Genomic DNA, 288,358 nt, shown 5'->3' with positions numbered 1-288,358 from the left:
AGCAAAATGAATAAAAAATGAGTCTCAAAAGCCGCCTCTATTGTTCACTGCTTCAGAGAAGGAGCACCCATAATGGTCTCCAATGGCTTTTCACTTATCTTTTTTGGAGCCTGGTGGTGCCCTTAGAAAGGGCAGGAGCACAATCACACATTTTTTCGTTAATGCTGTGGGTGCTGGAGTGGGTGCAGCATCCCCCCATTAACATGAAAAACAGAAGTCTCCAGAGTGATTAAATCCATAACCTCAGGAGAGCTTGCCATATATTTTTAAAGCCTTCCGAGCTGGAGATCTATGCTTTTCAGCTGGAGTGCAGGGAGCCCTTGTGGTGGGTTCTGTGGCTACACTGTGTGGCCTGAAAATTTTTATGAGAAAGACTGAAAGACATGTTGATGTTTTTTTAATGAGGCTTCATTAAAACATAAGACAATCAAATGTATTAAACATTACAAAGTGTGAATTTATAAAATATACATTTGATTATAATCATTAGTAACTTTTTGACAAAAACAATAGGTCTGCTTTATATTTTTTGATTTGCTGACCTCTTGATAAAGTCAACAGGCCCTCTTTTTATGTTTAGGAATTCTAACCCTTTGACAAAGTCAGTAGGTCTGCCTTAGTTAAAATCGCACCCTTAATTTTGTTTCATCAGACACTCAGCCGGGCATGCCCTTGATGGTTGGGTGCCCGGCCTGGCCATAGACCAGGTTCCACACCCAAACCACTGATGTGCACTATGGGATTTGGGTGCCCACAGGAGGTTGGTACAGGACCTGCCATGCAGGCCAGAATCTTTTCTCATCCTCTCTGTGCACAGTAAAGACCATGCACAGCAGGGAGTTGGGTGCCAGCAGCCAAGCCCTGAGCCCAATCCCACATTGCACATAGTGATGAACATCTTACTTTATGTTTAAAAAACATACAAAATCACTTAAAACAACTAAAGTTAAAGTGACCGTTATAGGTAAGAATTGTAATAATATGCTATTTTACTTTATAAAAAACATAGAAATTTAAAAGGTTAAAAGGATGTTATAAGTAGCTGAAAATAGCAGTTGAAGTATACCAATTTAAACAAACAAAACCATTGAAATGTCTAACTTATAGGTTTCTGAAGTAACTATAACTCATGCTTTAAAGTAACTATAACTATCGCCCTGTAACGCACTGCTAATTACCTCATATATTGCATCACTCATGTTCTATGACATCATTATTAACATCACTTAAACATCTGAATTGACATCAATGACAACACTGTGCATGATAGTGGTGCGAGTAATAGTTACTTTAGGGCCCCTCCCACATGCCCCCATGGTTAACTTGTTGTCACTGCATCTGCCCACCTTCTCATTCCCTTTGTTGTCCATGTCCATGCTCCCGCTTTCTCCCTCCCGCCCTGCGTGGTCCATTGTTCCACAATTGCCCCTCCCACCTGCCTTGCATGGGTAGCTTGCTACACACATTCTGGTCTTCCCTGCCCACTCTTGTCCATGCCTGTTCCTTTGCCTCTTTCTCTGTCTCTATATGGTACATTGAGCTGCCACTGTCCCTCCTGCTTGCCCTGCACAGTCTGTTGTGCTGCCACTGCCCATGACACCTGACAAACATGGTCAGCTTGCTGCTCCTGTCCTGTCTTCTCCCCTCTGCCATCCATTGTCTGAGTTCATGCTCCTATCTCTATCCCTTTTCCCTTCTGTGTCTTTTGTCCATGTCCCAGCCCCCGTTGCACTGCCACAAACCCTCCTGCCTGTCATACTTGGGTTGTTGCGCTGCTACTAACCCTCCCATCTGCCCTGCATGGTCAGGTTGCTGCCCCTTCCTCTGACCATGTCCCTTTCCATTCCTTCCTGTCCTCCATTATGCATTGTGCTTCCACTGACCCTCACGCCTGTCTTGCATGATCACCTTGCTGCTCCTCCCCTTTCCCATGATCACCATTGTCTGTGTTTTTTCCTTTGCCCCTCCTATCTGCCCTGTTTGGTCTTTTGTGCTGTAAGTGCCCCTTCCTCCTTTCCTGTGGAGTCAACTGGCTGCCCTCTGTTGTCTGAGTCTGTTCTCCTACCCCCTCCTTCCAGCCCCACATGGTCTGTTATGTTGCCAATCCCCTTCGCTCCCACCCTCCATGATATGCTGTGTTGCCACTCCCTCTTCTGCTTGCCCAAGAAGTCTATTGTGCTGCCATTGCCCCTCCTGTCAGCCCTGTGAGGGCAGCTTTTTGCCCCTGTCACCCTCCATTGCCCTCTATTGTACAAGTCTGTGCCCCTATTCTTTTGCTACCGCACTTGTTAATGCGTCGGTCCTTAATAAGTAAACTTACAAGGGGACGCATGTCGGTCGATGAACCTTTTGACTCATTTAAGATGTTCTTACCATAGCTCCAGAACAGAATCAATAATCAATACACAAAATCAACAATCATTGGTTGAACCAATAATCAATAGAGTCAGTAATTGTCACGCACCATGACTTTTCAGCCATGAAAAACCACACCCTTAATAAAAGTTTAGTAAGTTTATTTTCCCCTTATATTAACAATACTAAAGTCATGAAGATTAATCTCAAAATCAAATGAAACACATATAAGAACATTACTGGTTGACCAAGGCGATGGAAGAATCGCAATCTAATCAAAGCCAGAATCACAACACATTCTAAGGCAATGGTTCAGATCAATAGCAAAGTCAGCTGCAATAGCGATATATGATACATAAAATTCAGCAAGATAGCTCATCAAACATTTGTCTCTGCAATTTGTCAGTCATCATGCGATTAGCCTCAACTAACCCAGATTAGCATCAGCATGCTGGACTTAATGCAAAACAATTGAAAACACAAATTTAGAAAACATCTAGCTAAGGAAACTATCAAGACAGTACAGTTGGTACCTAGAAAGAAAAGGCATAAAATTCATAACAATGACATTGTCATATCTACCTATCCATGGTATGGGTCAGCAAACAGAATCAGTCTTCGTCCTCAGGTCATCAATCGATCAGCAAAACATCAGGCTCTCAGTCAGAGAGTATGAGCCCAATGACAGAATCTCGAGTCTCTTCTTCTTCTCAATATTGCATCATAAATCGGAATAAGGTCTGAGGTTGCGTTGTTATATCAAAGTACCCTAAACTATCCCCTAATTTCCTATTGGTCAATTAAATGTACATTTATGTACTACCCAATAATATTTCTATACCAAATCTATGAATTCCAATACTTCACTCTTCACACGGAGTCGATTGGTCCGCTTTACGATGTCCTCATCATCCGGTTCATCTGGTAACAAATTTGTTGCATCTTCGTCTCCAGTCAGTGTCTTCATTGTTTGCATCCTGGGAAAGTACATTTTACACACATTACACACAGCTTGTTACAATTTTAGGGACATCATCTCCTGTTAGTTGGTTCTCATGGAAAGCTTCTGCTAAGCACTTTTAACAAGGCAATGGACATTTCACAGTTTAGTTCACTCTGTCAGCATTTTCTTTATTAACCACTAAGAAATATAGCTTCTGCATGAGGCCTGGCAAAACTATGCCAAGAAACTCGCTAAGTTAAGGCCTATAATTAATAGCTACAGAATACTTCATAACCCTAAATATGACATATTACTACATTAATCTAATACATTTTCAATATTTCATTTAGTATTAATCATCGATTAGTAAATTTCGTGAACACTGGTGGACATTCTCCGAGGTCACATTTTCAAACGTGTGCATTATTTTTCTTCACGTTATTCATTTTCTACAAAATTAATTATTCAAATTACATAAACACTCATTAATAATTTCTAATTAAGACACCTGCTTCAGCACCCTCCATGGTCCGTTGATCTGTCTCTGTCTCTTCCCTCTTGTCGATTGAACCACCACTTCCCTTCCTTTCTGCCCTGCATGATCAGCTTACTGTTCTTGTCTCCCTCTCCCTCCCCTGCATGCCCCTGTCCCCTCCCTCGTTCTGTCCGTGGTCAGTTGTGCAGCCATTGCCCCTCCCATCTCCTCTGCATGGTAAATTTACTGCCCTTTCTCCTCCCTTCCATTGTAAGTGTTCCTGTCCCCCTCTTACTCTCCATGGTTCATTTAGACTGTCACTGACCTGCTGAATGATCTGTGTGGTCTATTGTGCTGCCACTACCCCTGCCACCCCTACATGGTCAGCTTGCTCCCTCTGTCACCTCCCAACCACCTTCCATTTTCCGAGTTGATGCTCCTACTCCATCTCTCCTGCCATCCATGGTCTGTTGTACTGCCACCGCCCCTCCATCCTGCCCTCCATGGCCTGTTGGGCAGTCACAGACTTCATCGCCTGTCATGCATGGTTGGCTTGTTGCCCTTGCATACCTTCCCCTGCCTTCTATGGTCCTTTGTTCTCCCACTGATCCTTCCGCCTACCCTGATTGGTCCTTTGTGCAACCAATGACCATCCAACCAGCCTGGCGTAGTCAGCTTGCTGCCTCTGCCCATGCTCCCTCCCTCCTGCACTCGATTGTGCTAGACTTTGCTCCTCTACCCTACCTCCTCACAGTTTTCCAATGAATAACTAGTGTTAGCATTATGTATATATGGCAAAACTGTGCCACTCCTGAAGTCATAAAATCAAAACTGTAAAACCCAAAGCATTTCATTTAAAAATGAACACAATGAGGGATTTCTCTCATAGTAATTATGGTTAGTGCTCTAGAAGGTTGAAGAGAACATATTTTCTGAATTTTCAAATAGAGGCATTTAAGCTAGTTGTTGTTTTATGTTTTTTATTCAATTGATTATTTGTTGCACAAGTTACTTAAGCATTTTGCCCACTTCCATCCACCATTCGGCTATATTTGGGCTACATTGGTTGAAGGTGTGATAGTTGAGTTACATTTTGGCATTTTTTCCGTGGTGGCCATTTTGGGAGACCTTTTTACTATCAATCTCCATCACTTCTAAATATACTGCAATATCTTCTTTGGGAAATGTTTTCATTTTTACATCTTTGATTTTTCCATAGTGGCATTTAGTTATGCCACATTTTTGTAATTAATACAGAACGGTAGCACTTTAGTTTAAACGCAGTAATTAAACTGTAGTTGACCACCAGAAAGTTCACTAGCAGACTGCTGGTGTTGGAAGTACACTTTTCAGTTTGCATGTCAGAATGCTTTACTGAAATGAATGAGAAAGATATTTGAGAACTCATAGAAATATGTCCTAATTTTCCTTTCTACAGCACTATCCATAATTTCTATGACAAAACAAACCTTCTCATTTTGTTAATTTCTAAAGGAAATGTTTACGTTTTACAGTTTTGATTCAATCAAGATGGCTTCTGCTGTGCCACACATTTGTCATAAATAAGAATGTTGGTGCGCTAGTTGTTCCCTGGAACACTGAAGGAGGATTCAGCCGAAGGCTAGGGAACCAACTGTCAAACTGTTGCATTTGGAAGTACATGTTTTGCTCAGTATGTCAGGCTTTATCCTACTGTGGCCGAGCTCTCAGTTTACCATCTTTCATAGCCTCTATGAGAAAATCATGAACGAAAACAGTTTTCTCTCAGACAAAGTACATCAAACCCCAGCAGAGGATCAGCATTTTGCATGAGGAAAATCACCTGATAACACACCAAATTTACTAAAATTAGTATGGTACCACCAGGTGATTTATACTGTCACTAAAATCTGTTATCTGTTATCACCCTTTAAATATGGCCCTTTTTGTGACCTTCCAAACTACAATGCATTTCAATATGGACCGTACCCCACAGCTTGTTGTCATTATTGTAGCTAGCCAGTCAAGGGCGGAGTGCCTTTGACACCCCCCTCAGGCTCCCACTTGCCCTTTGAAATCACAGTGTGCTCATCATGTCCCCCATATATATTTGTTGCCTGCTTTTCAGATCTCAGGGACCATATCCCTGAGCCATGTAATGTCTGTCACAACATAATGTTCAGGGTGTGACCGATTAATCAGGGTTGACTAGTCCCCTTTAAATTGCCCAATCTGAGCATATCTGAACAATAACTGTCAATACATCTATAAGTTTTGAACCTTTGCGGGGAGATTCTCAAACATTTTGCACTGGGTTAGGATCACAAAAGTGACTCTAACCAGCACACCATGTTTTTTTCCTGAATCAATTTCCAAGTCAAACCTTGTTTTGCACTGGAAAGTACCCAAAAGTAAAACAAAGCAGGGCAAAATGCTGCTTTGCATTACTTTGCAAGGGTGTGTTACATGGGTGATACATGGGTGTTCCCATGCAACCACCCATGCTTTTTGATGCTAACCTCTATCTATTAACATTAGTAGACAGGGTTTGGCACCAAATATTAACACAGCTGAAAAGCAGGCATTAAAAGGAGAACGTTTTTCATTCCTCCTTTCTTTTCCGACTTTGCATGTGTGCTGCACTGTACAGCACACACATAAAGTCTAGCCATAGTATTTTGTACAGGAAGGGTACCCTCCCAGCATTTTGGCTGATGCGTTCCGTGACACCTTTGAGAATCTGGGCATTAATATCTTACAAACTACTGAACAAATTTACATTGAATCACAAACAACATCCTTTCTGGCTAAAGATTGTGCTTAATTTGGTGTGATTCTGAACAGCCATTTTGACTGCAGCACTGTCTAAAATTCCCTATGGAAAATGTGAGGGAAAAAAACATTTTGGGACCACATGTTTCTCAGACCCTACTTGACAGATCATCCCAAAGCTTTACAGGAAGGAGCTGAGATGGATAACCTTTTTTTGGAGAACATTTCATGTGGATTCATGGAAAGGTGCCACAGTTATTAGCAAAACAAAAACTCTTTCCATGGAAATGCTGACCTTACCATAACCACACAGTTTTGATCCCATATCTGTAAGTGTATCTGAGTGTCTGTGTGTCTGCGTGTCTGCATGTATATGCATGCTGCAGTTGTTTCTGGCACCACACTAGAGTCCTTGCAGATGGACTGCACATTCGGTGCACAGGAACAGATTTTTGGAAAGTTTACGACATTAACCTCATTAAGTAGGGATCATAATTTATATATACCCCAGTGTGATCATTCACATTTAACTTTTAGTGTATATTACCTGTGATAAAGGTTTGTATTTATTTACTTGTAGAAAATCTTCCAATTGGAATTATGATATGGAATTTTAAAAGGATTATTGAGAAATATATGAAGACATTGAACCTGTGGTTTTCAATTTTTTTAATGCTGTGCCACCCAGTGGAAAGAAAATAATCACTTTTTCTCAATGATTCTATTGAGTTAGAAATGTTTCAATATGTCTAGACCTTTTTAAACATTGCAGTTAAGTTATGTTACCTTTTTAAAAATGCAAGATTTTTTTCTGCTAAAAAAAGCATTGTTACCTGCATAATGCTTCTTCAAACATTTTGGTGTGACAGACTGGTCTTCTGAGAGCGACGACGTTGCTTTTAAGGGAAATTGTCTTAAGGGTGTGTTTGACAATGTTGCCAGAAACCAAAAACCTGGGAAGGGATAATGTGACATAAGGAAATTGCTAATCAGAACATCTGCTAAACCAGGTTTGAATGACAAGGGAACCCCTTGGAAAAATGTCTGTACTTGACTGTCATCTAAATCAGTTGAAGCTACTGAGTTCAGATAAGAAATTTAAGAAAGATAGTTAAGCACCTGTGTCCAAGATAAACATCATAATAATCTTGGGCATAGGGAATTCAAGTCTTGTTTCTTGTACAGAAAAAGTGGAGACATCTTATAAAAAGTAGAATAGTGAAAGGGCACCAAACAGGCCACACGTTTAAAAAACCATGCTAAGTTCTTAAAAGCAAAAACACAAACACTGTCAAAACAAATTGTTTGCTGACGTGCAAAAGCATAATAACAATGGTTGTCTGTCACCACACCAAAAGACTGATGCCACAAACTCCTGGAGAAAAAGGGAGACCTGATTAAAGAAGTACATTTGGGCATCAAGTTTATCATACAACAAATACCATTATATAAGAATGACTTAAGCTACTAAGGGTGAAAATTGTAGTTTGACACTTATGCAAGAAATAGTACAACCAAGGAATGAAAGAAGGCCACTGAAAGACAACTCAAATCTCTGTGTTTATAAGCAAAATAGCCAGTCGAGTGTCTTGGAGTGTAGCAGGTATTCCACAGAATACAAAGGACACAGATCTCATGAAATTCCTCCCAATCTTCAAAATTACAGTTCATAGATAACACATGGACTGCTATTTACTCAATGCATATGTTCGTGGGTAGAGAGGCCTCTTGTCTAGACCGTTAAATTTTTCCCCACCAGGTATGATGTCATATGTTGCCTGTGGTACACGTGATATGGCTGCTAACCAGCAGCCTACGTTTCCCTACAGTCTTCTCCACCCTCAGTTTCCCTTCCCCGGCACTCTCTTGTGCTTTCTCTTGTGTTCAACGTGTCAGCAGCTCACCAATTTTCATTTCTATTTCAATTCTGAGACCTATAGTTTCAAAGAGATATATACTAAGCACAAATAAATATTATTTAAGTATCTCTTTTGTGGTATTGCTAATAAACATGAGATACCGGTACACTCCCAGAGTGATGCTCACATTAGTGTGCCTTCAGGTGCTTATATACAGGCACAGTATTTAGTTCAAAGAAGAAATTTGGCATTTTTATCAATCTAAAATGCTCTTCAATCTCTTTCTCACCCACAAATCGTGTCTTTGTATTTGGCAAACATCTCTTTATTTCATTCACATCTTTACCTTGATATAATTTACGTCAATGAAGCACTTTCTATGGTCCTTATGTGTTTTTTCAGTGGCACTGTTAACTAATTGAATGAAATCTGTTGGCTTGACTTGAACCCAAGGCATGGATTGAACACTTGAGTAATGAGAAGGCATGTAGCCTCGTCTTCCTTTTATCTTTTGCGCCATGTACTATAGGCCGTGATTTTGGAAGAATGAGAAGACGCTGTACCAGAACAAACCAGCTTGTCTGCAATTCCTTCAAGAAGAGAGTATTAGCCCTTCTAAGAAGCGCTGCTATACTTTAATGGAGCAGTTAAGAATCTACTTACCATGGCTGACATGATCATAAAGGGACTGATGGAGAAATGTTTTCAATAACTTAATCTTTGAGTGTAATCCTAAAATAATCCCCACCACTGATCGTATAGACCATTGATCTTCGACAAGAAAATGTTAAAAGGAGCAAACGTCCACTTCAATCCAGTAACGTGATAAATTATTAATGACTTTAGTACAGTCAATAAAGAGAATTTTGTGTAAGATATGGGGTTTTCATTTCAATTCTTTAGTTTATCTATATTTATTCAATAAGTATTAATCTTTATAATACTATCATTCAAAGTTAATATATTCCAAGGATCGGTAGTTCAATGTAAGAAAAAATACAAAATTGGTTAATAATAAAGTTAATATCGTAAAAATACAGCAGCTTGTTCCATAAAGGAAATTCTCTAATCTAAATTAAATTGAAGTAAAATAGAACAAGTTGTTAGTTCACATACCCAATAAACAGTTATGATGAGAGAATCAATAATAAGCAAAAACCTTTTGCATAACCAGCTGGAAAATTCTCAGCCATAAATAAACAAACAGCAAAGAAACGGGCTAAGCAATCTCCCATAAAGAAAGAAACTGGGAGAAGGATTTCAGCAATTGCAAATGAAGCTCTCTAAGAGAATGGTTCAGAGAAAGAGCGATGCCCCCAAGTGAGAAAAGACCTAGCCTACTCTAGGAACACACACTAGTATGAAAACACAACATTCTGGCTGGTCACAAGTGTCTTTTTCATCTTCCACTACATCCAAAGGGATTTTAATAAACTCTGGGGAATAGGTAAGCTCCCCATCTTACCACATCTGTACAATGAGCTACAGAAGTTAGTCCTTGAAAAGATACATCATCAACATTTTGCAGTCCAGACATTGCTTTCCATTAATCATCCTTCCAGTGAGGACCTTACTATCAGTTGTCTAATACAAAACAAATGCATATTCACTAACAAACAGAAGGCTTCTGGAAAGTTACAGCATCTGCTGCAAAACAGAACAATATCTCATGCAAAACAACAGCTCTGTGTGAAAAACAGTCCTTTTAATGCTAATGCATTTTGTATGTTAATATGGCATCAACAGTTAGACTAAATTAAGTCAGTAAAGTATAATTTATTTTATGCTCATATTGTGCATAAGTTGCTTGCTGTAAATTTGCATTCAATTGTACATTTTATTTTAATATACATTTTCATTTTTAGTCATTTGCTCTTTTATTTCTAAGGGTTACATCCAGGCACATATACGCGGGGCTGCTATACTTTCATATTATAAAGCGTCTACTTGCTGCAGTCTCTACAATGACGTTTTGCTACAAGCAGCTTCAGCTGTCTGTCTTAGAAGGCACTGTAATCAATACTTTAACATATACTTAGAGTGGGCTTTGGGCCTGCCACTTGCTCCTGATTACATGACCTCTGATCTATTTCATTCTCTGCTCCTGATTTAATGTCTCTCTTCCCTATTACTGTCTTTGTTCCTTCCTTGGAGAATTTAGGTTTCAATAAAAAAAATTGGAATGTGATTAATTTAGTGGATCCTACTGTTAACGCGTCCTTTTATGCTAATTTATTACACATTAGGACTCGTTTTAGGCCAATGAATCTTTTGACCCAGTTGAGAGACACCGTAAGACTAGATAGCTGATCAATATGTCAATCAATATATTAATAATGTTATCAATATTTATTAACACAATACATTTCACTTTGGTCAAAGTCATTAATCAAATTGACGACGCAACCATGACCTTTCAGCCATGAATAACCACACCTTTGATAGAATTTTATGAAGTTATTCCCTATTAGTTACAAGCTAGAATTAGATGCGTCAATCTCAAAGCCAAGAAACACAATAGCATACTTACGATATGGCAACTTTGGTAAGATTTCAATAATGCAAGAATCATAAACATCAAAGTGTAACACGGTGCAAACATAGATCTGAATACAGCAAAGTGTCAAATATGCGTCAGTTCAACATAGCATAACGCCAGTCGTTTGTCTATTTGCATCAAATTAGTGATCACCTATCCTAACCACTGATTAGCATTAGCATGTTGGGCTTCATGCAAAACAATTTAGAACACCAATTTGGAAAACACCTAGCTATGGTCTCTGTCAAAATTTAGCAGTTGGTACCTAGAAAGGAAAAGCAAACATACAAATTACAAATTGCATTGTCATAATTACCCTTCAAAGGTTAGGTCAGCGCACAGGTTTAGTCTTCGTCTTCAGGACATCAGTCAAAGCACCATCAATCAGGACTCAACTAAAGGGCAAAAGTGGACACTTCCCTCATAAGGAGGACAAGTGAAAAGGGCAGTCTATGGGTGAGGACAGTTTCTAATAAGTCTCAAATCACCAAACAGAGTGACAGAGTTTCTGGATAAAATCAATAGCATTCCCTACCTAATTCTAATTACCCTTCTGTGACATGGGTTTTTATCCCCTTTTCGTAGTACATTCCCCCAAAATTCTATTGGACACTTACTATACCCCACTATCTTGAGCCTATCAACTTTAGCATTTCGTAATCCCAATTGTCACCCGCATTAATTTGTTATTCTTTGATTGGTCTTCATAATTAACGTCTTCGGAGGTGGCACATCCGGCGTTGCTTCACTCCGTGGCACGTCCTTTGGGTCAGCAGATTCATTGTCCGTCGGTCTAAATGACCTTGTACATAACATTAATCTACACTTGTTTCAATATGCTCATACTTTTTAAACCAAGGCACTGAGTATGCGCTTGGGAATGGTGTTAACATAGATATATTGATCTTTGAAGCTGAAGAAAAAGAACATTTGCAGGGTCATGGCCCTTTGCGAGTCAGCACACTGGAAAAACAGAAAAATACATTTAATATGAGAGCTGAGCAACTATACTGCAGCTCACGCTAACTTAAGGCCTACGAGGAATTTCAGTACAGTTTCATCAATACGAACGTTAATATAAGCTTAATTGAATCTAACATAAACATTTTATTCATCATTATTAGTTTGCGTATACATTGGTGGCCATTTACTGTGGTCACAATTCAGGTGCGCGTTTAAGCAAATTCGCTATTATTGCAGTTTTCTATGCAGTATCGTCACACATTAATATAGATATTCTGCTCTAATATAGGTTATATAAATCTACGCTCTCTCAGTCCCTCCTCTGATGACACTCGTCATCACACAAAACCTCTCTCTTGACCTTTCACTTTAATTTTTCACTTTACGCATAAGGCGCATTTCAACATCTTGTCCCTTGTGTGAGCTTTCCCAAATTTCCTTGAACATTTTCTCTCTTTCACTTTTTTCATTTCTCCTGGTTCTTTTGGTCCAATTTTTCTTAATTTTATCATTAATTTTGCATGCCCCCCATAATCCTAATAGACAGGCCAGAACAATTAATAGACCCATTAGTATTTTTGGAAGTACCCCATTCCAAATGTTGGTAAACCAGCTCCCTACTCTGGCAATGCCTTTTCCAAATTTCTCCCAAACTCCTGGTTCCTTCAAATCCTTCAAATCTGCACTATCTCTAGTTAGGTTAGTAAGCATACCTCTAATCTTTTTACTATTGTCCGGAATGAATGAGCAGCAATGGCGTTCGTTGAGCATCTTGCAGACCCCTCCACTCTTTGCTAAAAGAATGTCTAAAGCAAGCCGATTTTGAAGAGTCATAGCTCTTTCTGCAGAAAGTTCAGTATCCATCAGGAGTATAGCCCCTGTAAAATTTGTCAGCATGTTATCCACTATAGTAGACAACTTTTGAATCTTCATAGAAATTCAAGATAACCCCTACTGAAGGGATTATAGCTCCAAATATATCACCAATGACAGCAGCCACTGATTCTCGTTTTTGTCTAGCATGTTGTAATTCAGACGTTTTAGGTATTTGCTTTAAGTCATTAATCTGGTAAATCTTTGGGAAAACTATTCCCAAATAACATGTCCCATACCATCCCTTAGGGAGACGGTAATAAGCATTAAGTCCACAGATGTAATAAATCCCAGGGATCACTGGATCCTGTCCATTCAACATAAATATCCATTTACTCTGAAACAAAAACACATGTCTACATTCACTCGTTCCCACAAACAAATTGTCCTGCTCAGATTTCGGCCTATATATACACAAAGCCTACCTACATGTAATGCATCTATAGCTAGTTTGCCTTGTGTTTTGATTGCGGTGTAAGCATAATCATTTGCATATGTTCGCTTTTCTAATCCTTTTTCTAATCTTTCTTTTAATGCTTTGCGTCTATCATCAGTGTGATCTAAAAAGCTTTTCTCTACAGGTGACAATAAGCAGGTCAGATTGTTGCGATGTGCATAAGCAGCTCCAAATGTAAGCGTTGGCTCAAAGAATCCTCTAACTATTTTTATATCATGTTCCTTAGCTAGCTTATTCAAGAATTCAATCACAGGCACAAAGGAAAACACAACATCCAGATTTGAGTAAAAGTATTGCACATACTCTTGATTATAGAATCTGGTTAATGGCAAACTACAGCTAATTCCGTAAGTTAAAGGAAGTCTATGGTAGGTAACCCCTTCTTGCACAGATGAAGGAATCTTGGTACACAGATAACAGTCTTTCGCATCCATGGTTTCCACATACTCATTCAGCAAGCGATAGAAGACATTAGTAGAAAGTTCTCCCTTTGAATTAGTTCTCTCATGCAGGTGTCTTGCATCTTGCTCAAACCTCTCCCATGGTGTTAGTGTTGTAGTTTCAGGTTTTGAAGTAGCGTTAATAGTCTTTTTCTCCAACCACGGCATTCCCACAATCATTCCCACAATTATTATTGCACATACAATACCTATTAGAAGGCTTAACCAACCACACACCTTACTTCCCTTGTTACTACCTCTATTATGAACCATGTCTGTATAGAATCAAATAGCAGAATAACAATCAACTCGAGGATGATACAGAACTTTTTTCTTTCTTTTGCGTGTATTTACAGTGTTTTCACTTGCTCCAGGACCCCTTCGTAAAATCAGGTTAGCAGCTTGTCATAATCAGGTTTCTCGAAGTCAAATCAGGTTCTAATGTCACATCTAGTAATTTATAAGTCTTTTTCTTAGTTTTCAATTTCGATTTTTGACAAAGTCTTTCCTTTGAGTCAATTCAAGTACTGTAGTATTGACCGGGTACTTCTCGATCAAAACAAAATGCTAGGAATTCTTGTTGCCCTTCAGATGTTGTAGCATATGCCCATTCAGGACCTGTATATCTTCTGTTTGCAACTCTCTTTCTCTTCAACCTGCGTTCACCTTGCAGTTCTCCTTCATTTAGATCTTCCACTCGGGATGTATCAGTTTCTTCTATTATTGTTTCATCTGGTATGCTTCTTATTCTTAAAAGTGGTTTCTCTGGCCAGTTATCACCCTTATGTGTCTTCTTCCGATATGTCTTTTCAGGACGCTGGACAGCACCCTCCTCTTGTGATATGGTGTTTTCACTTGATGGACCTGCAACTGGCTCAGGGAATGTCAGTACACTCTGATCTCTCTCTATTATTTCCCCTTCTTCTCCTTCTTCTTCCTCTTGATCAGTAACGGGTTCTAGTTCTAACCCGTATCCGTCTACTGCTGGGAGAACCTCTCCTTGACTCAGTTCTCATGGCGCCTCTACTGAGGTAGGCACACTGTCACCTCTCTCGAACTCATTCACTGTTTGAGGGACGAGGCTGTTCTTAGTGGGCTCTCCTGCAGTCTCAGTTCCTTCTTGACTACTCTCAGACCCTGAGACTTCTCTTCCTGGAACTGTTGTGCGGGAAACTTCAAGTTCCTCGTCAGTTGGACACGTTACCTTCTTTGTGTGACTGGCATGTATCCAACTTGGAACGCCTGCACATTTCACAGCAGTGGTTGTTGTCAAGATTACTTGATATGGCCCTTTCCAACGCGGCTCCAAACACGACTTTCTCACGTGCTTCTTGACAACCACTCAGTCACCGGCCTGTAGGGTGTGACCTGGATCTCCAATCGGTGGCAATGTGTTAGCTTCTACCTGGTGAGAGAAAGAGCGAATCACGTCAGCCAAACCTTTCAGTAATCCAACACCATATCATCTGTGATATTCACTAGAGCATTTGCAGGTACTGCTGGCAACCTCATAGCTCTGCCCATGAGGATTTCATGGGGTGATAGTCCTGTTTTCTTATCAGGGGTGTTCCTCATTGACATCAGCACTAAGGGCAATGCATCTGGCCATTTCATATTGGTAGCTGCGCACATCTTTGCCATTCTTGATTTCAGGGTACCATTCATTTTCTCTACTAGTCCTGATGCTTCAGGGCGGTAGTTACTATGCAGCTTTTGTTCAATGTCTAGTGCAGCACATAGAAGTTTAATCACCTCATTGTCAAAGTGTCTGCCCCTATCTGATTCTATAGATACCGGAAACCCGAACCTTGGTATTAGTTCTCTAAGTAGCAGCTTTGCAACTGTGAGGCTGTCATTTCTACGTGTGGGGTAGGCTTCGATCCAGTGACTGAAAACACACACAATCACCAACACGTACTTCAATCCTCCACAAACAGGCATCTCAATGAAATCCATTTGCATTTTGCTGAAAGGACCACCAGCTCTCCCAGTGTGGCTCAAAGTTACTACAGTCCCTTTTCCGGCATTCATCTGTTGACAGATGATGCATCTGTGACAGGTAACTTCTGCGGCATGTCTAAACTTTGGGTTGAACCAGTCGATTTTGAATGACCTGATCATTTCATCTCTCCCAAGGTGAGCCTGTCCATGATATAGCCGGGCGAATTGTGACAGAAGGCTATTTGGCAAGACTAATTTCCCCTCCTCTGAGACCCATAAATCATCAGCCCTCTGTACACGTTGCATTCTCTGCCAGGAAAGTTTTTCCACTTTGCTAGCACAACCCTGTAATGTCTTTAACTAATCTAAAGTATCCACCACCCTTAATGCAATGTTCAAACATGTGTCATTTTCAGTTTGCGATAACAATTCCCACTGTTCCTTGAACGATATACAGTTCAATGCGCAAAACCTTGCGACTTGATCTGCATAACCGTTTCCCATAGACACAAAGGGGGTCATTCCAACCCTGGCGGTCGGTGTTAAAGCGGCGGCCAACCCGCCAACAGGCAGACGGTAAAAAAAATGGAATTCCGACCCTGGCGGGAACCGCCAACACAGCCTGCCACTTTAACACTCCGACCGCCATGGCGGGACAAACAAACAGCGCGGCGGTCACCGCCAACAGACAGGCGGCAGACAATGTACCGCCCACCCTATCACGACCCACCAATCCGCCACCTTTTCCGGTGCGGGAGCCCCGCCGATAAAAACACGGCGGAAACAGACTACGAACCGGAAAACGCTCACCTCTATAGACTCCACGAGGAATCTGGACAGCATGGAACCCGAATTAAACATCCTACCAGCTATTGTCTACCTGCTCCTCTACCAGGAGCACGAACGCCGGCGCAGACGACAACAGTGAGTACTGCACCTACGACACAGGGGAGGGGGGAGGAGAAAAGGTTACGGGCACACACATACGTGACACACCCACCCCCCTACGCCCCCCCAAATCCCTACACACCAATGCAGAGCAACAAGTCAGAATGACACCCCCCAAATCCCCCGGAAGAATGCAAAGACAAAATAAATTGATCCTTAAAATTGAAGTATATTATAGCATATTTGAAGTTAAGTGAAATATGAAATATCTAAATAAAATATATTACAACATGAACAATATATACATAGCCCAAAAGTCCGGCACATATTGGCTACCTTCCATTGTTCGTGGGCCAATGTGCATAAACACATGGGCAAAGCCCACACACGAGACCCGATTCCATTGGAGAGAACACTGCTGGGGCATCAGATAATAAAACTACAGGCACCTCAGGGGGAAGGGAAGGGGGGGCACCTCAGCCGCATGAGTCCATGACGCCAGATCCACGAGGGGCCTCCATGCCCACTGTACCATCCTGGGGAGTGCAAAGCCACAGTCTCTCAAGTCTCTACAGTGGGTGGATTGCCCACTGTACCATCCTGGGGAGTGCAAAGCCGAAGTCTCTCAAGTCTCTACAGTGGGTGGGTTGACCACTGTCACATCCTGGGAAGTGCAAAGCCACAGTCCATCAGGTGGATTACAGTCTCCACTGGTTATGGAGGAGGCATATTGGCCAGAGTGCTTCGTGAAGCCCTGCCCGACACAGATCCGGCCCTGCCAATGGGCCAGCGGTGCTTGAGATGAAGGGCCCAGCGGAGCGGTACTTGACAGGAAGGGCCCAGCAGAGCAGTTCAGAGACGGCGGTGCCCAGCGGAGCGGTGCTTGACAGGAAGGGCCCAGCGGAGCGGTGCTTGACAGGAAGGGCCCAGCGGAGCAGTTCAGAGACGGCGGTGCCCAGCGGAGCGGTGCTTGAGATGAAGGGCCCAGCGGAGCGGTGCTTGACAGGAAGGGCCCAGCGGAGCGGTGCTTGACAGGAAGGGCCCAGCGGAGCAGTTCAGAGATGGCGGTGCCCAGCGGAGTGGTGCTTGAGTTGAAGGGCCCAGCGGAGCGGTGCTTGAGATGAAGGGCCCAGCGGAGCAGTTCAGAGACGGCGGTGCCCAGCGGAGCGGTGCTTGAGTTGAAGGGCCCAGCGGAGCGGTGCTTGAGATGAAGGGCCCAGCGGAGCGGTGCTTGACAGGAAGGGCCCAGCGGAGCGGTGCTTGACAGGAAGGGCCCAGCGGAGCGGTGCTTGACAGAAAGGGCCCAGCGGAGCGGTGCTTGACAGGAAGGGCCCAGCGGAGCGGTGCTTGAGATGAAGGGCCCAGCGGAGCAGTGCTTGACAGGAAGGGCCCAGCGGAGCAGTTCAGAGACGGCGGTGCCCAGCGGAGCGGTGCTTGAGTTGAAGGGCCCAGCGGAGCGGTGCTTGAGATGAAGGGCCCAGCGGAGCGGTGCTTGACAGGAAGGGCCCTGTTCAGCGGTGCTTGTCACGGCGGGCCCTGTTCTGCAGTGATTGTCACGGCGGTGCCCTGTTCTGCAGTGATTGTCACGGCGGTGCCCTGTTCAGCGGTGCTTGTCACGGCGGTGCCCTGTTCAGCGGTGCTTGTCACGGCGGGGCCCTGTTCAGTGGTGCTTGTCACGGCGGGGCCCTGTTCAGCGGTGCTTGTCACGGCGGGGCCCTGCTCAGCGGTTCTTGAGACGGCGGTGCCCTGTTCAGTGGTGCTTACCGCAGCGGTGCGTACCGCGTCCGCCGGCGCACATCGTCATTGGCTCCTGAGAGCCATAGGGTTCAATGTTAACCAATGCTGCTTTGCGCCGTGGTCTTCGACCGCCTACCGCCACGGTGTGCCACGCCAGCGCATTGACCTCACAGCCATTGTCACACTTCACAGGTCAGGCAGCCGCCATTTCAAGGGCCCACATGGCTTAATTTCTACAGCATCACACAGGCCTAGGCCTTGCATTGCCAATCATACAAGCCATTCAATGCATAGCGAATCGTGTACTGTGCAAGCTGTGGTTACGTACCTGTGGGTTGCTTGACTCTGTGCTCCATGTTGTCCTTCCTAGGCACCGTCCGCTGGGACTTACGAGGAGATGGAGGAATCCTCCCGTGTACAGACCGCTGGTGGACCTGTCGATAATGGAAGAAAGACATGTCATACTGACATACAGGCTTGACAGAGCCACTATACAGGAACTGTGTGCCCAGCTGGAGCCAGACCTGATGTCCCCCATTCTCCAACCCACAGGGATTCTGTCAGTACTCCATTTTTTGGCAAGTGGATCATTCCAAACAACAGTGGCCATATCATCAGGGATGTCTCAGCCTATGTTTTCTAAGGTTTTGTCCAGAGTGTTGTCTGCCCTGATGAAATACATGCGGAGCTACATTGTTTTCCCTGAGGTGGGCGATTTGGCGACAGTGAAGGGTGATTTCTATGCCCTTGGACATATCCCCAACATCATTGGTGCCATTGATGGGACTCATGTGGCTTTGGTTCCCCCCAGTGAAAGTGAGCAGGTGTACAGGAACAGAAAAAGTTATCATTCGATGAATGTCCAGGTGGTCTGTTTGGTTGACCAGTACATCTCCCATGTAAATGCCAAGTTTCCTGGGTCAGTGCATGACGCGTACATCATGCGAAATAGCAGCATCCCTTATGTGATGGAACAGCTACAGAGACACCGTGTGTGGCTAATAGGTGACTCTGGTTGCCCCAACCTGTCGTGGCTACTTACCCCAGTGAGGAATCCCAGGACAAGGGCAGAGGAACGCTACAATGAGGCCCATGGGCGAACTAGGAGGATTATAGAAAGAACCTTCGGCCTCCTGAAGGCCAGGTTTAGGTGCCTGCATATGACAGGTGGATCCCTAATGTACTCACCAAAGAAGGTGTGCCATATCATCGTGGCCTGGTGTATGCTTCACAACCTGGCTTTGCGACGCCAAGTGCCTTTCCTGCAGGAGGATGGTCCAGATGGTGGTGTTGTAGCAGCTGTGGAGCCTGTGGAGAGTGAAGAGGAGGAAGACGACGGGGGACGACATAGACAACAGGGACACTGTGATACAACAGTATTTTCAGTAGCACACAGGTACGAATCAACCACGCCATTTTACATTTACTTAAAGTCTCCTGCCTCTCTACTGTCTGAGTTTCCCCCCAGTTCCTGTTAACTGAGTTGTGACTTTCCCTTCCGTTTCCGGGGTGTGGGCCCCACTGCGTGACCTCTGCTTTGTTTGCCCATGGACTACAGCTGTGTGACAGTGGTATGTTGTCATCACAATGTGACTGAACATTATTTCACCGTTATGTCTAATACATTTGTTCAAAATACAAGCAGACTCCAGATTTTTTAAGTGCAATAAGTGATTTTATTAAAGTGCTACATTTAGGAACATGATTGTAAAACGGTGATGGGTGATGGTGGAGTAATGTCCATGGCAGAGTCCAGTTTTCAGTCTCACAGGTGCATTGTCCATATGCCTGTGGAAGGATGGAGCAGGGGCAGTTCAAGGTTGGACAGGGTGACAATGTGGGACAGTGGGATGACATCAGGGGGTATCCTTTGCTGACGGGGGTCTTGGCATCCAACTCTGTCTTCTTGTGAAATCTCAGGTGCCGCTTGCGGGGTGGTTCTTCTTCTGCAGGAGGTGGGGTTCTGGTGGCCTGTCGTTGTGTGGGGGCCTCCTGTCCACTAGCGCCGGCGGAGGTGGTAGGCTGTTCCTGGTCCAGGCTAGTGACAGGGGCCCTTTGTGGTGCCACATGGTCCCGCAATGTGGTGACTATCTGGTTAAGGGCCACGACGATGGTCCCCATTGCGGAACTAATGTTCCTCAGTTCCTCTCTGAACCCCATGTACTGTTCCTCCTGCAGTACCTGGATCTCCTGGAACCTGGCCAGTACCGTAGCCATTGTCTCCTGGGAGCGGTGGTATGCTCCCATGATGGAGGAGAGGGCCTCTTGGAGAGTCGGTTCCCTGGGCCTGTCCCCCCCCCGTCGCACAGCAGCCCTCCCAGTTCCCCTGTTTCCCTGGGACTCTGTCCCCTGGACGGTGTGCCCACTACCACTGCCCCCAGGTCCCTGTTGTTGTTGGGGTGGTGGGTCAACCTGGGTGCCCTGTAGTGGTGGACACACCGCTGATTGACGTGTCCTGGAGGCAGAGGCATGGGCCAGCTGGGTGGGAGCTGTGCTGGTGTCCCCAGAGGGGGTTAGGTCTGGTGTAGCCTGTGGCTGTCTGTCGGGAACCGACTGTCCCGAGGTCCCCGATGGGCCGGGCTGGTCATCTGGGTCCAGGGAGACAGAGCTACTGTCATCACTGGGGACCTCTTCTGGGGGTGGGATGGACATCTCTGGACCCTCCGTGGCAGTGTGGTGGCGTTCGGGTCCTGCAGGGGTATAAGAGTATGGTTATTGCTTCTGTGTGTGCCATTTCGTGTAATGGGTGGGTGGCCGTGTACCCCAGTGCTGGCATTCCCTTGTGGGGGCTTTTGTGACGATGGCTTGTGGGGGTGATGGGTGTGTGCAGTGGGCATGCTTTGGTGATGGGTGTCCATGCTTTGGGGACGCATGCAGGGCTAGGTTTTGGGATGGGTGGGTTGTGATGGTGAGCCATTTGCAAGGAGTTGGTGTGATGGGGGTGGGGGTGAGGGTGGGGGTATGATTTGGCATGCAGGTGGGGTGGGGGAATGAAGTAGTGGAGATTTACCTTACCAGAGTCCATTCCTCTGCCTACTCCTGCGAGGCCCTCAGGATGCAGGATGTGCAAGACTTCCTCCTCCCATGCTGTGAATTCTGGGGGAGTAGGTGGGGGTCCGCCGCCAGTCCGCTGTACCGCGATGTTGTGCCTTGATACCATGGAACGCACCTTAGGTCGTTCCACCGCTTCCTGATGTCGTCCCGATTGCGTGGATGCTGTCCCACAGCGTTGACCCTGTCCACTACTCTGCTCCATAGCTCCATCTTCCTGGCAATGGTGGTGTGCTGCACCTGTGCACCGATGAGCTGGGGCTCTACACGAACTACTTCCTCCACCATGACCCTGAGTTCTGCGTCAGATAACCTGGGGTGTCTTTGGGGTGCCATGGGGTGGTGTGGATGAGGTGAGGGGTGGTGTATGTGTTGTAGAGTGTGGTGAGTGTGGTGGTGTATGGTGTTTTGTGCGTGGAAATTGTGTGGGTGATGTTGTGATTTTCCTCTGTTGATGGTCTACTCTATGCTGTGCTGTCTCTCTCTGTCCTTCAGTCGCAATTGTGGTCGTAAGGGTTTGTGGGTGATGTGGGTGTGTGTTTTATATTTAATTGGGTGTGTGGGAGTGGTGTGTGTATGTGTCTCAGGTGTGTGTATTTTGATTTGTCCAATGTGGTAGTGTTTTGTAAAGGTGTGTGTATTTTGAGCGCGGCGGTGTGTACCGCCAATGGAATACCGCGGTTGAAAGACCGCTGCGGGGATTTGTGGGTCGGAATGGCATGGGCGTATTTCTGTTGGCGTGATGGTGGAGGTTTGGTCATCGCCTGTTTTGCGCTGCCCGTTGGTGTGGCGGACTTTTGTGGATGTCGGGTTTTTGGCTGTTTGCCAGTTGCGGGTCAGAATGACCGTGGCGGTTTACCGCGACCGCGGTGGTGTTATGGCGGTCTTCTGACCGGCGGTAAGCTCCTTTTACCGCCGAGGTCAGAATGACCCCCAAAGTCTTGTGACTTAACTTGAGCATTGCATTTTACCACTGCAATTTCAAGAGGTAACTGAATCGCATGTAACAAATCCTTTATCTGTTCACCATTTTCACAGGAGAACCAGAAGAGGTCATGAAACCTCTCTGCGACCACAGTTGGGCAAAATCATGTACAATTCCGAATCCATATCTGCTGTCAGTATAGATAGTGACTCTTAGGTTCACAGCTGTGTGGCATGCCTTAGTAAGGGCAATCAATTCTGCCACTTGTGCGGAAAACACTTTCTTGAGCCAGGAAGCTTCAATGATACCAACTATGGTACATACAGCGTAACCAGCCCTCAGTGTTCCGACAGAATCTCTCAAACAAGACCCATCAACAAACATGATACAATCATTTTCTTTCAGCTGTGTGTCTTGAATATCTGTTCGTGGTTTGGTACATAATTCCGTTACCTCAAGACAATCGTGCTCAAATTCTTCCTCATTGTTAATTTCCGTATTCACAGCAGGAAGTAGAGTATCCGGGTTCAACACAGTACATCGTTTTAGTGAAACATTAGGTGACCTTAGTATGATTGTCTCATATTTGGTAAGACGGGCATTTGTCATGTGCTGAGTTTTAGTTTGAGTCAACAAAATTTCAACTGAATGCGGAACCATTACAGTTAGGGGGTATCCCATGACTATGCCTTCGCACTGTGTAAGGCTCTGACCAACTGCTACAACTGTGCGCAAACAACCCGGTAAGGCTGCTGCGATGGGGTCCAAGGTAGCTGAAAAATATGCTACAGAGTGATTTGCACCTCCATGGACCTGTGTCAAGACAGACAAAGAACAAGCATCACGTTCATGACAAAACAGTAGAAAAGGCTTCGTATAATCAGGCATACCTAGCGCTGGTGCCCTACACATGCATTCTCTCAATTCCATAAATGACTCAAGCTCTTCTTTGGACAAGGCTATGGTATATGGCTCATTCTTGATCTCTTTACCTGTCAGTTTTATCAAAGGTTTTGAGATAATCGAGAAGTTGGGTGTCCACTGGCGGCAGTAGCCCACCATCCCCAGGAACATTCTGACGTCCCTTTTTGTCATTGGGGGGTTAATTTGCAAAATGGCTGTTATTCTTTCCTTTGATATTCTTTGGGACCCTCTCTCAATTAGATGCCCTAGGTATTTCACCTCTTTCTGACAGTATTGCAGCTTCTTGGGTGACACCTTGTGTCAGTTTTTTCCCAAATGATTCAGTAAGGCAATTGTATCATATTTACAGTTATCCCTCGTTTTGGATGCAATCAGCAAGTCATCAATGTACTGCACTAAAGTCGAGTTAAAAGGCAGCACTAAGGATTCTAAGTCCTTTTTCAATATCTGGTAAAAGATAGACGGTGATTCAGAAAACTCTTGAGGAATTCTGCACCAACTGTACACCTTATCCAGGAATTTGAAACTGAATAAAAACTGGATGTCCTCTTGAAGAGTATTGAGAAAAAGGCTTGTGACAGGTCTACAACGGTGAACCATTCAGTATCACACAGAACCTGAAACATGATCACTGCTGGATTGGGTACTACGGGGCAGCATTTGACCACAATCTCATTTATTTTCCTCAAATCTTGCACAATTCGAACTTTCCCACAAGGCTTTTTCAGACCCATTATCGGTGAATTGCACGGCCTACTCAACACCTCTTTCAGAACTCCCTGTTTCAGAAAATCTGCAATTATTTGTGACACTTCAATGAGAACATCTTGTGCCATATGATATTGCGGCACCTGGGGAAACACTGCATTTGGCTTTACTTGTACTTTAACAGGTTCGACACCTTTTATTAGTCCCACTTCCTTTCCTGTCAGATCCCATACTTTCTCTGTCACTGTTCCCTGTAACTCAACAGGTAGGCCAATCATTGTAAGCATTGGAAACAAGGTAATCAACGGATAATCCTCATTTGCCGTCCCTGTCTCTTCTTCTGAAAACTGACCTTCGTCTCCTTCATCATCACTATTTGTCTGTACTTCGATTCCATCATTGGAACAAGTAATCAAACATTTTGGCTTGCCCAGTAAGTCCCTTCCCAGTAACGATACCGGACTTGAATCACAGACTACAAATCTATGCAGTCCCTGGAAATTGCCGATCTCAACTTGCACTGGATCTGTAATCGGGTTTGTCACGTATTGGTTTGCTACACCGACTACCCTTATGGTACGCCCCGAAAGTGGTAGTTTCGGAACCTCTGCACTTCTGACTGTAGAGCGTGTAGCTCCGGTATCAACCAGGAATGAAATCTTGTGACCCATTACCTTTCCTTCTACATAGGGTCACCTCTGGTCTACTTCTAGAGACGCTGCAAGCCTGCATTCCTCACTATCTGAGCTATCATCCGACCACTCTCCATTCATGCCATTTTCACCTCGTAATGGGAATTGCTGTACTGTATTATTTTGACTCATTACCTGACCGGTGACCTGTTGAGGAAACATGACCTGTTGCTGTCCCATTGGAGCCATTGGTAATTGCATTTGCTGTCTATGTACCATGGGAACCTGCTGTTGTACTTGCTGCATCTGCGCTGGCTGAAAACGCGGCATATGCATCTGCTGCATGGGCTGTACCCCTTGCATCTGTACCATGTTATTTTGAAAATTCGGATTTTGATTTCTCAGTTTTGGACCTCTTACATTTTGTAATGTACCGGCATTAGTGCTTTGTTGAACGACACCATCCTGTACCACATTCGGGCACTCCCGTTTCCGGTGCCCCATGCCCCCGCACGCGTGACATGGTGACATCTTTTTCACCCCTTGAACGTCATTTTGAACCACAACGGTATTCAAGACTGGACCGCGATTCACGAACCCTCGACCTCGGCCTCTCGGTTGCGCCTGAAACACACCATTCATTTGCGGCTGCTGCTGTATCATCTGCTGGACTCCGTTTCTCTGTATTCCTGTCTGTGCAGCCCTTATCTGCATCACCATCACTTTCTCTTTCAGCTTCTTCTGCTTTAACTCTGTTTCGTCAGTACAGTATTTCGCATACTGCAACACCTCATCAATTGGCTTTGCTTGCCAACAAATCAAATGATTCTTAATCATTTGACTGACCTCTGGTCTCAGCCCTTCAACAAATCTGAACACGAGATGGTTCATGTCCTTTGGCTCAATAGTCTCAGTACCACTGTAATGTTTGAATGCTTTAAACAACCCCTCATAGTAAGCATGTATTGATTCTTTAACCTCCTGTGAAGTCCGGTCAATCTTCTGCCAATCAGTCACCTTCGACGACACCTTTTGTTTCAAAAACTGAATCACCTTATGATAGTACTTCATCACCTCCTCAGAGGGAGCTCCGGTCACCTTATCCCTTGCCGGCTCCTTCGTCGGCCAATCTACCCCTCTCTTACGCTCGAGCCACAAATCAGGCGGAACAATGATCTCGAACAAGGTATTCAAGTCTTCCCAAAGGCACTTCGCAAGCTTCACAAATCTGTCTGTTTGTTGATACCACTCGATCGGCTTCTCCCTCAATCTGGGATAATCGTTAGTAAAGGATAGGATGTCTCCTCTAGACCATGGTACATGTACTAAAACACCACCAGCTGTTTCTCTCATGGGTAATATTTTTACTGATTCTGTGTCGGGCGAGGTTTTGGTCTGACTTGACCCTGGACTGTCACCTTTTTCCTTATCTCTTTTCTTTGCCCATCTGCCTTCCCATTTTTCTAATGCACCCCAAATTTGCGCACTTTGCAATAGCTCTTTTAAGTGCACCCTCATTCCAGCAGACCTCATGTGCTCAAAATCTTTTGAATCAAAGTCTAATCTGTAACTTCTTTTCAAATGTTTAGTGTTTTCAATGTCAATATTGTATTTGTCTGCCAGGTTTGCTAATCTCTGATGCACCTCTTTGGTAATCTTAGGACACAGGTATCTCAATTCTGCTTCAGTGTAGGACTCTAATCTGTTTACTTCCATATTACCTTCCACTAATTCAACAGCTTCCACTCCCAGTCTTACAAAATGTAGGTAGTCATCTTGCCCTACCTTTTCCGGTTCTACTGCAGTCTCTGTAATCTTTTGCAAAGAATAAGTTTTTTCTAGCCATTCATTTAGCTGCTGCACTGTAAAACCTTGCAGTGAAATGTTCCCTGCATGTATCATTGGCGACTGTGAGTTGTTCGTACTCATCGTCTGTGGAGTTAAAACCCCTAATCCTGCCTGACGCATTGCTTCTAAAGGTGCTTCTACTGGGCTAAGGTCTATTCAGGACCTCGGCTTTTCGACTGCTTGTTCTCCTGAAGCCATTATCTGGGGAGTTCCTATGGGCCCTCCTCTTATCGTATTTTGGGTCATTACTCCCTGATCACATGCACCAGGTTTGCCTTGTGTGTATAATGGCACTGGTGGACCGACAGTAATTGGTAACGATATGGCAGCAGGTGTCTGACCCGGTCCTAGACTTCGTGGAGCAGTAACCCCATAGGTCTGTTCCAAAGTTACCGGGACAGGTACTAATGGAGGACCAGCTACTGGGTTGTACCCTGGTATCAATTGTGGTTGCGGCTGGGACAGCAATTTCGGAGTTGACTCAATCTGCACTAACTTCGATTTTGTGTATATCGGGTCTGGCGGCACTATCAGATTTGTAGTAGTCTCAAGTACTGGGACGTCTGGATAGATTCTCTGTATCTGCGGCGGAGGTTGCAACTGTATCTGCATGTCTGGCGCAGTGGGTACACTGACGCCATTCTGTATTGAAGCCGTATCACTAGTCTGTACCGTATCAGTAACTCCCTTCTCCTGCGTCTGGTTCCCAAGACCCATGCTAGTGCTTGGAACACTGTCGCTCACCGCATAAGGTGGCGGGCGATCATGTAATAATCGGTCCATGAATTCCTCGTCGTCTGAATCGTCTTCTTCTTCCCAAGGTCTCTTATTCTCTTTAGACTTACTAGAGTTCTTATCTGTCTTACAGGAGGCTTTCTTTCCTTGTGAATCTTCTCCTTGAGCTATTGCGGGGAACAATTTTAATCCGTCAACAATCCCTCGTCTCCACATTTTGTTCTCGTTATCCCACCTAGCTTCTGCATAGGATTTTTCTGCTCTTTTTAGCCTTCTTTGGAACCTTTCTTGTCTATGTTTAAGAGCCATTAAGTCCCAAATTGCTAAAGCCTCATATTGAGCTGGCCTCAGAGGTGGTTTTTGTGTACTTAGCATCCACCTTAAATTCTCTAGTACCTTTGGATTAAACGTCCCATGTTCTGGGAACGCTAAACATCCCTCTTTCTCTGTTAATTTGCGCCACTGTTTCATCCATAAACAAGGCGCAACACCCTTCTCCTCCATAACCATGTAAGCTGGAGTATCCTCAGGTGGTGTAGGCTCCCCATCAGTTGCCATAATATACACATCTCCTTTCAGAGCACTCTTAAAAGCCTTGACAAAATTCATCTTTGCGTTTTCCTCTTATTTGTATTTAATCAGAAAGTGACTTTAATTCCCAGGACACTCTTCACCCACCTTTCTCAACCTATTGCCTCTCACGGACGGCAGCCAATCCGTGCGCGACCCCTCTCGACAACTGAACTATCTCAGCGCGGCACCACTGATGTCACACTGCAGCTGACAAAGTCTTGCGGCTCGTCCGCCCCTCACTGGATTCACACAAACTAATGCAAAATCTCACTGCGAGCACCTTAACAACAACACAAATCTGTTGATTTACTACAGGAAGGGTAACACAATCGCTTCAGAACTTTACAGAGATTTCACTTGAAGCCTCGGCCGCTACTCTCTCTTTCTCAGTCCCCGCATACGCAAGCAGAATTCGACCCGCAAATTCTACTCTCGACTTGTCAATGGTTCGCCCTAGTGCACTTTAGAACTTACCAAATCTCCATCGAAGGTTTCACACATGCATTTCAACTCAAAATCGACTTGTCAACCACGCCCGATTGACCTATTAAACCGCACAGATTACAACATAAACCCAAGTGTCTCCTACACTTGTCAATATACTCCGGAGTCTTAGACCACGACGGGTCCGTACATAAATAACCAACCATGTGGATAATTTTGAGCACAAAGCGCCACACTCATGTGAAGTACTCCTACTTCCCTACTCTCATACTGTGGAGTACGCCCACTCCTACTAAAACAACATTTACCTGGCCTAATACACACAGATTTCACAATCACCTGCAAAAAGACAGAAGCTGAGCAAGCGCAAAAACCCTATACCACACACGCTATGACGCCGAGAACATTCCCAACTCACTTAGGCAGGCTCGAGATCCCGGGAAAGCTCATGGAGAACTTAGAAACCCATCATACCACCGATTTGCATTATCACAGAAAAACAATTTAAACAATGATTCCTCGTCTTAGGGCCCCAAAGGGCCAAACCGTCGCTCTGCTACCAGAACTGTTAACGCGTCCTTTTATGCTAATAATATTACACATTAGGACTCGTTTTAGGCCAATGAATCTTTTGACCCATTTGAGAGACACCGTAAGACGAGATAGCTGATCAATATGTCAATCAATATATCAATAATGTTATCAATATTTATTACCACAATACATTTCACTTTGGTCAAAGTCATTAATCAAATTGACGACACAACCATGACCTTTCAGCCATGAATAACCACACCTTTGATAGAATTTTATGAAGTTTATTCCCTATTAGTTACAAGCTAGAATTAGATGTGTCAATCTCAAAGCCAAGAAACACAATAGCATAGTTACGATATGGCAACTTTGGTAAGATTTCAATAATGCAAGAATCATAAACATCAAAGTGTAACACGGCGCAAACATAGATCTGAATACAGCAAAGTGTCAAATATGCGTCAGTTCAACATAGCATAACGTCAGTCGTTTGTCTATTTGCGTCAAATTAGTGATCACCTATCCTAACCACTGATTAGCATTAGCATGTTGGGCTTCATGCAAGACAATTTAGAACACCAATTTGGAAAACACCTAGCTATGGTCTCTGTCAAAATTTAGCAGTTGGTACCTAGAAAGGAAAAGCAAACAGACAAATTACAAATTGCATTGTCATAATTACCCTCCAAAGGTTAGGTCAGCGCACAGGTTTAGTCTTCGTCTTCAGGGCATCAGTCAAAGCACCATCAATCAGGACTCAACTAAAGGGCAAAAGTGGACACTTCCCTCATAAAGAGGACAAGTGAAAAGGGCAGTCTATGGGTGAGGACAGTTTCTAATAAGTCTCAAATCACCAAACAGAGTGACAGAGTTTCTGGATAAAATCAATAGCATTCCCTACCTAATTCTAATGACCTTTCTGTGACATGGGTTTTTATCCCTTTTTCGTAGTACATTCCCCCAAAATTCTATTGGACACTTACTATACCCCACTATCTTGAGCCTATCAACTTTAGCATTTCGTAATCTCAATTGTCACCCCACATTAATTCGTTATTCTTTGATTGGTCTTCATAATTTACGTCTTCATAATTTACGTCTTTGGAGGTGGCACATCCGGCGTTACTTCACTCCTTGGCACGTCCTTTGGGTCAGCAGATTCATTGTCCGTCGGTCTAAATGACCTTGTACATAACATTAATCTACACTTGTTTCAATATGCTCATACTTTTTTAACCAAGGCACTGAGTATGCGCTTGGGAACGGTGTTAACATAGATACATTCATCTTCGAAGCTGAAGAAAAAGAACATTTGCAGGGTCATGGTCCTTTGCGAGTCAGCACACTGGAAAAAACAGAAAAATACATTTAATATGAGAGCTGAGCAACTAAACTGCAGCTCATGCTAACTTAAGGCCTACGAGGAATTTCAGTACAGTTTCATCAATTCGAACGTTAATATAAGCTTAATTGAATCTAACATAAACATTTTATTTATCATTATTAGTTTGCGTATACATTGGTGGCCATTTACTGTGGTCACAATTCAGGTGCGCGTTTAAGCAAATTTGCTATTATTACAGTTTTCTATGCAGTATCGTCACACATTAATATAGATATTCTGCTCTAATATAGTTTATATAAATCTACGCTCTCTCACTACCATTGATGACATTAACTATTTTGATATTTTCCTGTTTCTCTTTTATTTGAGCTTCTGCACTCAATTTGAGTGTGTATCCTATTCTTTCTTATTTTTTTATCTCTCTCTTTCCATCTCTCTCTCTCTTGCCACCTTGCCTTTCCAGTCCTTCCCCCATGCACACTACTTCCTCTTTGCTTTCTCTCACCCATCTCTCTGCTGACACAGAGCATTGCTTCCGACTGGTGTTTCTCCCTACATGCCTCTTTCTCTGTTTCACCTGTAGGACCCTTGGCATGATACCTATCTCCCGACATTGCATCTATTGACTTTGCCAATGTTTGAAGAATTGTGTCATAACTATTGGCAAAGCCAATAATGATAGCTGGCTTGGAGGTTATTTAGCATTCTTTCAAAATAGCCATCATGTTAAATGTGTAGAATGTGTAGAAGTGTGTCAGCCATCTTGGAATGATATAATAAAGTTATTTTGAATACTTATTGTCACACCATTTAAAGGAGGCAGTCAAGAGCATCTAGATGAAAATTGACAACCACCTTACACAAAATAATACTTGAAGATGGCTGCCCACAGCATTTGGCTTTGCCAAGGCTCGTGCTGCAGTTCGACATGAAAGAGAATACCAGTGGAAAACTGACATTGACCAAGCCAGATCAAGTGCGTTTACCACCCTCTGTTTATGTTTCCTTTCTAATTTGCTTGACCTGCTATGCGGTTGTACCTTACAATTCCTACTCAGGATCATACTTGTTATATTTTCGAAGACACTCATTAGGCTGTCTGCCATCCCAACCACGAATGCCAGCACAGATCAACTTGTAAATAGGGAAACAGCTTATATTTGCTATGTAGTTGCTTATAGTTTTATTACAGTTTGCTGGCTGGCATATGGTTGTTTACAATTTTATTACAGTTTGATGACTGGTATAATAACTAGTAACTTTTTTCCCTTGTCTAATGTTACTCACCGTGTCTTTACCTTTTCTATCTTTAACTTAGTGAACATATGATTAATATATATGACAGGTAAACATTAAACTATTTAACATGATAATCGTTATTCAATATTTGGTACTGTCTGCCATACAGGTTGATACTTTGATGTTTTTTACCACTGGGTTTATGTAAAGATAGGAATTACATATCTTTACAATTATGTCATGTTGATGGTGAAATAGTTTTTCTTTTCATTCTAGCCTTTATGTATTGTAGGCGTTAGCAAGGACGTGTTGTACCAATGTGTTTTCTGCAAAAACGTGGCCATTGGAATTATGGAATTCCGCGTCTGCTGTGTTTTCTGCATAACTATGGATCTAACTCATTTGCTGAAAAATGTCATTGGCATGATTTGCAAATTTAAAAACATATACGTTTTCTAACTCAAATGAGTTTTATGTTATTTAAAAATGCACAAAGAATGAAATCCAGCTCCTGTTACTCCGCAAATGTTAATTGGCCACCTGTAGCTGTTGATTTCTGCATTCCGCAACAAGAGAGGTGAGAATTACCCCCAGATTATCCTGGAATCTGAAGGAGATTGATTGGGGAAAATGCTGTTGTCTACAGCGGGAAACAAAGCTTTGTACATGTTATGTTATGTCTTTATTAGGTTATTAAATTGTCCTATGCAAGTGAAAGCATTGGTACTTTTGAACATGGCAAGGAAATACATTACTTTCAAGTGTACACAACTCTTCACTGCACCGCTGAGGTCTATAGGCACCAACATGGATTGGCAAAGGAGCAAAAAGAATGCAGTCATATATTTTGTATGAGGAAGCATGTACACCGGCGTGCCTTCAAGACAGACTGACACTCTCTCTTTTCACAAAGGAACATCATTTCGCGCCTATCATCCATTGGATACTGATTCACCAAATTATGGGGAGACCCAAGCTCAGATCATATGAGCATCTCCCTCAAGGTTATCCGCTGTGCGTGGCCTGTGGGATGCCACACCCATGTGCTTAACGGTACATGGAAGTAACATGAGAACGAGAACATGCCCCAAACACCAGAAGCGTGACTAAGCCACACAGTTATTCATTTTGTATAGCACCAACCAAATCTGTACTCATGAGCTGCTCTCATGAAACCCAAAAAGTGGGTAAGCTTCCTAAAAAATACGCAGGGAAATGAGGATCATGCACAAAAATGTTAATGTAATACAGCAATGGCTGTCACAAACTTATCATACCCTTCTTTTCAGCATTACATAACTACATTTTGAAATATATGTTTGGGCGTAAACATATGGTTTACAATGTATGTCTTCATAAATAAATATATATATATATATATATATATAGATAGATAGATATAGATATACACACACACACACATGTGTCCCCATCTATCGCTGCAAAGCAGTAAATGCAAGTACACTTTACTTTTTAACGTCATGTTATGTTTTTTATTAGTGCTCTAAAGCAACCTTTTAAGCGTGTGAGCATAAAAAGGCAATAAAATAGATATCACAGATCTAAATGTGACCAGAATATTTCAAAGGTATTTTACCTACTGAAAACCATACACATTTCTTCGACTTATTATGGTGTAGTTGACTTTGTAAATGACTTAACATTACAATATTTTAAAACAAAGTGAGGTAGGTTTGCTTTGTGCACTAAAGGAGTAAGTTGACTTTCAACAAGCGTAAAACAAATTTTCTGCAATTAATATTTAAATGCTCGAACGCTGAGGGTCCAATCAGCGGAGATGGCTTGCAATTGCATTTCTATGTCAGTGTTTGCGACTGTCCCACCCAGCCTTTTAGTTTCCACAGGGTAGTCACTCATGTCACCTCGTCTTTCAGAAAGAGGGTGGCTGGTTTACATCAAGCCTCAGGCAGGAAAATAATATGAAGGTCCTGGGCTTACACTTGTGTTCCTTCCATAAAGTATTGGTGGTGCCAGAGCCTCGTACCTGGGCGCCTGCTCAACCATAATATGTACATCTCATGAACAGCATTGAATACCAGAAAGTGGTGTCTGAAGAAATGAGTGGTACCTGACCTGACGTATTGTCGAAGCCTCTGAATAGTTGTGTAACCTTTTCTTGAATCTTGAACCTTTACTTGAACATTTAGCCACCAAATGATTTTTCTCTCCCTTAGTTGACCTCACCTACTCCGAAAAAAGTAAAAATGCATTCCTGTATTCTTTATATTATGCTTTCGCCAGTCCTTACTTCATTGTTCTTTGTCAGGGGTTCTGATAAACTCGTTGCAAGCTCTGTAATACACAAATATCTAAAATAATTAAATTCAGAATGTAGTTATATTTGCATTTTGCTCTCTGCTTCCTAGTGGCTTGTTCTGCAACTGAACAATTAAGTTAAAACTAAATGAAATGATACTATGTGACCTATTCACCAACTAGGCCTGTTCACCAACTGTATTTTGTCAAACATGAAGTAGTACTGCAGTAATACTACTCCTGCAAAAAAGTGCTATTCACTAATGTGCATGCAGAGACCTCGGTGTCCTCCTTTCCTATCTGTTCGATGTGATGGTCTCCGCTACATGTGGAACTCTTCTGACACATAGCTCTAAGTTTTAGTGGTAAATGTGGAAGGTATGGGAGAGTGGTTAACATTTGGAATACTTACACCTAAATGGGAGGGGTCGAAGGCGGGGCAAGCAGAGGTTGTAAGGAGGGAAACGCTAATACAAACAATCACCCACCAAAGAATAAAGCAATTGCTATTCACAAATTGCACTTCTAAAGTTACTACATCTAAAAGGGTCCCCAAACTTTACTAAATGTACTCTAGCTCAGCATTGGTTTAAGTCTAGCACCATGGCCCCTCACAGGTACCTATCAGACACCCCCATAGAAAATAATGTAGTCATGGGCTTAAAACAACACCCCACGGAAAATAATGTTAAATAAATAAAAATATTTATACTTTGAAATAAATAGCTATATATATCTTGATGTTTAAAAAATGTATATAATTATTACATAATTATTTTGCTGTTACACCATTTAATAATACACTGTTTTTAATATTAAAAATAAATTCAACGTTTACACTTTACTCAACATTTAAACATAATTGAAATTAATTGTATGCATAGCTTCAAAAATATCCATATTAAATAAAAAAATTACTGTAGGTGAGATATTTGAAGAAAAATTATTAAAGTATCATTATAATTAAATACATATATTTTAATGAATTAATTATTCAATACTTATTTAAGTTACTATGCAGCAGTATTTTATTTCATTATTTCTATCTTTAAAATATAAATGTAAACTTTTACACTGTGTTTTGCATTTAAATATGTTTAATCTTTTTCTGTTTTAACTTTAATAACTTTTCGATTTTTTTCTGTACTATTCCAAATTGAGACCACGAGGGTGGAAACCTCCTCCTACATTTGAAAAGTTACAACTGGTAACTTTACACTTGGAAATCCTGATGCAAAAGGCTATACCACATCTGAACCTAGGAGCACCTTCACACTCCGAATATCAAAAAAGTGTAAAATTAGTAAGAGACGCTTTAGTGGATTTACATGTGAGTAAAAGTTATGCATGTAAATTTACCTTTGCGACTATCATCTTATATTTTTAAGTTTCCTATTTTTCTGGGACTACTATTTTTACTAGTACTATTATTTTGATGTGTGTGCTTTGGATTTTTTCGGTCAATGTAATAAATGAATGGCAGTTTATACTGAGAATATAATACTTTTCAAGCAGCAGTGTTTTTAAGAGAACACTGAGTGTTTAGACAGGTCCAAATATTTTACTTTTTTTTCAGGTGTGATGCCATGTATTTGATATTCTTATCTTAAATTCCTCCGGGTGAGCAAGGACAGCAATTGAGGGGTAGCGGTTGGTACTTCGGGCTTGCCCTTTCTTACCCTTACTTCTTGTTACCACTGGTGTCAGGGTTCATGAATCCATTGACAAGAATCAAATATAAAAGGCTTTGAAACTATGGGGCATATTTATGATGCCTCTAGCGCTGCCTTGTGCCACATTTGTGTAACTTTTTTTACACAAATGTGGCATTACCCATGCCCCATATTTACAAAGTGGCTCATCGCAAGCATTGTGCCACTTTGTAAACACTTGCACCATATTATGCCTGAGCCAGGCATAATGTATGGAAGAGGGGCATTCCAACGTAGGGAGGCCCAAAAAAATGGCGCAGTGAAATTTACTAGATTTTACTGCGCCATTTTAGCATCATTATTAACGCCTGCCTGAGGCAGACGTTAAAATGACGCTCCCATTGAAAACAATGGGCCTCCCTGCGCTTTGCTGCATTAGCACCATATTTATGGTGCTAATCCAGCAAATCGCCACAAATTGTGACGCTATTGTGGATACAACCTCCATGGTGCACTATACAGTATTGTAAATACGGTGCACACATGATGTTGTTAGGGGGACGCAACAAGATGCTAGAAAAGTGGCGAATCGTGAATGATGCGCCACTTTCCATAAATATGCCCCTATGTTTTATTTCCACCGTTTCCACTACTGACTCTTCCACCAAACCATTAGTAGCAAGTAGGAAGCAATTAATGCAGGAAGGCTGAGACAAGTGACCAAACCAAGGATGTTACGGTGTGTCAAGGATTGAGTAACATCATTTCTGTTCTTTCTTGTGTTTTGATGTGTTGACACAGAGGCCAATGCTACCCATACACAATAATAAATATGTAGCGGGCAGCCCTGTTCTGTAGAGCTGTGTTTTGTTCTTGAGAAAGGCGTTCTGAAGCCCATGTGCTGAAAAACCTGAAACTGTGCTTAGACACACGCATAGGAATGTAGCAAAGGCGCGCAGAGTAAAATAGGCACGCCATTAATCAAAAGAAGTATGCACGTGGAAGTATGCGTTCTGCTGAATGCACTTTTATACAATATTTTAGAAAAGATACATATTAGATAGAACCGTGGTAATAAAATTGTATTCGTTCCCTTCCATGTTACAAAAATGAACTCATTATTATTGAATGACGTGTGGGATATTGTCTACTGAGTTTATGTATATTTATAATTTGTTGGATATCCATACACTTTCAAAGTACTGGGTTTCATTTTATAGACTAGACCTGATAAAATGTCATTATAACTAGATAATATCACCTTGGGACGTACCTTATAATTTGACTTTAATAGTATTTTGCATGCTTAATCTTTTCTCCTCATAACAGATAATACAGTAACAATAGCAAATAACTTGGCCCTGTCTCTTGCACCCTTTCAGTGGCCCTTTGTTAAGGTCATGTATCACTGACAGAGATTCTATTTTGTATGACTGTGTGTGCACAACAAGATGGGCTCCCAGAAGCATTGTTTTGAAAACAGGTGGCTGTTTTGAAGACACGTGTCTGTTTTCAACACAATTTTAAAATATTTCGAAAGTCACTTGGTGCTCTGAGATGTTCACGCAGGTAATGCTTTTGGCTACCAAGTGATCAAACATACATCGCTAGGAAAAACGAAGCTAGGAAACAAAGTATTTGCAAAAGTGCATTATTCTTGATGTTAGACTGTTCACGTTTGTGGATTGAGCTACTGTAGTGTAGGCGTACAGTCAGTGATTAAAGGTTGTTGGACACAACAACGCATGACCAAACTACGCACGCCCCAACAATATGGTCGGAACCTCGACTGCTCCTTTTCCACGCATGCCTTTACAACGAATTTCATTGTAAACGCAGGTTGGGTAAAGGAATATGCCTGGTAAATCGCCCCCGCCGCCCATTGGTCCTGCTCCTAACCCTCGATACCCCAGCCCTCCAATCCACCCTGTCTTTAAAACTACCCTTAGCCCAAGCCCAGGGCCATAAAACTGGCCCCGTCCTGACCTTAAAACTACCTCGAATCCCCTGCCCTAAGTCCTAAAACCCTGCCCCCTTTTAATAAAACTACCCCGACCCCCCATCCGCCCTGAGCCCTAAAACTGACCCCGGCCTGCCCTTAAAACTATGAGCCCTAAAACTGACCCCTGGCCTGCCCTTAAAACAACGCCTTTAGATCTGATGATTGTGGAAGATATGCTGCAAGATTGAATTGAGAAGATATGTGTGTTTGGAGTTTGAGTAAATTGGAGGAGTGTACTGATGGGTTTGTATTTTCAGCATAGAATAAAATAGATTTATTAGAAATTGGATAAAAAGTTATCAATTTTTGATTTTTTGGAACGGTTTAGATGTTTCCTACCTCTCAGTCCTGAGGAGGACCCATGTGGGAGCTTTGGATTGGCCCAAGAGTTACTAGTGGGTCAAAACGTCGACGAGTTATTTATTGGCCTGGATTGATTTTGTCTTTGCCTTTATTTGAAATGAAGTGAAGGACTAAAATGGGAAGATGTACCCAGATGTAAATAAGTGGTGATTCATTGACAAGAAAGGTTAACCAAAAGGCTACTTTTTAATTGTGTATGTTAATGGATATTTGGGTCATTTACTCTTGGTCTTGGCGGTTCTAAATCACAAGCACTTTTTCTTTGGCACTTCTTTGTCCTTCTGTGTTTGCATGTGGGAGGGTAGGATTTCTTAGGAATTTTGAGCAAAGTTTAGTAAATATTTTTTTATAAGTAATATTAAAGAAACTATTGTGAATGTGACTTATATCTATGCTGTATATGTTCCCTTCTCATAAAACTACCCCAACCTCCCCACCTGTTCTGAGTACTAAAACCCTGCACATTTAAAAAAAAGTACCCCAACCCTCCCACCTGCCCTGAGTCCTAAACCCCCCCACCCATAAAAACTACTGCCCAAACCCTGCCCCAGCCAGACTTACCTCTCCCGATCCTTCTTGTTCCTCTCTCCGATCTCTGGCCTCTTCCTAAAAACTACCCCGACCCCAGCCCCGCAGCCCTAACACTCTCACCCACCCCTGATAACTGTCCCTTCCCCCTTGAAACTACCCCACCCCGCCCCACCCTGAACCCCTAAAACCCTGCCCCCTGTAAAAAAAATACCCAACCCCCGTGCCCGCTCACCCTTAAAACCCTCCCCAACCCCTAAAAACTACCCCCCAAACTCAGCCCCACTTACCTCTCACGGTTCCTCCTCTTCTCTGCCCATCTGCACAGTTAGAACGCAGACTGTTCTCTGCCTTAACCATGCATATGCCTGGTTTGAGCACATGCATGGTTTAGGCAGAAAACGGGAGAGTCGTAGCTCAGTCAAGCGCTGTTACGCTTGTGTTGAACCGGCACGAGTGGTTTAGCCTGCGTTGTTTTGGCGTTCGCTTAAACTGTGCACTGGGTTGAAATAGGTGGCATCAATACTGAGTTTTGTGTGTTTTAACCTATTTTCATCACCAGATTTTGTCCCAGAAAAAAAGAGAAAGACAGAAAAGGGAGACATAAGAAGCAATAAAAAGCTAGGAAAACAGTGAAACAGGGAAATTAGTCGGGATTTAAGAGAGGCAGGCAGTATACCATAATGTTAGAGGAAGTGAAAGAGAGAAAGAGGCTTGAGGTGTAATCATGACGCCTCAGCCTTTTCACATTGTAACCACAGCATCCTGCAGCACTGATAGTTATTGCCTAGGAAAAATGGTAGGTCCCTGCACTTATGTTTTCACATATTAGGCACAGACCTTTATTACTAAGGCTAGCAAAATTCCCCCCCCCCGCCCCACATCTAGTTGGAAACACTAGTCCTGTGACTGGACTGGGACTCCCCTCAAGCAGTACTCGAATGTTCTTTAGGGTTTCTTATTTTGATCCTTGTGTGCCAAATTCTTCAATCATAGCTTTGATCCATTAATAATCTAATAAATCAAGCTGTTTCCTTTTGTATTTTCTATTCATTTTTATTTATTTTAATTCATAGTATGCTTAATGAAACATATCATAAAGTGAATTTGTGATCCCCAGTGCATTTCAGTGCCATTTAAGTTCACCAATGCTTTTCGAGCCACTCAGAGCCCTTCAACAGGGGGTGTCCTGAACAAAACAAAAAAAAAATGATTTGTAATCACCAAAAATACACATTAACAAATTCTCTTAATTACCCATATTCATAATGCAAATTAGCATTATGAATATGGGAAATGAAAATAATTTCTTTATGATTTTAAATGAACTCTTCTATTCATTATAACAGTGTATTATGAATACGGGAAATGAAAGGAAAGGGGAATCTTAAATCCTGGGCACTGTGTCCCTTCAACAGTGGATTAGAACCTGTGTATTATTGTGTGTAGTATCTCATTTTGGAGTGTATTAAAGTACTTTAATTTCTAGAGAAATAAGCACTGTTCAATAATCAGTAATTAACTGCTGGGTGATTGCTGAGTCCTGAGCTTGATGCCCACGCCACTTTTCTGAGAAGCCTGTGACTGCTTACCATCACCACCATTGAGACATATATGCTGAAGGGGTTTCACTTGGCCCAGTTGTTGAGCCTTAGGAGGACGGACCCACAAACACCAGAGACAAGAAACTCCAGTGACCATGGCTATGGACTTTTTGCCCTTGCTTGCCAAGGGACCACTGAATGAGGTCTGGCGACTGACTAAAAAGTAGAAGCTTTAAGAATACACTTTAAATGAAAGGCTTGAATTGAAAAGTATCTTCATATTAGTTGTGTTTTGTATCCTCATAACTGTCTGCAATTATACTCATTCAGTGGCTTACTCTCTCTCAGACACAAATTCTGAGGCCCAGTGACAGACCTTAGGAAGAACACTGTCACTAAGTCAGTGGCCCGTCAATGAAGTCAAAGGCATAATCAGTGCCACTGGAATTATGCAAATGTATTGGCAAAGCATTTTTCACATAGCTATAGATTTGCTGCATTTGCCACCTAATCCATCATCTGACCCATAATCTGCAGATTTTAACTAAAAGAATTGTTTCTAGCTCATACGGTTCAAAATATGCTAAAAATACAGCGGTACATGTTGCCGTGCAGAGGTAGGCCCTTTGCAAAGGCTGACTGGTCACCTTTCTGTTGCTTATTGTTATATTTCGGTGTTAAACTTGTAATAATGATGTACAGCAAAATGCTCAAACAGTGTTATTTAAGTGTAAAAAAGACAAAATAATGAAGCAATGCTGTCCAAAAATATGCCACATTAAGTCGCATAATTTGCCTTTTCTTGACGCTTAATTTACTCTACCTGACTGCATAATTTGGCCCTATCATGCTGCATAATTCCAATTTTAATGCTCTAGCTAGCATCACACACAGAGGCACAGAAATACATTCACACATCTCCACTAACGCAGTCACGCAGTTAGGACCAGACAGGGGCTTGAACATGCACGCCATCAGTTTTAAAGGAGGCAAAGGTGCGGTGATGTAGCGGGAGCACAAAAGGGGGACATGTGAGTGCACACCACCAATGACACGGACATACAGTCAGTGGTACCCTAAGGATCCTGAAGAGGACCAGCAACAATTATTTAGTTACACTCCAATATCAGCAAAAATGCAGAGAAGTCGTCAAAGTCACACACAGGGGCATGTGTTCATATATTCCCAGTCCCCACCATTCATTGAGACACACTAGGGGCACACTGGTGACATACCTAGGAATTACTTACTATACTGTACAGTGATGCTTACTGACACACTTACACAAAGTGAAACAATTTGTGGTGACAGTAAATGGAGTAAAAGAGTAAAGAAAGAATGAATAATGTTTAGAACCAAAATGGTACCAGCTGCAAGAAGAAGTGTATGCTTTTGCACAGCTCAGTTGAACCAGCTCTTAACAACATCTGGGATTGTTCTGAAAAGCAATGCTTTGGGTTCCGGAGGGAGGAGAATAGGTACTGGCACCAGTGAAAAAAGCAAAAGAGCAATACAAATAAATAAATAAATATTGTTGTTCAAAAAGACAGTATGCCACGGGAGTGTATTGGAAAGGAAACAGAATCCTGGTCAGAAAACTTGGAGAAACGTGGTCTAATTAAAAAACATTCACGTAGGTGCCTGCACTTAGGGGCGTTGACGGCAATTTGTGCCTGTTTGGCAGCCTCTCCACAAGCCATCATTCACCCACATGTGAAACATTTCATGCCATGGTTGTGGAACGCCATTACTTTATCCCCTTGGCTTGGTGGTGCCTCAGGTGCTGAGGTGGTGGTTGGAGGAACCTGTTTTTTCATTTTTCAATGCCTCATCAGGGGAAGAGCTAAAAAAATACCATTACAGTTTGTGGCACACATGCAGAAGGTGCTGAGGTGGTGGTTGGGGGATCCTATTTTTCCATTTGTGGCCCGCCTGCAGAAGGTGCTGAGGTGGTGGCTGGGGAACCTGTTTTCTATTTTGGCATGCCTGCAGAAGGTGCTGAGATGGTGGTTCGGGAAACCTCTTTTTCCGTTTGTGGCACGCCTGCAGAAGGTGCAGGCTGGTGTATGGGATGCAGTCGGTGCTGGTGATGAATTCTGATCAGGTGCTTAGCAAGAGTGGTGTTGGGAGAAATAGTTCCTGGCCAACACATGACTGTTATATGTCAGAAATTGCTTGCATTGCAGTGTCAATGCTTGGGAAGCCTTCATTCCCTTGGCAGAGTGAAATGGGCCCACACCCAAGAACACGGTGACCTTTGGTCACTTGGTGGAAAATGGGAGGGGCCGGTTTCCTCTGCAGATGAGATCATCTCTGATTCAAGTGACTCAAATGACCAAGGTGCAAGAGGTGGGATGTTTGGGTGCACTGCAGCAGACGGTGTGGCTGCAGAAGCATCCGTAGAAGTGCTGAAAAGAACATGAAACAAATAAACAATTATTACATTATTGCATCACAGAAGAACAAGAACAAAAAATGTATAACGCATAATAATGTAAGCTTATAGCACTCAGCAAAAGTATAATGCATTCAGAAGTGGACATTTTGTGTAGCACATGCATTGACTCACACTTCCCCCACTTTTTTTGCTCGGATTAAGTCCTAGCACAAAAATCTCCCACTCTGAACATGGCTGTGAAATGCAGAAGTTAAAGACGTTCTCACTCATAATAGCTTGTACACACTTGAAGGTGACATTTATTTACTAAGAGCCTCTGCTGGACTTGCAGGAGTTGCTGCTTTCCGTTTTATAAGTACAACAGGCACATATCAAATACTTACCTATCCACACTCAGATAATTTGCAAACTATGTGCGACTGTAAGCGATCAGCACTTCGAAAATGTTAAACATAAATGCAAGTGAAGCCTTCCCACACTCAGAGTTGGAGTATGCATGAAAAAATAACTCAGAAAAGGTCTATCACGTGCAAAAGTACAAGCTGTGCGCACACTCAAAGGGTCCATGTTCATGGCATTCAGAAGTGCGAGCTCCATTATATTTGCTCACAAACAGATGAGATCAAGCTTCACCAATTCAGAGCTCGCCATGGTCATGCAGTGATAGCTGTCACACTGATATTGGGACCTGCACATGCCCTATAATGTAGTCTGAGACACATCCAGGGACATGTGTAAGTACTCTGCCATTCACCCAGACACAAACTCAGGAGCACACTCTGAAACAAGAATGTGCGCACCACCACTGACTCAGTGTCACTCCAATGAAGGCAAAGGCACAATGGAGTAGTTCAAGTCACATCCTTAGGCTTGTGTTAGCATATCACCAGTCGCCTAGACACCCAGTCTCAGTGAGAGTGGAATACCTACAAAGGAGCAGTCCCAGAGTCAGTACACCTTGACTCTCCCACAAACGCACTCAGGGTCACGCTCGGGGACCTGACCAATCACACTGTCACGGCTCCGTGAAAGACCAGTTGAGGCAAAGGCACTATGACATACTCAGATTCACACTCAGAGATACTTGCCAGCACACTGCCCTCACCCAGATACCCCTGCTCAGCATCTGACATATAATCAACCACTGGCATGGACGGCACTTCAATCCCTGCTTGCCTTTGCTACCCCTGGCATTGCATTTGTGACCCCTTGCCTCAAAGGTGGCAAAATCAGTGGCAGGAACACAGGGGCAGCTCGTCCTTATGGACTTGGTTGGGCCTCCAAACTCCTTTTTATTCACTATTAGTGTAATACAAAAATAGAGCCCAATTAGCTCGAATCTGACCCTGCCAGGCGGCAGAGGCAAGTAACAAGTGCTTTTAAATGTATGTTGTGTGCATGCATGCAAGTGAGAATGTGTGAACGTAAATTTCAAATGGCCTGTGATGTCACCTTTGCTACCCCTCGCCTTTTTGTGAAATTACGTTCATGACCACCGATCCTTCAGGATTATGAAACATAGCAAGTTTATTCCTGGGTATTCAAGTGCCTAAACTCAGGACCATCATCTGACAACCAAACCCAATCATACCTAGTCCAGAAAACTTCTGAAAGCTGAACTATTTAAATGCCTCACCAAGGCTAGCAAGTGCTAAATAAATGCAAATTCAATTCAATTTCAATGCTTTAAAAACTGGCTGTACTCAGATCCAGGAGCCAGAACTTAAGATATAAGACACATTCATTAACCCTTCAGATTAGACAGTAGCCTTCACACCAGTTTTGTAAGCGTCTTCTCTAGCATCCTGACTGCTCTAAAGTAACGAATTGAAAGAGTTCATTGTAGAACTTTTCAAAACATCCCAGTAACTAGAAATGTCTATACCCCAAATTTTACATGACGAATATCCTAGAACAATTTTGAAAGTCTGAATACAATAAATACAGTTTGAAAAACTCAATGATCCACAGTCTTGCCGGTCTGAGTTTGTTGAGGCCTGCACGTGGATAGGTGGCTGTAATGAAAAGTACAAGATAGGGAGGAGGTGTATTCTAGTGGTTCACAAGTGTCTGCACTGGATCAAAGATATGAATTTGTTGCTTTGTCATATAATCAAACTGAGTGATCCTGGGTAAGTAACTTGTCTCTCCCTGTGACAGAGTTCCTAATTTGGCAAAATGATAAGTGCTTAGAAACAGGCAACCATTCTTAAGGATTACGTCAAAAAGTGATATTTAAATGCACTGCAAATGACCATTTAAGTTCTGAAATAGAAATTAAAGTTATCTGTGTCACAAAAATCTATGATGCAAATTGACAAATTGATAGATATTTTGACTGCTGTAGCACTGCAAATTATAAATTCTAAATGGAAATCAGTTGTTTGAATGACTTTAAAATCTTGGTGGAATAATGTATGTAATAATCGTAGATTGTATAATTATAATCTCAAATCTCTACAAAATTCTACTAAACATTATAAAGAGTGGCTTCGTTAAACTACTTATCTCAATGTGCAGTTAACTCTTATAATCCTGCTGTTGCTCATAAACTTCCTTGACTTCTAATTTCATATTCATATCTTTATTTAGTTGAATGTATTTCTTTAGCTAGCCAATGTCTTCTCTTCTCTTCTCATCTCTTCTCATATTCCCTTCCTTTACCTTCCTTTCGTTTGTAGCCTCTTTCCTACTTTGATATCTCCCTTTCAGTGGTCTTCCCTTCATTCTTTTTCTATTCATCTTTTCTCAAATTTCGCTTTTAATTAGAAACATTGCATGTTGCTAGTAATACATACTATGACTATAACGACGTTCTAACCCTCTATCAAGTGCGACATTAGTAACAGCTTTAACATTTTATTGCAATTATTTTATATATCATTTTGCAGATCTTGAATACCTATTTTCAGGCTACTATTAATTAATTTCGTGTTACCTAATAAAAATATAAAACTAAAAAAGTGTGATTTCCAGAGCGTGAAAAGAATTGGAGTATGAAAAGTAACACTTACCCCAATAATTGATCCTAACCCATGTTTTTAAAATGACAAACTTCTAAAGAATAGCATAAATAAAACTCACTCCATACAGTCTAGCGTTAGACCACCCTCTACTTCTCACAAACCATCCCCCACTCCCGGCACACACTCATGACTTGCAACCAGCCTGCTAAAATTCCTACTGCATTCCTGAAGGGGAGAGAAATGCGGAATTCTATTGCCCTTCAAACATCAAAGCTCAGCCGGAATGTTTTTCACAGCACTACAGAAACATTGAAGTGCACAAATTGATATTCAGTTAGCTAAAATGCATTTTATATGAAGAAATCATAAACAACCACACTCTGCAGTGCTTTAAATGAAAATATAGAAGTGCGGGTGCTCACTATTTAGAGTGTCTGTTTGCCTCTGGGAAGTGCCGGTACTCTCTCATTAAATGTATTGTAACAGTGCTGAGAAATGCCGGAATTCTACCTTCATATTTACGAAGCGCAGGTACTCAGTCCCGGACAGCACCTACCCATTTAAATCACTGATCCCAGGACTGCGCCTAGGAAGACAGACATTTCCACCAATCTGGCAAGTGTCGCTGAGCAACACAGATCACACGATCTAAAATGAACAGTGTATCACATATTTTGGGATGGCCATAAATCCATAAAGCGAAATTGGGCAGAAGCCTAAAGACGCTGTTGTTTGTCACTTCTACAAACTGATACAATGGCTGAATGTACCTCAAGGAGACGGTACCGCCTTTCTGCTTAAAACGTGCCTGACAAGAAGAACTAGCGCGACGAAGCACTTCAATCTGTAAAAACGATCTGTAGAAATCATATTCAATTTACGCTGTGGGCAGGCTAGAGAATAAATGGTTCATATATTTTATTCCCAAACCCAGTACGCATGCATGGCAAACATTTAGGAAGACTACAAGTGATATCATTGAAATATCAGTTGCCTCACTTTTTTGTTTGTATAAGCATCTTTTCTAGACAGAGCATCTGCTCTAGATAGTGCCCCTCCTCTCTGAAACAAATGCCCAAGTCTGCCCTGCTATTCGTGCCACCTCCCTTCGGGAACACACGGCCCCCGCCCCCTATTTGCCAACAAGTGCTGCCCTGTGGGGGCTTTCAGCGCGGAGAGCGAGCCGCCCCGGGGGGCGCCGAGCGCTGACGTCACTGAGGCGTTTATTGGCCGGGGGCGGGGGTCGAGCGGCAGCCCTCCCTGCCTCCGCCGAGCCGTGGGGACAGCCTCCGCCTCTCGCCTCCGCCGTCGCCGCGTCAGGACCGCAGCAGCGCCAACACCCGGAGTCCGGATTCCAGGAGCATGGCATCGAGGAGGATGGAGACCAAGCCAGTCATAACGTGTCTCAAGACGCTGCTCATCGTCTACTCTTTCGTCTTCTGGGTGAGTCCCGGGGGCTCGCGGGGGGCTCTCCTCGGGCGCCCTCGTGCACCCTGCTCCTAGGCAGTAGTGGGGGCTTGTTTCGTTCTAAAAGGGGGTATTGTTATTTGATTATGAGATTGCATCTGCGCGCCCCCTCCTTCCTCTGCATCAGAGACGTGCGTGTGCCTGTCAGAGGAAGGCTGTCTGCCCGTACAAGAGGGAGCGACATATCACCTACTCCCCTCGTCCAAGGCCGTGGAAGGAATGCAAGCCCCTCGCCAATATCCCCGCAGAGAGTGTCTGTCTGTGACAGCCATAGCAGTCCCTTGGTGTGGGATATGTGCATCCTCGGCCTCATCGTTCTCAGATGGAGACCGCCTGCTTGGGGAATGTTTGCACTGAGTGTGTGAGGGAGGACTATGTGTCCTGCATCCGTTACTGCTATGGAATATGTGTCTTGTGCCCGTGACTGCTGTGGGATGTGTGTCCTGTGTCCGTGACTGCTGTGGGATGCGTGCCCAACGCGCCTGGCTGTGGGACAGGCGCTCCCTCGTCCGTGTCAGTCTCAGATAGAGACCATCGGCCTGGATAATTAATGCAGAGTTTGTGACAGTCAAATGTGTCCCTCGTCCCCGACTGTGGACGTGTCCCTCGTCCCTCTCAGACTCAGCTAGAGACCGTCTTCCTGGGAAATGTTTGCACCGGCTGTGCGAGGGAGGTATATGTGTCCCTCGTCCACGAATGTGGGATATCTGTCCCTCGTCCCTGGCTACACTGGGAAATTAGTTCTCTCGACCCTGTCAAGTGTCCCTCGTCCCTGTCAGCCCCAGATGGGAACTGTTTGCACTGTCTGTCCTAAGTCCCTGACTGCGGGGCAGGCGCTCCCGCGTCCCTATGCCTCTCAGATAGAAACTGCCAGGTGTGTCTCTCGTCCCCGAGTCTGCGACATGTGCCCCTTGTCCCTGTCAATCTCAGATGGGGCCGTCTGGCTGTGCAATGTCTGCACTGGCGGTGGGAGGGACTGATGTGTTCCCCTCGTCCCTGTACGTGAGATATGTGTTCCCTGACTGTGGGATATGTGACCCTCGTACCCATCTCCCTCCAATAGAGATTGTCTGCCAGGGGAGAGTCAGCCCTGGCTGTGTGAGCGTTGATACGTTTCCCTCGCCTCTGTATTCCCACAGGGAACTACTGACTGCGAGAGTCGCTGCACCAGGTGTCAGGGAGGGAGTGTACCCCCGACTGTGAAAGGCATGTGCGCTCCTCGTCTCTGTCCCTGTAGAGGGAGGGGTACCCGATATCTCATGCGCGTCGCGTCGCTGACAGTGAAAGGGATATGTGCCCCTCTGCTCTCTCCCTGTCGGAAGGAAACTGCCGGAGTGGAGACTGCAATAGCGGCCTGCAAAGAGGGGCATCTGGTGTTTGTCCGCTCTACCTAGCAGTCTCTGCACTGGCTGTCTCTGGGGAGGGACGTGTTCTCGCTCGCTCCTATCCACGTCAGAGGGAGACCGCCTGCCTCGGAGAATCTCTGCACTAGCTGTCTGTGAGGGAAGGATTCTGGCACTTGGCCTTCTAGAAACGAGAAATCTACCACTGCCCCTACCTGTCACAGGGGTATCTGCCACCTATCACTATCCCAGCCCTTCTCTAGAAATGTGAAATTCTACCACTGCCCCTGCCTGTCACAGGAGTATCTGCCACCTATCTCTATCCCTGACCTTCTAGAAATGAGCAATTATACTATTGCCCCTGACTGTCACAGGGGTATCCGCCACCTGTCACCATCCCTGCTCTTCTAGAAATTAATCATTCTTCATCTTCCCCTGCCTGTCATAAGGTTATCTATAGTCACCCTCCTAGTCTAGAAACGTAAAGGTCTGCCCCCTGTCCCGTTCACTGCCCCTTCCTGAGAAGGGAATATTTTGCTGTCGCCCCTAATTCCCCGCCCCCCTCCCCTCAATCTGCTAATCACCCTTTCCTGCGAAAGGACTATCTGCCCCGTCAGGCCTGCAGAAGCAGTAGCTGCCCTGCCCCTATCCGTCCGTTATGTTTTATGTGCCCTGCCTACAAAAGTGCAAATTGAGAAACTAACCTGCCCTTTATCCCGCGCCTAGTGAAAAGGGTGTCTGCCTCTGTTAGAGAGAGGAGCTGCGCCCCATGCCACGGGAAAGCACATTAAAGTATAACCGCAGGGCACTGTGGAAAGCTCCGTTACTGTCCTGTCTGTATAAGAAACTTTGTCTCTATCAGACGGAAAGGGCAGATTCCCCTTTTCACAGGCAGACATGCAACAGGGCAGATTTGCCTTTTCCCAAACACACTGGGCAGATTTACCTTTTCCTAAACAAAGAAGGCACATTTTCATTTTTCCAAACAGACAGGGCAGACTTTGGTGTCCCCTGACAGACAGGGCAGATTTTCCCTTTTCCAGACAGACAAGGTAGATAAGATTTTAATTTCCACAGACAAACGAGACAGATCTTCATTTCCCCAGACAGACACGGCAGCGTTTCATATTCCCAGACATACAGGGCAGATTTACCCTTTCCCAGACAAACAAAGCATATTTTCATATTCCCAGACAGACAGGGCAGATTGTCACTTCCTCAAACAGACAGGGCAGATTTCCTTTCCCCAAATAGACAAGGCAGGTTTCTGCCACACTCCTGCCTTCCAAGGGACCCGTGTAACCCATTTTTCCAAAGCGAATCTCTGCTAAGAGCCCTGCCCTCTGAAGAGATTATCCGCCTCTTGAAGCCGTTCTGATCCCCTGGTTATAAAACGGGATTTCACCTCTTACCTGCCTTTGAGAGAGAATCTTCTCCCTGCCCTACCTGTAAGAGTGACTCACTGCCCCATAAATGTCCCCTGGCGGCGAAAAGCATGTTTCATGACTATGAAATAAAACGGAGTGTCTGTTTGCCTGTGAATGAAATGTCCCGCCTGCACGCGCAGGGCACCTCTCGTGCTCGTGAAAACAACTGCTATCTCTGCTAGGAGCGGCAGACTTTATTAACAGAGCCCAAGATGCCTCCCAGCTGCAGTGCCTTGGCTGTTGGCAAAACGTGTCCCCTGCTGCAGAGGCTGTCCCAGCATTCCTTGTTGTATGTGCGTAGCCTGCCAGGCTAATTATGGGGGTTGCTCTGCTTGGCCGGTGGTGATGTCTTCTGTGCAATTGGCTGATTTTGATTTTGGGCTGGAGATGAGGAAAAAGTGTTAGGGTCTCCGAGTCATTATGTCAGATGTTTATTTGGTGAAACCTGGAGAATTCTAGAAAAAAGTACATAACCCTGCTGTCCGTTTATCGGTGACATAATAGGGCATGTGATACGTGCATCGGTGGTCCAGTGTGAGGCATCTGTCGTGCATGGGTAGCTCATTTTAAGGTGAGAGATCCATGCATTGGTAGCCGTGTTTAAGGCAAGGAATCTGTGCACTGGTACCTCAGTTTAAGGCAGGAGATCTGTGCATTGGCAGCCCAGTTTAAGGCAAGAGATCTGTGCACTGGTACCTCAGTTTTGGGCAAGAGATCTGTGCAGTGGTAGCTCATTTTAAGGCAAGAAATATGTGCATTGGTAACTCAGTTTATGACAAGAAAGTATTGCATCGGTACCTCTATTTAAGGCAAGAAATCTGTGCATTGGTAGCTCTGGTTAGGGCAAGAGATCTTTGCACTGGTAGTTCAGTTTAAGGCAAGACATCTGTGCATTGGTTGCTCTGGTTAAGGCAAGACATCTGTACACTGGTACGTCCGTTTAAGGCAAAAAATCTATGCATTGGTAGCTCAGCTTAAGGCAAGAAATCTTTGCATTGGTTGCTCTGGTTAAGGGAAGAGATCAGTGCATTGATAGCTCAGTTTTAGGAAAGAGATCTGTAAATTGGTAGCTCTATTTAAGGCAAGAGATCTGTGCATTGGTTGCTCTGGTTAAGGCAAGATATCTGTGCACTGGTACCTCCGTTTAAGGCAAGAAATCTATGCATTGGTAGCTCAGTTTAAGGCATGAAATCTTTGCATTGGTAGCTCTGGTTAAGGGAAGAGATCAGTGCATTGATAGCTCAGTTTTAGGAAAGAGATCTGTAAATTGGTAGCTCTATTTAAGGCAAGAGATCTGTGCATTGGTGCCTCATTTCAAGGCAAGAGAGCTGTGCATTCATTGGTAGCTCCATTTTAGGCAAGAGAGTTGTGCATTGGTACCTCAGTTATAGGTAAGCGATCTGTGCATTGGTACCTCAGTTTTAGGCAAGAGATCTGTGCATTGGTACCTCGGTTAAAGCAATAGATAGGCATTTGTGGTTCAATGGTCCGTGCTTTGGTAGTTCAATCTAAGGCAGGCGATCTATGCATTGTTGGTCCAATTTAAGTCAGGAGATCTGATCATTGGTTGCTGAGTTTAAGGGAAGTGAGCTGTGCACTGATGGACCGTTTTAAGGCCCCTTAAGACAAGTGATCTTTGCCTTAAGGATGCAGTAAGTCAAGTGATCTGTGCACAATGGCTCAATTTTTCAGGCCGGTACTCTGGATTGAGGCTACAGTTAAAGCCATGGTATCCAACTGAATTTACACTTACAAAGGAACGTATTTGGGAGGCATGGACTGATGGGACTTAGGGCCTTATTATGAGTTTGGCAGTCCCAGGACCACCAAACTCACAGTGGTTGTCAGAGCGCTGCAATCCTGGTGGTCTGACCGCTAGATTACAATCCTTGTGGTCAGACTGTAAGGACACATCTGCCTCCGCCAGCATCAGGGATCCCTTCAGGTTAGCGGCAATCAAAGCCTTGGTCAGCCATGGCATCTCTGAGTTTGGCACCGCCATGCTGATCACGACTTTCCTTTCCTTTCCGCCGGCCTTTTCTTGGTGAGCTGTCCGCCATGAAAAGGCTGGCGGAAAGGCAGTGTTGGGGGTAATGGGGGGCCCCTGCACTGTTCACAGTGTAGGGGCCTTTCTGCCAAAACCGTCAGAATGCGCAGTGTGCCACTTGGCTGTAATCAAAAGAATAGAGTTGTAAAAGGTATTATGCCTGTTCACAATGCCAACAGTGCCCATTTACCATGAGTACTGGAAGTAGTGACCAAAACTGGTGTTCAGGCAGGTGTCCTGAAAACTGTATCAACTACTGTATCTTCATGTGAAATACTTATAATAGATATTTTTCGGACATGGGGTTGGCCCATACCAACACCTTCCACATGCAATGTGGTTGTCCACTGCATGGTCTGGGATGAGATTGCTCGTAGTACAAATGGAAATAAAACTGCTGCAAGGTTGGGTTGCCTTGTGTGTTCCAGAGTAGAACTTGGCAGAGGTTTCTTAATCACATACAGTCCCCTTTGGGAACGACATCATTTTAAATGGTGTAGATGACTGTTTTGTTCCTATTTAACGTGGCCTTGTATGCAGCTGTAAATGTTGTCTACTCAGTCATACTATTGGCCAGTGAACACTTGGAGCGTTGCGACCTACGTATGTATGTATATGTTATTTCTATAGTGTGAACTTTAGCAAAAGACAGCAGAGCACTGTACATGGTCAATGACAAGCATAAAGTCAACAAGCGATAGGGGAAGAGGCTGGATTGTGGATGGTCAATGCGTTGGGATGCAGTATTCTTTAAAGAGGCTAGTCTTCAACTCTTTCCTACATCGGTGTTTGTATATATATGGTACTTGACATTATCACAATTATTGAACCATGAAGCACATCAGAGAGAAAGAGACTTTACCAAAAGTACACCTGATTGTCCAGCAGAGAGATGGCAATCAAGTCCAAAATGTCTCACCCCAGCGCTCTTTTGAACAGATTGGAGCTGTGGCTAATTCCACTTGTAATAACCCAAATATCCACATCGGATTTTTTTATTATTGTAATTTGGTTTTGTAATGTTTACTCTCCCTTTCAATTGACTGTACCATTCCTTGCCTGAAGCTGGACATTCAAGCTGTTCGCTGCCTTATCTTGTTTCCATCTCTCCAGCTGCATACCTGGGCATGCAAAGGGCAAATTAAAAATGGCACTTTTCCCACTGCAGTGTTTGGAGACACAAAGAAGCTGGAAACATTCTGAGTGGAAAGTAGTTGTAAGAAATTCCTTTCTCATAACTGCCCATGTACCAACCTCTGTCATGCTCAGTCTGAGCACTGACATAAATTTGAGGTCAGGTGCGAGACAGTGTTTAGGCTCAATTTCAAACCACAGGATATGCACAAGTTGAGCATTGCGCTGGAGTTTTGCCCACACAAGTTCCGCCAGGTAATCTCTGAATGACTTTGTAAATCCAAAAAAACGCCCAAAGGTGGACACCATGTTATAATGCTTATTGTGGAGACTATATCCACACATTTTTCCCAATCACATAGAGGAAAACCTTTTAGTGGGTTAACTGCGCACTAACCCACTGGTCACGGCATTTTCCCCTGGGCAGTTTTTGCCCCCAAGTTTACGTCGATGCTTGGAATAAAAGTATTTGTGGTCATTTTCAAACAGTTTACAGTTTTTTGGCACTCAGATGTCTATGGGGTCCTCAAGAATATAGGCTATGTAGTGTAATGCCTACTGTGCCTGGTCAAGTTTTCCTTCATATGCGTGGCCCTGGTAGCTGGCTATGCTCATCATTAAAGGATTCTTCTACCTATGATAGGAGGTTGGGAGCACTCTAGTATGAGTCCCACTGTCTGGATCTCAAATCTACTTGAAAGTCTGAGTACCTTCTGTGTGTTGTATTTTGCCAGGCTTTGCAAGACTGTGTTTCAGCTTACGTTTCATTTGAATTAATTTCGGCTTTGTGTCTACAAGGTACTGGTTACTTATTTCCTTTAAGGGCACTAATATTCCTTCTAGTTTAAACGATTAAAATTGATACTATAAAATTGTTCAGCTGCACCCACCAGTTTATTTCTTTTTCTGTTAATGCCAGATCTATTGTTTTTGTATTCAAGTGATGCATTGAGGATCTCCTGAAAATGGAATTTATCACGTCACGCAGGATTTAAAAAAGTAAAATCTACAAATAAGCAAAGGTAGTTGACCTTCTCCTTCGGATTAAATACAGAGCATGTGGTCAAGGAGAGGTAGGGCTTGTCACTTGCAAGAAGCAGAGGCTGGTGTAGAGAAAATGATCAGCCATATAAAGGCAGAGTAAAATGATCTTTCCTCTAGGTGAGATGGACATTGACTTGCAAAACTACTTTTGTGTATTTCACACTGACTTGCACAACAATTTTTGTGTATTTCATAGCAAATTAGCCACATAGATGGATCTGGAATCTTGGATAGGACGGGTTAATTTTTCCTGTGGGTACATGGTAGTGGTTTCCAAGTCTTTCAGTACTCAAAACTGAGGTCCTTGCATCTTCCCAGTGTAAGTTTATGTATGCATTTAAGATGAAAAGATGTTGCTGATGTTAGTGAATACACTCAAAGTTGTTATGTTCTGTTTACCACATTTACAATGGCCTCTCACATTGGAACAGCCAATTTCCAGGACTTCAAACCTACAATTAAGACTACGTAAATTTCGGCAACTAGCGGCCTGGTCTATTTTTCGGAGCTTTAAGTGCCATCTGTGTGTATGTAGGTGGAGAACCCGATTTTGTGAATCAGGATCTGTTATTTCTGGATTCAGATAGAAATTTTTGCACACACATGTGACACTTGAGTGTACAAAGTTTATTAGGTGAGCCTCCTGTTTGTCAGGATGGAAGTTTTTGTTTGATAAATACAATCTATGATTTGTACAGAGGCTCATTGTGTGACATAGTAGTTCAGTGTTTCCTTCACAAGTCCAATATAATGTAATCACAAGATCTATGCTTTGTACAACGGTCCAGTGCAGTGTGAAACACAATGACTGTTATTCTACACAATGACTGTTATTCTACACAGTCCTTCTACTGTTCGCCACACCAGATATTTGCTGTGTCCAGAAATCCACCACTGTGTGGCAAGATGTATATTTCTTACAGAGGCTCAACACAGTGTGTTACACAAGATAAATTCTTTATTTGGGGGTTTATGCTTCTGCATCACACCAGGTATGTGCTTTGTCTATATCTCCACCACTGCCTGCCAAATATGTTTTATAATTTGTACAGAGGCAAGCAACTTTGTGCCCCAAAATACCTATGGAATTTACAGAGGTTTGCCATAGTGTATCTCTTTTCTGAGGTTCATAGATGTGTGTCATAAGGTCTACACTTTGTACAGAGGTCAGCCACACTGATCCACTTAAGGTCTATTTTTCCTAAAAGGTATACTAATGTGAGCCATGCAAGTTCTGTGCTTTGGCCTGCGGTGTGCCACTCAAGATCTATGCCTTGTTCAGAGGTCCACCATTGTGTTCCATTCAGATCTATGCTTTCTTCAGAGACTCTGAACACCTTGATCGAAAACAGTTGGGTCCTCAAAAATTCAGTGTCAGTCAAAGACTGTCCACAAGGACGGAAGGTGTTCCCCATCTTTGGGCCCATGGTATAGATTTGAGAGTTGACATTCTCAATTTGTTACTCGGAATTGATCTTCTGGTTTTCAAAAGAGCATACATAGTTTCTTGTTTATCAATGTTATCATACTTTTATAGTGGTTCCCTACATTTTACAAGTAGCATGAGCAGTGGAGATAAACACATGCTGATGGATTTGGACAGTGGATCCTTTTTGTAAATCACACAAGGACAGCACCTTAATGCTCAGTGAGCTTCTTTCTCTATACTAGCAGCACCAGAGCACAATCGGTAGTGATGAAGTTACTGATCAGTTCAACATAATCAGGACAGGCAAGCTCAAGCCTGTACTATTCATACCTGTAAAAAGAGCTTGCACAACTCAGATTAGGCCATTTTCTGCTGCATGTCTTGCCTTGAATAGAGACCGCAGGATATCAAAAGAAGAAATAGACTTGAAGCACAGAACCAATCTGGCCAGTGACTATTTTATTTATTAATTTATTTAATTGATTTGTACCTTGATGAGCTTTTATTGAAAGGCTACTTCACCACTCGAGGTGAATTGGATCAGTTTCATGATAGGTCCCATAGGGCTCTTGTTGGAATGTGGTCAATAATCCAAGAATACCATGATCAGTCACCTACTGGTGGAAAAAATCTTGAATTCTGTTGAGGGGATCCAGTGGAGTGGTCCATGTCTATTGTGGTTGTGATTCTAAGGCCTTTTTTGAATATGTTCGGGATCTGGAACAACCTCCCTGTAACAATCTGGACTGCACCAACACTATTCCAATTTAGGAAAGAATTGAAGACTCACCTTTTTAAAGAACAGTATGCCATGGTGAATTAACTATCTACAATCTAGCTACTCTCCAAGAACCTTGGCTTTATGTTTGTCTTTGACCCCGTGCAGCATTATGCTGCCTTTTGGCTACATTTGCATTTTAAAACTACCATAGCCTTACGAGTTGTTTTTCAGTCTTCACCAATGCTTGACTCAATAAAGGTTTTGAAGATCTGATGACAGCTGTCCAGCACATCTATTTTAATTTCTAAAAGGTGAAGTTTCTTTTTAATTCAGAGGGATTGTGCACTTGGAAAGAAGTGTTGATTTGTGAACTGGCTGTATCTGTGACTCTCCAATAATTCTATAAAGCCCAGACGGAGAGAGGGTTCCCACTCAAAAGCCCTCCAGTCACAAGCTACAAGGATTGGCCCCTCCAAAACTCCCTATAGATTGTGATTCAGTCTGAACATTACTACTGTCTTCTCACCATCAAGGAGTGCATTTCAGCCTGTTCCTTGACCTTGGATCAAGCTACTATTTCGGTAACGTTACAGTGACAGACCAACTAACTTTTGAAAAATGTTCCCTGGAGATGGGGCTGGTTTTGTGCAGAGCACAGCTTCACGCACTTCTACCCACCGTCTTTTCTATCCCACTTCAAACAACACACACCTTTTGAGACGGCCACTGATGTTCAGGGTATGTTTCACGCTCTGCAATAGACATCGGCCTTGCGGAACCTAAGAACAGTAGCTTGAAATCCACCATGTGCAGTGATTTGATGCCCACCTTGTCACTTACCTCGTGATTGTGGCTGTTCGCGAGGAGACCATATGAAAGGAGTTGATATTGTGTGACATACAATGGCACCGTGTCAGTTGGAAGGTCTGTGATGTGATTTGAGACAGGGTCAACATGAAACTGGGCTGTTAATAACGGAAGCACTCTTTACGATTTCTATAGTAACAAGCACAACCACAAATCTGTTTCCAGAGGTGGCAGAGTGAACTGGATTTCTTAAGTGTGGTTATTTTGTGCTTGTGAAACAGCAGAGTGGGAGGAACTTCTGTTGATTGGTGAGGCCCTGAATTGTAACAACAATAGGTACTTACCTTCAAAATACCCATTTTAGGTGCAGATGCAGGCTATTTGGAAATTACTTTATAAGCACTAAACTTAAGTTTGTTACAAAACATTAAGCATGCAAATAATATTTCTGCTTGCGAGCACTGTGAATCTTATCTAAGATATACCTGGAATATCGATAGCCTCATTATGGCTCTACAATTACGGAATTGTCAAGTTCACACGTTTGAATCCTAGCAAGACAGATTCAGCCTTCCATTCTTCCGTGGTTTGTAAATTGTGTGTCATAAATTGGTTAATAGTAGCATCTGCATTTCTAGCACTCACAAGTGACAGAAGTGCAGTATCGAAGCACTATATCAAAGATCATTATTAGGATATTGGAGATCACCAAAGAGTTTCATGACCTAACAGAGGTGAACAAGGGTGAATGCTGACTGTCTTTCAAACGCAGGCAAATTCGCAAACCATTTTATTGAATCCTGCCTCTATTGTTATGATTACAGTCTAGTTGTGACATAAGCACATGACATAGACACTCTGTTATAGGTAATCACAGTAGCTTTTACTGAAGTCAGAAGACAATGTGAAGAGTGCCTCCATAAGCGTAATTACCAATTGAGCAACAGTTACAGTCAAGACCAGAATTTGAGACTTCTTCCCAATGTTTTATTGTGAAAACCCAGATTCTTCATCTTTCAATGGTGAAATATTGATTTATTGCACTGATGGCGTTCAATGCATGAGTCAGGAATGTGTATGCTACCTGAATGTTCACTACACATTCTAAAGCACAAAAGTAAATTTGACACACATCTACTTGCATTCAACTATTTAGGAATATTTGTCTTGAAAGATTATAAACTGCTTTTATATGTGTATTTCCATGGTAGAGACTGAATATTCATCATACATTATCTGCAACCAGACATTCTCTGATTTGTAAGATACCAAGGATTTCATAGGTTTAAGAAGGGGGAGGGGAGAGTAATGGTTTGACTGTGTATTATATGGAATAAAACACCCCTTACCAGGTATAAAAAGAATATTGCAAGTTACCTCAGATTTCTGTGATTTTATAAAGGAGCTCGTCCTTTGACCTTGTCCTATTTCATTAAGGAAACGCTCTATGACTTGTAATATATCACAGGCTAGAGTGAACATTTTCACATTTATAATATGGCCTTCTGCAAAACATATCATCAGAGTAATCCACATTACATACGTATCAGACAGCATAATGTCAACAGTACGTTTTTTTCAGTACTTTTTCTCATTAATAAATCCATAAAGCCCTGCAAACAATGCATTTAAATCTTACAAAATAAGCAAGCAAAAGTCAATTTCATTTAAAAAGCCATTTAATTAATTGATTTCTATCAAATGGTAAATTACACCCATCAAGCACATTTACATTAACCCTCTTAGATTAAAAATGTTACTGTAAGAAATAGGGTTATTATTTCAGTTGGGAAATTACTCACCTCAAGTAATAATATTCACAATCCTTGTCAGGGTGAACCCTTAAGTCACTAAATTAACAGGAGCTTGGTCACCTGGTAGCTATGGCACAGAGCTGACAGGCTAAACCTAGAGCTAATGTGTAATAAACAGTAAAAAGTCAACATGCATAACAATTAAAATCCCAAAAGAAATCAGAAAAATAGAGTAAAACTTAATAAACAAAATGACACCTGTTAGACATTGGGTTTCTGGTTGGCAGAGGTATGCACCCTGGCCAAGCAGGATACACAATCCGAGGTAGGGTAAGTATCAATCACACTGTAATTAACCTGTGCTCAACCCCTGGAAGCTTGGCACAGAGCATTCAGGCTTCACTTAAGAGGCAATGTGTTAAGTATTTGTGCAACACTTCAAACAGGAAAATTATGAAAACACCACACAAAAAATACCACACTGTTTAGAACAATAGAGCTCGATTTAGTAAATATAGCAAGACTAAAATAACAAAAATCCAATAAGTAGAACTTGAGTTATGATTTCTTAATTATAATCTGTGAAATAGCGCCTAGAAACAAGAAGCGCCAACCTGGAATAACTGGTTGTGCTGGAGCAGGAAAAATTCAGAAGTTCAGGCTGACTGCGATGGAGAGTGGCCTGGCTACAGGGACCCCATTGGGCCCTCTGAAAAAAATGTACCTTAATCCTGGTTGAATCGACAACTAAAATGCAGGGAGCAGGCTGAATCAACATGTTGATTTTGATCCCCAGAATGGAGGCTATGCGTTGATCCTTTCTAAGTAGTATCGAAGATGCATCAATTTCTCCACACTGCAGACGCTATGCGTGGGGACCAACATGCAGCAGTTCTCAAGAACCGAGTTTACTCTACGCTGGAGAGGTGATGCGTCAACTCCAGTCCACAGAAGTGTGGCCGGTGCCTTTGTTTTGATACATGCAACAGGGGCTGTGCACCGGTTCCTATCCATGCAGTGGCGGCAATGCATTGATGTGGTTGGAGCAGCACTTTATACCCACTTGCAAGGCCCAGGACTGGATGGTACCACTTGGTAGTGCAAGACTCACACTGAGCAGAGTCCAGGTACTGTGACATGTGAGTTGGAAGTATTTTGTGTCCCTGAGACTTCAGTGAACAGGAGGAAAGCCAGAAAGAACTTGAAGTCACTTTGGTTCTGGGTTGGAGAGATTCAGGTTTAGTCCATCTCACTCACAGGCAAGGAGAGCAGCAGGTCAGCAGAGCAGGAATCCAGCAGAGTAGCAGTTTAGCAGAGGAACAGTAGTCCTTCTTCCTGGCAGGGTATCCACAAGTCCAGAAGTGTAAGGAGGTTGTGGTGTCTGAGGTCCAGTACGTATACCCAGTTGTTCTTTTGAAGTGGGGGAGACTTCAAACAGAGGATTTTGAAGTGCACAGAGTCCTGCCCTTCCTGCCCTGGCGTCAGAATGCCTACAGAGGGTATGCAACCCTTTGTGTGGGGACAGGACACAGCCTATTCAGGTGTTACGGTCAACTCCTCCCTCCCATGCTTCCCAGGATACCCCAACAGGCTGTGGGTGGCCCATCAGTCACACCTAAGCTACCTTTGTGTGTGGCTGTCTAGAGGGAATGCACAAAGCATAGCTGTCCTCAGCCCAGACATGTATTCCGATACAGACAGAAAGCACCAACTGGCTAAAGTAAGAAAATGCCAACTTTCTAAAAGTGGTATTTTCAGAATTACAATTTAAAATGTGACTTCACCATCAGTTGTGGTTTTAAATTGTGGTTCCAGAGACACCAAACTTGGTGTCCCCATCTTTTTCCCAATTGAAAATGGCACTTATAAAATAAGATAAGGTAACCCCAGCATTATCCTATGGGAGAGATAGACCTTGCAGGTTGTGACAGAACTGGACCTAGACACAGTTTGATGCTGGATGGAGCATAGGTCAGATACCCTAGCCAGGTTCATCTGGGTCAAAGAATGTACCTTCTGATTTTAGTCCTTTAACCCCCAGTCCACTATACAAGTACACTTCTAAAGTTGCACAGGACCTCAAGGGAGGCACTTAGAGGCTCACAGGGTGCCAAGCAGAGACCAACAGGAGATAAAAAGGTTCAGCAAAGGACAAGATCAAATCTGTGGTGACACTGCAGAAAAGGCAACATTTCCAGCAGTTTCCCAGTAGTGGTATTCCATAAATCATTTTCCTATGAAATCACACGCAACCTATATATAGATGGTACTTGTCTACCATGAACTTAGCCAAAAAGTAGCAGAGTGATGGAGGTTACAGAGAAGCAGCGCCCGAGTTCAGTCTTGTTACAGATAACTGGATTGGTTGAATGTGTGTGGCTGAAGTGCACAAAGTCTTGCCCAGAGGCTGCTTTTCCACATACTCTGGGGCAGTAAGAACATGCCATTATAGGGAGAATTTATAATGATAATTCTGCCTTTTTAAATCTGGGCATAACTTCAAGTCTGAGGAACGAAGACACTATCTTCAGATTGATGGATTTATTAAGAGATTTGTGAATCAGCGCTGGGGACTGGCAACTATAGGGAACTATATTGCTCTGTTACTAATATGGACAGATATTTATGGGTAGTTGAAATGAAATAAGATGTTTTTGCCTCTGAGGCTCATAGTGCAACAATCGTTTTTGCCCCCCCAATTCCCTCTCCTTCTGCACATTCCTTCACTAACATCCTCCAATGATGCCCCTCATGTCTCCATAGCCCCCTGTCATGTTTATTAGATTTCTTTACAGCACTACTCATACCAGTGTAGGGTTTCAGAGCACTTTACATTACAAACATTTGACAGAGACAATGAATCATACAAATGTGTAACTAAATGTATAGGTATTGTTACATAAAAATAAGAGGACTACACGGTGTAGGAGTCACATGACATCCATACTAGTAGGTAATTTATTTTAAGAGGGCTTGGCCAGGAGAAGCACAAACTCAGGATCTGAAAGGTAACAAACACAGTGGTTGGTGTTGGCTTGACTAATAAAAACGTATTTATACCCAAACAAACCCTTTTTAGCAACCTTAGGATAATGAAAGATTGGGGAACAAAACAAACGCTTTTAAACCTAAGCCCTGTAGTTGTCGTTCAAAAAATGTAATTTGTATTCAGCTTTTTGATGCCCAATCATATTTCACTGCTCTATATTGGATGGTAACTTATAAACTGAAAGCAACAGAAAAATCTCTGTGACAAAAGCAGTAAACCTCTGAGCTATTTACAAAAAATAACATTATGTAATTTGCATGTTCATATGCTTTGGCAAGCACATTAACACTGGGAGCTACTTTCAGATGAGCTAAAAACTGCTATTAGATAAAACTCAGACTTTCCAGCAGGTTCGTCAATCACCAGAATTATCTTGACATTTTTCTCATTGATTGAAAATTGCTGGGCACACAAAGAACTCAGCTGCAGGTGTTTTAAACACCATAAGACATTTCAGACTGCAGCACCTCCTGAGCTTGGCACCCGGTGCAATGGTGCCAGTCGCACTGTCTTAAAACGGGCAATGTGTACGACAGTGGGTTTAAGGAGGTTAAATTGCACAAGTCTGAAGAGAGGGTGGTTGAGTTCTGCCTTCAGGTTTGGTTTCAGGTAGTTGTAGGACTTGAGGCCTAAACACCTAAGAACGGGCCTATATATTTTCCTTAAATTTATGTGAGGGGTCTTATGTGGTGTGAATTTAATACCTAACAAATGGGGATATGTATTTTTTTGTATGTAATTTACCTTACTGCTGTCGCCATACTTGGATTTTACAGCTTGCTTCATGCTGCCAGATGGCAATGTGACCCGACAGTTCGCTTGAAGAAAGCATACTCATTCTTTTATGATTTACTAGTTATATTCTTTACACTTTTTATGACTATACTCACAATAGAGAAACCTGCTAGTGCATCCCATGTCTTCTGAAGAGCAGTGCCCCATGACTCATATTTGTTGCAGCGCTATACCCCTAAAGCCAGCACATTTCTGGGATCGGGAGTCTGCAAGGCTTCATTCACATAATAGCACCGTCTTTCTGTTTGCAAACAATTTTTGTGTCTCACCCATAGACAGCTCTTAAGTGTCTGAAAGACTAATTGCACACCATACGAAAAATGTACAGTGGGCTTTGTGCCAGTCCATTGCTATCCATCGGTTTGTTTTCTTGTTACTTTATTTTGCTTCCTTCTTATTCAATTACTCTCATTCCTTTTGTTGTGTTCATACCTCCCTTGGAGCATACCTTCCTTTTCATCACATGACTGCTATCCTTCAACTAATCACGTTTGGGAACAGTTTTTTTCTTTTTCGTCCAGCACTCATAAGAGTGTATTTTTTTGTTTGTTCTCCCCTAATGTGCTGCTTCCTCTAGTATGATCTCAATGTTGTTCTCCTCCCATCCCAGTTTGTGTGTAAAAGCACAGCAACGTGTATATTTTTACTGGGTTATGACTAAAAAGTAGACTTTAAGGGTTGTTTTTCTTTTATCTCTTGTGTTCCACTTATGACATGAAAGCATAGACCTGGGCACACAGAGGATTTTATGGCACTGAGTGAGGGCTATCTGCTTCACTCAGTTCTCATTAGGCAGAACGTGTACTTCGCATGACTGAAAAGGAGATGTCTCTTCTCCTGGTGGTCCATATCATTGATCCCTGAGCTATTGCAGATGACCACATTGTTTCAGCGTTTGTCTTACTTCTGAGTCAGATAGTAAATTAGGCGCTGGCCAGCAGTCTCATTTAAACACCAACACTTTCTTGTTCTTTTTACATTTTATTCTGAGTTTCCAGAGTGAAGAGTATTTGAAAAATAAACCATGCCGTTTATATAGGAATTCAATGTACAATTCGGAAACACTTGTCCATTTTTAATTCATGAACATTGTTCTCCCACCATTGAGTGTCATTTGTCTAAACATCATTTATATGATTTAACTACATAGGCCTCTACCTAAAATCAATCCTAGGACATATGAGACTCCATGTCTCGCAAAGAGGACAATGGTTAAAGAATTATAAATAAAAATTGACCGAAACCTGATGTTCTCATCAGGTTATTTATAATGATCTAGTAGCCGCAGGTTCCTCCTTGTTGGTTTTTATATGGGGTCAGCCTTTCTGTTGGTGACCACCACAATCTTCACATATACAGTATTGTTCCACAAGGCTATCTCTTGCCCCGGGCGTTGATGCCAGCATAAGGGCCATACACCAAATCCGACTGTCGTTCTAACTACTGGCCTGAACTATGAGAATTTACACATAGACAAGCAGTTACAGCTTCCTGCTCTGTCCTTCTGAAATATGTAGTCTTCAGTTTTACCTCTAAGCTCTTTCCTCCAGACTGACATCCTATATCTGGAAGCAGTGACCTCTGTGGATTCCAAGGCTTCAGCAGCCCAGTGAGCGTCCCTGTAGCAGTAACTTGCTGCGACTGCAAGCCCAAAGCAGACCAGAGAACCTCTCTAGAGAAGTGACCTGTCAAGATGGCAAGACGCCAGCCAAACAGTGAGCATGTCTGTGTCACTGACCTGCTAATTATCCATGTGTTCAGTGGTACAGTGAACAGCTTCATAGCTGTGAGTTGCAAGCCCTAATTGCAGAGAGACTCCCTGAAGCAATGACCTGTCATCGATGCAGCACTGAAGCAGCCTAGTGAGCTTCACTGTAGCATTGACATGTCAGGATTGCAAGAATTCAGCTGCATAATAAGCATTACTGTAGCAGTGACCTGAAAGAATTTCAAGACTTCGACAGCACAGTGAGACTTGGTGAGGCAGGGCCTGTAAGAAGCATTTGTGGGACCCTGGGCTAACAATGTCTTGAGGACCACTTTATGTTTTTGGCATCATAAGCATCTTGTTGAAATACAAACATTGTCCAAGGGCAAATTCTGAGGCAGCTTCAGCATATGGAAACCCTTATTGGTGGCTGATATTACTTGCTTCGTCACAAAATATTACTGAGCAGACAAGACCTGTTTTGTGATATACAAGTACCTTTTTTAGTAATAGGACATGTTCCTGAAAAGTTCTAGGCAAAGGGTAAAATGGAATACAAAAAGATGATGGACAGAATGCTGAACATTGGCAAACGTTCACCCCCAGTCACAGATCTGGGTTTCATCCATCGTTATATTGTTTGGCATGCTATTCCAGTTTGGACCCAGCCATATGCAAATCAGCCTTGACCGTGCTCCCCATGGGAACAGTCCAGCCCGAACTGCCAGACCAGGTTCTCCCTGGACCGGAAAACAAGCATCCTCGGACCGGTTTCGGGGTATCACCCCTCATCACCCAGGCCTGCTTGAAACCAGTGGCCTGGCCAGGACAGGACCCATGTCTGGGCATACCCTTCCCACTTAGGGTGATGATGCAACACAAAAAGTTGATGGAAGGAATACTGAACATTGTCAAACATTCACCTCCAGTAACATAGGGTAAAGTGGCCCTGTCTGTAGCAGTATCTTAAACGTCCTGCAAGACTTAGACAACTTAGGAAATCGTACTGCTGCAGTGATTTACAGACATTGCCAGACTTCATCAGCACGGGAGCCTCCATGCAATAGTCTCGTGACAGCGGTAGCTGGTCACATCCTGTATTGTGCTGGTGAACTTTCTTGTATGTAGAGAGCCCATTTTATACCATTATGGAAAGTGAATGTGATTGCTTGACCTGGTCTATAATGCTCATGGGCAGGTATGCGCTGTTTTGCTTTAAAATTGGGCATTTTGTAAAATTTGCCTGCATGTTGTAACCTTATACAGGTGCCTGCAGCTGCCAGTTTGTGAACCGCTCCCTGGTGGGCAGAAATGTTAATGTAACTAATAGCCCCTCCGACATTCTGTAAATACAACATAACTGCGTGGCTACCTTCCGTAACAAATCCTGATCTTTATGTGTTTTCATTGTCTATTTCTGCTCTGGCTGCAGTGGCCTGTGGCTAAAATGTAAAAGCAATTCTTTAATCTATAAAGGAAAAGGATTCGACGGGAACATTGCATACAAGGTGAGGACTGAAAGTAAGGGAGAGGAAAAAGTTGAATGAAAATAAGTAGAGTTTTTCAGAGAAGTTTTAAGGCATGGGTGATGTGGGCACTGGCCCAGTGAACAGCATTTTTAAGGGGTCTCCTTATAGTCTTGTCATCTGTGTGCGTGAGCCAGTTCTGGTCTACACACAGTCCTGCCCTGATGACATCTAATGATTCTTAGAGCAGATTGTTTGAAGAATTGTTTCCCTTTCATTTATTTTTGGCGTCGTTCCAGACATTTTGCAGAAATGTTGTGTTTTTATTTTTCAGCACCAAGCAACATCCATAAATAAGTTACTTTTAAATCGAAACAGGACCTCAAATGTGAGAAATTATGGGGGCACAGAGATTATTCGCCAATATATTAGTGAGCTGCTGCTGTGTTAGAGTACTGTAAACACACCTCTAACACTGGATATAAGGTCTAAACACATTTAGAATTTGGACCATGGTACTTGTGCATTGCTGAAATTGGATCAGAAATACACAGATGCTCCGAATAGGGCACTAAAATACATTTTGCCCAGGGCCCCCACAATCCTTAAGATGTTCCATGAGTTGTTAGGCCATGTATAGACATATACCACTGCCCTCCCCACTGACTGTCCATATCCCTGACTCCTAGTCCACATGACCTGTTCTTCACCACTGGCTTTACCTTCTATTGTGATTGGGTAGAGCAGGGTTCTGCAAAGTCGATCCTGGAGAGCTGGGTCCATGCCAGATTTTTAGCATATCCACATTTAGAAAACTGTAGATTTCTGAAACATCTTTTTTCTAAATGTGAATATGCAAAAAAGCGGGCATGGGCCCGGCTCTCCAGGACCGACTTTGCAGAACCCTGGGGTAGAGTGATCATACAGAACCATTAGTCTGCATCAGCGCAATTAACTGTGACTTTGAGAAAGGGGGCATAACTGGCTCTAATGGAGACATGGAAAATGGGTCCACGTCACCTTTGCTGGTTAGTATATGACAGACATAAGTAGGGTGCAATCAGGCCTGCATACCTACGGGCCCTAGCGTCACTGCTTCTGGCACACCAATGACAGTGACATTCATAAAAAAAAAGGGAAGATCCGCACTGTAACTGGGCATGTGGTGCCTGCAACATTTCCACCGGCAGAAAGTGCCCTCTTTGTATGATTTTCCTCGTCGTGTGTTAAAGCTTTTGTTCTCTTTCCTCCACAACTCCTGTTCTCAGAATCGCCTCGTGATCTTCATTGGGGTTTCTCCGAGGACATGGGAAGGTCACGAGGCGAGCCTGCAAATCATAAGACATTTAATAGGTCAGAGAATGACAAAAACCTCACAATGTGTGGGCAAGACATAAAATGCTTCCATGAATTGCAGTGTTAAAAATTCCTTTCCAGTTTTGACACTTTGATTTACTCTGAGGAAACCGTTCTCTTGCTGGTGTCTCTGAGATGACGTGTGAGTTATTTATTGTTAAAATGTGTATTATAAAAATGTTCTTGGTGGAGATTTGGAATATGATTCACTATTAAAATAGCCTGTGTGCTGAGATCTGTGTGTGATCTGCATTCTGACAAGACTGGCTCGAAGTTTCATCCTTCCATTTTTAATTTAAAATGTATACCAGTTTCTATTTGGGTAATATTAATTGTAAATCGAATTGTTTTATACAAATTGCTTTGCAACTGGAGCTGTTTGGAAATACCAGATTAATATGTTGCAAATATTAGACCTGTTCCGGCTAATGCATTACCAAAGAAAACCTCAGCAGGGGTATTGGTTTCCAAGCAGTGTAAAATGACATAATTGTGTCTGACAACTGAGTTTACAACCTATTGCTTTTTTTAGCAACGAGGATCATTTTTTTTCAAAATGTTTAAGCATGGAAGTATTTAGAGTTCCACATTTGTAGACATGGATTATTTTAATTTCCTCTCTCAATAATGGACTGAAGCACGAGTGAAGAAGGCAATATAAACGCTAGAGCTTAGTGTCATATGCTCGCACAAGCTTGAATTGTACCTGTTCTATGCATTGTGTACACCTCAGAGTACTCGACTTTGCTAAAATTGGTCTAGCAGACAACTGACTCAATGATCCTGGCTGATGGTCACTTTTCCTTGTTGTGAAGCCCAAGGCCCATGTATCTATCTCTAGATAGCTACTTCTGTTTTAATGTTCCAGAAAAGGATTTTCTCCTTGAAACCTCCCACAGTTTTTCTCCATGTATACAACTGTAAACGTTAGCACTCACTCCTTGTGGGTTTATCATTAACATTTGCTAAGCTTCTTTATTGCTAATATTCCTCACCATGTCTTACACCTCACCGGGTTCTGTATCCTACCAAAACATTCACTCATCAAATACATTTTTCAAGGTTAATAGATACATTTTAAAACCATCTTCATCCGGTCATTGTGGCTCCTCCAGACTAAGGGCCTAATTTACAACTTGGTGGGTGGGTTACTCTGTCACACCGGTGACAGATAACCTGTCCACCGAAATCTAAATCCCATTCTATCCTATTGGATTCAGATTTTGGTGGGTGGGATACCTGTCAATGTTCACCGGTGAGTTCTAAATCAAGTCCTAAGTCTTGCGTGTCATGGTCTTTCTTTCTGGCTAACGGCAGCCTTCCTTTTCACCTCATCTGAAGGCTCTACCTCATCATACACACTCCCCCACTCTGGAATTTTCAGGGATCATTTTGCCCACTGTCCAACACACCTTTATTCCAAAACGTTAAAATACCTCTTATTTTTAAGTCTGGGTTTTGGCAGCGCAGCTTACAAACTGGCATATTAGTAACAAAATACACAGAGGGGACTTTGGGTCCTCCCTTTTCAACCACTGTCTTTCTTCAAATGGCCTTTTACAGTCAATGGCTTCAAACTTTGTCAATCAAGTCGTGGCTCAGCCGTTTGGAATTTTTCTCTTTCACCTAAAGTTGTGTGGATGTATCCTGTCTCCACTACTTGCACAGAACTACAGGAGGTACTATTTTATTACTATAGCCTTCTCTGTTTGCTCCTGTTGGCCACTCCCATGTGCCTCTCTCTAATATGCTAATGCAGCCTTCAGAGGCCCTGATCCTTTTACATTTATTGGTGGCTATTAAAACCATATCCCCCCAGATCTTCATTGACTGCTTGACCCATATTGGACTATCTGGCTCTGCCCTTAACTGCGTAATTTCTTTCCTGGATGATGGGTTCCAGGCAGTATCTCTATCCCCGTTTCAAAGTAACTTTAAGAAATGTAATTGTCGAGTCCCTCTTGGCTTGGGGTTCTGCTTGACTCTCTATAACACATTTGTCAGCCCAACTGTGCCCTTAATTGACTCTGTCAGACTGGCCTTTTCCATGCTGATAATTACTGTTCGATTGTCCATATGGATGGCGACCTTCATACCATTCAAGAATATCTCATAGGTTATTTAGGGGCAGCAGCTGGGTGGATGAACTGTAATTCCCTCAGACTTAATGCCAAAAAAATCAGAGGTGATCGTCTTGGTCAAGCTCCCTGCTTGTATCTCCAAAATTGTGGCCAGTTTATCTCCCACTCCAGTACATTTAGAGTGTAACCTAGGAATTATGTTTGATATGAGCTCACCTTTGAGGGTCGTATTACCAAGCTTTCATCATCTTTATTCTATATTCGTTCGCTAATTAGGAAAATTGTCCTTCACTTACAGGCTGATTTCCATAAATCAGTAGTTCAGGCTCCTGTCTTATCCCGCAAGGACTACTGAAACTCACATTATGCTAGTCTACCTCTATATTTAGTGTCCCAGCTGCAGCCTATGCACAATTCTGTTGAATGCCTGGTATCTAGCTTCAGTTGACACATGCAGATATCTAACAGTGTTTGTTCTCTCCACTCACTCCCTATTCTCGTAGCAAGTTCAAAGCATTGTGTTTGTTGCACAAAGTGCTGAACAATAAGTCACCAAGATACATGGTGATACAATAAGTCACCAAGATACATGGTGATACAATAAGTCACCAAGATACATGGTGACTCTTTCGACCTTGTATTCGCCATCCAGGCTTCTTTACTCCACTTTCGTCAACCTTTTTTAAGTACACCTAAGTTCTGCCGCTCTAGACGGGGCAGGCAACGTCTTCTCAATCACCATTGCCCCCACTTGCCACACGACCTTCCACAGACTGTTGAAAACTCACCGTTTTGCAGAATAATGAACTTTCGTACTTGTGCTTCAGAAGACCATATATAGATAACTGTGTTCTTCAGCAATTTTCCTCACCCTTCATTCTTTAATGCTAAATGTATCAGAACATTAAACCCATATTTATTGGCTTTGCCAATGGTTGTTCTTGTAAGATAGTGAATCAGATCTTAATATGATTAGCTGAACAACTCTCCCATCTTTTTTTGGCTGAGTCTCATACTGTTCCAGGCTGGCTATGCTTAATATTAGGCCATATGCGAAACCTTAGCTTTACATGCATAATCCCAACATTTGAAGATGGATGTTCGATTTCCTTTACAATGGTATCACCAGCATCTTTAGGTACTCTACATAAGTAACTTATTTCACTTCTTTGTATTGAGAACATTTAGTATTTGGCAATAAAACTATAAGTACCACTCATAGGGCATTGCAAAAGGAGACCCCTAAATATCCGCCAAAGAAACTTGATGTGGCTTGAGAAAGGAAAGAAGAAGGCCTGATTTATTTGGGGATGAGTTTTACATCTGTGATGGATAGCCCGCCCATCTTATTATAAATGTATTTTAACCTACAGCACTTACAATGTTGTAGATGGGATGTCGGTCATGGTGGTGATAGAGTAACCCATCCGCCAAAGTTCAAATAAGCCCTGAATATCGAAGAGCATCAGGAAGCATGCATTCTAAGGCAATACCCTGAGTGTCTGAAAATCACTACCCTCTAATATGAATGGCCTCTTCCGTTGTTGTTCCCTGGTTTCTCTCATGCTGTTGTTGTTCAGGTGCAACCTAAAGAGGCAGCTATGGAATCCCGTTGACCTAAAAGGTCTTCACACGCAGCGTGTGCAAAAATGAGTCCGTTTCTATTTAAAATTATTAGTAAATGTTTTAATTATTATCAATGACATCATGACTTTGTTCTATATATAGGTTCACTTATCCGCCGATATAGATACACTACGCTTCCATTTTTCTCAGGGTTATGACTGTGCTGGAAAAAAAAAATATATACATATAAATATTGTCTGGCCAGTGAAACCACAATCTGTGGCATATCCTCTCCCTGCATTAACTACCACCTTCCAGTTTTTTGCTGTACTTATATTTCCTGGCTAGCACAATTGCCAATAAATCCATAATCATATCATTTTAACCAACCTAGTCTTTGCAAAAACCCATATTGTCTTTTTAATTCTCAACTGACATCTGCTTTATTTGCTGAAATCTCCAATGTTTTATTTATTATTTTCCTTGTGTCAGCACTCTGTTGTCCTCTGTGTCTGCAGTGCTTTACAAATGTTAAAGGAATAAAATAGCCAGTCCATTTGCCTTCCAAGATGCTTTATCTTATTATTTAAAGTGGACTCTCTCTCAGGGGTACTAAGTATTTATGTTTGTTCAATCACAAAACCTTGAATTGAAACTACAAGCCCCAGCACGCTTCCTCCGTGACTTGCAGTTGGCTTTCCGCTATGCATATGAGTGGAGTCATTGTACGAGGGAAGTGGGAAAACCCTTATCAAGGTTGCTTTCGCGCAACAAGAGTAGTAAATTGATTACAGTATCTCGATGCCAATTTTTCTCTTTGGTTTCACACAGTTAACTTAAAGTGTTTATGTTTCATATACATAGCCTGCTTCTTAAGGAATATGTTTGAAAATATTTGCTACAGCATCTTGTTACCAACACTAGGCGTGTGTTACGCCCTGCAATGTGCAGTGGAGTATGGTGTTGGCTCTTGGGACTGAGACATGAGTGTGGTGGAAATCACTGGTGCTAGAAGTGTGGTCAATTACAAGTTTACCTTTGCATCAAAGCTGCTGATCGAAGCTTTTCTTCCTCCAGCGCGGTTTCTTTGGGCTTAATTTCCTGAAATCGATGATGGTCTATCTCAAGTGCCAAAAATTGGTTTATAGCGATGACTTATCCAACACAGTGAATCAGTGGTATTAAATCAACTTCACATGAAACTAACTATTTGTTTTTCTTTTTTCTTGCTGACTTCTTTCCTTGGATTAAGTGAACCATTTTTTCAAGATGGTGTTTTTTTTCTTTTGTGCAATAGTTTTCCAACAATCATTTTGACATTAAAGTCCTTATTACAACCTTGACGGATGAGTTTCTTCCATCACAAATGTGGTGGATATCCCATCAATTGTATTACGATTCTCATTGAATATAATGGGATCATAATATGGCAAACGGAATATCCGCCACATTTGTGATGGAGGAAACTCCTCTGTTAAGGTCGTAAAAATGCCCATAATGTTAAAATACATTATACAACAAGCAGGGTGCATGAGAGCGACTAAAGGGGAAATGGAAAGGAAGAGGAATGCTGATTGTTAGAAGTATTAAATGAGGGAAACGCAACATTTTGAAAAGTAACCAACATTTTGAGGACTTTCAAAACAGAGATGAGACTGTGTGTGTGTTTTTGTCAGTGTGTGCATGCAAAAATCCGAGATGAAATCTGACGAGCACTTCACCATACCCGACTGAAAGCACCTGTAAGCACCTATTCATCCGAAAATGCAATTATTAGGGGGTTGTAACACCCCAAACACCCACACACCCTCCGAAGCTACGCACCTGGTGATCATAACCAGACGTGCATTTCCATTCATTTCATAGTGCGCAATCGTTATAATGTATGTAATTCAGATGTTTTCAAACTTTTATCCAAAAAAATGAACACAGAAGGCCCACTTTATCAGCGATCACCTGACTTAATTTACACAGGGTGGGGCCGGGGGAGGGGGAGGCACTAATTTGAGATTACAGATTTGGGAGACTAGTTTATGGCCTCTTCTGTCCTATGATCCATCGATGGCGTCCCTCCAGAGAACCGATTTCTAGTTTAAGGGGGGAGGGAGGCTTTGAATTAGGGGAACCTTCGTATTCAGCCTAAAAGATGCAAACTAGAATAAAACTTTGGAGTTAAAGGGAAAATATGGAAGTGACAGCCGGCACAGTCAGCTGGGAAAGTTCATCCTTCGAAAGGTGGTAGGACTCTTTGGATGCCACACTCCTATCCTAAAAAAACAATTCAGGCGTGGCCTCTGTATGGCTGCAAATCATTTTGACCAAACAATGAAGTTTTACTTAACCACAGATGAATTTTGTGAAAGTGACTGCGAACAAAATGCACCATGAAACTGAGGCAAATTCACTGTAATCGGTGGTATATATGTGTATATAAATATTAATAATACTTGCAAGCGAAATGAAAAAAGAACGACGAATACGATCTCATAATACACTTTACAGATTTTTTGCTGACGGGCCTTCAGGTGGGAAAGAGCCCCCTGCAAACACAGAAGTTCGTGAGAATGCTTCGCCACGTATCCAATAATGTTTATTTAGAAGGGCCTTCATGTGAACAGGAAACATGATTCTAACATGGTTCTATGGTGCTACAGTGTCATTTCAATAGGTTCAATGAGAGCAAACATGACATTTTCCAGAGCGTATTGATTTGTGACCAAGCTACACCTGGGGTTATATTTTCTCCCCTCCCTGGGCTATCCGTTAGCTTTACCTGCACTGAGCAGGTTACCATGGAAACAGCAGTAGCAGCACGTGCATGCAATCCGCCCACCTCCTCTGCTCTGTGCTAACACTGCTTCCCCTCCTGCTGTCTGCGGATGGAGCAAAAGTCACCCCGCTCACTTCAGTAACGTGTGTCAGGTTTACTGAAGCACTTATGTGCTGCACATAATGTGTCTCTTGAGGCCTTTTAAACCATCCTTTCGTTTTTCGCACTCCCCTCGACGCCACAAACGGTTTTCTGGCATTCCAAAAGTGTATCGGGTTAGCATTAATTGAACTCTTAAAATTCCGGCATGCCAAATATTCAACAATGAAAAACATCCGACAAGGGCGGACGGGTGCCAGCGCTGCTGAGTTAAGGCCTCCTGAGCTAAGTCCTCGTCTCTTGAGGAAGTAGAAAGAGAACATCCGCGTGGCATTCACTGCATGGGCTTTCCATAGCTTGTGTTCCCCCCAAACCTCTACTCCCCTCAGTCGGCCAGTTTTAGGAGGGCTTCACAGACCAGCGGTCAATGGGGGGTAACTAGGAAAACTGAAGGGCTGTACACTCCCATAAAGCACTGCATGTAGGCTCTGCACAGATCCGAATTAACAAGGAGAATATTTCCCAAACAATTTGAAAGCAAATGTGGAGCACGTGATTATGGAAACATTCCAAAACCGACAAACGTTTTCCCATTTGTTTATAACTCCGGATATTTTTCTACAATTTTTTTTCTTCCAGTTTTGTCAGATGTATTCTTTGTTCAAGTAATCTTTAAGCAGTTTTATGCCTCATGCTTTGTTGTATTTGATTAATTCAACGTTTAGATCAATTACAAAAAATGTAATGGCTTTGGTAATAATTTCAGTTTCTAAGTTTCTTGATGGGTTTGATCAGTATCTTTAACACCATGCAGATAATATCATAAGTACTAGAATAACCCCGCATAGCATCTAGTATTATTAGTCTACTCAATAGCTGTATGCCTCCAATTTTAACTGCCACTTGCCATCTTGTTAGGCATAGAAATACCACACACATATCCATGCATCAGGGCTTCTGGAATTATGCAGAATTATAGATTTGCTGCATTTGCCACATAATTCCCAATCATCTACTGCTTAGTCTGCACAATTTAACAAAAAAAGTTTGTTTAAAACTGAAACAGATCAAAAGTTACTAGCAATTCATTGAGATGTTGCAGCACAGTGGAAGATCATTTACATCGAATATAAAAAAAGAAGGGCTAATATGTCAGGAGTGTTTAGAGAAAAGTTGGTCCTGTGTACGGTACTCCCATCATAATACCAAAAAAACAAAAGTACACAGTTCCAGCCAATAGACTAGTGCAAATGTAAACAGTAAGTAATAGAGTCTATGAGTCTGCTCTTATGAGAACAAGAGCCCTCACTCACCAAATGGTGACATGCTTCATCATCGGGCTTTTGCTCCTCGTCAGGCCGGCACTGCAATGCCTGACGGGGCCCTCGTGGGGGCTCTTTGCCGGAGATCTTTTGAGTGTAAAGAATGCCGGGATCTGAGTGCTAGTATGTGGGATTGGTATATGGCTATGTGAAAATAAAAATGGCTAGAGGTCTGGAAATATCGTATTTAATCAACCCAGACCCCTGTCATGATTAAAAGCAGAGTGTGGGTAAGGATTAGAAGTAATGTCTAGTCCACCCTCAGAAACAAAAAAACTGTCAGTCCCTGAATTAGGGGAATGTGGAGAGTTAGAGTACAGAACTAACTATACTTCTATCATCGGGGTCAACAGGTTTCTCGCAAAAAATGTCTGTTAAGATCGGTGCGATTCGTCAGGATCAAAAAACGTACCTAATCCCCATGCTATAACCCAATACGGGATTTCTTTGTACCACAAAAACCCTCCTTGTATTAAGGGATGGGCCCCATCGGGATAGCGATAAGCATCAGTGGTCCAGGCTTGTATAGTCAACCCACTCGTGTGGCCACCGGGTGGATAACCTACCCCTGCTCCACGTCCACTTTTTCTGGGTGGATAGAAGTATAGTTAGTTCTGTACTCTAACTCTCCACATTCCCCTAATTCAGGGACTAACAGTTTTTTTGTTTCTGAGGGTGGACTAGACATTACTTCTAATCCTTACCCACACTCTGCTTTTAATCATGACTGGGGTCTGGGTTGATTAAATACGATATTTCCAGACCTCTAGCCATTTTTATTTTCACATACCGATATACCAATCCCACATACTAGCACTCAGCTACCGGCATTCTTTACACTCAAAAGATCTCTGGCAAAGAGCCCCCACGTGGGGCCCGTAAGGCATTGCAGTGCCGGCCTGACAAGGAGCAAAAGCCCGATGATGAAGCATGTCACCATTTGGTGAGTGAGGGCTCTTGTTCAAATAAGAGCAGATTCATAGACTCTATTACTTACTGTTTACATTTGCACTAGTATATTGGCTGGAACTGTGCACTTTTGGTTTTTTGGAAGATCATTTACAAACATTAATCGGCCAACCTCTGTTGCTTATTGCTGTATTTCAGTGTTAAACTGATACAAATGAGATGAGACCTTTGCCCAGCCAGTGTTAACATGTCCAAAAATGACAAAATAATGAAGTAATTCAATTGCAAAATATTCAGCATAACGCTGCATAATTTGCCTTTTCTTGCTGCATAATTTAGCCTACTCTGCTGCATAATTTGGTCCTCCCCAGCCACATATTCCAGTGGCCATGACATACATGCATAAATGCATAGGCAAGCACAGTCATAGAAGGCCTTCCACAAACAATATTTAGGTTGAGGCCAGAGTGTAGCAACAGCTTAGTTGACATTTGTTATAAATCAGAATAAGCGCTACAGGCTCAGGTGGGTACAAGGACACAGATTCTTATGCACTGAAACTTGGCGAAACAAGGTTCGGTCCTAGGTCTGTAAAGTAACGCAACCAACCCTGAGAGCACAAGCATGTATAGAGAAATCTAGTGATACTTACGGGGTTGTTATGAATGGGAAAGGTGTGTACATTGTGATAAATTTGGGTACTTTGAGGAGACATTGTGACTAAACATTAGGGCTTTCAGTCATGCTCATGGTAAGCAAATTCGTCATCACGTTTTTATTCTTAATCCTCACCCCTAAGCACTTCCCTCCATTATTCTGGCAGGCAGTGCTTATTTTGAGGGCCAGCACTTATTTGTCTGCCTCAAGCATTCCCTGCGAGCAAAAGGCACAGATGGGAAAGATGGAGAGAAAAACGAAAAAGTGTCACAATGATAGAAAGCAGAAAGCTGCAAGAGTGAGCTGAACGGACAGGGACCGGCTGTAAATGGATTAAAGAGGCCCGAGGTGGCTCCAGGATTATGCTGCCTCAGTATTCCATGCTCCCACATTTAGTAGCAGCAGCCCCGTGTTTCAGAGGAGAGCTTTGGGCAACAGCATGTCTTTATTTACATATTAAGCACTGCAGGCAGGTCGAGCAGTTATTTTTGGGCAAAGAAGCTATTTGTAAATTGGGATTTCCAGTTTCCTCCAGTATCGGGCTCTATGTGGTCAAGAGCTCTTCTTTCTAAACTTTTCACAAATGTAGATTAGCACTGGAAAGAATGTTTCCAGTGATCATTGCATGCAGAGTGATTAGCAATAAAAACATGTTTCAGATCGTGGAATACAGATTGATTAATCGAAAAAATTATTCCAGAGTTCATTTGACGCAAAGTGATTAGCACTGAAAAGAAAGATTCTAGAAATCATTGATGCAGGTGAATAGCACTGAAAACAATGATTCTGGAAATCATTGAATGCAGAGTGTTTATCATTGAAAAAAAATGATTTCAGAGAGTATTTGACACATGGTGATTAGAATTCCAGAGAGCATTGTATGCAGATTAATTAGCACTGAACACAAATATTTCACAGATCATTGGATGCAGGTGATTAGCACTGATGATTCCGAGATTGTTGGGTTTAGGTGATTAGCCCTGAAAACAATGATTGCAGAGATCGTTGGATGCAGAGTGTTTGACATTGAGAAATAGCATTCCAGAGATAATTGGATGCAAAGTGTTGTCCCTCTGTAATCTCTTTTGCACCCTCAGTGCCCATAGTAGGAAATTATGTGGCCTAAATGCTAGAGCTGGCGACGTTGGAACTGGTGAATAAGATTAGGTTCCTGGCCTTGGCTCAGCATCCTCTGATTCTGGGCAAATTACTAAATCACTCAGCGTCCTGTATATATATATATATATATATATATATATATATATATATATATATATATATATATATTACCTAACAGTGTCCGGAAAGCGGAAGGAGTCACGCAGCAGTTCCGGACGGGTCCCGGAAAGACTCACAATATACCCCCCAAAAATCCTTAAATTCAAGGAAAGCCAGGACCGAAACGCATTGGTGGGGAGATCTGATTTTTCAATAAATCACATGAATTGACAACGCATTTAGAGGTGTCCTGGCTTTCCTTGAATTTATGGATTTTTTTTGGTTAATAGAAAAAATGATTCCAGAGTTCATTTGACGCAATGATCTGTTGCTCATGCAAAGCTCTTGGACCAAGTTTGTGCTAGATAAAACTGCAAAAATAAATAAATAAGAAGGTAACTATTTGCAACAGGACTGTCCTACTTCTTTTTCTTCCCTCCTCATCTGTCATTTTTTTTTCACTTCCCCTCCTGAGTTCAATCAACTCAGTAACTCTAAATGTACTTGCGGGGTGCCAAGAATAGCAACTCCATGACCTGTCGAGTTATAGAGCAGGTCATGTAACACTTCACAGTCCCAAATATAACTAGTATATTACTCTCATAATGCAATTAACATAAGTAGAGGATATGGATGCATTGTGTAAGTGATTGTAAGACTAGAGTGCACATGTGAGTTTCCAATGACTTGACTGTGCCTTGATTTAACAGTATTTCACCTATTTGAGGCTGAAATTAATTTGGGCCTATGTTGCTTTCTAGTGGTCGGGCATCTTTGAAAGTCTGGTGTCCAGAAATAGACACCACTCGCCATTCTACTCTGTTCATGCCTTTGTTTGGGCATAAACTACTTTCAAGATGCCTCCCTCCCCATAGTACACTATACCTCATGTTTCTTTGACAAGGTGCAAGCTGCTTATTTACAAGAGTTTTGTCTCTGAGATGTGCAATGCCAGGTTTGTTCATACATTTTTTCTGTCACTCATTCATCTCAGAACCTCAATGTGAGACGTACCAAGGCAGCTAATTAGGGCAAGTAATTCACAGAAGTTGTACTGTGTGACTTGCAATGACTAAACCTAACACATTCAGATGCTTTGAAAGTATCGATAAACACTATTGTCTGAATACTTTTAAGTATCATAATAGTTTTGTTTAGTAAACAAGATTAATGTTGATCATTCTGATCAATTTGTCTTTTCTCTGCTGGTGTAGAAACAAAACTTTTGGTGTAAAATAAGCAGGCTTGAACGTCCAATTCTATGTGACAGGCAGAAAGAGACTCTTTAAGATGTCCATTTAGATGTGTTGCCACCTGTTCCATGTTATATTTGCTTCCAAGGCTGGACTGACCAACTAAAACAGGACATAGATGAAATAGGTATTGGCAAAGCCAGTAGATCTTGCCTCTAGAAGATGAGTGCCAACCTATTGCCTTTGCTAATGTTTGAATGAATTAGCATTGACCATCATTCTTTTAAGTTTACCATTCCAAATTGGTTATCGATAATCTAGCCCTGGAGGCAGCTGAGAGTGAGAAGTACACAATTTCCGATTGGCAAGGAATGGGACCTCCCCATTCCTTCTCTAAAGCTGCATGAAACTGAACACCTGGCTATTCATCTAGGTACCAAGTCGCCCTACTCATCTGCCCAGCTCCTGGATACCCCTCTGATGATAAGCATGCTCTACAAATCTACCTAACTTAACCACGTAGCACATGTATGAAAAATGCTATGAAGTGTTGAAAACATTCTGTTGTGTGCAAAGGAGCCCTTCACTTAAAGAAATCTCCCTAACTAACAAATCTACACCTAACCTCCGGTGTTTCAAAGCACCTTAGAAATTAAAAAAACATTTCTTCTAGATTATAACCTCCCGTTTCTAGACAGCTAAACACAGAACAAAACCGTTTATGGGGCAGCAACTTAGCTGTTGCAAGATAATGTTACAGTTTTACCTCTACTAAACTATCATGATTAGTTTAAAATATTATATTATAAAAAAGTGGGATTCTGAGTATATGAAATAGGCTCATCAGTAGACCATAGCACAAAAATATTTTGCCTGTTACCCAAAATCCACGTTTTTTGAATCTCTAAAGTAAATTCATTAATGAAGCTGAATTTTTGGAAAGAAGCGAGCCACGACTCCACATCTGTGTTTCTGTAGATATCTGAGTTGATTCTACTGTAAATTTTTAGGACTGGCATTACAATAGACCTTTTGATTTGAATACAGTTACGTACATAATATACTTACCTTTTGTGGCTTTTAGTCAGCCCTCTCCATTCATTGGTCTGTTAATGTGACATTCATGTTTTTCTTACTCGAACTACAGGATAGAGCTTGGTGCAGTTGGTCAGCCCTCACCAGTCATTGGCTAGCTTCACTGTTAGTGATGTAATTCTGCTCTTTGACAAGGAGTACGTCTGCATACAAAGAGGTTCCCTTCAGTTCCAGGGACTGCTATGGCAATGTGTGCTTTCTGAGACCAAAATATATTTCTACTTTTAATTAAGGTTATTTTTTAAATAATTGTCAATGGCCCAGCAGCACCCCTAACAGTCAAGGTTATAAAAACCGTGATAAAGCAAAACAAGTGTAAAAGGCTGGCAGACAACAACAGAACTATTGGCTTTGCCAATCATTATTTGATAATTCTGAGGATGAGGAAGCGTGATAAAGAAGAGTGGAAGGCAGACTGTGGTCTACTCCGAATTACAGACATCAGTTGTAATAGTTTGCTGTCATTTTTGTAACAATGGAAAGAGCTAGGTTATTGTTACCTGAAACAGTTGTATATTGATATTGCAGTTTCAGTGGCAGATAAGGAAGGCAACCTCTAATGTTGAGTTCAGTCGGCTTGATAACTGCCTCTTCTGCCCAGTGAAAGTGTGTATTTTTGGCAGTAATGGGTCAGTTTTATGTAGATCCACTTGGTTCACATGGCAAGAACGGAGTAGAGTAATAGGCAGGTGTGGACATAACATAGAAAGAGAAACAGTGAAGGAGTGGAGAGTGAAGGCTCATTAGTAGAATCTTCTTCTCCTCCAGACGCACGTCGCTGGTCACTCCTCCTCCACACGTACGTTGCTGGGGAGTGCATGCACGTGTCCATGCTCGTGCCCACCATTGATCGCATCTGCTCGCATACTGAGGCCTCTGTGTTCAGTGCTCCATTTCGCACTTACCTTGGGCCTTGGGCTGCCTTGGGCCGCTGAGCAGACTGTGGACTGTGGATTTGTTTGAGCTGCATGCTCCCAAGACATTTTTGCTTGGGGCCCGGCATGTAGCAGCATAGGTCCCTGGTTTTTGTTTCTGCTGGGGCCGCTTTTGCCTCTGCTGCTGTCCTGTCACTCTTGCTGTGTCCCGCACAGACTGGGCGCTGTGTGGGGCCTCCAGAGGCCGTATTAGGCCATCCTAATTAGACTCGAAATATAAAGTGGAGAGTGGGGGAGTGGGAGTATTAAAAAAAGGGAACACTTCTGAAGCATACTCCCAAAGCAGCCGACATTAGGAAATCAGCCTTATTCAGTGGTGGCGATGGCACCACAGCACGGTAACAGTTACTGCGTGCAGGAGGAGGAGTTAAGTGAACCATCTTTAATAGCGCCTCTGTTTCTGTATTTTTTTCCCAACTTGATTGAACTATTTTGGTCATCATCAGACTAAATTGCCCTAGGATGCCCCACAAAGGAAAAAATGTGGTAATCACCGGCCAAATTATACAAAAACATTTACGTAATGGTGTGGCTTGTTAACATGTCTGTGGCCAGAGACATTCTTGCTCCTGAGCCTAACTTGCTCATATGTCAAGATGGGACAAGTTTTGCACCTCTTGACTGTTCACCTCCTCTCTGAAATGTGCAATCCTCCGCAAGATATCTGTCAGCTTCAATGAAGGACTTTGTGGTGAAAGGGTGGAGGAGGTGGCCCCTTTATCAGGTGGACCTCAGGAGTTAGTAGATCCCCTAGAAAAAGAGGCCCTGAACTTACTAGAAAACCCTGAGATGCTGCATCCTCATCTTTCCTATTCTCCTTGTGTGTTTTGTCTAGCATAGCTTAGTTTTTCAAGTTCAGAAGAGGAGCTGAGAGCAGCAAAGGCCAATGAAGAGAACATAAGTGGCAGGAAAACTCTGGCAATATTTGAAAAAGGACTGTCTATGGGATCAGCGGTGATTAAGTCAGCTATCGCTGGTGTGTCTCTCCATGGTGGGGACTCAGGGTCTTTGGCAACCTCTGCTGTAGATTTTAAGTCTCTTCTGTCTGGTCCTTCACCGATACTGCACGTTCTTTTGTTAATCCAGAAAACCTTGCAAGGACTACCAGAATCATCCCTTGCTACGAGCGAAGCCTTGAGAGCAGTGGAGGGTATACTCAAAGATAGTTTCGATGAACTAAAGGCAATACATTCCTGTATGCCTACACTCCGAAGAGCGGTAGCCTCTCAGTCTCTGGGATTAGATTAGGTGGCACCGGTCGAAAGAGGGGGCTCAAGAATCAGTGTATGTATCAAGAAGACCAATGTTGGTGAGAAAGTGGTATCATGGTTAGGCTAGTAACTGGCGCCTGGGTCGGCATGTTGATAAGAAAGGTGGCAAGACAGGTAAAATCTCAACTAACACACCCAAGGAATTTAGGTCATCTGGAGATAAATTATGTCAGCCCAAAAAGAACCAAAGGGAAATAAGGAGAGTAATAACATGGGGAAAAGGGGTGAAGGACGGGTCAAAGAGCTAGGTAAAGGAGGGGCCTGCTATCGCTAGTACCCATAGCAAAGGCATCAGTAACTCACCCAATAAGTCAGGAAGTAAGGGTAGCATAAAATCAGGGAAAGCGGTCTATGGGGCGGAGCTAGAAGACACCCTCCAGCTAGATGAGAGCTCTAAGACTAAGGAATGCCAAAATACTATTTTAATCAGACAACCCGAATTTGAATGGGACCCTGAGCAAACAGAGGAGCTTCGTAGGGCCACAAAAGTAAAATATTTGTACCTTGAAGTGACACATAAGGGGAAGAGAGTAAGGAAGGCTCTAGAGTTGGACACAGTGAGAGACATTGAGCGGGTAGCATTCAGAGACTCTCTGGCAGGGATAGAAGTCACAATGATTACCTTTCACTCTCCAGTATTTGTTGGACTGGTTTTGAAGGCCAGAGATGAGCTCATTAAACTAGGCTTAAGAATTGTCCTAGAGCACAAGTAGAGTCACCCCAAGTTGAGATGCCCCTATCGTCTAATCATTCTGGGCTCAACCTGGAACAACTAAAAATGCTCAACTGCAGTGTCCAGACTCATCCTGGACATCCCCTGCCACAGCCACATCTTCGCCCACCTGAGAAACCTGAACTGGTTCCCCCATCAACAAACGCATCATCTTCAAATTCCTGATACATGCTCACAGAGCCCTCTACAACACTGGCCCAGCCTACCTCAACCATCGCCTATCTTTCCACACCCTCGCCAGACAACTCCTATCTGCTCAACCTGCCCTTGCAGCCACCCCTAGAATCAGGAAGAGCACAGTTGGAGGTAAATCCTTCTCTTACCTCACGTGCAGACCTGGAATATACTATCACTCAACCTTAGGCAGGCCCCCTCGCTGGATCAGTTCAAGAAGGACCGAAAGACAGATTGCTGATTGATTGATTGAACCTCCTCCCTGCATGGTGGGCTATAATTGTGGGCTATAATTGTGGTACTCTGCAGGTAACTATTCCTGCCCACTCACATGATAAAGTGGTTGACTCAGTACCCCTGTGCAGTAGATTTGTGCATCTAAGCGTGGCTAGGGTGAGTGTCTCCTCCTAGGGGGGCCAGGTAGATTAGGTATTTGCCTCACCTGCTAAGCTGGGAGTCTTTTTGTGAAATGTACATGAGCTGGATAATCTCAAAAGAGCAATAGATCTTACTAGGATTTGGGAGAAGAATGAGGTAATCTGCTTTCATGAGACCTGGTTGGCAGGTGAACAACCAGATCTGAGTGGTTATGTTCAATTTGTAAAAAGGGGAACTAAAGACGGATGAGGGTGCTTAAAAGGTGTGCTGATGACCTTGACATCGAGTAAGTGCAGCATAGGTGCTAGAGTAATACCGACAACTAGCGACTGGCTCCTGGTCTGTCTAGTAGACTTGTACGAGGGCTGTTACCTTATCAATAGTCTGCTAGTTCTCAATGTTTATATAAATCAATGGACAGTCTGGAAGGAAATGTAGGAGACTTTCCAGATAGATTTGTTAACTTTATCAGAGCTCCTGGGAACCCTCCAATTCTCTTAGTAGGAGATTTTAATCATCATTTAGCGCATGCCGAGGCTGAGGTTGATGTCAGTGACATGCTTGAGAGTTATAGAACAAACTATGATCTGCAGTTTTAAACATTTTTCTCAGAGTTAGGCTTTGTTAGCCTAAATGGTCGGTTTAGGGGGGACCCTCAGTAGAAAAAAGGTATATGTATGGTAATCAGATATGTCCAATTGACTCTATGTTCATACAGGCATGGTTTTTCAACACCTGTGCAAGCTTTGTGGTACAAAGAATAAGGGATAGTGATCATTGGGCCTTAAAAATGATGTTTAATGCGGTTCCAGATTTAAGAGAGTGAGTGATCCCGATGGAAGTATCCTTCCCTAAACGCTTGTCGACAAGAATTAATGAAAGATATATGTCCCTCTTATTGCCATCCCGTTTCCATGATATGGGGCTGGTTGGGGAATTCGGCCCAAATACACTGAACTGGTATTCTAAAATCACCTCAGAGGTAGTTAAACATTGGAACCTCCTAGTTAGTTTTTGCAGTTTTGGGGTAAAAAAAGGAAACATTCAGTGGGTTAAAGCAGCCCTGGTTTGATAGTCAGTGCCTAACAGCTAGTTAGAAGCCGAGGAAAGCAGTTCTGAGCGAAAGGCTTTACAGGTGGAAAGATGGCCATAATTGTATAAGAAAGGAGTATGACGCACTGGTCAGGGCCAAGAAGCAGTCTTATTTTAGGTCACATTTCGGACCAAATGATTTGCACTCTCTAGGATAACAACATGAAGAAATTTGGAAGCTAGTTCAGAAAGGATGGATAAGGTCACCCACCACTGTAAGGTGCATATTTTGAGAAAATACTTGGGCTACTCACCTAAGCAATATTTATAAAGTTATAGATGCAACCACAAGAGGAGCCTGGCCCATACTAGGAGAGAGGTCCTCGCAGACCTTCTAAGTACAATATTTATTAAAACTGATAGCTTCTCTAAAATTAACTAGGGAAGCCGGTCAAGATAATCTTCAGGAAATTGCAATAAAGTCTAATCCTGTTTGGCGGGCATCCTTCTTTTTAAATGCTTTTATATCTATAACAAAGACGTGTATTCCCACCAAGCTGGAAAGGTGCAGTAATTAAACCAACACCTTAAAAAGCAGAGACACATGACTCATGTAATTTTAGCTTGATAAGCCTACTTGATGATGGTGCTAAACTATACTTAAAGGTAACACTTACCTCCCTTAAAGACCTGGATTGAGGGCAGTAATAGTGTCCCCATGAAACAGAGGGGAGGGTTCAAGCAAGAGCAGTCAATGCTTTATCACTGTTTTAGTTTGTGGGCTCTGGGGGAAAAAACAATTGAATCGATAAGGAATTTGTATTGCTGTTTTGTTGATTTGAGCTCTGTGTTGGATTTCGTGGGTCATAGAATCCTGTGGAAGAAGTTACGTCAACTATCTATTCCCTCTAGTTTATTAGCAATAGTCCAGGAACTTCATTCACAGAATTGGGCCTAAGTGGAGCTCAACTTAAATGGGGCCCTTTGGAAAAGAATCCCCTTAGGTAACCAGCTGAGACAGGGATGTGTTCTGGCCCTATGCTGTTTTATTTGTTTCTTGCAGCTCTCCCTAGTATCCTAGCCAACACCAACTCCTTCTCGCCAGAAATGGGAGACAGACACATTTCATGCATCTTTTATGCAGATGACTTGGCCATTTTAGTCTTGACCCAAGTGGCCTTCAAAGAAAACTGCATAGATTTAATAACTATTGTGAGGCAAATAACCTGAAGGTTAACTTGAAAAAAACTAAAATGATTGTGTTTGGGAAAAATATTAAACTGTTCACCTGGTCACTGGAGAATAGAAAGGTGGAGGTGGTCACCTCTTATAAATATCTAGGAATGACATTTCTGAAAAAATTGAATTGGGTCCTACACAAAGAAACCGTGCAGATATTGCAGCCTCAACTATAGGAGGACTGGTGTGTTTTAAGAACTCATTTGGTGATCCATCATGATCTCCGCTTCTAACTACCTGTAATTCAATGGTGCCCTCTCAATGCTTTTATGGGACTGAGCTAGTGGCCTTAACTTCTGAGGTAAGCTGGAAGAAGGGGGGGAAAATGCTTGAGAAAAGTGTTTAGTCTGCATAATAGTGTGATGGGTCCGGAGATAAGATTGGAAGGGGATTTTCAGGCTTGGAACTTCCTGGCTTATAAATCAACCCTGAGGTCCTGGGATAAAATGTGGTCCTAGGAGTCCCAAAAGGTATCGCTCCTGTGTGCAAAGGAAATTGTGAACAGTGAGTTAAGATGGGCAGTGCAGGCCAGGAGTTTATTGGGGAAAATTGTTGCAGCCTTAAAATTGAAAAACCTGAAATTGGCAGAGGCCTCCCTCCTCACAAAAGTTGAACTGAAAAGGGCTTGCAAAAAAGAGTAAAGGTTGTCTGACCTAGGGTACGTAATGAGTAAACCCTCAGCAAATTATATGTTGGAATCCTGAGATAACCAGGAGGTATTTCCGTACATAGCTGCCTTGCCTAATGCGCAATTACGATTATTACTTTTAAAATTCTGGGCTGCCTTGAATGTGCGTTATTTAAGACCGTAGAAGTTTAATGTACATTTTAAGGTTGAGAATAATTGCACATGTGGTCTAGGATTTCAAAATGTGAATGCCCATGTTTTATTAGACTGCTTGCACTTTTATAGGGTTACTTGTGTGATTTTAAAACCATTTTTTTTAAATATAATATTTCTCATCAGGCTGAAGCACTTGCATCTTCGAAGAACATGGAATGTTTGTATGTTGCATGTGCTCTCGAAAAGTTCTTAAAAGCAAGTTTGGCCTAGAAATACTGTGCCTTCACATTCGGCTGGAGGTAGCATATAATGGGCTGACTGTTAGACATATCATTTAGAGATACTTGCAGAATTGTTTTCGTTGGGCACAGCGGATTGTAGGGCTCTGTAGTTGGGGGGTGCTAGAGTGAAGGGGAGAGGACTATTTTATATTTATGAATGTATTTATTGTTTTAAAGACTTTTGTCTAAACAAACTAAAGTTGAACTTGAACTCCTAGATTCTCATTTGTCCTGTGGCAGAGTGAGTGCAGGGCGCAGGGAGGTCTAGGAGTATTGCCTTCTTTCTGTGTGTGCCAGGTTGGAGGAATCCTGACCAGCAGCAGGTGTGTGTGCAGTGTTGGAGTGATTTTTAGAATATTGTCCTCTAGCAGCAGAATATGTGTTTGGTTTGGGAGTGTATTGTCTCTCTGAATGCGTCCGGGTTGGGTGAGGTCTAGGAATATTGTCTTCTTTCAGTAGTTGGAGTTGTCCTTTAAGTGTGTGTGTGTGGGTGTGTGGCATTAGGCTAGTTTAGGAATGTTGTCCCCTGGCAGCGTTTGTAGCTGTTTAAGGGTGCCCTGTGGAAGTGTGTGCACTTGCTGGTGTCGGGTTTGTGACATTTTATTTGCCATGTGTGTGGCAGTGTGGAGATGTTCTGTCCTGCAGCGCAGCATGTGTAGCACTGGGTCCAGTTTTAGGAGCATTTCCTTTCTCACTAAAGTGTTGTCAAGGAACTCAAAACATTTAGGAAAAGCCTTTCGTCCTACAGTGGTTTGTGCTCGCTGGGTCACATTTTGCGTGAAGATGTAGTACCTGGAAGTTTGTGTAAAAATGTAAATGAGGAGTTGTGAAGCCAAGAAAGGAAACACAGTAAGAAAAAAGATTTCAGAGGGTGTGGAAAACATGTTATAAAATTTCTCCATTGGTAAGGATGTGGTGCTTGTCCAAATATTTCATCAAACGCTGGGTGGTGTGAGTTGGTGGAAGCTGGCTTTGAAAACAGTACTCCGTTCGAACAAAACTTAAGTGTTAAAAACTAATTGCATTGCTCCCTCCCCAGGCCTCCTGTAGGCTGGAAGAATAATTGGTGTAAGTGTAGTTGTAGCAAAGCAGATTGATGGATATCTGTGTGCTCTAACTCTGCACCCGTGTGTATTTATTCTACGTCAGTGGAAAAGGCCGAGTTAATGAGCTTGTGGAATGATCTGCCAGCCCAGCTCAACACCAGCCCCGGGGGGAGCTCTGGAAGCTTCTGTCACCTGGGAAAGATGAGGATATCAGCGCTGCACTTGGTGTTTGTGATTTTATGACTCCCTTACTCCAGTAAGGCAATATGACTGCATAACTATGGGTTGCATATTGTCAGGTATGACCAGCGGCCGAAGTGCATTAACAGTATGGGAACTGTGATGCTGCATGCCGTGGGGGCGGAGTTAGTGAACATGTGGGCGGGGTCAAATTTGTCACAAAATGTTTTTAAATATTCTGTAAGTTTCTTTGGTCTTTCACCGTCAGGTAGCTACATATGAAATAACATACAGCTTAAATAAAAAATAAATTAAAAAAGTTGTTACTCATTGGGAAATGCACAATAGTACTTATTATACCTCTATTAGTTAATGCACTGCAGACGCCTGTGTGTAACCAGAAAGCCACAGAATTAAGTCTTGGTTGCTCCAGTGGAGAATAGAGTCTTGTGTATTTTTAGTGCTACAAGGTCACAGCTTGTGACAGAAAGCACTGTGACTATGTAATTCATTACTTTAAACTTGCATTACACACAGTATAAAATAGACTGTTACAAAATGTGCAAAATGTTTGAGATAAAATGGTTCAAAATATAGTTTTAAAAAATACCTAGAGTGCACTAGTGCAATTATTTTATTACCATCCCTTCAACACCCCCTGATGTAATAAGCGCAATATAAATACAATTACAATTTCAAATACACTCTTCACAGCTCAGTTGTTAACTCTTTGCACTACCACTCAAAAATAAATAAATCTTTGTCATCACAAAGCTACCAGTGACTAGGTCAATTAAAGCTAGTACCGGCTCCAAAGCAACCTTTACATTTGCAGATTAACTCTTTCAGGAAAGGCTTGCTTAGCTGTCTGTCAAGCTTCGGTTTCACCACACAGGAGACTCACTGAATGACACTTCAGCTGAGGTATTTAAACTGTCGGAATTAACCATCCAGGGATGGTTGTCTTATTACCAAAAAAATAAGGGAACGGTGTTTCATAAACCATAAAAGTATTGGCATGTCGTGATCCTGCCCACTTCGACCACTGGTTATGACATGAAATCGAGGGACTTTACGTCTAATGTCCAAAGTCTTTTGCAGTTGCAAAGCCTGTGATTCACAAAATCACAGGCTTTGGGCTGTAAAAAGGTAAGTCACAAAGTACTAAAGGTATGTTGTAATTTGGTAAAGTCTTTCCAATTCACTTTGAGACTCACTGAGATTCCGAATGTGGAAGAGTTGAAAGTAAGTTTCCCTTTTGTCCTTCTAGTCACAAGTCATCGATTGGGTGCCAACCTGTCAAACCAGGTGATTGGGATTCACAAACTGGAACTGTCAATGATGTGGACTCGGGAATTAAATCGGAGCAGACAGTAGTCCAGGATTCTACATGTTTTTATAAATAGCACTTCCTGTTTCTTTATTGGTTAGTGGCTGCATGTTGCTTTGGTGTGAATGCAGAGATTGGGTTCTGCTGTCCCTAACAGGCCTCCATAACTTACTTTGTAGCCATTTGGAGTTATTTGTAAACAGAATACCTGTCACATTAATCTTAATGATGCAGTGATTCTGCAAAAATTACTGAATGGCATTTTATGCTGTACATTCTTCACAGAGCAAAAATAATCTCAGACTGAGCTGCTGATGGTGTCCAAAATTTAAATCTAGTGACCTGAAATTAATATTTCAGGCCTTTATGCAAACCCAACTACTTTTGTTTAACAAAATCAGTTAAAAGGTATGAGGCTGAACTTCAATCTATGGTTGAAAATTGGTCTTCACCCAGAAGGTGTTCTACACACTAGCATACATTTTAATGAATTTTTGGTGTGATATAGTTGGTAATTATAATTGCAAATGCATCCAAAAAGTCCCTAAAATTAATATGACTCATTAATGTTGAATCTTGGTCCCTGATGAATGCACTGGACTTCTTTGGTTCTACGTCTGGGAATAGTAGGCAAACAGCCGAGCATAGTGCTTTGCCGAACCCCCAACCACAAGCACTCCTAGTATGCCCATCTCTCACGCATGCACACATATTTTCTTTGTAGAGGCGCTCTGCCCTGCAATTCCAGAATCCAGGGGTACATTCTCTCTCTGTTAGGTTGCTTACACCTTCCTCCTGCCGTTGACCCATAAATAATGGTGGCAGACATTCTTCCATGTCACACACTGATGTGGGATTGCCTCAGTTTCAGCCTAGTGTGTGTGACCATGTTATGCTTTTTTTAAGATCCAATGCAGGAGTTGCAACCAGAACAAATAAGGCAAGCATAATGTAGCACTAGATGACGTAAGAGTGATATTTGGTAGTTTTATTACTGCAGGTCAGTGATTAACCTGTAAGAAAGACACGGACAGTGGGCCAAAGAATTTCTAAGGGTATGTCACCATTGCAGCCAAATGGCAGAGCTGCCAAACACCATGATGTCTAGTTTTGATTCCACCTCATACCTCTTTCTTCTTCCACCATGCACTTCCTGTCTATATATTTCATTCCTATAGGTTATTTTTCATCTCTCATTTCCCTCTTTGTCGCTGCTTTTCTATCTTTCTCTTCAGCCTTCTTTCCCACACAAAGAGTGCTGGTACCCACTACGTGCAACCACCAGCACAACCTAAGTTAAGCAAAGCTGCAAATGTGCATGTGATAATGTTATCAGACTATTATAGACTATTAAATGTGTCCATAACCAGTCAGAGGGGTTTGTGTGTATGCACTGGGATAAACCTTCCTAAGCCAAGTAGATGTATAATATAAAGAATGCACAAACACCTATCCTTGCCCCAGCTTTACGTGCTCGATTCTAGCAAGCTGTATGTAAGAAAGGCATTTAGGGCTTCTTTGCCTGAAGTATTAAATGTTTTCCTTGTGATGCTTGACTGGATTTTTTAATGCCATTTTCATTCAATTATGCACCCCTATATTTTTGCATTGCTGTAGCACTTATAGGCATAATTAACCTCAGCGACTCAACACCCTTGATGATGGTCCATCTACTCCTTCGTGGTCCTTGTCTCAACTAAAGATTTGTAAATGGTCTGTTATGTGGTCAGCTCACTTACAAATAAAAGACCTGATTCTGTAGTGCTGATTTGGTAGACGTTCTCTTCACGCCACTCGTTTTTTGATTATGGTGTTATTTTCATGTGCTTCATTGTGAAAGTTAATCAGTTCTCTATAAGAAACTGGTCCTGACTTTAATTTATATGAAAGTTGCAATGTGAGTGATGTAGAATCGTTGCAGCTGATTTTCATGTGTATGGTGTGACAGGTCAATGTTTTTCATATGTTTAGGTCTCACTGCAGGCAGCTTCTAACCATCTTTTGTCAAAGACCTATTGTGAACAATACTAACACTTAAAATGGTTTTTGGGTCAGCCCATTTCTTGCCATTGGTTAGCGTTTTTTGTCAGTCTCATTTGATTATCTCTTAGTCAGTTGCTCCCTTTAATGTTCTTGTGTTTGTCCCTTCTTATAGTTAGGGAACTACTTTGATGCCTGGCCTAAACATAGCTTTAACTATCTCATTAGCCTATGTTTTCCCCCCAAAAAAAGAAGACACAAATATATTATTATAATGTAGATGAAATTTCAGTCTGCCTTCTTCATCATTTGACTGTTCAAGTTAAATTCATATTTTGCTTTCACCTACCAGAGCCTACAACATAGGTCACTGCATCAGCCCAGTTTAGCCATGGTCCCTCTTCAGTATGACTTACAACTTTTTGCTCTTCCAGATGTGCACATCATGTAAAATGTACTGCAGTTCATTGAATGTTTTCATTTTAATTTATTTTTGCAATGGTTCATTTTTTTACATATTATTATCATGCTAATCTGCACACTACATTTAGATTTTTTTTGTTTTACTTTTTATTACTTTTACACTTTGATTTCTTGTCTGTGTTAATAAATAAAACACAAAATGTGCAGGACCAAACCTATTGACTTTGTTATGCTTGTTTTGTTTGCTTTTATCACTCCTTTGGTGTGCCTGTGCTTTATCTTTTTTTTGTTTTTTCTTTTTTTTTGTGTTTCAATTCTTTATTACATTTTTATAAACAAAATTAAACATAAAATTACTCATTGACGATATAAAACACACAGTGAATATTCAATGAAAGAAAATAAAAGAAAACTAAGTGTACCAATAAAAAAAAGAAAAAACTTTCCATAATCATTCCATATTAAATATTAACGATGAGGAAAACAATGGATATATAACATACTATTAAGGAATATTTAAACAACCCGCTATTACACTATACTTTCCTATAACATATTAAAAAGAAAAAGAAATTGACAACCACTTAAACCACTAAAAACATATATTGTGATTGGAGAGTATGGATTAAAATAAAAAAGATAAGATAATTCTCATTGGCCATCATAAAAGACAAAAGAGGAAAAAAGGAACATAATTATTTAAAAAAGGGGCAACATATATGATCACATTTTTGTAGATTACCGTTCAGTTTATATCTCATTCTTTTGAACTGTGCAATTTCAAACATATCCTTCAATCAGGATTGGACAGTTGGTAAAACATTGGACTTCCAAAAACGTAATGTGTTAACTTTAGCTATACTAATTGCTGTAGAGAGCCATCTAAACAACTGCGAAGAAATTCCACCCATTCCATGGATATCGTGTAAGAAAAATAATAGAGGTGATTGAGGTGAGATATTGGGAACAATTTTTCCCAAGTGTTTTGTTATTTGTATCCAAAATTGTTGAATCTCAATGCATTCCCATAAAATATGTACAATATCGCAGTTGGGTTGATGGCATCTCCAGCAATAAGAATTTGTGCTAAGTTTGGCTGAATAAGGTTTAGAAGGTGACCAATGCCATTGATGTAAAGTTTTTAGGTAATAACATTTTAAACTTATATCAAGAAGGCCCTGATTATAATTCTCCAGAACTTTAGTCCATTCCTTATCTGAATAGGTAATATTAAGTCATGTAGACCACCATATGTTTTAATTTTTAGATATATCGTCTGAAAAAGATTTATCGATTAATAAAGAATATCAGCCAGATACCATGCCTTTGAAATTTTTCCATATATAGATATGACGAGCAATGGATGAATGTATTATAGGATCTGTATTCAAGTTTGTTATGGAGTTTAGGATCGATAGTAAAAGTACATAATTATTAAATTGTGATTTCAGGAGTTTATACGTTTCTTGCAGTTGTGAGAATGATTTCAAGGAATTATTCTGTGTATATAAATCTGATAAAGTATTAATTTTATGATTTCCCCAAATGAACCAATTAAGTTCCTTACCCTTATAAATGATTGCTGAATTATTCCATATTGGAGCATTTAAGTGAATATGGATATTACATTTTATAATTTTATGTGCTTTTTGCCAAGCCATTTGAGAGGAATAAATGATTGGGTTGGAGAGTTGTGAAAACTTTGGACATTTAGTATAATAAATAGCCATGAGGGTGGTAGTTTTCAATAGAAATTGTTCCAGTTTCACCCATATGGGCGTATTATCATTCGCAGATGCCATATACGTTGAGTGTGATAGTTGTTGTGCTATCCAATAATTTTCTAAATGTGGGAGTCTAAGACCTCCTTTTAAAGAAGATGAATGCAATTTTGAGCCACTTATATTAGGGTTTTTTCCTCCCCAAATAAAACAAGCTATCAAAAGATGTAGTACTTTTATAAACATTTGAATAATGGGAAGTGATAACATACTGAATATGTAGTTACATTTTGGAATTGTATTAATTTTAATAATCTGTACCGTACCCCATAATGATAGATTTAATTGAGACCATTTTGTAAAATCTCTTTTAAGTTTATCTATAATAGGGTTCAAATTATTCATCATAATATTCTTCAACCCAGTATTGAGTAGAATCCCAAGATAGTTAAAGTGCGCTCTCGTCTTCATGTGCTGCTTTCCCACTCAAATGCCCTTTTCGTGTTACCCTCCCATTCCGCCTTTGTTTCACTCACTCGTCCCTGTCCACTCGTTTTATGTCCCCTTTTTATTGTTAACTAACACAACTGCTTCATTGCGCACTGAACTCCCCCTTTCCCAATCTGCGGAACTGTCCCTCACCCCACCACGGTGCAATAGTTACTCACCCTTGCTTATTTCTTCCTAATTTTCCCACCTGCTATATTATTGCTCCCCTCACTTTGTGGTTCTTATTTTTCTTTCTTATAGTTTTTTCTGAAGAGCTGGGCAGCAAATTGCTGCCTGGCTGCTCCTTTCTAAAATGAAAAAAAGATATATTGTTTTGAAAAAAAGGATCTGACAAGTGTTTTGCACTTATAATTTTCCATCCACTCATAGAGAAATCCCCAGCCATCTTTTTATCCTCATCTGCTGCTTATAAATATAATTGTTCACTCTGGGTTACCTCAGCAAGTGCTAAATAAAGTTTGAATAAGAAAAGGAAAAATGTTGTGAATACATTGTGACAGAATCTGAGTCTGAAGAGGTTTAAAAATGTGACTTTTTACTATTTTATGACAAATCAATAGTGGCTTCACATATTTGCTGCTTCCGTAAAATGGCTGTCCAGTGAAATGTGTCATATTCGTTCTCAGTAAAGAAAGGCCGTTCGGGAGTTCCTGATTATTGGTGGTAGCCATGCAGGAGCTGCAAAAGAAAATTGTTATGTTTTCTCTTCACTGGAAGGCCTGTTTGGCACGGTTCTGAGTCGGTAGCAATTACAGGATTGATAGTGGAATCGGCTACTACTCATGAACGTCAGTTTGCCAGATTGCCAGGGGCAGCGGCAGTCGCGGCTCTTGGGACGCGAAAGGGGCGGGTGGCACACAGTGGGGGCATGGGGGAAAAACATTAAATCGAATTTTAAAAAAAACATTTACCTGTATGCTGCCGGCCCCGCTCTGCTCCTCCGTCTCCTCTGCTTCATCGCTGAAGGCACAGGCTTCCAGCCTGCCCTGCGGCCAATACTGACGGAATGATGTAATTTGTGTAATTGAATGTAAAACAAAAAAAGTTAAATGCCTGTGAAACCTAAAATATTTGTAAGTTTGTTTTTCAAGATCAAAGAGGTTTTGGAGCGGATGTCCCCAGTCTGGAATCCTCAGCAACCAAAATAAATTACGTTTTTTAAGTATTGGTCTTCAATAATATTAAAAGTGATTATGCTCCACAGGATATGCTTTTCATTTCTGTATGGCACTAAGGGGGTCATTCTGACCCTGGCGGCCGGTGACCGCCAGGGTCACCGACCACGGGAGCACCGCCAACAGGCTGGCGGTGCTCCCTCGAGCATTCTGACCGCGGCGGTTCAGCCGCGGTCAGAAACGGAAAGTCGGCGGTCTACCGCCGACTTTCCGCTGCTCGGGAGAATCCTCCATGGCTGCGGAGCGCGCTCCGCAGCCATGGGGATTCTGACACCCCCTACCGCCATCCTGTTCCTGGCGGGTCTCCCGCCAGGAACAGGATGGCGGTAGGGGGTGCCGCGGGGCCCCTGGGGGCCCCTGCAGTGCCCATGCCAATGGCATGGGCACTGCAGGGGCCCCCGTAAGAGGGCCCCACAAAGTATTTCAGTGTCTGCAAAGCAGACACTGAAATACGCGACGGGTGCAACAGCACCCGTCGCACCTTCCCACTATGCCGGCTCCATTCGGAGCCGGCGTCCTCGTGGGAAGGTAGATTTGCCCTGGGCTGGCGGGCGGCCTTTTGGCGGCCGCCCGCCAGCCCAGGGCAAATCTCAAAATACCCTCCGTGGTCTTGCGACCGCGGAGCAGTATTTTGTCGGGGGTAGACTGGCGGGCGGCCTCCGCCGCCCGCCAGTCTCGGAATCACCCCCTAAGTGTCCAATATACAGCACTGGACGTCAATCTTCCTTCTGCACCCTCTTGTTTTACTGAAGTTGGCCTAGAAATATTGCAACTGCACAGTCATATCCATAGCTATAGGAGTCACAGCTGTTTTACGTCTCAAAATCCTGACTGCAGAAGTCAGGGTCCCCGCGGGGTCCCTGTGAACAGGATATGCCTCGGACACTCTCTCAGTTGGGACATTACCCAGAGCTCTTGAGTTCACAGCTACAGGCGTGAGTAGGTCACCCAGTCCATGTATTTTTAGCATTGTTGGATTTGTAGACCTGTTGATCCCATTATAAAATCCGGACTAAGAGTCCCAGAGTACAAAGAAAAAGAACCCTGACTCGACAAGCTACTCCTACATGGGACCGGGTAACTTCAGAGGTTTGCTTCAGTAGGAGAGAAGTCTAAAACCTTGCTTGGTGCCCCTCCATGGCACCAGAGAGGGGCACTCTTCCCTGTCCTACAGGGGAGCAACTCTCAGTTGCTGTGGCCTCTGTTGTCACCCTATGGGTAATCTGGCCAGATGTAGTACCATATGACCATGTGCTTGATAAGCAAAAGCTTTTGTTAATATTCGTTGTAACATTTAGACAAATGAGCGTGATTTTACGCTATCACTATTTTTATTGGGTTTAGATGAATTATACCCACGCCTGCCCACAACCCTTTGCAAGTAAGTAATTATTGCTAATGAAGCCTTCGAATACCATTCATGTTCGTACTCACAACTCCCAAATGTACCTGTTGATCGAACAAATTGTGTTTTTCTTTCAGTCCTCTAAATGTGCTAGTACTGCATATTTTGCAAAAATTTTGCAAATTGCTGATGAAAGGCACTTTTGCACAGGTTCTGGACTGTACTACACAGGAAGTTGTGTGATCCTCTTAGACCCTGACTCCAAATTGTGCAGAATAGGGTGGGATATTTACCCGGAGGTAAGGTAATAACCAGATATAGTAAATACCTTCCATTCCTAGTTTTCAACTTGAAAATAAGGCACTGCATGCATAATTTGTCTTTAACATGCTAATTTCAGCACAGTTTGCATTGTTTCTGGGCATTTTCACCGCATACATTTGGTAGGTTTTAGTTGATGGCATCTATCATGGGAAAGGTGTGAAAGTGTGATCATTATCAAATAACTCTAAGAGCCAGACATACTAAAAAACTGGATGCAAACAATGGTTGCAAATTGCGCCCTTACTTTTTGTATCCAGTCTTTAAATTTCCAATGAAGGCAAATCCATAGAGCAAAATCATCAACTGCAGAGAGTCACAGATTGACTCACCTAATGAATAATAATTCAGAAGTTTGCTACGTTTGACCCCCTGTGATTGCTGTAAGCACAGCCATGGCGACCTCATAAACGTCAATCAACAAAAATACCAGGGGTAGCGGAAGTGACATCACAAGCCCTTTAACCTTCAATTTCACTCAAACACACATTTTTACACTTTCACATACATTCAGACTTACACACTTTCTCTCTCTTATGTAAAGACACCCTCACTTGCAAACATGCACACTATACATTTAATAGTATTTGTTTACTTACCTCAACTGCCTTGAAAAATTATTTTCCAGCTAAGTGTACTCCATTTTCTACATCCAATCAATCAATCAATCAATATTTGTAAAGCGTGGCTCCTGACCCAGGAGGGTCTCAAGGCGCTGAGGGGGAGTTTAGGGGCCTCATCTGAATAGCCTTGTCTTGAGGTTCTTCCTGAAGATGGTGAGCAACGGGCTTTTTCTGAGGTGCAGAGGAAGGTTATTCCAGCTCTTTGCTGAGTGGTTTTGTGGATGCGAGGGACGGTGGCCAGGGCCATCTGGGCAGAGCGGAGGGATCTGGCTGGTAGTGAAAGGAGACACAGTGGTTCAGGAAGTCTGGTCCTGCATTATGTATGGCCTTGTACTTGTGGGTGAGAAGCTTGAAGGTGATTCACTTCTTGACCGGTAGCCAGAGGAGGGCCCTCAGCTTTTGGTAGAAGTGTTCTCGGCGAGGGAGGTCCAGAATGAGTCTGTATGAGTTCAAGTTTTTTGATGTTCCTAGTTGAGGTGCCAGTGTAGAGGGTGTTGCCGTGGTCGAGCTTGCTAGTGACTTAGCTGTGGATGACTGTCCTGCGACAGTCTTATGGGATCCTTCTGAAGAGCTTCCAAAGTTTGAGGAGTGTGTGTCAGCAGGAGGAGGCGACATAGTTTACCTGGCGGGTCATGGATAGGGAGTAGTCCAGAGTGATTCCTAAGTTGTGGGCGTGCTCCGTTTGTGCAGCTGGGGTACTGAGGGATGTGGGCCACCAGGAATCATCCCAAGCTGGGGTGGCGTTTCCAAAGATGATGATTTCAGTCTTGTCAGTGATGAGCTTGAGGCAAATTTCTCTCATCCATGTGGCGATGGCTTCCCTTCCTGAGCGGAAGTTCCTTTTGGCTGTGTATGGTCTTCGGTGAGGGAAATGTGAGTCATCGGCATATGACACGATGTTCATACCGTGGCTTCTGACGATCGCAGCAAGAGGGGCCATATAAGTTGAACAGAGTGGGACTCAGTGAGGATCCATGGGGGACTCTGCCATTGACTCCTGTGGGTCTGGAATTGTAGGGCGGGAGTCTGACCCTCTGCGTCCTCCCAGAGAGGAAGGAGTGGATCCATTCCAGGGCCCTTCCGCGGATTCCTATGTCGTGTAGTCTGGTGCACAGAGTGCTGTGGGAGACTGTGTTGAATGCTGCTGAGAGGTAAAGGCGTATTAGTGCTGTGGTGTGGCCACGGTCTTGGAGTAATTGGATGTCATCGGTGGCTGCCAGGAGAGCTGTCTCCATGCTGTGGTTGCTGCAGGACCCAGACTGGGAGCTGTCCAGGGAGTTGTTGGCCTTAATGAAATTCCGTAGTTGTGTATTGATTGCTTTCTCCAGTACTTTGGCGGGGTAGGGTAGCAGCAAAATGGGCGGGAAATTCTTTAGTTCTGATGGGGCAGCCAAAGCTTTCTTCAGGAGAGGTTGTATTTTGGCGTGTTTTCAATCCTCGGGGAAGGTGCACGTGTTGATAGAGCAGTTGATTGTGTTACGGAGCTCGGTGCGATGGATGTGCTGGCTCTGAAGAATATGTGGTGCGGGAAGGGGTCCGAAGGGTATCCGGAGTGGGTGCTGTTCATGATTTTGACTGTTTCCTTTGTAGTGAGCATGGACCAGCTGTGGATGGTGTAGGTGGGCTCTAGGGGGATGGGCCGGTCATAGGTTCCGATGCAAGGATTTTGTGGGAAGAAGCTGTCATAGATGTCCTGAATCTTGTGGTAGAGAAAGGAGGCGAGTTTGTCACAGAGGTCCTGTGATGGGGGATGCTGGTGGCTTTGGAGTTGGGATGTGTGAACTCGTTCATGACTGAGAAGAGTTCCTTAGAATTGTGTGTGGAGGAGTTGATGCGCTCACAGAGTGCATCCTTCCTTGCGTTCTTGATTTTTTGCTGGTGGGCAGCTATCGTGGCTCTGAATGAGGCGAGGTCTTCGCTGGTTTGGCTGTTCCTCCATTTTTTCTCCAAACGCCTGCGGGTACAATTTGATTCTTGGAGTTTGGTGGTGAACCAGCTGGCTTTCTAAATTTCTAAGTTTGGTCAATGTCAGCTGGAGAGGGGCTAGAGTGTCGGCGCATTCGGTGATCCATGCGTTGAGATTGCGTGCTGCTGTGTTGACATCATCAGAGGGAGGGATTTGACGAGCAATGAGGTGAGTTGCTAGTTTCTGATTTCGTTCCATTTCCTCTGTGGGGTCGTGGAGGTGCTGGTGTGGCTGCTGGGTGCATTGATAGTGAAGTGTATGCAGTGGTGATCAGTCCAGTCTGGGGTGGAGATAGTCTTGATGTTGATCCGGTTGCTTGAGGTGAAGATGGGGTCCAGTGTGTGTCCTGCGATGTGTGTGGGTGCGGAGTCCAGCTGTCTGAGGCCGAGGGTGGTGATGTTGTCGAGTGGAGTGGTGGTGTTGGGGTCAGTGCGGTCCTCGAGGTGGAAATTCAGGTCGCTGAGGAGGAAGTAGTCGACTGATGCCAGGACCTGGGGGGTAGTGATGTCTACGACGTTGTCTATGAAAGCTGGGTGGGGGCCGGGTGGCCTGTACACCAAGGTGCCGCGAATGGAGGAGTTGTGGTTGGAGTGGACCAGGAAGTGAAGGTGTTCCTTAGTGGTGCGGGGTTCTTGACTAGTAGTGAGGACTTGTGTACGATGGTGAGTCCTCCACCCGGGTGGGAGGGCCGGTCCCTCCTTAGGATGCTATAACCGTCGGAATGGCGATGGCAATGTCTGGACCCTAGGTGGGAACCGACATGCTTCATTGTTCACTATTAGTGAAGGGAAAAAACAGAGTGAAAACAAAGCGAATGAAGCCATAAACAACGTGCATATTGATGAGCTGCCCCTGTGTTCCAGACACTGATTTGCCATCTCTGAGGGCAGCGTAGCAAAGGCAGTGCCAGGAGTCACAAGAGGCAAGCCAGGGGTCGGAGTTGCGATCCCTAAATTACATCCATGGGAGGCAAGCATGGAACAACAGACCACTGTCCTGGTGTTTGCATCCTGAAGCTGGAATATTTTTTAAAGCTGCTTAAGGAGGATCTATTGTTGCCTTATAAAAGAAAGTTTCCCATTTGAGAACACTACAGAGGGAGCAGGCAGTGGTCCCCTGTGGTCTCCGACACTGCAACTATGGGCCCAAGCCATTGATACATACCATTCCAAATGCATGTAGACTGGAACGGGAAACATCCTTTTTTACGACTTTTTTTTCCGAAGGTCGTGGTTAACGAAAGTGCAACAACGCTTTTTTTAACCACGACTTCGTTTTTTTGTGCCTTAACTACGTATGTTCTGAACAACGAACATGCGTGGTTAAGGTACAAAGAAGGGACTTGGCGAAGGAAAGTGTGGGTTTAGGTTTTGGGGAGGGGGTGGGGGGTCAGGGGGTTTTAGGTTTTGGGGTGGGGTTGGGAGGTGGGGCGTTTTTGGTTTTGGGGAGTGGGTGGGGGGTCAGGGGGTTTTAGGTTTTGGGGTGGGGTTGGGGGGTGGGACGTTTTTGGTTTTGGGGAGTGGGTGGGGGGTCAGGGGGTTTTAGGTTTTAGGGTGGGGTTGGGGGGTGGGGCGTTTTTGGTTTTGGGGAGTGGGGTCAGGGGGTTTTAGGTTTTGGGGTGGGTTTGGGGGGTGGGGCGTTTTTGGTTTTGGGGGTCAGGGGGTTTTAGGTTTTGGGGTGGGGTTGGGGGGGTGGGGTGAGGGATGTAGGGTGAATGGTGCCTATTGCTAATGATTTTATCGGGAATGCCTTTACAACGCAATATCGTTGTTAAGGCATTCGTGGTAAAATCATTAGTAGTAGCAACGAGGTCGGTGTTCCGACCTCGTTGTTAAGGCAGTAGTTTTTTTTGCAGTCGTTGTTTCGTCGTACAGTCGTCTGGAACACTTTTTCAAACCACCTCCTAACTGCGATTCGGTATAGGCTGGCAAACCCATCTTATGAATCAGAAATGCTTTTCCGACTTGCCCAATGGGTTTTATATGTACCAGAAAGTCATTTAGCCATCACAAACACTGTTATTTTTGTGAATGTCAGCGCATGTAATCGTAAAATGGCTTTGTCCATCTGTTTCCACGTACTGCCATCAGAATTAGCCCTGCACTTGCAATCAGGGGCTATGAATCGCATGGGGGTACTTACTGAAAAATCTGCAAGAAAACAATTCGTTTTATTATGCCAGCACTTTGAACAGTTTGAACACCCAGGGTCATTTTGTGGCATTCGGTATGACATTTGTTTTTTGACTGTTAAAAAAATAACAGTTACATATATAGAATGTATAGAATGCATTGCTCTTCGAATAGTCAGTCACGTGGTTTCAGTATATAATTCGACATTCCATTTTGAGCTCTATGTCTGATATTAATCTTTTAACAAATCTGACGTTAATAATATCAGCGTCACGACTATTAATCATTGGGTGTACAGCAGATGGTATAAGAAAATCCATAGAAGGGTGCGATAGAAGCTCCCATTTGGTAAGCTAGTTCAGTAGGCTATGCAGTTTGCCAACATCTGTCATTCATAAATTGATCAAATCAGTCATTAAGTTGATTAACTGGGGCACACATTTATAACGGAGCAAAACGACTAATCTGTCTGAAAACAGGCTAGAGCTGTATAGAAACACGTTCTCTTTAGGTAGGGAAGGAACAGTGTGCGTTTGTTCTCGGATGAAACTCATGTTTTCAGACACCATGTCAGCGCCCAGCGGTGAATCATTTAAAATGCATGATGCTGGCTGTGCATGTGAGGTTTTTGCCACAACCGCAGTGCTGTTGTTGGTTACGAGCTAAATAAATCTGGATTGCTGGATTAAAAGCAGATTGCCTGTGGGAATTGGATGAGCCTGTGACCTAAATATTCTCAGCTTGGTATTGAGCGCCTCTTCGCCAGCCTGAGATGCCTGCACATAGGAGCAAGTGAGTTTGTCATGCTGATGGTGAATGTGCGGCGAAGATGTGCAATTTATGTGGCACTTTCTTGCTAATGAAACTGGTTCTAAGTTTAGAAGAAGTCTGGAGTAAGAGGTGAACTCTAGGGCCTTTTCCCCAGTTGACCAATGGTAGGACGCAAGGACAACTGGTTAGCAAGTCTTTGTGAAATTCTTCTGTCCTGCCGTCTCTCCTCTATTAAACAACGCCCAGCCACATCATACTTGTACTCAAAAAGAAATATTTGTGGGACCACCAAAGAAGGTGGAGTTTAGTTGTGTAACGTGTAGGAAACAGCCTTTGGAATGCAACAATGTGTTTTCCGATAGTCTCCATCTTGCTTTTCCCTTTTGAGCCTGTGCAGCCTGTATATCTTTTCTTGTACATGCCCACATGTACACGGTGGTAGAGTTTATCACTGCACAGGCATACTGTAGTATTCCATCCCGAAAGCAAAATCCAGACTAAACCCTGGTTGGCTAAAGCTTTCAGCCCTGACTTTATGCTTTTTAATCTCTAACAAAAATTTAGAAATGAGGTATGGACACATTTCTAGCCCATAGATTCTTTGTGTTGTTTGTGGCTATTCTTCACCCCGCGTGGTCTACTTGACACCACATAATCTGCAGACGCTGTTGTCTGAACAGAGAGCAAAGTGTGGGCGAATGCAAGTCATCCTTCATGCCTTCTGTAACTATCTCCTTTCCCCATATCTCCAATTTGTGGAGTCAATGTGGAATGGTTGTTTGTGCCCTGCCATTGTGGCTTGTGAATAAAGAATATGTGATTGAAAATTGTGTTTGTGTGCCTTCCAGAACAGTGGCATCGTCATTCTCCATTCACCATTCCTTCTTCATTTTCCCCTCTAAGAAGGTTATTTATGAAACTTTTTGCCCAGTAAGTCTCACTCAGTGCGTAAGTAGAAATCTGTGAATCATGCCAACCAGCAGCTGGCAGGAATTGTGTATAAGGAGATGTATTATTTTTATCTAGCTAGTCTTGGCTGAAATAAACACCATACCGAACACAAGTAAGCACTGGCAATTAATGAGTAGAAAAAGCCAACGAAAACACACTATGGATGTATTGACAGACATTCAAAACTTGAATTAAGCCTGCCCGTCCTATTGGTAGTGTACTCTTGCCCCGAGCAGAGAGAGGAGCTCCCCTCAAGCAATTAAAGTGCTGCACTGGACAAGACGTGCATAGACCACTGATTCTTTCTGGATGGCTAAAGCTGCATGCTGTTCTGGGAATAACTGAAGTTTTGCCTGAGGCCCTGTTTCTGAGCCTGCCTAGAGACTAAATATGAAGAGTCTTACCCAGCAAAAAGAGAAATAAAAGAACCTACGAAGTTTCACCCTGCACCCCTTCCGTGACATCTCAGTGTAGAGTTAGAAAAGCTGCCCAGTCCCAAGGACGTGACGGTAAGAAAGACAGGAGTGGTGATCACTAAAAATAAAAAAAATCCCTGCACCACAAATTGATTTTTTATTAAGAAGGGACTCCGGCCTTACAGCCCACAGCAACCTAGCCCCCAAGATGCATGATGTAGAGAATGACTTCCAGCAAGGCTTTGACCAGGGAGTCACAAGTATGTACCCAAGACAGTTTGAAACCCTGCAATGTTGCTGTGATGTGCAAAGGTTTAGTAATTGTGTTGCCCCTGTGTTCCAATTTCTAAGCTTGTTCCAGAGAACTGTGAGATTCTAATCCCTACTGGCATATAGCCAACCTTCCTTCCCCCCATGGCATGAATCTGTTGTCATTCCCTGACTGTGACCAGTGGTTTTCATACTGGGGTCACATACTCATAATTGCAGGCTTGTCCAGGTACCGGGACCGGTTTTATGCAACTTTTGCTCATTTCATAAACAACTGAAAGAAGGTGACATGTTTATGAAAATACTTATTGGTGAGTACACTAGAGGAATCTTTCCTGCCTGTGACTTTAAACTAATGTACCTCTTAAAAAACCTCCCAAAGACTACAGTGTTAAAACCTTTCACCACCCAAGACAACTCTGGAGATCTCCCTGGTGCTGAACTCTGAGGGACTAACATTGGCACTTTGGGCCTGATTTAGGTCTTGGCGGAGAGGAATACTCTGTCACAAACGTGATGGATATCCTGTCCACCTTATTGTGATTCCATGATACCCTATACCACAAAGAGCCCCGGCAAGGACCTGAAGCTAAAGCTATTTTCCCCTGTATCTCTTGAGTAGTTAGTACCACCAACTTGAGACTTTATCTATTGATCCTAATTGTTACTCAGTATAAATATAAGGTGTTATACTGTCTCTTTTTGAGCACATTCATATTTATTGTGTGTGTAATCATTGTGTTATTCTGCTTCTGGTTCAGCATTCAAATCACCTCCTGTAACCACGGTAGTGAATCATTGACTAAGCTACTCAGGAAGGTAAGGAGGCTTTTAGCCCTTCCTTAGACCGAGACCTGTCATGTTGGTCAGCCAGGAACATCTTCAGGTCTCAGCATTGATATGGCTAAGAGATACCTACACCTTTAGAACCTAGGATTAGGCATGTTATTTAATTTAGTTTTTCATTTATTTATTAATGCTTTTGATACACCCCTATCACCTGATACAAAAGCTAAGCACTCATTTTGGTGCACAGTTTAAAGAGTTTCTCCTGTCCACTGGTCATTATTCTGTAAATAATCACTGTAAGAGACGGGCTTCTGGCAAACAACAACGGTATCTCTACGCAACCTGGTGGCTTCAGTGGGGGGAGAGGGTCACCACACCTGCCCTCTGACTTGTGCCCCTTTATTTTCAAAATCTATATTAACCACTCACCTTGCAATTAAGTCTGCTAGTGGAGAATAAGATTTCTTATAAATTGTGGGTTTTACCATAGGATATCGAAGCTGGTTACAACCAATCACCTTGGAATGTTCTAGTTTCTAACTAGCGTGTTCTAAGCTTCCCTGTCTCTCTTGTAGGACATGACTTTTCTGGTAGATGTGTACCTAGATTTCTCCATTCGATTGAAGTCTCTCAATTATTTCCCCACTCCCTCATATGGATTACTTTACTTATCAATGAAAAGTCGATGTTAATTAATTGATGGGCCTTTGGGAAACATAAATGACAATGAAGGTAATGTATTAAAAAAATTAAGAGCCACACAGTCTAATTTTCTCAAAAGGAAACCATTTTGGTTCTATGTGCATGATTGGATTACCCCTCTCCTTTATCTCTGTAAATGTGGGTGAGCCCCATGAGTGAAGAAAAAGCATTCACATGTGGAGATTGCAGCGGTGTAGCAAGTACGTAAATGGTCCTCATGCAAGCAAGAAAAATGCCTTCAGCAGCCTTCTTGTTGATTTGTAAAATATAGACTAATTCGGGATGCTGCTAGGACCTGGTACTGCTGCACCTACTCCAACAATGATGCTGCATCCCTATAGGTTGGTCTCTCACAGACACACACTCCTTTAAAATCATTTTTTCCCAACTATGATTTTTTTATGTTTCTTGATTCATATCAGGCAGGACAGGTATTAAGAACAGTCAAATTAAATGAGTTTCTAAAATGATTTAGTCTCCAATTCGTGGCACTAAGGAGTAATAGTCATGCTAATTGAGTATGACTTGCCAGATTTAAGGCAATGGCTAATTAGGAATGAGACTTGCAGTTTCAGAATTATCGTGTTGGAGACTGTAGCATATTTAAATGGTTGGATAATCAAATGTTTTATTTCCCTTATTTTTCTTAACTCCTGTGCTGCATAACATTATCTATCTATCTATCTATCTATCTATCTATCTATCTATCTATCTATCTATCTATCTATCTATCTATCTATCAGTATACTCACTGAAAAATACAAAGGTTACAGGGATGTTATAGTTGGGGAATACACTTTAAAAAAACATAGCATTTCACCTAAAACCCCAAAGGTCACAGGGACGTTATAGTTAGGCTCACATTTTAAGCATACCAAGCCACAGAAGTTCAGCTGTTATAGTTCTTTCAAGTAACTATAACTTGTGCTCTAAGGTAACTATAACTCGCGCCCTCACCATGCACAGTTTTCACATCAATAATTTTACTGCAAATGTTACAGTGATATTATCAATGATGTCATAGAAGATGTCATGACTGCTGTAATATCTGGGGTAATTAGCAGTGCATGGCGAGGGCACGAGTTATAATTATCTTAGGGCAACTTTTTCTTTTTTTTGCATTTATTTTGGGACTCAGCTGCCAACACGCCCTGAAGTGTTGGCAACAAATCAGTTCTCTGCATGAGATCAGGACTATTCGCAAAGTATTTGTGCTTCTAGATATATTAATTTGGATTTCCTCTAATATCTCGAAAAGTACTGAATGGATTTACACCAAATAACAAAAAGGATGATCTCCAGGCAAAAAGCTAAATTTCTGCCAAATTTGGTGTAATTCAAACCTGAGGTTGGGGCTGCAGAAGTGTCTTAAGACTCTATAGCAATTAGCATGAGAAACACAATTTGTGACCCCCCTTTTTCTCAGCCCCGCTTGACGAATCATGCAGAAACCTTCCATGCAAATAAGACTCTAGAGGGCACTTTTTATGAAAATGTTTGTGTTGATTTGTCAAATGGGGCAAAGATATAAGCAATTCATAAAAGGCTTTTTCCATGGAAACTAGTGAAAACTAGGTCCTAACTATAACTACTTACTGACAAGCACCAGTATATATTTATATATAAATATTCACATTTGCAGAAGAAGAAAGGCAGCACAACACTTGAGTTTTCACAGAGAATAATACTTTTATTTTATTCATAAAGTGCCGGTATGGCAGACGTGTCTCGGCAACAGCCTTCCACAGTATATAAATTACATGGTTAACCTTTCTTATTGAATGTTTGCCAGTGGTTTCAAACCCATATTTCATAGACAAGAGGGTTTTACTGTGAATTATTTCCCGTAATTCAAAGTGCTGAATTTACTATTTAAATAGATGCTTAACACATAATTTCTTTCATTTTTGTACTAGTAGAAAAAAAATACTTGTGCTGTCAATGAAAGTGCTATTCTGAGAGTATTAATTAACACACCTTACAAGCTCACTCATGCTGAGCCATCCTTGTTGTAGATGTCTACCAATGAATCTTTCTTGGTGTGTTAAAATAAACAGCGTAAAGGCAGAACCCTTTCAGCAAAAGTTACACTGCCTCAAGCTACACTTTATTTTCTTTCTTTACATATTTCTATTAATCCTACTCTAAAGAGCCAATATGCTGCAAAAGAAAAGCACATTTTAGTACACACACGTTTATAATTTGCTTATAATGTGCTTTGCAATTGAAATGTGGCTTATTGTTGCATAAAACACTTTTTAAATATTAGCACATTATCTGGAACAAAAAACACACATTACTTTAACAACTAACTGGCATATCTACAGTCTCAAGCAAACAATGAATGTTATATTTCTAAAGAGTACTAAAGTCAGTTAATACATTTGTGTAATATAATCTTAAATTGCCAACTTGTGTGCAGGTGACAGCTTTGTCGGAGCTCAAAACCCTAAAGGTTTCTCAAATTAAGCTAGACACATGTGTGTTCTGGGTTTCAGCTTTTGAAGGGGTGTATTCCAAACTCGGACTTTGGTGCTCCCCCTTGGAACCGTCACGTTAGGTTATATATCACTGCTGAAACATTCTCATAAGAATGACAGACAAAGGATCTTTTTGAATGCTTTTTGTAAGTATTAAATGTCAAAATACAGAATATATGTTACTGGTAAATTAACAGCAACTCATATAATTCATAAGTAAAAGAATTCAGTGGAATCCAGTATAAAATCAGGCATAGATTTGGCTTCCAAGATAGAGACCAAGGGTTCTCCCTTGTGAGGAAAATGCCCACTCTTGTATAGGATTTTAGACAATATGGTTCATACATTCTGTGGGAATACATAATTCATTAAGTTTAGACAAATAGGAGACAGCCTAAAAGAAACACTCTTCATCATCAACACATAGCTTTATTCGGTTACTTTCAACCATAAAAGCAAAACAACCAACAATTAAATGAAAAAGGAGATAGAAATTAGGTTAAAAAGGATAAGAATAAGATAAAAACATATATTTCAGCCTTACATAGAATTCATTCTGAGATTTTCCCACCACCAATGCACTATGGTTCGATCATTCTTATAGTTTTAGCTGTACGGTTTAGCTGATACAGTGTTAACAGAGGTGGAAACAGCAAGATTCACCCTTGACTTAGTGAATTCAGGAAACTTTCTCTGAGAACACTTTCTGCTGGCCCGTATGAATTTATTAAAGTTTAATTTAGAACCGGAATCAACAGTATTAATCACATGACAGATGATTACATTTTCTCAAGAAGGAAGACAATGGAAACACGGTTCAGTATTAGCATTATTTCAAATGATAATGCATTGTTTTTATTGACAAAGCTCTAAACCACTCATCCTGCAGCCTTGTGGGTTGTAATGTCACTAGAACCCTTCAATGGCAAAACACACACACACCACACACACACTTTATATAAAAGCTATATGTTGAGGATACTAGATGGAATTCTGAATTATGTCAAATGAGATGATGGTGTTTCCCTATTATCATAATCATTGTTTGTTGCTCTCACACTTAATCCAGTCATATTACAAAGAGGGAAATATCATTGCCAGCATTTTCTAACCCCCCCACCACATTACATTTCTCTTAAAATATTTAGGATCCTCATTCAGTATACTAATAGATGTCCAAGATGTAATACGGTGGATAGTGATCATGTGCAAGTTTTGCACTTTGCCCTGGTAATAGCTGCATCTGGAAAGAGATTAGTTATTTTGGAGAAAGAGTGAAATTGCCACTGCCATACGATACAATAGTGCTTCTGTTTGAATTTAATCAGTACATAACTCTTCAGTCAATGATGATGCAACATCTAACAAGAATTGCCACTGGGGTTTTAAAAATTATTTTACTAGAGGGTGGAAAGCTGGCACCTCACCTACTTTTGAAATATAGTAAAGTGAGTTTTGTTGAGTTGCTTTAATGAAAGAGATAATAGCAAATAAAAATTACAATCTCAACAGCTTTATGTGTCAGATAAGGTCTAGACTGTTTTAAAAACTTGATCAGCGACTTCAGAAAATTTCCCATATACTTCCAAAAGTGTGTCATCTTATTCATTTTTTTAATCCTTTTTTAGGGTCGAGCCTGCAAGACCACGCACTAGCACATGTGTCTCGCTTGTGAGACCCGGTTGTTAACTAAAAATGGCTTGAAGCCCACCTTGTGTTTACCATTTGATTGCTTGCTTGGCCCTTTTCTTTACAGCCTCGCAGTTAGTCTCTGCAGGCCTAGCATCCTTTCTGTTCCTGTCAGTGGAGCAAGGGACAAGCACTGATTGATTCAACCGAATTAGTGCCATTCCGCTGCTTCTGACATGATCCAGGTACTTCTTTTTAACTTATAGGGCACTGCAATCAGAATGCATGTGACTGGCAAAAATGTGCCCAGAAAGACAAACAAAATTGCTAAGTTTTATTTTGTATAGTTAACTCTTTTCTTTTATTTTGCCAAGTCTTCTTTTCTCACTTTACACTCATGTTTTGTTCTGTTTTTTGCTCATGGGCACTGTTCTCAAAGGATGACGATTAGCTTGTTCTAAATATTGCAAAGTGATGTTTCTTTTTATGAGCAATTTCCGAAATTATACCTTAACACATAATTATGCAGTACACCCCAAACCACCCCACTCCAATCTGCCCCACTCCAACCCCTGCCAATCCACCCCACCTCACCCCACACCAATCTACCCCACTCAGTTGAATACCCCATGCCCCAATTCTCCCAACCCAACTTCACTCTAATCTTCCTCATCTGCTCCACTACAATCCAAAACAATCTGCCACATTCCAATAAAAAACAAAATGCTCCAATCCCAAACAATCTGTCCCACTCCAAACCAAAACAATCTGCCCCACTTCAATCTGCCCCATACCAAGTCAAACAATCTGCCCCACTCCAGTCTGCCCCACTCCAATCTACTCCAATACTTAACAATCTTCCCCACTCCAATCTGCCCCATGCCAATCCAAAACAATCTGCACCACTCCAATCTGTCCCACTCCAATCCTAAACAATGTTACCCACTCCAGTTCCAAACAACTTGCCCCTCTCCAGTCTGTCTCACTCCAATCCAAAACAATGTGCCCTACTCCAGTCTGCCCCACCGCAATCCACCGCACCCCAATACCAATCAAATCTACCACAAATCCAATTCAATCCACCTCACCCCAACCCAACTCAATCAAACCCACCCCAATCCAATTCACCCCACTCCACTCAAATCCACTCCTCTCTAATACAATATACCCCACTACAGTCCACCACACCCCAATTCAGTTCACCCCTCTCCATTTCAATCCACCTCACTCTGATACAATTCACCCCATCTAGTGTACCCCACTCCAACCCACCCCATTCAAGTCCAACCTGATCTATTCCAATCCACCCGATGCCACTCTACTCCAATCCAATCCACCCCAACCCAGTTCCGTCCACCCCACTCAAGTACAATCTGTCCAGGCCCCCCACTCCCACTCCAATCCAGTCCAATCCAATCCACCCCACTCTAATCTACCCCACTCTAGTCCAGTCCACCCCACGCTAATCCAATGAATCAAATCCACCCACTCTAGTCCAGTCCGTCTCACTCCAATCCAATGTATCCAATCAACTCCACTCCAACCCGCTTACTTCAGTCCAATTAACCCCACTCTAGTCCAATCCATCCCACTCCAATCCAGTGAATCCAATCCATCCCACTCAAATCCATCCCACTCAAATCCAGTACACCCCAGTCCAGTCCAATTGAACCAACCCACTCTAATCCAGTCTAATCCACTCCACTCTACTCCATTTCAATTCACCCCACTCCAAACCACCCCATTCCAATCCAATCCAGTGTTATCACTCCAATTCAACCCACCTACCCCGATCCAATCTAATCTACCCCACTCCAATCCACCCCACTCCAATCCACCCCAATCCACCTTGCCTGATTCCAACCTACCCCAGTCCGATTTACCCCTTCTAGTCCACCCACTCCTATACAATGCACACCATCCAATCCATCGCACTCTATCCCAATCCAATCTAATCCAATCCAATCCAATCCAATCCAATTAACCCTATTCTACTCCAATCTAATCCTCCAGACTACCTCAACCCACTCCAACCCTCTCTACCCTATTCCACCCCTCTCCGCTTTATGACACTGCACTCTGTGATACTCTGACACTGAACTCTACTACCTTCTACTTAACTCTGTGACATTAGTCCACATACTCCACTCTACTCCAACAAATCCCCTCTACAACACTACTCCCCCGCTCAATTCTATGACACTCCATGCTACTAACTTTTAGCAATGGTGAACAGCGGCCAAACTGCTGCAACATGGCAAAAATACATTACCAAGCCAATGCCTCTAGTATAGGTGAGACATATTGGCTTTGCCAATGCTTGTCTAGGTCTGTGTTTTGTAATTTTGTCTTCCTTCTCATTCAGTGGAGGCTTCTGGACTTTACACAAAATATATATATTTTTTTACTGCAGGTTACCCATTTAGCTTGGATATTTTTTTCTCAAGAACCACAGAGATTATTACATGTACTTTTGTTGAGGCATATGCCAGACAACAGGGCTACACCTTTCTGACATCATAATCTTTTGTTTGATGTGGGTTCCAAAAAATAATTATTGCGGTTCAGAAATTAAAAAATTTGATTGATATTTTGACCAAGACGCATTAGACCGTATTAACTAAAACAATTTTTACATTGATGTATATAGATGTGTTACGGGGTATATACAAAAGAGAAAAATATGTCGGAGCCAGCAGCAGAGAGAATAATCTCAGAGAAACATCAATTGGTGTGTGCTTTGCAGATTCTGCGAAGACTAAAGTGACAAGAGAATAGTAGTCAATGGGAAAGGGCAGGACTGTAGGATAAAACTACGTTTTAGCAGATGTCTCAATAAGTGAAGCTCTCAACCTCGATTGATATTGGTGACGCAGAAAGTTCCAGATTATGCATGTAGCAGAGAATAAGCAGGAATGGGCTGACAACCATACTCTTTTTTCTTATTGTCTCACTCTATGTCTCCTAAATACCCCGTTTCACTTCCATGCCTCTTTGTCATTCACGCTGGCGGGTGCGGAGGAAGGCTGTTAACAGTCAAACTCTGCCTCCTGACCATGCGTCCGGTATCTCTTTTGGGTGGTCCCAGCTGGGCAAGTGCTTCCAGTACTCTGTGACTGTTTGTTGAACTGTTTACCCAAGGTGCAAACCATCTAACACAACCCAAAAAGCATGTTTGCTTTCAAAGTGCAGTAGTACTGGAAGTATTTTCAGAGTGATAATGATGAATGTGTAGTTTTAAAAGGCAAAATTAAAACTAGGAATTACTGACCTTAAGTATTGTGGACTTGCAAGGACCAGTTTCATTCCCATTCCCATCTCTGTGATTTTAACCATCTTCAATAGAAGTCAAATAAATTGTGGCCCCTTGCACCTGTTCTCCGCCAGCCTTTTCATGGTGGTGAACCTGCACCGACATCGGCCCTTTGGGATCTCTGGTCCCAGCAGAGACGGCAGTAGGATCGCGGGACTGCCTTCCAATCACGTAATGTGGCGGTTGGACCGCCACACCCACGGCGGTCTGACAGCCACCGGGAGTATGGCAGCCTGTGGACCAGCACACTCGTAATTAGGCCCTTAGTGTATTACATCAATTCATCCCAGGGCCAGCAGCACTGCAATTTTGAGTTTAAAGATACCACCCTCTTGAAAACAGGTTACTGGGTCCTGCAGGTCCTGCAGGTCCTGGGCGGCGACTGGATAGGGTGGCAGAAGAGTTTTCAACATAGGGACTGAGATATGTAATGGCTCTTCTAAGGGAGGAACAGACCAACCCCTCCCCCTCAAATAAATTGAGAACTGTTAAACGTTCTCATTCTTCTCTTGATGTCCCCTTTATCCAGCCAAAACAAAACTGATTAAATCAGCGCCAAGAGGCGCATTTTCATTGAGCTAACTCAATTAATATTATTTTCATTTCATGTACTCAATATTAATTAATAGAAGGTCTGACTTGGCGAGTGCTTTTTTAAATTGCTGTTTTGTTCACGGTTTACCCTAAGAAGTGGCTGTGCTAATCAACATCTGATGCGAGTACAGCGCAGTATTGATCAGCTTTATTTGCACAATTGATTTATTGTTTTCACCTGCATCTCAGTGGCGCTGCAACGATATGTATTGTCTTGCAGCCAAGGGGGCCAGCTTGCGAAGTTGCAACTGACTCTTGCTTTGTAGCAGTTTCAGAATTATCAAGTCAGATTATCATTTATGTTTTAATTTGTCAGAAATTCAGACATTTCTCATTTTGTGCCTGACGCCCTAACATATGGACTCAATGTTGATATATGGGTCTCATTTTCGACTTTTCATTTTTTCGCTCCGTGCCAGTGCTGACGTGCCCATTAGTGCTGAGAAATACCTGAACATTTTCGAAGATGTGTGGAAAGCTAAGACAGAGTGTCCAGAACACACAATCTGCGGGGCGTATCTGAAATTGGTTTTCCATTTCAGCGCAGAGCCTTTAGGGCTCGCATACTAATTGCTGTGAAGTGTCAGCCGGGCGGTGCTTTTGTCGTGTTGAATGCTGCTGGGAGTGTGTGCTCCTTCTAGCGGCTGAGACGGGCCTATTTCTTTGGCGGATTTCACTATTCGTCATGTGCTTCTTGCTGCTGGCAGAACAATAATACGTGTGTGCAAGCGGAAATGTTTAATTTGAGCCGGTGGTTGCAGGTGGGGCTCACTGGCACTGCTTTTTGGGGACCAGTACTTTTTTTCCCTCATCAGACTTTCAATTAACGAAAGAGAGAGAAAAACACTAACGGGTGACAAAAGAAGAAAGAGGAAAAAGGGTAAAACAGTGAGTAAAGAACAACACAAGGATAAAAAAGAACCTGATATATTGGAATAAATGCGCAGGGAGTGTCTGATGGTGGATCAAAGGGGCATGTGGTGGAATCAAGAGTGCACAGCATTGCATTCGGCAACCCCGGTATTCAGTAACACCAGCTGGGTGTTTCAGAGGAAACCCTACGGCCTGGCACTTATGGCCTGATTTAGAGTTTGGCTTACCGGGATACCCCGTCCTCCGTATTATGAACCCATTTATTCCTATGGGAATCGTGATACGGCTGATGAGATATCCGTCACAAACTTGTCCACCGAACTCTAAATCTAGCCCTTAGTCTTTTACAAATTAAGCACTGGCATGTCGTGTGCCTTAACACTTTATATGGGAACCAGGGCTTTATTTTTCATGATCAAAGTTTCCACAGAGCAAGAAAGAGAAGGGCAGAAAGAGGAGAAAGAAGGAAGAAGCGACTAAAAAGCAGTCACAAAGGGCGAAAATTAGGATAAACAAGCATCAGGAAATCCATTGTGGCTTGCGCAGGAGTCCTGCTGTAGCGGAAAACAAAACAAAAAAAGTTTACTTTCTGTATACAATGCATCTATGAGATAAAGAATTTAAAGTGTGATGATTTAGTGTATTTTTGAGTTGCAAAATTATCATTCGCGCATTGCAATCTAAGCACTCCATCCAACGTGAAAAGAGCCACCAAACAGCCACTAACAAGAGAGGAGAGAGAAGTGCTCCTCTGAGCGGAGCCAAAGCCCACTCTATTATATTTTAAAGGATTGTTAACAATAGGTGGACAGACACCTAGCTGCCAAGCCAGGTCTAAAAGTACTTGCGAAATTGTGGTCAAGAAACATGGTGAAGCATGGTGAAAGAAAGAGTCATGAGGGGGAATGAAGGTCAGATAGTGTCAATATTTGGTAACCCCAGCACAAAGGCACACCAGTATGGACTCCTAAGAAAAAGTTCAGGGCTGAACACTTGCTTTTCTCCAGAAACCTCTGAAGGATATGTGTCCTCTCTCTCTGGTTCTGTCAACTGGTGGATGGATTCAAGAAATGTAGGCCTTGGACTGAGAAGCGTCTTACTATTATTAAGCTGCTTTGTCATCTGTGGATGTGTAGTAAGGTTCAAATATATGAGCATGCAACGTCTATTGTATTTAGTAGTTTTTATGGTCACCCAAGCTTTGATGAGATTCCAGTAGACTGTCCTCTAAGTTTGGGAGACATTCTTCTGCAAGCTAATGTTGATTGTATTTTCATATTCAAAATGGTAGCTGAAGACAGACTTTCATAATTCCTTTGCAAGGATTACGACGAGGATACATACAAGTAAACTCAGGTATTATTTGTATGGGATGTCTACAGATCTCATCCTGGTATCAGTCCTCCTTTTGAGACAAGGATGATGGACGGATCAATGGATGGATGGATGGAGAAGTTGGTTTGGTAGGGTGTTTGGTAGTGCATTGAAGAACTGTAGTTTTGTGTTGGAATCAGACCGATTGTCATCTACAGCTCAATCTTAGAGAGTTATATATAGGATTCCATATTGATTTTGTATATATGAGTAGATTTGTACACCACCCGTGTAAGAAGGATACTAGAAGTAGGGTGAACAGTCTTCTTTAGGAACATGTAAAGATAGATATTTGGAGCCTAATTTAGTGAGGCGATATGTGAGGGACTTGACATACGGCTTGGCATTGCAGGCCATTAATAAATTGTGACAGTTAGTAGATTGTGCAAGAAATTAAATCTCCTTATTTCACAAGCATGGTCAGCAGAGACCGGATATAAGACTCGGCTTGACGAGAGAGTTCTTTAATGGACTCCAAGAAAAGTGTTCTTGGTCCAGAAAATTAGACTGCTGCAGTCCTTTACCCCAGTGCTTAATCACTTAAAAATTAGTGCAAGGGGCAACGGTTTTCTTAGGAGCCTACATTGGCATGCCTTTGCGCTGGGCTTACTAAATGTTCCCAGTTACAATGGCTGTGATTGGTTGGATCAGAAGTGAGCAGGTGTCAAGCTCGCACTCACTTGAAAATCAGGAACTGCAGGAACAAAGATAGTCCAACCTCTCACCTGCAGGCTAATCCCCAACACCTAAAGAATATAGAGCGTGGTTGACTAGCTCTTAGGGGGAAAGGTGTGTTAGTAGGGTGAAGGAAGGCTGTAGGTAGGCATCTCTGCTGTTGGAATGATTGGCGACCAAACTTTCTCAGGTTTCGATGCTATTCCTTGACACTGAACCCTGGCTTCCACTATCATTATGCACCCATTAAGGAAACACAGAGAAGAGGTAAGACACTCTTAATGCACATTACAGTATCCACCCAGACCCTTTCTTCTCAATCCCTAAAATCTCATTATTACCTAAAAAGGGGGGAAGTCAATAACTCAATACTTATATTAGTAGCAAAGGAATACTTTCGGATCCCCAAGAACCCCTGTTATCCCCATGGCAGCGTAGCACTGTAACAAAGTCTCGAGGAAGGCTGAAAGAATCTCAGACAACAATGTTCTTCAAACAAAATCCTGAGGCAATGTGCGTTAAACGATAGTGCAATATAGCATTGAAGTAAGGGAAATGAAGAAATCGTGAGTTAGGGCAATATGGTAATCTTCTCTGTTAAGTCTGAGTGTTGTGGTTCAGTGCACTGCCCTGAAGTGGAGAGGGAGTCGATACGACCAAAGTGAAATAAAAAAGGATCCAGGACTTTACCTTTGGGTTGTTTTTGAAGTGGCGTCAATGGCTTTCTGTTGAAGGTGCATTACTCCGTTGGGCCATCAGGGCTTGTAAACGGTAGAACAAAGGAATCAGGAAAACAGGAGCTGGTGAGAGGAGATCCTTCTCCCAGGAAAGTTTTCTGTAAAGTCAAGCATAGGAAAAATGCTGGGCATAATTTAAATAGCACAAGCCTCCAAGATGACGGCCATCACCACAACACCTTGACATACTGTGTTTTTATGCGAGATATCAAGTCCCACTGTGGCCAGTTATGCGAATGGAGGTCTTTCTTTCCTGGCAAAGTACAGGCAAGTCATAACTAACTCTTTTTGCGATTGGGCCACCCTGCAAGTAGCAATAACGCAGCTCTAAACCACCTTGTCCACATGAGCTAATTGGGTCACTAGCGATACCAGAAGGGCATGTAAAAACACAGTAATGTAATAAGAGTGGCTGGTCTGTGCCTAGGGGGTCATAATTATATGAGAATAGGGATAGCCAGCAGGAACTCAAACGGGTTGAAAACTGCGTTTGCAGTGCAAGACACAACAGCAGCGGCCGAATGGATCTCTTTCTGTTGTTACATCACAGATGTCTTGAAGCAGCATTTAATAATTTATTGAGTCAAATCTTTGTTAAAAATGGATGCCTTTCCCTCGCCAGCTGCACTAGGTCACATCTCAGATTTTGGAAAGTGCTGTCTTAGTTTTAACTGCAAATTCTTTTTTATCTGATTTCTATTCTACCCCTTGTGTCTATCATTTCTTCATCAAGTGCCTGCCCCACTTCCATCATTATCCCGTTAACTTCTTCCCACCCTTTTGTTCTCTATCATTTTACACTTGCCACAATTTGCCATGACATCTAGATCTTGTTCCTCTAATTCCTTATCTCTTAACCAGCTCAATGCCTCTTGCTCGCCCCTTTTTGCATCCTTCTCCAAATCTAATGCCAAATTTTTCTGTTACTTACTTTTTTACTTTTACCATTGAATTGATTTTTGATAACAAGAGGAAATTAAGTTTTACACAAAACTCTAAAATTCTTCTACTCTGAATTACAAAAATCAACTTGTATTCATGAATAAGCTTGTTCATTAAAAATATAGCTTTGCAGACACAATGATAGTCAGCTTTTGGCACCTTGTTACTATTGGTTTTTACTTTTCCAAAGTATTTAGTGTTCTTCTCTCCCTGGTTTTCGTTCCCACTTTTTCAGCCTTGTGCACAATTCTCAACATCTTTTTTTTCTTATTATTCTTCTCCCCTCATGCCCTTCATGTGCTGCTTTACCCCCTCCGTCTTCTACTGGCTCCTCCGTTACACCCAACCCTAACAATTGTGGTATTTTTTTAAATTGGAGCGTTCACACTAAAAATATTTATTTTTTTACTTACCCATCCTAGTGGAGTCTGCTTGCTTGGATCAATAAATAAACATTTACGGAGATGGTGCCCACATAATTCTGTAGATGTGTGCAGGCTTTCAGACACGTGTGCATGTCAGTGGAATTTAGCAACCACTAATAACCCATTTTTTAGGTTGACCACAGCAGCGTGCAAGCGCTGCTTTTCCAATGTGTTGGTAGGTATCTGGGCTTATATCCACACCCACCTCACGTCCATCACTATCACTCGTTCATGGGCTTGCCTTTCAAAAATTGTTTGTTTTCGTTGGTAACTGCTTTACATTTGTCCCTCCTTGGGGCGGTTTTGTTACCGCCTTGGCCATCGTCCGTTACATGGATAATTACACTTTTGCCGATAACTTTGACTGCGAGCAAACTTCTTTTTATTTTTGTCTCTCACCTTTGCGTTCAAGGCAGCGCTATGAATTGACTCGCTTATGTCAACTGTTATACTTTTTATTTTCAGATTGTGTGACAAGAAAAGTCCAGTTAGGAATTTACAACGCTAATAGCTCTAACTTAAGGAAATGCGAGACCCATTGCATGCAAATGCTTGTTATATTTTAATGATACTGGACAGTGCCCTGATGCTGTGCAGCACTGCCATAGCAATTGGCAAAGCAAATAATTCTCAAAGATGAGATCTATTGGCTTTGCCAATGCTTGTTGTCATTTGGGGTGGCTCAGACAAAAGATTGGAGGGAGCTGAGAATAAAATGTCAATATTGAGAGCTGCTTTGTGTGCACTTGTTCCACAAACAAGTCAAGTAACAGCGAGAATCTGCCCTTTTCAACTGCCACATGGATAGGGTCCGTCTTTGCTCCCGGCAACACAGTGACCCATGCAACATCACTTGCTTCTGCTGCTACAAGTTAAAGACTTGATTGCATGGCCCTGGTATTTGTAGAAGACTACAATGAAGCTGAAGCTTCAGACATGACACCTCTAGTGACCCATAGAGTGTGCATACATCAATGCTGAGCTTTAGCATCCGAGATGTGAGCATTTTCGACGTCTTATTTATCTAACTATGTGCTAAACCCTCTTTGAGTTTATCATTGTACACCTCATCCCTATCCACCTCTGGGGATTTAAGCTCTATAGCATGAGATAGCAATGTAATGTAGGAGTATTACACTAAATCATTCCACGCACTCACAATATCAACCTATTTTTCTCATACAAAGATGCTTCCATAATCAGTTCCTACTTTTTATAAACAGGTTGCATTGTATAGTACAAGGAGTGTTTTGTTATTCGGCCTATTTGTATATAGCTTCACACCACCATAAAGACGCTTCAAAGCGCTGAAGATCTTCCATTGTTGTGTTTTAAAGGGGTCAGCTGGTCAAAGATGTCACATTAGGTTTTACAACCCAACCAGACATAATCGAGGCGACATTCAAAAACTTTTATTGTTGGTGATAGTTGATTTTGTAACTTTGGGTGGGAGAACAAACGTTTTAGTTTCCGCTTGGCGGCCCCTTTAAGAGCTTAAAAACATAGCGGTTCATTCCACTAAACACTTCTTTTAATCGAATTGCAAATTTGGGCACGTGTTCAAGCGGAATCGGTAGCATCAAACTAGCGCCGTGGCCCAAAACAAACTGCTGATTCCTGTAATCCTTGCACAGATGAGAATTGGCCTATCTGCTGCTTGCCTAATAAAGCAACGCAAACATTACATCTAGCTGTGAATTAAATGAGATGCAGTGAAGTGTCACAGGCAGCGTCTAAATGCAAAATACTGCAGCGGAATACGAGCCCCAGAAGAAGACTGGTGTGAAGTGCAACCAAACATGACCCTTGTGCCCTTTGTGAAATGCGGGTCAGGGCACAGTGCTTCTCGGCCTTACTATTGGGTGGTGGGTGGGAGGGCTTTTCCTGTTCATAGTTAATTGTGTTCAGAAACATGAGCTTTTCTTCTCTGAATGAAAGTGGCAGAAAGGGGAGGACAATTGCTTTCTGCTTCCACATCGGATAATATGCGGAATCAGTAATTATAATAATTAACTACTTTGTGTGAGGAGTATAAGGTGATATTAAATTTTCAACTCGCTATGCGTATCAAAATGTGAGAACAAAGAACGCATACGAAGTCATTCGTTTCCGCTTTTCATTTAAGTACCCTCTTGGTATGCATGATGCACCCACTCTGGCTTGCATGACTAAATAGAGGATTTAAATCTGATTATAAAACAGCAGCGCACATTTTAGTGATAAACGGCGAAAAGAATGTCATCGGTGCTTCCAGTGGTTAATTTGGGTTCATGGAGCCTAGATAATGGTTGTAACATTCATGCCATCATATCAGCTACTCTAAGCCTGATATTGTGGACTTTATATAGGGATATAAAGTTGTTTTTGACATTGCTATGTACTTTTTAAACGAATGGGGACATACACAGTGATATATTTTGTGAAGGAATCAAAATAATTTGTCTTACCTGAAGAGCACCAAATCTCTTTTTTACAGGCGACTCGCTAGAAGATGTGAACTTGATTTGATCCAAAGAATATTAACCCCATAGAAACAACATTTCTATAAAATCTATAAACTCGTGGTAGAGCTAGTGAAACTGCTGATCCTGATGGGAGTTCAATCACTGTAGCTTCTTAATACAACCTTGGGGCTCAGCATGGGGAAAAGGGGATCAAACTATTCGTGGCAGCTCCAGGACATGTTCTACCATCCTTGGTGTCATTGATTGGTGCACAGTTTAGGCCAAACCATTTGAACCAACTATTCTGAGGGATAGAGGTACTAGGGAAGTTTCAGCTATTCCTGGCTCTTGTGATGGACATATCCTTAATACCCCTGCCACCCCACCCCATCCATCTCCAGTTCCACTTAAAGGGTTAAGGATCGTAAAGGAGAAATTCAGTGGGTCATGTGGGCTTATGCTTAACCTCCTCACACCTTATCTCCAGTTCCCCTTACAGGGTTAAGGTTCTTAAAGGAGAAAGGTTGTGGTAGATTATATATGTGGAAAACACTAACTGACCACCAGCATATTGCATCATTAGCAAAACGCTTCTTAAATAAGGGACCCTATTCACATTCATTTTTGTGCATGCTGGCAGAGCATACACCTGCTAAAAGATCTTCTTTCTGTGAAAATTCCTAAAACCTGCTCTTGAGCTGTGGGTCTTTCCTCTTGTAGGCTGGTCTTATGATTGTGGATGACCTGCCACTATGGTGCATTCTCCTACAATCATAAATGTAGGGGTAGGAGAGTGAGTATTAGGGGGATGGTGGTTAGCCATGAAAAATGTGCTGACCACCAACACCTTTGTTTGCTGTTGGCAGGCAGTTAGTAGAGAGTTTCCCATCGTGGGAGTGCATACAAATAGATTTTTATAAAAAGCTAAAACAAGAGCTTTTGTAAAATTCAAAAGGAAGGGGTGCTTTGCTGTGGTTTCTGAGGATGTAGGAGAAGGCCTTTTACAGGGATTTCCCCAAGTAATAAAAAGGTAAAAACAAAAACATGATTGTGTCCATTACCGCAAGCATACTCCGGTGGATGTAGGGCCACGTGGCATTGATCATTGCACATCGAAGACTGAAGACTAATATGTAAATTCATATCAGCATGTTGTACCCCCGTTCGAAGAATGCCAAGACATTATCATACTTTCTCCTGTCAAAACTTATGAAAACGTTTTATTTCGTCCAGATACTATCTGGTATATTGAAGTTGAAATGATAAGACAATGATTATCTTCAAGGCAATTGCTGCTGCATTGATAGAGTAATGGGGACTGCCAGTCGCATCTTCTCTGTAGATAGAAAATGGAGCAAATAAAAACCTATATTAGACTCCTTTTTACTTGTAAGACAGTGTAGGCAGTACTTTTGACATATCCTTTTACTGGTATCGTGATGGGTCATAGGAAACATGTTCGTTGCTTGAAAGACCAATGGAGGAAATCACATCTTCTGAAACGTTTCTATATCCAGGGATAATGAGTAAACAAACAAAAGTAACTGATTGCAACCTGCACAGCTGGCATTAGATTCTAGATAGCTATGTAGCACCAATCCACTTAAGTATTTGCAAAGTGCACGTGATAGATCTTATAGTGGTCTTGTATGTTTTGTTATCAATTATTAATTTCCTTTACACGTTTTTACCTGATGCACTTTACATATTTATTTCTTTTATGGCGTGTATTTGGTCTTGGATTTGATTCACAATCTTATGAAAATACATCTTGTGATAGTGCCTCCCGTTTGGGGGAAGTGAACAACTTTGGGCTCCACTTGTGCTGCTGGCTTCCTCAGCATACAAGGATGTCCTGACATGGTAGTTAGTATAAGAGGTAAAGGCCTCACTGGCTCTGGTTGTCGATTGTGAGTACACTTCCCTCAAGTGAGATAGCCCTCCATTGCTGCTCTCACACTGACTTAAAACACACTAATAGATGGTGGCCTCATGATGTTGTTTCACATAAGACACCTGCACCTCCAGATGGGCTTCAGCAGACCCAGACACCGCCCTTTTTAGGGTCGAGCCTGCGTTGCATGCGCTCACGCATGCGTATCGCAGCGAGACGCTTTAGTATTTAGAAAAGGGCTCGGAGCCCTGTCAACTTCACGTCAGTGTTTTTTATTGGTTCGTGGGCTTGCCTAATAAAATCTGCTTGCTTTCATTAGTCGAAGGCACGCATATGTCATGCCTTTTCCGGTAGCTAGCCCTCCTCGAGCGCAGCGACCAAGTACAGAAAACATGCGAGGCTCGCTGTTTTCCATTGGGCTCGTGGACTTCTTTTTCTCTAATTTACGAGCGCGATCTCGCTTGGCAGAAGACGAGCGCTTTACATAGTTAATTTCACTTTTTCGGGTTATGTACATAAATGCACTTTTGCCCGATAGGTGAAAAGTCTGGTTAGGAGTTTACAACGCGATCAGCTCTAACATGAGCAAACACGAGACCCGTTGCATTGTAAATGCTTGTTAGATTTGTAGCAGAAGCTATTCCACTATCACTGAATGCCTAGATCCTTTGTGCTACTGGATGACAGAAGGCTATTGCAGCCAGAACAGATTTAAAACAGAGGCCTTGATGTTTGGTAACAATAGGAAAGCAACTCATCATACATTGTAGAATATCCTCACCTTGGATTCAAAGATATATCTTTCTCTCTAGCTATAGGCAGTAGCCTGGGGAACCAACTGTTAAACTCTTCTTTCCTGAATGGTTTTCCTAGAAGCCACCCACCAGGTGGTGCTAAAAAGAAGCACTAGTCATGCTATGTTTTAATTACTGCAACATAATCTACTCATGCATCTCTAAAGATTCCTGAATGCTTATAAAAAGCACAGTGCCAGAAGGCCAGTTGGTACCTTAAAATGAAGTAACAAAAAATCCACGCCAGAAGGCCAGTTGGTACCTTAAAATGAAGTAACAAAAAATCCACGCTAATGTTGGGGATGTGCAGATGTGGGTAGTCACTCGCCACTTCACAAATGTATTTTTTTTACATTTTCCAAGTTTTGTTTAGAGCAAAGTGTGCTAATTTTGGCAAAGAAAGTGGGAGATTCAGTAGCCCTTTGCAAACCGTTCCTCCCACCACAACGGAGGCTGCAAGAGGACTTCCGCCACTCAAGAGCAGCCCCCTTCTCCTTCCTTTCCACCTGGTCCTGGTAAGCAAGCCTGTTCATCCCTTGCACACTGTCCTGATGGTCCAACACCTGACCTGTGTCAGTCCATGGCTGTTGTTCAGTCGCAGGATGTCTAGCCGTTGAATGGCTATTAAATGGGACATTGCCTCTTCAAAGACCTGAAACTTTACCTCTTCATTGAAATAAGGTTTCAATGAATTCAGCTGACATTGCGTACAATGTTAAAACTTTCACCTGCCCCTACATATAATCATGCATTGGCTTCAGCAATGGTTAGAATACATGTTTTTGAAAAGGTTAACACACATATGTCATTCTGGTTTACTTGGCTAAGCTACCTCTTAAAATTGTCCATTCACTAGGCTCCCATGACTACTCGGAAGTCCAAACATAAAAACGCATTTAAAACCTGCCACATTAGATCCAGCACAGAGGAAGCCCTCAGAGAGTGAAAGTGGTTTTCCAATTCTAATGATGCATAAAGATCTGTTTGAATGATGGGGTACTGCATCCAGGCCAAATGCACGTCTGTATTACTACTAACGTCTTGCTTGCAATTTTGGGAAATATCTTTTGCTTTAGAAAAGTTGACTGCCTTTTGTAAGTGATACAAGTTGCACTTTCTAGTAGGAAAAGGCTTAAAATTACTATTATTATTATCATTAATAGTAATAATATTAACAGTAATGAAAACAACTTGTTTTTATATATCACTTTGAATCGCTCTTCTGTGGTTTCTAAGACCGTAAGTAAAAGGAGTTATTATTATTCGTTTAATGGTACATCATTCCAGAAGTACTTTTATGAAGTGATAGCACAACCGTCCTCCTTAGGGCAACATGAATCACACCCTTAAAGTGCTCGTTGCCAAAGCTAGTCGGTCTGTCGTTGGTAAGGTGATGCAATAGTTTTTTGTACCAAAGACATATATTACATAAATAAAAGAACAGATCAATGAAAAAAATACTGCTATATAAATGTGGTGGACACATGCTTGTAGTACACATTTTAAATAAAAAAAAATACCCATCGTTTACAATTTTAATAGAACAGTACAGGTGCCTCCTAGCCGCAGGTGCACTTAGAAATGGCATACAAACCCCTTTTCGGTTTAATACACATCACAGAAAATGTGATTTTTATTGACAAAAAAGAAAATATATTCTTGGATCTGAATTCCTGTAACCTAAAGACCTGGTACAAACACACACGGAGGACTAAAGGTAAAATTATAAATAATGGGGGGAAAACACCGACTAAGTAAAGTAGTGCCCCACCAGCTCTATCACTGAATTGCACTTCTTTTTAGGTGGATGGGCACATGTGATCAGGTCCAACACTGTCATTCACTGTGAAGAAGAGCCAGTGGCTGAAATGGGCTGGCCCATTACCACCTGACCTGTGCTCTGGTTGTTGAAAACAAAATGTGAATATCAGTTGACCAGACTGCATGAAGAAAGCTGACCAAACGCCCCTCTTTACATGAATGCAATTAGTCTTTCTTATTTTTATACTATTACATGAGTCTCGCGAGGTAGCTAAAGGTGACTCCAGGCCATACTGAATATCATAGCATGTGGTTGTCCGCATGCTGGGAATAGCTCTGCAGATCCCTTGTCAAAAAGCGTTTTTCTTTCTACTATAATACCAACATGCCCTTTGGATATTGTATGTGCCCCTAGTATCAAATCGTTGTCTTGGGGGTTTAAAGCACGCCTTCAGGAATGTGTAGCAAAGCAATCAATATTGCCTGTTGCTTGCTGACCCTGGCCTTTCACGCAATCTGCTGGGTCATTGCGCTAGAAACACTGTGTATCGACTGTTCCTGTTTCACAGCCCTCGCGCCCCTCGTAAGAGCTCTGCCCTTTTGAGCAGGATTAATGTGGCGTGGAAAGCAGGACATGCTCTGCATACTGATTTGCCAATTGCGTAGTAGCCGCTGACATTTTATAATGAGGGGGCCAGCCCTAATGATGCATTCCAAGTTCATTAATCTAGAACTTCGGAAAATGGGAGACTTTTGGAGAAGCAGTCAAAGTAGTAGTAGAAAATATACATAAAATATATATATATTATCTGCTTATAAATTTTAGAGTTTGCCTGGACTTACAGCAGGCTACATTTCTTTTCTTCTCCAGATAATGGCAGATCACGTAATAAGTTTGTTATATATCTCTATCTATATCTATACACACACAAACACACACATATATATATATATTTGCTCTCTCTCTCGCTATATATATCTAAATATATATACAGGGAGTGCAGAATTATTAGGCAAATGAGTATTTTGACCACATCATCCTCTTTATGCATGTTGTCTTACTCCAAGCTGTATAGGCTCGAAAGCCTACTACCAATTAAGCATATTAGGTGATGTGCATCTCTGTAATGAGAAGGGGTGTGGTCTAATGACATCAACACCCTATATCAGGTGTGCATAATTATTAGGCAACTTCCTTTCCTTTGGCAAAATGGGTCAAAAGAAGGACTTGACAGGCTCAGAAAAGTCAAAAATAGTGAGATATCTTGCAGAGGGATGCAGCACTCTTAAAATTGCAAAGCTTCTGAAGCGTGATCATCGAACAATCAAGCGTTTCATTCAAAATAGTCAACAGGGTCGCAAGAAGCGTGTGGAAAAACCAGGGCGCAAAATAACTGCCCATGAACTGAGAAAAGTCAAGTGTGCAGCTGCCACGATGCCACTTGCCACCAGTTTGGCCATATTTCAGAGCTGCAACATCACTGGAGTGCCCAAAAGCACAAGGTGTGCAATACTCAGAGACATGGCCAAGGTAAGTAAGGCTGAAAGACGACCACCACTGAACAAGACACACAAGCTGAAACGTCAAGACTGGGCCAAGAAATATCTCAAGACTGATTTTTATAAGGTTTTATGGACTGATGAAATGAGAGTGAGTCTTGATGGGCCAGATGGATGGGCCCGTGGCTGGATTGGTAAAGGGCAGAGGGCTCCAGTCCGACTCAGACGCCAGCAAGGTGGAGGTGGAGTACTGGTTTGGGCTGGTATCATCAAAGATGAGCTTGTGGGGCCTTTTCGGGTTGAGGATCGAGTCAAGCTCAACTCCCAGTCCTACTGCCAGTTCCTGGAAGACACCTTCTTCAAGCAGTGGTACAGGAAGAAGTCTGCATCCTTCAAGAAAAACATGATTTTCATGCAGGACAATGCTCCATCACACGCGTCCAAGTACTCCACAGCGTGGCTGGCAAGAAAGGGTATAAAAGAAGGAAATCTAATGACATGGCCTCCTTGTTCACCTGATCTGAACCCCATTGAGAACCTGTGGTCCATCATCAAATGTGAGATTTACAAGGAGGGAAAACAGTACACCTCTCTGAACAGTGTCTGGGAGGCTGTGGTTGCTGCTGCACGCAATGTTGATGGTGAACAGATCAAAACACTGACAGAATCCATGGATGGCAGGCTTTTGAGTGTCCTTGCAAAGAAAGTTGGCTATATTGGTCACTGATTTGTTTTTGTTTTGTTTTTGAATGTCAGAAATGTATATTTGTGAATGTTGAGATGTTATATTGGTTTCACTGGTAATAATAAATAATTGAAATGGGTATATATTTTTTTTTGTTAAGTTGCCTAATAATTATGCACAGTAATAGTCACCTGCACACACAGATATCCCCCTAACATAGCTAAAACTAAAAACAAACTAAAAACTACTTCCAAAAATATTCAGCTTTGATATTAATGAGTTTTTTGGGTTCATTGAGAACATGGTTGTTGTTCAATAATAAAATTAATCCTCAAAAATACAACTTGCCTAATAATTCTGCACTCCCTGTATATATATATATATATGTATATATATATATATAGAGTGCTTCATAATGCATTTGTGCTGCCTCTGAGTGCTGTAAATAGCAGATGTTTCTAACAAAGCTCGTCATCTGAATTCAGCCTTTGCACTCTATAGACGACTGCAGCACGCTAGGAGGATGTCAAAACCATGTGATGGCGCGCATCATGAAGGCATGGGTCAATATAGGGCCAGCAGTTTGATTATGCAACCCCTTGCTGGTGAGTATCTCAGGAAAGCAGTGTGGTGTAGAATCGTGGTACCAGGAGGCAAGAAGCAGGTACAGTAAAACATGCTCCCATACCGCTTCAGTGAATATTGTAGTCATGCTAGATTACAAGGCAGAATTGTCGAAGAGAGAGAGAGACTGTGCAGAGTCCTTCTGGATTCAATACAATTGGCAAAATCTTTGAATTTTTCACCAAAAAGCATTTACTTCTTAAGTTATGGAGTTTTATTAAAAGTTTTGTAAAGCTCTACATGTAGTTATTTCACAGTGGAGTTTACAAGAGAAATATATAATGAAGGGGAAGTTATAGAGTGATCTGATGGGTTAGTAACTGTGTCTGATGTTCTGCAACTGCACTCTCCTGATTTTGTGCAAAGTTCAGTTGAAAGCAAGTCTAAATAGTTCAGTTTTCATTCGTTTCGTAAAAAGCCTATAACGGTGCGCTTTGTTCATATGGGGGAGGAGCGTTCCACATTATCAGGCCTATTAAGACAGACCTTGTGTTCCCCTGCTCAAGAAGGAACACATCAGAGTCCCCCCCCTTTAAGCACCCCACCCGCTACTTACTTTCTAATGCTACAGTCACATTAGGATTTGTGCACCATCACAAAGCATATTGTGGCAAAGGCCTTGTATCTCTCACAATGCTCCAACAAAAAAACATTTGCTCAATGACACCCATTTGATTGGCCAAAGATCACTCTAGCATCCGAAAGGATGAAAGAGGGAGGAAGATCACGGAGTAGAAAAGGCCCTAGACTTTGGAACGCCCTGAGTTTGAACTTCAGATCTTAACTAGGCTCTCATAAAACCTGCTTTATGTCAGCATAATCTATTATACTTTCGATAATTTTGCATTGCTCTTGTTTCACAGGATTCCTGAAGTAACTCCATTGTGCCACATCTTACAACTATGCACCATTCCCGTTAAAAAGTTACCAAGAAAGCAAAGGAACAACATGAACAGCAATGTGAGCCACTGTTTTCATTGAGTTTTTGGTTTTTTCCACATCTTTTAGCACGAAATGCATTCGTGTGTCCAAAGAAGACATAAGGATGCAATCGATGCTAAAAAGCAGCAAAAAAGTCGTATTTCACATAATTATTTGTAGTTTGTAATTGTAATCCAATCCAATTATATTTGATCAGAAAACTAAACTACTTTCTTCAGCTGAACCCAACAACACAACACATGGATAGCAATCCAGGACTTTCTGACATGCTAAGTTAACCATCCATCTGAACTATAACCTTCCTTCCCTATAATTCATCTGCATTATCCTTTGCTTGGTCAGGCCCTAAAGTAAGGGAATGGAGACACCTAGCGCTTTCATAACTTTTAAAAAAATGAATACATAAATAAATACATACCCAGGGATCTACCATAATGTTTCCTTCTCTTGAAGGACCATTGCTTGATATGATTGGAAGATGATGATTGCCAGTTATTTGTTCATTTTTAGTAATTAATTCTGGGTCGCTGTTGGCCAAAATGACATTTGTGCTTTTTACATAGAACAAAGAAACCTGGAACAAACCCTACACTTTACAGTGAGATCAAAATATAAATTAATGGCTCCAGCAGTTATAAACATAAGAGTAACCTGTATGGTTGGGGGGTTGAATCGAAGCTGAAATAACAACTCTAAATAGGTGAGTTTGTTAAGGAATAGGAGTTAAGCGCTAGTCTGAGAGCTGGAGAGAGGAAGGAATTGGACAAGTAATGTGCATCGAAATATGCAGAGCGATTGGTTCAGTGGGAAAGATGGGGAGGGTAGAAACCAGTCATTGCCTAGGTTTGGTCTCCAAAGATAGTACAAATGTAAACATTTCTGGAATGTGGTGTGGGTTCTTAAGTTTCCTGCTTTTAGGGCAAAGTGACTTTACTTGTCAGGCCATTTGTAACTTTAGTGTCGTAGGAGAGAAGACCGTAGAAAATACAAAATCTTAGCGTTCAAGCAAAGCTAAAGGAAAGCAATCCTATTTTGCATATTTTCACTGCAGTTGGTTCTCGAGCTAGAGTGCAAATCGTTACCCCTCACCACCTTTATTATCACCCTTCAGTCCACCACCATTGCCACCATTGACACTCCTATGACAACTAACGCCATTCCCAACACCACCTTTTCCATGATAACCACCAACATTATCATCACCACCAACACCACCATTCCAAACATCACTATTTCCATTACAACCAACAACTTTATCACCACCACAGCATGTTTGTGCCTCTGTTCTCATGTTTTATGTCATAAAAGCCAGACCTACTGGCTTTGGCAATTTTTGGAAATATTGTGTATCGGTCCCACAAGAGTACTGGTGTTAGCACTTTAATGTAGTCTGCACATGGACGGCACAAACCTACATCAGAATGGACTGTTTAATCCTTCATATACAAGAAACACCAGCAGTTCATGTGGACTGCCAAAAGATAAATTACTTAGGATTATTGTTCTCTTGGCTAGCATAGTTATCTAATGCATTTCCTCAGAGGGTAGCAAAGATGGATTGATGTGCATTACCAAGGTCCACAGAAGTTTAATGTAGTTGGAAACAAAACAAAGTATCAAAAGGGAAAAGCTGAATCAGTAGTATCCTTTGAGCGGAGATAAGAAGAAAAACTCACGGAAATAAACATGACAAAAATAGAATAAGGAAAAAACACTCTACAGCTGTTTGTGAGGAATGACTGTGGTCCAATATCATGATGTTGGTTGTTCATATGGTTTGTTTTTTTAAGTGGTAAGAGTGTACGCCATACACCAGGAGTCATATAATGTCTTCAAATGGTTCTCTCTCGGATTTCTTGAACAAGCATTTGCAATGCAATAGGTCTCGAATTTACTTGAGTTAGAGCTATTGGTGTTGTACATGCATAACTGGACTTTCCTTGCCACATAAATTGGTCAACCCTGCTGCTTAATTTGGTCCTTTCTGCTGCATAATTCCAGTGGCCCTCCATATAACTACAGCACTTCCATTTCCTTCTTCCTCTATTTGGAGCAGAAAATGAAAATATTGCCATTATTAATTATATTTTTTAATACTATTGTTTTTTGGGGTGCCCTTTTCCTAGCGTGGCAACCCAGAGATGATCTAGACAGAAAGAGCACATCATGCGGTGAGTTATTGGCAAAAATGTTTTGTAAAAAAATTGGCCGCAAAGCATTATGGGGCCATTTCTGAGTGTAGCGAATATTGTAGTATCTTGACTGTAAAGCTCAGGACATCCCCTAGTGAGCACCACTATAAAAATAACATTTGTAAGAAAAATTGTCATGTAACCATGTAGTCAGCCCCTAGAGAGCATAACCACATGAAAACAGAATGTCAGAGAGTAAGAATAGAAGGCCTAGTGCAATACTTTTACAAACAAGGACCTTAAACAACAAACTACTCCCAGCTGTAAATAAAAGTTCTAGCCATAAGGGAGCTCAAAAGAACATTGAATGGTGGGTGAGGTTACTATTTTGGGGACCCTGAGGTGGCCTAGACAAAAAGAACAGGTCGTGCTGAACAGATTTGTGGTGGTCCCATTGTCATAGGACTGCCACAGGCTGAGTTATGGGCAAACATGTTTTAAAAAAGAAATGCCCTGCAAACCATTATGGGACGCGCTTCCCAATTGCAGTTATTTTTGTAGTATCGACTCTTCCGCTTTGCGGGGTGAGCCACTTTGCAGATTTCGGTGGTTTTTTCTGTGTTAAATCCTCCAGTTTGTATATTTCTCAACTGCTAAACTTAAGTAGTACTCACGTAAAGCACTCCTCAGATCGAGGTCGGCTATATGAAACTTCACGTGGTCATGTAAAGCGCTCCTCCAATTGAGTTCGCGCCATATGAAACTTCACATTCACAAAGAAACAGCGAAATGCCCAAAACAAGGAAGAAGAAGAAACAAAATACAGCCAGGCAGCATCAAGAGGGGAGACAAAAGAAAGAAAAAATTGTGTGCCACACTGAGCTATATGGCCGATCGTGCAATAATCTATGCAGCAGTCTCCAAGGCACAACAAAGCGGGATAAACGTAAAGCATTTAACTACAAATTCAAGGGAATTTTGAAAGGCAGGCCAAGGAACAAATGAAAGTGATGGGTGCGAGATGGCCGTGTTGCAAGCCCACAGATGTAGATTACAACATATCGGGAGTCAACGCTTACACGCTGCCTAGTTTCAACCTAAAATGTGATGTCCCATCGATGTATTAGAATGAAATAACTAGGTGTACTGTACTCCAGAACTCGCACTTTACATCTCAAAAGTTGTGCGTCTCAGACACTGAGCCCTTTAAATTTTAGGCAGCCTCACCTCCCCCGCTGACTAATTCAGTCTTACATCTTTGAAAGAAAATGTATATCTGATAGTTTGTGGTTCAAAAAGTGCAAAACATCACTCGGGTGGACTGGATTCTTGGTATTAAGAATTATGAATGCACCCCCCTGCATTGTGATGTGTGATAAGGTAACGCTTCTCCCCTGTGGACCACTATTGTCCACCGTGACTCTTTTGACTTTCATCACCTTGGCATCTGCGCCTCAGAATGTATTGGCGCTATATGGCAGTTACCTTCCTGGGAAACATTCCAGCCTCTTGGTATTCACCAGGCATCAGTTACAAAAAACCCATATTGTCTGTGAACAAAAACCTTTTTGTGGGCTGAACAGGCAAGAAATAACTTGAAATGACTAAAGCACTGTAAGGATACTATTGGAATGCATCCATCTTGAGAAGGTGCTCCACAGGTGACGACAACCAGGCAGTGTGACTGGGGCTGGCAGGGATGAGGGGGAATAATCCAACCTTTCTACTACAATGCTGACCACTACTCCAGTGCAAAAACATTGAAGAGAGCTGCTTTAGATCAGACATTGAAACGTTCCCTCTCCACAGATTAGCAGATAAATGTACGTCATTTTAATACAGACAGTCGCATAACAATACTTAAATGGGCAGTTTCATGACACTACAAGGGGGATTTTTGGGACACTTGGAAGTAGGGAAGGAACATGAGCTGCTGCCCCACTGATAAGCACTGAATATCTCCAGAGTGAGAAATCTTCAAATTCTAGGTACAAAGTATGAGCATCATGAAAACCCCCCCAAAAAAACAAAATCCCTAAACAAACAAACTGGAAGTGTGCTTTACCAGTCAAACACACTTCCTGATTTTCTGTCAATGGCATGCTGGTTAATAAGTCCGCTCCATCTACTGATAAAGAAACAAAAACCCTAGTGATGAAGGAAGTAAAGAGCAGAAGAGCCAGCGCAGTGTTACCTCAGGGTGTGTGGACACCCGGCAGGCAGTGATGATGCTGCAGAGCGGCGACTGGAATCTGCGGAGGGGGAGGAGAGTGCTCCTGCAGCTCCTCTTATGAGGTACCTCGTCCATCCCCTCATGGAGTACCATTTACTGCTACTTTAATAATGAAAGTCAGAAGCCTCAGAACCTGGCTTGTCCTCAGTCTATGGAGAAAAAAAAGACCAAATCTGTGTTCCTCTATGAATTCCCCACGGTTCTATTTGCTGCAGATGGATAGATTCAGACAAAAATAAACTAATATCTTTTGGGGGTTTGTCTTTATATATATAGTCCAATGTTCAATCATGACATCAATATAGAAGCTCAACACACATGGAAAAGACTAAGGAGGCAGCAACTGAAAAATATATAAATTTATTCTATGACTTTGTAGAACTCAAAAACTATTTTCTAAGGGGACACACCATATTCAGATGCTTAAAAAGAGCAAGTGAAAGACAGGCTACAAATAGGAACAACAAAACTAATGACACCTATATACACATAATACACATATTAAAAAGCATTGTTGGAGCAAATGCATAGTGAAAGTACTATTAATAGATCTTGTGGATGAGTCCAATTGATCATATAAGAGTCTACATTTCGCCCCCCCAATTTGTAAGTCAAAAGAACCACCCTCTGGATTAACGTGTTCTGGCTACTATTTTTGTCAGTCTGAGCAACCAGGCAATATGAGCAAGGACAGCTGTTTACTGTAGAAACACTGCAAAAACAGTGCTTCAAAAATCCAGTCTACAACTAATATAAACAAGGTCTCCCTCCAACGACAACAGATGCCTGATGATAAGAAGCATTTGCAATGAAATAGGTCTAGCATTTTTTTGAGTTATTGGCATTGTAAATTCAGAACTGGACTTTTTTTTGCTATATAAATTGCTCAGCCTTGCCTCATAATTTCGGCATTTCCTGCCATGTTTTGATGGTCGTTGGAGGCTACTGACATCAGAAATCATAATCCCTTGAGGAGAGACAAGAAGATGACTGCACTACCCCGAGTTGTGTAAACATCTGAACAGAAATTGGAAAATAAGGCTGGAAAAGTATTTTTCTTTTCATGTTAACAGAATGTAAAGTCTTGCAAGCATTTTTGCTGCTCATTTCACCAAAGCTCAAATGAAGTTAACAATAGCAGAGCAGCCTGAGGATATTTATGGCCCCAATAAAGGAGATAAGCAATGTCCTGTGTGCGTCTGTCTCTGAGGGCTGTCAGGGAGGGGACGTGGCTAGAGAGACTCGAGATGCGAGGCTAAGCGAGTTTCACATCATTGCTTCTAGGTTTAGCTACATTCTACTAGAAAGGGCATATTGTGTTTTTCGTTACTAGTGAACTAAACGACCAGGTGTTTCTTTTGTAAACTAAGGTTATTTTAGGAGCCAGAGGTAAACAAAGACAGCACTGGAATAAAGCCAAAACAGAATCCTGCAAAAAACACACAGGCAGCTATCAGCCTAGAACACCCACAGTCAAAGGGGAGCACCAAAGAAACAACAAAAATAGTCCACCACAGCAACAGATAAAGAAACCAAAGAGAAATAATACAGTAGTTGGTCACTGCTCTGAAACAGAAAAAGGAGAGAGAAAACAGCAGAACTGACCACTAGCGAACAAGAATTTTTAAAGGACTCTGCAACCAACAAATGAAATTGCTTTAAGCCATAAGAAGTATACTAAAAGTATACACGAGGTCGAACGCTTATGCTTGACCTAAAAATGGGACAGCATTGCTAAAACTCTTTCTAACTCATTTCTCCCAAGAGTGAAATAGGACTTTTACTTCATGGTGATGTAAATATAGTGATCCAGACCATATGGCAGATTTTCACACCAGGGCAAACACGAAGGAAAGAGATTGTGAAAACTTTGTAACACGTATTGCTTAGAAAACATTTTTAATGATTGGTAGAGATTTTCACAACCAAATCCTAGTCAATGAACAACACTTTTGAAACAGATGCAACTACTTTTACAATGTTTTTGTTGTTTATGTAAAAAAAGAAAACAAGCGATTTGGTTTTGCCTCAAAGGTTGGGTTTCACTTTTGCAAAGTGGGAAAATACAGCTGGCTACACCGCCCGGAGGGTGATGTAGAGGGGACACCATCTCAATGTTGCTCTCCTGCTAGATAAGGATGGCAGTTTTGTTCAGTGAGGGCTACCTTAGGTGGCGGAGAGTTATCCTTTATTTATTTATTCATTTATTTATTTTTGCAATTGTTTATAGCGCAAACATGCAGCGGAGGCATCAGAGCACTTAACAACACACTGAATACAGGGTTGCAGTGGGTTACATTAATATTAGTTGAACTCAGTGTATGTATACAAGAATTACCACAAGAGACACAACAATAAGGCAGAGGACATGAACAGTTAGACAAAGGCAGAGCAAGGCACATTTGGACAAGAAAAATAAGTCTAGTTGAGGGAGAATTAACCAAGATGTCTATCAAATAGGAGGAGCTTGATGTCCTTTTTGAAGGCTGATAGGCAGGTGGTTATATGTAGTGAGGGAGATAGAGAGTTCCAAATTCTAGTGTAGCTGCCAGAGGACTGATTCATATATCGTTCTCGCCTGAAGGTGGGGGGGCTTTCCAGGAGCAGTGATTGGGCATTTCTGGAACCTCTATATGCTCCGGAAATTTTCAGTTTTCCATTTAGGTAAGAGATTGCGGAGGAGTGCAGCGATCTGTGGGTGATGCAAACGATTTTGAATTGGGCCTGCTCTTCAATGGGGAGCCCATTGAAGGGTTAGCAGGGCAGGGAAAATATGATAAAATTTCTTGAGACTCAGATGAACCATGCTGCAGCATAAAGTGTTGCTCTCAGTGGGCCAATGTGAACTTTAGTAATGCCTGAGAGAAAGGCAATTCCATACTCTAGTCTAGAGAGAATCAGAGACTGCACCACTGTTTTGAGGTCTTGTTCCGGAATCAATTGTCAGATGCCCTACAGCTGCCTCATTTGGTGTTGTGTGCTTTTGGCATGGCTGCTATGTGGCTGTAAAGGATTGAGATGACTGTCCAGGGTGATGCCGAATGATCTGGCCCTTGTGACAATGGCAGGGCAGCCTACGAAAGCAGAAAGTTGGCCATCCATTTTTCATTTGGAGGTGAGTTCAAAAGAAATTCTGTTTTAGTTGGGTTGAGTTTTAAATAGTGGTTGGTCATCCAGTTTTGAACTGAACCTTTGAGAGTGTATTTGAAAGCAAGGTAACTTCGTCCGGGGATGAGCTCTTCAAGTATATTTGGGCATCGTCGGCATAGAGGTGGAAAAGAATGCCAGAGTTTCTGAGAATCACACATAGTGGTTCTAGGTAGAGGTTGAAGAGGGTTGGTAAGGACACCTTGGTGAACGCTTACTGGTTTTGAAAAGAGTAGCCCATTTTCATAATTTGGGAATGGTTGGATAGGTAAGAGGAAAACCAGTTAAAGGCCAAACCCCGACATCCCCTCCGCAGTTCAAGAATATGAAGGAGGACACAATGGTTGACGGTGTTGAATGCAGCTGATAAATTCAGTAGGACCAAGAGGCAGGAGTTGTCAGAGTTGAGTAGTCTAACGGAGTCATCTACTATTTAAGGATAGCAGTTTCTATAGTATAACCCTGGTGGAAACCTGATTGGAGAATATCTACGAGGTTGTTTGTTTGGATGTGTGTGTCTAGTTTGAAGGCTACGCAGCTTTCAATGACTTTGCCTAAAAATGGGAGTGTGGAGAGTGGGCAGTAGTTGTTCAGGTTCCCTGGATATAGAGGTTGTGTTTTTAAGATCAGAGTGATTTGACCCATTTTTAGTCATTCAGGGAAGAGGCGCTGATTGACAGAGGTATTGACCATGGTGGTCCATATGGGGAGTCGGTGTGAGGCAAGAGATTTGCTGATAGACCCTAGAATAGCGTCTTGATGATGGTTTGGGGGTTTTACTTTGGAGATTGGTAGTTGTAGGTCCTGCTCGGAGATTGGAGAGAAAGAGGACTATAATTATATTGCTTTGCACGGTAAAGACTCAACTGTTCCCAGAGATTCATTGATGGGAAGAGAAAAATGGATGTCTCTGACTTTTTTAGCAAAGAAGTCCACAAAGTCATTGCTATAGGCCTTGGATGGCTTAGGAGCCAAAGTGATGGTGGGGTTAGAAGACTGTGCAATAACCTCAAACAGGTGCTTTAGTCTATTTTTTGTGGAATTCCCGAGGGCTCTGATATGGGAGGATTTGGCTCTGAGGATTTCTCACTTTGCAAAGCTTAGTTATACTCAGGAAAGATGGTGCTTTTCTCCATCCTTTTTCATATTTTCTGATGAGCTTTCATTCTTCATCAAGCTCTATAGAGAACCAGGGCCTAGAGGGTTTTGGTCTGGATAATTTGCACTTCAGTGGTGCACATTTTCCAATAAGGGATTCCATGCAGGAGCTGAACTTATCAGTGGCCTTGTTGATGTCAAGATGAAGTGTGGGAAAGGCCATGGTGGCCATGGCTTCTGTGTCAAGGTTGGATGTGTCTCTGAACCATTTTTTTTATTTTTATTGGGTTGCCCATATGTTTTAGTGTGAGAGCCAGTTAGAGAGAATGGGATCTGCATGTGATCAGGCCAGTCAACTGGAATGGGGTCATATGTCTTTCGGTAGGGGGAATTGGAGATTATCAGATCCAGAATGGTGCCTTTGTGATGAGTAGGTTTAAAACAGTGTTGTTGGAGATCATTGGCTTTAAGAAAGGAGGCAAAAGTGTCCACTTAACTGTTGCCCATGTCTCCCAGTGGATGTTGAAGTCACCAAGGAAGATGTTGTCACAGCTGATCAGTTGAGAGGTGAAGAAATCTATGCATTCCTTGATGAAGGAGTTGTTTTGACCTGGTGGATGGTAAATCAAATTCAATCTGAGGTTGGAGGTGGTGGATGTGGACAGTTCCACCGTCAAGGTTTCAAAAGACTGAAAGTGAGTCTTTGGGAGGGTTCCGCATTGCAGAGAGTTTCCATGAATGAGTGCGAGACCTCCGCAGTGTCTATCTTCCCGGTCACGACACAAAGTGGAGTAGTTGGAGGAAGAAGAAGGTCATGTTTATTGATCTGTGGCGTTAGGAGGTGGAGAGTGAGGTCACAAGAGAACTATTAGGGGTCATTAGACAGGGTTGGGCATCTTTGTTTCATATCTGAAAAGTGGGAAAACACATTTTCCACATATTCTTTTGTGAACAGAGCAAAAATAATGTGAAATCTGATTGTGCTATGCGACCCTTGGTGCAATTATCATTTGATCTTTTCCCTATAATCCAAGCTGAAAAAGCGGTGCAAATGGATTTACCCTTTTTTTTGTGAATGGCACCAGTGTAAAGTTTCTGTAATAAGGCCGAAGCTTTGCCCCTTTCCGCTCATGGCGTCACGCGTCCACTCTAATTAAAACCAGAAGCTGTTGGAGCAGGACACCGCTTGAGCGCACTCCCTGACAGCTGGCTCCAGAGTCTACCTTATTTGACAGTACATCCAGACCTTGCGCCATCGTTCATCATATAAGCTGGTGTCGTCTAGCGTTTTGGCCTACATTACATCCGGGATGTGTCCGGGCTCAGACTATAAATACCTTTTCAGGAACAGCTCTCTTGTTCCCGCTGCACAGATGGTCAAGGCACTTTAGGTTCACAGGTTTTGCAGTGAGTTGACACCGACTCCTCTCATTCTCCGTTCGTGGTCACTCCATAAGGTAAATGTGAAAAATTGCACGAACCAGGTGGACTGAATTTTATGAGCTGCCTATACTGTCATATATGTGCTGCGCCGCGACAGAATCATAACTATTTTTCATGAGGTGCTTCTTATCGAACTTCTGTTGTTTTTAACCATTAAAAATAATACGTTTTAAAATTAGGTAATTCAGTCACACCTAATTTAATGAATATGAAAGAATGAATGTGTGACTTGTCGTGAATTTCAGAGCAACTCAGATATCAGCGGCAAGTGGTTAACTCACTGAGCCATCTTGCTGAAGAGCATCGTAACTTCGGTGGAAAAGTTGAAAGAAAAATGTAGTAATGTTACATCTCTATTTACTAATTTAAAATGATGCATGTATGCAGAATTCTTTTATGACCTCTTAGGCTATATGCTATTCTTACCATGTCCCATCACTCCTGCAACACGAAAAAACGTCAAAATTCTGCTTTCTTGACATTTTCTTTCTAGTGGTGCCTCACATGGCTACTTCATGCATTTAGCCCTACAAGTGCCACTGCGGGTTTAAAACCATTTATTGCACTAACTGTTTTTTTGCAGGACACTGTGCTACAGACTTAACCCCTTCAGTGCAGGGTGTGTGCACACTTTTTCGGACTTTTTTTTATTTTAAATAGGCATTAGGTTGTTCAAGCATACGCACCCCTTTTATCTTTTTGCGCACTCATACAAAGAATATGTTTTTTTAGCACATTCATTGATATGTGTTGCAAACGATGCATCAATATCTCCTTGCAGACTCATGATATAAAGAAAATTATGGCGATATTGACATTTTTTTAAAACATTGCTCTATATTTTGTTGCATTTCTCAAACGGACAAACATAAATGCCACAACAGTAATCAAGAACAGTTTGCCTTCAATATGTAGAGTCTGGCAATGCTGAATATGTTTAGATTATTGCTAGCAATTTACCCTGCACAGTCAATTATGCAATGTTACACCGACAATGAAATTGTAACGGAATCATTGTTTGTGGTGCTCTGTTGATTTGAAAAACAGATGCTGCACTCAGGATGATGTGGAAAGTATGAAACATATATATTTTCTAATTTTGAATGAGCCAAGAAATCTATTGCTGTAAGCCAAAACTCCCTTGCCCTGACTGTCAGGCCAGTAGAAAATTCAGAACATGACGTTTGTCAAATTTGAGCAATTGTTTTTCAAAACATGGTAATTCCCTTCAGTATCTTTCTCACTGGAAAATTCCCTGCAAAGACTCAGCACCCATATTTATTCCGCTGGCTCTCATCAATGTGGGGGCACCAGACATGCATGTGCTTTTTATGGTTTAACAATAACCGAAGGCAGTAAACTGGATGAAGTGCATTTTGTAAATTTGGGAAGAAGCTGAAAGTGAAATTCTGGTTTTGGGTATCTATCTTTTGATCAGAGATATCAACTTTAGGCTGATTGGAAACATATCACAACTATATATTTTTAACATATACATATCATAAAGTTTACATCAATGAATGCCAGACCACCCTGCCCTTAATTGTCTGGCCACAAACTGGTGTGGAACATGTGTTTGTCAGATTTTTCGGACCTTAATCCAAAAGATGGCAACTCTCCCCAATCTACCTTGGGCAAAATGGCTGCTTAAATTGCAGTGTTTATTTGATGAGAGATATACAAATTGGGACTATGCAGAAAGTATAAAACTTATATGACTTTAAAATTCTGAGCAGCCTCCCACATCTGTTGGTGAAAGCCAAACCTCCCATGCCATGGCTTAATAGAACAATCTGCAGATGGTGTGTGTCAGATTTTTAGCACTTTTTTCCAAAATATGGTAAATCCCTTCAGACTTCGTCATGCAGAAACATATCCCTGCCAAGTCCTGACACAAAATTTGTACCCCAGGGTTAATTGAGTGTTTGGGTACCAGGTAGGTATGTTTTTTTTCTAATATCACAGTACTTATAAGCAACAAAACTGGCTGTAGTGCATTTTGGAAATTTGGGAAGCAGCTGCGAATGAAATCCTGGTGTAGGGTGCTTGTCTTTGGCCATTCCTGGGCTGTATTGAAACATTCACCAACCGCATATTTTAACATCTAAATAAACTAAGACTTTTATCACTGGGGAACAGACCTCCCTGATCCTATATGGCTGGCGAGAAACCCATGTTGAACAAAACGTTTGACAGATTTTCAACCTTTTCCCCAAAACATGGTAGTTTCCTTTAGTATCCCTACAAAACATACTCCTCCTAAGGACTGATGCAAATCTGTTTCCCAAGGTTATCTGAGTGTGGGTGGGGTTTCCTTGGACCTGAGCATGGATCCATTGTCTATACACAAGGGAATGTTTTTGATAGGGAAATCCATTCAAATAGCCATCCCTGAAGTATTTTGAAGCAGCACTAGCCAACCCCATACATTTCTAAAAAATAAAGGCAAAGTGGAATCCTTACATAGTGATGTGACTTTCATCAATTTCAACATATCTTGTTTCCCACAAATTTCAAACTATGGGTGTAAATTCACAACTTCTTCCCTTTCTGTGATAGAAAACTTCCATAAAGCACAAAAATAGCAAAATTCCTTACATAATGTTTTCAGACTTCTCCCAGTGAAAACAGTGCAAAGCATTTGTGAGTGGGTGTGGAACAGGAATAGGCTAAAACCGTCACCATGTATAGGCCACATTATCAAGTTCTCTTGACATCACATAGTCACTTATTTGATCTTTTCCTTTCAGCTAGCATAGGCCCACTGTATTGAGATGTCGAAGTACAAGAACAGGTATGGATATGCAAAGTGTTTATTTCATAGAAGAACCTCTTATGGCGTGTTGCATCCAGCTGGTTCAGATCACATACAGCAACTGAAAGTTGTTCAGGTCCTTGCCAGCATTAGCTACACATGCGAGGCCACAAAACAAAACATTACATGCTGTCTCATACGTGCATATAACATGTTGCATGTGCAAACATAACCTAAACCAAATATTAACAGTATGTCTAAAAATAACATATATGCTGTTTACCTATTTTTTTATAATGCCACTTCCGTTAAGGGGGTGGGATATAAAGGTGTCTGTATACTCCTCCAGTGCTTGTGGGACAGTAACTATTCTGGACACTTATCCATCGTAGTTCTAACTTGATGATCAATAGCTGACCACCAATAATGTTGTTTTATTTTCATGCAAGTCTTTGTAGTACGTAAAGGTCCCTCATGAGCCTTTTGAATGATTGCATGATGCAACAACGCTGGTGGGCAAACCGATCACCTTGTAGTATTATGCCATTCATCATTGACAATTCTTCAGCAATTTTTGAACATTTGTTTAAATCACCACTCTGGTGTCCAGTCAGCCATGAGGAATATATTCAATTGCTTTCCTCAAACTTTTATTTTTATTGTAAGCCTCCACCCAATTGTTTTCCGTACGTACTGATTCATACTCAGCCACAGCATCCACCAGGGCCTCACACTCTACATCTTCCACATGCAAATCATCATCATCACAATCATCCACAGGCCTGCGGGACAAACAATCAGCCTGGAAGTTCTTCCCTCCCGGAATGTGTCTGACTGCAAAATTGTACTCCTGTAATTTGAAGACAAACCTTGTTAGTCTGGTTGACATATTGTTGCAGTTGTAGTTGTTGAACATATAAACCAAAGGTTTATGATGTGTTAGAAGTTCAAACTTGCTTCCTCAAATATACATTCTAATTTTTTGCATAACCCATACATACACAAGCAGTTCACGTTTAATAGTGCTGTATTGATACTCAAATTGCTTTGAACGCCCTAGAAGCCAATGCTACAGTTTGCTCATGACCAGCCACTTTTTGACTAAGAATAGCACCTTAACCACAGATTCTGTCATCCACTATTATAACTGAAGTGCAGTTTTCACTAAACTGTGTAATGTTACTGCTGTCACTATTAACTTCTTTACTTTAGTGAATGCTGTTTCTAATTCATCAGTCCATTAAAACCTTTGCCCTTTTCTGAGTAACACAAGTAACAGTTCAAAAACTTAGGCATAACTTGAAACAAAATGTGTGTAATGTTCTGCTAAACCCAGAAAGGAGGTAGGGTGTCTTTGTCTTTGTCTGTTGGTGCTTTAGCTTCTTTGATTGCTTTGAGCACTGAACATTTAGGGTTTATGCCGGCATCTGACACTGTGTGTTCAAAATAACCCAGTTCATTTACAGCAAACTTACATTTGTCAGATCTGATCATCATACCTTTTTGTGCTAAAATAGATAAAGTGTCTTTCAAAATGTTATTATGCTCATCAAGACTCTCTTCAAAAATTAGGACACCCTGATAAGCCTGTACTCCTTACACACCCTGAAACAGACTGACCATTAATTTCTGAAAAATGCTGGCAGCTGACGTCAGCCTAAATGGTGATCTTCGGAATTTGTAACAGTGACACCAAAGTTGTCAGCTCTTGACAATCAGCAGTTAAAGACACTTGAAAATAAGCTGACCTCAAATCTATTAAAGAGAACCATTTGGCTCCTCCTAAATTGGCCAGAAACTCATGTATTTTAGGGAGTGGTATCCAATCTACTATGATGTTTCTATTAGGGTTGCATAAATCAGCACACAGTCTAATTTTTCCAGACTTTTTCTATACAACAACAATGGGAGCCTCCCGCTGTGAGGAATCAGTAGGTTGAATTATACCTTGTGAACACAAAATTTTAAGAGTGTTTTGTAACTCTTCCCTGACACCAACGGGAACTGGGCAAACATTGTGTGCTATTTGCTGTGCCTTAGGTACCAGTCTAATGTGATGTTTTAACCCTTTTACCATGCCTACATGCTCACTAAACAAGGTTGGAAAACCAGACAAAATTTAATTGAAAGAGTTTTTACCACAATCCACATAAGGTATGGGTAAGTCACCTGCAATCACAAGAGTTTCAGATCCAGGTACCAAATACAAATACATACATGTGCGGCCATGCCAGCCTATGATGTTCCTACCTTTCACGGCCACATAGACCTTAGTGTGAGTCTCCTTTCCTAAACATTGTACCTTCATCATAAAGTAATCTAACATATCTTTATCTTTCTCCCCAAAAGCTTTAGGATTGATATCAGAAGATGACAATGTAACATTTCTTCCCCAATTCTCATAGAATTTAGTATCACTCAAGATATTTATGGGTGACCCCGAATCCATCATGACCTGTAAAATCATTATATATTATGGCATCACATAATGGTCCTTTAACAGGCATGCATTTAACATCCAATCAAGGGTAAGAATTACATTGTTCAACGAATCAGTGCATGTATCAACCTCCAAATCAACACTTCCAACTCTCAATGAACTTTTGTTACTTTTTATGAATTTTGGAAATGACACTTTGTTTTACTTATTAAGCACCACTTGCCCAGCGCTGGACATCCTGTAAAATTACTGATGCGGCTCTTGGAGCCACACCTATAACAAAATGTATACATTTTTTGGTTTGTTTATGTCAAAGCTTTCCCTTTAGTGTTGACCATGCATAGTGAGTCCTATTGCTTTGGATCTATGGAAGACACAATATTAACACCAGTGTTCTTTTCTGCATATAGTACTTTGTTTGATATTAAAGATCTTTCAATGCGTTTGGCCAAGTAAATGACTTTGGGAAGCGTAGGTTTTCTGAAACTTAACAACCTTTCTTGAATTTTCCTTAATGCACAATTAAATACAAATTGGTCCTGAATGTAGGTATCTAAATTTGGGCCAATTTCACAAGTTGCTGTTAATACTCTGAGGGATGGAACATACTCTTCCATATGTTCATCAATTTGCTGCTTGCGTTAAAAAAATTATGTCATTCTAGCATGATGCTAGGTTTATCCTCAATTTGTTTCCTTACTCTTGCTACGGCCCCAACATATATGTTCCTTTGCCCATCTCTAGACTGTGCTTATGGAGCAGGTATGTGTGGTAAGCTAAACACAATTGCAACTTATTCTCCCCAAATGTGAATATCTCAAAGTTAAGCTGCAGTGTATAGGTCCACCATGTAAAATATGCTGTAGAGCGACAAGATGTAAATGTTGAGGTACTTTTTTATTGGTAGTTGTGTGAGAAAACTGGATGCTGGGAGATTTGGGGTTCCCCTTCACATTTCAGAAATATGAGGAAATATTTTTTAACCAATGTTTGACCTGCAGAATTCTGAAACTAAGGCTTAGAAAAAGTGCTTGAAGTATCTAATGTTTAGAACTGCCTGGGGTTTGTAGGTTTCTTCAGGTGGTGGATAATTGCAGGATCCTGGTGGGGGGGGGGGGGCGGTGTGTGTGTGTGTGCGACCACCCCAGCAAAGAGCCAGACACAGTTTTGATTTTTCTGAGGTTAAGAAAACACCCAAACAGTGTCTGTGATCTTCACTGGGGCACAGATGTGTGTGCTTGTGAAAAGCAAAAATAAAAACAAATATAATATATATGTTTTTGCTGAGCCTACGAAAAACTCCAGACAGTGTCTGGATAACTTGCTGGGCATGGATGAATGTGTGTTGGCAGCCCACGAAAGAGGCAGGTTTAGTTTGGATCTATGTGTAGCTAGAAAAATAAAAGTCCAAACAGGGTCTGGGCTCCTCGCTGGGCTACATACGTTTGTCTGAGATGAAGCAAAGATCAAGGCAGTGTTTTAATTTTTTCTGATGATTAGAAAACTTCCTAACAATATCTGGCTTCTTGCTGATGTGCAATACTACTTGCTTCTGCCCCAGAAAGGAGTAGGATGCTGTATTGTTTTTTTTCCCTGAGATTACAGAAAATCTAAATAGCCTATGTAAGTGAATGGTGAAAGTTCCCATATTTCTTCTCACAGAGAAAATCTAAAACCATCTGCTTTACACACTGGTCACAGCTTTAGAGCTCCACAGTCACTTTTGAATTTTCATTAAAAAGGAAACTTTGGGCTTTTCCTATTTTCCTTCAGACTTCTTCACACCATTATTGTAAACATTCTCAAAGCTGATATATACTGTCATTTCTCCATTCCAAGACACAGTCTCATGACTTGGCACACTCACTCCCTGGCCACAATATCAGTCCTTCATATATGGTCCCTCCTCCACGCCATGAAATACCACCAGGGCCCGTATTATATACAGGACTCACTGCCTCGATTTGTGCCATATATCAGGTAAGTGTGACCTGTTATAGTTAATGCATTGCTCCCAATGCAGCTTTGAACTCACACCTGCGCTAGGTACAGCACATTAGTGAATTCCGAAATGGTTGTTTGAAGCAACCAGTCAATTTTTCTTTTGCAGACTGCAACTCTACCTGCCTTTCGAAGGTTGCAGGAGATGCAGTGAGTGGCTGCATCCATCTGCAAGGGATTTCTCTGCTGCCTGCTTTCAGAGGAAGCCCAGAGGCACACTGTGTACCCCCAGACAGCTCATTAGCCTCCTTGTCCATGCCTTGAATATGATAAAGATGCAGAGTTAAACTGTTCCCAAATTTGCATATTTGCATGGGGCCATTTCCTCATACAAATGAGGGAATGTCTTTCTGGGATCACACTGGCACAATTTGTATTACAGAAGGGACTGCCATTCATCTGGAGCCTCCACTGTAATACCATAGTGCCCAGGGAGGGAGTAGAAATTGGGTGTGCATGCCCATTGTACTAGGAGCACCTTTTCCAAAACACGGCCGAGAAGACAGGGAAAGGTGTGTGCATGGCAAAACTACAGTCAAATGGAAATGCACATTTAGATGTTTTTGTAATAGTGTTAATATGTGCAAAAAATTGAATGGCTCTTGATGGAGAAAATAAGCACTTGTGTTGAATGGGTTAGATAAAGCTACATTATATTCTTTCAATGTGAATCAACCAATAGTAAAGTGAGCCATTAAATTCTGAATTTTTGAAAATCCTTGAAATTCTTTTACCTTCTTCCACAAATATTTTAAGTACTGCATTCTATTCACGTATGGCAAACAAATCTGTTAACAGCACTTGTGCAAGCCAATAATGGGCAGCAATTAGCATTGGTTGTTCTCTGTCTAAGCATTAATTCCAGCATTGGAGTATTTTCTCTAGAAACAAAGAGAATTTCCTTGGGCCTAGCCCTAACTCAGACCTGGTGCCACAGTTTTAAAGTCAGTAGCTCTGGCTGATATTCTCACAGATATTCTTACCCAGCGTGTTGTGCCCTAGTTAATTTTCCTTCCTCAAATAAACGTCTATTTCTTCCTCTTCAGTTTGCATTCTTTTATGGTACACTATTCTAGGCCTGCTGGAATCTTGTGCTTCCTGAGCAATATCATTTTGAAAATAGATTTCCGAAGTTAACTTCTTGCAGATAGTGCTTATTACTCTTAAAAGTACTGATGATGTGGAAAAGAGTCTGCTTGGCATCTGCTTGGCTTGTTTCCTATCCTAGAGGTATATAGCTATAGATAAAACATGTGGATGTCATCACAGCAGAATGCAATTCGCATTTCCCAAAGTTGTGACATCTTGCTTGTAATGAGCATAGAGTGACTGTCTATTGATTATTAGGAAAGCTTCCAATATCATCACATAGCCTTAATTTACCACTCTGATTATAAGACTAGTTGACTAGTGATAGCTATTTAGATAGTTCAAATGATGCAATGTGCTATACTGTACTAATCTTGCACATTCCATCCAACATGCTCCTCATCGTAGATTGGCCAAGGAACTTTTCTTACTGTGTAATATATAGGTGTGAGACAGATGGTGTTTTCACAGTATCAACCTCCCTGTTTTATTCGTGAATAGTCCAAGAAGTGTTCTTACCATGTACTCTTCAGTGACTTTAGGAGCAATTGGAAGCCGCTGCTTTCTAGATGATGGATTTAATGTATATGCCCAATAGGATGTTTAACCTCTATTTTTTTACCATAAATAATTTTAGGAAAACTGATTTGTTGTTGTGGCCAAAATCAGCAAAACCACACTCAAGGATTTCATTTATTTACATCCCCATGCCCCAGGTTTAACATCAGGCTTCTTCAAATTTTGAAAACATTTTCACGTTTGCTAAATACGCTTTTATAGGAATGATTTTAAAAGGGAATGTAGTCGGGTAGAGATGTGTCTTATAGGCTCGTGCCGCTGATTTCAAAACTTTGGAACTAGGTTCAAGTCCTGGCCTCGGTTCTGTGGGTAAATAACTTATCCTCCCTGTGCCTAAAAAAGGTGTAATCCAATCAGGTGCAATCTGGTCCTTGTGTAAAGCAGTCTAATGCCCTTCAGACAGTTTGCGGTATATAAAACTGCAAAATATGTTAGAGCTGATCGCGTTGTAAACTCCTAACCCGACTTTTCACCTATCGGGCAAAAGTGCATTTATGTACGTAACCCGAAAAAGTGAAATCAAGTACGTAAAGCGCTCGACTTCTGCCAAGCGAGATTGCGCTCGTAAGTTTGAGAAAAAAAAGTCCACGAGCCCGATGGAAAACAGCGAGCCTTGCATGTTTTCTGTACTTGCTCGCTGCGCTGGAGGAAGGCTAGCCACCGGAAAAGGCATGCCATATGGGTGCCTTCGACTAATGAAAGCAAGCAGACTTTATCAGGGAAGCCCACGAACCAATAAAAAACGCTGATGTGAAGTTGACAGGGCTCCGAGCCCTTTTATAAATACAAAAGAGTCTCCCTGCGAAACGCATGCACAAGCGCATGCAACGCAGGATCGACCCTAAAAATGTCGCAAAATAAAAAATGTCACTGATGCACCTTTAGCGTAATACCCCACGGGGTGTGAGATGTATGTTAGTTGTACCTTCCACCACTTCATTAAAAAACTTATGCACACAGTTCTTCCTTTACTTCTAAACAACCAATTTTGCACTTCAGAACCTTCTAGATTGGCAAGTGTTTATTTAATCTGTGTGCTCTGGTAAAGGCAATCTTTATATTGTATCCTGTGTGCTAAAATTGCTAAAATGCCTCACTGCTCGCATTCCCTGTAGGGTGCACGCATGTTAGAAATCTGCCTTGTTTGACCTATTTAACATTCAGTTTTCAGAATTCGATTGAGACGTACAAATGTATTTTGTGGTTGCAAATTCTCCAATTGACAATATAATAGGCTTTGTGACTGCAAAGTACATTTTTGCTATTCCCAAAATTGTTTTACTGAGTTGGAAAAGCCTTTCTGACTCATAAAAGGGTTATCGAGGTCTTGTCCGGATCGCAGATAGGAGGGGGTGCCCCCTCCCGATTGCAGAGAGGAATGTATCAATGATTTGTAATGTCAACGCACTAGATTGTCAAATTCGTTTTCAAAGCAATTTCCTAGCATTGTTTTGTGTTGTAACGTGTCCAAAGACATTCTTGCATTATTTTTTCTGTACAATGTAAATTAATCATGAAATACCTCACGTTTCAATCTCCCGAAATCTGTCATGGTGCCAACATTGTTTGATTTATGTATTTGTTTGTTTTTGTATACAAGTAATTATTGCTTCCAGAGAGATTCTGTGCATAGATCATTTTGATCAGTTTGATGAGTTTAATTATCCTCTAGATCCCTTTACCCAATTACGTGACGTTCATCTCAAAACAATATAAGTTAGTGTCAGTGAAAACTTACCTTCCCTACAATTGCCATGTATTGTATATCTCTAGGTGAGTGCGGCCATTTTATACAAATAAACCGAGACTAGTGTGTAACAACCTATGCCCCAAACACCTTCATAAGAAAGCCTGACATGCACTACACCAGGCTGTACATCCAGTTGAAAGTGCTGCTTACTGTGATGTACATCTAGCTGCTCACTAGTTTCTGTAACTTCTGGAATGGGAAGGAAGTCATTCAGCTCTTGCAGCTTTATAAGTAGCTCAAGGATACTGTGCCCTTGAGCCTTTGCTTAGACTGGCTCATGAACTCTTGAAAACTTCGATTATCTCCACTCCTTGAGGGTTTATTTTCAATGATACATTTCACATTATAGGTCTTTTGCGTTGTTTTCTAATCTGTGCCTATAAGAATTTTAGGCAAGAGTACATTAATAAAGGAAACAAAAGCAAAAAACAGCAAGTGTTTGTTCACATCTCCCAAATGGTAACTAACTACCTCATTTGGGCCTTTCGCTATTTTAAAACCCAGCACCCTTTGTATGATCATACAATTTTCTATGGCTTTAAGTTCAACCAGATATATCGATCCATTTCCCTCTTATGATTATTCCCTTCTCTACCCGGGCAATAATGCTAATTTAAATCACTCAGAGAAGTCTTGTCTACTTAGTGGTAGGACCTCTTCGTAAGAACTTCCCGTATGTAACCCAACCAAAAATGTGCTTAGAATCTCTGGTTATCATAAAACAAATAAAACACAGATGAATACTCGCAAATACTTGGGAACAGAGATGCATAACTGCACCTTTAAACAGATGGATAATGGGAAATGGTATTAAAGCTCCTGGGCATCACCCTGCACTACTGATATGTAAGGGTTCTGCTGCTACAAAAACATTGTTCTAGTACGTACCACCTTCAGTTCTGTGCTCCTAGGATCCCACTAGTCAGGCCACCTTAGTCTCTCACCTCATGTTGATTTATCTTTGAAGAACTCATCTGTTCCCATTGACTCCTATTAACTTAAACTCGGCTTCTCTTTCAGCCAATTCAATAAAGTAATGTAGCAGAGTACTTTCTGAGTGCTTTAGTTTACAGGGTGTGCTCTGTCTTTTTCGACTCACTCACTGATGCTTATAGCCAAGTGTAATTTCCTCTGTTCACCCAGTCTTTTGATCACAAACCTAGTACTCTTGCAAACTGCATGCATGAGAGTTCATAAGCAGTGCTTAATTTGTAGATATATAAGTGCCAGTGCCCGAGGTATTCATCAGAAGACCACTGTGGTAGGCACTACTCTCTGCCCCTCCACCACTCTCAAACACTAAGCATCATATGATACAAGTGTGATCTTTTGGGCTAGTCAGGTCCCTTTAAGATGCAAGGATGGCCTGGACCTGCTAGTTTTATAATTTTTTTGAAAAGTTTAAACACTTCAGTGATGAGCATTGCTCAAACATAGACAGGCAGCGCCACCATGTCATAGACTGTCTTAAGTAAGTAGTGCCTGTGTCTGGGACTACGTGCTGGTGCCAATTACCAGCACAAATTAAGCATCGTTTCCAACCATCTTCTGCCAAAGAGTTAATTGAAAATTTAAACATTTCTTCCACGGTGTGTAAGGATTACTGATCATAAACCATAAATCTAGTTATGCACATAATTGGCAGTTAAGTGTGCATACTCTGATGCGCAGATAGCCACATTTATAAATGCAAATGCCACTTGATGATTCTGTTAATGGTAATCTGCACCTGTAAATAGATTTACCGACACGTTTTCACCTGTATGGAGGGCTGTGGGTGTTTCAAAATGGACGCATGTGCAGAAAGTTGTGAACACCAACAAAAATGCAAGGTTTGGGGTTTTCACCAACGTTTTTCAGATAGATCCTCGTGGTAGGAAAGAGAACGTTTGTGTGGGTGCACGGGAAAAGGTTTACGAACAGGAAAACACGATTTTTCTGGAAAAAATAAAAATTTAGTGGACACTTATTTTTGCATTTATCTACTAGGAAGTGCAAACCCTTTCCGGTTGTATATATGTTTACACTTGTGGGGAAAGGGGGGAGGTTAGTTACGCTGTGTCCCTAAGATTAGTCCTTTATTTCATTGTGAATTCCAATAAATTTGGAAATTTCTTTCGCCCGGAGTAGTTCGCCTACACGAGCAAATGTTCATCTTCTTCCTGAAGCAGCGACAGGTGTTTTTTTTTTTTTGTTTGGTTTTTTTGCGATTACGGTCGGTATGTCTCTTTAGCCCAGGTCCCTCAGTGTTGTGGTCGAATTACCGTGCGATTTTATAGGGCACCTCGATTGTCGCTTAGCGCTGCTTCATTCCGACGAACGTCTTTGTAGTACAAACCACACTCTGAATAGAAGACTTCCGTAGATTTAAAAGATATCTTTGATTGTCGCTCTTGAAACTATATCCTAACTGCACAACTATGGACGTCAATTCACCAAAATGCCAGCGGTAACGGAAGTGACATTACAGCCTTTGACTTTTACTCTCACACGCAAATGCTTACACCTAGACTACACAGTAACACGCTCTCTCACAAACACACCCTCACCCGCAAGCACACATAGCATACATTTTAAAACATTGTTTTCTTACCTCAGCTGCCAGGAAAGTTCATATTACATAAAATTGTACTCCATTTTGTATTACACTTATAGTACATCATATAATACGATTCGCTGTTAGTGTAATAAAAGTATGGAGAGAAAACAAGTAGAGTGGAGCCTCAGCCTATATCTATTAGGACCAGCTGCGACGGCGTACCTGGCACTGGATTGCCCCCTCTGAGGCAGACACAAAGGCAGTGTCAGAGGTTGCGAGGGGCATGCCAGGGGTTGCAGCTGCGACCCCGGGTGACCCCTATATGGTCATGTGCATAAAACGCATTTTAATTTAACATATTATTAACTTTTTTCATGAGAAATCAATAGATCTGCTGGCTGTAACCCTGATAAACAGCACATCTTCTCATCAAGGTAGAATTAAAGAGGGACAGTATTGGTACTAATCGTGCTTCTAATAAATTGTTCAATATTCATGTTTAAGCATATATATATATATATATATATACATACATACATAATATTTAGGCACATTTGTAGTGGTATAAATGCCCCCTTTCCACGGTGAGTCATAAAATATGGAAACAATTTCACTGTTTCCTGTGAAATATAGATTTCATCATCATAATTATATTCCCTAAACCCTTCTGCAGATCTTTACCACTGCTTGGCTTCTAGGATTATGCGGCATGGAGGACCAAACTATGTGGCGCAGATTCCTAGATTATGTGGCAAAAAATATTATGTAGTGAGTTAGTAATGTGGTTGCACTGCTGGTCGCTTGCTACTGGTGGTTTTGAAGCCAATGAGTTCTCTAGATGTCTGATGTAAAAGATATACCCTATCATTATCAACAACATTGTAGAAAAGGACTGTAGCCAAGATCTATAATGTCCTTTTATTTTCTTACACAGCAAGGAACTTTTAGAGTTTAACCTATTGTATCACGCAAACAAATGCTAGAATATAAAAATATTTTTCCCTTTTAGATGATGTTCGCCGTCTTAGGTAGTTCACTGTGCGTGAGACATACTGTTGTGTGATGATTATTCTGTCCAGGTGTAACCTGTGTCTTAAAGAATGGAAGGAAGAACCATGCTGAGAGTCCAGCTGTGAACAAATCTCCAAGCTGTGAAGACTGAACTGCATCGAGAGCGAGCATATGTCCTAGTTGATTGTTTTGTGGTCAGTGTTTCTTGAATGTCAGCAGGACCTGCCTAGTTTCTGGTAGTAGTTTGATGCAGGCAGCGTTTTATAAGGGAAGCTTGGATGACAAAGAAATAATCTTTAAGGACAAATGGGATTATGTTTCAAGTGTTTACAGGCTGAGAGTAATTACATGGTAAGCCTATGATAAGACTAAGCATTGAGCGGAATCAATGTCCTTATTGATTGTATGCCAGAATATCGATAACAAAAATATAATTGACAAATATTGTGAACTAAAATTATTTACAATAAATATCACTCAGTTGGCTGTAGATATTTTGTAATTAGCCCCTGTGCGACAATATTTGTGAAAGTAATACTTAATACATTATATTTTTGTCAGACTATAGCAGCCACAATATTCTAGTATCAGATTGTTAGGGATGATGTTTTTTGGGGTTAATGTCAGCAGACCCAGTAAGCCCAACAGTGACATTTTGAGACAGGCACCACAATCACAGAAGAATTGTATAATTGCAAACCTTCATAGTAGTGGAAGAAGTGCCACACCAACCAGGGAATATAATTGCTGTACTGTTGGGGTATTTCGAGAAACATTTAGATTACACACATAGAAGACACACCCAGACACAGTTGTACAATAGTGATCAACACAGGATGCAGCTGCATCGGGGGAATAGTTTTCAGGTCCTATCTGATCTTGAGGATAATGATTGACAGGGAGTGAGGAAACTTGCTGCTGGGGAGGCTCAGACTATCAGAGATACATGTTTACTAAACACTGTGTCTTCTAGTGCTTCTCTTAGTCCAGGTTATGGGGTAGGTGGGAGTTGCACAGAATTGTTGTTAGGAGGGTCATTTTTATGTTCTACTTTGAAATATACTTACTCTAGCCTATGGGTGTAAGTGCTGGTACTTATGTTCTGCCTACTTACCTCCAAAACAGCATGAAAGGTCCATCTGGGTCTTTAGGTACTGGCTCTCACCCTCCTATTTTGAAAATAGTGAATAATTTGCCTGCACCCCTGCTTGTGTGTGATGTTGGAGTCTATAACACACTTGAGACATTGATGGTCTCTTGTAATGTGACTGGCCTTAGAGCCAAACTGTTGCAGCCTGCATGGTGTGAGTTTATGGAGAAGTACGATCTATGCCTCATTCAGGAGACCTTGAATCTTTGTATAAAGTGAGGTACTTGTCATTGCAAATTCCAGCAATACTGATTAGATCTGGAAGTCGTAATGGGTGGACCAACTACATGGGTTAGGCCCCAGTTGATTTGCAAGATTCGCCATCTATCAATTAATTGTCTAGATATTTTAGGACTTGAGAAGGGAGAGGAAGCGTAGTGTAATGATTTTTAATTTATATGCATGTGGGATTCACGGTGGATGTGCCTCGGGGCCAATTCAGACGTTGGAGACCTACTTGGCTAGACAGCGTTCAAATTCAATACTTGCAAGGGATTTCAATATAACATTCGAACCAACCATTAAATGCGGACGATATTGGAAGTACTGTTGAGGAGGATGAATTTTGGGCTATTCCCCAGATAGAGCACCAGTCAATTAAAAGGTGGACTCAAGCTGCCCTTCAGCTGAAAGCACTTCCTATTGAGTTGGGGACTGGGGCACAAATGGCTGCACAAAATCTGACTCTAAAGGGGCCTGTACCTTTTAAAAATCTTCTCTTTTAAAGTCAAATTGATTGCATTCTTGTTGATCTAAGATTATGGTCCAAGTAGTCGATATGGTAATACAAGAAAGATTGGAAAATGACCATGTGCCTTACACTGCTTGCATTGTTTGATGAATGGGTAACTGATCTTGCAAACTTCAGGTAGGCGGTGTCTTAAATGGAGTCAGGCTGTTATGAAGCCAGAAATATTGTTTAATATCAATAAAGAGCTACAGGCTACATTGAATATTATTGTAAAAAGCATGGAAAAAGAGAATGGGATATACACTTTAGCAAGCTGCATAGAGGGCTTTTTGAGATGCTAGCTGTTTACCTGTCATCGCCTCCTATCCTTAATTAGAAGTCTCAGAGAACAATACACCCTAGATGGTATGGTAAGGATTATAGATGTAAGAGGCATGCTTTGGCTAGGGCAATACATTTGAAAAATGTTGTCATGATAGCAATCGCTAGAAAGGAATATAAGGCCTCCGTGCTTAAGGCTAAGAAGGAGTGGGATAATGATAGGTGGCAGAAGCTAGTGAAGCATGTGCAGCCAGAGACCAATTGTGCCTATGTAGGCTGCTAGACAGTTGCTTAAATTTTGAGGGGACTCATATACTGAATTATGCTTCGCCATCTCAATAGATCACCTATTTTGCAGCTCTCTATCATGAAGGGACAGTCTCATCTACCAAGAGTATTAGGTTGCATAATGGCCTACAGAATTGTAACTCTTTATATTTTACTAAAGAAGGTGCACTTGATTCTTTGACCATGTTTGCGAGGGGTAAGGCTCTAGGGCCAGATGGCCTATCCTTGGGTTTATTTCTGTATGATACTGATATATGGGCTGAATATATAGCAGCTTTAGCAAATGTGATTGCAATGGGGGCATCTATATCTCAATCCTGGCAGGGTGCTGAAGTAGTGTCAGTATACAAAAAGGGTGATAAATCCCTGAAGGTCAACTACAAGCCCATTAGCCTTATTGATTGTGTTCAAAAGGTTTTTGCATGCCTGATTTTGGCAAAAATGCAAATGTGGATTCTAGACCATGATATCATAAGCCAGTCAAGCTGGTTTTATAGCTAAGACTTCTACAACAGACCAGGTCTTTTGGGTTGTTCTAATTTTTTAGAAGAGTGTAAGGACTTGCAGTACTTGTTTGTTGTTTTTTTTTTAACCTAAAATCAGCTTTCGACCTGGTCCCTCGACTGAAGCTGTGGCAGGTTCTGAGGGCGATGGGCATGCCTCAGGATATTTTGTCTCTTGTAGTTAGGTTACATGAGAATAACTTTGAGAGGGTTAGATGGGGACCACAGGGCTAACTTATTGATAAGATCCCAGTGTCAAAATGTGTAAGGAAAGGCTGTGTCTTGGCCATTACTCTTTTCACTCTTTAGCTAACTGGGCTGGTTGACTATCTTTCTGTGTCAAGTGCATGCCCCTACAATAGGAGACTTTAAGTCCACAATATTGCATTTTGAGGACAACACTCTTTTAATTTAAAAAACACAGAGTGGTCTGCAAACACTTACTAATACATTTGCTACTTTTTACCAGGAGCGTGGATTAGTAATTAACACTGCTAAAACCAAATCTATAGTTTTTAGCAACTCCAACTAAAAAATAAATAAAAGGGAATTTGATGATTGGGGGAAAATCTTTAGAGAGGGTCGAGGAGTTTGATTATTTAGGTATCAAACTGTCGACCAATATGTCCTGGAGCCCACATATAAATAGGGCGGGCCTGAAGCACAGACGGGTTGCTGGTGGTATTTTGAAAGAATATTGAGGTTCATTTACAAAGCCAGTGGCACCTGCCCTACAGGTGTACAAGGTCAAAGAACTTGGAGCAGCATTGTACGGAGCTCAACTATGGGGTTGTAGTGATGTCTCTGTGTTAGAGCGCTCAGAAAATAGCTTTTTAAGATTATTGGCCTTTCTTCCATTTAGTACACCATTACATCCACTGGCTCAGTATATGGGAGTTAAAAGGTAGCTCTTAAAGCTTTACTACTGCCTTTGTTATTCTGGTATAGAATAATTGCCACCTCCATAGCTGGCACAATATGCTGTAGCCCTAGCAGATATCATCACAATAGACAGATTTCATAAAGTTCCTTGGCTGTCCTCGATTTCGAAAACTCTGGCCTCTTTGGGCTATAGCAACATCTGGCATTATCCATCTTAATCTCAAATTCTCTCTAAGGAGTTGCTGAAGAAATAGTAGTGGGAACTTATGCTCCAGAGAAAGGGGCATAATGTGGCAGGTATCTCATTAACAAGTGCTTTTATAATGTTTAAGCCAGTGCATGTGTTCGAGAAACATTGGGAGTTAATTACGGACCGCCTAGATAGGAAGCTGTACCACCAATTTAGGGTAGGAACGCTTCCTTTAAATTCATTTACTGCAAAATGGTTGGGCTCTACTTCTGAGAAATGTCCCTTTTGCACAGACCAAATTGAGTCTGTGTTACGTGCTGTTTGCTTGCCCGGCATATTCTCGGCCGCACTCTGTTTGGATGGCACTTGTGTGTAGACGTCTGGGCACTTTTAGTCATTCTGTTGCTCTGGGGCTATTGGGATAGGAACCATGTCACGTTTTGTGTCAGATCTGATTTCAAAGAATAAGGATATTGTTCTGGCTTATAGGATTTTGTTTGTCATCAGCCGTACATTAGTTTTTATTATAGGTCTGGTTTCAAGGTATTTTAGCTTGCAGTATATGTTGTGTAAAATCAATTTTAAAATGTTTCTATGTGCTTGTTAGATTTTATATTATGTAATATATAATGTATTGTGTGACTTTTATGCTATGCCGAAGTAATATTATCTTCGACTCGACAGACAGCATTTTATAAGAGAAGTTTGGATAATAACGAAATATCAGGCTATTAACTAGGTTTGTGTTTCACGTGTTTACACCCTAAGAGTAATCACAGGGTAAAACATGTTTAACAGCTTAAAGTTTTAGCAACAATGACATGTGCAGTGAACTACAGCATCCTTTGAATCAGAGCCTTTTAACAATCGGTCTCCCACAACATCCACATCACACCACCCTCAGACTGTCAGGCTCCATCATTTACAACGTGGAGCTATGTTCCTACCTCTCCTCCTCTGACCATCGTTGTCCACCAACAATATTAAAGAGTGACTTCAAGCTGTATGCAGAAAAGCATATGCTAGAGGATACTTGTCACTGCCACCATAAAGACATTGGTTGTTCTTGTGTTTAAAACTGTTGATTGACAGAATCCTATTTCCATAAATCATGCAGCCATCAGGAGAGTTTGTGAGACTGTTAGTTGCGGCAAACAGGATGTTTATGAATAGAATTTTCCTACCTTTGCCTTCTTTTTTGGATATGCAACTTTGTTGCCCCCACCACAAGATCCACTCTGCTGTTAGCCATAGGAAACAGCCTGTTTTCATCATTCAGATATGTATTTTGACATAAGTGATATTTTCATGGATGATGATCTACAAGAAGATGAGACCAATGCTTATAACATCTGTAAGAGTTATTTCTGCTAGGAGAGCTGTTGCACGATTCACTTCCATCGATTTGCAACAAAAAAATAAGGCAGCTTCGTTCTGGAATCTGGCCACAAATATTTATGTTACAAAATACTATAATATTTCCCTGAACACAGAGATTGTCTCAAGATTATCTCAGAACGTTCAACTCTCTATTTGCAAAAGTTCATTATGAACTAATTGTGTTTGAATATTCACTGAATATTCTCTTTTTTGATGCATTGGGACCAATTCATTTCGGCATGTAAGAGAACATAAAATAATACTACACAAGTACCACTCTACATATTCTTACTTGCCTTGATGAATCACCCCCAAAACACCAAATTCCCTACTTGTATAAATTCATTCTGTACTTCTTGTATTTGAATATTCCCTGAATTTTCCCAATTCAGAGGTTTTGGGACAAATTCACAAAGGCATGTAAGACTACATAAAGGAATACTTTAGGAGTGCTATTTTACATAGTCCAAAATGCCTTGTGAATAAATCCCACAGTTGGGAAGCTCTGTAGTTTATGAGGAACGAAAATGAAAGCAAATTATAAGGGAGCGAATTTGCTGCAAACTGAACCCTAGAGACTAGGCTTGAAGGGAAAGTAGCAATGAAGTTCAGGTTTCAGAGGAAACAGGCAATTTGGCAATGGAGTCCTTTGATTAATACCTCATAATCAACTTCCTAATGCATGCCAGGATGTAAGTACTATGTAATCGCTGTATTTCGTTTGAAAGAACAGCACGCACAGCAGGCTGGGGAAAGACTAACCTCGCTTTTCTTACTCAAACAAATAATGAATAACATCCACTGAGTGAATGTGACCAGTGCCTCCTCTTATGTGTGTGTTTAACACGAAAACCCCGAAGGATGCCCAGTTGCTGTACAGAGGCTTGATAAGAGGGTTTTAGATCTTTGACTAAACAGATTATCAGGTATTTTGTTAATTTGCTAGGGACATTTCTGTGTAAGGCCTCCTCCCTACAGTGTATGCACTGGGCATAAAATGCGAGGTCTATGAGCATTCCTTGTACCCGTATTTATCCCTGTTACTCAACTCTCATTTAAGGCTGCTGGTATTGAAAACTCGTGCAGCTTTGAATCCGTTCCTTTTTACATAAGGAAAAAATAATGCTTTTATGGCGAGGGATGGTAAATGTGGGTTAGGTTTTTCACATTTTAATGTGCATTTATCAATTGCCTGTTTACATTATTTAAGAGATAGAATAATATTTTTAAAATATGGAGTTTATCATCGCGAGGAAGCAATTTCAGTGCTTTTAAATACGACGTTTTCTGATATTGTATGTGCTGTAGGACGGGTTTTAAAAGCTACTCTTTGTTATACAGCTTCCTGGAGACTGATTTGTGTTAGTCCTCGTATCGAACGCTGTCTTTATTTGTTTTTGTAGACTATGGTTTAAACAGACATTATTATTACTAACTACTACTACTAACAATACTTATACAAATGCATTAATAAATGTATCAGTAACATAGTGTAAGACCTGGGATTGAATGGACACCTTTTATCTCATAACAGGCTGATTCCGCAACTGCTATACACCCTGTATAAGTAGAAAATTTAGGTGAGATTGATGAAAACCTTTAAATTGGTCTGATAAATAGAATAACAAATGTAGCTAAATGCAAATTATGGCTTTTGGGGAAATTGAGTTATTGGGAAATAGAATTCGGGGCCGTCACACTTGAAAGTGTCCTTCATTAGTCCTTTACCTAGACTTTGGCACAAGGAAGTGTATATGAAAAGGCAAGTGTTTTTTGTCTAAAGAGAGAATTCATGAGTAAGAGGAACTTAAGTTGCTGAGTTGTCCCATGGTGTCAGGGTCCTAGAAGCTACATATGTAAGGGACTCAGAAATTACCAATAGGAGAGCTAAGAAGTGAGTTCCAGGTATGCCTTATGCAACGTATGAACAGAGGAGTCATAGTTAACAACCATTGGCAATGCCAATATATCTGGTTTAAAGGGATATTGTATGATAATATGAAGCAGTACAAGTAAATACCATTAGAATGGATATATAAGTATTTGTGTCTAAGCAAAGAATTGTAGAATAATGTTGGTGCAGATTAAAAGATAAGGTGACCATTTCACTGTCAGGCTAGACCTAAAAATCCATGTCGGTTACTGATCGCCTTTCTCCCATCAGTGCTGCTGCCAGAGGAAAAAACGAACAAGTTATCTAAGACACTTTAACAGCCTTGTAATGCTATGAATGTCCCCCTGAAAGTTCAAGTTCAGGCAACTAGATAAACAAGCAACATGATCCAGCTGCATAGAAAGCAGGCACTCTTTTGTGGACGCATACAACTTCTGCCCCATCAAAACATATAGTCCGGGCTCCCAACATGTGGAAGGAGCCAAAGCCGTTCTCCTGATGTTGCTCACATAATTGTATGGAAACACCTACGCCATCAAGCAAGACCATAAAAAAACACCCTAGTTCTCTCCCCACTGAATAAAATAGGCAGACAGGCATGGGGTGATGTCACATTAAGGTCAATGTGATGTCTTTCAACAGTGCTTAACTTTTATGTGCTTTTGGTTTCCTGTTTATCTTTTTTTCTAATTTTTAAATATTGCATTCTTTGTTGTCTGTCTATGAAGCGACCTGGCAAGGATTAGTCATAATTTTTGAGAATACATTTAGGTGATTTGCAATTGATTTTTACCCTGAATACATTTATCCGAGTTTTTAGAATTTCTCCTTGAAGCTACTAGTTCTGGGGTGTATCCTGGATAGATCAATTCACTATGTTTGGGCAATGTTCTGTTTTGTAATGGGAATTCATAGTACCAGAAATATGTTTGCCACAAGCGTTCATTTTATCTTCAGCAGTACCCGGGGGTGTGGATTGTGTAATGGCAGGGTTAAACCCCAGCTTCTATTCATTTCTGTGATACTGCGCAAAGCGGTGAATTCTCTCATGGATTCTGGAGCCTAGCAATGGCTGTCTGTCTATCTTAGTGTCGCTTTAGAAGGATTCTGATTTAATGCACCAAACCTGGAAATACTTGAGTGTCTAACACAATTAATAGTCGCTGAGATTCATTCCCATTTTGTTGTTTGCTTTTATTTGATGTTTCGTTTTACTATTTTCAAAATAATGCCGTGGATTGCTGTTTAATAACTCCATGTGTCACGCCCCACCAGGACACTAATAAAACAGTCAGTTGCTTCGTAACAGCTGATGAACTGGGCTTTTATTGCATTATGAAAAAAGTGCAGAGTGCAAGTGCTTATGTGCAAAGAAATAGGCAATGGCACTCACAGACCGGCCGTTCAACCACCTCCGTCGGCTTTCTCAAGCTGAACGCATTTCCTCTCCATTGACCCATTGCCTCAATGTTCACAAGTGCCATTAATTAAAATACATTTCCAGAATGCAGTGTTCAGAGTTATCAGTCAGATGCTTGCTGGGAGATGTAGTCCTACATATCGGTCATATTCCCAAAATGTGCACGTGGTGCACACACTAAGGCAATAGCGAAACATGCTCCGATCAAACACAGTAATGATGAAACATAAACCCACATTTGCTGAGCACCAGTTCACAATAAATACATCAACCACAAATGGATAAAAAATTATAAATATTGAATTTATTCTTACACCAATTTTTAATGCTACACCTGGGCTTTTAGATGAGAGGAACCTTCTTTAATGCTACAATCGCCTTCTGCTGTAAGGGCACCTTGGCTGACTGAGACTTGTTTAACATAGCTGTTTACAATTGGTAGTGCAAAGCTCAGGAGCATGTGTCAGAAGGATACAGAGATAAATGCCTTATTGATGTGTGGTCTTCAATGGGATAGTGAATGTTCCCAATTGATGCCAGCATTCGGACCACATAACCTTTGACTGCTCTCTGTTCACTGACTCTTGCCTTAAGGTTAACTGTGCCATTTAGAAAATTGTCTAGCTTCATGACCCTGACTTCTTTAGGGAACGATTTCTATATCCAGTTAAAAATGTGACACTGAAATCGTATTTCTCCTCCCTGGAACCAAAAAATACAAACCTAGGAGGCCAGCTACTGAAGGCTGGGCATGAAGATTGACAAAGTCTTTATCTCCTGAACTACTCTTCTTTACCACCTGAACCATCTCTCGCTCACCGCATAGTTTGGGCCTCCTCCATATAGAATAACCTGGCTAACACAACCATCTGAATTGTTTGAATCTCCTCCCTTCCATCTACACTCTGTCACTTCACCCAGCTTATATTCTTCAGCCCCCACTCATAGAATGGCATAGTCTAATCAATATGTTAATGCCATTTCTGTTATTGATTTTGGACTGTCTGTCGGTGCTGTTAAGGGACCCCATGCTCCTGTAGCTTTGGTTGTGATTTATAAAACACAGAGTACAAAAATGAAAGCAAAGTAAATCAATGTTTCTCTGTGTAAGATGTTTAAATGTATTCCTCCAATTAATAGCATGTATTAAAGATTCTGGGCCTAATTCACAAAGGGCCTTCACAGTCATGGTGGAGGCACCGTAGTCGCAGAAGGGGTCCTGCACTCGTGGCGGGACTTCCACAATGGGAAACCGCTGTACAGTGGTCCCGCCACGAGTGCGGGCCCCCCATCGTGACTGCAGGACCTCTCCCTTAACTGTGGAGACCCTTTGTAAATTAGGCCCTCCATGTTTCTGAGACACGTCTATCATCCTTTTTCAGCCAATCATGTGGGCTATTTTTCATAATTAGGTAAATTCTTAGTGAACTACATTTTCTTTGTAAAGTTACATCTAGTAAACCATTTTGTAACCATCATCAGACAACACCAGTCTGCCTGGTGCCGTTGTAATGTTGACAGCCTGATGCTCTTGTTCTATTATCGTCCCACTCCTACGGGGCATGGGTTAAACCTATCCATAACATTGGTGTCAGAAGGCCTAAAAGACTCTCACAGTTCTCAGTGGACATCTAGGAAATTCACTGATGAACACCTACATTACTGCCATGAAAACCAAACATCAAAAGGCTTGTTTTATTTCAGAAGCTTTTTCCTGGATCATTTGACACTGAATAGTTTTGCCATGTAAGTTCACCTCCTGTGGTTTATATGTGTGTGAGACTGTAAGAATTTCTAATGTCTGATAATTAACAGGTAATCTACAGTGCTTTATGTGCAAAAATCAAACTTGGTGGTACCAGTTCTGATTCTCCGTGTTCATCGAACCAGTGAATGTCTTTCACAGTAAAAAATCCTACAACCAGTATTATTTTCACTGAGTTCTTTCTTTTTTTCTATGCCGCTCCCAAACAATGCTGACTCTTTCTTTGTTTCTTTCAAGTCCCACTTTGATGTTGCTTCCTAACACTACTCTCACTCTTTAATCCCACCCTTCTTGTAATCATAGAGTTCAAGTCCCTATGGTTACTGTTATTATGAATATTGTAGCGCCTTTTGTCTCTTCTTGCACTCCTTACTTTTTTGCCTTTACATTCCCTCCTCCCTGAAACCCCCACACCTCCCCACTCTCCACACATTCATAACCAGTGAGACCTTTGCTTCTCCTCTTTCTCTGTTTTAGACCTCCTCTCCCTCCCACCTTTTCTCGGCCCCCTTTTCTCTTCCGTTTACAAACCTTGTAATCTTTGTCCTCTTCTTCTGTGAGTGTTGTCTTCTGTTCCTGTAGTCTTCTACTTCACTTTCTTTCTAGGCTGTCATAGACAAAAGACTACCACAAACTGTTTTTTCGCCCTTCATTTATTAAAATAATCATGCTTATAATTTGTTATATTTTAGGACTTGTGGTAAGTTTTATTCTTTCTTATATAGCAGATCCAAACTCCAATATTTGTCTGTAATATTATTTGTCTGTGGCAAACATAACATTTTCGTTAACATATATTTTCTTCATAAAGGCAGTTCCGCAAAATTAAGTTTTGTCAGTCTGAGTTCATAACTATGGTGTTTCTCCTTTTTGGGAGTTTGTCACGATGATTGAGAGCCAAACATCAGCAGCGCTTCTGTAAAAGCAGTTTTTAGGCTTTGCCTGAGACAGCACTTGTGCTGAATGTGCTCTCGCTTGCAGGAGATATTGAGTAAACTGGGCTTGGAGCCTGTTCATTGCTTAACATTCATTGGCTTCATTGTCACTATTATTTGCTGCCTTGTAATTGGTCAATGTATGCTGGCCTCACTTCCTGTTCTTCCGACTGGAGCACAGACCAGGTACTTATTGCTTCAGCTTGACTGCTGTCTACTGAGGCACTACGTTTAATTGTTCTTCTTTCCTGCCGTCCCTGTTGAATCTCTTACCATCTGTAGCTATGTTTTACTATGTCTCACACACACACTTCGAAGAAGCCCTTTCTTCTAAGAAATGGATGTTTATTGTGACAGCAGATATATATGTTTTTATTGTAGCACCAGATGTTTCATGCACATAGGCACAATTGCTTTTTTATGTGATAGGATTTGTTTGGCAAATGACATATTTTATTTATTTTTCACACGTGAGGAGATGGGCTTTGCCGACTTTGGCATTGATTTGGAGCCATGCTGTATAGCAGTGTGGCCGCTGTGCAGCATGGCTAAAAACAAGAATACAACAAAAGGACTGTGAAACATCCAGCCTAATGCTCTTTAAACAATGTGCATTAGCCTTGGCTGCATCATACTGCTTTATTAAATTAGTCTTAACCACACTGAAAATCACCCACCTCTTTACAGCATGGCTGCAAAACACTGCCAAAGCCAATAGCTCTCATGGGCTAGACCTATTGGCTTTGCAAATGCTTGTTTAGGATTCCTATCCGTCGTGACTCTTAAGTATTGTTGATAATGATGTGATTTCAGATTAGGAGGGGATGGGCGGTGGTTGCACAGGCTGCAGTATAGTTAAAAGCACTGAACGAAACTGAACTGACCTCTGTACTTAAAGGTGCAGCATCCTGATTGTTGAACGACTTCAAATACATGATTTGCAGTTTACAAGTGTTCTTGGAAGTTTTACTACCAGAAAATTAATTAATTCAATTAACGTCGTATTTTAAACCAGATCAAACCACACTATAAAACAGCAACAGGTTGCAAATAATTCCTTCCCAGTTTTCACCAGTGTTTAAATATTTTTCACCTTAATGAATCTTTTTTTTCAATAATTTAACCTGTTGTGCCAAACAGTTACAGTATTCACCCAGAAAAAAGGCACTGGGATTTAAAAAAACGCGATGGAATGCAGATTTGCTTCAGCAAAAACGATAGGTGCTGTGATGAAATGTGAGTTTGCTTTAGTTCGAATTCTTACACACACTGGGTACCTGTGGCCAGCTCTATCACTTTTACATTATGTGCCATCCATGACACTAGGCCTTCAATATAAGCACTGCACTTACAGAACCAACATCTGGGCAATGATGGCTGTCCGTTCATCAAGCCCGCAGCTCTGAATTGCTTAAGGGCCCAATTCGTGCACATCAGTGAAGTACTGTTAAACTTTTCTTTCTGTATTTAATTTTTTTATCACTTGAAGCTTGGGCTGAGCATCCCCCTACTTCTGTCAGTGACATTCCCCCCCAAGGGTAATTTCTGTCTTCCACTTAGCGTGTTCTTTAACCCACACTCGTTGTCTGAACAGGCACATTGGCATTTGTTTAGTGCTGTATACCTCACTTGTCAACAGATACTGAAGTCATATTTGTTCATTTTCACTTATAAAATCACTGCGGGATAAATTCATGCTCAATTGTTTAGATCACTATTGTACCCGGGTTTTTTTTAAAGTGGACTATTTGTTAATTCAGTTATTATTTATTTCCACTTCACAGTCTGATGCCAGGCTGCTCTAGCCATAATTCCAAGCGATTTCAAACTGTTGGACTGGCGCAAGCAGCTTGTTGTGTTGCGAGCAATAGAAATCAGGCGCACGAGGCGGATCATCGAAGGGCGGTAATGATGGAAGGCAGATGCATGATTTCCATTGCACATCACCAGTTATTCTGCATGAAGAGCTGATGTTCACTGAAGCCCCAGCCTGTTATTGCTAATAAAAAACAACCGAGGAATAGGACATTAGAAACGACGAGGAAGCAGTGCGGCGCATAACTCACCTGGAAATAAGACGATTTTGTGCAGTGTTACAGCTTTTGAATTCACAAATGTCCTATTTAGGGGCGAGCGTAAAGCGCTGCATCCGTCCCCGGTGTAATCTCTCTGTGGGCTTGTAACCACGCCCATGTTAAGTCCATCACTTTGGTTGGTTCATGGGCTTGCCTTTTAAAATTTGCTTCATTTAATTAGTGAAAGGCATGCCTACGTCATGCCTTTTCCGGTGTTTCGCTCCCCTCGAGTGCACTGGTAAACTACTGAAAACATTTGAGGTTCTATGTTTTCAGAATGGTTTCTGCGCTATTTGTTTCTCTTTATTTCGTACGTAGCGCGATCTCACTGGCCAGTAGTAGAGCGCTTTGCATGACATCGACCCTGTTACGTGGATAATTTCCCTTTTGCCACTAACAAGGATAATTGCACTTTTGCTGCTTACATAGAAATTTGCACTTTTGCCTATACGTTTCACTTGGAGCGTAGTTCTGTTTCCTTTTGTGTGTTTGCTTTGTGCTCATGGTGGCTGTTGGCTTGCTTGTGTAAAACTGTTTTTCTGTTCAGTTTATGTGGCAAGAAAAGTCCTGTTAGGAGTTTAGAAAGCTAATAGCTTTAACTGGAGTTAAAGCGAGACCCATTGCATTGCAAATGCTTGTTCACATTGTAGCATGTAGTGCTGCAGCTGCGAGATAACTGAGCGTCCTGGAATTATGTTAAATGGTCCACTATCCATTTGGTGGCCTAAAGCACTAAGGGGGTCATTCCGACCCTGGCGGTCCATGACCGCCAGGGCCGGGGACCGCGGAAGCACCGCCAACAGGCTGGCGGTGCTTCCTGGGCCATTCTGACCACGGCGGTAAAGCCGCAGTCAGAAAAGGGCAACCAGCGGTTTCCCACCGGTTTACCCCTGGCCCAGGGAATCCTCCATGGCGGCGCTGCTTGCAGCGCTGCCATGGGGATTCCGACCCCCTTCACGCCATCCTGTTCCTAGCGGTTTTTACCGCCAGGAACAGGATGGCGGGAACGGGTGCCGTGGGGCCCCTGAGGGCCCCTGCACTGCCCATGCCACTGGCATGGGCAGTGCAGGGGCTCCCTAACAGGGCCCCATAAAGATTTTCAGTGTCTGCTTTGCAGACACTGAAAATCGCGACGGGTGCCACTGCACTGCACTCACTCCATTCGGAGCCGGCTTCATGACCCCCTAAATCTATTATCCTTTGCATCGTGCTCTTTAGCAGAGGCCTATCCTCCTGCCAGTCACGCCATAAAAATATATTACGTTGCTGCAAGGCACAGTTTGTTTTATGCATATAGACACTGCCATATTGGATCAAGATGCATGCTGTAACACCCTCTCACCTTTGTTGCTTTCCATTTCCCGTCTTTGCTAGTAGTCGCTCTACCTCCACTGGGATGCCCAGTTGTCTCACCTTCCCTGTTTTCCGCCATACAATGTGCTAGCTGTCCATCACAGATCGGATGCAGGACCATGAAAACACCATACCTAAGGTCCTCCTGGGGGCTGACAAATTTTCCCTCATGACACATATGGTTGAACAATATCCTCTCAGGGGGTACTGCTACACCATACTAACGTGGTCTGGTGTTTCTAGACCTAAAAATACTGGATTGGATATGGAAACACTGGACCCGGTTTTATCTCATGTTGTTTTACAGTTGGTAAGACCGTGGCTCAAGGACTACCGAGGCTGCAGACAGAGGCACAGCCTGGCCCTAGCCCACCACCACCCTTAGAAGAAGCAGATAATGTACCTCCAGGCCAAGTCACAGCCTAATCTGGCCGAGGATGTTGCTGCCATCCTCCAACCCTCGGCATAAACCATGCCACCACTGGTATTACCATCTGCTCACCCCAGGTGGTAAGTATTAGCGGGTTTGTCCCCAGAATTTGGAGAAAAAAAACCGGAGGAAAAGCACTAGATAATGCCTGTGTCACAAATGTTTTCCCCCATTGTGGGAGACAACATTGCAGGATGGCTGGATTTAGGGACAGGGATACTAGCCAGAATCAAATATTTTAGGACCCATCTTCCAAATTCAGCTAACTCTTAATAAGGGCCTAAGTGGTGCTGTAGTTTTCCAAAGCACTAGGAGCCACAAAGATATGTGTGTCCAAGCTTCTAAGTCAAAAAATCTTTAAAATGCAATGTTTCTGAATTATTACTTTTATAATAAAAAAATGAGAATATGTAAAGATATACGAGGTATCAATATAAGCCTTACCGTGTGTCCAAAGCTTTGATGTAAGAACAGGCACTTCTTTTTGTTAAAGGGCTTTTTCTTTTTACGGCATTTTGATTGATTCATTTAGCATTGTTTCATAACGCACTAGCACCCAAGAGCATTTAGGTGCTCTACATTTAATAAGGCAATACATACCCCAAGCTGAGAGAATAACATATAGAGGTAATAGCGGGTAACCTCAATGAAGAGGAGGGGAAATTGAGATGCTTAGGTGAAGAAGTAAAAGAAGACAAAAGAATTAGAGAAACTGATCGGTTGCGTTGCCATTGATCCATAAAAGGCTTTTCCTTAGCAGTTAAAAACACCATTTCCAGACGAATGACACATATGGAACAGATGAAGGCTGTAATTTTGTAGCTAAGAGCCTGATTTCGAGTTTGCCAGACAGGTCCTCAATCACAAACATGACATTAGGACATAATGCACTTGTAACAATGTGGGCAGGATATTTGTTGTGTTTCTGACATTGTACGTGTCTGCCAAACTCTAAATCAGGCCCTATGTCTTTTGTCCATGTTCATGATTTCTTCTCCTGCTGATTATCCGGTAGCAAAGCTAAATTAATGGTTGAAGTGCTTGAACGGTACAACCTCAGTGCCAATTATTATGTCATGTTTGGGCATGGTCTAATTCCAGCTCCAATAATTTTGCCTCCTTTTGTCACTACAAGATGTTTTCTTATTGTTACCATAGCTTTTGTTGTGTTTTCCCTAAACATATGTAAAACTGTGAAGTAAAGTGTCTTTGTAAAATAAGCATTGGCAAAGCCAATAGGTCTGGATTTAATGTGCTAATGCATGTAGCATTATCATGTTGGAGGGAGACAGAAGTGTGGGACCTAGGCGAAAGGACTGAGGCCTCTTCTTATAAAGTAGTCCCTCATGCAGTTCAATGTAGGCCCTCGAGTGGAGGCCAAATCATTCAACCAAACAGTCAATAACATTAGGTAAGAGACAAATACTCTATTGGACTGAGCCGGGACGCGATTGTCAAGTCAAAAAGTTTTGTCTTTCAGCATCTAGAGAGCTTAAGTTAAGCACTCACCACAGAAGGGCCACCACTTTCTTTTCTGTTCTAAATTTCACTACTTGAGTAATTTAAATATTTTGAGATTAAGATAGGGTTTACCAAATATTATTTGACCACGGTGCTATACATCACTTAGTACTCACCCAAAGTTGTTTTAAGAAGTTTGTGCAAGTGTGTAGGGAGCCTGCTCGAGAGAAAAAAGTGTATATTCTGCATGATCATCATATATTATGTTTGAATTTTAATTGTTTTCTTTAAGAATTAATGACACCGTCCTGACTTTTGCTCTAAGAATGTCAGGCCTTATGCCAAATCAAGATATATACAACGTAACTATTTGTCTTTAAAAATAAGCCTTAAGGCATGTTAAGGTAGCCAAGCTCCAAAATTCCTTCAAATTGTTTGCTAAGGCACAAATATAATCTCTCCATACCCTCTAAGTTTAGGCTGTGTACATACGGGGCCACACGCCCTGTTTGGTGGGCCTACGGCAACCATTGTTTACCAAACTGATCCACAGACAGAGCATGTATGAAACGTGGCCCCTTCACTAGAGTGGAAGGAGAGTATGGATTAGGGAAATTACCGTGGTACATTTCACTTACCAGTACTTACTAAAACACATGTTTGTGCTTTGCAAGCACACTGAATGCCTTTAAGCAAGAAAATGTGCTCTGGGAAATTGATTTCAATTGAGACGGTGATGGCTGGAAGGTAGTGCAAATTAACTGTAGAAAGAATGCAAATTGAAATGCTTTAAAATGCAGTAAGATATAGAATGAGGATGTTTGGGCAGTTGGTTTACTGATGCTTAGTAATTAAAGACTGAGGTACCTCCACCTACCTCTATTTTCATCCCAAAGTGTACACTGTTTTTGGCAATGCTCCGTAGGGGTGCAGTCAATATGCTTTCGGCTATTTATCAATATATCTCTGATGTAGCACGGAAAGTATTCACTATCATAAGTTAATCTTCAATGGATGAATGTGTTTGGCTGCTAGGTCCTGCTATCAGCAATATCAGAGGGAGTCTTGTATGTCTGTAAAACGTTTGAGATGCAACTTAATTACAAAACTTAGACACTTGAGAACTCTTAGCATGATATGAAGTAATAGACAATTAGCTTAGTTGATTCATTAAAGGAATTGCTGCAATCTCTGTGTTTTGTAGGCATCTCGTTAGACACTGGGAAAGCAGAGTGTCATCTCCACAACAATGCATACAGGCAATGTTTATGTTCTCCCTCTCTGAAATGTATGTTGCTGTTCTGAAAGAAAACTTGCATTACAACTAGAAAGAATAATGAAATTGCTAAGCGGTCCAATGTTGGTAATTTAAGAATGCTGTTAGTGTCTCATGCAGTATACATGCTTTGCACTAGTACAGTAACAGAGATATGGATGCTTAATGTTGCTTGATCAGTAACTGAAGCCTTTTTCGTGCTAGCATACCAACATTTGCCAATGGCCTGACCATCTCATTTGCATGGTAAGGCTTGAGCCCAAGTATGGAGCAGCAGGCCAGAGGATTGTATCACCTCATCTCAGTCTCACCAACACACAATCAACAGTTTACTCTCTGATCCATGCCAACTCATAAATTACCTATAATTATCAACTATTAAATCTGTGCATACTTTACTACCCTAAGAAAAGCCTACCTCCGTCCCTTCATTAAAACCTTCATATCCCAGCCATACTCACCTACACCCTCACATATTCTCACAAAATCCACACCTAATCTTATTCTTGCAATCTGACACAGGACACTGTCAGTCTTCAGATCACCAAACCCCCTGCCCCCACATCTTATATTATTATCTGACCTCTCTGTTCAATGATTACCACAAATCTGACACACCATTAACTTGCTTCCAATATATTGTGGTTCCACGTCTTTTAAAGAAAACTATTGCTGAACTCTTATGTCCCTCCAGCTATCATCCAGCTCATCAACTCTCCTTTATGTCCAAGATATTGGAACAATTGATGTTAAATCTCCTCACAATCCTCATTTCTTCCAATAAACTTTGCAACGTCCTATATGCTGTTTCTGTTCCCTCCACTGCACAAAAACAACACTCTAACACATACACAACTTATCACCACTGTCCATCGCAATTTACTTTTTTCCATTCTCATACTTTTGGGCCTATCTGTAGCTTTCAACACTGTTGAGCCCACTACACACGTCTTCTCTTTAGAGTCACTCAAACCTAACATTTCTAGAACACCACCGGTTCATCTATTACTTCTCTGATCTGATCTCATTTGCATAGGATGCCAAGAAATCTAGACTACCCTAGGCTAGTGGTTATCCTACAAGGCCCTCTCCTAGACCATCTCCTTTTCTCTCGCTGCAGCTGTACCATCTGTATTATTATATCTTCATTTGAGTTCCTGTATCAATTTATGCTGATGACATCCAAAGATCTTCCTCCGTTCAATCTTCTTCATTGCACTTCCAGTAAAGCAACACAAACAGTCTCATGGCCATCAGGCGATGAATGGTCGTAGATCACTCATCCTGAACTAGTCTAACACTGAGGTTTTATACTCGCTTACACCAGTAGGCTCCATCTTACTTACTGATTCTTCACTTTCCCTCCATTCTCTTAAATTTAAGAAATATGCCTCCTTGATGAGAAACCTAAGAATTATTTTCAGCCCATCAATGAAAATGAAAGCCTTTATTACCCACACAGCACCACTAGACATGGCCATAAACTTTGCTACCTAGCTTTGTACAACTTACCTATAGAATCACCATCTCATCAAATGCCCACGAAGCCTGCTGACTTACTCCCTGGAACCAGTTTCATGCAAGTTTCTTCCTCTGGTTATTGAACCAGTAAATGATCTGGCTTCAACTGCCTCACTAACATCTCAATACCCAAAGTCAGTATTCTAGGAACATCAATGTCATCTTATCCAACTGGAAAATTCAGTTCTTCCACCTTATAGATCTTATGCTTTGGAATTCATTGACACATGACTTTAGTGAGAGCTCTTCTCTATAAGAGTTCAAAACGGCACTGACAATTCTCCTTTTTAAACTCAAAAGAAGAGAATTATTACTTCACATACTTTTCTGTAAATCGCTATATTTCACGTATGTACATTATATTAGTAAGACATAGCTTATAGTCTATGTTAACACTTCACCCTTAAGAGATCTAAGTACCAGCATCATCGTAGCTATGTAGAACCTTTCTGATTGTAATGTTATGTTTCTTAAATAAATAAATCAGTGCTTATGTGTACATGAAGACGTTCCTGGTTTTGGTCAAGAGCTCGCCCCCCACGTCCGCAGCACCACCCTGCTGTCTCCGTGTCCCTGACCCCCGCCCACGCTGCTGCTAGCGTGTTCGAGGCCCTCCTCCACCCGCAGGCCTCCTCCTGCGCCTCATCCCTGGTGTCTAGTGGGCTTCTGGTAAGCGTCGCTAGACTTGTGTGCATTTTGTGCCGTTTTCGCCGTATCTTTTTACTGTATTCTGTTTTCTGCGCCTTGCTTCCTAGCGCTTCTGCCCCCATTTGTGCCTTTTAAATTGCTGTGTTTTGCCGTTTACCGTACTTGTGACTGTATTTCCGTATTTTCTGATTGCCTTGTGCCTTTTTTCACTTTTTTGTGCTTCTCCGCTTGGTTTTCGCCCCTTGGGCGCTCCCCCTTTGCTGCTTTCCCCTGCCTCCCTGCGGCCCCGCCCCCCTCGTGCCCCCATTCGCCGCTCCCTCCCGCCTCCCGCCTCCCAGCTGCTCCTCCCTCCCCCCTCCCTTCTTAATGGCTGGCGCTGCGCGTCGAGGGTGAGCGACCTCTGACCTGGTTTTGGTCAAGAGCTCGCCCCCACGTCCGTAGCACCACCCTGCTGTCTCCGTGTTCATGACCCCCGCCCATGCTGCTGGTAGCGTGTTCGAGGCCCTCCTCTACCTGCAGGCCTCCTCCTGCGCCTCATCCCTGGTGTCTAGTGGGCTTCTGGTAAGCGTCGCTAGACTTGTGTGCATTGTGCCGTTTTCGCCGTATCTTTTTACTGTATTCTGTTTTCTGCGCCTTGCTTCCTAGCGCTTCTGCCCCCATTTGTGCCTTTTAAATTGCTGTGTTGTGCCGTTTACCGATTTTTGTGACTGTATTTCCGTATTTTCTGATTGCCTTGTGCCTTTTTTCACTTTTTTGTGCTTCTCCGCTTGGTTTTCGCCCCTTGGGCGTTCCCCCTTTGCCGCTTTCCCCTGCCGCTGCCTCCCTGCGGCCCCGCCCCCCTCGCGCCCCCATTTGCCGCTCCCTCCCACCTCCCAGCTGCTCCTCCCTCCCCCCTCCCTTCTTAATGGCTGGCGCTGCGCATCTGCGCCGCTGGCGCGGCAGAGGCGCGCCAGAGGAAAGCCCGTCTGCGCCCATCCGCGCCTGGACCGCGCCCAGCGCCACCCCCCCTGGTCCGCGCAACCCCCGCACCAACAGACGCCGCTACTCGGCCAACTAACTCATCGCTCTTAACCCCGGTTCCTCCACAACATGTTTCCAGGCCACACCGAAGAACACCAAAGGACCCTTCTCCTGCCTCGCCTGCAACTTCACCTGCAACAGAACAAGGAAACCTGCAACAACCAGCACAAACCACCTCCACTGCATACTCCTCAACACACGCTCCGCACGAAAGCACGCCATCGAGCTCTGGGACCTGCTCGACACCACCGCCCCAGACGTAGCATTCCTGACCGAAACCTGGTGGAATGACTCCTCAGCACCCGACATCGCTATAGCCATCCCTGACGGCTACAAGATCACCAGAAGAGATCGCCCCAACGGAATCGGAGGAGGAATAGCCATCGCCCACAAATCTTCCCTCAAGATCCACACCCACACGGACAACACCCTCAAGACCGCCGAACACCAACACTACTCTCAGGGGAACACTCATCTACCGCCCCCCAGGACCACGAGCTCCCTTCAGCGACTCCATCGCCGACCTCACGAGCACCCACGACCTAAAGAAAAAGGGATGAAAACAGACCAAAACATAGTGAATAATAAAACACAGCACACCACTCCACACGTGACAAAATTCATGCATGCCGCAGAAGTGCTGGTTGCAAAATTTAAATCGCAATAGCATTGAGGTAGGTAATGCACGGTACGCATTAGGAGGGGAAGACAATTTCTTACCCTCACAGTTGAGGCTACTAGCCTCTGGTATCCTGGAGAGGGAGCGTCCCCTTATAGTCAGACTCTAAGGTTCCAGGGGAAAAAAAGAGAAAGAGCAGAGGAAAAACCGATAATCATAAAGGTAGTTAAAGGAATGCAGGGGAGGGGAAGAGAGGAAAAAAGGAGAGTGAAAAGAAGGGAAAAAAAGGGGGAAGGAGTAGAGAGAGAGGGGATCCAATGACAGAGGAAAAGAGAGAGAAATGGAAAATAGAGGCAAAGATTATAGGTCAAGATGGAGAGGAGGAGATAAAAAGGAGAAAGAACGAGAAGAAAAAAGAAAAAAAAAAAAGAGAATAGGAAAAAGGAAGAGAGGAAAAAGGGAAGAGAAAGGGAAGTGGGAAAATAAAATAAGATAAAATAAATTAAAAAGGGAACAGAGATGTCTTATCTGTGTCTCCCACGCTGTCTGACTCACTGCATCAAAGGTGGGCGCTCTCTGTGCGCCTATACCGACCTCTCGTTCAGGACCGCTTGGATACAATGGTCTGGTGGTGAGGGGTAGATATAGTGGCCTTAATTAGGACAAATGGCAGCTGATGTGAATCACCGTCGCGGCCCAGGAGGGCGGGGCCGGAAGTACGGAGTGATCCCTCCAAATATGGTCATAGCCCGAAGTGGCCCATAATGGCTTTTAGAGTGCCGGGGGCCGGAACCTATCAAAATCCACTAGGACGTGCGCCGGGGGGAAAACACTGTCCCCGTAGAAGGAAACGCCGGTATGGGGGCGAGGACGCGTCAGCCAGAACTCTGTTACTGGCGGTGACGCTCGCCCCGCGAGTGCTGTAGGGAAATGTAGTTTCCCGGCAGCACTCACGGCTGACCAGCGATGGGAGCCGCCGGGAAACGGAGTTTTCGGGCGGCTCAGTGCGCTTGGGGAGCGCAAACTGAAAAGAGGGGGGGGGGGAGGGGGGAGGAGGAAAGGGGGGGGGAAAAAAGGAAGGGGAAGGGAGGAAGGGGAGGGGGAAAGGGGAGGGAACAAGGGCAGGGGGGGGAAGAATGGAAATGAAAATAAAATTAAGAATGAAGATGAAAATAAAAATAAAAATAAAAATAAAAATAAACATAAAGGATAAAAAATATTTATAATTTTTTTTTTTACATAATAAAATAATAAAAATGCAACTGAAAATAAGAAGGGGAGGGAGGTGGGGAACAGAAGAAAGGATGGGGGAGGGAACAGAGAAGGGGAGGAGAGAGGAACACACAAGAGATGAGAAAGAGAAGTGAAGGGAAATTTTTATTGTTTTCAGAGAGGAGGAAGTAGCGAAGGCGTATAGACAAAAAGAGGAAAAAAGAAAAAAGAGAAAAAAAGAGGAAAGGGGAGAAGGAAAAATGGGGAAAAAAGGGGAAAAAAGGGAAAAAGGGGAAAAAAGGGAAAAAAAAGGAGAAAAGGGAAAAAAAGGGGAAAAGAGAGAAAGAAGAGAGAAGAGAAGAGAAAGTCCGTGGGCAGAAAAAATTCCTGGGCAGAAAAAATTCAAGTGGGTTCTAGGGTTGCAGAGAGAACCACGGTATCTCATCATTTAATCCAACCGTGTCTGTGTGCAACCTCCAAATCCAGCGTTGCTCAGCCCTAAAAAGTTTTTCAGACATGTTGGTGGTCGAGGGGGAAAATTGTTCCAGGACTGTCCATGACATGTCGTCTGGGGAATGATTTTTTTGTAAGAAATGGCTGGTAAGTTTAGTAGCATCTCGTTTGCACCTGATCGTGCTCCTGTGCTCACAGATTCTGATGCTAACTTTTCTTGTGGTCATCCCCACGTACTGAAGTGGGCAAGGGCATTTGATTAGGTAGATTACGTTTTTGCTGTTACAATTGGTAAATGATTTTTGCACCCAAGGGGTTCTAAGGTTGAGGTTGATGGTGATGGATTTTTGGGTAAAGGGGCAAACACTGCAGTTGCCGCATGGGTGGTGACCAGCAGGGGGGGCCAATTGCCAGAGTGTGGTCTGTGCGGGTCGCCGTTTCTCCTTTGGTCTGGTATGGACCACCATATCACGTATATTACTTGCTCTCTTATACGCGTGTAGTGGTGGATCAAAGGGTAAGCCACCTGAAGTCAGGATTTTCCAATTGTCTTTTATGATCTTTTGAATTTCATTAGATAAAGGATTAAATGTGGTCACACAAACGATCTTGTCCAAATTTGACTTCGGTGCGTGGGGCTGTAGCAGCTGGTCTCTATTATTATTGCGCGCTCTTTTTAAAGCCCTGCTCACTAAGTGTGGGGGATAGTCTTTGGTGTGTAACTTCACAGTTAATTTGTCTGCATGTTTGCGATAGTCAATCACTGAAGAGCAGTTTCGTCTTAACCGTAGGAACTGCCCAACCGGGAGGTTATCTCTTAGAGCTCGAGGGTGGAAGCTCTGATATTGTAACAGATTATTACAGTCCGTTGGTTTGTAGTATACCTCAGTGGCTAACCCTCCATCATGCTCATAGATAAGTAAATCTAGGAAAGGTAACTTGTTGTCGCCTATGTTCATTGTGAATGTGAGGAAAGGGTTTGCTCCGTTAAGCCAAACTGCAAACGCCTGGGCTTCTACCCTACTTCCCGTCCATATTAGCAGTACATCGTCGATGTATCGCTTCCAGAGTTTGATCTGGTCACGGTAGGGGTTCTCCTCATTCAAGACAATTTGTCTTTCAAAATGGTCAACGTATAGACATGCTAGACTAGGGGCGAATGTGCTGCCCATTGATGTACCCTGTGTCTGTAAAAAGAAACTATCCTCAAATTTAAAGTAGTTTCTGGTGAGAGCGAGATGTGCTAAGTCCAGGATAAAACCCGGAGGGGTTTGGGATTCATTCATGTGAGTTTCCAGCAGATCACTTATCACTTCCAAGGTCGCCTCTTGCGGAATATTGGTGTATAGTGACTCCACGTCGAGGGTAATCAGGAGCTCCTTGGTTTTGTCAAAGGTTATAGAATCCAGTAAAAGGAGGACATGGGTGGTGTCCTTCAGATAGGTCGGGATTCTTTTAACTAGTGGTTGTAGAAAGAAATCCACAAATTTTGACAGAGGCTCTAGTGCTGAGCCTAGACCGGAAACTATGGGTCGTCCGGGGGGGGAATCTTTTCTTTGTGTACTTTTGGTAAAATATAAAAGTACGGGATTTTCGGATTGGTCTGTATCAGGAATGATGCCTCATGATCTGTAATCCAGTTGTTTTCTTTCCCTTTAGATACTAGGAAAGCGATTTCTTCTTGGACATCAGTAGTAGGATCACGTGCCAAACGTTTATAGTGTCTGGTATTCCCTAGTAGTCGCTCACACTCATCTCTGTACATTTGTTGTGGGAGAATCACTGTGGCCCCACCCTTATCTGCTGGTTTTATAATGATGGTGGGGTCAGCTGTGAGGCCCTTCAGTGACTCTATTTCGATTTGGCTCATATTGTGGAATATTTTGTTGGGTGCTTCAGTGAGACCATTGATTTTTAGGGATACTGATTTTTCGAAAGCCAGTACCTCCGGGGGCATTTGCCCTGCCGGGGGACAGAAAGTAGACTTGGAACGAAGTCCTGTGTTCTGTGTGGGAGTGTCATATTCCTTCCCAAGGAAGAAGGTCTTTAGGCGGATCTTACGGAACAGGCCCGCTAGTTCTGTTCTAGTTCTGAATAAGTCAACCTTCGGGGTAGGTACGAAGTTCAAACCTTTGTTTAATGCTAGAGTTTCGGTTTGGCTCAAACTCCGGTTGCTTAGATTGATGATGTTGCTTGTCTTTTCAGGGGCCAGTTTCACTTTGTCTTGCTGGTCCCTGGGACGGAATCCCTGTGTAGTGGATTTTCCAAAGCATCCTCTTTTGGGCGCCACTGTACCTCTTTTCTCCTCCCCCTGTCCCTCCCGTGACCTCTGTCTAAAAAAGGCGGCGGGGGTTCGGAAAAGGACCATTGGGCTGGGTGTTGCAGGTAGGGTGCTTGATATTGTTGAGGAGGGCCATATTGATTTGGCCAACCCCATTGTTGGTTAAAATAAGGCGGGTAAAGGGGAGGTGCCGGTGGAAAGTTCCATCCTCCTCGACGTTGCCCACGCCGCCCACGGCGATGTCGTATGTTTCCTGAAGAGTTACTGTCACTGTCTGAGCTGATATTGCCCCCGGATGAGGTGTCAGAAGTGTTGGTGGAATTCTTTGCTACATAATCAGGTTTAGTGTAGGGATATATCCTTTCCAGGGAAAAACGATTCAGATCTTTTTGGAATTTGGCTATTTTTTGCTGGGTTAGGTATTCTCTATATTCATTCATGTTTTTGTTTACCTCCTCCAGTTTCTTTTTGAAGGAGAGAATACTCACACCTGACTTCAGGTTGTTCTCACTGGTTTTTATCTGGACCAGTAGGGTTTCAGATAGCCTAGTGGCTGTTTTTATAATTAATATCAGCCAATCTCGAGTGCATTTCCATGCTATAAGTGACCAATCTTTACGAAACTCAAAGTCGTCAAGGAATATGCGGGGCTCATTAGTGACGAGTAGTCCGTTTGGTGCAGAGTTACTACGGAGGTATTCCGTGAGAACAGCTCCATGTAGTATAGTCTTAACTTGGGAGCGTTTTAATTCCACTAGGGTGTCCCAGTCCCCCAGTTGGGACAAACTTTTTGACAAAGCCGTGTCCCCAAGAAGTGAAGGGGCTGCGAGGATAGCTGATACTTCCTCGTCATTGAAGGAGAGACCATCTGCCATGGTGTGGGTGGGGGGAAGAGAAGGGAGGAGGGAAAAAAGGGTCTAATTGTAGAAGACAGAAGCGGGAACCGAAGTTCTAAGGGACGCAGACGAGATAAGGGTGCTCACTGGGAGACAGCAAGCTACGACTCTCACAATCGAGAGATAAGGATAAGAAAGCTCTCGCAGCCGGGCGGCTGCTCTACTATCACATTACACAAGGGAGAGCGGATGGGAGCAAGGGGAAAAAACCAAACCGTACTCGACTCCCACATAAACACAATCACAAAAAAGGGGAGTACGGGGTTGTTTATAAAGTAGGGGGGTCAGTAGTGTACTAATTGTGACGCTAGACCACTCGTAGTCCTCAACTAGAGGTGAAAATTGGGTGGGCTGTGTAGTGGTGTTTGGTCTGGGGGGAAGGAGAGGAGCTGGGGAAAAAAAAAAAAAAACAAGGAAAGGAAAGTTTCCTTTACGGACTAGGTGGTCTCACACACTATATAGTGTCATGCTTCATCATATGACCACCTAGCCCCACCCAGGTAGGACAGTGCCACCTGGGCGGACTCGACCTCACTGTTAAAAGAACAGGAGGGAGTGCGTAAATTAATCTTATTCCTGGAAATAGGGATCCAGCTATGCTAGGGAAATAAAAACACCTACTCAGGTACCCGGGTAACTTTAATGGGGGTCCTGTGTGGTGTGGTTAAAAAGGATGGGGAACCAGTGTGAGAGCAATGACTCACAAGGTCACCTGTCTAAAATGGGGTAGCCGACATGTTTCTGCCCTTATGGTGGAGCTATGGAGAGTCTCTGGGCATTCATCAGGGCATTGGATCCCTGTAGTGATTCCTACTTAAACACTGCGAAAATAATCACATAGGGAAGGGAGGGCCTACCTTAACCAAGAAAATATCTGGGGAGGACCTAAAGAAAAAGGGATGAAAACAGACCAAAACATAGTGAATAATAAAACACAGCACACCACTCCACACGTGACAAAATTCATGCATGCCGCAGAAGTGCTGGTTGCAAAATTTAAATCGCAATAGCATTGAGGTAGGTAATGCACGGTACGCATTAGGAGGGGAAGACAATTTCTTACCCTCACAGTTGAGGCTACTAGCCTCTGGTATCCTGGAGAGGGAGCGTCCCCTTATAGTCAGACTCTAAGGTTCCAGGGGAAAAAAAGAGAAAGAGCAGAGGAAAAACCGATAATCATAAAGGTAGTTAAAGGAATGCAGGGGAGGGGAAGAGAGGAAAAAAGGAGAGTGAAAAGAAGGGAAAAAAAGGGGGAAGGAGTAGAGAGAGAGGGGATCCAATGACAGAGGAAAAGAGAGAGAAATGGAAAATAGAGGCAAAGATTATAGGTCAAGATGGAGAGGAGGAGATAAAAAGGAGAAAGAACGAGAAGAAAAAAGAAAAAAAAAAAAGAGAATAGGAAAAAGGAAGAGAGGAAAAAGGGAAGAGAAAGGGAAGTGGGAAAATAAAATAAGATAAAATAAATTAAAAAGGGAACAGAGATGTCTTATCTGTGTCTCCCACGCTGTCTGACTCACTGCATCAAAGGTGGGCGCTCTCTGTGCGCCTATACCGACCTCTCGTTCAGGACCGCTTGGATACAATGGTCTGGTGGTGAGGGGTAGATATAGTGGCCTTAATTAGGACAAATGGCAGCTGATGTGAATCACCGTCGCGGCCCAGGAGGGCGGGGCCGGAAGTACGGAGTGATCCCTCCAAATATGGTCATAGCCCGAAGTGGCCCATAATGGCTTTTAGAGTGCCGGGGGCCGGAACCTATCAAAATCCACTAGGACGTGCGCCGGGGGGAAAACACTGTCCCCGTAGAAGGAAACGCCGGTATGGGGGCGAGGACGCGTCAGCCAGAACTCTGTTACTGGCGGTGACGCTCGCCCCGCGAGTGCTGTAGGGAAATGTAGTTTCCCGGCAGCACTCGCGGCTGACCAGCGATGGGAGCCGCCGGGAAACGGAGTTTTCGGGCGGCTCAGTGCGCTTGGGGAGCGCAAACTGAAAAGAGGGGGGGGGGAGGGGGGAGGAGGAAAGGGGGGGGGAAAAAAGGAAGGGGAAGGGAGGAAGGGGAGGGGGAACGGGGAGGGAACAAGGGCAGGGGAGGGAAGAATGGAAATGAAAATAAAATTAAGAATGAAGATGAAAATAAAAATAAAAATAAAAATAAACATAAAGGATAAAAAATATTTATAATTTTTTTTTTTACATAATAAAATAATAAAAATGCAACTGAAAATAAGAAGGGGAGGGAGGTGGGGAACAGAAGAAAGGATGGGGGAGGGAACAGAGAAGGGGAGGAGAGAGGAACACACAAGAGATGAGAAAGAGAAGTGAAGGGAAATTTTTATTGTTTTCAGAGAGGAGGAAGTAGCGAAGGCGTATAGACAAAAAGAGGAAAAAAGAAAAAAGAGAAAAAAAGAGGAAAGGGGAGAAGGAAAAATGGGGAAAAAAGGGGAAAAAAGGGAAAAAGGGGAAAAAAGGGAAAAAAAAGGAGAAAAGGGAAAAAAAGGGGAAAAGAGAGAAAGAAGAGAGAAGAGAAGAGAAAGTCCGTGGGCAGAAAAAATTCCTGGGCAGAAAAAATTCAAGTGGGTTCTAGGGTTGCAGAGAGAACCACGGTATCTCATCATTTAATCCAACCGTGTCTGTGTGCAACCTCCAAATCCAGCGTTGCTCAGCCCTAAAAAGTTTTTCAGACATGTTGGTGGTCGAGGGGGAAAATTGTTCCAGGACTGTCCATGACATGTCGTCTGGGGAATGATTTTTTTGTAAGAAATGGCTGGTAAGTTTAGTAGCATCTCGTTTGCACCTGATCGTGCTCCTGTGCTCACAGATTCTGATGCTAACTTTTCTTGTGGTCATCCCCACGTACTGAAGTGGGCAAGGGCATTTGATTAGGTAGATTACGTTTTTGCTGTTACAATTGGTAAATGATTTTTGCACCCAAGGGGTTCTAAGGTTGAGGTTGATGGTGATGGATTTTTGGGTAAAGGGGCAAACACTGCAGTTGCCGCATGGGTGGTGACCAGCAGGGGGGGCCAATTGCCAGAGTGTGGTCTGTGCGGGTCGCCGTTTCTCCTTTGGTCTGGTATGGACCACCATATCACGTATATTACTTGCTCTCTTATACGCGTGTAGTGGTGGATCAAAGGGTAAGCCACCTGAAGTCAGGATTTTCCAATTGTCTTTTATGATCTTTTGAATTTCATTAGATAAAGGATTAAATGTGGTCACACAAACGATCTTGTCCAAATTTGACTTCGGTGCGTGGGGCTGTAGCAGCTGGTCTCTATTATTATTGCGCGCTCTTTTTAAAGCCCTGCTCACTAAGTGTGGGGGATAGTCTTTGGTGTGTAACTTCACAGTTAATTTGTCTGCATGTTTGCGATAGTCAATCACTGAAGAGCAGTTTCGTCTTAACCGTAGGAACTGCCCAACCGGGAGGTTATCTCTTAGAGCTCGAGGGTGGAAGCTCTGATATTGTAACAGATTATTACAGTCCGTTGGTTTGTAGTATACCTCAGTGGCTAACCCTCCATCATGCTCATAGATAAGTAAATCTAGGAAAGGTAACTTGTTGTCGCCTATGTTCATTGTGAATGTGAGGAAAGGGTTTGCTCCGTTAAGCCAAACTGCAAACGCCTGGGCTTCTACCCTACTTCCCGTCCATATTAGCAGTACATCGTCGATGTATCGCTTCCAGAGTTTGATCTGGTCACGGTAGGGGTTCTCCTCATTCAAGACAATTTGTCTTTCAAAATGGTCAACGTATAGACATGCTAGACTAGGGGCGAATGTGCTGCCCATTGATGTACCCTGTGTCTGTAAAAAGAAACTATCCTCAAATTTAAAGTAGTTTCTGGTGAGAGCGAGATGTGCTAAGTCCAGGATAAAACCCGGAGGGGTTTGGGATTCATTCATGTGAGTTTCCAGCAGATCACTTATCACTTCCAAGGTCGCCTCTTGCGGAATATTGGTGTATAGTGACTCCACGTCGAGGGTAATCAGGAGCTCCTTGGTTTTGTCAAAGGTTATAGAATCCAGTAAAAGGAGGACATGGGTGGTGTCCTTCAGATAGGTCGGGATTCTTTTAACTAGTGGTTGTAGAAAGAAATCCACGAATTTTGACAGAGGCTCTAGTGCTGAGCCTAGACCGGAAACTATGGGTCGTCCGGGGGGGGAATCTTTTCTTTGTGTACTTTTGGTAAAATATAAAAGTACGGGATTTTCGGATTGGTCTGTATCAGGAATGATGCCTCATGATCTGTAATCCAGTTGTTTTCTTTCCCTTTAGATACTAGGAAAGCGATTTCTTCTTGGACATCAGTAGTAGGATCACGTGCCAAACGTTTATAGTGTCTGGTATTCCCTAGTAGTCGCTCACACTCATCTCTGTACATTTGTTGTGGGAGAATCACTGTGGCCCCACCCTTATCTGCTGGTTTTATAATGATGGTGGGGTCAGCTGTGAGGCCCTTCAGTGACTCTATTTCGATTTGGCTCATATTGTGGAATATTTTGTTGGGTGCTTCAGTGAGACCATTGATTTTTAGGGATACTGATTTTTCGAAAGCCAGTACCTCCGGGGGCATTTGCCCTGCCGGGGGACAGAAAGTAGACTTGGAACGTAGTCCTGTGTTCTGTGTGGGAGTGTCATATTCCTTCCCAAGGAAGAAGGTCTTTAGGCGGATCTTACGGAACAGGCCCGCTAGTTCTGTTCTAGTTCTGAATAAGTCAACCTTCGGGGTAGGTACGAAGTTCAAACCTTTGTTTAATGCTAGAGTTTCGGTTTGGCTCAAACTCCGGTTGCTTAGATTGATGATGTTGCTTGTCTTTTCAGGGGCCAGTTTCACTTTGTCTTGCTGGTCCCTGGGACGGAATCCCTGTGTAGTGGATTTTCCAAAGCATCCTCTTTTGGGCGCCACTGTACCTCTTTTCTCCTCCCCCTGTCCCTCCCGTGACCTCTGTCTAAAAAAGGCGGCGGGGGTTCGGAAAAGGACCATTGGGCTGGGTGTTGCAGGTAGGGTGCTTGATATTGTTGAGGAGGGCCATATTGATTTGGCCAACCCCATTGTTGGTTAAAATAAGGCGGGTAAAGGGGAGGTGCCGGTGGAAAGTTCCATCCTCCTCGACGTTGCCCACGCCGCCCACGGCGATGTCGTATGTTTCCTGAAGAGTTACTGTCACTGTCTGAGCTGATATTGCCCCCGGATGAGGTGTCAGAAGTGTTGGTGGAATTCTTTGCTACATAATCAGGTTTAGTGTAGGGATATATCCTTTCCAGGGAAAAACGATTCAGATCTTTTTGGAATTTGGCTATTTTTTGCTGGGTTAGGTATTCTCTATATTCATTCATGTTTTTGTTTACCTCCTCCAGTTTCTTTTTGAAGGAGAGAATACTCACACCTGACTTCAGGTTGTTCTCACTGGTTTTTATCTGGACCAGTAGGGTTTCAGATAGCCTAGTGGCTGTTTTTATAATTAATATCAGCCAATCTCGAGTGCATTTCCATGCTATAAGTGACCAATCTTTACGAAACTCAAAGTCGTCAAGGAATATGCGGGGCTCATTAGTGACGAGTAGTCCGTTTGGTGCAGAGTTACTACGGAGGTATTCCGTGAGAACAGCTCCATGTAGTATAGTCTTAACTTGGGAGCGTTTTAATTCCACTAGGGTGTCCCAGTCCCCCAGTTGGGACAAACTTTTTGACAAAGCCGTGTCCCCAAGAAGTGAAGGGGCTGCGAGGATAGCTGATACTTCCTCGTCATTGAAGGAGAGACCATCTGCCATGGTGTGGGTGGGGGGAAGAGAAGGGAGGAGGGAAAAAAGGGTCTAATTGTAGAAGACAGAAGCGGGAACCGAAGTTCTAAGGGACGCAGACGAGATAAGGGTGCTCACTGGGAGACAGCAAGCTACGACTCTCACAATCGAGAGATAAGGATAAGAAAGCTCTCGCAGCCGGGCGGCTGCTCTACTATCACATTACACAAGGGAGAGCGGATGGGAGCAAGGGGAAAAAACCAAACCGTACTCGACTCCCACATAAACACAATCACAAAAAAGGGGAGTACGGGGTTGTTTATAAAGTAGGGGGGTCAGTAGTGTACTAATTGTGACGCTAGACCACTCGTAGTCCTCAACTAGAGGTGAAAATTGGGTGGGCTGTGTAGTGGTGTTCGGTCTGGGGGGAAGGAGAGGAGCTGGGGAAAAAAAAAAAAAAAAAAAAAAAAAACAAGGAAAGGAAAGTTTCCTTTACGGACTAGGTGGTCTCACACACTATATAGTGTCATGCTTCATCATATGACCACCTAGCCCCACCCAGGTAGGACAGTGCCACCTGGGCGGACTCGACCTCACTGTTAAAAGAACAGGAGGGAGTGCGTAAATTAATCTTATTCCTGGAAATAGGGATCCAGCTATGCTAGGGAAATAAAAACACCTACTCAGGTACCCGGGTAACTTTAATGGGGGTCCTGTGTGGTGTGGTTAAAAAGGATGGGGAACCAGTGTGAGAGCAATGACTCACAAGGTCACCTGTCTAAAATGGGGTAGCCGACATGTTTCTGCCCTTATGGTGGAGCTATGGAGAGTCTCTGGGCATTCATCAGGGCATTGGATCCCTGTAGTGATTCCTACTTAAACACTGCGAAAATAATCACATAGGGAAGGGAGGGCCTACCTTAACCAAGAAAATATCTGGGGAGGACCTAAAGAAAAAGGGATGAAAACAGACCAAAACATAGTGAATAATAAAACACAGCACACCACTCCACACGTGACAAAATTCATGCATGCCGCAGAAGTGCTGGTTGCAAAATTTAAATCGCAATAGCATCGAGGTAGGTAATGCACGGTACGCATTAGGAGGGGAAGACAATTTCTTACCCTCACAGTTGAGGCTACTAGCCTCTGGTATCCTGGAGAGGGAGCGTCCCCTTATAGTCAGACTCTAAGGTTCCAGGGGAAAAAAAGAGAAAGAGCAGAGGAAAAACCGATATTCATAAAGGTAGTTAAAGGAATGCAGGGGAGGGGAAGAGAGGAAAAAAGGAGAGTGAAAAGAAGGGAAAAAAAGGGGGAAGGAGTAGAGAGAGAGGGGATCCAATGACAGAGGAAAAGAGAGAGAAATGGAAAATAGAGGCAAAGATTATAGGTCAAGATGGAGAGGAGGAGATAAAAAGGAGAAAGAACGAGAAGAAAAAAGAAAAAAAAAAAGAGAATAGGAAAAAGGAAGAGAGGAAAAAGGGAAGAGAAAGGGAAGTGGGAAAATAAAATAAGATAAAATAAATTAAAAAGGGAACAGAGATGTCTTATCTGTGTCTCCCACGCTGTCTGACTCACTGCATCAAAGGTGGGCGCTCTCTGTGCGCCTATACCGACCTCTCGTTCAGGACCGCTTGGATACAATGGTCTGGTGGTGAGGGGTAGATATAGTGGCCTTAATTAGGACAAATGGCAGCTGATGTGAATCACCGTCGCGGCCCAGGAGGGCGGGGCCGGAAGTACGGAGTGATCCCTCCAAATATGGTCATAGCCCGAAGTGGCCCATAATGGCTTTTAGAGTGCCGGGGGCCGGAACCTATCAAAATCCACTAGGACGTGCGCCGGGGGGAAAACACTGTCCCCGTAGAAGGAAACGCCGGTATGGGGGCGAGGACGCGTCAGCCAGAACTCTGTTACTGGCGGTGACGCTCGCCCCGCGAGTGCTGTAGGGAAATGTAGTTTCCCGGCAGCACTCGCGGCTGACCAGCGATGGGAGCCGCCGGGAAACGGAGTTTTCGGGCGGCTCAGTGCGCTTGGGGAGCGCAAACTGAAAAGAGGGGGGGGGGGAGGGGGGAGGAGGAAAAGGGGGGGGGGAAAAGGAAGGGGAAGGGAGGAAGGGGAGGGGGAACGGGGAGGGAACAAGGGCAGCGGGGGGAAGAATGGAAATGAAAATAAAATTAAGAATGAAGATGAAAATAAAAATAAAAATAAAAATAAAAATAAACATAAAGGATAAAAAATATATATACATTTTTTTTTACATAATAAAATAATAAAAATGCAACTGAAAATAAGAAGGGGAGGGAGGTGGGGAACAGAAGAAAGGATGGGGGAGGGAACAGAGAAGGGGAGGAGAGAGGAACACACAAGAGATGAGAAAGAGAAGTGAAGGGAAATTTTTATTGTTTTCAGAGAGGAGGAAGTAGCGAAGGCGTATAGACAAAAAGAGAAAAAAAGAAAAAAGAGAAAAAAAGAGGAAAGGGGAGAAGGAAAAATGGGGAAAAAAGGGGAAAAAAGGGGAAAAGGGGAAAAAAGGGAAAAAAAAAGGAGAAAAGGGAAAAAAAGGGGAAAAGAGAGAAAGAAGAGAGAAGAGAAGAGAAAGTCCGTGGGCAGAAAAAATTCCTGGGCAGAAAAAATTCAAGTGGGTTCTAGGGTTGCAGAGAGAACCACGGTATCTCATCATTTAATCCAACCGTGTCTGTGTGCAACCTCCAAATCCAGCGTTGCTCAGCCCTAAAAAGTTTTTCAGACATGTTGGTGGTCGAGGGGGAAAATTGTTCCAGGACTGTCCATGACATGTCATCTGGGGAATGATTTTTTTGTAAGAAATGGCTGGTAAGTTTAGTAGCATCTCGTTTGCACCTGATCGTGCTCCTGTGCTCACAGATTCTGATGCTAACTTTTCTTGTGGTCATCCCCACGTACTGAAGTGGGCAAGGGCATTTGATTAGGTAGATTACGTTTTTGCTGTTACAATTGGTAAATGATTTTTGCACCCAAGGGGTTCTAAGGTTGAGGTTGATGGTGATGGATTTTTGGGTAAAGGGGCAAACACTGCAGTTGCCGCATGGGTGGTGACCAGCAGGGGGGGCCAATTGCCAGAGTGTGGTCTGTGCGGGTCGCCGTTTCTCCTTTGGTCTGGTATGGACCACCATATCACGTATATTACTTGCTCTCTTATACGCGTGTAGTGGTGGATCAAAGGGTAAGCCACCTGAAGTCAGGATTTTCCAATTGTCTTTTATGATCTTTTGAATTTCATTAGATAAAGGATTAAATGTGGTCACACAAACGATCTTGTCCAAATTTGACTTCGGTGCGTGGGGCTGTAGCAGCTGGTCTCTATTATTATTGCGTGCTCTTTTTAAAGCCCTGCTCACTAAGTGTGGGGGATAGTCTTTGGTGTGTAACTTCACAGTTAATTTGTCTGCATGTTTGAGATAGTCAATCACTGAAGAGCAGTTTCGTCTTAACCGTAGGAACTGCCCAACCGGGAGGTTATCTCTTAGAGCTCGAGGGTGGAAGCTCTGATATTGTAACAGATTATTACAGTCCGTTGGTTTGTAGTATACCTCAGTGGCTAACCCTCCATCATGCTCATAGATAAGTAAATCTAGGAAAGGTAACTTGTTGTTGCCTATGTTCATTGTGAATGTGAGGAAAGGGTTTGCTCCGTTAAGCCAAACTGCAAACGCCTGGGCTTCTACCCTACTTCCCGTCCATATTAGCAGTACATCGTCGATGTATCGCTTCCAGAGTTTGATCTGGTCACGGTAGGGGTTCTCCTCATTCAAGACAATTTGTCTTTCAAAATGGTCAACGTATAGACATGCTAGACTAGGGGCGAATGTGCTGCCCATTGATGTACCCTGTGTCTGTAAAAAGAAACTATCCTCAAATTTAAAGTAGTTTCTGGTGAGAGCGAGATGTGCTAAGTCCAGGATAAAACCCGGAGGGGTTTGGGATTCATTCATGTGAGTTTCCAGCAGATCACTTATCACTTCCAAGGTCGCCTCTTGCGGAATATTGGTGTATAGTGACTCCACGTCGAGGGTAATCAGGAGCTCCTTGGTTTTGTCAAAGGTTATAGAATCCAGTAAAAGGAGGACATGGGTGGTGTCCTTCAGATAGGTCGGGATTCTTTTAACTAGTGGTTGTAGAAAGAAATCCACGAATTTTGACAGAGGCTCTAGTGCTGAGCCTAGACCGGAAACTATGGGTCGTCCGGGGGGGGGAATCTTTTCTTTGTGTACTTTTGGTAAAATATAAAAGTACGGGATTTTCGGATTGGTCTGTATCAGGAATGATGCCTCATGATCTGTAATCCAGTTGTTTTCTTTCCCTTTAGATACTAGGAAAGCGATTTCTTCTTGGACATCAGTAGTAGGATCACGTGCCAAACGTTTATAGTGTCTGGTATTCCCTAGTAGTCGTTCACACTCGTCTCTGTACATTTGTTGTGGGAGAATCACTGTGGCCCCACCCTTATCTGCTGGTTTTATAATGATGGTGGGGTCAGCTGTGAGGCCCTTCAGTGACTCTATTTCGATTTGGCTCATATTGTGGAATATTTTGTTGGGTGCTTCAGTGAGACCATTGATTTTTAGGGATACTGATTTTTCGAAAGCCAGTACCTCCGGGGGCATTTGCCCTGCCGGGGGACAGAAAGTAGACTTGGGACGTAGTCCCGTGTTCTGTGTGGGAGTGTCATATTCCTTCCCAAGGAAGAAGGTCTTTAGGCGGATCTTACGGAACAGGCCCGCTAGTTCTGTTCTAGTTCTGAATAAGTCAACCTTCGGGGTAGGTACGAAGTTCAAACCTTTGTTTAATGCTAGAGTTTCGGTTTGGCTCAAACTCCGGTTGCTTAGATTGATGATGTTGCTTGTCTTTTCAGGGGCCAGTTTCACTTTGTCTTGCTGGTCCCTGGGACGGAATCCCTGTGTAGTGGATTTTCCAAAGCATCCTCTTTTGGGCGCCACTGTACCTCTTTTCTCCTCCCCCTGTCCCTCCCGTGACCTCTGTCTAAAAAAGGCGGCGGGGGTTCGGAAAAGGACCATTGGGCTGGGTGTTGCAGGTAGGGTGCTTGATATTGTTGAGGAGGGCCATATTGATTTGGCCAACCCCATTGTTGGTTAAAATAAGGCGGGTAAAGGGGAGGTGCCGGTGGAAAGTTCCATCCTCCTCGACGTTGCCCACGCCGCCCACGGCGATGTCGTATGTTTCCTGAAGAGTTACTGTCACTGTCTGAGCTGATATTGCCCCCGGATGAGGTGTCAGAAGTGTTGGTGGAATTCTTTGCTACATAATCAGGTTTAGTGTAGGGATATATCCTTTCCAGGGAAAAACGATTCAGATCTTTTTGGAATTTGGCTATTTTTTGCTGGGTTAGGTATTCTCTATATTCATTCATGTTTTTGTTTACCTCCTCCAGTTTCTTTTTGAAGGAGAGAATACTCACACCTGACTTCAGGTTGTTCTCACTGGTTTTTATCTGGACCAGTAGGGTTTCAGATAGCCTAGTGGCTGTTTTTATAATTAATATCAGCCAATCTCGAGTGCATTTCCATGCTATAAGTGACCAATCTTTACGAAACTCAAAGTCGTCAAGGAATATGCGGGGCTCATTAGTGACGAGTAGTCCGTTTGGTGCAGAGTTACTACGGAGGTATTCCGTGAGAACAGCTCCATGTAGTATAGTCTTAACTTGGGAGCGTTTTAATTCCACTAGGGTGTCCCAGTCCCCCAGTTGGGACAAACTTTTTGACAAAGCCGTGTCCCCAAGAAGTGAAGGGGCTGCGAGGATAGCTGATACTTCCTCGTCATTGAAGGAGAGACCATCTGCCATGGTGTGGGTGGGGGGAAGAGAAGGGAGGAGGGAAAAAAGGGTCTAATTGTAGAAGTCAGAAGCGGGAACCGAAGTTCTAAGGGACGCAGACGAGATAAGGGTGCTCACTGGGAGACAGCAAGCTACGACTCTCACAATCGAGAGATAAGGATAAGAAAGCTCTCGCAGCCGGGACAACCTCTCCAACCTCGGCCTCAAACAACTGGTCAACACACCCACCCACATCGCCGGCCACACACTCGACCCGATCTTCTCTGCAAGCAACCACGTCACCTTCTGCCACACCACCGAACTCCACTGGACCGACCACCACTGCATCCACTTCACTTTCAAGAAGCACATCGAGCACCACCGCACCCAACTACCACCCCACCGCCACTGGAGCAAAGTCACCAAAGACCAACTGACCAGCACCCTCGCCCAGAACCCGCCTACCGACCCCACCAACCCAGACACCGCCGCTCTCAACCTACAACAATGGATCAACGACTGCGCCAACACCCTTGCACCTCTCAAAAGACCCGCCGACAACCAAGGAAAGAAAAAAGCCGCCTGGTTCACAGACTAACTCATCACCTCCAAACGTACCTGCCAGAAACTAAAGAAGAAATGGCTCCTCGAACGCACACCAGACAGCCCACAAGGAAGCCACCCGCAAGCACCACCAGCTAATCCGACTCGCCAAACGTTCCCACTTCACAGATTGCCTGAACAACAATGCACACGACAGCAAAGAACTCTTCTGCATTGTGAAAGAGTTATCCAACCCCAGCGCCAACGCCAACGACATCCCTCCCTCCCAAGAACTCTGCGACGCCCTGTCCTCCTTCTTCTATCAGAAAATCGCCAACATCCACGACAGCCTCAACACCTCGCCCCCGCCAGACCCCACCCCCGACAGCTCCACCTACACCAACCGCCTGACCTCCTGGACCCACGTAGATGACTCGGAAACCTGCAAAATCATGAACTCCATCCACTCAGGATCCCCTTCAGACCCATGCCCCCACCACGTCTACAACAAAGCCGACTCCACCATCGCCCCCCAACTTCGAAAGATCATCAACTTATCATTCGAAACCGCAACATTCCTGGAAAGCTGGAAACACGCCGAAATCCACGCCCTCCTCAAAAAACCCAATGGAGACCCCAACGACCTCAAAAACTTCCGCCCGGTCTCCCTCCTCTCCTTCCCAGCGAAGGTCATCGAGAAGATTGTCAATGCTCAGCTCACCCACCACCTCGAGGACAACTCCATCCTGGACCCCTCCCAGTCCGGTTTCAGACGCAACCACAGCACCGAGACTGCTCTCCTCGCCGCCACAGACGACATCAGACAGCAAATGGACAACGGCGAAACATCGGCCCTCATCCTCCTGGACCTCTCCGCAGCCTTCGACACGGTTTGCCACCACACCCTACTAACACGCCTCCACGAAGCCGGCATACAAGAGAAAGCCCTCAACTGGATCTCCTCCTTCCTCTCCGGCAGAACCCAGAGAGTCCGACTCCCTCCCTTCCGCTCCGAAGCCACCAACATCATCTGCGGCGTACCCCAAGGCTCCTCCCTAAGCCCGACGCTGTTCAACATCTACATGGCCCCCCTTGCACAACTGGCCCGTCAGCACAACCTCAACATTCTTTCCTACGCCGACGACACACAGCTTATCCTTTCCCTCACCAAAGACCCTCTCACCGCCAAAACCAACCTCCAAGAGGGACTGAAGTCCATCGCCGAATGGATGAGAAAAAGCCACCTGAAGTTGAATTCCGACAAGACGGAGGTCGTCATCCTCGGACGCACACCGTCGGCCTGGGACGACTCCTGGTGGCCCACCACGCTGGGCCCCCCTCCAACACCAACCAACCACGCACGCAACCTGGGCTTCATCCTCGACTCCTCCTTCACCATGTCCAAGCAGGTCAGCGCTGTGTCCTCCTCCTGCTACAACACCCTCCGCTTGCTCCGTAGAATCTTCAAATGGATCCCGACGGACACCAGAAAAACAGTGACCCAGGCCCTCGTCAGCAGTAGACTAGACTACGGCAACGCACTCTACACAGGCATCCCAGCAAAAGACCTCCGACGCCTACAACGCATCCAAAACGCCTCCGCCCGACTGATCCTTGACGTACCCCGCCGATGCCCCATCTCCCACCACCTGAAAGACCTACACTGGGTCCCCGTGGACAAAAGGATCACCTTCAAACTCCTCTTCCACGCACACAAGGCACTCCACAACGTCGTGCCAGTCTACCTGAACAACAGACTCAACTTCTACGTCCCCTCCCGCCAACTCCGCTCCGCCAACCTCGCCCTCGCCATAGTTCCCCGCTTCCATCGCAAGACCTCCGGCGGCAGATCCTTCTCACATCTCGCCGCCAAGACCTGGAACGCCCTCCCGACCGCCCTGCGACAGACCCAGGACCTTCTCGCCTTCAGGAGACTCCTCAAGACCTGGCTCTTTGACCAGTAGCAGCAACCCCCCCCATCCCCCCCCACTCAGCGCCTTGAAACCCTTACGGGTACGTAGTGCGCTCTATAAATATTGTGATTGATTGATTGATGCCCACATGCTGCCACAAGCATAACTTATTAAAACACTGTAGAGATGTGTGAGATACCTACCACCTCAGAAGTAACTGGTATTCACTATCGATGCAACTCTTGAATGGTGCACATTGTATACAGTTTGTAAATAATATTGGCAATAAGAGCAGCCATTAACAATGGGGATCATCAGATGTATCTCCAAGAAATGTTGTGAGGTCACCATTGCCAAATGATACATTTTATAACACATTACTGCCATACCAGACAGTGTCGTCAATAATTACTGCAAGCAACATACAACCTAATGACCGCAGGCAGCACATGCATCATATGCATAAGGTCTGGCAACAATGGCTTCAGAAAACTCAAGCATCAAGGATCTCAATCAGTATTAATAATAATGTCCTTAAAGGCCTGCATAAGCAAGTAAAATTCATATGTTTATGTGACAACATGATGTATAAGTCAAAGCAGAGGAAAGAAAGCGCAGTACAAAGTCAGCAAAGAGTAAAGCAGGAGCCCAAGATGTGTCTCTGGGTGAGTATGTAGATAGGAAACAGGAAGACCAATGGCCTAAATCTGAATCAATATGTACAGTTTATCCAAATGCATTTCAAAATATTGCCATTGGTTTTTGTGGTCCTAGACAAGACATAGTTGAGGGCACCCTGTTTAGAGCAACGTTATATTCATTACCCATATCTATCTAATGTAAGCCCACATGAAGCCAAACAATTTCAAATTATACATAAACCTTTGATGCAAGGAGGAATGTAAAAATAGCTGACAGCACAAGCTGGTCATCATCTGCCAGCCAAAGAGCACCATAATAAATCTTGATCGAATATTGATGAAGCCATTTATTTTTGTGTTTGAATCAAGATTTGTCACCCTCTACAATATTTTGTATGTGGAATTCAGTTTTTGACTGCCTATTCATCCCAGTGCAAGAAAGATATGGTAAGGGTGACTTGATGGATATTTAGTGAGCTAGTGCCTAATATTGAAATACCACATGCACATAGTACTGGAAAATGTAGCTTTACTTGCCAGAAATGAGTGATCAAATATAAATCCCATTTGCAACTATCAATAGAGAACATCAAAGCACTGCTTTGATGATCTACACTCTTCCACAGGGTTAAATCAGATAATTTTCTCAATAGTTTAATTTGTCTGCCTTGTCTGTCCTCTCATTTGTGTTCTATGTGTATGTGTCTCTGACTATACAGTGACCGCCAGCTCTGCTGATTAACGACAAGGTGGGGGTCAGCATGCAGGAGAACAACAGAGAGGTAAAGGAATGGAATAATGCTAGAGGTCATTTAAAGATGGAAAAGGAAGATAGAGTCAGAGGTGTGGTCGAAAGATAGGTGGAGATGGAAGAGATGCAGGATAAAGAGAGAATGATGAGGTAGCTTGGATGTCTGATACCGAGTGGTAGAAAAAGAAAGCGAGGTACAGAGGTAGGCAAGGTTTTAGGGAAGTAGAGAGAGTTAGAGTCAGGGAGACGTAATTGTAGATAAAGGGGGAGGGCGGGTATGCTTTGGGAGCATGGACAATCAAAACATTTTCTCCTCAACTTTGCAAATTCAGGACCACTGAAGGGCCACCCTGCAGTTTGCCTCCTCTCAGCAAACCTATGGATTGATGTGGAAGAGCCAAGTCACTTACTGAGAAAATTACACCAAATCACAGTTCTCAGTACCTTGGTTTTGCTTTCTCACTCTGTAATCTACTTCTTGGTTTTGCTTCTCCTCTCTCGCAGTGTTTCAACTAGTAACCACATTTAACCTTTTTAATGAAAGTCATAAAGTGCATGATTAATAGAAGTAGCCTGGCCCGGAGTCTAGGAATCATTTGATGCAAACTTGAGTACAGCTTCTCTAAAATAAGAACACATCTTTTTGCAACTAAGTTGAATAAAAAATCATAACCTGCTTTCCTGAAATTTCCATAATGTCTGCAAAGCCAAGGGTTACAGTTTGTTTTCATCAATTTCATACATTACTCTGGATCATCCTTGTTTTTATGCTTGTATGAACTCATTGCCTTTATAACTTGTCCCTATTTTCTGATAATAGAATGAATTTCTGATGTCTGAGCACTTTGTGTTCTTTCTGCAGGTAGTCCACGTTGCACATAGATGGCAACTCAGACTTTGCTTTCCGCAGCTTCCTGCTAATTGAACAGGAATATTCACATTAGAGTGCTGTCATGCGCTCTACAGAGTAAATATGTAAGGCTATTAGCGAAGCCTTGGGGCTTGATATTGCTTTTGGAAGTTATTTGATCATGTTATATGACCATGCTGATGCCTTTTTGAAAGCATTTAAAAATAATACTCTATTCAAGTGTGTGAACATTGCTAGACTAATGTCTCAGCCAAATGAGGTTGTCTGTTTATGTGTGGGTCAAAGAAAATCATGACTCCAGCAAGGGAGACTTGCTGCGTTTCTTTTTCAGCGGGTGCATTCTCTGTTCTATAGGAAACACTCCTATGAAGCAAGAGGCAAAGCTTTCTTATTAACCATTCATTTTTTGGTTTATTGATTACTAGCAATTTGAGTTATAGTCTCACTGTGTGTCTTTGGTAGTATTTTGGATCAGGATTCCTTGCATCTTGCCACCGGTTCAAAGAGACCCACTTGTGAAACATCTGAACTGCTGCTAGAGTTACACTGATACTTTGGGTACACCAAGTTTAAACAAGACTGCACAACATTGTCTTGATTCTATACATGAGACAGACAATGAGGCATTTTCCCCTCCACCCTTGTGCATATCACAAGAAATATGTGAGATAGAATGCAGTGCTGCATTGATGTTAGGTCTTTCCTCCAAGCTTCTATTTTAAAGCACCTCCTGAATTCTTACTGTTTAGTTCCATTTCTCTTCCAAGCCGAGGCTAAGGCAGATGGAGCAGTGATGAGGCCGCATATTCTCCAGCTAAACTGAGTAAAACTGAACATCATACTTCCTGTGTGCATTTGACTGTTGGCTACCTTGCTCTTTGTTTCCACCTCCCAGAAGGTGATCAATGCAGTGCTGGGCCTGGAGCAAGAGCTCTGATTCTGCCACACACCAGGCGTCCACTTACTGCCTCGGGTGTCTGTGCCCAATCTCAGACTTGTTTTTCCGGTTTGTGGATAAGATGATGATTCTACCAAACTTTTCTTTAGGAACTTGTCACATGTTTTATAGGAGCCAGGAACTCACCATGGTAACTAAATGTACTCTGAACTTCTGTAAGTCAGAGGGTGCTTCCCAGGGCTGAACCAGGGAATGGAAAGGAACCCTGGTAAAAATGTTCAAACAAGCCCTGATCCCTTCGTCCCCTCTGCAGTCTCTCTCTTTCCATCATCCATTTCCTCCCCCCTTCTTCTCCCTCTTGCTTCTACCTCCCTGATAGTTTTCTCTCTTTCTCTCTTCCTTAAAGTGCCTGCTGCAAATAACTTCAGGTAGCTGGGAAAACTGACAAAGGCCCTGTGCTTTCAAAACTGGCCCTCTAAAGAATCCAGCCCACCGGGGTCATGCCCAGTGGCTCAAAAGGCCTGTCTGTCCCTAGTGCTTCCTTCAATTCTTGATCCATAGCAATTGATGGCTCATTCCTTTTTTTTGGCATTCAAGAAACAGATTCACAGATACGAAATTAAGCTTTTCATTCAAAACATCAAAAAAATCACACTGAGGTTTATAGTACAGGGAAAGACCAGGGTTTCAACTTCATAAAGTTCTATCTCTAACCCAGATAGCAATTCCCCACAAAGAGCCCCGCCTTCCCTTCAGGAGTAGTCATGGGATTACTATCCTCCCTAATTGGTCCTTACTTACTTGATCAGTGCCATGGTACAATGAGCATCAAGTCCAAATATTTTAAAGGAGGACTAAAACATCTTAAGTGTTATGTGCCAATATGCAATACACAACTCTGAGATACCTTTCTTCTAAAAGGGGAGGTGAACCACAGAGAAAACGAAACCTTTTGTGGGTTTACATGCATGTATAAACATCCTCCCATGGGGGAAGTGGCATGAATGTCTGACTCAGAAGAAGCAATTCGGTTGTATGTCCATTTACAAAAGAGATGTTGATATCCATTTTAAGGGAAATAATATTTCATCTATCAACTTATGTTGAGTTGACATGGTGAAATACTCTTGCGGTGAAAAGTGAATCCAGGCCTTGTCTTCTCTATTAAACAGTCTGCCTGGATGGATATTCAGTCTTCATTCAACAACTACAAACCAATGAATGTAAATTACTTGACAGCATCCTGCACCAACAAAACAAATGATCCTCCACAAGAGCCAAGAAAGACATTCCAAACTTATCGGTGGTGATCCTCATTTGATTCCCGGGTCCTGACACTACTGCTCTGATCAAATTACCAGTCCTCTCCATTGCTTACTAGAGTCTCCTTTTGTTACCAGTTTGAGATTCTAGTCACCCCGAATCTAGGCATCTTTCCTACTGTTTGTTCATCGTTTTATCCACCTTTAAGTCTGATCATGTGGCACAATGTGATCTTTATATAACTCCTTAGGGTTGTTTGGACACGCATGTCATCAAGCTAGTCCCAGTATTATGGAAAGATGAGAGGATTGTATCTCATGCTTACTCTAGGCTGGCTGAATTCCAAGAGTACATATATTGAAGACTGTCATTCCCAGTCCTGGACCGTATGCCAGAATATCAACTACAAAAAATTATGGTATAAGATTTTTTTAGCAAAAATATCAACCAATATGTAGTGGAGGGAAATATATATATTGGTAAGTATGGATTTGCTATTCTTAACCCTACATCTATATACCTTGCGATACAGATAAATCTCAATGTACATCGATAGGCAGTCAAGTATAGGAAACAACTCTTGCCTATGTAAGCATTCTTGCTGATATATTTGTGTTCGATATTTCTATGACACTTTCAAAGCAATTGATACCATACTAAAAACCAATTAGTGTGTGAATGAGAGGTGAATAGCTAAACTGACTTGTGATATTTCCTTAACCCTTGCTTCAGCAGACTGCATGGCAAGAGGGTGAGATATACACTTCTCTGTGGCAGCTCCTGTTTCAGAATGTAGGAGTAGAACCACAGTGAGGCAGGATAGCTAGAGGTATCAGCTGAATTTCAAGAAGTCTCTGACGTCTGATGCGCATAGCCTTGAGGGCGGCTATTTGTTTTATAATCTTCTGCAGTAGCACCTGCTCGTCAGACACAGTGAAGAGCTAGCATACAAATGATCTATTATTAGGGTGATGGAAAGCAAATTGAAGCCAGTCAGAACTTCAGATTCTTCACTTGGATGGCATACATTTGCGTTATTTCCTTTTTTTCTTACGTGTACAAATCTTGCAATGAATACTGCATACGTTTGGGTGTATGTGATATCTCTAGCTTTTAATTCTCATGTGCCTTCTATTTCGCTCATTGACTGACTCAAAATCTTATATTTTTATTTCTTTTTCATTTTGTCTTGTGCACCTTCACTTCCTCCACAGCAGGCCCGGCTCTAGGATATTTGGTTTGGGAGGGCCGTAAAGAAGCATGGGTGGGTCATGAAGATGAACAGGTCCTGGCCAGAAAACAACAAAGTATTTAATGATCTGATATGTTAGGTGTTTGAAACTGTCAGTTTTTGACATTTGTAACACAATAATCAGCACCCAAGCAGCTACATACTTTGCTTTCTCTGATGTGCTTTGGCTTTGGGAAAGGGGAGGTGTTAGAAATGGCGTCTCTGGTTGGCAGTCAGTTTTCACTCTGTCCAAGCAGGGACCCTCACTCTAGTCAGGGTAAAAGAGAAACACACCTGGGTAACCCCCACTCACTCCCTTGGTAGCTTGGCATGAGCAGAAAAGCTTAACCCCAGAATCAATGTGTAAAGTATTTATACCAAGACACACAGTAATACAGTGAAAACACTACAAAATGGACACCACACCAGTTTAGAAAAATAAGAATATTTATCTAAATCAAACAAGACACAATTGACAAAAATCCAAAATACACAAGTCAAGATATGAATTAAAAAAGAATAAGAGTCCTGATCCTTAGAAAACAGTGAGAATGCTGTTGTTACACAAAAGTACCTGGTTTACCTAAAAAATAAAGCTGCACAGGCGAGCATGTGTAGGAAAAGTCAGCCATGTGTCAATTCCTTACTAGCAAGCATTTTCTTTGCCAGTCGGGTAGGCATTTCGTCATTTTTCTCCCTCGCAAGACACCAATGCGTCGAGTTGCGGATGGGCACCTCGGGTCCAGACAGGCTTTGTGTTGATTTTTCACACCCAGCGATGTTGCGTTTGAAGTCCGGTCGCATGGTGTCAGGAAACTGCACTGTTTGGGGTTTGCGTCATTATCAGCAGCCACTAGCGGGTGTTGCACATCATTTCTCCACCTGCGATGCGTTGATCTTCCAACCGCGATGCAGGCGGACAGTCGATTTCAGACGCGAGGCCAGTGGTGCGTTGTCTATCGCCTGCGTTGTGGATGGTGCATCAAAAAATTCCCTGCCTGGCAGTCTTTGTGTGGATTTTAGTCCTTTTCCACCAGCTTCACTTTCAAGGGCCCATGGACTGGATGGAGCACCACTTGGCAGGGCAGAAGTCTCACCAGAGAGTTCAGGTGCTGGCAGAGAGAAGTCTTTGATGGCCCTGAGACTTCAACAGCAGGAGGCAAGCTCAACTCACGCCCTTGGAGATTCTTCTCAAGCAGGAAGGCACAATAAAGTCCAGTCTTTGTCCCCTTTTCACAGGCAGAAACAGCAACTGCAGGATAGCCCAACAAAGCACAGTCACAGATAGGGACAGCACTTCTCCTCAGCTCTTCAGCTCTTCTCCTTAGCAGAGGTTCCTCTTGAATCCTTGAAAAACTCTGTTTTTCAGGGGTTTTGGGTCCAATTTTTATACTACTTTCTGCCTTTGAATTTGGCAAACTTTAAAGGAAAGTCTCTGTTATTCACAAGATCCTGCTTTGCCCAGGCCAGGGTCCAGGCTCACACCAGGGGGTTGGAGACTGCATTGTGTGAGGTCAGGCACAGCCCATTCAGGTGTCAGTGCCCACTCCTCCCTCCACTCTAGCTCAGATGGCCCATCAGGATATGCAGGCAACTCCCCAGCTCCCTTTGATTCGCTATCTAGAGGGAATTCACACCTGTCCAACTGTCAGTCTGACCCAGACAGGGAATCCACAAACAGGGAGAGTCACAGATGGTTTAAGCAAGCAAATGCCCACTTTCTAAGAGTGGCACTTTCAAACTGACAAACCAACTTTACCAAAAGATGTATTTTTAAATTGTGAGTTCAGGGACACCAAACTCCATATTTCCATCTGCCCCCAAAGGGAATCTACGCTTAAATATCAATTAAGGGCAGCCCCCTTGTTAACCTATGAGTTAGACAGGCCTTGCAATGGTAAAACCTGGGTTTAGTAGTATTTCCCTGTTAGGACATGTAAAACACACCAGTACATGTCCCATCTTTAACATACACTGCACCCTGCCCATGGGACTACCTAGGGCCTGCTTTAAGAGGGCCCTACATGTAGAAATATTGAAGGTTTAGGCCTGGCAAATGGGTGCACTGGCCAGGTCCAATTGGCAGCTTAAAAAGCACACACAGACACTGCAGTGGCAGGTCTGAGCCATGTTTACAGTGCTACTCATGTGGGTGGCACAACCAGTGCTGCAGGCTCACTAGTAGCATTTGATTTACAGGCCCTGGGCACCTCTAGTGCACTTTACTAGGGACTTATCAGTAAATCAAATACACCAATCAGAGACAGCCAATTACACATACAATTTACACAGGAGCACTTGCACTTTAGCACTGTTCAGCAGTGGTAAAGTGGCCAGAGTACCAAAAACAGCAACAACAGAGTCCAGCACACAGTCAAACATGGGAAGCAGAGGCAAAAAGACAGGGGAGACCACGCCAAGGATGCCAGGTCTAACAGGAGGGAAGCTGCTTATCAGATCTTTAAGATGCAGAACTTTGAATGCAGCATGCTTCTAATGGGTATGTGCAGCAGCAGAAATGTTTCTGCTGCCGTACAGGGCCACTTTACAGCTTTTCATACTTTAAAAAAACTTTGGCAGCTTTATACTTTGCAAAGCACTGATGTTTAAAAATATGATACAGTAAGCAGAGAATCTCAATTCAGTTTTCAGGATATCCGTGCTGGTGATTTGTGCATTGCAGCAGCCAAAAAACTCAGTTGACTTCACACCTCTCCCCAGTCCTGAAAGTGTTGTATGCCAATGGTGTTAATCATGAAAATAAACTGTAAGGGAGAGTCCATGGGGATACACAAGCATTTAAAACATTAAGGTGAAAAACTTAAGTTTTTCAGTTCTTAACGGCCTTAGGTGGGCCTAGCCCACCTGGCCCACCCTCTAGAACCGGGCCTGCTCCACGGGCATTTCTATATTGTTGTGGTACGTGAGCATAACTGAGTCCAAAAATATACGATCTAGGCACATTCTATCAAATCAACCTTTATACATGTAGTCTGTGACAGCCTTAGCTTTTTGGTCTCCAATTGCATTGTTTACCATTAAATTTGTTGCTGTAACTCTGCTACATCCCAAATGCATCCAGACATTTGTTTCATAGATTGCAGAATGAAGTCTCAAAGCTATTATATTTTCTCACATCTTGCTTCAGTCCAACTCTTTGCTGTTGTCACTATTATTCGAATAGTAACACATAGCTCCTCATCACAATAGTGGCGGTCTTAAAACCCCGAGGGACGTGGTGACAGTCAGACCACCGCGATTGTGGGGATCCGACAGCCACATTATAACCGTGGCAGTTGAGCCACAGTCGGACCTCCAGCATTGCCATTTCTCCTCCACTGGAGAGGCTGGCGGTGCTGGCGGTCCTAGTCTGCCAGGGCAGCGCTGCCCCGGGGATTACGAGTCCCTTCTCTGCCAGCTTTTACATGGCGGTAGCACCGCCATGTAAAGGCTGGCAGGGACAGGGGACAGGGGGCCCCTGCACTGCCAATGTTTTTGGTAGGGGCAGTGCTGGGGCCCCCATGGCCAGCTCCATCACACTTTTCACTGTGTGCTTTGCAAACAGTGAAAAGCGCAGCGGGTGCTGGTGCACCCTACACACCGAAACATTACCACCGGCTCTATTATGAGTCAGCATCAATGTTGTGGTCTGTTTCCACCAGTAGACCCGTGGGAGACTCTTAATAGGGGCCGCAGGAAGGAGACCGCACTGGCAGTAACCCGACCGTGGGACTTCGGCAGACGGCCTCTTCTGTTGGCCAAAGTCTTAATGGGGGCCATAATGTGTTGGGACACACACATGGGGCCCTTAAACAAATTGGGCCAGGACAATAATTCCCTCCTACTCCTTCCCTTCAGGCAGCCCAGATGGAAACCTAAGTTATCATTTGCAGATTACTTCAGTCGCTGATGTAGCTAATGTGAATTGATGCTGCTGGGCCCTTGAAACCTAAGTTATCAATTGCAGATAACTTCAGTCACTGACTTAGTTAATGTGAATTGATGCTGCTGGCCCTTGAAGCTGTTATTGCATCCTTATTGCTTGAAAAATAACGATAGGCATTTTAACCTCATTCAGTTATTGTGAAGCAGATACTGGCATGGTTGTTACTGTGGTCTTTAAATCTCCTTCATTCTGCTTTTTTCATTATCTTCTCTGATTTTGTGCCTTTCCTTAAATGATCACTTATTGCATTGCATTACATTGTGCTGTATTTTATTTATGGAGTGCTCATTGCTGCATGCCCTGATCAAGCCTGATGACAGTGATCTCTTTGGTGGCACACAACCTCCCCTGCCCACAATCCATGCCTTATCCATATGCAGCTGTACCTTCCTCTGCATCGAGCTTTATGTTCCTTCTTCTTTATAAACTAAAAGGATGCACACAAATCCAAAGCTTCTAAAGATTGCTTGAGCCAGAGTTCTTCTGACTGCCCCTGTCCCTCAAAGTCCATCTCTTTGGTCAAGCAGTTCACTTCTTTAGCAACACCAAATGAGATATTTGCAGTTTAACTGATCTGGTAGTATTTTCCTGCATGGTGATTCCATGATGTGATATTTCTTTTGCTGGTCTGATTGGCTCCTGTGCAGATTAGCACAGTGTTTTGATTCTAAATGTAATAATGCGTACTTGTTAAGTTAACCGTTTGTGGGTTTGGGGAACAGTAGCTGTCTTTTGGAAAATTGTGTAGCTTAAGATATGACTTTATACTTCTAGCATCTACTATGCTGTTTACTTTTGCCTGGGAATAGTTTTGATAAAACTTTCTTAGTTTTTGGTTTGAGATAATTGCTCGCATCCACTGATCTGTGGTGCGAGGAGAATAGAGAAGGACACAGGAATCTAGGTTGGCTGGGCTTTGTGTTTCTAACCTTAAAGAATAATGTGTTGGCCAAGCATTTTCAGGTGCCACAGGAACATAATAAAAACAACATTAGGCTCCTAGTAGACTCCATGACAAATGCACCTTGAAGACTGTGTTGTATCTTGAGTTGTTAGGCACTCTAATCCATGTGCACAACTGGTGGCATGGCCATCGCCAGAGTTTAGTCGTGAGTGTAGCATCCAGCTTCCCCCCTCAGTAACTGAAGTCCCTCTAACTCCTGGACCTTAGTTAACCCATGCAAATTGTGATCATTTGTAAGACAGGCATCCTAACTTCGCTAACAAAACTCAATGCATTTCTGTGAAGATAGATTACAAATAGTTTCGAAAGTAGAAAGAAAATGAGCTTTTAAGGTGCTGAATTATAAGTAATAATGATAATAATGATAACTGGTTTTACATAACGGTTTATAATGTGCTCCTGCCATTTCTAAACAGCAAATTGGCACTCAATTTACTGCAGAAGGATAGAAGATTGAGTCTGACTTGCCAGGATCTGCATTTGTAATCTGCAGATCACTGTGGATTTTAGCACAGAGCATTGTAACTCACCAAGCTATCCTTCCAACGTGAAGGCCTTTTTGGGTTGCATATGTATTAATTTAAGTATGGCTGCTTTTCTGATGCCTGAAGAAACAAATTATAGCCAGGTAACATGGAAATCACAAATATATTATTTCCTTGAAGTCCGATTAGTGATGCCTCAGTCTCCAGGGCATTGCCTTTCTTTGGCATAGACACACTTCATGATTAGGATGGCCGCCTCACTCAAAGTAATTACGAACACTGTTACTGGTTTTGACGTTTTCACCTACAAATCATTGTTTTTATGTGTGTAAATCTTATTAGTTCAATGGAAGTACATTTCGACTACAACTCCCATAATGCATTATCTCAGCACACAAATGTTAAGGATTGGAAACAGTCCCCATAATCATCTGAAAATAGGTGGTCGCCCAATGTGTGAAAATTCTCCTTTCCAATGTAGATGGCTGTATATCAGCAGGGTTTGGTATACAGTGGTTCTGTACTGGAGCAGTTGGATCTACATGTAGGGCATGTGATGGTGTGGCTAGATGGCATTTGAGATATAATAGGGGCTATGGCTGACATTATTTAGGCCAGCTGCTAGCCTAATCATGCCAAGTGAAGTTGGTCGTGCCTAGGTGTTGTGCACAGGTATTGAAAGTGATGGTTGGAATTATGTAGAAGACTGCTGAGGTATAAATAACAACCACATTATTGGTTGGTGAAATCAGAGCTGAAGGGTAAAAGGCCCTTTTACCAAAGAAACCACGTTGTAGGGTTGATACGGCTACGTTGGCTTTCCTTTTGGCACCGTTGCTGCTACCCTTGCTACCCCTCCACTTAAAGGTCACAAAGGCAGTGGCAAGAACAGAAGGGAACCCCAACTCTGAGAGTCTGGTTAACTCTCTGCAGCTTTGACTCCTTGGCATACCCCTGGGTCTTCTTCATCACACAGTGGCTGACTAAGGTGGGAAAGGGGTCAACCCTATGTCTCATCAAGGGTCGAAGGGATTCATGATGACACATTTGGTACTCCTGGAGTTTTCGTGACAGCCTCCCCCCATACAATTTGTAGAATCCACTTCCAGGAACAGGGCATCTAGAACAAATCTTTAAAATTGTCAACCAAATTGGCATCTTGATAGAAAAACGACCATTTAACAATATATAAAATATATAAAAATGTTTAATCAACTTTGAAACGAAAAGTAGTGCATCATACATATAACATATATCAAAGCTTGTACAGACCGACAGTGCCGGTGTTTGGTTAGCACTCCACTTGGGCCCTTAGTAGGGAAATGTGAGATTTGCATAACTTGCTTTTGCATGATTATGCAGAATTACATGTAATTATACAAAATGCAAATGCTTCATTTTGCGCCATATTTTAGTGTGGAATGTGTGCATGCATAAATTAATATTTTTATTGCTAGGGCACATTCAAACAAAAGCACAGCGAACAATAAACAGCCACTCAAGTTCTTTTGTTACCCTGCGTCGCTGCAAATTTTTACAATCAATGTTGCATAATTACACGAAGTGGCTTACAGGCATAATTTCAGGAATTTCGCATAAAAAGCGTAATGCGAAATTCCTGACATTATGTAAAGTATGCCACTATAATGTAAACTTCGCCCAGGTCTAATTCGGAGTCAAGAGAAGCAAAATGACCACATCGTATTTCACTTCACCTGATTCAGAGTGGGTAGGTTTTTCCACTTGTGAGAGAACACTACGTTTTTCCAACCAGTAATTCTGGTCGTAAAATTTCCGTGAGGCTTTTACTGCACCAGCCAAGACTCATTCCTCATTTTCTTTTTGACGAGTGGAGCATTTCCCCCTCTGCCAGAAAGAAAACCCTCCTCTTCCTTCCGTGACCTGCAAAATTAACTCCGACAGTTTAACAGAGATTTTTCTGTAGCAGGCATCACTGCAGAGAAGCATTCTGTCAAACAGGGAGGTTGTTTGACCCGCTTAGATACTTATTGCTTCGTTTTTACAGGTCTAGGAAGATCGATTTATCCATCGGAAGAATTTATGAACTTCAGGCCTTAATTTCCCGAGGGAAGCTTGATAGAGAGAACGGAGTCTATAGAAGAACCTGATCCTTCATAGCATTTTACCCTGTGCTGCTGCCTCTTATCAAAAACCTTCTATGTTCTGCTATAGGACTTTTTAGTAAAACATCACGCTATGTTCAAGGCACCCAGACTCCAAAACTACTATAGTGTTATCCTGGAAGTCACTTTAACAAAATGACAAGGTTAGCGGATGTGACATCAAAAAACATTTGATCCCAAATGACGACACAGGAATAGCATCTTGACCGACACTTTGACACCCAACTACCTCCTATTTACTGTTGAGGAACAACGGGAATACCAAAAACTAAAAAAAAAAAAAAAAAAAAAACACACACAAAAAAAAGTAGACAACGCTCAACTGTACATTATACCTCAGTTACTGCTGCTAAAGTCGGGGTTGCTGTGGCAACGCCAGGGATCTCAGAGGTCATGCCAAGCAAGCATCTGGTCCCACTGGAGTATTCCAATTGACACCCTTGTGTGCCATATAAATGGTAGAAAATATATATAGCTTGAGAAACTGGTACTGAAATAAAACGTAAAAAACATGTCTGCTGTTCTTTGAAAATTGTCACGAACATTTGATAAGAAGATACCTGTACTAGTAAACCAATGGGAATACAACTGATTATTTCTGAATGTGTCCTGCTTTATTGTTTAATCTGATAAACATATCAATCTCTGAGCAGTTCCTGTACATGTTTTTCCCACAATCTAAATTTGCCAGTGATATATCTGTCACTTAACGAGATCACCTAGCAATGGATTATTAGAATCCTGAATCCCATGCACTTGTCAGCTATCTGTGCCCCCCCACTACCACCACCTGTACACACATGGGTGAGCCGTCTGCTCCACAGCATCCTTTTGTCACACAGGTGACAGGATAAACAACATTTCCAGAATTAATAAATTAATTTATATTTTCCAATGTAAATTCGTTTACTTTTTTTCCAACTTTATCAACTGAAAGTTACCATTTAGCAGTCGCCATCTGTATCCCTCCCTGCTGTTCTCTGACAATCTTCAAGAGGCTGAGGCATGTGTTACATTGTTACTTTAGATGGAGCCCTCATGCAAGGACATCGAAAACACACATCATGCATTAACAAAGTAACAGGTTTGTTTACAGGGTCATGAGGGTTGAGTTGGATAATGGAAGCCCATTGTGCTCTGAAAGCAATTGTAGAGAATTGCCTGCAGCCCCTTGAAAAAACAACAGAGTAGAGTTACCATTCCGGCTGTGGTCCAAAATAGGTCCAGAAAATACATTTACATGAATTAATCTAAAAGGAAATCATTTTCAAAGTCAGTGGTAGTCCTTAAAATGTGGCATGCAACTGGGCTTCCTGAACCTAAATTACACAAAATCATTAATAAACATATTAGAAGATTCACACTCTCACAATTATTATCAGTAGCTCTAAAAAACGATAGAGTTCACATAACTAATCATGAAGCTATGAATGTGTTAATGCGGTTCCTGGTCTTGTATTTTGACCTAGACTGCTGACGTTGCTTGTAGGTGAATCCCTATTAATGAACAAAAGTGATTGGAATTGTCCTTCTTTGATTTCTGCTATGGCAATAAGTTTTCAGTTTATTAAATGAGACCGAACCACAGCATTATAATAAAGAAAAGGTAAATTTGTAAACAATACAGAGATATAATACACATGTATGAAAAATATAACAGTTAATAATAATATACACTAAAAACATCAATTTGCATTGCAAACCCTGAATACATACAATTCATGGCCTGGATGGTTATGCTCGCCTTGTTAAATATACAGGATGGCACTTGCAAAGTGTTTTGCTACACCCGGGTAGCCATATCGCTGTAATCTTTTAGGTCGAGCCTAGGCAGCGTGCATGCACCACCTCTTGACATGCTGTACTCTATTTCTCGGGCTTTCACCATGCCCATCACTTACATTTTTTCCTTGGCTTGCCTTTCAAAATTCCTTTGGTTTGTTAGGTAAATGCTTTGCATTTGTCCCGCCTTGAGGCTGTTTTGTTACCGCCTTGGAGACTGACCCTGGTACATGGATTATTGCACAATCGACCATATACCTTACTGTTGCAAACTACTTTTTTCTTTTGCTTTGTGCTCAATGGCGGTATGTTGTTTGGGCAAGTCGCTGTTTTTTATCACCGTTTGGCCCATCGACCAAAGGTATTGGAGCGCTTTACATGAGCACCGGTTACATTAGAGGACACATTCATTTTTGGTAGGCACAGGGAGATTACGCGATGTGCCCAGAATCACAGGATGCGGAGCCAATGCTGAGACTCAAAGCTAGTTCCCCATATCCAAAGTCTGCAACTCTGGCCATTAGGCCATATCTTTTTCCCTAGGGTTTGCATGCAGCAGGCCTACAATTAGTGTGATTCATTACAACACATCAGAGCAGGCTGCTTTGACTCCATCTTTGATCTCTTTCTGCAGCATGTGTTATTAGACCCTGTATTGTCTCTTGTTTTGCACTTCGAGCGCGCTGATGGTGCTTTGTTCTTGGATGTCTCTCGCTGTACTTCGAGCGCGCTGATGACGCTTTGTTCTTGGAACTCTCCCTCTCTGCGCTTCGAGCGTGCTGATGGCGCTTTGTTCTTGGATCTCTCTGCACTTCAAGCACACTGATGGCGCTTTAATCTGGGATCTCTCTCTCTCTGCACTTTGAGTGCGCTGATGCCACTTTGTTATTGGATATCTCTCTTTCTTTCTTTCTACCTTTCTTTCTTTCTTACTTTCTAGCTTGGAGGGAGTTGAATTTGCTTGTATCTCGTTCACACAGCATATTAGCAGTCTACTACACGGAGCTGGCTAATGCTCTGAACACAGCCCCAACCATCCTTTAATATTTTTGATGCATGTGACTACAGCGTCACACAGATATCTAAGGGAGTTTTTTCACTTTTAGTAGCAATGTGAGATGCTAAACAATAACACAATAAAAATTCAAAAATACTGCATCCACATCCAAAATGTGAGACCTATTGACTATGCCAATGTTTTTGTTGAGCTTATGGTAGGCCAGTTCAGACATTCCAGTGATAGAGTAACTATGTGTATAGCAATAAAATGATTAACGATCTATGAAAAAATCTATTTTTTTACTGTAGTTGACAATTAGAGAGCTTTATCCATGCAATACAGCTTACCTCCTTTACAATAAAAACGACTAGCGCATGCAAGAAGAAAAATAACTCATTAGGCCATGGTTGCCCTGAATACCGCATCATTTCATAGAGCAGCTAGCTTCTTGCATCCAGATGAGCAAAAAAGCGCATTTTCTGTATTGTTGATGTATGTCTTTCAGATGCAAAAATTAGTGGTGAGGATCAGAAGATTCATACGATTCTGTAGCTGCAGCATTGACCACATAATTATTGTATTGCAATGACCACATACGGTAATTTGCTGCATAATTTGCCCACTTCACATAAATGTTTCTAGTTACAATGGGTGAAAATAATAATTAATACTTCCAGAAAATGTGCAGCATAATTTACAATTTTTACTTTGTCATGAACCCTTCCCAGCAAGTTGATCCTCCATGTTGCAGAAGCCCATTGGCCCAGACAATGGTATAACTTTGTAGATTTGTTTGAGCATGGTCTTATGATGATGAAATACGTTTTTCACAGGGAAACGTGAAGTATTTCTTATATTTCATATTTCATGACTCCCTCTGAAATACTTTTTTAATACAACTGCATTTCGTGCAGGAAAATCACCAAAATGTGCAATGTATATGAAGTCAGTGATTTTTAGGTATCACGTCTGTGCGTTGTGGCCACATTACACTCAACACGCACTTAGCTAAGCCAACTAAAAACTTTCATCTAGATATTCAAAGAGTGATATTTAGATTACTTATACCAATCAGTTGCAGCGATTGCCAGTAGCATGGTTGGTTGTAGAAAGACATGGTTATATTAGTGGCGTTAGTCTTGTTCAGTTTCCGTGGCAAAAAAATTCCCGGAGAGGAATATTTTTATCTCTTTCCTGAAGTCGAAACTGTTTTTATTTATTTTTTCTATGTAGGAACGTATGAAGAACCTCAGAAACTGTTGATTTCAAGTGCTTCAGTTTTTCAGACTACAGAAGGACTTTGCTTGGTCAACAGTGAGGACCACACAAAATGCTTTGTTTTTATTTTTCTAGAAAATCAGCATAATGTGAGTGGGTTTCGATGGAATGCCAGGACCGCAATAGTAGGACACATGCACTGAGGTGACTTCATCTTGTAACCGATATCAAGCTTGCTACTACCTAATGGATGGCTTTGATGGGCATGTTTAATAGTCAAGCTTTGACTGAATTAGTACGTGTTATAGTCCTTTGATCCAACAGCGGCCTGCAGGTCGTAAATATGGTGGGGCACGATGGCGCCAAACTCACCATATAAGCGGCTCCCACAGCATCCACAAGCAGGAATAGAAGTACTTCCTTCCTGCTCAGTGTAAAAGGATTCCCACCAATCCTGGAGTTGCTCTCATTTAGTTTTCAGCATGAGAGCGGCTCCAGTGGGAGCAGGCTAACCCAGCACTCATTTTGAGGCTGGGGTCCTGTGCCAGCAATCCCACGGCGGTTTGACAGCCCTGGGATTGCTGGGACTACAGTGTGCATTTCGGGCTGGCTGTAGCTAGACAGCCGGCCAACCCGACATGCGCACTGCAAGGGGCAGCCGTCATTCTGCATTTGCAGGATGCAGCCCTGCCCCATGCACTTATGCTGTACACCGCGCAAGCACGAGGGAAAAATAAAATGCCATTTTCATGCCATTTTATTTGTTTGCTTTCTGCGCTCGCAGCAGGTGGGCGACTCTCCTCCACTCCTTAAGAGGAACTGCCATTGCTTCGATCTCCTTAGTGGCAATGTATATTTTTGTTATCTCTGCAGTGATTGCAGCTAAAATGATGAATCTTCCAATAGACTTCTGATGTGGGATCAATTTGTAGCTTGGAATACAGAATGAAGACCCGAAGTTTTGTAAGTTGGTCAATTGTAGACAAAATCCCTTGCTTGACAATTTATTGAGCATTTTCCAGAGAGGAGTCATGGAGAGTATGTTTAGTAGTAGCAAATACTGATTTTTGAGGAATTACTTGTGAGTACATTTGTAACACCATCCCCATTGTTCAACAGGCATTGTGTGGGTAGATCGATTTCCTACTTTTCTTTTAGTTGCAAGGAGTGCTGCATGTACTCTTCACACAAATGGTCAGTGAAGGCCAACCTGGTGATTATGACTCTGAGATGTTCCATTTACAGAGGCCGTGTAACTCACATCATGTGTTCTATATATCATATTTCTCTCAGTACAGTATGAGCATGGAAATTTGTTTTGAGTATCCACGCATTTTAGATGTTTCATTGAGGGTTACTTTAAGCGTGGGTTACCGTTTTCGTCGAAGTTTACCCTTTCTTTCGCATCTAGTTTCTTGCCAGAAGCAATCATCACATTGACATTGAGCAATACTAAAAGTAGTTCTAAGACACGTGTCTGCTGCTCCTTTGTATATTAACCATGCCTCTTTTTTGTCTTTCAGATAACAGGAGTTATCCTTCTAGCTGTTGGAGTATGGGGAAAGCTTACTTTGGGAACATACATCTCACTCATAGCTGAAAACTCCACCAATGCACCCTACGTCCTTATTGGAACTGGTACTACAATTATCGTCTTTGGCCTGTTCGGATGCTTTGCAACATGCAGAGGAAGTCCATGGATGCTGAAGTTGGTAAGTGAACATAATCATATTTCACTAAATTGCTTTATTTGCAATGGCGATATTGCAAAGGTTTTCAGTATTTCGAAACAATTAGATAACAGAGAGACTAGAATGTCAGAGGGAGTTCACTTTGCGGCATCCATCATTGTTTATTCGTCATTCTGTGTTATGTCCTTAAAATAACAGTTCTCATCTCAAGCTTGTTTCTGAAGTCTCTGGTCCTGGTTCACAAACTCCAAGTTGTAAAAGCCAGAAATCTACTCTCAAAGGATTACCCCTAAATTTGGCATAGATTACAGAATTTGAATGGGATTCACAAAGAATCCTGCTATAACTTTAGGAAAGCTTCTACTAGTGTAGGTTTGCAGGGCTTCAAGTTGCCAAAAGGATTGCATATGGCCTTTTGACTAAGATTACAATTCTGCATGAATATAAAATGCAAAAAATTGCATTTGTATCTTTTACAACAGAAACAAAATTGCTGTGGACAATTCTTGGTCCCAGCAGTCCAAGAAATATTGGAGTGTTCCTCCACTTTACCACCTTGAAAGGCACCCTTCACAGAAATGATTCTGTATGGATTTCATAGGTGGAAAATGAACCCCAACAGAAGAGGTCAGAGAGCACATCATTGCAAGTTGATGAGGTGCTGACGGGCACCCAGTGATATATTGACCAGATGTGTTAACTCTATTTTGTTCCCTCTGTACCATAGAAATTGTAATTTGGCCCATTGTCACTTGGCCTTCCCACCTTTAAACTTTGAATTTCATAAGCAGTTCATGTGTCCTTCACAATTTGCTTCAACACACCAAAGTATACAGCATGAGGCATAGCCCACCTCCTTCATCAGCTGTCTTGCACTGTGAGTAACAGCATTTTGCCTGATGACATATGCACTTGCGTAACATAGCTGTTGTGCTACTTTTTTACTTTTTATATTTTTAGTGTATTTTCATTGGGGGTGGAGGTAAAAATTGTGGCTTTCCCAGTGCTTGAGTTCTTCTGTTGCTGGTATCAGGCCATTAGAAAGAACATGGTGGGCAGAATATTCGAGTCATCAGGTGTCTGGCATTGTAAACAGATGACCAGATAGCTATTGGTAGAAGATCTAGTCAAAAAACTGAGGGCATATTTATACTCTGTTTGCGCCGGATTTGCGTCGTTTTTTTTTAAGCAAATCCGACGCAAAGCTAATTCCATATTTATACTTTGGGGTTAGACCCGTCTAGCGCCAAAGATCTTGGAGTTTGCGTCATTTTTTAGCGTGGACACCTAACTTGCGTTAATGATATGCAAGGTAGGCGTTCCCTTCTAAAAAATGACTCTAAGGCATGTGCGCCTTATTTAAACTCCCGTGCAAAAATGACGCACGGGAGTGGGCGGACCTTAAAAAATGACGTCCAGCCGCTTTTGTGTCATTTTTTAACGCCTGGTCAGGGCAGGCGTTAAGGGACCTGTGGGCTCGGAAGGAGCCCAGAGGTGCCCTCCCATGCCCCCAGGGACACCCCCTGCCACCCTTGCCCACCCCAGGAGGACGCCCAAGGATGGAGGGACCCATCCCAGGGAACTTAAGGTAAGTTCAGGTAAGTATTTTTTTTGTTTTTTTTTGTGGCATAGGAGGGGCCTGATTTGTGCCCCCCTACATGCCATTATGCCCAATGACCATGCCCAGGGGACATGAGTCCCCTGGGCATGGCCATTGGGCAAGGGGGCATGACTCCTGTCTGTGCTAAGACAGGAGTCATTTCAATGGGGGTTGGGCGTAAAAAAAAATGGCGCAAATCGGGTTGAGGCCAAAATTTCGCCTCAGACCTGACTTGCCCCATTTTTTGACGCCCAAGCTCCATTTTCCCCTACGCCGCCGCTGCCTGGTGTGAGTCTTTTTTTTTTACGCACACCAGTCAGCTGCACCGGCTAACGTCATTCAATAAATAAGGCGCCCGCATGGCGCTTTGGAATGGCGTTAGCTGGCGTTAAAATTTTTGACGCACAACTGCGTTGGCGCAGTTGTGCGTCAAAAAGTATAAATATGGCCCTGCAATGTTTATATTAAGAAGCTACGAGAAAAATTTAGAATTATAGGAAAAAACTGTGATCAGAAAGTACACAATTAGATTCATCCATTAAAAAAATGATCAGTTAGGATGAACGTTGCAAAGAGGAGCAGAATTAAAATAAAAGCTCACCGAAAAAGAAAAGCAAACACAATCCTCAGCAGAAATAGATAGCTTACAATTGGAAGTGTGCAAAATTCATGTAATTGAAACAAATTTCTGGAAAATTATTTGAAAATTTGCATAATTATGTGAAATGCCAATCTGTCATTCATCACTGTATTTCGGTACAATTTGCGTCCTCTCCTCAGTTTTGGAGATAAGGACGCATTTCTTCCAGAAAAAATGTGTAAAACCCCAATGTGCATAATTGAATAATTTTTGGGCTTTTGCATACCTAGCATATTGTGAAATTCCTATAACTACGTCAGTTACGCAAGCGCAATTTAATTTTTTCCTGGGCCTACTTACAATGCATATGAATCTTTCTAACAGTCTTTGCCCCTTTCCTACGTACTGCTTCGCTCCCCTTCACCTCTTGGGCACTACATGCACTTTTTATATAACAAAATGTTTTCACCTGTGAGTGATTTTCAATAATTTTTTATGTAATGGTCAGACGGTTAAATGACTCAAAAAGATATTTAGAACTGAAGGGAAACAGATAGGAAAGGGTCGATGCATGTTGTGAGACCCACTAGTTCATGGGAGAATGACTTCACCAGGGGGCACAACTATTCCATTTCTTTGGGCATTCCGCTCTTGACTTAAACCAGGGAAGTGTGGTATATTTGGGTTACTGGCAAAGCTTTCAACACTGTCAGTTAAGACAAACTAATACATGAAGATGGCCTTACTATTAAACAATCCTTCCATTCTTTCTTGCAGCTCTCACATTTATTCTATGTTTCTTTTGTGTTCTGAAAAAGAAAGGTGAATTACAGCCACAAAAAAAATCATAAATGGAAAATTCACTCTTGTTTTTGTTTTGCAAGAATTTGCAGGTAGAGATTTTATATTAGTCATGTTTTCCACGTTAAATGGCACCAAACGTTCCTCTGAGTACATTTTGTAAGTCTCGGAAGCGGATGCCCCTAGAAGCTTCAATAGGCCTGAATCACTCGATGTTTGGCACAACTAAATATCACTTAGGAGTGGAAAAGATGGATTTGCTTTTGCAAAATTAAGATTCTGACTCAGAGAACAAATGTTTCTGGATTTTTTTAAGAACTCAAATCCACTCACTCAGGTAATAATCTGCCTATGTCATGAACGTTTCCTTGTGAAAAAAGATGCTCACCGGGGAGCGTAGTTATTGAAACTCTTGTACAAACGCATACAGGTGGAGCTTTGTGGGTATTCGGTCACAAGTATTACTATCACTTTTCCTATCATGACCAAAAATAGGAATTGTTTTCTTTTTCTTTTACTTTCTTTATTTTTTTAGCAAACATTATTATATGAGTAAATGTGCCACGAGTGTGGAATGGGCAGAGAAACTCCATATTTAACGGAAAAAGGTTTCCCCACAGTAAAAAAAAAACAAAAAAAAATTCTGTGGGAAAATGTAAAACGTTCAACATATTAAGCATGATGCAAGTAAGAGTGCTCCAGTTTGGTCCAAAGCTTCTTAAAAGCACCTAAACCAAAAAGGTATCGAGGTGCTCTGTGAAGCCAGGGCAGAAAAATGTACTCTAAACATAGGAGGAAATCACAGAAGAAACTTCCAACTCTTCATAAAGTTTGTGTGAATCAAACCCACTGTGATCAAAGAACCTTAGCTTTATTTATGATTGACGTCTTTTTTGGTTTATAAATTGCTTTATATAGCAAGGTCTCTTACTCTGAACCTAGTGAATGGACAAATGTACCGCCATAACCTTCTACTTTCTATGTGACTATAGAGGGATAAAAAATTAAAGTGACATTTTGATATTCTACATTTTGTTATTAAAGAGTACGTACCAAATTCAGTTCTACATGAATTTATGTTTTAATTAATGTTTAGACACTGAATGCAGCCAGTCAGTCAATCAATCATCTTTATTTAGGTGGCAGCCCAGCCATAAAAACATTATGCATAAAACATACAATAAAACACACTTCTATTGATTAAAAACATTTTAAAATACAGATAAAACAAATTATAAAAAATACATTATACAATTGGGGTTGAAATATTATCCTCGGCCATACAAAGAGCACACTTACATAACCATTGTTCGTTATTTGCAGGTTGCTAGACCACACCTTTTCCTAGAGACTAAATAACTTTTAATGAAGTTGATCACTGCATAAAACGTTTGAGGAGCATCTACCTTTTTGCAACAACAAAAAAATGAGAACTGCCTTATAATGTCTAAAGTTAGTGGCACAGAGTACTGGGACCAAGAAGTGCTTCCTGTGTGAGGAACACAAAGTGCAGAACAACATTAAGTGCAGAGTGCTTTGCTTTGTGGCACAATCACAGGGACAGTTGGAAGATTAGTAAACCAGCGTGAAGTAAGCCACAAAGAAGTGAAGAACATTAAAGTGCAACCTGGTGAGATAAAATATATACCTCTCATCGTGGACAAAGCACATGTAAAACTCCAGATCTGCTGAGGATTTAATAGATACATAATTTAAAGTTGTTTGTAATCAATAAAAATCTCTCACTCAGCTCTCTTCTTGCCATTTATAAAAGAGTTCTCTAAACAATACTGTGGTGCCATTCTTTATACTTTCGGAGTTTGTAAAAAAATCAGAGATTCCCAAAGTGCAAAAGACGCATTTAACATACCTCAGCCAAGAAAATGACCATACATTGTCAAAACAGAGGCAGCCTTGAATTACCTCCAAAGAAAGATTAGCTCCTGGTGTCACCAGGTCCTTAGCCAAAGGAGCAAGGGACTGAGATTTCCAGAATGCAGCATCATCTTTTAGATTACTTGCCCTTTCCAGATCCGCCCAAGCTTCCGTCCTAAGCTCTTCTTTCCTTAGCTCAATAAACTTCTTGTATTCACTTCTACATAATTTAATTTATTCCTTGGATAGAGTACCTTTCATTAGGGCCATTTTAAGCTGCTTGTGGGCTGCAGTACATGCATGATTGAACCAACCTATTAGGAGCTTACTACTAAGAGGGTTTTTAAGTAGCATGTTGGAAGACGTAGATGCATAAAGATCATGAAAACCTCTATAATTCTCTCAGGGGGTTCATCAGATGAGGCTAAAAGTGAGATGGCATTCGTGTTATCTCAGATGAGCTCCTGCGTGAGTTTATCTTTGTCAGTCTTTTCCCATTTAAGACTTACACCATCAATGTGTGAAAATTCGACTGGTTGCCCCTCATCTTGACGTCCCTTTTTATTGAGGTTTAGAGAGAAAGTAGCAATAAGTGGATTGTGATTATTACTATAGTTAGCGACCACCTTGCAGTCTTGCAACAAAGGGAACAAATCAACTGAAATAATTATGTAATCAATGTTACTGCATTTCCCACTGCCGTTAAATGTTGGAGGGAAGGGTGTATCACAATACCTGTTATCTCTGGCAAAGCCCAGATCCCTTGAAAACAAAACACTACTAACTGCTTCTCCATAAAGAACATGTTTAAAATGAGTCAATTCCATCCCATCGAGGTCCCTCAAACCACAGAGTGTAGTGTTGCTGTCATTGTAAGGGTATAAATTAAAATCTCCCACCCAAATGAATTGAATTTCCTTATTGTGCCTACGCTGTAGGTCTATAATGTCATCTTCTAAATCATCAATGACTTCAGTTGAACTTAGAATTATTAATCAAAATGATATCACATGAATCAGAAAGTGGACCATCCACCTTTTGGTCTACCTGAGCGGGAGGAAGGGGCTAGATAATTTATACATCAAAAACCATTTAAATTAAGTGCAACTATGGACCATGTTTCCTGTGAACAGGACAATCTGTCTGGGTTTGAGAGCTTATCACGAATACCAGCAACAGTCCATGGCAGTATTTTAATGGCATCTCTATTTATGAAATTATTTACTCGTTGAGTGACCAAACAAGTTGTTTGAGGGGAAAGATCAATAAATTCACTGCTGAAATCCTCATTTTGACTAATGTTGGTGGCATTATGGTCTGTTGCACAAATTGTCCATGGAGGTAAGTAAATCTGGTCTCTTTTCTTGCAGCTTGACTGCCCTACTAACCTGTAGTTAGTCCTAGAAATCCAGAGCAGATACAGCGTCAAAGCTGTTCCTAGTGGGGACATTGAAAAGTGGCTGAGCTGGAGAGGCTGATATAATACTTGCCACAGGGAGAGCTTCTATTTGTAGCCTAAAAGGTCTACAGAGATTTCCCAATGGCAGGACCTTGATTGTACTATGAGCAGGTTTCTTCCAAGGTTAAGCACTGAAAATTGAATTTTATTTGACAACTTGATGACACAGTCCAAATTAATGATGATACAGTCCCCAGGAGATTCCTTTGGGTGGGTCCCTAATCAGAAAGTTCATCTAACAGAGAGGACTTCCTGCGACAAATCATGGGGCCATCCTGATTTAGATTTCAGCCAAAAGACTGTTTTGTTTTTCAAGGCCATGTGATCCTCCACTGTACATTATGTTAACATTGGAACATCGCTTAGAATGATTAAATATAGGGTGCACTCTGGAGGGAGTTGTGGATAGTCTATGCAGGGCCTGCTAGGCCTACAAGGCCTGCTGATACAGGAGAAAACGTTTGGGCTAACTTCTGTCGCATGGGTCACATTTGACTATCAGATTTGTACTGCCCCCAAAGAGTCGAGTATTAGGAACATGGGCCACAATTGGCAGAGGCTGAGAAGATATAGGTTATTCAATTTCCACATATTGTGGAGACGTTCCCAAGACCTTCAAAGCGGCCCCCAAATCTGACATGCCCTCCCGCTTATCAAATTGCTTAGAACAGTGATCAAGGATCCTTGCTTTCATATCCTGCAATGTTGCTTTAGTTTACCATATTGCTTCACTGAAGTGCATCTTGTCCCCCCTTCTTGGTAACTGGGGAGCACCTCAAAGACTCCATGGCCATTGTACTAATAGCATGGGCCCTTTTTTTTAACTTTTCTCCAGGGTTGACCTGTGTGTGGGGGTGAGTCATCAATACATTAGCCCCAGACCCCAAGGTATGACCAGTTGATGCATTTAGTGCAGGGGTCATTTTATTCTGCTGTTGCCCTCCATTTATAACTCCTTTTGTGAGTTTTGCTACATTATTTACCACACCTGTGCTCTCTGAGGCTGTCGGAAATGGGGGGGAAAAACAGTAGCTAAAGAATTTGATTGCCTCCTAACTGCATCAATCTTGCCCTTCACCAAACTGATTTCTGAATTAATTGCCTCCACAATCATTGTTAAATAGTTAGTAATAGAACTGTGTCCGGAGCTAGAGTCTCCTTTGGCCTCAAATAAGTGATTGACCTTTCTCTTCATGGATGTATTGTGTACAGACTTTCAGCCTATATTGCCCAACAAACAGATTGCAAAGGTGACCTCTGTGGCTGGAGGAATTCTACGATACTGAGCCCGAGATCCATGAGATCCGGCCCAGCCCAGCCTCCTCTGGGCTTGGACGGACACAGACGGGCCCGCTCTTGCTCCGGTCTTCACCTGGGTCCCTCACACATCCTTCACCGTGGGGAGCACCAGCTGGTGAAAAGCACACGTCGGCACTAACAGGCTCGTTCCTGCCTCAGGTGATGCTGGACCTTGTGGTCCTTAGGCCTCCACTCTCCTCTCCCCAAACAGCAGCAATGCAGGAATGCTGAAGCACCATACTGTGTTGCGGGGAGCAGCAGCTGGTGAAAAGCGCACACCAGTGCTAACGGGCTCCTCCCCACCTCGGTATTGCTGGACCTTGTGATCCTTAGTCCTCCTCTCTCCTTTCCCCCAACAGCAGCAATGCAGGAATACTGAAGTGGTGTCCTCTGCTGCAGGGAGCAGCAGCTGGTGAAAAGCACACGCAGGCGCCAAAGGGCTCCTCCCCACCTCGGGTGTTGCTGGCCATGGTGGTCCTTAGTCCTCCTCTCTCCTTTACCCCAAGAGTGCAATGCAGGAATGCTGAAGCGGCATCCTGCGCTGGTGAAAACACATGCATGTGCTAAAGGGCTCCTCCCCGCCTCGCGTGTTGCTGGCCCTTGTGGTCCTTAGTCCTCCTCTCTCCTTTACCCCAAGAGTGCATTGCAGAAATGCTGAAGCGGCGTCCTGCGCCGGGGGAAGCAGCAGCTGGTGAAAAGCACATGCAGGCGCTAAAGGCTCCTCCCTGCCTCAGGTGTTGCTGGGCCTTGTGGTCTTTAAGCTTCATCTCTCCTGTCCCCCAACTGCGGGAATGCAGGAATGCTGAAGCTGAATTGAATGCATTCAGATACATTCTAAAACATTATAAGGCAGACTCTACAACACTAATGTAATCACTACAACCATTGTACATAAATTAATGAGACACACTCACTTCTTGGCTCTGTTGAGTTCTTATGAAATTTTAAGTAGTTGTTCTTTGTAAACCCTTGCACACCCACACCTTCTTCTTGCCCTCTGTTCTTTGGCAGTGATAAATGGTAATAGTTGGTATTGCTTGCATGGTCAGTGAGGTGAAAGGTGGAGCACTAACATTCTTTTACTATAGTTACAAAGATAGGGAACAGGCTTGATGGAGTAAATGAACATAAGCAATATTTGCTATTTCAACACTTGATGAGGCGTGTGTGTATAAAATTGTTGCACTTTGGTACAGGGCCGGCTTTAGCTCAGGTGATGCCCTGTGTGGCAATCTCTGTATGACGAGCCCCTTTTTCCCCCACTCCCATGACTTCCTCTTCAGATTCCTTCACTACTACCCACAGCAGGTGCCCCTCATCTCGCCATAGCCCCTCTCTCACATATTTTTAATTTGTTTTAAAGCGCTGGTAAAGGCTGGCTTTACTAATCCACCCAGCTAATCACATAAATTTAGATCTGTTGCTTGTAGCAGGCATATTAACACTCTGCACTACTTTATGGCCACTAGACAAAACTCATCTATCTCTCTCTCTAGCAGAAGCATTAATCACGAAAGTTATCTTGAAATTGTTGATGCTGCCTGAAAGCTGGACTCACAAGGGACTCGGCTACAGGTGACTTTAAATCGTAAGTTATTGCTAAATACAGCATCCCCTCGGAGTTCAGTGCGCCCCCTTCAGGTTAGCGCTCAGTGATGCCTTACTGATCGCTTCACCCTAAAGCCGGTCCTGCTTTGGTATATCCGAATGAGAGTATTTGTTGCTTTAACGACAGGAATCGGGGATCATCCCGCAAAAAAATCGATTACCTACTCAATACTCTTAGTAATGTTAAGCTATGTCTCTCATATTTATTTTGTTCACCGTTTCACTTTTGTGTTTTATCACCTTTCTTTTAGTATGCCATGTTTTTGTCACTGGTGTTCCTGGCAGAATTAGTAGCTGGCATTTCCGGTTTTGTTTTCCGCCATGAGGTGAGTGAAGTTAATTTTGTGGGGTTTATTTTATAATGTCTACTTCTCCAGTAAACTTTAAGCGATAAAATGCACATTGTTATTCAATGATGTAGGCTTCAGCGATCTGTGACCTAGGAGCATGGTTCTGTTTAATGACACGCAAACAAAACAATTTACTAGGATTAGTACAGTTAGGCCTTAGTAAAGACTAAGGGTTGCACAGGCCCTTACAGACCGCTACGTATATTTATGATACGTCTTTGGGCCATTGTAATAGTAAGTAGGCCGATTTATTTAATTAATGTTGTGCTGCATTTTGTCACGAGAGTGAAAAACGTTAATAAAAGCCTGCTAAAGTAGAAAGTGATTATTTATGCTGCCTGATTTTTATGCACATACAATTTAGTAACTGGTTTAGGTACTTACCTTGCGCAGTTTACTGACAGGTTATTTTTGTCTGATAACTACTTTCTGAATCACAGGTTTCTGTTCACAAGCAGGTGGGAACACTGCAACCCTGAGGCTATCTCTCGAACTGACTGTTTAGCTCTAGTGTTTGCTCGATTAGAAAGAAGCAGAGACCCTTTAAGACTGCAGTCTAAAATGGATTCAGTTGCACAATTGCGTATTTTTGTGCGTGTCGTCTTACTTTCTATTAAAGGGGAGTCAAGGCAAATATTTTTTGTGGTTTATATTTTTCAAGGAGTATCTACCTTAAAATATCTACCTGTTAGCATGTTCAAGAAGAAGGAGGCATTCTGCACTGGGAGAGGGGGATCTTGCAGGACCACACCATTCTTCACCAACCCGCTAGAACCCTCCCTGCTGCCTATGCACTGAATTAGACCAAATGAAGCATATCCGGCAAAATGTCCACAAATAACAAAAGGAGCGAGGGAGAGTTTTCAAACTATCTGAATTTTTGTATTGGTCCAATGCATGTATGGTAGGTGGCAGTTCGCTGCTAATTGTGTGCTTTATAACTTTCGTGATGCCACTGACTGCGTCACAGAAAGAAGAGCCGGCCGATATTTTTGAGCACGTTAGGTGCACTGCTGTAGGTTTCTTGGCATAGCCGCAGCACACTGAGAAATTGTATGCTACTAGGTATTGTGGGAAGCACCCATAAAACAGCCTTATGCCAAACTTGAGACCGATGTGAGCCATTTATCACCTCTGTTCAACTCACAGCTCATACAATGGCCCTAGTATTGCCCTTTGGACTAGCTCTACCATAGTCTCATTTGCAATGTCTAGTACTGCCTCCTAGGCTTCCCACAGCACCTTAGGCTAACCCTGGCATCTGCTCCTAGGGAAGCCATTGCACCCCTCTTGGGTTGGCCCTACCATCTTCATTTAGGACGGCCCTAGTATCCTTAGTTAGGGTGCTCTAGATTGGGCCCTTAGGCTGGTCCTAGCACTTGATTTTAGTCACTCCTTAGTATCAACTCTTAAGGTGGCCTATCATTGGTTCTCAAGTTTGGCCATTACATTTGGTCATAGTGGGTCCTAGTATTTGCTCTTTGGCTGGCTCTTGCATGTATTTTTAGACTTGCTCTAGTACCTACTCTTAGGGTGGGCCGAGCATATGCCTCTATAATGAATATCGTGTCTGCTCTTAGGCTGTCTCTAGTATCAGTTCAGGCTGGATCAAGCATCAGTTAGTGGGGAGGCTCTAACATCAGCTCCTGTGCTGGCTCTAGGGTCATCTCTTAGGAAGTCTCTTACATCAGCTCTTAGGCTGGCTCTAGCATCAGATCTTAGGCTGTTTCTAGAAACAGCTCTTAGGCTGGCTCTAGCATCAGATCTTAGGATGTCTCTAGTATCAGCTCTAAGGCTGGCTCTAGCATCAGACCTTGGGCTGGCTCGAGCATGGCTCTTTGCCTGGTCCAACATCTGCTCTTAGGCTGATCCTAGTACCAGCAATTAGACTCTTAGTCAATAGTATGTTGTTTATGGTTCATTCTTCTAGAAGTAAATATTTTATAAAACATGGAGTCTTCTAATCTTACTTTCAGATCAAGGATACCTTCCTTAGGACATACACAGACGCTATTCACAATTACAATGGGAAGGATCAAGCAAGCCTTGCGGTGGATGACATACAAACCAGAGTAAGTGCTGATCTATCTACCCTCCTGATTTAATCTTCTGTATTATTGCATATGTGCTGTATGTGTGTGATGTGAGTGAAAGATCTGAGGGTGTTGCTTGGTATATTTGAGGCTGTGCGCATGAGTGAAATTCTGTGTGCTAGTTCAGATACCTCACTTGCCTCTTTGTGGGTATTGTAAAAAAGGCTCAATATCGGTAAATCCCTAGATTTTAAGAAAGTGTGGTCAAATACATCTATGCTTTGTAGGCTTCTTCCTGTGTTCTAAGTAGATTTCTGAATTCTAGGGATGTACTTAAGGGAAGATTTATAGAAAGTGGCGCTGCAGCAAGTGCAGTGCCCATTTCCTCGGCCCCTTAGCGCCCCCTACCACCACCATGTGTGCGCTGTATTATATATGGCGCACACATGGTGCAGGGCAAGGAGCAATAGCGTAATTTTATATGACGCTATTGATGTACTCTGCAGGAGTAGTGCCAAAATATTGGCGCTACTCCTTTAGCTTACATAGGAGCCAATTTAAAATAATGGAAGCCCCCTTTTAACGCCTGCTCTGAGAAGGCGTTAAAAATGCTGTAAAAATGGAACAAGGAAATCTCATAGATTTCCTTGCGCCCTTTTTTCACCCCCCCCCTCATGGCGGAATGCCCGTTTTGGATACATTATGCCTGACCCAGGCATAATTTAGCGCAAAGGGTTACAGAGTGGCGCAATACATGCATTGTTCCACTCTGTAAATACGGCGCTAGGATTTTGGCCTTGTGGGGCCACATTAATGTAAAAATTAATTACGTTAATGTGGTGCAAGGTGGCACTAGGGGACTATAAATATGCTCCTTTATGTCCAGGGGCACTTATAAAAATATAAAAAATCCTATGCCAACTTCTGCTTCCCCATCATACTTCTGCGGATTGTTTGCAGGGCAAGCATTGTGCAAAAATAAGTTTTGCAAAGATATGATATAGATAGAACATGCAAGTTATTTAACTTTTATCTGCAATTCAAAAATCTTGTTCCAGCTGTGTAATTTTCAATCCCTTCTCCCAATCAAATATGGCGGCATTCCATTTTCTTACCCACACTGGAAACACTCTATCTAGCTTGTAGCTCTTGTAAAATATTTATTTCCATTTGTGTTTTTTACTTAAAGAATGGCCACAACAAATTTTTTTTTTCAATTTCCCCAACGTTCTGACTGTGGCTAATACAAGTAGAGCACGTCACGAGGCACATCCCGGATAACTCCTAACCCCCCCCCTTTATAACGCCCCTACTCTTAACTTGCCAGAGCGCAATAATGTACTTTCCCTAGTGGTAAGGGGAATTTGTGGTCAGAAGAATCAGTAAACAGTGATTATGTGAATCGCCCTTTATTTTCAACAGCATTTTTAACATTGTGGGAACTTAAGTTGAACTTAGTTTAACAGAGTTTAGTGAATCTGGTCTTCACTCTTTCCAGAAGATTGCCACGGAAGCACCACTGATATGCAACACAGACATAATAACCGTTCTGGTAAATGATGGGAGTTCATTTAATATTCATTACAGGGGTTTGGTTCAATTGGTCTTCTGTTGGGAGTGATGGAGTTTGCACAAACAGGGGCAGCAGGGCCTACATTTGCCAGTGCTTTAATATGAAATCAACAAGCTGACCTGGTAACTGCAAACCAATAAAAGTGGTAGCATTTAACACCAGTTGTTTTCAGTGTTCTAAATCTAAAATGCTCTCTCTCTCTCGCTCTATATATATATATATATATATATGTTCGATGGCATGTGTAGCCTCAGATTCACATGCTGTGCACATTCCGCCATCTGGTGTTGGGCTCGGAGTGTTACAAGTTGTTTTTCTTCGAAGAAGTCTTTTCGAGTCACGAGACCGAGCGACTCCTCCCATTTCGGCTCCATTGCGCATGGGTGTCGACTCCATCTTAGATTGTTTTTTTTCCGCCATCGGGTTTGGACGTGTTCCTTTTCGCTCCATGTTTCGGGTCGGAAAGTTAGTTAGAATCTCGGAAAAATCGTCGGTATTGTTTGCGTTCGGTATCGGGTTAGTTACAACAGATCGACACCGACTTTTGAAGAGCTCCGGTGGCCCTTTGGTTTTTTTTCGATCCCCCGTCGGGGCCTGGTCGGCCCGGCCACGTGTCTCTTCAAGGCTGATGGAACGGACCCCATTCCGCTTCTGCCCAAAATGCCATAACAAGTATCCATATACAGATCAGCATCTGGTCTGTAACTTGTGTTTGTCGCCGGAACACAAGGAAGATACTTGTGAAGCCTGTTGAGCGTTTCGGTCCATGATGACACTAAGAGACCGAAGAGCAAGGAGACTGCAAATGGCGTCGGCGCCGACAGGACAAGAGCGTTTCGAGGAGGAGGAAAAAACATTCTCCATCCAGGAATCGGACTCGGATGAGATCAATGCCGAAGAAACGCCGAAAACCTTGAGTAAGACCTCGAAACACAAAACTCACGAAAAAACCACTAAAGCCCAGGGGACGCCACCGCCAACAGGCCATGGCTTAACCTGAAAAATAGGTGACCGATCATTGGCACCGAAAAAGGGCACGCTGGTGGCGAAGTCATCCGACTCCGGTCGAGTTACCGCCACACAGCAATCTCGGGCACGAGATAGTGGCTCCGAGCAGGTTCGGCACCGAGATAGCAGCACCGAAATGGGTTGGCACCGAGAGACCACGACGCCGAAAGTAAAGAAGGTTTCGTCGGAACCGAAAAAAGCAGCCGAAAAGGTTTCGATACCGAAACATCCGGCCTCGGAACCGAAAACAAGTTCCTACACTGAGGAACAAGGAATGTCCACACAAATGAAGACACATAGATTTGGACAGGAATTGGAAACAATAGAGCCAGACTATACACAAAGAAGGCTCCATATCCAAAAAGAAACAGGGAAGATCAGTACTCTCCCTCCGATTAAAATGAAACGCAAACTTGCCTTTCAAGAAAAAGACAAGCAGCCACAGGCAAAGGTGGCTAAACAAGTAACCCCGCCACCATCTCCACAATGCTCTCCGCAACCATCACCGGTAGCCACTCCACCAATGACGCGATCCCCAACTCATACAGGAATGAGTCAAAATGACCCTGACGCATGGGACCTTTATGACGCACCAGTGTCAGATAATAGTCCTGAATGTTATCCAGCTAGACCGTCGCCACCAGAGGATAGTACAGCCTACGCACAGGTGGTGTCGAGAGCAGCGGCATTTCATAATGTCAGCCTGCATGCTGAGCCCATTGAAGACGACTTTCTTTTTAACACACTGTCGTCCACACACAGCCAGTATCAAAGTCTTCCTATGCTACCCGGAATGCTAAAACACTCCAAACAAGTGTTTGAAGAGCCTGTAAAAGGAAGGGCCATTACTCCAAGAGTGGAGAAAAAATATAAACCGCCACCAACAGACCCCGTGTACATCACACAACAGCTAACACCGGACTCAGTTGTAGTAGGGGCAGCGCGCAAAAGAGCGAACTCACATACTTCAGGAGATGCACCACCTCCAGATAAAGAAAGTCGAAAATTCGACGCAGCAGGCAAGAGGGTGGCGGCACAGGCAGCAAACCAGTGGCGTATTGCCAATTCACAGGCTTTGTTGGCCAGATACGATAGGGCCCATTGGGACGAAATGCAACACTTTATAGAACATTTGCCCAAAGAGTTCCAAAAGAGAGCGCAGCAGGTAGTAGAAGAAGGACAGAGTATCTCCAACAATCAGATACGGTCAGCAATGGATGCTGCAGACACAGCTGCTAGAACTGTCAACACAGCAGTAACAATAAGGAGACATGCATGGCTGCGTACATCAGGATTTAAACCAGAAATACAGCAAGCTGTGCTGAATATGCCATTCAACGGACAGCAGTTGTTTGGGCCGGAGGTGGACACTGCGATCGAAAAACTTAAGAAAGACACTGACACGGCCAAAGCCATGGGCGCACTCTACTCCCCACAGAGCAGAGGCACATTTCGAAAAACACAGTTTAGAGGGGGGTTTCGAGGACAAAGCACAGAACCCACAACCTCACAAACAAGACCCACTTACCAGAGCCAGTATCAGCGGGGAAGTTTTCGGGGACAATATAAAGGGGGACAATTCCAAAAGAATAGAGGAAAGTTCCAAAGTCCCAAAACTCCTCAAAACAAGCAGTGACTTCCAAGTCACACATCCCCAACACATAACATCTGTAGGGGGGAGACTAACCAAGTTTTACAAACATTGGGAGGAAATAACAACAGACACTTGGGTCCTAGCAATTATCCAGCATGGTTATTGCATAGAATTTCTCAAATTCCCTCCAAACGTCCCACCGAAAACACACAATATGTCAAAACAACATATAGATCTTCTAGGACTAGAAGTTCAAGCATTGCTACAAAAAGAAGCAATAGAATTAGTACCAAACCAACAAAAAGGGACAGGAGTTTACTCTTTGTACTTTCTCATACCCAAAAAAGACAAGAGTCTGAGAACTATACTAGATCTCATAACATTAAATACATACATCAAATCAGATCACTTTCACATGGTGACATTACAGGACGTAATCCCACTGCTCAAAAAACAAGACTACATGACAACACTAGACCTAAAGGATGCATATTTCCATATACCGATACATCCTTCACACAGAAAGTACCTAAGGTTTGTATTCCAAGGGGTACATTACCAGTTCAAGGTGTTGCCATTCGGAATAACAACTGCGCCAAGAGTTTTTACAAAATGCCTAGCAGTAGTAGCTGCACATATCAGAAGGCAGCAAATACATGTGTTCCCGTACCTAGACGATTGGTTAATCAAAACCAACACGCTAAAACGGTGTTCACAACACACGAGGTATGTCATAGAAATCCTCCACAATCTAGGTTTCTCAATCAACTACACAAAGTCACACCTTCTGCTGTGTCAAACACAGAAATACTTAGGGGTGACAATCAACACAGCAAAAGGGATTGCCACTCCAAGCCCACAAAGGGTTCAAGCATTTCACAATGTAATAAAGACCATGTATCCAAAACAAAAGATACAAGTCAAAATGGTGATGAAACTACTAGGCATGATGTCCTCATGCATAGCCATTGTCCCGAACGCAAGGTTGCATATGCGGCCCTTACAACAGTGCCTAGCATCACAATGGTCACAAGCACAGGGTCAACTTCTAGATCTGGTGTTGATAGACCGCCAAACATACACCTCGCTTCAATGGTGGAACAGTATAAATTTAAACCAAGGGCGGCCTTTCCAAGACCCAGTGCCACAATATGTAATAACAACAGATGCCTCCATGATAGGGTGGGGAGCACACCTCAATCAACACAGCATCCAAGGACAATGGGACACTCAGCAAAAACAGTTTCACATAAATCACTTAGAACTATTGGCAGTATTTCTAGCGCTAAAAGCATTTCAACCCATAATAAGCCACAAACACATTCTTGTCAAAACAGACAACATGACAACAATGTATTATCTAAACAAACAGGGAGGGACACACTCAACACAGTTGTGTCTCCTGGCACAAGAAATATGGCATTGGGCGATTCACAACCACATTCGCCTAATAGCACCATTTATTCCAGGAATTCAGAACCAGTTAGCAGACAATCTTTCTCGGGATCACCAACAGATCCACGAATGGGAGATTCACCCCCAAATACTAAACAAATACTTCCAGAATTGGGGAACACCACAAATAGATCTATTTGCAACAAAGGAAAACGCAAAATGCCAAAACTTCGCATCCAGGTACCCACAAGATCAGTCTCAGGGCAATGCGTTATGGATGAGCTGGTCAGGGATATTTGCTTACGCTTTTCCCCCTCTCCCACTCCTTCCATATCTGGTAAACAAATTGAGTCAAAACAAACTCAAACTCATACTGATAGCGCCAACATGGGCAAGACAACCTTGGTACACAACACTACTAGACCTCTCTGTAGTGCCTCATGTCAAACTACCAAACAGACCAGATCTGTTAACACAACACAAACAACAGATCAGACATCCAAATCCAGCATCACTCAATCTAGCAATTTGGCTCCTGAAGTCCTAGAATTCGGACACTTAGACCTTACACAGGAATGTATGGAGGTCATAAAACAAGCTAGAAAACCTACCACTAGACATTGCTATTCAAATAAGTGGAAAAGATTTGTTTATTACTGCCATAATAATCAAATTCAATCCTTACACGCATCTGCCAAAGACATTGTAAGTTACTTACTACATTTGCAAAAGTCAAAGCTAGCTTTCTCTTCCATAAAGATACATCTTACCGCAATTTCAGCTAACCTGCAAATTACGCACTCAACCTCACTATTTAGGATACCAGTCATAAAAGCGTTTATGGAAGGACTAAAGAGAATTATACCACCAAGAACACCACCAGTTCCTTCATGGAACCTCAACATTGTCTTAACACGACTCATGGGTCCACCTTTTGAGCCCATGCACTCTTGTGAAATGCAATACTTAACATGGAAAGTTGCATTTTTAATTGCCATCACATCTCTAAGAAGAGTGAGTGAAATTCAAGCATTTACCATACAAGAACCATTTATTCAAATACACAAGCATAAAGTAGTTCTATGGACAAATCCAAAATTTTTACCAAAAGTTATATCACGTTCCACTTGAATCAAACAGTTAAATTACCAGTGTTCTTCCCACAGCCAGGCTCTGTAGCTGAAAGAGCACTACATACATTAGACATCAAAAGAGCGTTAATGTACTACATTGACAGAACAAAACTAATTCGAAAAACAAAACAATTATTTGTTGCTTTCCAAAAACCTCATACAGGTAATCCAATTTCTAAACAAGGCATTGCTAGATGGATAGTTAAGTGTATTCAAATCTGCTATCTTAAAGCAAACAGAGAACTGCCTATTACACCAAAGGCACACTCAACCAGAAAGAAAGGTGCTACCATGGCCTTTCTAGGAAACATTCCAATGACCAAAATATGTAAGGCAGTTACATGGTCTACGCCTCATACATTTACCAAACACTACTGTGTAGATGTGTTAACGGCACAACAAGCCACAGTAGGTCAAGCAGTACTACGAACATTGTTTCAAACAACTTCAACTCCTACAGGCTGAACCACCGCTTTTGGGGAGATAACTGCTTACTAGTCTATGCACAGCATGTGTATCTGCAGCTACACATGCCATCGAACGGAAAATGTCACTTACCCAGTGTACATCTGTTCGTGGCATTAGTCGCTGCAGATTCACATGCGCCCACCCGCCTCCCCGGAAGCCTGTAGCCGTTAAGAAGTTGATCTTGAACATTTGTAAATTTGTAAAATTGTAAATTTGAACTACATTATGGGGGTCAATCTGACCCCGGCCCGGCCGGTAGCCAGAAGACCGTCCCGCGGTCAAAAGACCGCGGCGGTCATTCTGGGTTTCCCACTGGGCTGGCGGGCGACCGCCAAAAGGCCGCCCGCCAGCCCAGTGGGAAACACCCTTCCACGAGGAAGCCGGCTCTGAATGGAGCCGGCGGAGTGGAAGGTGTGCGACGGGTGCAGTAGCACCCGTCGCGAATTTCAGTGTCTGCTAAGCAGACACTGAAATTCAAAGTGGGGCCCTCTTACGGGGGCCCCTGCAGTGCCCATGCCATTGGCATGGGCACTGCAGGGGCCCCCAGGGGCCCCACGACACCCCTCACTGCCATCCTGTTCCTGGCGGTCGAAACCGCCAGGAACAGGATGGCGGTGAGGGGGTCGGAATCCCCCATGGCGGCGCAGCAAGCTGCGCCGCCATGGGGGATTCCTCAGGGCAGTGGAAAACCGGCGGGACACCGCCGGTTTTCCGGTTCTGACCGCGGCCATACCGCCGCGGTCAGAATGCCCTCAGGAGCACCGCCAGCCTGTTGGCGGTGCTCCCGCCGACCCCGGCCCCGGCGGTCAAGGACCGCCGGGGTCGGAATGACCCCCTATGTACATTACTCTATTGCATGGGCACTATTACTAGCATACACAACTCCTACCTCACCCTCTGCGGGGGAAAACAATCTAAGATGGAGTCGACGCCCATGCGCAATGGAGCCGAAATGGGAGGAGTCCCTCAGTCTCGTGACTCGAAAAGACTTCTTCGAAGAAAAACAACTTGTAACACTCCGAGCCCAACACCAGATGGCGGGATGTGCACAGCATGTGAATCTGCAGCGACTAATGCCACGAACAGATGTACACTGGGTAAGTGACATTTTCCATATATATATACACATAATTATTGTTAATATTAACATAATAATAATAATAATAATAATATTTATAATAATAATAATAATAATAATAATAATAAAATTATTATTATGCATTTCAACCACAGACACCTTACATGTGAAGAATGGTATCCCACTTCTCCATGCTATCTACCTTTTGTGCATTTTATTTAAACTGAGTAAGAGACATATTTTTCACAAAGTTATTAGTTAGATGAGAAAAGAACAACATCACGTATCAAAAAGTGAAACCTATCTCGAGGTTTCGGTTTGTTGTATTAGAGGTTGTGCTAGTATGTTCCCATCTTCTAATCTATAATGTTTTCTATTTAATGTATTATGTGAAAAAACGTGAACCTGTCTTTTTGGTTGTATTTATTCTGCATGCTTAAAGCAGTAGCTTCAGTGAATTTTATGTTATACAGTTGCTATACAAGAAGCTTGGTGTACCGCTGGGATATTCATCATTTGTTCTTTTTTCCTTTGAAGCTGCGCTGCTGTGGTGTGCAGAGCTACTACAACTGGACTAGTAGCAGTTACTCGATGGAGTATGGTATTCCTTCAAGCTGCTGCTTCGACATCAATGACTGTAAACCTGAGGACATGCGTAACATGACTATTGCTTCTACTAAAGTCTACCAGAGGGTATGTATTGCTCTGGAAGGTACCAAAAATGTTGTGGACAATGAGTGGGTGATGAAGCAGAGGACCCATCACTAACTAACAATATGCAGGAACTATCAAATTTAGGAAGCATGTGCAGTGTGCTCTTCACAAAAGTGCTATTGTGGTACAACGCAGCATTCTGTTTGCAGAGATCTTAAGGAATTTTCACTGGACATCTGACCCCAGGCACTCGGAAGGAAATTGCCTATGAGCCCATTGAGAGTTTTGAATTTGGGCTGTAAGAAACACAAAGGAGGCAAGAGCTCTGGATATTATATCTGTCCCGGCTCCACATGAAGAAAGTCAGCAGTAGACTATACCAATCAACACGGAAATCAGACCAGAGTTCTCCCTTCTGCCAGACTCAATCGAAATTCTTGGACAGTAACCCTGACAGAGATCTGCTGCACCTGCATTTAGAGTAAGGGATAGTCAAAGGTAGAGCTGGCCTACCTGTGGGAGGACTGTTGTTAGTACCCAAACTCAGACATGTGACGAGACCAGAGACGAAGAAGTGCAAAAAATGAAAAAATAAGACAATAGACCTGCATCTATGCACCCAGGATCTGAAACAACTTACCCTACCCACCAGGACATCTTTACTCTGTTCCAGTCGATCAAAGAGTTGATTGTTTTTTAAAAACACAGCTCACTTCACTCTCAGAACCCCCCACCTGCCCCTTCACTCACTTGTTGACATTATGTCTGCCTTTGATCCCATACTGTGCTTGCTCTCTTTCAGTGAGGTACAAACTATTGCAAATACCAGAAGCATTTAGCTTGATCTTGCAGCCTAAACCTCTCTTCACAACTTTTAAGTCCCAGAAAAAGAAAGAAAGTCACATTATAATCTAATAATAAGTTACATAAAAAATTGTACAATATCTGAATTAATCTAACGGACATACTTGGAAGTTTGTGAGCTCCATGAAACAAAAAAACTATTTGATCCGTATGCTGGCTAGCTAGATTTTACAAAATGAGCTTCACTGGGATTACACTGGGACTGCTAAACCAATGTACCAGCCTCTTTCCAGGATGAAAAGTCTTGAGTAGATAGAGGTTTAGATATAATTGCCAAACGCATTAATGTTCTCTTAAAATACGATTTTCTACAGTGGGATCATATGTACAGATGAGGAAGGAGATTGGTTCTGGAAACTGATATTTAGATGTTTCATGGTCATACAGTGACATGCCTAGACGTGCATATATACATATCCTCACTCCTGTAGGGATATGGCTTCTTCTGAATAATAATGTTGAAAGGATACGGTGTAGTTATATAATGAGGGAATATGAGCTAGCCAGTCTTCTTAAAAATACTAACATCATATTGCTCTGAGATATGAACTGAATGCTGTATTAAATCTAAGTTAATATCACTAAAATGCTATGTACTGTGCCTTAGCAAGGCATACCCAGGCCCTGAGTCTGAGGATAGTAGTAACGGAAGCCGATGAACATGGCCCACGTGAATGCATACTACGATTAATTGCCACCCAACCCTCATGTAATATTCTGCACACTGCAGGGGTTCATTAACAGAAACAGCATGGTTAGTTTCTTGCAGCAAAACAGAATATCTAAATCTGACTACCACTTGATGAGGCTATGCAGATATGAAGCTGTGTATGGGCCAGCTGCTCCAGCGTCAGACAGGCACAGTCAGCAAAGAGAGCAGCGAAAGAGAAATCAGCCATGCATCTTCTTTCTGTTCTCTTTGATCATTTATTGAAAAGCATTAGTCTCAAATTGTGCACTATTTTAGGCAATTATCAAACCCTCGTGAGAAAACGTCACTCTATTAGCGTATCTGAAAAGTAGTCTGAATTCATACTAGCATGGCTGGTCCTTTTCCTGATCCCCGCTCCATAAGGTTCCAGACCAAAGATAATTTTGCCCTGCACAAGGTGGGTTAAGATGTAGCCAAAGTGCCTTAGAGGACCTTCACTGTAATGTCAGGACTTTCATATACTGTCTGGCTCTGGCTTTCAGATTTCCAGTCCCACTCCCCTTGCTGTCATGTTAGGACATCTTAATGTGCTCAGGACTTGCATTCTCACCTGTACTTCGTACATTTTTTGAGAGTTTTCCTTCATTTGGCTTTCATCCCATCAGTGAAACCTCATGTATTCTTTGGATTTTTCTGGTTGTCCATTTTAGTTTTGTGGTACTTTACCCCGTTTTTGCATCATGCTTGTATAGTCTAATTTTGCTCCCCTGAAACCTTCTGGCCAATTTGTTAGTTTCTTTGGGCAGAAGAAACCCTGCTGATTGTAAGATCGTGATATAAGTTTTAGTTGACATGTGAAGCCAGACACAGAGCTCTAGGTGCCCTTAGCAGCTGAACTGCAGACATTGCCATCGTTGCCTTATGAAATTGTGAGTCTGAGTGCCAAGCCTGGTCCATGGGCACCATCCTGGCCCACAAGGCCTATCTGCAAACTTCTCTTACTATGATTCCAGGGTTTTCTTTTGAAGCTTTGACATTGCCTTCACCTGACAAGCTCTAGTCTGATGTATCTACTGCTAGGCCTTATGGAGGGCCTTCTAGGAGTGGCTATTGAGGGCAATCCTTTGCACTTTAAGTCTTCATTTTCACATGCCATTGGCTTCCCTACATCTTCTGTCATCCATGGTATCTTGTGCAGGACTTGAACGTGGAGACTTCATGAGTGTAACATAAGATTTGCCTTTTAGCTCTCAAGTCCAATCGTCACTGGTAGCCTGAATTCCTCAATATGGCAGATTTGCCATCTGTATGCCCCCTTAATTGGAATTCAGCTTCTCTGGGTCCCAGCCTATGATATGTCTGGGGCTTTACTGACTCTATTATGCTATGGTCTTCAAGCTCAATCGTTTTGTTACAGAATCAGGGGAGTAGGGTCAAGTATCAGAAAGAATAGTACAGATTTCATAAAAACAGAAGAAACCTCCTCGTCGCACATCATCTATGTTTCCCTACCTACCTCCAATTTTGAGAATAATCAAATATTAACCCTATTAATAATGATATCGTAAAGCATTTAGATTATGCAAATTCTACACTGTGTTCTACTATCAGAATAAGATGGGAAAAGGTAGGAGGCTAACAGGTAAGGTTATGCAGAAGAACCTCCTGTGACATTTGCCATATGACTGTAATGATGACATTTCCCTGCTATATATACCAGCTGTCACAGGCTTCCATTTTCTCTTTGTCCACAGATGTTCCCCCTGCACTTTTCCTAGCTACAAACTTGGAGTTTCCAATTCCCACTCTTGATGACAACTGGGGAAGTAGAGGACTTAAATGTGTCTCCCCACACCATAGTACACCTCCTCTACCCTCTACTCCTTTTCCATGGCACTCACTGATGGCAACATATCTTTAACTTTGGAGTTCAATAACTGCACCCTGTGGGGGAGGGAGGGTGGTGCCTATTGCCCTCAAACTCTTTTTTATATATTTTTTTCTAAAAAACCATGTTTGCCATTATTAATATGACTGTAAATCTTTTACTAACTGTCACCACCATTACATGCATTTGAAGAACGTATCTTGATCAGCTCCTTTACACCAGTTGTAATGGTTTTGCATAGGTGATCGCAAATCTTTTTGTGTAAATGTTAAATTTAAAATGGAGGTTTGACGTTGCCACAGATATAGCATGGCCACTCCACCACATCTTCTTCACCACAGACTACCTGGTGGAGATTTACATGTTGTTCTCATCAAGCAGCCCTCCTAAGATTACTGTATGTTTGATGGTATATGGCAGAGCACGCTGAAGGCAGGTTGCACTTGTCTCTGAGCGGCAATAAATACTTTAAAACAGAAGTAGGAAAACGTGACTTAACCGGAGTAGGCAGAATTTCAAAAGTGCAAGATGCACCTGAAACATATCCTAAAACTTAATCATCAACCTTACTTTCATTCTAACCATGACATTAACACCCACCCATACAATCACCCAATTATTAGTCCTATTTTTTATAAATAGCAATGCTGAAAAAGTGCAGTATTTGGTTTATTTTTTAATTTTTTAATGCAAATACATTCACAACCCTTTTCTCCCACTGGGTATTCGCTATAAAAAAATGTCTCCTCCAGAACTCTTTATAACCACTTAATCCCCATGTCTGTGGGTAAACAATGGTAGTCTGTCATTTGAGAATTTGTTTGTTGTTTTATCATCATTGTCTTTGGCTCACACATGCAAATTTATAAAAGTTGTTTTTTTTCACTCTGCAGGGCTGCTATGAGCTAGTGACCAGCTTTATGGAAACAAATATGGGAATTATTGCTGGAGTGGCATTTGGGATTGCATTTTCTCAGGTATATAATTGTATTTTTGCGTTGCTATCCCTTAGTAGAATCTTTGTAATGAAAATGTTCACATAACTGACAAAACCACAAAAATACCCAGGTCTGTAAACTGTCATGGCATTTGTTGACAATCAGTGGTACAATGGAATTGTCTTTAACATAGTTAAAAATGCAGAAAATTTTAATAGTAACATGTATTATGACCAGAACTCTCACCCACCCCCAGGTGGCATGCTTTATCATAAGGTTACTCCTCACACCGCAGCAATTGCTGGGGTGTAGGGTATGAGCCCTGAAACCAGGAGGCGCTCTTTTAGATAAATTACCATCAGACCCCTCCAGTCCTCATCCCATTCAATACATATGGAGGTAAATCTATCTCCACAACAGAAACAAATGCAAGGAATGCTGAACCCCTTACCCCCTACCCTTCTGTTCTTTTTTCACAGCAGAATGGTGCGAGGGTTGGGGGTAGCTGTTTCTGCAGGGCTGGCGGGGGTCCTGTTTCCTGTGGCTCATCCTCCTGCAGGGCATTGAGGTTGGAGTTCCTGCTTCGCTTACCCCTACCTGCCAGGTTTGCAGGGGGCTGTGTGTGGATGCTAGTGAATGCAGCCGCAAGTCGGGCCAATGCATTCCAGTTCCAGTTCCAGTTATTTTCCTTCCAGGGGTGATGTCGTCACCAGTGCCTACCGGGCTGCTGGGCAGCCTGAATAAGGTACATGGCACTTCTGCACAGGTGCTGGGTGAATAGTGTTTGCGCCCCTGACTTGCATGATGGTGTCTTTCACTCTCGGCTTGTTGGTGCTTTGTTATATGCCGGGAGGCCCCCGGGGTAAGTACTGCATAGGGAAGTTTGGGTGGCTCCCTGTGTGTTTCTGGTCGAGTAGATCTTGTTGTTTTGGCCTAGCACTTAGTGTTGGCTACAAAGAAGCGCTCACATAAAAGAAAGCATGTGGAGGCGTCCTTTTTGCCTTCTTCCTCATCATCTTCATGCTCTTCTTCATCCCCACGTTCTAAGGGTAGGACGGAGGGGGAAGCACCTGATTCATGAAAGATTGTTGGAGATTGGGGAGGCTGGCAGGCAGCAGGTCATCCCTGCAGTTGTTTTTCACTCCTCGGAATCAGAGGAGGAGGGTCAACCCCCTGAGGAACAGAAGGGAAAATACATTTCCCAGGACCTGTTGCCCAGTCCTTATTAGGCATTACAAGTCCAACATAGATTTTCAGGAGGAAGAGATTTCAGAGACTTTTCTAGTTCCTTACTGCGTCAGTTTCAAAGTTTGATGCCTGTTGATGTGCCTGTGCCCCCCGTTATCCAATAAGTTCTGAAAAGGAAGTGGAGAGAGCCTAATACATTTTTAAAGCCCTGCTTAATGGCCAACCTGTATCCCTTGCAGGACATGTAAAAGGATTTGCCAGATTCTATTCCAATAGATTCCTTTGTGGCTAATGTGGTAGGAAATACTTCCTTGGCTGAGAATGCGGTCCTCAAATATCCTATGGATAAGAAGGTGGATGTCTCCCTCAAGAAAGTGTACTTAGGGGCTCATCTGGCTCTTAGCGCTGGTATGTGGCACAATCCCTTATTTCTGATCTGAAGTCTCTGTATAGGGCTTTGAATGAGTCTTAAGACTGGTCGGGTGGTGGAACTTATCGAATGCCAGGTGGAGTTCCTGTCCAATGTGCCTTTTCATGTGGTGAGAGCCTTGGCTCCTGCCTGCGTGGTGGCTCAGCGAAATCTGGTGTTGAAGGATTGGAGGACGGATGCAGCCCAGAAGTCTTCAGCACTCCAAATGCCTTTCTAGGGGTCTGTGCTGTTTGGTGCTGAACTGGATGATAAGCTTCATAAGCTGTTTCAAGAGAAGAAACATTCCTCATCCCTGAAGTCCGTTTCTGGGGATAGACTTTCTTGTAAGAGCAAGTCCCCATTGCACCAGCCTACGTGGACACAGTTTGTACAGTCCCACGTGGAGGTTTCTGTCGGGAAAGGGTCATGAGAGAAAAGTTGTTGCCCCCTCCAAAGTCTCGCTCTTGACTATCTGATGGGTCTGAAGCATGCAGTTGGGGGTCACCTTCAGTTTTTCTCCAGGTATGGAGGGAGTCTACTTCAGATGCTTGGATTTTGGACTTTGTCCAGCACAGCTACATATAGAGTTTGGGGCGATCCCTCCTTCTTCTCGGGTGTGTCCAACTCAATGACCCTTCAACCTGGTAAAGCAAGATACCATGAACCAGAGGATTCTTTCTCTTCTGCAGAAGCGGGACATTCAGGGGGTTCTCCCTTTGGAGAAAGGCCAGGGGTTTTACTCCATCATCTTCCTGGTTGCAAAATCCACAGGGAGCTTCCAACTGGTTTTGGACTTGAAAGCCTTAAACAAGTTCATGCGTCATGTTCCTTTCAAGATGGAGACATTGCAGAGAATTGTCCCATTAATGGTCCAGGGTCATCTCATATGCACTCTGGATCTGCAGGACCCTTATTACCATGTTCCAGTCCACCCATTCTCCCAGCCGTTCTGAAGTTTTATACCCAGGAAACCCATTATCAGTTCATGGTTCTGCCGTTTGATCTTTGGTCAGCTCCAAGGGTATTTACCATGGTTGTGGCCCCTCTGGTTGCCTCTCTACATCTTCAGGGGATCCACCTCCACCCTTATCTTGACGACTGGCTCCTCCATGCTCCATCTAGGGAATGTCTTCTTCTGGACCTCCAGATGGTGTGTGCTACTCTTCTGGCACACAGTTTCCTGATCAACTGGGAGGAGTGTCAGCTGGTTCCTTCTTGGGATCTGAACTTTATCAGGTCACGATTTTGGATGGATCTCAACACAGTCTTCTTTCCTGCTCCCAGGGCTGTGGCTTTGATATCCCTGGCTCAGAAGTTGATAGTTCGCATGTGGCTTCATCTGCTGGGGTTCCTGGCCACAGTAGTCTTCCTGCAAGCTTGGGCTCAGTTTCACCTTTGCCCTTTGTGACTCCATCTTCTGTCCTTTTGGGATCCTCATTCCAGGGACTTCGAGATATTGGTGTCTGTGTCTGCAGTAGTGATGGATGATTTGAGCTTGTAGACAATGGAGGAGAAACTGTCCAGGGGGTTACTTTGCAGCCAGATCCTCCGCTGGTCCTGACTATGGATGCCAGCTTCTTTGATTGGGGGAGAAATCTGGGGACAGATCTCTGCAGGCTCGTTGGTCTTTTCAGGAGGGGGACCACTCCTCCAATTGGAGGGAATTGATGGCAGTCCTTCGGGCTGTCATGGGTTTTCATCATCTTCTGGAGCAGCACAATCTGGTGGTGCAGTCCGACAACCAGGTGACAGTAGCATACCTCAACATCAGGTATTCATTCCAAATCCCTGAATGATGTAGCCCTGCCCTTGTTCCAGTGGGGGGATTACATATTCAGCCCCTTCTGGTAGTTCATGTGCAGGGCTTGTACAATGGAATGGCAGTCGCCCTGAGTCACACCTTTCCTCCCTCTCAGGAATTCTCTCTCGAGGGAAGTGTTTCTTCAGGTGTGTGGGAGATTTGGTGTTCCCTCCCTGGATCTATATGGGCAAGTTCACAGGTTTTGTGCTCATACCAGTCAGGTGGGGACAGAGGGTGGATGGTCTTACAGTTCAATGGCCAGATCGGCTATTGTATACCTCCACCCTTGTGGCTCTGTTTCCTCGCTTTCTAGCTTGGTTGAAGGGGGAGTCCCGGGTGGTGATCCTTGTGGTGCCCTTCTGGCCCCCGGAGTTTGTGATTCCCCACTCTGAGGTTGATGGTGATCTAGGGCTGATGGATGATTCCTTGCTCCCCTTCCCCTCTTCGGGCAGTGCCATCTCTAGATTTCCAGGAGCTTCGGCTGTCTGGAAGTTGAGAGGAGGGGGTTGCAACGCAAGGATCTCCCGAGATATCTAGTGGTGGCTATTCGGTGCTCTCAAAAACCTGCTACCTTGAAATCTTATGGCAGGCATTGGGGTAACTTCCAAAGGTGGAGTGGGCCTGTTGGAGTGTCTCCTTCGGATTGTTCCCTTCTGACTGTACTCCAGTTTCTGGGGGAGTGTTTTGAGAATCATTTGTCTGTGTCCACTTTGGGAGCACACTGGGTGGCCATTAAGGTGTTCCGCTCCCCTTGGGGAAATCTGGCGGTTGTGGATAACTTGGTGGTTCATTTGCTCTGTGGCGTCTCTCTTACCTGTCCGGTGGTGAGACCTCTTTATCCTTTTTGGGATTTGCCATTTGTTTTGAAAGCTCTGGTGTCTGCACCTTTTGATCCTATGGAGCTGTCTGACATCAAGTTTGTCACCCTGAAGTTGGTTTTCTAGGTGGCTGAGACGTCTGTCATGCGCATTGGTGAGCTGGGTGCACTTATGGCCTAGGAGCCCTTCCTGTCCATTACAGATGATGGGGTTGAGTTTCACTTGGACTTGGCCTTTGTTCCGAAGGATGCTTCCCAGTTGGTCATAAGAGGTGGTTTTGCCTGCCTTGATGGCGGGTTCTGTGGAGGGTACAGATTTGGATTTATCTTTGCTGGATGTGAAGTGGGCTTTGCAGCTGTATTTAGATCACACCTGTTCTTTTTTGTACATCTAATCCTATATTTGTGTCTTTTGGAGCTTCCTCTAGAGGAGAGAAGGCCTCTTTATTGTCTATCAGCCGGTGGCTCAAGCGGGCAATTGAGTTGGCCTACTCTGCGTCTGGGGTTCCTCCTCTGGTGGGGGTCCAAGGTCATTCAACCAGGGGTGTGGCAGCCTTCTGGGCGGACTTAAGGGGGATTTCCATTTCTGAGATCTGAGGGGTGGCTACATGGGTTTCTTCCAGCACTTTTGTTAGAACTTATCATCTCCGGAATGTGTTGGGGGCGGCACAAATGTTGTGCTGGGAGTTTTGCAGGATGTTTGCTCCTGAACTGGTACTGTATTTCTTGTGTTTTTAGCCCCTTTATTAAATAATGTTTGGTTACTGCATTCTTGGTTTTGTGTCCTTTGGTGATTGTTTGTTGTCACATTACGGAAGGCTGTATCTTCTGGCTTGGGTATTCTCCACATGTAATGAATGGGACGGGGACTAAAGGGACCTGGGAGTAATGTCCTATTATCTACCGGTAATCTTCATTACTCCTGATCTTGTAGTCCTCGTCCCATTCATTATTTCTCACCCTCTCTCCCACACTTCCAGCTTTCTTTTCTTGGGCTTGGTAGTGCAGAAGGAATTCTGGGTAAGTACTCATTATCTACTCCCAGTGGGAAGGGGTGGGATAAGGGGTTCAGCATTCCTTGCATTCTTTTTCTGTCTTGGAGATAGGTTTATATCCATCTGTAATGAATGGAATGAGGAGTGCAGGACCAGGAGTAATGAAGATTACCAGTAAGTAAAAGAACAATAAATAGTCCATATGTGAGAGTCGGTGTGGGTGATGAGGCACGGTGCAATGAGATAACAATTAGCCAAGACTACCTCTTGAGGGAACTATAATACTTCATTCTGTCCCCCAAGTTGGGGAGCAACTCTACCCTCATGTGGGGGTAAACCCAACCTCTCAGTGTAAAGTTACTAATTTGTGTAAAAATAATACCTTTTACCTTTAGGACAGTGTTATTTTTATAACCCCGATAACTATGTCGTTTTTCTGATTGGAGATGCAGAATTGTTGCAAATTAAAATAACTACACAGAATATGTTATCCAGGGTATGTGTATACAGCACATAACATTTGATTAGTATACTTTAATGTGTTTAGAAACATTAGTTAATGTTTATTGGGTAATTTAAAGCATGGTCCCTACTATAGTTTTGATTTGTCTAGTGTCTTCACTAGAGCTATAAGAAGTGATATGTTACCACTCTAGTCAGTGTTAATAGTTTTGCTACTAGAATTTTAAAGAAGTGTGCTGTTTTAACTGGAAATACAAAAGTATTTGTTGGTGTCTCTAAAGCAGTGACAGAACACAACACAATAATATAACGCAAAACACAATAACAGTGGAGCTAAAACATAAATGAAGAAGCACAATGCAACAATACCATGAACATATGTAACCCCACAACAACTACAGTACAACACAACAATAAATTAGTGCAAAAATGCAAAACAATAACAAATTAAAATAACACTTCACTACCACAGCTAAAAATAACGCAGTAGTGCAAAACACACCACCACAACAACTATGCAACACATAATAAAGATAAAACACAAAAAACAGTAATGCATCACAATGGCACAACACAATATAATATAATAACACACTTACATAATAGAAGACCAACACAACAGAACACAGCAACAAGTCGAATGTACCAACATGACACAACACAGTAACACAACAGTACACGTAAAATGCAGCACAGCAGTGTACCACAAAACAACACAACAAATCAAAGCAGAACTCCAACAGCATAATACCACACCACAGCACCAGAACACAACATAATAAAACTTTATTGAAAAAAGATGCAAGTTTGTGCTGTTGTATTGTTTTGTGTTGTTGTATTATTGTATTCTGTGGGTGTTGGTATTCTGTGTAGTATTGATGCGTAGGTATGTTGTTCAGTTGTGTTTTTGTGTTATCATTTTTGTTGTTTTTTTGCTTCTTTATTGTATTTTGTTGGTGTGTCCTGTGCACATTTGCTATGTTACTTATGTGCTGCTGTGTCTTTTTTATGTTTTGCTGTTATTGTGCAGTGTTATTGTCAGCTCTGCCAAGTGCCACGCATCATGGGTTACACAAATGCATTTCAGTATCTGTTCCTGCATCACCGCACTGATATGCAATGTCACGTGATTAAAGCACTTCAATCTCTGCCATAACACTACAAGCGGTCTCAGTACATCAGTATTTAAGCGAGCACGAGCCGCCAGCCTACAGTGGGTGCTACTGGGTATCCAGACAGTAAGAGATTCGGCTCGGGATGCAAGAACTGTGAAATTACTATGCATGTGACAAGTCAAGGGCAATGCGAATATATGAGCCAGCCTTAATAAGTTCCCTCTTCACTTTCAGACTTTAGCACTCTGTTATGACTGACCTTTCAGGCCAAGGCATCCAAACGGGACTTGTATGGGCAGCTGTTCACCATTATTCTCTCCCTGATCACTGAGCTCCGGGCCTCAGTGTTGCTCTTGAGGAATCCGGCCCATATTAATACTTTTTTTGCGCTGCATTTGTGTCACTGTTTGACGCAAAAGTGGCGCAAACTTGCAAAATATAATTGGGGCATATTTATACTTTTTGGTGCAAAATTGCACTAATGCAGTTTTGCATCAAAAAGTTTTGCACTGGCTTGCACCATTCCTGAGCGCCAGCCGGGCCCCATATTTATGGAATGGTGCAAGCCAGTGCAAAGGGTGGGCTAGCGTAAAATAAATGATGTTAGCCAGGTGGGGGTGGGGATATGGGAGAAGGGGGTTTTACAACAAAAAATGATGTTAGACAGGTTAGAGTTAAAAAAATTACTCTAACCAGCTAAGCGTTATTTTCTGACGCAAAACCATCCATACCACATGACTTTTGTCTTAGAAAAGACAGGGGTCATGCCCAGCACCCCAGTGGCCAGCAGAGGGGACCAGTGTACCCTGGGCATGGCCGCTGCACCCAGTGCCATGTTGCGGGGCCCATTTCAGGGCCCACAATGGCACTTTAAAAGATTAAATAAAATACTAACCTGTACATACCTGGGATGTAGTCCCCCATCCTCCGCTGTCCCTCTGGTGTGGGTGTCCCTGGGTCCTTGGGAGGGCACCTGTGAGCTTCTTCCATGGTGTTCCTTCATGGAAATAGGCCCACAGGTCCCATAATGCCTGCCCTGACCTAGGCGTCAAATAATGGTGCAAAGCAAGCTTGGCACCATTATTTGACCCCTCCTCCCCCCGTGCATGATTTTAGCATGGGGGATAAATATGGCACTAAGGCCACATAGTCAGTTTTTGCACAGGAAAGCCTACTTTGCATCTCATTGGCACAAGGTAAGTTTCCACGTTCAAATAATAACTTTAACTCCATAACTTTGCTGCTAGACGGGTCTAGCGCCAAAGTATAAATATGGAGTTAGTTTTGCACCAAATGTGCATTAAAAAAATTAGGCACATTTGGTGCAAAATAAGTATAAATATGCCCCAATTGTACTTTGTAAGTTTGCGCCAGTTTGCCGTCAAAAAATGACGTAAATGCAGGGCAAAAAAAGTATAAATATGGGCCAGCAACGAAAAACAGTGTGATACGGTTGTTTTGTGCAGCAGGTAGTAGGTGTAAAAGGCATAGCGGTCCATTTATTTCAGCTTCTTTTCCTGTTATATTGAGGGATTATCATTATCTTCGTGAACCCTTTTGTTATGGTTTATATATACTACCTACAATAATCATACATATTATATGCTTGCTGGCTTAATTTTTAAAACGTGTAATCTAGCGTTTTGTCCAACAGGTGCATGTTTGCAATGTTTTTAGGGCAGCAGTTGTTTATTTTCACAAAGCTGTTATTCTCGCAAATGTTGGTTGACTCTCTAATAATTTTATTGATGTAGAATTATATAGCGCGATCTCGATCCGAAGATACTGGGCGTTTTACATGAGCACCAGTTATATTGCACAAAGTCACATTTTTAGCCACAGAGAGATTATGCGATTTCCACCGAATCACAGGATGCTGAGTCAATGCTGAGGATCAAACCAGGTTCCCTAGCCTAGTTCCAAAATCGGCAGCTTTAGCGCTTAAGCCACGTCCTCTCACTCTATTTAGCAATTAACAGTGGGTTTCTCGTTTGTGTTTAAATACCTGCTGTGTTGGATATGGAGGTCTTCATGATGTGCAAGTGGAATGCAAAAGTCAAGCACTTGTTATGGGGTGGTTCCTGTTTTGTGTAGGTCGTGGCTTACGATCACACCTTGTATTTTGAATGCAAGTTTTGCTATGTGCAGCCCAGAGGTAGCAACCTATTAATTTAACCTTTTGACGTAAACTCTTGCATGCTTCGACATGTGTGCTTTGAGTGGCACTTGAAAAATACAGATGTGGAGCCAGAGTGATTTTGTTCACCATTACCTGTGTGTAAGAGTTATATGTGGTGTGAGGTGTGGATTTACATACGGCGGGCTTTTGTAACTTGGTGGTTGTGCAAAGATCTTGTCTATGCATATTTGTACACTTTTCTGTTTCATTGTTCATATAAGGTACACAATTTGTAGTGTTGGTGGTCTCTGCAGGGGCAGTGGACTTTGTTCTGTTGTGTGAGTGAAATGTACATTAGTTGGCCTGAAGAGATTGTGGTTGTAAGGATAAACCTCTTATTGTCTGGATGGCTCTGTATGATAACTTTTAAGACCAACTACATTGCACAAAGCTGGTTAGTTCTGAAATGTATTACATTATGTGAACGTAAATACGTTGTTCTTCTATTGCTAGCGTACCACTTGGGGTGTCACACATAAGCCACTGAAATATCACACATAAACTCACTGAAAATATTGAAAGGTCACACACATGTAAACCAAATACTTTGCAGCTATATATGGTAATATAGTGGTGAGTTGCGGTATCTGAAGTGCCTTCTGTGTGCTTAAATATGCAGAAATGTCCATGTAATACATTGCCACCTCTGTAAATCAAATCTGCAGTCACAAGAGAAGGAGGCAAGGTGTTGGTATTAAGTGCTATCTTACTTACCACCATCTGCATGTAATGGTACAAAAATGTTTCATCTTTGAAAATATGGGATTTATACAAGACACGTTCACCAAACTCAGTCAGCACTGTCATACTTTACTTTTCTGTAAACTTTCTTTCTGCCACATTCCTACTTTTTTCAGTTTCTCCTTTTTATTTACAAATTTCCTGTTTTTCAGCTTTTTTATTTGTCAGTAAGTATTATGTCTATTTTTCTTATTCCCTTGTGCTGCCTACGTTTTCAATGGTTTTTCATGTTGTTAACAAATTTCATATGTGCACACAGCATACATTTTCTCTGCGGTTTCATTTATTTTGCCATTTTCTTTGTTATTTGTATGCATTTGATCGGTTTGTAGAGTCGCAGCTTCTATTTTTTAAAAGCTGCTCATTTTTTTTCCTCATTTTTTTATAATATATTTCTATCTCCAAACCACACCAAAGTTCATTTCAAACCCAAATGACTAATTTTATTTAATGCATGAAACAGGTAGGAGGGATGCATGACACTAAAATTCATAAGGACTTATATAATCAAAACAACATTTCATATAAGACCCCGATTAATTCATATAATATCATCCAAAGTTTGTAGGTTCGACCTATCCACCCAAATACTTGAATACTTCAATATTGCCCCCATTCTTTGTGCATAGAGTTCGTCCCTTGACTGAACTTGCTTCATCTTTTGCAACCAGAGTTCATAAGATGGGACTACTACAGTTCTCCATTGCTGTGACATAAATGATTTAGCTATTAAAGATGCAATACAAATATCTGCTGTTGTCATACTGAAAGATTTGTCATGGTAGAGATTCCAAAAAGAGCCCACGGAGAGTCTGGGACTATAAACACCTGCAATTAAATACTAAGCCACTGAAACACTTTCCTCCAAAAGTCAACTAAAGCAGGACAGGTAAAGCATACATGTAGCCAATCTCCCATATTATATTTACATCTGAAGCATTCCCCTGAGAGAGAAGGAAGCACTTTTTGAATCACAAGAGCGTGTATAGTACAAAAACCATTTTGAGAGAACGGCCATTCTTTTAAAATTAGCCTTGACTTTGTGGGCCCATACATTATATTGATTCCAAAGACATAGGTCGATCGTACATCCAGTAGTGGTCTCAATCTTAGCCAGGGGCTTGGGGGCAATGTCTACATGGAGTTGTTGCTGCAGTATGTGATACCAATTACACCCCCCCATTAAAATCCTAATATATTATGCATGGGTGATAGTGGAGGCTAATGCATCCTTAGATGGGTGAATGCATTGCATAAAGTGGTGAATTCGTAAATATGAGAAAAATATTGGGGAGGTAATTGTCGGATTGCTTGTGGTCTACTGGTCCCACGATTTCATTTTTCCTGCCAATAAAAAATAATTAAACTGAAAAAATCCTACCTTCTCCCATCCTTTAATCTCCCTATGCCCACCTGTAAGCCCAAGAACTCACATCATTTATCGACATAGAGGGCTGAAACTGAGCAAAACTATGCCCTTCTTTAAGCTGAATATACCTAAGCAGCACCAGATGAGGAAGCTTACATATAGTATGCTTCGAAAGCCTCAGAATTTTGAGATGGGGAATCTGAAAGTTGTCTTCCAAAAGCATTTGTTTGAGACAAAAAAAAAGTATTATGAAGATTATGAGGTGCTGCTACTCTGATAGCCCTATCTAAATATGTTGCCTGATAGCATTTTTTTTTAAATGGTAATGCTAAGCCGCGTCCTCGATAACTAGTTGGAATGTTTCCAGTTTAGTAGGCGTTTTTTTCCTTGACCATATGAAATGGTACAACATCTGATCTATTTCCCTCAATATTTTTTGGGGATCTTTGATGATAACATTTGAAAAAACGAAAAGGAACAGCATTAGATTCATCATTTTGATTAGATCTGTGAGACTAATAATTTTTAAAGGAATAGATTTCCATTGATGTAAAAGGTTTTGTGCCTTTTTGAGAGTGGACAGATAATTAAAATGATATAGGTAGGCAAAATCATGGGAAACATATATGTCCAAATATCTAATGGGAAGTGAAGCCTGAAAGTGTGTCCACATGTCCACATGCAAAACTAATTTAGTGCTATTAAACAAAAGTGTCTCTAACTTCGTTTGATTAACTCTATACCCTCCTAGATCCGTAAATGCTTTCACCTTTGCAAATGCTCCATCCACATTATGCTCATCTGCTGCTAAAAACAAAATCATATCATCCGCAAACAATTTAACTTAGGGTGCGTTGAGGTGCCTTGATATGGGGATCTTGACGTAATGCAGCCTCTAGGGGCTCAATAAAATGTTCAAATAGTGCTGGAGACAAAAGGCATTCCTGACAGGTCCTTCTGCTAATTGACACAGTTCCAGCCCTATGTGAACTTACTAGGACTTTGTCTTCTGATTTACAATATAAATTCTGAATTAGCCGTACCAGTTTTGGAGGGAAGTTAAACCTATGCAAAATGGTGAATAGAACTTCGCATTGAACTAAGTCAAAGGCTTTTTCAGTGTCCTCTATAATGATAGCGGCCTTGACCCTGTTCTTTATGAAGTAGTCTATAGCCTGTAGCAGAAAATTTGCATTAGTCAAGATTGTTCTCCCCGGGAGAAATCTACATTGGTCTCCATGGATCACTGCTTGGGCTAATGGAGGTAGTCTGGCAGCCACAATTCTCAAAAATAGTTCAGAAGGATAATAGGGTGATATGAACCAGCTCATTGGCCATTCTTAAAAAAACTTACAATTACCACCTCAGTAAATTAACTAGGCACCTAACCCCATTAAGTATTCCATTAAACAGAATAACTAAAAATCTGGAAATCTGTTCCACCAACGTTTTATATAGCTTGGTCAGTAGCCCATCACTCCTGCAAGTCTTCCCATTGGTGGAATTTTTGATGGCGTCTTTAACTTCAGTCAGCACAATTGGCACCTCTGCAGACACCTGGAGTTCTCTACTAAAATGGGCAAATTAATTGCCCCCAGATACGCATTTATTAAATCTGAGGTAACTGTCAATGTAGAGGCATAAAGATTTATTTAATGTGTTGAAAACACTCTATATCGGCAGGTTGCTCAACCACCCGATCTTGGACCTCATCAAAAATTGATTTAATAGATGTCTTATTCCATCTTTTCTGGACCGACCAGGCCAAAAACTTCCCGACATGCTCACTTTCTTCATAGTATTGCTGGAAGCATGTATTCTGATTTACTATTTCTTGAGACATATAATGCTCCTTCAGATTCTGTCTAGGCATCATTCTAGCCCCAGATGCCTTAGTGTAAGCTGTCTGATGGGCCCACGTTACTTGATCTATTTCCTGTTGGAAAGCTAAAGATTTTTCCCTTCTTGGTTGTGACTTGTAGGAAATGGCTTGCCCCCAATAAAGCCCTTACATGTCTCCCATACTGAAAATGTGGAGGCCGAGCTCTTATTCCGAATAAAGAATTCCGAGCTGGAGGACCGTAAGATTTCTATCCACCCAACATCTGTCAATAAGGACTTATCTAGCACCCATCCCGTACGATCTGATCATTTAGAAGGCATGTTTAATTCGATCAGGGGATCCTAGTGGTCTGAAAAGAGGTTTGACCAGATGAGAGAGTTGCTCCTAGCCCATTGAGGAGGAATTAGGAAAAAACAATCGATCCTAGAGGCAGAATTTAATCGTTTGGAGAAACAAGTAAATTCTTGACTCTACAGATGATCTACCCTCCTGTGGTCTATTAGGGCTAGATCTCTAAAGATTTTGGCTAGGAAGCAGGAGGCTCTAGGTTTATTCTGAGACTTGTTCTTACGTGATGAATCAAGCCTTGTATCTTGTCTAGTATTCAAGTGACACCCTATCACGAAGAGACCTGGAAGTGGAATCAAAAGACTGTATAGTTCCTGAAGAGAGATTGTCTCATTGTCTATACGGCCACAGAAGCTAACCAGGTGTAGGAGTTGACCATCAACTTTTAAAATAGCTACAATGAACCTGGCTTGGGGATCTTTAAAAACCTGATACACCTCCCACAAGAATTCCTGTATGATCAAAACTGCCACCCCGCCGAACCGCTACACTGGCTGAAGCATAAAATGTCTGAGAAATAAAACTGGGTGTTTTGGACAGCTTCGATTGGAACTTAAGTTAAGTTTCTTGAAGTAGAATTATCTGCGCTTGTGATTTCTTTAGCCACTGAAGTATGGCCCTCAATTTGGCTTGGTTGTTTATCCGGTTCACATTGCGCAAGGCTAGTTTAAAAGCTTTACTCTCTATCCTAATGAGTAACCAGCCAACATATCTCGCTACATGCTTTTGACTTTATTTCATGTCTATTAGTCTCTGCTTCATCTCCCTGCTGGTCAGACCCCTTGAAGTTAGTGAAGCCTCCCAACCCCTTAGACACTAAAAAAAGAGAACAGCACCTATCCTTCCTACCTGTATTCCCCCCAGCCTCCTGGTCACCCACCCATTCCCTCCCACTACTGCTAACCCTGAAGCCCCACCGGCATGGGCTCCATCCTAGGCAATAGTGACCCATCCCTTGTGCCCTTCTGCCCCCTCCTTACTCCACCCCATCCCCTGCAAATAAGTGCCCTGACATGGCACTTCCTGAACCCATGTTTTAGGGTAGCAAAACAACAAGCAAGATCAGATGAACTACAACACCTCTTGGATTAGGCATCACCCTATACTGTGTCTGATAAACCTCGTATGATTAGTTTGGCCTTTATAGTACCTTTCTCACTCTCTATTTACACCCCTGATTTTGATCCAGGGACCAACAACTGAAGCTCATTCAAAATCTTAAGTAAATTATATGGCCCACTGAATGTTTCTTCTTGTTTAAGTTAATAGTCTTATACTATTACCAGCCTTACCCCCCACATTACCCCATAGCGCCTCTGTTGAAGTTTCAAAGGGAGCTATTTCGTATCCCCCTCACCTCCTCCCCTCTTTATTGTCAGAAAAAATCCTTTTGCCTAGTCCACTGAGTGAAACATAAATGCTTGACCCTTGAAAAAACCTTGAGTTTAGACTGCTGAATGATACCGGCTGGTGCCCCTTGACACTTACAGTTCTTGATCAGACGTATAAAATCTCTGTGACATTGTGCTGCCATGATTGACATATCAGAAAATATTCTAAAGGTGAAATTATCCGTAGTGTTGTAGGTTTTAGTCTTAATGGCGTGTGACAGAATTGCTCTTTGAGCCTAAAATTGCCAAAGATCACCAAGATCAAGGACTTGACTGCTGGAACACGATGTGCACAAGTAATTGTTAAATCCGTTCCCTCCAGTGCTTTATCCAGGAGTACATATTTGTGGACGAGGTCTGAAATCAACTTAGTTGCCATCAATCCTGATTCTCGATCCTCTGGTACTCCTACAAACCTTAGATTTGAATGGCAGGATCTATTCTCTGCATCACCCAGTTTTAACTGATGCTCTTCTAATTCTGCTTGAATTTTGGAGGTTCCAGTTTTGTGATTGTTACTTGAGTCTTCCAGATGAGCCACCCTTTGTTTCACCTGAGACATACAAGAGGAGAGCTGTAAGATAATAGCATTAATTTGTCCTAACTGTTCCTTAGTTTTTCTATGGGCATGTTCTTGAGACAGTTTCAACTCCTGAAGCTCCTTTAAGATATGATTCAGTGTTGCTTCAATTAATGGCATTACAAGTGGATGTACTGGTGGAGCTGGAGCTGCTACTCCCTCCTTGGGTAGAGTGTGATGCGCTATCATCGGTGAGGATTGCATCAAATTCATAGTTCCATGTGGCAACTGGTGGGTTGAGGTCCCCAATTCATTGGGGACGCCTACCAAGGTCACGCCCTGGTTTCCCCCCTGGCCTTGTGCTTGGTCTGCTGGATCTGCTGCCATGCTCTCTCTTAACGTCCCCTTAAAATTGCCCATTGTGAATAGGGTATATGCCAGCTTATCCTTGAAAATATTGTGGATTGTAGGTCTGAGGGTTGAGGGAGCAATTCTTACATCCCTATGTCCTTGAAATACCCTTTTGGAAAAGACCCTCCTCAGACCTGAGGCGGGCTCAGCCAGAGACTGATCTGACCTAATGAAGTGTGATGAATCTGTATTCTCCTGAATCATAAGGGAAACTGCTGTGAACATTTCCTGCTGAGACGTAGCTTGCCACCGCTGACCAATTGAATCAACTTGCAACGTATCTTTATTTGATTGAGTCTTACACCCATGGCTTAATATAAGTTGCTTCTGACTCCTTATGGGTTTTGATGACTTGGTTGAGGCTAGTGGTTTCATTTACACTCCCCTGGAGACATGTTTAATGTCTCTCAACTTCCAATGCTTATTGGGGGATGCTGAAGATTTCACAAGGGGACCTCAAGTCGCAACTGTGTTACACAGACCGCTTCTGCTGCACCTCCTGGTCTTATCCACCTGTGGAGTGACCTAGAGCCCCCCCCCCCACAGGCTGTTTTCAACCCCTATCCAAACATGGTGGCTGCTGATTAGCTAGCTGAGACTTATAATGTATTTGTTGCTCAAGGTTGCTTGTAGCTCCAACAGTCTTTCTTGGATTCTCTTGGCCCCTTCCTTAGAGGTTAAGCACAGGGTTTCTTACTGTATTTCCAGCTTTTTTATGTTTCCTTTGTTCTTACAGTGCACTTTTATTTTTACTTCACCTTTAATGCCAAATTGGTCCTCTTATAATCAATTATCTCAGACACAGGCCAGATTTGATCAGATTAATTTCCAGTTTCTTTAAATTAAGCAAGTGCGCTCAGGACTCTCATTTCCGTACCAGCGCCCTGCTTCTTTTCCCCCTACAGTTCATAGGAACCCAGGGGCTGCGGGACCATGAGTGCAGAGTAAGTGCGCACCAGCTCTCACAGAAAGAAATCCAAAATTACCTCAGGCTACCAATAGGTGTAACCGCCGACTTGCTCCCCAGGCGGTCTGGACTTGAGCGACTGTGGCAGCGGCAAAGTTAATGCCCATATCCTGACTTTTTAGCTCCTGCCACTCCCGCCATTCGTTAATTGTTGTGGAGCAGGTCGCTACACCAGCAGGTTGTCTCCTTCCTTATACCTACCATTCGCCACCCTGGCATACCCTGCGTCCCTGGCCAGCGGGGGATTCTGCCTCTTGCAATACAATGACCACTTGTCCATCATCCGTTGCAGACCCTGGCTCCAACAATGAAACCCTTTGCCCACGATGCACATCTTCAACACCAGCGTCACTCATAGGCTGGTTATTTTGCTGCTACCCCAGGTACAGATTCAACTACAGAGAATGAAGAGAGCTGTATGTGGTCAGAGTTGCTATGGTTACTACTCCCAAATGACCCTATGATCATGGTTACCGGACAGTTCTCTCCATTCAAAGATGGTTGAGTATTATCATGGGAGTGTGGGTGTTTACAGAGGGATGAAGCAGCTTATGGGATTTGTTGTCAAAGTACTTTTTTATTGATTCTTGCTGTATATTAAAGCGGGTCCCATGAATTTCCAAACCATGTTGGTAATGTAAAGTGTGAACGAAGATTAAAGAAAATATCAACATCGCAATGAAGTAATTTAATATTTTACCTTCTACTTCGTAGTACATAGTTGTGACGGCCATAACATGTATACCATTAATTACAAGGGTTTCAGTTAACAGGTATTTCTGTGGGATCCAGTTATTAGGTTCCACAGTGCTCAATTGCGTGAAATCTTTATGTCCTTCTTACAGACACTTTTATATAGCCATGTACAGATAAACGCTGTGTTAAATTGTGTTGCAGTACAAAGTAAAGGACAGTTTTCACTATAAAATAATTAAAAAAACCTGAAACTGAGATATTGAATTGTGATTATTATTTATTGATGTGCTGATTCGATTTTGTTTGTGCTTTTTCTAGTTGATTGGAATGCTCTTGGCTTGCTGCCTTTCACGATTTATTACGGCCAATCAGTATGAGATGGTGTAATAAGGTAAGCGCTTCTGTTTTTGGTATGTCACTTGTTATTCATCTCAATAGTTCCATGGTGGGAGGCTCAATAATTGATGAGTTTGGGAGAATCCTGTGAGTTGAATGGCAAAGTGAACTTAGGAGACTGAAAGAGTAAACAAGTGATTTGGTTGCACATGAACGTCCAAACCACTGGGATGTAAACAACTGGTCAGTAATTGAATCAGCAAGTGATCTTGACAAGCTGTACAGGGTTTGCATGTGTTTTACAACTATGACATTTTTTCACAATATGGACAAATGGTTCTGCTTACAGCAAAATATTCCAAATAAATTAGTAAAAATTGCATGCTGCTCAAATAATTGTGGTATGCAAAATGAATTGACTTCATCCTTTAAAAATATATATATATCTACATTTCTATTTCCTGCTTCTTTTATTTTGGCCCTGTTGAGGTGGGCATTCCATCAAATGCAGTGTGACTAATACCTATTTTGGAAACAGCAAGATTGGGACAAGAAAAGTTACACAGATCTCACATGCTCTAGCAACACCGCTACCTATCCGGTATGACAGGTTTTGTAACCACAGGGAGAAAAACTACCGCGGAGTTTACTGAGAGCAGCATTTTCGTTTTGGGTTTGGTTGCACTGATCACACAAATATTACACGTGTGGTTCCATTTCCGGGAAGAAAATAAGTGGTTTTAAAACCCATTTTATCACAGGAATCATGTCATACATTTTTTATTTTGATCTTGGCGAATGCACTATCTCTGCAAAAAAGTAGCAGATGTCCAGTCCACCTTATTAAAAGTGGATAGCTCTTCAATGCCAGATAAATAGGGCTGAAAGAGCACCTTCTTGGCAAATTTCATACATCTGCCAAACTATTACTAAGGCCCTTAGTTTCAGCAATTTCATCTGATATAATGTGTCTCTAAGCATGACAATAACATTAGGTAATGAATAGGGGTGTGCAAATTTGCATACATCTTTTCACCAAATTACTTTAAAATGTCACCCAATTGCTGGAAATTACAGTTCCAGAAAAAATGAGCTATAGTGGTATACAAATAAGTCCTTTATTAGTGATAGTATGCACTACAAAAATTCAATTTAAGCATCACGAAACTGGTCTGAGAAGAAAATGTCTCTTGGACAGAATTTTTTTGCAGAAGCCAGTCTCAATGAGTAGCAACATTATGCAAAGTTGTGTAAAGTGGCATTATTAAAATTAAGGACATGCCTAATAATGAAGGTCCCAAACTTCACTTCTGAAACTTCATAATTGCCCTTTTTAAGCAGGATCTTTATTCATGATTGCTAAACAAAACTTCGATATTCTAATTAAAGTCAGGGCCTATTGCTTGCTGCTTCTTGCAGATAGTATCTTCAAAACCTCTCATTTATAAAATGTCCTTACTAGTACAACGTACACAGGTCCTTATTAAATCCTCACTTTCTGATTAATGTGACTAAGCATTTTCGTAAGGGTTTTGAAAATATATGATACTGTTTGGGCAAAAGGCATACCTTTAACGTAAATGGCGTCAAATAGTCATAAAATACAAATACATAAAGTGGAATGATTGCTCTGGTCCAATAAAGCCTTCTTCTGGGTCTCGCATTATGGGACTACGCAGTTACCTGTTATATATCCGATGTTAAGGGCACTTTAATGCTGTTGTGGCTGTAATTCGGAAACTCTCGGAGGCGTTTTTGACCTTATAATGATCAAAAAGTTAATTAATTGCCATCACAAGTTATCTAATCAGTCTTGGCTCGCTGCCCTCTGAAGGGGCGGGGCGGGTGTGGCACTTAGGGGGGGTTATATTTAATTAGAAAAAAATAAAATTAAAACGTACCTACTCTGTTGCCGTCGCGCCGCTCCTCTGCCCTTCCTCGCTTCAGACTGCAGACACAGGCTCCCATCCTGCCCTGCGGCCAATCCTGACGCTGCTCAAAAACCCCAGGCAGACTTGGAGCCTGTGCAGGCTCTCTTCAGCCCGGCAACTGTGCTGCTGGGCTGCAGAGAGCTCACTGTGCATGTGTGTTTGGCAACCCCGAGACGGCTGGCCAAACATACATGAGCACTGAGGGAAGTGCTCTGTGAACTCCCCTCAGTGCTCGTCACCCCCAGTGCCCCACCCCTTTACAAGAAAACAATAATAAGCACGGTTTATTATTGTTTTCTTGTAAAGGTTCAGAAGCTGCTGGCGGGGGAGGGGGCGACGCTCCTTCGCCCTAACGGAGGAGTCGCCCTGTATGAAATTGTCACTACAGCAGCAGTAATGTGTCCTTAATCACAAGGAACCAAACCAAGCCATAATATAAGGAGGTAAGATTTTACGAATCCTCCTGAATTATCACTCAAATGTCAGCTTAAATTATTTTAGAAATACACTTATACACTTTCAAAATATCAATTAATTTGCCATCAAATATAAGCTTTTCATGTTTAGTAAATTATAAAATGCTGTCCCCAGATATCAACTATTTAATTATAAAATTACATCACGTTTCCTGAATATTACTTTAAAATTTTGCGAGACCATGAATACTAAACATTAGCTTGTGAGTTCAAGTATACATACTCATTTTATTCCAATGTACATTCTTTAATTTTTTTTTAAACGTGCCTCAATGTCATTCTCTGACAGAAGTGGTGCAATCATCCCTCACTAACTCACAGAAGAGGTATGACATGGGCAAGTGCAGTGCCTGCTTCGCTCTTGATACATAAATCCTCGGCAGCACCTTGCAAAAAGTCCCCATGCACACAAAACAGGCACATCATCTACTTGCTACATGTGTATAGGAAGTTATAGCATGAGCAGCTACCATATAAGCAACCTTCACAAACACATTCAATTCTTTGCATATCCAAATTTTATTGTATAGTCACTAAAATACATTACTATTCCATAATGAAGAAAAAAAGGTAAAAACACTAATATTTTAGGAGGACCAAACAATATACTGATTTCATTAAAGTATAAACTGGTTCTCTTTTGAATTGCATACAATTAAAGTGACCAAGTGCATATCTTTAACAAAGCTTTTATTCACATTGATTCATATCTTCGACTCCACTCGGATTGCTCTGATGCAATTTCTCTATTATTTTCTAATAGCACATTAAGCATTGTTAGGAATCCACATGCAAAATGCAAATCTTTTGGATTAAAACAGTTTTGTTATGGCAAGTGCTGTGAATCTTGCATTGAGACATCTGAATGAAAGAAGTACAAATTTGGATCGCACAGGGAAGAACTCCTGAGAGCAGCAGCTGACCTGCATGTTAATTCTTTCAATATTGGCACAAGCACCAATTCTGCGACATACATGCATACCTTAACTGTTTTCTTATTTCACCCACATCGAAAAGACCAGTTCTTAGCGTTGCTAAGTTCCTTGTGAAACTGAATGGTATTGCAACCCCCAAATAAGGTTGCATTTTATTTGAATCGTATGGAGTCTGTAAAGTGGCAATGTACTTTCTAAAAGAGCATGAAACCTGATCTAAAGCAAAGGAGCTTGAAATCTATGTTCTACTTGTAGCTTGAACTGGCTCTTAGTGAGAGAGAGTTCCCATGCTTCTGACATCTTTAAAAAAATGATTTATTAAAGTTCTCGGAATGAACTTCGTAAGGCAATTTACAAAATGTATACTTCCCTCCACATTGCTGCGTTACGTGTTCCCAGCTGAGCTGTCTTACCGTTTCGCCAAAAATTTAAGATGCAGCCAGCTTTGTATACAGTCTAGGTTGGTAAATTGAACTCTAAAGAGATTTGTGCTTGTGATGTGGATGATGGCAAAGTGAACAACAATCTGGACAGTTTGGAGTGACAATGTTCTAAGCTCTTAATTAGGGAATCCAATACAATTGCACAGTCATATCTTTAAGATAGTATGAATTTAGCTTCGATCACATCAAACAGCAGTTTCAAGGAAGGCCCAAAGAGATGGACTGCAATTTTTAGTATGCATATTTAAGTTAAAGTGCTTTAATATTCAATTCCTCGTTATGTTTTTTAATGGACCCAATATTATTAACCCAGAAAAACTGCTGCAAATGTGGCAAAAAGTGAGCTTTGCTTGACCAAATATCGCACATATAACAGGTGCATGGCCAACACTGCATTGGTATATGAAATATACCACACAGAGAATATATTCAACCAGTTATCCTTATCTTAGCTGTTGTTCTTTCTCCCAGTATAGCTTTTTGGATAAACTTTGAGTTACACTTTCTGATAATATAAGGGAGCAATGTGGGTTAATTTTAGTAACAGAGCATTATGGAGAAATAGTTTTGGCAAAATGTATAAAAAGCAACACATCTTGTTGGGCTTCCAAGTCAATGTGGTATAGTAGTTTAGATGTGTAGCTTTTATGTGCTACTTTCTATCTATGTATGCCCAACAATGGTAATAGTAGGGCTAATGGTACATTATCTCAAATGTTTTAACACAATTGGATTAGAATCAACATAATTTAGATGTCTAGGTTCATACATTCTCACTGGGAATTATAAACAACTAATTCTGAATAACCTGATACCGTTTTTTGTTAAACATGTTAGTGATGTGAATTGACAGTATTATGGATAGATGTAATTGCATTTTTTGTCTCATATCCAGTGCAATCTGAAATCATTGAGAGGTGAGTTAGGTGCGTTTGTTTAATGTGAATTGAGGGGTTTAGGCACAAAGTATACACTTTTTTGTATTTAATCTGTGTTTTGGACTGACTAGAAATTTCAAGCAAAAGAAAAAGCAAAAATAAGAATGGAAAGTGCAGAGGCTTTTTTTAATTCATTTTCGTCATCAAAGGTGATGAAAAGGGGGTACAGTGGAATACAAAAAGCACACCATCACTAACATTGGTCATGCGGAGAAGCTGAGAGTGATTCCAAGTTTTCTGGTTTCAGATTGTGCAATTCAGCCACTAGATAGGCATCTCTTTATCTCACCTTTTTTACAGCCAATGTTAATGCTTTGTCATTAATCTTTTGCACATGATATTAGCGCGTGGGTGTCAGGCAGAAGACACATGAAAGCTCGACTTGCTTTGGGCCTGAGAGTCCAAGGGGACCGCAAGCTGATCAAGAGCCAGGCTTCTTTATTAGCTCACCCACTTGTAGTATTGTTGACTGGGACTTCAGATTGGAGACAGATAGAAAGGGAGCTTAATGATGGGTTATAATACAAGATAAATAATTATTCATATTTAAGTTGTGGCACTCCTGGGATGGAGAGACGAATTCTATCCTCATTTAGGACCTTTGAAAAGAGGTCTTAAAGAATGAGCAGGACTGAATTTACATTTTTGTCAGTAGGTGTAGGGACAGTTAGCAAGAGGAAAGAGAGGGTTTGAGGAAAGTTAAAATGCACCTAGCTAAGTTTAATGTAACTTGGGATAAACAATACCTCTTTCGGGATCCAACAATAACTGAAACCCCACATTTCTCAACTGCAGCGAACCTTCGAGGGTGAAAGAGGGTAAAGTGAAACATGAAAACATGTGATCAATGGTAGATGGTCAGAGATGTCTTCAGGCCACAATATGCCATTGTAGCTTCTAGGCCACCAAGATAAACTTTTGGATTTCTCAGAGGACATATGTAGTGTCCACCTAGGATATGAAGGAAACTCCACAACGGAGAGAATAAAGCAATAGTCTGTTATTTTAGAGTGGAAGATGTTTTTCTCGTTACCCTGGCAGAGGAAAATTTAATAAGAATAAATAAATATCAAACAGTTTTCTTGCTGACACTGCTGTTGATTATGGTCCTTTGTGAGGGATGCACATGAGGCAAAAGTATATTTCTCATTAATCCACTATTCTTTTTTTGTATTGAGCTCATACATCAACAGAATACAAAATTAATTAATTTCATGATCGGCTGAAGACATTCTGGATACAAAAAAGATGAAAACCCATACACTGGCAGTAATATCATTAAAAGTGCAAACCATCCCAACAATTATAAATATCGCTATTGTATCCAATTCGTATTGGAGTGCTGCTGATAAAGTGCCAAATGCTATGTGCAAAAGAAACAACCTATAAATAAGCAGGATGAAGTGCACTAATCAGAAAGAGAAGCTGAACACACAGTTTGACATTGCATGTGCAAAATGATCAACCTATGAGCAAGCAGAGTAATGTGCTATATACATTAGAAAAAACTGGATACAGAGAAGGAAAACGAACATATAATTGGAATAACCTCAATACAAGGCAGACAGTCACTGTAATTAAGGATGACACTGTTTTATGAAATCCTCATTAAAGTGCTTCCAATAAGGTGTCGTGTGTTAAATGCAAAAAGAGTAACCTATGATCAAACACAATAGAATACTGAATGCCACTGAGTCTCCACAAAACTGTTACGATAAAAAAAGTGAAGCAAGCAGCATTAATCGAATTCGGCTACAATAGGCTGTGTGCTGCAAAGAAAGGTTAGAGTTACATATCGGAACACTTAAAAGAGACTCGTAGTGGGGCAGTGTTAACCTGGTCTAAGGAAAATCACCATATATTATATAATAAAGAAAAAACAATTGAAAGAAATTGCTGAATAACACCTAGGGGCTCATAATTAAACGAGATTGCTGCAAACCTATTAAAATACCCAATACACCATGCTTAGGCTCCTTGAATTTTTTTTTTGTCTTAGAAATTTTCTCCCACCATCTCTGCAGTATAAAGACTGGATTGTCCTCCAATTTTTAAGAATTATGAACCGGGCTACTACTAGTGTAATTGAAATATATTACTGTTCTGCCTTGTTGATTCTCTGGCTTTCCTTGGACACCCCAAATAGCGCTAGGCTGTCCTTGGGGCAACAGTGATAATAACTCCTTACTTATGGCAGAAAACAGCCACTCCCAAAAATAACTAAATTTTGGGCACATACAAAATACATGTAGCCAGTCCCCTGTATCATCCAGATGGCAACAAAACATTGGTTGAGGACGTCAGAATACATCCTCTGCAAGACATTGGGAGTGTAATACACCATCCATCATGCGAGGAAAGTCACTCTTTAAAAATGTGCCCCTTTCAATGATTTATCCCACATTTCAGAAATAACCAGGCAGCAATCCTGCGTGAATTGACATCGAGTTCTTTCATAAATTCTTTCAAGAAACCTGAGAATAATGTCCTGCTTAGAAATGTTTTGTAATAACCTGTACCCGTTGACAACCCCCGTAAGCCTGGCCATGATCAGTAAGGGCATAATCTGGTGTAGTTCCTGGCTTAAATCATATGAACTCAAAAAAAGTGAGTTAGCTGAAGACAACTCCACCTAAAGTTAGCCCCTAGGTACCCACACCTCTACGTTACCTCATCCCAGGTTATTAATTTGCCTTTTATGGCAAAATCCCCTAGCTCCTTTGAACCATAAGAAACTCAGAACGATACCACTGCCTTCAACATAAACAAGCCAAAATAATTACATTCCTGACTCTGGAGATAATTAAAACCTATTGGTGCCTGATGCAACTTGTATAGAGCAATCATCCTACTGCCCCCCTCCTGCAGTGTCTTATACCTCGTTTTCTTCAGCAGTTTTGCAATTTTAATAAAGGTAGGGAGACTGATTGTGCATTCCTGCAACATTTGTTTTTTAAATAAACCATCTAGTGCTCCCCTGACTCCAAGTAATCTACCCATTAGATCCAAAAATGCTGCTTCGTAATATGTCCACAAGTCCTTCCTGATTCTTCTCAAGCTATACAATAGCAAGTTAGGCCTTCTTGTTACAGAAGAAGCTTCTCAAAAGGAAGCCAAGAGCCTGAAAATAGCTGTTATTAATTTAGATAGGAATGTTAGATAACAAAAACAAGAATAGGACTTTATTGACACCTTAACTAACGCTACCCATCCAATAGGGGTCAGAGGTAGGAGAGACCACCTATCCAGAAGATCTTGTGCCTTTCTCTGCATAGCAATGTAATTTAGCTGAAATAACTGGGAAAAATCTCTAGTAACATATGTACCCAAATACCTGACTGGGCTTTTGCCTGGCGTTGTAAAAACAGCGGCAGGTCCTCAGCTGAAGCATGAATAGCATGCTTGGATTCACCTTATAGCCTGCCGGTGTACTCCAACAGGACAAAAGCCCACTCCATATTTGCTGAATCAGGCTTGAGGTACAAGACCATATCATCAACAAACAACTTTAGTTTGGGCATCCCTTTCAGTGGTGCTTTGATCTCAAATGCTCTGTGTAATTTGAGTACTAAGGCTCTATGTGTATGATTACATGAAAATAAATCTTTAGCCTGAATCAATTTTTTTTAATTTTCAGCCATGAGACGATTGGGAACGAAACCGCTCTAATCCTCATGAATAAATATTTGGCCTGTAGGAGTCACAAGTGTAGACTAAATTGTAGTCAAAAGCTTGTAATCTGCATTTAGCAGACTAATAGGCCTATAAGAATTGACATTTGATGGGGATTTGACCTTTGTCACGAAACTGACTATAATAGATTCCTTGAAGGAGAGGGAAACAAGTCCACCCTCCTTGATGTAGTTGAATAGCTCAGTTAAAAAAGGTACCAGTTGCTGTGTGAATATCTTATAAAATTCAGAGGGAAGCCCATCAGTGCCACAAGCTTTCGCACTGGGCATTTTAGCCAAGACTTCAAAAACCTCAGACTCTGTTCTTTTCCCCATCAATGAACCAGAAAGTTGTGGCAGTGCTATAGAGCTAAACTACTGTGCTATGCAAGAACAGGGCACTTGATATTTAGTCTCATATAATTGTCTAAAATGTTGCAGGAAGACCCTGGAGACTTCACCCTTCTCTGAAACCGTGCTAAGTGTGGCTGGAGTCTCAATTTTACTGACAAATGATTTTTCCTGTTTAATCTGGGTCGACCAAGCAAAAAATTCTCCAATCTGCTGGAATTCTTCATAAAATTGTTGCTGATAGTTTTTAGAGCTATTGATTTCCTCTAGTATATAAAAATGTCTTAAGCTTTGTTTAAAGTTCTCCAAATCCTTTACTAAATACTACTGTCCTAAAGAATTAATAACAGCCCTCATTGCCACATTAAGCTTTAATTGTAGCTCCTGCACTTGCCTGATGCGCTCTTTATTCTGATTGACTTTGAACGCGATTATACGGCCGCATACCATGGCTTTAAAAGCTTCCCAAACCGAGAAAAGCAAGGCCGTATTTTTGTTAAATGTAAAAAACTCTTTTAGAAATACCCACATTTCTTGCAGCCTTTCCTGATTAGTTGGTAGATCCCTGTCAAACTGCCACCTAGGTCTTACTCTTGAAATGGTAGCTAGCTCTACTGAAATTGAGGCCACTGACTGATCTGAAAGAGCATTCAACCAGATAGCCGATCCTACTATCTTAAGTGACTGAGAGGCCAAGAAAAAATCAAGACCAGAGGCAGTTTTAAAGTGCTGCAAAAAGCAAGTGTACTGTGCCCTAGTTGGATTCACCAGCTGTCAAGGATCTACATGCCTAAAATCCTGGGTTAGGGCAGACACCACCCGCTTAGTCTTAGGCTTCAGCTGCTTTTCTGCCATGTTAGACGTATCTATTGAAAGATCTTGGATGAAATTGAAATCCCCCGTCCCTGTCCGCACTTACAATCAAACCAGCTTTGATATAGCTCAATTTTTCCTTTCCTTCCCACCACAGGTGCCCATTCCCACCCAAACCTTACCCACACCAACCCCCCATGTCCCACTGCCCTACCACCCTTGGAGGTGGGAATTACCCACACTACCCCTCTCCTCAACCAGCCAAACAATGGTGCAATGACATTGCACCTCACTATACTCAGACCCCAAAGAGAAAGGGAAAGTCCCCAACAAACCCCCAGATGCACCTCACTCTTGAAAAGGAGCCACCCCAACACATAACACATAGGGGGTCATTCCGACCCCGGCGGGCGGCGGGCGCACCCCGCCGGGCGGAGACCGCCAAAAGACCGCACTGCGGTCAAATGACCGCGGCGGTCATTCTGACTTTCCCGCTGGGCCGGCGGGCGATCTCCAAAAGATCGCCCGCCGGCCCAGCGGGAAAGCCCCTGCAAAGAGGAAGCCGGCTCCGAATGGAGCCGGCAGATTTGCAGGGGTGCGACGGGTGCAGTGGCACCCGTCGCGATTTTCAGTGTCTGCAAAGCAGACACTGAAAATCTTTCTGGGGCCCTGTTAGGGGGCCCCTGCACGGCCCATGCCCGTGGCATGGGCCGTGCAGGGGCCCCCAGGGGCCCCACGACACCCGTTCCCGCCATCCTGTTCCTGGCGATAAAAACCGCCAGGAACAGGATGGCGGGAAGGGGGTCGGAATCCCAATGGCAGCGCTGCTGGGCCAGGGGTAAACCGGCGGAAAACCGCTGGTTGCCCTTTTCTGACCGCGGCTTTACCGCCGCGGTCAGAATGGCCCAGGAAGCACCGCCAGCCTGTTGGCGGTGCTTCCGCGGTCGTTGGCCCTGGCGGTCGGTGACCGCCAGGGTCAGAATGACCCCCATAATGTGGCCTGGAGTTGCCCAAGTTAGGCCATGCAGCTAGTGCTGGTTAGAAAACATCTGGAGAAGCTCTTGTGCCTCAAGTGTATTGTAGAAGAGATAAAACTGTCCTTTCACCAAATCTTTAAGCTTCAGCTGTTGCATGATAGATGCCTGAGCCCCCTAGGACGTCAACAAATATTAATTTAAATAAAGTCTTTTCATCGCCATGCTGCTGATGCAAACATATTAGAAAAGATCCAAAACTGGGGTACCTCTGTAGTTGAGAAACCTCTCTTCTCTTCTCTATGGCCTTGGACAGGATGTGCTCCTTCATGTGAATGTCTGCAAAATGTACTAATATTGTGCCAGGATACTTAGCACTAGGCAATCGTTGAGCTGGTACATTATGCACCCTCATAATAGTCAGATCCCTATCCAGTTCCTGTAGAAATTTTTAATCAGTGTCCCCCCAATATATCTTCTGCTGCCCTTTGCACCCTTCCGGGACCCCTACAATTTTGAGGTTAGATTGCCTATTATAGTTTTCTAGGTCATCCACCATGCATTCCAAATTAGTTTTGCTCTTTTCCAGCTGTAGGAGTTCTTCCTCCATGGAAGACACTTTATTCTACAAACTTCAGCCTCTTTTAATTGCCACTGGAATTTGTGTTATGCCCTCCTCAATCTTTCTCAGCCTTTCATGAAGTGTGGCAATGTTATTTGCCTGAATGGTCCTTAGTTCCCTTATTTCCAGTAGGCTGTAGAGTAGACTTTTAATGGTCTGATCTTGACCCACCCCTATTCCTGTTGGTCACTATGCCTTCTCAAGGTAGCTCCATGTCTGGGGATGCCTACGGTGTTTGTGCTACCTTGGTGGTTCTGCTTGTGCTTGAAGTCATTTGTAGGCGCTCCTGCTGCTGAGGCATCGAGACCTCAGTGGAATCTTTCCCCTTCTTCTACTTGGGACCTAGCCTGTGTAGCCAGTATATTGGCATATATGCCCGTCTACTCGTTGAAAGGCTGCACAGATTCTGCCATGCTTGCAAACCCAGTCACAGCTTTGCTAGGTATTGATGCTTCCCAATTCATTTTAGAGGACTTTAAGGACAAAGGACATTGTTTAGCTCTAGCGGGGCTTAAGGTAGCTTCTCTACTGTCATGGGCTATCACCTCCACATTGCCATTCGTGAACTCGAACATCAAGGGAGGGGTTCCTGAATCTCCCGGCTGAGGACCCAGCGATCCCCCTTCCTCTGTTGCATGCACCTCTTCAATTCCCCTCACCTTGACTACATATCCCTTCTGACCTTTCAATGTCCAGCAGCTCTCTGGTCTTGGTCTCCATCCTTAATGAAATGTTGCAGCTCCCTCTGGCAGCCCATATGTTAGCCGAGGCACCCTGGTATTTCAGCCTCTGAGCTGGGGTAGAATATGTGTTTGGAGTACCTGGGGCATTCCCTAATTTAGAATGAGGCTTTTGCATGCTGCTGACCTTTGTCAAATGTCCAAATGTCCTTTTGCACAAATCAGCCACCCCTCTATATAAGGCTGTTTTACCAGACACCCTTGTTGCAGATAGTCCCAAACCTAAAATCTGCTAAGCTGCTCCCTGCTCTGTAGTCTTCACTGGCTCCTGATTCTGTTGGGGGTGCATCCCGACAATTAGGACAACCTGGTGCCACCTGGAGCTCTCAATTCTTCCAGCAGTCCTTCCTGGCAATGAGCCCTGGCCCGTCCTGAATCCTCGTAGCTGGCTGCACTCACCTTTGCCTGCGGGGTCCTGTAGAAGTGAGTATCCACCTTGTTGCTGCCAGGTTCCTAGTACCATGAGCTCAGAAAGTGGGATCCCCAGCTGCCAATCCCCCGATTTTGCTGTGCCTCAGCCGCTCAGTGCGCTCTGGTTATGGTTTCCCCTAACTACGCTCGATGGGGGAAAGGGATCCTCCATTCTCCAATCCCTTGACACACGAACAACCCATGCCAGCCACTATTCTGCTTCTCCGCGCGTCCGTGTTCTCGTGACCCTGCTGCCGCTTTGCTTCCGGAATAGGGGAGTGGGGCTGACTGCACAGTCACAGAGCACGTAGCCTACACCTGCCACCAGCCACAGAACCATTAACCCACTATTCTTTATTTTTTCACCATTAGCATACTAACAGGCAAATTAAAGCCTTTTTTTAAATTGCTTTACTATATTTTTATGACATCAAAATGTACCTCCTGACCAAAATAGTCAGAATAGTTATTTTTTTCTTTCTTCCCTAATTCACAGACACAGAGCGGGTTCCCACAATGGTAATGCACTTATTTACATTTGTTAGTTATATGACATGCATTCCTCCACATATGTTGCATTGGCTCACACAGGGAAGCCCGTTTTAACCTATAAAATATTGATCTCAAATAACACCGTCTTTTATCGACATGTAATGTGCATGATAAAATAAGATGCGTTCTGTGTTCTGTTTCTTGTGAAAAACATTGGTACTACTTTTTGTGTGATTACATCTGCCTACCATACACAAATTGTGCTCCCTTCAACACTTTCAAATACAAGTTGTGTTTGCTAAGAGTAATAAATAGATTTGCAATGAAATTACCACATAAATAGATTCACATGCATTCATTCCAGTCAGCTTTCAGTACATATTTTTTTGTAACTGACGTGCATGTTCATCTGGACATAGGCTCCGACATCCTAGTTTAGTGTAAAAGGCCGTTTATTAGGACAGGGTTGCTCATCATGAGAACACATCAATGTAACCAGAACTTAAATAATAACATTTATCTTTAAACTTGTAACTCCCCTTCTTCCATCCTCGTTTCAATGCACCACTTATCCTTCGCTCACCCAAAATTCCACTTCCATTCCCACACATCCCCCTTTTCTTTTTATCCCCTTCCTGACTCAGGCCTCCCCCAGTCTGCCATCCTTCACCTGCTTCTTTTTCCCCCCTGGAAGGGTGGACAAGCCCGCATCTGACTCTCCACCCTCCCCCATCTACTGCCACTCAGCAAAACCCACTTGGCGTTTTGCTGCCCCACCAGCGAAACCCACTGTAACACCACATGGTTGTCCATCAAACACACCGCCAAAGTTTTCCACCCCACAAGTTAGTCAGCAAGAAACGCAACTCCATCATGTAATGTGCATTCTCCATGGCCGAGAGATGCACACGTCATCTCTGAAGAGCACCTGTTCATCTTCTCTTATCCCTTCGTGTGTCAGTACATTAATGCCATGCGCCCAGCTGAAAACCCGCATATCCCTATCGAGCTTCCTCTGAGCCCTCTCAATAGCCCCATGTTTTTGTGCTCCACGCCATTTCCTCTGTGGCACAAATTCTGTCCACACTAAGCAAGTCCCATGCATGTTATGCCTCATCAGGACCAGATCTCGTTGCATGTGCTGCAGTAGGGTGAGCCCAGAGAGACGTACCAGGTCATTCTCCCCAAGATGTAATACCAATACATCCAGACATCCCCACATTGGCAAAATCGATGTAAAAAAAGGAAGCAAATTGCCCACCTCATGCCGCTCTTTCTCCACCATAGGCACTTCATGCCTGCTACTCAGGAGTCCCACAGATCGTCCATAGACCTGCTTCTCTGCATATTTAGCCGCCCCATGAATAAAAGAGTGTCCGACCAACCACGTGATTGCCTTTTTTTTTCTCCGGGCCACTCACAGAACCTGGAAAGAGAAACAAATGTCAGCTTGTAAAAAACACAACCCTTCCCCACCCCATTTCTCTGACCAACCTGCCTTTACCTCTCCCTTCAACCAAACTAGGACCTTACATATCTCTCACAGCATTTTGATCGCCACAGTCCAATGCGCCTGATCCTATCCCAATCCCACTCCAACCATGGCCGCCTCCGTGGTTGCGCCAATTCTGAAGAAGTGAGTACCAAAGTTACACGCCTGCCTACCCAGGCCTCTCAGAACCATCCTTAAAACAGACAACAATTGAAAAGCTGTAACCTTTGTGCCATTCTCATGACAAAACACACCTTCCCTTTGACTCCCCCTACGCTCCTTGAATTTGTCCCATTCTCGTACCGGGCATGCTCCCAACACTCCTCCTTGCTCCAACAAAATCCACTTGCTCTTACCCAATTGATCCATCTTTGAATGCCTCAACCATATCCCCAGTCTCTCACCTTGATGTTCACCTCACTTACCTTTACACCACAAGCTTTCCCCACTCCCAGCAATTCAAACACACGAAATGCCCCAAAAAACATCCATGTCATACACAAACAAAACAGTGCCACCTCGTCAGTATTCAAACAACAAACTGGCAACACGTGCAAGATCTCCAACAATACCTCAAATGTAATAGCTTCCCGAACAAAAGCTGATCCTGTGCGGATCCTCCCCCAACCTTTCAGCAACTTTCCCAGAATGTCATTCCTCGCTGGGTCCCTGCCAAAAAACGAATTCCCATAAAAAGACACCCCTGCCAACTTGCCCCCAATTGTGGCTGGTGATAAACCCTTCTGAATCAGAAACACAACAAAATGCATTACCCGAGCCTCAAGTGTTTCTCTTTCCTGACTCCAAAACTGCCCCCTGCAAGCTTCAAAGTCCTGAAATTCCAACCATGCTAGGCGGTAACTCCTGAGAGTTGATTCTGCTAGCGACCTCTCCACCAGTCTCATGACCATCACGCCCCCCCACTCCCAAATGTCTGCCGGGACCGCTGTCTTGTGCTTGTCTGCGCCGGGTGCCAACTGTCGGAAACGCTGCCACTGCAAACGAGATATGGAATGTGCAATGGAGTTGTTTACCCCTGGAATGTGTGCAGCCTTAAATATTATATTCAAAGTTAAACAACGCAACATAAACCTCCTCAGCAACCTCAGCACTCTAAGATCCCTGGCTCTCTGTCTGTTCACCAAATCGACCACCATCAAGTTATCCACATGAAACATCATTGTCCTGTTAGCCAGTTCACCTCCCCATACAGACAGCGCCACTAGCAGAGGAAAGAATTCCAAAAAGGCAATGCTTCTTCCTTGACTCAACCATTGGGCAGGCCATGTCTCTGCACACCAACGGCCATCCCAAAACAGCCCAAAACCAGCTGCGCCTGCTGCATCGGAAAACATCTGCACCTGCCCAACAGTGTCTTCTTCCCGAAAAGACATTGAGGACCATAGTTATACTTTTCTAGTGCCGCATTTGCGTCGTTTTTTGATGCAAAATCAGCACAAACTAACAAAATACAATTGTATTTTGTAAGTTTGCGCCGCATTTGCGAAAAAAATCCGATGCAAATGCAGTGTTAGAAAAGTATAAATATGGGCCTGAGACCCCATAAAACTGTGTCAAAAACAGGTCCCATACTCTAATGTCTTCCCGTAAACCCGTGGTCAACCTAATCATGTGATGCGGGAGGGGTCCACCCCGGACCACTCTACATGCAAAATTAAATCCATCTTTTCTGCCGGTAGGTGAGGTATGAACTCCCTCGTGTCCAGTACAATGCCCAAAAAGGTCGAGACACAACTAGGGCCTTACGTTTTCTCCGGGGCCAAAGGTACCCCAAAATCTTGTGCCAACCGCTCAAAACACCTCAGTGCCCTGACACACGAGTCCGCCTGCGCTGTCCCTACAAAGAGAAAATCATCCAGATAATGTGACACCGTCCGATGTCCACTCACCTGAACAAAAACCCACTGCGAGAAGGTACTAAAGGCTTCAAACAATGCACTTGAAATCGCACATCCCATAGGCAGGACTATGTCTACACATATGTCCCCCCAGCAGCATTCCTAGCAAAGAGAAATCTTCTGGGTGAATAGGGAGCAGCTGGAAAGCTGCCTTGATATCGCACATGGCCAGCTCAGCACCTTTCCCACACCCCCGTATGAGCCGTATGGCATCATCCACCATGGCGTTTACCACCCGTGTATCTTCCGGTGCGATTAAATCATTCACCGATGCCCCTTCAGGCCATGACAATGGTGTATCAGCCTAAAGTCCCCTCTGCTCTTTTTTGGAACCACTCCCAAAAGTGAGATCATCAAATCCTCCATGGGCCTCTCATAAAAGGGGTCCAAAATCCTGCCTTCTGCTACCTCCTTGTTCAATTTCACCGCCACCACCTCTGGCATGGCCTTGGCTGACTGCAAATTATCCGCCCATCTCCTTCTCCATGGACCTTGATTACCCACCCAAAAAAACTCTCTGAAACCCCATTCCAATTTGAGCGCCTTGTCCGTAACCGGGACACGCGCAACCAATGCAGTAACCTCTCCAACCTAATTGGAGTAGGCGCCTTTTGGCCCAGTAGCGCTTTGGCCCCCTCTGCCCCAGGTAGATCTCCACTGCTCGGCCGGACTGGTGAGTGAGAAACATTGCATAACTGCGTGTTTACCCCCACATTTGGAACACTCATGTTTGAATTTACAGGGGTGCCTGGAGCAAAACCCCTTGTTGAAGTTCCAACATGTGCCTGAGTTAGGTTCCTGCACCCTCTGAGGCATACCTGCCCCTCCCTGAGTGGGACACTGCTGAAAAGGCTTATATACCACAGGGAGACTACTAGCTGTGTGAATGGATGCCGCAGAATGTGAAGATGTTGTCCACTGCATTCATAATTTTGAATCCACAGCCCCCCATGGCTTCTCAGGGTTAATGCTTACTCTGGCTCTGAACTCCTCTTCATAATTCAAACATGCAAAGCCCCCGAAGTGCAGTTGGGCTTTCCGAATAATGTCCATGTACTTAAACCTGGTAATGGCCTTATCTATGTATTTCTCGCAGTATATACTGGCATAAATCAAAAAGGCAGAAGTCCAGTTGTCCATAGTTATTGGAACCCGAGGCCTCCGTGCCAATTCCCACTCCTCTTCCTTAGAACCTTCCTTAGCCTGAATATCCCTGTGTAAAAGTTTGAAAACGTCCACATACTCATGCCTCCATATCCTCGCCTTTGTCTTGTCTGCTACATATGACCCTAACAGTAGAGCGAGCCCCATGTAAGGAAGCCTCTTCTTATGCCCTGTCCCCCCTTTGTCTTCATCCTCCTTCTCCCCGCCTACCACCGTATCTCCATCTCCGCTTTGCGCCGGCGGCGCCTTGTCTCCCCCTTTATCTGTCCTGCCTGCAACTACTGCACCTGTATCAGGCTGGAAGTGTATTGAATCCTCACCCACCCCAATGGATTTGTATTGTGCCATGCCAACCTTTCCCCTCTTCTCGTCCCATGGTGCCCACCAATCTCCTTTACCTTGATTCCCATGAGCCGTCGATCCAGCGCCCGGCAATGCCTTGTGCCTGCCTCCATCCTTACGGGAGACCATAAGTCCATGTGCCATAGACGTTGAAGCCTACAAAACAGAAGCAGAAAAGGGGGATGCACCGCTCCTGTGCCCCTGCCCTTTCCCTTGTACCCCGCTCACCCCCTTTTCTTGAATCTCCCCCTCTTTCCGTTCATCCAGCTCTTCCTCATAATCCAATTCAAGCAACTCTTCATCATCCACGCCCATTCCTTCTTCAGCGCCTATTGCATCTCCCATGCTGTATTCATCACCCAACATAAAACCCCGTGGTGTAAGCCAGGCCTGTTCTTCATGCGTTCCCACGGTGTAGAGAAGGCCGTCAAAGACCCCTCTAACACTTCTGACCAACGTCCTGGGGCCGTGGTGCGTCCCGTTGGCTTCATCACCTTTCTGCCAGCCTCTGACGCTGGCATTGACTCTCCTCGCCGCGCCTGGCCATGTGCGCCAGGCGCTGCCGTCACTCTGCCAGTCCCACCAGCCGCAAAGGCCACTGCTCCTCATGTGGAATCCACACCCAACTACACTTCTCTGACCTGTGCCCTTCATCCTGACCCCCTCCAACACCCACTGACTTCCTCTTCACCTTCTTGGACCTCCCATCTGCCTCCCCCCTCTCCTTGTCCAATTTTGCCCACCTGAGCTCTGTCTCTGCCACCAGTCTCCTTTGCTCATGAATCCTGGCCTCTATGTCCACTGCCGACCAGTCAATGAACATGTGATGTCATGTTTCCACCGCCTCCTGCACTTGTCCGCCCTCATGTGCCTGGCCCACTGCTGGCCAATGCACCCCACGGACTCCCTGCCGCAGCACTGCATGTTTTCACCTTTCTTTTGGTGCCCCTCAGCCCCTGCGCAGTGCCCGCTCCAGTGCCTCTAAATATGGCCCCAGACAATGTGAGGTCTAATGGTTCTCAACCCCTGCTGGCTCCACAAGCACATGTAATGCCTGCTGAGCAGACCCTCCCCCTGTCACCCCCAGCCTTAGAGGGCCAGCCGAGTCTCCCTATGGCTCCCCTCACCCAGCTCCTCCCTCTCTTGCTCTGCTCCTTTCAGCGGCTCCCCCGTGGCCCCTCTGCCATGTCAATAGGTGGGGAGTGGATGTGCTGCACCCCGCTCCTTTTTGGCCTTTTTCTTGCTTTCTTTTACTGGGGAGCGGCAAGCGGCAGACGCCACCCCCACCCCTTGTGCCGCGGAGCGCAGCGCACGCGACATGCACACCCAGGCCTGGTCAAGCACGCCAGGCATGATTAAGCCTAAGCTGCCCGCTTCATGCAGAATGCGAAGTGTGGCCCGGATCGCATTAACGTCATGGCCAGCGGACATGAATACTTCGTTCCGCTTCGTGTGTGCAGAAAGCAAAATCGAAATCAAAGTAGTAACGCTATACAAACCTAAAATGTCCGCCTAGGCTGTTCCTCCCTGGATCAGCCAACCTCAGCCCAGCCCCATTTGTACCCTCCCAAGAACCCTCCCAAGCCCAAATCCCCAGCCTACCCACTCACCGGCTGTCTACTTCTGGCCTGAGAGCTCCTGTGAAAAGACTGGACTGCGTCCAACTCTTCACGGGGCCCTAATGTAGATTAAACATGGAGAAATAACTAATTTATTAGCCAAACATTAGTCACTTTCAGCATTAGCACCTATTCCCAGGTCCACAAGTTTTGTTATTAGTCATACTTGGTTAAACAATCCTGGTTAGAGTTTGAGTTATTTGAATGACTTAACCAGGAATAGTTTACTTTGGCCTAACTCAAGGCGACCACTATATGCAAGGGCATTTTTCAGGCATGTCTTTTTAGTTGACACAAATGGGCATTGACATTTGTCGTCTATTGTCGTTGCATTCAAAAAAGCACATAAAGGTAGAATTAATCATGGTAACACTTTCTGGATAGACTAAATCCTAATGCAATGAGTATATACACATACTTCTTATCCATAAGTAATGGATGAAATAATGTTTTCAAAAGTATTTAAACATGGCATTTGGAAAAAGGAATTACATATTTTATGCACTCAACTTACAGCTGCACTCAACTCACTAAAAACTGCTATCTCTTCAATTTCAGTCCATGAATGGATATCAGTTTTGCCTCACAATATAGCCTTTATTGTAAGAATTATGTTTATAAGCAGTTAGAGTGCAGCTTTCATTTCCAGAAAAGCAAGGTTGCTCGTGAGCCTCATTGTAGTTATCCGTAAAAAACATGCTTTGGATTTTCTCTAGAGTCTATTTCAGTTCTTGCGGCTACAGTTGCCAGAAGCATGTTTTCTCATTTAAGACCCTGCTGGTAGTGCAGAATTGGTTGGAAACTACATTTGTCTATTCGTTTTTGCTAGTGTTGATGGAGAGCTGAGATCAAAAGCAGGTTGCTTGTGAGAAAAATGCAGAACTAAAAAATGAAAAGAGTAGATCTACTCTTAGTGCACTCTAATTCAATTTCTTTTTGCTGTGAAAATGTACTCTCAATAACCCAACTACATTTTTTATTCTCACAAAGCAAATTTTTGGTCACTTTTTGCTACAGATCTTGATGTTATGGAAGCTATAGTATTTAGATCATACCAAAGATATGATGCCTGCTCACCAGTCTAGTAGGGTTGTTGATTCATCCTCTCTTAGCAGCCATACCAAAGGCAGACATTTTACAATAACTTTTTGAATGAATTGAAAATGATGATCAGCTTATGAACAGGCATTTTAGGTATTCTAATAGCCCACTCATCTAGTGGTAATGTATGATGATCATTGTGAGCATCAGAATGTATGACAGATCTGAAGCTCTAGAAGACTGAGTAATGCCTACATGACTAGGATGACAGTTGTGTAACTTCTGCCAATGATTTTTATTTGTAGCTGACCAATGACATAATGACTCGTCGTTAGTTCACTTTGAGAATAATTCTCACATTGATCAATGCATTTACAAATAATATTCTCTTTTGTCTTTCAGCGAGGCTGGTGGAATCCCAACTCCATTTCAACTTCAGAACCTGCAGGAAAAAAGGAGACATTTTTGAGAATGTTAGAGCACATACCAAGCACACACTGACATGAACACATCACTCCATGTTCCACATACCTGCACCATTTTGTTGTGTAGTCATTCCTTCAAATACAGCTGTGCCACTAGGAGTAAGTTAGCCTGGTAGTACCTGAACACGCTCCTTGGAAAGGCTCTGCGTATGATGGCACTGCATGTATGTGTTTGGTCATACCGTAGTGGCGTCGTAAGAACCGTAATCCATTAACGGCATCGATCTTGCTGTGCATGTAGTGACTGGAGGGCATAATTGGCCTTTAATCACAGTTGATAAATGTTGCACACACTTATATAGAACGGTATATATAAAGAGATATATACATGCATATTAATATATATTTAAAACCATGTTGGAATAAATCTTTTTGTAATGGCTTTCCAGAGATTTTAATTGTATCATCAGACCCATCTACCCCAAAAAGACCCACGATGCACCATGAAGATACTTGAAAAAACGAATGTCGTAATATTGTTGTGCTTCAATGGGAACCGATATTCTTAATGTTAGACCAGAGTTCGGACCTAGCTCTCTGTTGTACGCCTAGTGCTTCAGCTTTGTCTAGTGCATTTTGCAACTTAATGTATGTATTAGTGTTACTAAACTGTGTTGTAGCTTACTGTAAGGGCAGTTTAATATGATGTCTTTTATCATTCAAAATATGGAAACTAATCAAAGTTGTGCGGTAACGCAGCCTTTTGTCCTTTTTCTGTTTTTGTGGGGTTTTTTTCACTTGAAAATTACTGCCAACTACCAAATAACACTGTAAACCCAATGAAGAAGTGCACATAGGGAGTATTTTGGGAGCCAGGCGGGATGGAGGGCTGTAGAAAGAAACAATAGAAAAAGTGAAAAAAAAATCTTTATAATTGAAATAACTTATAAATTTGTTTTTATTATTGCCTCCGTCTAGCATGTCAATGAGAATGCTTTGATATTGTGATAATTTGTGATATATGTATTAATAAATGGAACCATGACAGCTCAGGCTCACTGTGGACTTTTTTAGGTTGCGATAAGCCCATCACATGAACAATAGGTCACATGTTATGGGATGGGTAGCTCTGTTGCTAAGTAAAATTCTTGTTATTAGTCTGTAACTTACATTTTGTCTTGCTCTTTGAAGTACTGAGCCGTTGAGTCTATTTCTAAATATTTGGAGGGCATTCATTTTTCATGCCGTCTCACTGGCCAATAGTGGTACTGAGAACTAGCAAAGTCCATGGGACAAGCAACCTTGCTGTGTATCCAACCGCATAAACCCCTTTCTCTCAGCAACACGTGCTCTACCTTTTTTTGTATGTAAACAAAGCTTGGCTTCATGTTTTCTGGTTGTATCATCTTTAGGTCAAGCTTAGCAGCGTGCAAGTGCTGGTCTCTTGCCTGTTGTAGTCTACCCTATGAGCTTTAACCACTCCCATCTCACGCCCATCACTTTCATTCTTTTCTGGGCCTGTCTTTCAAATTTCCTTTGGTTTCGTAGGTAAGTTCTTTACGGTTGTCCCACGTTGATGCTGCTTTGTTACGCCTTGGAGACTGACCCTGTTACATGGATTATTGCACCATCGGCCAGATACCTTATTGGGAAGAAGGACAACACCACGTCACCTTTGTGTGTAAAAGGCCGCTTTATTGGAAACAGGTGCACTTACAATCCAAAAGAGCCCTTGCCCTATTACCGTACAAAACTAAAACCTCACTATACATCAAGAATACCTGCCAATCTCTCCCCGCTTCCCTACCCTACCCTCTCACCTCCCTTTTCCCTTAACCTTGCATTCTCTTAATACACTGTTCCTTTGTAATGATTTCTCTGCTGACTCCGTTTTGTCACCTTAATAATCTCCTGCTGCTCCCTACCCCTTTGAATCTGCAACTTGCGAACCCCTAATGTCAAAATATTTCTGTATGAGTTATCCTGCTGTCCCCCCCCTTTAAAACCTGAAGGTGTCTTGTCAGATCTGCTGTCCATCCCTGTTATTGTTGTCATATGAACTGTCTCAGTCTCTGCCACCAGAAAAAGGAGATCTCCTTTTTCTACCCCCCATACTTCTCCACCCCGTTGCTCCAGGCGCCAGCCAAAACACACATTGTACTTGTAGTTAGGTCTCCTTAAACAACGCCTTCATGGCTTCCTTCAGTTGGAGCAGGTACAACTCCATGCCCATGAAGGAAAGGTGTACTCCACCGCCCCTAAAAAATTATCGGTCTTTAAAACAAATGTCCCCGTGTTCTAAATACATGATACTATGCGCCTCACAGAAAACCTTCATTTCCTTATTCATTTTTCTACGAGCCCTTTCTATGGCACCTGGCTTCTTTGCGCCCCTCCAAACTCTCCTTGGAACAAATGCCGTCCATACTACTTGGTACCCATACCACAGTCGCTGTATCGCCAGTAAGTCTAACTTCATGGTCTTAATCACGTCCAAATCTGTCCTTTGCACTAAGTCATTCTCCCCCAAGTGTAGTAACAATAAGTCCGGACAAAAACCTCGCCCTTTAAGTTTTTGCAAAATCACCAGTAAATTCTGCCACCGCATCCCCCCTTTACCCTCCCAACGAACCCGGTATATTTCCCTATCCAAACCCAGGTTGTCCCCAATCGCCGTCTGTCTTGCTTGTCTTTGAGCCCACTTGACAAAAGAATGTCTGACGACCCAGATGGACAGGAAGTGCACCTCTGGCCCTGATACAGAACCTGCAGCAGGAGAAAAATATGTTACTGGACTACTCTGTCACCACCTCAATGTCTTGCCTGACATATCTTTTATATACATTCGTAAAATTGACAGGTATTCCAACCCCTGAAACTTGCCTCCGTCGCCATGCCTATCCAAAAGGAATGAGTGCCAAATTGATCAGGATCTCGCCCTGCACATTGCAGTCCTGCACTCAAAACTGCCAAAAGCTGTTGCGCTGATACCCTTTTCCAATTGTTGTGACAAAAAACCTTCCCATAACCCCCCAGACCTCTCACTGCCAATTGCCGACCCAGCACTACTGGACATATTCCCGCCACCGGTTATGCTGTATGCAACCCCTTAGTCCCTTTACCTCGTTGATCTGTCTTGATCTTGCAATATCCAACGACACCGTGCTCCGACCGAACGACACATCACGCCACCTCACGCCACCTCAGCCCTGCCATAGGCTCTGATCCCACCAATTCTGAAACCTGGAAGGCCCCGAAAAACATCCAGGATATTAAAGTCTTAAAGAGGAGGCACTCATCCTCATTGTAGCAGATGCCTTTAAATGCCTGCATCACTTCCCTTAGGAGGCCCAGAGACATAGGCTGTCTCACCTTACCTTTTTTACCTCTTCCTTGACACAGCTGTCTAATATACGCCGGCCCAGCTACCCAGCTGATGGTGAATACCCCCATAATAGCTTCCCCATAAAAGCAATGCCTGCCAGTTTTCTGGAGATGGTGATCCTCGACTGTCGCCTCTCCACCAGCTCCATAATGAAACGCACTACGTCTTCCAACCTGTCTTTCTCAGCTGCCCTCCTGCGCGCCTCTGACCGCCTAAACTCCCTCCATGCCTGGACGTATGCTTTCTGTGTAGACAGCGCCAATGAATTTACCACCAGGCGCAGCATCCACCATCGCCTACCGTGGACAAAGCTGTCGGCATCGGTGTCCTGCGCAGAGACTCTTCCGCAACCAGCCCATGGAATTTCTCCCACTGTGAACGAGACAAAGCATCTGCAATGTCATTGTTCACATCTGGAACATGCTTTGCCCTAAAATAAATGTTGCAGCGCAAACATTCCAGCACAAAAACTCACAGCAGTTGTAGAACCTGAACTTCCCGAGCCGATTGCCTGTTCACAACCTGCACGACTGCCAGGTTGTTGACACAGAAAAGGACTTTTTGTGTTCTAGCAGATATCCCCAAAGGCACACTGCGACCACCAACGGAAACAATTCCAGGAATGCTATGCTCCTCCCCTCACCAGACTGCTGGCCAATCCATCGCGCAGTACTGTTCTTGCCAATACAGGCCAAAGCCAGCTGCACCTGTGGCATCCGAAAAAAATTGTACATCCCATTCACACACATGCCACGTCTGAATGGGAATGCCATTGAATTGCTCCAAGAAAACACACCACATCAGCAAATCCTCTTTCACTTCCACACGGAGCCACGCATGGTGATGTGGTAAACGCTGTCATGCCAGAGCCAAACCCAAATGCCTACAGAATGTCCTCTCCTGCTCGCACCACCTTACAAGCAAAGTTAAGCTGGCCCACCTTATTCCGTTGTACCATGTCCTTCACCATCGCAATCATTTCCATCCTCTTTTCCTCTGGCAAACATGCCACCATCTCCTCCGTGTCCAGCTCAATGCCCAAAAAGTTTAAGGCTGTGCTGGGCCTCACTGTTTTTTCATGGGCCAGGGGCACACCCAGGTCCCCCATGATGTCCTGAAACTGATGTAGTACGACCGCACAGTGGTCTGAGCCCACCGGTGCCGCAAAGAAAAAATCATCCAAGTAGTGCATAATTGCCTTGTGCCCTGTAATGGAGGAAAATATCCATTGCAGACAAGTGCTGAAGCACTCAAATAAGGAGCATGAAATTGAACACCCCATAATGAGGGCTTTATCCACATACCAACTGCCCTGGAACTGAATACCCAGGAGCTCAAAATCACTAGGACTGTCTGGTAAAAGCCAAAAGGCTTTTAAATCCGTCTTTGCCACCAAGGCCCCAACTCCCAACAATTCCATCATAGCAATGGCCACGTCCACTGACGCGTGTGACACCTTTGTCATCTCCTCGGGAATGAAATTGTTCACAGAGGAACCTTCCGGCCGAGCCAAGTGATGAATTAGCCTGAATTGTCACGGCTCCTTTTTCTGAACCACCCCTATGGGGGACACCATGAGGTTATCTAAGGGCTAGTCCGAAAAAGAACCTTCCATACGTCCTTCCGCCACCTCCTTGTCCAGCTTTTGCTGTACGACTGCCTCATTTCCCTTGACGGACTTTAAATTGTCAGCCGAACGCTGCTGCCGTGGTCCCATGTAAGCCTATTGGAAGCCTTCTGAAAAACCTTTAAACAGAACCTGTGCTGCCTCCTCATCCTCATAGTGTTCCAGCCAAAAACAGAGTCTGTCAAGTCTAACCGTAGTATGAGCTTTTTCCCAGAGAACCTTGCTCTCCTCTCGTTTTTCTGGATCCCTGCACCCCCTGGCTATCCCCTAGGAAGACTGACCCTTGGGTTCCCTGGTTTGTTGATGCATAGCAGTGAATAAGTGCATGTCTTCCGACGCAACGTGAACATTCATGTTTGAATTTGCAATATTCATGGGTGCACAAGCCTTTGTTATAATCCCAGCACACCCCTGATTAGGAAGACCCACTCCCCACCATTCCTGATCCGCTCTTTGTAGCTGACCCTGCCCCACCCTGGGTGGGACGCTCACAAAAGGGCCAATAGGTAATAGGCAGACCACTATCTGTGAAAAACGTTTTACCAAATTTGGACGTGCCCATCGTATGCTGCCACAAGTCCATATCAATCTCTCCCCATTGTACCTCCGGATCGGCAGCCATTCTTGCCTGAAATTCCTCATCGTATAGAACCCAAGCGTAGCCCCCATATTTCAGGTGGGCTTTCCTAATAACGTCCATATATTTAAAGAGCGCTACAGCCCTTTCAGGGAAACGCTCACAATATACACTTACATATATCAAAAAGGCCTCCGTCCAGTTCTCAATAGGAACTGGCACCCTCGGTCGCTTAGCCAGCTCATACTCCTCCTCCTTGGAGCCTTCCTTGGACCTGACTTCCCTATGTAGGAGCTTTAGCATTTCCACGTACTCACCTTTCCAAATCTTCTCCTTCGTCGTTGACATCAAATGCGCCCCTAGTGGCTTCGCTGTGTCCATGTATGGTAGCATTTTAGCCTTCTCACCACCCTGATACTTACCTGAACCTTTCTTTGAATCCCCTCCCCCCCAAGGCAGATCCTTGTACGCCGCCATCACACTACAGCCCAACCCCTATGTCAGTGACATACACCCCTTTACACAAACACGCCTTCGCACAGTCCACCTTTGCCTCAACCGCCACGGAGACTTCCTCATGGTGCACAGAAATCACCTACTTACCTGGCGCCAAGGACAGGGGCCACTCCTGAGCCGTCCGCCTCGCCAGTGGTGCTCCTCCTTTCTCCCGCTCGCCGCCTGAAATGACTGAGGCACAGGATTAGACACCCCCCCTTGTCGCACCACCAGCCATCCTCCTCCTCTACTCTCAACTCCCCTTCCTCTATGCTTTCGTCATTGTAATCCAATTTGTCTTCCAATTCCGTAAACACACCAGGCAGGGTGCCCACCAAAGCACTCACCCATTCCCCACCTCTCGGTGTACAAGCTAGTCATGGAACCGCTTCCCGATGTAGGTCCCCTGTTGTCCATACTGTTGTAGGCCAGGCCACTGGTCGTCAGAAGCCACGCCAACGGGGGTGCAAAACCTGCTCCATCCTGAGGCCCCTTCATAAGAACCTTAGCCCTCGGGCCCTTGTTTCCTGTCTGTATCTTTGATGATATCCAGCCAGCCGCTCGGGCCGTGCCTTCACTTCCTCCTGAGTTCTCCGGGCCGCCCTGGACCCGCCTGGGTCGTGCCTGACCAACTTGCTGCTCTGCCATGGAAAGCCTGGTGTGACGGTGAGTCCTGTGTCTACACTCCCTCCATTTTCCCGCCCGCACCCCTCTACCCCAGAACCACCAGCCACCCCCTCCCCCAGTCTAGAAAATCCCCTTCACCCCCATCTTGACCCTCCCACACAACGCCTGCCCCTGCAGAGCAAGCCCGTCCGTACATGCGCTGAGGGGGATGCACCTTTAAGGTGATCCCATCCTCCTCAACCGCGAGGCCTTCCACTTCCTCATCCTCACTCCATTCCAAACTGGATTCCCACGATTTGGATAACCCCAACCCCCCACCCCATATCCCCAAAGCAGAAGCACCCTCCGTCCAACCCCCAAATACACCCTTCCCCCTCCCTGCTGCCACTCCCTGGCCCTCATCACCCACCGTAAGCCCTTCCTGACTGCCCCCGCACCCCCTCCCACAAGCTTTCTCCCCCCCCCTCCTCCTGAAAACCTCCACGGTAACTAATGGCCTCTGTGGGAGGCGGTCTCACCCTTTCCTTTGCCTCACCCGGCACAGCACCTCTTCTCGCTGCCTCACTCCACCCTGCTGGGGGCTAACTCCACGGAAGCCTCCACTTGCCCCCTGCCCCGCCCTCCGCTCCGCCGCCGGGACTCCCCAGGCCGCTCCCGCCACCCCTGGGGCCTCAGGGCCACTCCCTTTTGCTCTGAGCAGCGCCCGGCGCGTATGTGGCAGCACTGCTAGGCCAGAGGGGCGGGAAGGTGTTTTCCCACCCCACCCCTTCTTTGCCAGAACTTCCTCTGCCCCGTCCCTCAGACTTACCGGCTTCGTCGCAGCACGCGCAAATGGCCGCCGCCCCTCCTCTCACCGCCCTCCTGGCCGGGAGCGGGGGTTGCAACACCCCGTCGCACACCAGGTCCAGGCGCCAAACTTCTTGAAGCAGCTGAAGTGCTGCTTGTACGCATTCATCTGCCATCTTCACAGGCCCAGGAAATCGATGAACAGACGCCCGCTGGTAAGTCTCTGCCTCTACCACATGGGCTCGAAACGCCAAGAAAAAACCCGAACTTCAGCCGGCATAATCACTAACAGGGAGGCACCTCACCTCACTCAAGCTCCTAAACACACCCAAAACTCTAAAGCCACATCCTCACAAAAACTATGCAAACCGGCCGGCCACCGTGTTGCTTCACCAAAATGGTGGAGCCACCCTAAAATGGCCCCTTTAAATAAGTTTTTAATCAACGCCATATCATCCTCCTGCTTCAACACCCTCCGCATGCTACGCAAGACCTTCAAGTGGATTCCAGAAGAACGGTCACCCACGCCCTCATCAGCAGCAGACTGGACTACAGCAACGCCCTCTACGCAGGGACCACAGCCAAGCTTCAGAGAAAGCTCCAGTGCATCCAGAATGCCGCGTATGTCTCATCCTCAACCTCCCTCGCCACGAGCACATCTCTGCCCACCTCAGATCCCTATACTGGCTGCCCATCAACAAAAGGATTGTCTTCAAAATCCTAATCCACACTCACAAAGCCCTCCACGACAGCGGACCAGCCTACCTCAATGAACGAATCAACTTCCACATCCTGACCTTCCAGCTCCACTCAGCCGACCTTGCCCTCACAACAGTCACCCCCATCCAACCAACCACCTCCAGCGGCAGATCCTTCTCGCCAAAACCTGGAACTCCCTCCCCACCAACCTACGCAAGGACCCAGGACCTCCTAACTTTCAGAAAGCGCCTCAAAACATGGCTTTTCGAGCAGTAACACCCCCCTCTATCCCCAGTGCCTTGAGACCCTACCGGGTGAGTAGCAAGCATGTGAAATTTGATTGATTGATTGACTGATTGATTGGTCTACCCACAGCCCAAAAAGCACCTAAATGGCGCCTGTGGGCTGTACCACTTCCCCAAACCTCCCGGGGGGGAGACCTCCTTCTGTCGGCAAGCTCCCGTGGGACCCCTTTGTTGTGCCCTATTTTTTCTTTTGGCTCACTGCTTTGGGCTGGCTGGCCGTATGTTGTTTCTTCCTCTTCCCCGTTTTGGGCATGCCGCTGTTTCTTTGTGGTGTCTGCACACAAAGGCTGCAAGGTGGAGGGGGATTCTTTTTAATTTATTTAATTTTTTTTTTTTAAAGATTCGTAGAGTGCAAACTCAATCGGAAGAGCGCTTTACATGACTGCGTAAAGTTTTATATAGCGCGACCTCCATCAGAGTAGCACTGTACATGAGGACCACTTTACAAGTTTAGCAGTTGAAAAATATACAATATGCATTTACAATAAAAATAAATACAGAAATCCTTAAAGCAGCTCTTCTGACACAGTGAGAGAGCTGATACTACAATATTCACTGCACTCAGGAAACTCACCCCATAATGCTTTGCAGGGCATTTCCCCCCAAAACATTTGTGCCTATAACTTAGCCTGTGGTGGTCCTACGACAATAGGACTGCCACCAAACCGTTCAGCATGACACACTCTTTCTATCTAGGTCATCTCTGGGTCCCCACCATAGGTTGGGGGGACCTCAAAATAGTAACCTATCCCACCATTCAGTGTCTATTTAAGTGCTCTCATGGCTGGAATATTTGTTTTACAACTGAGAGTAGTTTGTGTTTTAAGGACCTTGTTTGTAACAGTATTGCAGTAGGCATGCTAGGCCTGAAAATGTGCAAGGGCTACACCCTCTAAGGGCTGCATATATGGTTACACTGCATTATTTTCTGCCATTCTTTTTCCATGTCATTATGTCCTCTAGGGGCTGACCGTATAGTTACATGACCATGTTTCTTACAAATGTTATTCTTACAGATATATATATTCTGAGCAATACAGTCAAGATACTACAATATTCTCTGCACTCGGTTTGCGGGGCATTCCTTTTAGAAAACATTTTTGCCCATAACTCACCACTCGACCTGCTCTTTCTGTTTAGGTCATCTCTGAGTCCCCACACTAGGTTGGGGGGACCCCAAAATAATATATAGAAAAATATAATGAATAATGGCAATATTTTCATTTTATGCTGCAGCTAGAGGAAGAATGTAATTGGAAGTGCTTCAGAGTTTATGCAGGGCCACTGGAATTATGTGGCAGAGAGGATCAAATTATGTGGCAGGGTTGACCAATGTATATGGCAAAAAAAGTCTAGTTATGCGTTTAGAACGCCGTTAGCTCAAACTCAAGGAAATGCGAGACCTATTGTATTGCAAATGCCTGTTTTTCCATGTGAAGGGGGGCTTTGAGAATGCTTTCATTAACACCTGAACAGTCAGGTTATGTTATCTTGATGGTCTCCTGGGTGCGGCCTTAAGGCCGTGTTCCTCTTGGCTTCCTCTCATTCCACCTCACCTTCCTTTATCTGTAATACTGACCGAAGAGGCAGTCCATTTGCTTCTAGCATATCAACTAGTGCACTGGACCCCACCTGAGGAAGAAATTGATGGGCATGTTATCCTTTTGCTATTTTCTCAAATTGTTGTTGTCTTGTGTTGTATACTCATTTGCATGGAGTGTGGAAATAACAGTAATGAATCCCTATTTTCTGCACCTGCAGGCAATCACAGCTGTTAATTACCCTGTTTGCAATTATGGTCCTGACCCACAGGTGATTGCTCTCAATGAGGGTAGACTACACATTAGCCATTACTGACCAGTAGGTAAGAGCATCAAGGCTAATAGCACCCCCTCAAAAAACACATGAGATGCGCTGTAAGATTAGGAGGATAGCAAAACAATGCGTCCATTCTCCCAAGTAGAAACGTTTACATTCTTTTCTTTGGCTGATTGATCTTCCTTTTCAGCAAATGAGAGAGAGGACCCTGTACACCCACTTATGAACCAGAAGGCTGAAGGAGTGCTGTGGGAGAATGGAGCCAGTTTTTCAACCTTTCTTTGAACTAAGAGACAGGTTCTGCACACAGGGCCCTCAGCACACTTGAGAAATATTGGGAGCTAGCAGCACAGAATGCTCCCTCTGTGGGCCTGGGTCAATAGATTTAGCCTGCAAAGGGTGCATTCTGGCGAGTTCCCAGCGTTCCATCCGGGGTGCTAATCTGTATAATGACACGGTCTGCAGATCAGGTCCCCTCTCTACTAATCTTTCTGCACAGAGAAATGCCGTCTGCTTCTCAGCATTCACGGAGGGTTTGGGAGAGTTTTATCCTTTTCACACATTTGATGATCTCTTCTGCCACAAATGGGCTTCTGTCCCGTGTCCCTTTTTCTGCTCTATTTGGCAGAGTAAGTGGATGTGAAGGGTGACAATGCCTCAGGCTTCGTTATTGCCTTGCGTTGATTGTCAGTCTCCATGTATTGTTTATGCTATGTGAATATAATCTAGGCTCCTTGATCATTTTAATTATTTGCTTCACGTCTAATTCTTATGCTTTGTTTTGTGGCTTCTTTCACTTTAAGTCGCCGTTGTGCCGTTTGGACATTTAGAGGGTCTGATTCTGTCTTATGCCATGATAACATGCTGGCAGTGATGGGGAAGCAGTTTCACCAGCTTTGACCCCCGGCGCGTGTGTTTTATCGAGTCACAGCGCCATTTGGAGGTGGACTTAGTTAGACTTTTCCCTTTGTTTTTTTCTGTCTGTTTTAGCTTTACAGAATTCCTAATTTCGTATTTATTACAGACTTTTGCAATATCAACAGCCAGGTTCATTTTTACTTGGCTAATGGGTTTATGTTTCAGGTGACTCTTTTTTTAAATATGTAATAGTTTGTAAACAATGCAGAGTTCATCAGTGATATATTTTTCCACTTAGTTCGTTTGTTGGCCCACAAAACATAAAGTTGTAGCCGTCAGAGAAAACTGAAGAATGCGTGGCACAAATGATGCTTGAATGTGATAGCAGCAGGAGTAATAATTTTGGCAGTAGCATTGGTAGCATTACTATGAGAGGCGAGGGCACCCATTTTTATCATAAACAAGGGGTCAGGCGGGGTTGTGCTTGGGCGCGATCCCTGTGTATCTGTCTTGCAGCATTTCAGTCCCCTATGGCCTCGGATGCAAGAAGGCTCGTTAATTAATTATTAAATGTTTACTCTTGACGTGCTCCTGTTTGACAGGATAAAGAAGCCGAAAGGAGGGGAGAAGTGTGTGTATGTTGGGTGTGTGGGGAAGGTCTGCTGGTGTTGGGGGAGGCCTTGTCTACCCTGGAATTCGGTTTTGCAGTAGGGGAGAAAGGACCCTTAAAGGATAGAGGACTCACTTGTTCCTTTCATTTTCACAGACTAATGTCAAATACATTTAAATTAGGAACTTGCTGGGCTAAGCTACAATACTACCATATCAGTTGAACGGAGAGACAAACACTTTAAGAAGCAGTTACGAACAATTTATGAAGCAGAGCTGGGGTGATCTATCTATCTATCTATCTATCTATCTATCTATCTATCTATCTATCTATCTATCTATCTATCTATCTATCTATCTATCTATCTATCTATATCTCTCGTCGAGCACAGCCAAATGCCGTGCATGGGGTTGGGTGCCTGCAGGGGGCTAGGGGTGGGGTATTGGTCACAGGCCAGGATCCGCTGCCGATGCCACATACAACCAAAGACCATGCATGGCGCAGGGATGGTTGCCTGCAAGGGGTTGGCCACAGGCGTAGCCCTGTGAGCATTCCCTAGCCCCTCACAGCCAAATGCCATGTGTGATGGGGGGGATGGATTAACGTAAGGCAATTAAATATTGCTTAACTTTACAAAAACTAGAAATTCACTAAAAAAAGCAAAGATTACAGGGCGGTTATAGTTAGAAAACAGAATGAGAAAAACCTTAGAAATTCACTACTTAGACAAAGCTTAAAGGGACGTTATAGTTAGGTTCAGATTTTATACACATAAAGCCATAGAAATTCAGCAGCTATAGTTAGATTTATCTCAACAAACTTTAACTTATGTCTTAAGGTAACCATAACACATGCACTCAACACTTCTGAACTTGACTGTCAGTGGTAGGTGTGGCTGAGCAGTCAAAGGCTCCCTCAGGGGAGGAGGTGTAGATACATAACTCAACACGACTAATAACTCAAAGTGCGCACAGTACAAGCAATAAATCAATGTCCAGTCCAATACTTACTTTTCTAGGAA

The 288,358-nt window shown here is 42.9% G+C and overlaps 1 protein-coding gene across 1 annotated transcript; it reads left to right on the top strand.

Annotated features, from left to right (window-relative positions):
- Positions 1 to 45,960: 45,960 nt before the first annotated feature.
- TSPAN7 (tetraspanin 7) lies at positions 45,961 to 276,597 on the top strand. The gene is made up of 8 exons (XM_069204232.1): positions 45,961 to 46,352; positions 212,146 to 212,334; positions 221,787 to 221,861; positions 223,862 to 223,957; positions 232,705 to 232,860; positions 237,119 to 237,202; positions 254,734 to 254,806; positions 275,528 to 276,597. The coding sequence occupies exons 1-7, from the start codon at positions 46,272 to 46,274 to the stop codon at positions 254,800 to 254,802; spliced, it is 750 nt and encodes a 249-aa protein (XP_069060333.1). The 5' UTR covers positions 45,961 to 46,271; the 3' UTR covers positions 254,803 to 254,806; positions 275,528 to 276,597.
- Positions 276,598 to 288,358: the final 11,761 nt, after the last annotated feature.

Source organism: Pleurodeles waltl, chromosome 8, assembly GCF_031143425.1.
Source record: "Pleurodeles waltl isolate 20211129_DDA chromosome 8, aPleWal1.hap1.20221129, whole genome shotgun sequence".
Taxonomy (NCBI): Eukaryota; Metazoa; Chordata; class Amphibia; order Caudata; family Salamandridae; genus Pleurodeles; species Pleurodeles waltl.
Note: the sequence above shows the minus strand (reverse complement) of the source record. Positions and strands in the feature narration are given on the sequence as shown.

Excerpts from the sequence above, each read along its gene's own strand:
- TSPAN7 (XM_069204232.1), top strand. The coding sequence starts at position 46,272 with ATGGCATCGAGGAGGATGGAGACCAAGCCAGTCATAACGTGTCTCAAG. Across the intron at positions 212,335-221,786 it reads GTCCATGGATGCTGAAGTTG|TATGCCATGTTTTTGTCACT; the intron begins GTAAGTGAACAT and ends CCTTTCTTTTAG. Across the intron at positions 221,862-223,861 it reads GTTTTGTTTTCCGCCATGAG|ATCAAGGATACCTTCCTTAG; the intron begins GTGAGTGAAGTT and ends TCTTACTTTCAG.